Source organism: Rattus norvegicus, chromosome 6 (genome assembly GCF_021556685.1).
Source record: "Rattus norvegicus strain SHRSP/BbbUtx chromosome 6, alternate assembly SHRSP_T2T, whole genome shotgun sequence".
NCBI lineage: Eukaryota > Metazoa > Chordata > Mammalia > Rodentia > Muridae > Rattus > Rattus norvegicus.
In genome coordinates this window covers 58,780,266-59,059,741 of record NC_141539.1, presented here as the reverse complement: position 1 = coordinate 59,059,741, position 279,476 = coordinate 58,780,266, and the positions used below count along the sequence as shown (strand labels likewise).

General features: G+C 41.4%; 3 protein-coding genes, 2 long non-coding RNA genes and 1 pseudogene across 16 annotated transcripts; 2 read left to right on the top strand and 4 right to left on the bottom strand.

Moving 5' to 3' along the window:
• Window positions 1-17,753: 17,753 nt before the first annotated feature.
• Window positions 17,754-47,720, bottom strand: LOC148005198 (uncharacterized). The gene is made up of 3 exons (XR_015623002.1): window positions 47,438-47,720; window positions 20,106-20,342; window positions 17,754-19,622 (listed from the first exon to the last, which is right to left on the bottom strand). It is a non-coding gene; the product is annotated as an uncharacterized LOC148005198 (long non-coding RNA).
• A 6,812-nt stretch (window positions 47,721-54,532) lies between these two features.
• Tspan13 (tetraspanin 13) lies at window positions 54,533-83,627 on the top strand. The gene is given in 6 exon segments (NM_001013244.1): window positions 54,533-54,756; window positions 72,170-72,337; window positions 73,352-73,432; window positions 74,215-74,328; window positions 75,521-75,634; window positions 82,413-83,627. Coding segments are annotated over 6 exon segments (615 nt in total). The 5' UTR covers window positions 54,533-54,693; the 3' UTR covers window positions 82,488-83,627.
• Window positions 74,459-80,032, bottom strand: LOC148005197 (uncharacterized). Its single transcript, XR_015623000.1, has 2 exons — window positions 78,168-80,032; window positions 74,459-75,874 (listed from the first exon to the last, which is right to left on the bottom strand). It is a non-coding gene; the product is annotated as an uncharacterized LOC148005197 (long non-coding RNA).
• A 9,266-nt stretch (window positions 83,628-92,893) lies between the features above and the next one.
• Window positions 92,894-113,688, bottom strand: Agr2 (anterior gradient 2, protein disulphide isomerase family member). 2 transcript variants are annotated; one of them, NM_001434243.1, is given in 8 exon segments: window positions 92,894-93,121; window positions 95,122-95,205; window positions 97,861-97,924; window positions 98,817-98,890; window positions 100,184-100,236; window positions 100,343-100,406; window positions 100,556-100,701; window positions 103,218-103,280. In NM_001434243.1, coding segments are annotated over 7 exon segments (528 nt in total). In that variant the 5' UTR covers window positions 100,695-100,701; window positions 103,218-103,280; the 3' UTR covers window positions 92,894-93,071.
• Window positions 110,367-142,428, top strand: LOC148005196 (glyceraldehyde-3-phosphate dehydrogenase pseudogene; annotated as a pseudogene). 3 transcript variants are annotated; one of them, XR_015622998.1, is made up of 2 exons: window positions 110,367-110,670; window positions 139,104-142,428. The product of XR_015622998.1 is annotated as a glyceraldehyde-3-phosphate dehydrogenase pseudogene, transcript variant X2 (transcript). The 3 variants fall into 3 exon arrangements; XR_015622997.1 differs by lacking the exon at window positions 110,367-110,670 and adding an exon at window positions 113,278-113,429; XR_015622999.1 differs by lacking the exons at window positions 110,367-110,670; window positions 139,104-142,428 and adding exons at window positions 113,294-113,429; window positions 138,441-138,540.
• A 786-nt stretch (window positions 142,429-143,214) lies between these two features.
• On the bottom strand, window positions 143,215-179,063 carry Agr3 (anterior gradient 3, protein disulphide isomerase family member). 8 transcript variants are annotated; one of them, XR_015621751.1, is made up of 10 exons: window positions 178,955-179,063; window positions 174,893-175,025; window positions 169,171-169,234; window positions 158,210-158,262; window positions 157,574-157,650; window positions 157,313-157,376; window positions 156,804-156,887; window positions 149,854-149,998; window positions 149,426-149,455; window positions 143,215-143,421 (listed from the first exon to the last, which is right to left on the bottom strand). XR_015621751.1 is itself a non-coding variant. In XM_087552630.1 (10 exons), exons 5-9 carry the CDS (start codon window positions 158,247-158,249, stop codon window positions 149,901-149,903), a joined length of 363 nt encoding a protein of 120 aa, XP_087408756.1. In that variant the 5' UTR covers window positions 158,250-158,262; window positions 159,668-159,758; window positions 169,171-169,234; window positions 174,893-175,025; window positions 178,955-178,994; the 3' UTR covers window positions 148,088-149,455; window positions 149,854-149,900. The 8 variants fall into 8 exon arrangements, 7 of the variants coding, with proteins under 7 accessions (XP_087408753.1, XP_087408756.1, NP_001100194.1 ...); XM_087552630.1 differs by lacking the exon at window positions 143,215-143,421 and adding an exon at window positions 159,668-159,758 and having other exon boundaries at window positions 148,088-149,455; window positions 178,955-178,994; XM_087552627.1 differs by lacking the exon at window positions 143,215-143,421 and having other exon boundaries at window positions 148,085-149,455.
• Between the last annotated feature and the right edge of the window lie 100,413 nt (window positions 179,064-279,476).

Here is a 279,476-nt window from a genome sequence, read left to right as displayed (position 1 = left end):
AAACCCCGTAAGAACAATAGAGCTCCCAGGGACTAAACCACCACCCAAAGAGTACACATGGACAGACCCATGGCTCCAGCTGCGTGTGTAGCAGAGGATGACCTTGTTGAGCACCAATGAGAGGAGAAACCCTTGGTCCTGCCAAGGCTTGACCCACCCCCCAGTATAGAGCAATGTCAGGGCAGGAAGGCAAGATGGGTGGACTGGTGGGGGAACAACCTCATAGAAAGAAGGGAGAAGGGGATGAAATAAAAAAAAATAGAAGGAGCTTGCTAGCAGCATGGGGTGGGGTGAGGTGGGGGCATCTTAGTTGAGGTTTTATTGTTGTGAAGAGACACATGACCAAGGCAACTCTTATAAAAGAAAAATTTAATTGGGGCTGGCTCACAGTTTCAGAGGCTCAGTCCATTATCATCGTGGCAGGAAACATTGCATCCTGCAGGGAACATGGTGCTGGAAGAGTCAAGAGATCTGTCTACATCTTGATCTGAAGCCAGGCAGAATAAGACTATCTTCTACACTAGACAGAACCTGAGAATAGACGACCTCAAATCCTGCCTACACTGTGACACGCTTCCTCCTGCAAGGCCACATTTCCTCCAATAAGGCCACACCTCCTAAGAGTGCCCTTCCCTATGTCCAAGCATTCAAATACAGGGAGACTGTATTTGTGAAACTCTGTCTGTTTATTTGTTGGATAGCAAAGGCTAACTTGGAACTCATTATCCCTCTGCTGCTGTCTCCAGAGTGCTGCCCTTCTGGGACTCCAGGCCTGCGCACTGTACCTGAAACCAACTCTGTTTTTGATTGTCATACAGCGCAGGAAGTTGTGTGACAGGAAGTTGGTACTCAGTACATGTCTGAATGAGTAAATGAGCAAGTGTGGATTGAGAAGTCCTCTCTAGGTTGGGGATTTAGCTCAGTGGTAAAGCTCTTGCCTAGCAAGCGCAAGGCCCTGAAGCGCAAGGCCCTGGGTTCGGTCCCCAGCTCCGAAAAAAAAAGAGAAGTCCTCTCTACAAGGTTCAAATTCGGCTCATCTTAATGTGTCCCTATACCTGCTTAGAAGGACGTGGAGCCTAGCCAGACCACTGCTTAGTGTTTTGATTAAGGGAAACAGCCTTACTGTCACGCTGTGAAACAGAGTACACTGTCTGCATCATACATTCCTAATATAATCCCAACACTGATATGCTGTGTGTTTCCACCTAGTTCTGTATCAGCCAACACCCTTGTCATCAACTGAAGACCTGAGTTTGCCTCCTATACCCTAAAGCAGGCAGTACCCATCACTTGCTTGCTCACTACCTCTCTATAGTGCACACAGAATTATTTGGAGGGCCTATAGGTACATGGCTGACAAGGGGCTCATGGTTACTGATGTAGAAAAACCTGCCTGAGGACTCACCTTTGTAACAATACAACTACTGAGAACAAGCTTCTCAAATCCGACTACTGCTTCTGGTCTACTGACCATATGCTGAGAACCATTGGGATAGATCCTTCCTAATCCTATACTGAAAAACCACACCAAAGCAACCCTGTCTCCCAAGAATGAGACCTTGATTTGAGTAGCTCGAAGGTTATTGATATTGGGAGAGGGCTCAGCTGGTAAAGGCCCTTACCACTCAAGCCTGATGACCTGAACTCAATCCTATGATAGAAGAAGAGAACCAACTCAATAGTTGTTTTCTGACCTCCACACTCAAACTATTGAATCACACAGAAACACACACACATACACACACACACAAACACACATACACACACACACACAAACACACACACACACAAATAGAAAATATAATTTTAATTGTTTTAAAGACTATACCATAGTTTCTAAGCTAGCTTTTCCATACTCTTTCTCGGGGTGTTAGGGGATCACTCTATATCCCAGGTTGGCCTCCAGCACCTTGTCTGTCTCTAGAATAATCTTAAGAACTGAGTTGGAAACATCTCAACTTCTTGCAATATGCAAAAACCTTTGCGTACATCTTAGCCCCTTTGTCAGTATTCTCTTTCCCCATTAGCGAAGAACCTCTGAGGGTTTGCTAAGGATAGGTCCCAAACAGGCAGCATCAGAATCTCCCGGAAACTAGCTAAAATGCAGGCTGCCCAAATCCACTGCAGACTTCTCTGTCACTCTCGGGCTATCCTGGGCTCCAAGGCATGATTGGTTCAAACTCAAGGCCTCTGATGTCAACCCACTTGGGCACATCCCTAAAAAGATAGAAGAGTAGAGATAGGCTCGGGCATTGGTACAAGGTAAGGAACTTGGGAGACCGTGTATTTCATTGTCCTGGTAAAAACCAAAGGACAGACTAAAGAAGAAAGACAATGCAAAGCAAGAAACATTTCTGGGGACAAAGTGACCTGGCATTTTTTATTAGCTCTCACCTGACGTCAGATAATAGATGTCCATGTCCTGTGGCTGTATGACTCACCCTGAGCTGCAGAAATAGCTACTAGCTGTTATGAACTCATCTGCAAGTATGTGGGAACACTTTCCAAAAGCTGGGTTTTCTCAGCTTTTTAATTCTTACTGAACAAGAAAAAAATATATTCAGGGTCTTTCTTTTTCTCCTTCCTTCTTTTTTTTTTCTCTTTTCTTTTCTTTCTTTCTTCCTTTCTTTCTTTCTCCCTTTCTTCCTTTCTTCCTTTTTTCCTTTCTTCTATCCATTATAGTCAACCATCAACTCATAACAGCAGGTTTTCAAAGTTCGGCGACCCTTTGATGAAGTGCAGCAGAACTATGGACTCAGGCTTGCTGTCTCACTTGAGCTGACGTTCAGCTAGCTTTATGCATCCCGAGATCACCTATCTAGGGAGTAATGCCAACCAGGCTGGGCTGGGGCCTCATATGTCAGTAAGCAACTGAGACAATTCCCAAAAGGCACTGCAATGAACTAATTTGATCCGGGCAATTTGTCTATTGCAGTTTTCCTCTCAGATGATTCTAAGCTATGCTGAGTTGCCAAAGCTGAGAAGGACAGGTGGGGTGTTGTATAAATATCACTGAGACCTTCGTAGGTGATAACATCCTGATATTACCACCTGTTTGTGAGTTGTTATTAATTTGCCTAGTGATAGCATTAATGGAGAAAATACATTAAATTTTCTTTGATTTTAAACCATTGGATTTAAATCTACAAACTTACAGCTTTTTCTTGGTTTCCTCTCTGCATTTGTTCCCCCATCTCCTTTCCTACCTTTAAATTACCTGAGGATTCTTCAGACTTCTATTTTAGGCTTGGGTGGTGGCACACATCTGTAATCCCAGTGTGCAGGAAGCTGAAACAAGAGGATCTAGTTCAAGGTCACACTAGGTTACAGAGTGAGTTTGAGGCCAGATTGCTACATAGTGAGACACCATCTCAAAATAAGAATAGCAGCAATAAATACATAAATAAATTTAATTTAATTTAAAATTGGTAGGGGGCCGGAGATATTAATTAAAACCTCAGCAATTAAGAGCACTTGTTGTTCTTGCAAAGGACCTGGGTTTGAATCCCCCATTTATGGCAGCTTACAACAGTCTGTAATCATGATACACCATACCTGTGGAGCACAGATACACATAAACATATTCAGGTGCACACACACACACACACACACACACACACACACACACACATCTTTTAAAACTTTTTGAAGAAAATCTTGCAGGCTGGGCAGTGACTCAAGGGTAAAGCATAAAACACTTGCCACTTTTCAATCCCCGAAAACCAGATGAGGCCAGGCGTGAAAGCACACATCTACACACGTCTGTAATCCTGGTGTTCTAACAACACGATAGGAGGTAGAGCCAGCAAAATCTCAGAAGCTCACAGGCCAGTCATTCTCGGCAAAAATCAGTAAGAGGCCCTGCTTCAAACAAGGTAGACAAGGACTGACACCAGAGGTTATCTTCTGCCTTTCACATACACACACACACACACACACACAATGAAATATTTTAAAAGAAATACTTTACTCCTGTTCAGTGGTAGGGCATTTTTTCCTAGCCTGCAGAAGGCCCTGAGTTTGATCCACAATACTGAAATAATAATAATAATAATAATAATAATACCCAAGGAAACAAAACCAGCTACACCGAACTTTAACCAAATAGATACCTACATTTTTAAAAGGTTACATAACGACAGTCACATAACTTGGGACTTTGTCAACTATATCACTGCCAGGAACTAAGTGTGTTTGCTTGTTGGTTTATCTGTTTTGTTTTGCTTTTTCCTTTATCTCTGTGACATTTCTAGGTTGGAGTCCTCCGACACATAAAGTACTGTAATAATAAGTTATTACAAATAAACTCTAACAAGTAAACCTTTATTGTGTCTTGCTTTATCTTTTAAACTGAAGAAGAATTTTTAAATTAAAATTATTTTTAATTTACCTGGAATGGGTGGGTACTGACCACATTTGTAATTCCCAATATTCCAGAGCCTGAGGCAGGAGAGTCACCACAAACTCAAGGCCCAACTGGGTTATGTTTACCAAAACCTTTTCTCAAAAAGTCTCACAAGCTAGTGACTGAGTGCGCTTGCCATGGAACTAAGGATCTGAGTTTAGATCCAGCACCTATGGAACAAACCAGGTATAGTCTTGTACATACGTGAAATCTCAAGATGTCCGGGATAGAAACAAGAGAACCATGAGGCTTACTGGTTGCCAACCTCACCAAAAGCTCAAGTTCCAAACCAGAAGAGACTGCTCCCTGCACACACATCTCGGACGCCACAGGAAAAAGCCAAAGACCATCTGGAACCCTGGTGCACTGAAGCTCCCGGAAGGGGCGGCACAGGTCTTCCTGGTTGCTGCCGCTGCAGAGAGCCCGTGGGCAGCACCCCACGAGCGAACATGAGCCTCGGGACCACAGGTAAGACCAAATTTTCTGCTGCAAGAAAGCTGCCTGGTGAGCTTGGGACACACGGAAGCAGAATTTCTCTAGGACCAGGCACGTTCTGTGTTTACCGGAAGTCCCACACCCGCGGATCCCGGCCCGCAGCAGCTCTCTGCTCCCAGACCCGGTGAGAGAGAGACCCAACCGCCTGGTCAGGTGGGCACTCCTGAGGCTGCAGAGCAGAAGAGACCACCAACACTGCTCACCCCTGCCCACATCCCTGGCCCAAGAGGAAACTGTATAAGGCCTCTGGGCTCCCGTGGGGGAGGGCCCAGGAGCGGCAGGACACCTGCCTGAGACACCGCCGGAACCTGAAAGAAACAGACCGGATAAACAGTTCTCTGCACCCAAATCCCGTGGGAGGGAGAGCTAAACCTTCAGAGAGGCAGACAAGCCTGGGAAACCAGAAGAGACTACTCCCTGCACACACATCTCGGACGCCAGAGGAAAAAGCCAAAGACCATCTGGAACCCTGGTGCACTGAAGCTCCCGGAAGGGGCGGCACAGGTCTTCCTGGTTGCTGCCGCTGCAGAGAGCCCCTGGGCAGCACCCCACGAGCGAACTTGAGCCTCGGGACCACAGGTAAGACCAAATTTTCTGCTGCAAGAAAGCTGCCTGGTGAACTCAAGACACAGGCCCACAGGAACAGCTGAAGACCTGTAGAGAGGAAAAACTACACGCCCGAAAGCAGAACACTCTGTCCCCATAACTGACTGAAAGAGAGGAAAACAGGTCTACAGCACTCCTGACACACAGGCTTATAGGACAGTCTAGCCACTGTCAGAAATAGCAGAACAAAGTAACACTAGAGATAATCTGATGGCGAGAGGCAAGCGCAGGAACCCAAGCAACAGAAACCAAGACTACATGCCATCATCGGAGCCCAATTCTCCCACCAAAACAAACATGGAATATCCAAACACACCAGAAAAGCAAGATCTAGATTCAAAATCATATTTGATCATGATGCTGGAGGACTTCAAGAAAGACATGAACACACTTAGGGAAACACAGGAAAACATTAATAAACAAGTAGAAGCCTACAGAGAGGAATCGCAAAAATCCCTGAAAGAATTACAGGAAAACACAATCAAACAGTTGAAGGAATTAAAAATGGAAATAGAAGCAATCAAGAAAGAACACATGGAAACAACCCTGGATATAGAAAACCAAAAGAAGAGACAAGGAGCTGTAGATACAAGCTTCACCAACAGAATACAAGAGATGGAAGAGAGAATCTCAGGAGCAGAAGATTCCATAGAAATCATTGACTCAACTGTCAAAGATAATGTAAAGCAGAAAAAGCTACTGGTCCAAAACATACAGGAAATCCAGGACGCAATGAGAAGATCAAACCTAAGGATAATAGGTATAGAAGAGAGTGAAGACTCCCAGCTCAAAGGACCAGTAAATATCTTCAACAAAATCATAGAAGAAAACTTCCCTAACCTAAAAAAAGAGATACCCATAGACATACAAGAAGCCTACAGAACTCCAAATAGATTGGACCAGAAAAGAAACACCTCCCGTCACATAATTGTCAAAACACCAAACGCACAAAATAAAGAAAGAATATTAAAAGCAGTAAGGGAAAAAGGTCAAGTAACATATAAAGGGAGACCTATCAGAATCACACCAGTCTCGCCAGAAACTATGAAGGCCAGAAGATCCTGGACTGATGTCATACAGACCCTAAGAGAACACAAATGCCAGCCCAGGTTACTGTATCCAGCAAAACTCTCAATTAACATTGATGGAGAAACCAAGATATTCCATGACAAAACCAAATTTACACAATATCTTTCTACAAATCCAGCACTACAAAGGATAATAAATGGTAAAGCCCAACATAAGGAGGCAAGCTATACCCTAGAAGAAGCAAGAAACTAATCGCCTTGGCAACAAAACAAAGAGAATGAAAGCACACAAACATAACCTCACATCCAAATATGAATATAAAGGGAAACAATAATCACTATTCCTTAATATCTCTCAATATCAATGGCCTCAACTCCCCAATAAAAAGACATAGATTAACAAACTGGATACGCAACAAGGACCCTGCATTCTGCTGCCTACAGGAAACACACCTCAGAGACAAAGACAGACACCACCTCAGAGTGAAAGGCTGGAAAACAACTTTCAAAGCAAATGGTCAGAAGAAGAAAGCTGGAGTAGCCATTCTAATATCAAATAAAATCAATTTCCAACTAAAAGTCATCAAAAAAGATAAGGAAGGACACTTCATATTCATCAAAGGAAAAATCCACCAAGATGAACTCTCAATCCTAAATATCTATGCCCCAAATACAAGGGCACCTACATACGTAAAAGAAAGCTTACTAAAGCTCAAAACACACATTGCACCTCACACAATAATAGTGGGAGATTTCAACACCCCACTCTCATCAATGGACAGATCATGGAAACAGAAATTAAACAGTGATGTCGACAGACTAAGAGAAGTCATGAGCCAAATGGACTTAACGGATATTTATAGAACATTCTATCCTAAAGCAAAAGGATATACCTTCTTCTCAGCTCCTCATGGTACTTTCTCCAAAATTGACCATATAATTGGTCAAAAAACGGGCCTCAACAGGTACAGAAAGATAGAAATAATCCCATGCGTGCTATCGGACCACCACGGCCTAAAACTGGTCTTCAATAGCAATAAGGGAAGAATGCCCACATATACGTGGAAATTGAACAATGCTCTACTTAATGATAACCTGGTCAAGGAAGAAATAAAGAAAGAAATTAAAAACTTTTTAGAATTTAATGAAAATGAAGATACAACATACTCAAACTTATGGGATACAATGAAAGCTGTGCTAAGAGGAAAACTCATAGCGCTGAGTGCCTGCAGAAAGAAACAGGAAAGAGCATATGTCAGCAGCTTGACAGCACACCTAAAAGCTCTAGAACAAAAAGAAGCAAATACACCCAGGAGGAGTAGAAGGCAGGAAATAATCAAACTCAGAGCTGAAATCAACCAAGTAGAAACAAAAAGGACCATAGAAAGAATCAACAGAACCAAAAGTTGGTTCTTTGAGAAAATCAACAAGATAGATAAACCCTTAGCCAGACTAACGAGAGGACACAGAGAGTGCGTCCAAATTAACAAAATCAGAAATGAAAAGGGAGACATAACTACAGATTCAGAGGAAATTCAAAAAATCATCAGATCTTACTATAAAAACCTATATTCAACAAAATTTGAAAATCTTCAGGAAATGGACAATTTCCTAGACAGATACCAGGTATCGAAGTTAAATCAGGAACAGATAAACCAGTTAAACAACCCCATAACTCCTAAGGAAATAGAAGCAGTCATTAAAGGTCTCCCAACCAAAAAGAGCCCAGGTCCAGACGGGTTTAGTGCAGAATTCTATCAAACCTTCATAGAAGACCTCATACCAATATTATCCAAACTATTCCACAAAATTGAAACAGATGGAGCCCTACCGAATTCCTTCTATGAAGCCACAATTACTCTTATACCTAAACCACACAAAGACACATCAAAGAAAGAGAACTTCAGACCAATTTCCCTTATGAATATCGACGCAAAAATACTCAATAAAATTCTGGCAAACCGAATTCAAGAGCACATCAAAACAATCATCCACCATGATCAAGTAGGCTTCATCCCAGGCATGCAGGGATGGTTTAATATACGGAAAACCATCAACGTGATCCATTATATAAACAAACTGAAAGAACAGAACCACATGATCATTTCATTAGATGCTGAGAAAGCATTTGACAAAATTCAACACCCCTTCATGATAAAAGTCCTGGAAAGAATAGGAATTCAAGGCCCATACCTAAACATAGTAAAAGCCATATACAGCAAACCAGTTGCTAACATTAAACTAAATGGAGAGAAACTTGAAGCAATCCCACTAAAATCAGGGACTAGACAAGGCTGCCCACTCTCTCCCTACTTATTCAATATAGTTCTTGAAGTTCTAGCCAGAGCAATCAGACAACAAAAGGAGATCAAAGGGATACAGATCGGAAAAGAAGAGGTCAAAATATCACTATTTGCAGATGACATGATAGTATATTTAAGTGATCCCAAAAGTTCCACCAGAGAACTACTAAAGCTGATAAACAACTTCAGCAAAGTGGCTGGGTATAAAATTAACTCAAATAAATCAGTTGCCTTCCTCTATACAAAAGAGAAACAAGCCGAGAAAGAAATTAGGGAAACGACACCCTTCATAATAGACCCAAATAATATAAAGTACCTCGGTGTGACTTTAACCAAGCAAGTAAAAGATCTGTACAATAAGAACTTCAAGACACTGAGGAAAGAAATTGAAGAAGACCTCAGAAGATGGAAAGATCTCCCATGCTCATGGATTAGCAGGATTAATATAGTAAAAATGGCCATTTTACCAAAAGCAATCTACAGATTCAATGCAATCCCCATCAAAATACCAATCCAATTCTTCAAAGAGTTAGACAGAACAATTTGCAAATTCATCTGGAATAACAAAAAACCCAGGATAGCTAAAGCTATCCTCAACAATAAAAGGACTTCAGGGGGAATCACTATCCCTGAACTCAAGCAGTATTACAGAGAAATAGTGATAAAAACTGCATGGTATTGGTACAGAGACAGACAGATAGACCAATGGAATAGAATTGAAGACCCAGAAATGAACCCACACACCTATGGTCACTTGATTTTTGATAAAGGAGCCAAAACCATCCAATGGAAAAAAGATAGCATTTTCAGCAAATGGTGCTGGTTCAACTGGAGGGCAACATGTAGAAGAATGCAGATCGATCCATGCTTATCACCCTGTACAAAGCTTAAGTCCAAGTGGATCAAGGACCTCCAGATCAAACCAGACACACTCAAACTAATAGAAGAAAAACTAGGGAAGCATCTGGAACACATGGGCACTGGAAAAAATTTCCTGAACAAAACACCAATGGCTTATGCTCTAAGATCAAGAATCGACAAATGGGATCTCATAAAACTGCAAAGCTTCTGTAAGGCAAAGGACACTGTGGTTAGGACAAAACGGCAACCAACAGATTGGGAAAAGATCTTTACCAATCCTACAACAGATAGAGGCCTTATATCCAAAATATACAAAGAACTCAAGAAGTTAGACCGCAGGGAAACAAATAACCCTATTAAAAATGGGGTTCAGAGCTAAACAAAGAATTCACAGCTGAGGAATGCCGAATGGCTGAGAAACACCTAAAGAAATGTTCAACATCTTTAGTCATAAGGGAAATGCAAATCAAAACAACCCTGAGATTTCACCTCACACCAGTGCGATTGGCTAAGATCAAAAACTTAGGTGACAGCAGATGCTGGCGAGGATGTGGAGAAAGAGGAACACTCCTCCATTGTTGGTGGGATTGCAGACTGGTACAACCATTCTGGAAATCAGTCTGGAGGTTCCTCAGAAAATTGGACATTGAACTGCCTGAGGATCCAGCTATACCTCTCTTGGGCATATACCCAAAAGATGCCTCAACATATAAAAGAGACACGTGCTCCACTATGTTCATCGCAGCCTTATTTATAATAGCCAGAAAATGGAAAGAACCCAGATGCCCTTCAACAGAGGAATGGATACAGAAAATGTGGTACATCTACACAATGGAATATTACTCAGCTATCAAAAACAACGAGTTTATGCAATTCGTAGGCAAATGGTTGGAACTGGAAAATATCATCCTGAGTGAGCTAACCCAATCACAGAAAGACATACATGGTATGCACTCATTGATAAGTGGCTATTAGCCCAAATGCTTGAATTGCCCTAGATCCCTAGAACAAAGGAAACTCAAGACGGATGATCAAAATGTGAATGCTTCACTCCTTCTTTAAATGAGGAAAAAGAATACCCTTGGCAGGGAAGGGAGAGGCAAAGATTAAAACAGAGACTGAAGGAACACCCATTCAGAGCCTGCCCCACATGTGGCCCATACATATACAGCCACCCAATTAGACAAGATGGATGAAGCAAAGAAGTGCAGACCGACAGGAGCCGGATGTAGATCGCTCCTGAGAGACACAGCCAGAATACAGCAAATACAGAGGCGAATGCCAGCAGCAAACCACTGAACTGAGAATAGGTCCCCTGTTGAAGGAATCAGAGAAAGAACTGGAAGAGCTTGAAGGGGCTCGAGACCCCAAAAGTACAACAATGTCAAGCAACCAGAGCTTCCAGGGACTAAGCCACTACCTAAAGACTATACATGGACTGACCCTGGACTCTGACCCCATAGGTAGCAATGAATATCCTAGTAAGAGCACCAGTGGAAGGGGAAGCCCTGGGTCCTGCTAAGACTGAACCCCCAGTGAACTAGTCTATGGGGGGAGGGCGGCAATGGGGGGAGGGTTGGGAGGGGAACACCCATAAGGAAGGGGAGGGGGGAGGGGGATGTTTGCCCGGAAACCGGGAAAGGGAATAACACTCGAAATGTATATAAGAAATACTCAGGTTAATAATAATAAAAAAAAAGTAAAAACAATAAAAAAAAATCTAATGTAACTTTCAAAAATAAAAAAAATAAAAAAATAAAAAAAAAAAAGCTCAAGTTCCAGTCTTAGAGTGAGGCCTTGTCCCAAAATAGGAAGTGTACACACAATATCTACATAGACATATGCACATACAACACACATACCTGCATACACATGTGCACATACAACACACACACCTATATATATGTGCACATACAACACACACCTGCATACACATGTGCACATATAACACACACACCACATATACATACACATGTGCACATTCAATGTACACACAACATACCTTCATACACATTTGGACACACAACACACATGCCTACATACACATATGCACACACACCACACAAACCACACCTGTATACACATGTGCATATATAACACACGCACTCATAAACATATACCACAACTATATACACTTGTGCACATACAAAACACATACTCACACAAAGATATACACACACATACACGCACATACACACACAAAGAAAAAGAAAATATCTTGAATAATGATTAAAGATGGTGTGAGAGGCAGAGACGGAGAGACCAAGAGATAGAGACAGAAAGACCAACAGACAGATAGATGCAGACACAAACACAGAAACAGAGTCAGAGGTAGGGAGAGTACAGAAGTTCTCCTGCTGGCATGAGAGATAGACGGAGGGCTGGAGCTGAAGGGTACAAATTGGAAACCAATGATACAAAGACTTTGTTATCTGTTTGGACCCACTGGAAGGAGCATGCCCGGACAACCCACTTCACACTGTGACTTCCAGAACTGTACGTGATAAATTACCACACCCCTTCTGTGGTGATCTGTTCTCACAGTGCCAATAAGAAACTTATATGACCAAGCTGTGTAATGGAACCACGGGGCCTCGTTTGTCCAACCTGTGCATTTTGCCTGGGACGTTGCCATTATGTGTGCTGGTGAAGCTGCCACTGTTCAAACCACTGTCTGGTGCCCATGGTTACCTCTCTGAAAGGCAGCAGAAGCCTCCAGTGAATTCTGTTTCCTAAAGTGCCTTGTGCTCAGTAGCTATTTCTCCTAATGTGACTTACAATACAGGTTAGAAGGCATATTTGACATAATAAAAACACCTCCACATTAGTGTTAAAGGCATACAATTTGGAAGAGCATTCAAGTTAATGACAGATCGGGAATCAAGAACGTTGAGCAGTAACGTTACATTACCTGTAAATCCGAGTAGAATCGACTGACTCTGAATCTTTTGAGTTAGTTCTGGAATTAGCACCATAGATTGATACTAAGAATGTTTTCCAACTGTGGAACACTTACTTTCTTTAATTAAATATTGATCTGTGATGTTTTTGGTACAAAGCCCCAGTGATGGCTTCCTCTGCTCATACAGATGATTAGGAGTGCTGGTGCAGCTCTTTTTACTCTCCGGGATGGGTTCTCAAATTGCCTTATCCAAGTCTTCATTGTTTTTCTGATGGGAGTGGGGAGAAGTTCTACACTCTCTCTTTGAGTATAGGACACTATGACTATAGGACACTCTTGTGTTGAATGAGTCACACTATTATCCTCACTTGGCTGAGTGCCTATAACAGGCCCATGTGTCTGTCCTCTCTCTGAGACCTACCTATGTTGCTGCTGCAGGCCACCAGCAGGATGCACTCTACCCACTCCACCTCTGAGTCTTTATTACGTTACCCGTGCAAAGCCATTGACAGTCACAGAGGCTCAGGATTAGCATGAGAATGTCTCGGGGAGTCTCATGACACATACAATTATTAAAGTGCTAATCAGAATATAAAGAAGCTTGGTGTGTGCATAGTTTATGTGAAGATTGATCTTTGGTTTTAAAAGAAAAAGCACACATATACAACAACTTTATTCATTTGCAGCAAACAAAGGCAAAAGAATAGCCACGGTGCTTGCTTTCAGCTTTGATTAAATTAAAGCTAAAAGCTCCTTAGGCAAGGGGGTCTAAAGGAAAACTGACTGCTGAAACACTTGGTTCTGTGCAGGCAGAACCCAGGTTACTCATTCCTAAGGATTGGTAAGTGAGAAAGACGAGGAGACTTGGCCCTATTTAGTTCTCTCTCTTCTTAGCCTGTTTACTAGGAGAGGGGGTGGGGGTCCCTCCTGAAGCTAAAATTTTGTACTCTTCACGTATGTATTAGCACTGGCTTTTATTAGCTATGTTCTGAGTATTGCTCACCTTAGAATCAATTTGGTTTATAGGAACCAATATTTGTTTTATAGCGCTGCATTTGTTTGCTTACAGCGTGAATAATGTTTGCTGAAGAGGGTGAAGTCATCAGTCTTGTGATCTGTGACTTCATTGATCTTGTTATAGTCACTCAGCCAGTTGACAATAAAAGTTTGAGTCATTCAAGACAAGAGTGCCCTAAAGTCTTATTCTTTGTAAAGCTTCAATTTGCAAATTCAACACCCACATAAACTGCTCATAACCTGGTCTTGAACTCATGAAGGCTCACCTGCTCCTACTTCTCAAGCTACATAAAGACATGTGCATCTACACCTAATCAATTTACACATTTTTTAAACTATTTATTTAATTGTTTGTGTGGGTATGGGTATGTGTATATGCATATGTGCACAGGTACCTTCAGAGTTCAGAAGAGAACAAAAATTCCTTAGAACTGGAGTTGTACAGACATTTGTGAGCCACTTAATATGAATGCTGGGATTCAAATCTAGCACTGGCTGGTTAGCAAGTACTCTTAACTACTGAGCTATCTCTCTAGGCCCACACATACAAACTTTTTAAGTACTAAATCTTTCAAAAAAAAGTACTGACGTTTTCTTTTGCGGCATTTGGGTTTCAGAAGTCCCTCTTCAGCTAACCTAAAATCCTTCAATAGAATACATCATCGGTCTCCAATGAAAGGAACACCCAAGGTCCAAGGTAACAAGTCAATAGATAACTCCCGTTTTGTTTCTGGTCTGCCTCTCAGCTTGGAGACTTGAAAATCCTCAACGCACCCCCCATGACTTAGTTGACTCAGCATTAATGACCAAACAACATTTCAAAGTTGGTGGCCAACCAATACTCCTGGCTGCAGCATACTTCTCCACTAGCTAACTGTGCATGTTCTAAAACCCTGTGAAAGCCTTCCCTTCCACCCTCTGCTATCTCTGTTTCCAGACACAGCCAGCCATTATTCTGTGTCTCTCCTCAGTAAAATCTCTTGTGTGAAGTTTGTTGCATTGTGTGACTTTGTGGTATTCCTTAGTTCCCGACTGCCAAGATACCCTTGCACTTGAAAAATCACGATTTACAAGGCTTAGACTATTAAAATCCTAGTATACTTCTAATTATTAGCAATTTCAGAAGAATGAGGTTTTAAAATGAAATCATTTGAATATGTAAAGTAACGATACTGCATTTTTTTTCCTGTAAACTTAATTATACATCTTTCAGTCTGGTCTTGACAGATATAGTCAGGCTGGAGATGTTCACAGGGGATCCTCCTCCCAATCCACCCACATACTTGAGGGATAGAGTCTCTTGGTGCAGACCCAGGGTTCATCTAGTTCTTTGGGCAAACCCCTTTGAGTTTTTCCTTCAAGCCCATCTCCAGTTCTTTGGGACTCTGCCCACCCACAGACCCTTACTCAAGCAAGAATCAAACCAAACAGGGGAACTTTTTTAAAAGTCAATGAAGTTGTCTCTAATGATTTCTACTATACTCATACACAGGAACCTAGCATAATCCTCATCAGAGAGACTTCACCCAGCAGTGGATGGAAACAGATACAGAGACCCACAGCCAAACATGAGATGGAGCTCGGAGAATCTTGCAGAAAAGGAGGAGGAAGTATTGTAAGGACCAAAGGGATCAAGGACAACAAAGAAACCCCACGGAACCAGCTAACCTAGGCTTGTAGTGGCTCCCACCTAGACTCTGCATATATGTTATGGTTGTGCACCTTGGTCTTCTTATGGGACTCCTAACTAAGGGAGCAGGAGCTCGCTCTCTCTCTCTCTCTCTCTCTCTCTCTCTCTCTCTCTCTCTCTCTCTGGCTCTTTTGACTGCTTTTTGGTCCCTTTTCCTCCTATAGGGTTGCCTTGTCCAACTTAATATGTGGGATAGTTCCTAGTCTTACTACAATTTGATATGTCATGTTTGGTTGATCTCCATGGGAGGCCTGCCCTATTCTGAAGAGAAACAGAGGGAGTGAAAGAGGGCAGGGGGTGGGCACTGTGGTCCAGATATAAGAGAATTGAAATAAACACCATGAATTAAAGCTGGGTGTTAATAACAACAGAAACAACAGACTACATGCAAACTCATGGAAACTGAACAACTCATTACTATGAAAATTGGATCAAGAGAGAAATCAAGAAGAAAATTAAAAACTCTTTTAGAACTGAATGCAAATGAAAATACAGCATACCAAAACTTATGAGGTACAATGAAGGAGTTTTCTAAGTAGCAAGTTCATAGCAGTAAATGGCTATATTTAGTGAAAAAAAAAAGGAGAAATTCTGTATAAATGACTTAATGACACACTTGGAAGCTCTAAAAAATAAAAATAAAAACCAAAAAGAAATAACTTCCAAACAGAGAGGACAAGAAGAAATATTGACACTTGGAGCTGAAACCAATGATAGCAGCAACAATACAAAGATGGATGGAAAGAAGAGTTGATCGTTTGGAAAAATTCAACAAAGTTGACAAATCCTTAGCAAGCGGCCAGAAGATGGAAAGAAAAACTTAAAAATTAAGAAAACTACAGATGAAAATGACGAGACTGTAACAAACACTGAGAAATTTAGAGAATAATTCAATCTAAAAGCCTGTGTATTCGAGCTGGAGAGATGGCTCAGCGGTTAAGAGCACTGATTGCTCTTCCAGAGGGCCCGAGTTCCATGCTCAGCAACCACAACTATCTGTAATGGTATCTGATACCCTCTTCTGGTGTGTCTGAATACAAAATAAACAAATCTTTAAAGAAAATATCCATGCCCTATCAAACGGGAAAACTTACATTTCTTGATATATAGAAACTTCCAAAGTTAAATCAAGATGAAATAGATGATTTAAACAGGTCTATATATAAACCATGAAATAGAAGTAATAATTAAAAAATCTGCCAACCATAATAAGCCCAGAGCCAGTAGATTCAGTGTAGAATTTTACCAGATTTTCAAAGAAGAGCTAATATCAATATTCCTCAAATCATGATGCAAAATAGAAACTAAAGAAACATTGCCCAATTATTTGTATAGGGCCACAATTACTGTGATTCCTAAGCTAAACAAAGACCCAAACAAAGAAAGAAAATCACAGACCAATTCCCCTTATGAACATAGATGCAAAAATTCTCAATAAAATATTTGAAGATAAAATCCAAGAACACATCAAAAAGATTATCCATTATGATCAAATTGCTTCATCCCTGAAATGCAAGCATGCATGGTTCAATGTATAAAATCAATCTACTACATAGACAGACTAAAAGACAAAAACTCTATGGTCTTCTATCTCATTAGATGCAGAAAAAAACTTTGACGAAATCCAACATCCCTTCATGATAAAAGTTCTGGGGAGATGAGGGATACAACAGACATACTTCAGCATGATAAAGGTAGTTTACAGCAAGCCCATGGACAACTTAAATGGAGAGAAACGCAAAGCAATTCCACTAAAATCAGAAACCTGACAAAGTTGTTCACTCACACCATATCTATTCAATATAGTATTTAAGTCTTAGCCACAGCACTAAGACAACTGAAAGAAATCAAGGGAATTCAAATAGGAAAGGAAGAAGCTAAAGTATTCTCATTTGCAGATAATATGATTTTATACATAAAAAGACTCTAAAGACTCTACCAGAAAACTTCTATTACTGATACAGGTATCTTTAGCAAAACAGAAGAATACCAAATGAAAATACAAAAGTTAGTAGCTTTTCTATATTCAAATGACAAACATACTAGAAAAGTAATCAAGGGACAATATCTTTCATACTAGCCTTTAAAAAATCTTGGAATAATTCTAACCAAGCAAGTAAAGACTTGTATTGCTGGTCTGTACACTGAACATTATCATTATCGTTATCCTCAGAGATCTGCAAGGCTCTGACCAGCTGGAATTGCACTTTCCAAAGGGGAGGGGTAGTCAGATCAAAGCGGCTGCTGGATCTCTTTGGGGACCACAGCTGCTCTGGAGTCCATGGTAGGTGTTGGGGCCGGTGGGCCTCGAGGTAGCTAGGAACCAAGGTCAGAGCCACCAAGGGGGAAGTGATGCGGTAGGTTTGAGCAGCTTCCAGCTTTGGGAGAGAATTCTCTTCCCCATAGTGATACAGCTGTATAAGACAGATGCTCTCTGCTAGTCTTTGATAACTCATGCTTTATTCCTCATGGGCAGGGTCTCATATACATTTTGGGGTGACTTGGTATCTAAAAGCAGATACTTTCGATTGACTTGGTCTGAGATGTTAGGGATGCCTCATTTGCATGTGGAGGGGCTTCAGCTGCTGCCCCTACATGACTGATTGTCACAGTCCTCTCTCCATGGGGTGTTGTGGTCATGTGTTCCAGGACAAGAACTTGGTCAGGAGTAAATAAAACATTGACGGTTCATAGATATGAATGTACCAGGGTTTCTGAATACACTCGACCTTACAAAGTTCTCTTTCTGGTGGCATCATCCACTGCCCCAGTTTGTACACTTAAAAACATTGACAAAAGAAGCTAAAGGAGACACCAAACTATAAAAAAAAAAAATTCCCATGCTCACAGATAATTAGAATTAATGTTGAGAGGGGTTGGGGATTTAGCTCAGTGGTAGAGCGCTTGCCTAGGAAGCACAAAGCCCTGGGTACGGTCCCCAGCTCCGGAAAAAAAAGAACCAAAAAAAAAAAAAATGTTGAGAAAATGGCCACTGGACCAAAAGCAATCTACAAATTCAGTGAAATCCCCACTAAAATTCTGATACAATTCTTCAGAGAAATTGAAGGAAAAATTATCAATTCCATATAGAAACACAAAAACCCCAGATAGCTTTTAAAAAAATCAATTCTAAAACAAACAAACAATAAACGAAACTGCCGGTAATATCACCATCCCAGATTTCAAGTTGTATTACAAAGCTACAGTAATAAAAAAAAAAGCATAGTATTGACATAATAGACACATTGATCAATGTATAGAATTGAAGACTCAGATCCAGATGTAATTCCATACATGTAAAAACACCTTGTTTTTGACAAAGAAACCAAAATTACACACTGGGGGGAAAGTCAGCATCTTGACAGACAAATGGTGTGAATAGCAGCATAGAGAGAAATGAAAATAGATCCATATCTCTCACCCTGGACACAACTCAACTCCAAAGGGATCAAGGACCTCACTGAAATCACTGAAAGGCCAAAAACCCTGAACCTGACCTACCTTTCTTTCTTCCTCCCTTTCTTTCTTCCTTCCTTCCTTCCTTCCTTCCTTTCTTTCTTTCTTTCTTTCTTTCTTTCTTTCTTTCTTTCTCTTTCTTTCTTCCTTCCTTTCTTTCTTTTTTTTCTCTGTATTTGTGAATCCAAGATTCAGTTTTACAGACTGGATGTTTTCCTATCGTGAGTCTCCCTGGTCACAGAGCTTCCCATGATGCCTTCTCGCACCACCTCCCACCAGCAGCTGCACAGATGTTGGCTGACCTGCTTCATGGACACCTGGATACATCCTCAAATTTTCTCTCTGCTCATCAAAATGTGAAAGTTCATGGTCTGTAGCTTTCCTGCCATAGATGTCCAAGTGGAAAGACATTTCTCCCGTCCTGTCAGGATGCTGGAGGAGCTGTGAGTGCCTATGCGGCTCATCTGGTTGTTTCCTGGGACTTTCCTTTGCCTGTTTGCTTTCTGAGATAAGGTATTACAAAGCTCGGCGTGGCCTCAAACACTCTGATGTAGCCAAAGATGATCTTGAGCACGTGCTCCTTCTGCTTCCACCTTCCAAGAGCAAGGAATACAAGAGTGTGCGAATCCCATGAATCCTTGCTCTTTGCTTTGGGGACTAAGGAGATGTCCCGGATCCTTCTCCCTCAAGTGTTCTTAGCTCAGCTGCCCAGGGCTGGAGTTTGCCAGACAGATGCTCCTACAACCTCAGAGTCAGTCTGCTCACCAGGAGGCTGCAGTAGATAACTTGATCACTTTTCTTTTGTCAGGGTTGTTATTAGTTCTTTAAAATCTGCTTGTGTCTCAGCCTGATTGTTCTCCTGTGAGTTGATTTAAAAAAAAAACAAATCAAAAACAAAACAATACAAACAAACAAAAAGCTTAGAGTTTTACATTTCTCTGGGCCTTAAATGAGTATCCCTGAATACCAGCATTTTCCTAGCTCTTAATCTCATCAGAGTCCTCATTAGCTGGCAGCTTTCTCTGCAGCTGAGGGCAGACTGGAAGAACCAGGGAGTAGTCTGAATGAATGTCTCGGAGTCACTGCATGCAATGCTCTCTACTCTGCAGAAGGTTAGCTGCCACTTCTTTGGGAAATCATGGGAATGCACTGGGTGGCACATAAATAATTAAGTGGCGACTTTTAATTAAGGCCTTGTAGTGAGAACGGCTTTGTGCAAAATTAAGAGCTTTTTAATAACTAACTTTGATGCTCTCTTTTCAACCTGAACCTGTCATCCCTGGAAACTGCACAAATGGTGACTTTTAACAGCTTTGGTCTTTTGAGGACACCAGGGACTCACTCTTTCTTGTGAATGGATGCTTTGTGAAAAGTCAGCAATCTGTTGAGGTGGCCAGCACTTCTTGCTTCAGGGAGATGATGGTATTCATTATTCTTCTCATTGCTGTGACAACATATTTGACTAAAGCAACTTATCCATGGTTTGTTTGTAGCGGCCGTTAGGATGCAGTCCTCATGGAGGAGGGGAAGGCAGGGCAGTCAGAGCAGCTCTGGCTATGGTGACAGGAGCCTGAGACAGCTGGTTGGACAGAAAGCAGAGAGGTGAATGCTCCTACTCAAATCATTTGTCCTTTTCCCCTTTTTAATTAGACCAGGTCTCCAGCACACGGGCTGGGGTCACCTACATTCAGGATGGATCTCTTAGTTAAAATTATCTGGAAGTGAACTTCACAGATAAGCCCAGACATATGTCTCTTAGGTGATTCTAAACCCAATCAGATTAAGTAATGAACATTAACCATCACAGACCCAGGTGAGAAGATTTAGATTACATCAGGTATTGAATAATATTTCATTCATAAGATTTTGATAAAGAATATATTCTATTGTAGTGCCAGGGAAGTATTAGTGACCTTCCCCCCACCTCAAAAAAAAAAAAAAAAAAAACCAACAACAACCGGGCAGGAGCCAATCTGATGCAACTCACAGCATGGTCTTTATTTTACTTGAGCTAGCTCAGGACCCTCCAATGCACCACCATCAGGAAGGACAGTTTTGGTGAAGGGGTGGTGCTCCAAATATTTATTTGAGCAAGGCTTTACACTAAGCAGCAAGCAAGTGTGCAAGCATCTAATTGGAAAGCTACTGTGGCATTTAACATAATTGGCTGGTGCTGGGAGTCATATCATAAGCGTAATTTCTGCCTCCCTCTGCAATGGTGGTCATTAGGCATGGGGTGGGCTTGTAACCTGGGGGTGCAGGTTTGTTGCTGCTGAAGATGCTGGTCTTGTTGAGGGTGTAACCTAGAGACGCTGGTCTTGTTGGGAATTAGCCTAGAGGCTGGAGCTATGCTCAGGTTTTGTGGGGAGCAACTTGGAAACTATGTTAGGTACCAGCCTGTTAGTTTACCTGAGTTCAAACTTAGGTCAAGTTCTCTAAAATGGAGTATAAACTCCATCGGCCTCTCACTATGAACAACTGAAAGTTAAATGAGGTTCTATGCACTTCCCTTTATTTTATAGTTATTAAAGCTAAGGGGCTATTAGCCCCCAGTGTCGTAAAATGTGACTTTATTTGGGAAGACTAGTTGTAGATGTTGAAACAAGATCATGGTAAACTACAATAGACTTCTAGCCCAAGATAAACAGAAGAACTCCAGGGGATGGTGGGGGCAAATATTGGACCGATACAGCAGAAGTTAAAGACACTGAAGTTCTAAACAGACATGGTATGGAACAAATTTCCCGTGTAGCAGTCATTAGCAACCAGTACTAAGGATCCATTAGTTCCAGACCTCCAGATTCTATAATTGCAATAGAACAAATGTATGTCATTAAAGTTTCTTACTCTGCATTAGTGCTTTGTCATAGCAACCCTAGCCAAATCTTAGGGGTTGAATGCTGGTGTCTCTCTAAAATGGATATGTAGAAATTCTTACATGGTGATGTTCCTTGGAGGTAGGGCTTTGAAAGTAATTAAATTTAGATGTTGTCCAGAAAGTAGTGGTCCTATGTCAGAATGCCTCTCCTCATAAGGCGACTCACCAGAGAGCTTGCTACCCTCACCAGCCGAGGGTAGAGCAAGAAAGCTGCTACTGCAAGGCAGGTAGAGAGCCCCTCATCACCCAACCATGTTGGAGTCCTGTCCTTGAACTTCCCACTTTCCTTAAGTGTGAGTGATGAGATGAGTAGCACGTGCTCTGGCCACACAGGATAGGATAGGTTGTTATAACAACCAAGGGAAGACATCAGTTAGGAGAATTGTGTGCCTCACTGACTCAAAGACAGCTCTCCTCTGGTTGCTAAAAATCAAATTTACATAAACATTTAGTTTAAAATATTCGAGATAATTTGGATGAAATGTCTAATTTGCAAGCATTCTAAAACTGATGACAACGTGTTCCTGCGGGCAGACGAACAGAACAGAACAAACACCACTGTGGTAGTCAGAATGACAAATGTCCCCATACGCTCAGACTTTTGAACACTCGGTGGTATTTGGGAAGGTTTAGGAAACAAAGCCTTGCAGGAGGAAGTACGCCCCTGGGGTGGGCCTTCAAAGTACACAGCCTCATCTTACTTCTGGTTCTCTCTGTCTGCTCTGGATTTCTGTTACAAGATGTGATCTTGCAGCTTTTCGTCCTGCTTTGATACTTCCTAGCCATGATGGAGTCTTCTCCCTCTGGAACTGTAAGCCAAAAGAAACTTTCTTCTGTAAGTTGCTTTTGGACATGATGTTTTATCAAAGCAACAGAAAAGCAATCAATGTAGCTACTAATTATGTGCCATGTGGCCTGTGAGAAGGATTAGAGGACAAAGGCGTTTGCCACCAAGATTGATGACCTGACTTGAATCCCTATGACCTACTGTCCTCTGGTTTCTACATACAGGATGTGACGTGTATATGTCCTCTCCTCCATACAAAATAATAAAATTAAATTAAATTTAAAACATATCACAGAAGGGATTGAAGGAGCAACCCCGTAAGAACAACAATACCAACCAACCAGAGCTCGCAGGGACTAAACCACCACCCAAAGACTACACACGGACAGACCCATGGCTCCAGCTGCATATGTAGCAGAGGATGACCTTGTTGGGCACCAAAGGAAGGAGAAGCCCTTGGTCCTGCCAAGGTTGGACACCCCCCCAGTGTAGGGGAATGTCAGGGCAGGGAGGCAGGAAGGGGTGGGTGGTTGGGGGGAGACACCCTCATAGAAGAAAGGGATGGGACATCCTCATAGAAGAAAGGGATGGGATGGGGGTTTATGGATGGGAAACCAGGAAAGGGGATAACATTTGAAATGTAAATTTAAAAATTTCACCCCCCCCCAAAAATCACAGAGCCCAAGGATGCTTTGGTATTGCTGGCATGGATATATACTGAGTTATAATTTCAACACTCAGGATGCTATGGATTTCAACAGGTTGTGTTTGACGCTAATATAGGCTAAAAAGGGGAGAAATGCTTTAATATCAGGACTCATGTTACTTAGATCTAATTTAAAGATTTGTCAAGTTTAAAAGATAACAATCAACTAAACAGACTTCTATAAACGTGACTTGGTATATATAATTATAATTTCAGTAACTATACTTAATTTTTAACAGCAAACAAAAAAGGAAAACAAGTTCTATTTTCTTGTAGATGTAGACCTATAGAGCCATTACGCTGACACTGACAGCTCCCCTGGCTGAGCACAGTCAGTCACTCACATTATAGAGACAAAAAGTCACTGAAGCCTGACTTCAAGCTTGATTCTTTCCTTGCATGCCTCATCAGTACCCTTAACCAAGTGCATAACTTTCAGTACAAATTCTAAGCTTGTTTGGCATATATAATATTGTTTTAATAAATTTTAAATTGTGTGTGTGTGTGTGTATCAGAGGAAAGTTGTGAAAGTTAGTTTTCTTCTTCCATAATTTGGGCCCCAGGGATTAAACTCAAGCCATCAAGCTTGGTGCCTTTACTTGTTCACCATCTCCTCAGCCCTAATAGAAAGTGGATTGATTTTTTTTAATTTCCTTACTATCACTGAATGTCAAGGCTGATTCTTTAATAGATGTGAATTTACTAAAATATACTTAAATATGTTTTCTCAATTTTTTTCTTTTTAAATAGAAAATTAAAGAAAAAAATTGAACTCAGCAGAAATTGTGTTTCTTTGAGCTCACAAACTTTGCTAATTAAGATCTGTCTCCAAATTGTCTATCTAGTATTTGGCAAATTATATGAATTAGAGCTAACATGTGTTTTATAAAGATTAACTTAGTATTAATCATTTTGATTCAGTAGAGTATCAGTGGTGACGCAGAAGTCTGTAATCTTGATTAAGTTCTGTCTTTCCCTACCAATTTCTTTGGAACAAAATTTTCCCTTTTTAAAAGAAGAATTTATTTTGTATCATTAAAATTATGTGTATTTATGTACATCTATGTAAGAGTACAGGCACGTGCATTCAGGAACTGGCAGAGATTAGAAGAGGATATCTGATCCCCCAAGAGCTAGAGTTGCAGGGGGCAGGAAGCCACCTGACTTGGGTGCTGGTAGCCAGACTGTGGAAGATGCCTCATCATTACCACCATGTAAGCCAACTCTCTAGTTCCTCTTCTGCTCTTATTAATCTAGACTACAGCATTTCTACAACAGTTACTTTCCCACAAATGTTCCCAATGCATCTATGGTTGTTTGAATAATAGCCCCATAGACTCATACTTGAATGCTCAGTTAGTGGCATTAGAAGGTATGGCCTTGTTGGAGTAGGTGTGGCCTTGTTGGAGAAGGAATGTCACTGGGATGGGCTTTGGAGTTTCAAAAACCCACACCAGATCCAGTGTTTTCTCTCTTTCCCTCTCGTCCTGCTGCCTGCTGATCTGGATGTAGAACTCTTGGCTACCTCTCCAGCACATGTATGTCTGGTTGTATTCCACCATGCTTCCTGCCAGGAGGATAATAGACTAAACCTCTGAACTGTAAGCCAGCTCCAATTAAATGTTTTCCTTTATAAGAGTTGATGGGGGCAGGGGCATCCTTTTGAAAGACCCCCTCCCAGAAAGGAAATTGTACAAGCCCAAGGCCCTCAACTATAGAAGTAAAAAGTAAGTTTTTAGATACACAGACTCAGAACTAAAATAAGCCTGGGAAAGTTCAGATGTGTCCAAGCTTTGTGGGACAAGCTGACCCATCATTTAGACGAAACAGACCATAAAAGAAAACAAAATACAGAAACCAGTCTAAATTATTGGTATTGGTTTATGGGCCACCTAACAAGAGATAAGCCCCTAGCCCCTGACATTCCGGACGCCCCAACCTGCACGTATTCTCTTGCTGTGTGGCAACCTCATTTGAATAGCCAATTGGGTGTAACCATACATCTGCGCCTCACTTGAATCCACCAACCATGCATCTGCTTCTGTAAGCCTGCTTCTGCTCCCCAATACCCTATAAAAACCCGTCCCTGGTTCTGCTAGGCACGCCAGTCCTCTCGAGCTGACTGGGACGCCCGGAGGTACCTGTGTACCCCAAAATAAACCCTCTTGCAGATTGCAGCCTGTGGACTCAGACTGGTCATTGGGCTTGAGGATCTCCCTCCTGAGAGGAAGATTCTCTCTGAGGGTCTTTCACTTTCAGAGGTGAAGGAGAAAGGGAGGGGATGAAGAACTCTGGGAGGGAAGACTAGGATGGGATATTTGGGATGTAAATAAATGAGATCGTTAATTTTAAGAAAAACTGGGGGGAAAGTTGCTGTGATCATGGTGTCTCTTCAAAGCAATAAAACCCTAAGGTAGCCCCCTTTAAAGTAGATAGTCCTCATCAAAAACTCATTAAGTTCTCTCAGCATTGTTGGCACAATTCAATGGAATGATCAAAGTTACTTCAGAATACAGGTTATCTCTTGTAGATGCACAACTTGTTTGGCTTCTCTTCGGGGCTCTTCCTGAACCAGAATGTTGGTCTCTGGTAAATGACTGTTTTGGTGGATCTCCCGTAAACTATTTCCTGCGAAATAACCGCTGACTAGAGAGGCTATGTGAACTGAAGCATGCATGTTTCTTGTAAGATGACTATGGACGCTCCAATCATAGTGGCTCATACCTGTAATCATAGACCTAATGGCAGAAGTGGGGTTGTTGTACGGTGTTCATAGTGAGTCTCAGAAACACAAACCAAAAAGCCATGACAAAGGCCATGGTGGTGTAACTGGTCCCCAGATCTTAGCACATCTGATGCCATGGTGAGCAGGCCTTGGGATCCAGCACACAGGCAGCAACACATGCCAGAATGAGAACCAAGGCCTACTGCATCCAAGTCCACAGCTCAGGGAAGGCCAGAAATGCACCAACCTTGCTTTTTGGCTTCTGTAGTTCCACTTCTAACGGTTTTTGCTATTGGAGGTTTGTCAACCCTGAAGGTGGTTTTTGTGCTTAAAAGCTCACCCTTAGAAAGACTTAGGACTGCACTCAGGTCCTAAAAGCCAGTGTAGTTGCTGGCTAAGAAAGTCATTCTATTGGTTTGAACCCGTGTCTCGTGGTCTTCTCTGGTGAATACCTCACGACAGTATGAGATGCATGGATGGGGAAGAGTTATGAAAGCTGAAGTGGAGTGATTCTTTCTGAGGTTTGTAGCAGTTTTAAAGAATTCTAGAACCTAGTTAACTATTGACATAATTAACTAGTTCAAAAGGCTGAACCGGAAGATAGAGACTGTCTTACTCTTCTCTCCCATACACTATGGCCTCATTCCTTTTTATCACCAACTCTCATAAACAATTTGGGTTTTTTTGTTTGTTTGTTTGTTTTACTGCGTTGGTTATCAAATTGAGAATTTTGTAGGCGCTTTACCAGTAACTTATACACCCAGTTCACAGATCATTTTTTACCGGGGTCTATATGACTGGATCATCCAAAACAAAACAAAAATAACAGAACAAATCCAAGAGGTTCCTGAGCAATGAAGGGTGGATTGCTCTTCAGTTTTTATCTTACTTTTCTGGTTTTTCAAGACAGGGGTTTTTTGTGTGTGTGTACCCCTGACTGTCATGGAACTCACCAGGGTGGCCTCAAACTCAGGAAGTGGATTGCTCTTTGATAACTGTCGTATATCCTTGAGCTAAAACATGACTGGCAGAAGTGTTTTAAATTTCTCTGAGTCTCCTCTGAAACATAAATTATTCAACTAGTCAGATTCAGTAAAAATGTTAATTAATTATGTAATGTGATAATAGGAAAGCTTCAGAGGTGTCTGTGTGGTATGCAGCCGCAATTGCTCCAGACCGTGCATCCAGCTGTTTAGGGACCTGGGGATAGAACGGAGGACTCAAGAGTCACTGTCATGGGCTGGAGAGATGGCTCAGCGGTTAAGAGCACTGACTGCTCTTCCAGAGGTCCTGAGTTCAATTCCCAGCAACCACATGGTGGCTCACAACCATCTGTAAAGAGATCTGATACCCTCTTCTGGTGTGTCTGAAGACAGCTACAGTGTACTTATATATAATAAATAAATAAATCTTTAAAAAAAAAAAGAGTCACTGTCATTAGTGATCGATGTATGGTCCAGTAAATCGAGGTTCTCTTTTGTAGACTTTTTGTCTAGTTGACAAAGGGTATGAAAATAGATTCAGAAGGAAGCTTGAGGACATTATTATTAGTGTTTGGGAGAAATACAGTGGTGCAGGCAACCTATAAATCTTAGGAAACTGCTGAGAGGAGGAAGGTGAAGAAAAGGAATAGAAAATTAAGCCTTTGGATTAGAGATCAAGAAAGCCAAGAATGGTCAGCAATGAGGTCAGCACATAACTTTATGGTGGGAAGAGAGGGAAGGTTTGGAGAGAGAGAGAGAGAGAGAGAGAGAGAGAGAGAGAGAGAGAGAGAGAGAGATCAGAATAACAAGGAAAGTATGTTTAGGATTTTGACTATTACCTGAACAAAAAAAGAGAAAAGTTAAACATTTTTGAGTTAACCAGGCAGTCTTAGCAGTGCCAGATGGTGGAGTCTCTAAGCAGCTGCACTGAGGGAGGGGCATCTGAAAGGATAAATACATTATCTAATTAAGGAGATAATTATTCCTCCCATCTCCTTAATGTGTCTTCCAGTGACTCATTTCCTGTGGGATGTTCTCTCGGCTAGGTGATAGACAGGCCAAGTTGGATTAACTTTCTACTTTGTTTTTTTTTTTAAGACTTATTGTTTTCTATTTACTAGTGCTTTGTTTGCATTCATGTATGTGCACCATGTGTGTGCTTGGAACTGATTCTGGACCCTTTGCAAGAGCAATAAGTGCTCTTAACCACTGAGCTATCATTCTAGCCCCTGGATTAAATTCTCAACTTATTGGTCACACAGCAGATATCCTGTGTATCAGATATTTATATTACAATTTATGACAGTATCAAACTTACAATTATGAAGTATTGATGAAATAATTTTATGGTTGGGGGGTCACCACAACATGGGGAACTGTACTGATGCATCACGGCATTAGGAAGGTTGAGAACCACTGTCTTAAGGAAAGAGTCAACAACATGTAATAAGACAATCTGTAAGGGAAGATCAGAATATCATTCCTCTGTCAAGAGCCAAATGTGTTCTAGCCTTTTGACCAGGAGGCCTGAGGAAGGGCAGGTGCGATGTTTTGCTTTCTAGTGTTAAATAAGATACAAGTTCCAAATCTCACCTTGAGGGAAGATCTGTCCTCAGTGACCCCCAAGGCTACTAATTTCCTTCTAGCTAACTTACTAATATGCCCTGTTCAAGAGATGAGATTGCTGGGGTTGGGAATTTAGCTCAGTGGTAGAGCGCTTGCCTAGCAAGCGCAAGGCCCTGGGTTCAGTCCTCAGCTCTGCGGGGGGGGGGGGGGGGGGGGAAAGAGATGAGATTGCCAAATAATTTAGCTAAAGGGGCTAAAATTGGGGCATAGAAAGGTTTTCTATTCTTGGGGACTGAAGCCTTGAAGGCCAATCAGTGTAAAATAACTTTTCTTCCTCAGGTGTAGTTGTGGTCTTGGAGGCTTACTGCTGAATAAGCTCACCCTTTTTGGTTCTTTTGGAACTCTGACTGGTTTAATGCAGAAAATGGCTCAAACTCTTCTCCAAGCTGACTGATTCAATCTGGTTTCTCTTAGCTTCTCACTGAATTGTTCTGCTTGGCCTCAAACTAACTCTGGCAATTAATTCTAATCTTCTGCTTCTCCTTATTCTCTGGCTTCAACCACCCCTGTTGACCTGCGCTGAGCTGCATGACCTCATGAACAAACTCAACTGTACTGCACTGCCCTCCCTGCACTGAGTCCCAACTGACTTACTCCCAACTAATGGACTCTGTCTTCCAGCACTGTTCTTAAATGGTTTCTCTTTCCTAGTCTGATCTCATGAGAGTTGGGCATATCCAATCTCTGACTTATTCTGTCGTATCTTTCTCTTATTCATCACTTTGCCTGCCTCTCAATTAGATGTCTCTTTCAAACAAGGTATGTACGAAGGGTGTGTCTATATTCCAGTCAGAGGAAATGACTCTGCATTCCAGCCGGATCACACAGACCTAGATCTTTGGATGTACTCCCTTGCCAGAGCAGCCATGTTGCTGGATTAAAATTCCTCTATGAATCACAAAGACCCAGAAGGTCACAGAATGACCATCTAAGTGTGAATCTGACCTAGAAGAACCTAAAGTAATAGAACTGATGTTTGTGAAGTATTATATTACATTATAAATATTATAAAGTATTATAAAGTAATAGAATTTGCTTAGGAGACACTTAAATCACATGAGGTGGAAGTTGTCTAAACATACTTGTCTCCCTACCCCAAATACACCAAAAATAAATGTTAACCAAGTCTACTAGAGATAAGGGAACTTTAGGATGTTAATATGTAAATGTCTGTTCATCAGAACTGATCAGCCTCTAGGACCATCCTCAGGAAACCTGCCTCTAATAGGCAGCTCCAGGGAGTAGCACAGGATCATAGCCAATGTTAAGACCTGGTCTTCCAGAAAGCCTCAGTTCTCTTCCTGGGAAAAGCGTAATTGTGCCCAATGAACAAGATGATCCTGGGTTAAAACTATATAAAAAGAACACCACTGGTGGTGTACTTAAGAAATAGTCTGACTCTACCTTAGCTGTGTAAATCTCCCATTTACCAGACTTGCAGGCTCCTGTTTCAGCTGGTTAAAGTGTACCCTGGGGCTAGGACCTAAAAGAGATTTAAGAACAATGGCTGTGAACTGCATAAGCCAATGTAGTAAAAACTGCTCTTTGAGGCCAGCTCTTCTTTGGGCACTACAAGTTCTACTCAAGTGCTTTTTCTTTAGTATTCTCTAGGTGTGCTGACTGATTTCTCACTGGGAAGACATATCCTTCTATAAATAGATCAACTGTAAATGTGGGTAGATAAAATCAAGACAGAGATTGTGCGAACAAGGTCCAAAGATTAAAAGCATTGTTGTTAGGATTATAATCAATAAAACTAGAGAAGAAATTAGAGCCCCAAATATCTCTGGCATTACTGTCCTCCAACCAAGACAAAATCAAGGACATTTCCTGATTCTTTCCAAGAACTCTTGTGGAGGCCTGTGTCCCTAAACCTCCTGGCCAGTTTCTGGTTCTGGTTCTGATCACTGTTTCCTCCACTTCTCATTCTTTGTGTTCTGCCTTTAGCTGCACATCAGATCTCTGCTTTAGAATTACATTGCCATAGTCATTAATCAGGACTCGTTGGATAACCAGGGCCTTGTTGAATCAAGATAGTCTAGAAAAAATAATTTATTTGCAAATTTCAGTTCTGTGCCTTCTCAATTGGAATCATACTCAGTGTTCTTTGTAAGTTGATTTCTCTCTTTTTTTTTAAGATTTACTTATTTATTATATATAAGTACACTGTAGCTATTTTCAGGCACACCAGAAGAGGGCATCAGATCCCATTACAGATGCTTGTGAGCCACCATGTGTTTGCTGGAATTTGAACCCAGGACCTCTGGAAGAGCAGTCAGTGCTCTTAACCACTGAGCCATCTCTCCAGCCCCATAAATTGATTTCTATAACCTCAACTTGCAGGGAAGCAGACCTAAAGGTCTACATGAACATCAGTCTCACACAGCAGAGCTAATCCATTGACACTGGTAGAAGGAAAAGGGAGGCTCCCACTGGAATCCATTATTCAACACAGGCTTCTAGTTTGATTCCTAGTGCCTCTGCATTATGCCCAGTGGTGCACATTTAGCTCTACAAAACAGCCTTAATCTGTGACTTTATCAGGCCTATTTTCCACTGGGATGAAAGACTACATAGTTTTTCCTAGAGATCATTGGGGGTACTTTGAGAGACTCCACAACTCTGCTAGAACATCTAGTAAGTGAATCTAGTTTAGAAAGAGTAGAATGAAGGTATCAGGAGAACTAAAGAAATTCAGTCAGGCAAAACTATCAGGGAAAATGGGGTAAGGATCCGGTGTTGGGGATGGGAGAGTAGTGTGAGGCTAGATAGTTCAGACCAAATGAACGGGGATCCTACGGGGAAGTTCTTCAGGATACTGCAGATCTAATGGGGGTCCAGAACAAACATTAAATCAGGACAGTGTCCATATGGAGACATGATGGAAGGTAAGAGTAAGCCTGGCAGTAGACAGGCATGCCCCACCCCACATTACCTGGCAACAGCCAGGTATGCTCCGCCCCAGAGTTACCTAGCAACAGCCAGGTATTCCTGACTCAGTACAAAAGGGGCTGCTTGCCCCCTCTTCTCTCTCTAGCTATTGCTCTTCCCTTCCTACTCCTGGCTCTGGCCCCATTCCCTCCCCAACTTCCTCCACGTGAGCTCTCTCTCTCTCTCTCTCTCTCTCTCTCTCTCTCTCTCTCTCTCTCTCTCTCTCTCCTCTCCCTCTCCCTCTCCCTCTCCCTCTCCCTCTCCCTCTCCCTCTCCCTCTCCCCATTTCCCCCTCTCCCCCCCTCTCTCTCCACCCCTTTCTCTGTCTTTATTACCCTCTTAACTCCCCTCCACAAGCACTGAATAAACTTTATTCTATACTATACCATCATCCTGTGGCTGGTCCCTCAGGGGAAAGAGATGCCTCAGCATGGGCCCGCCAAGGCACCCCCTTCCCCCATACCTCACCACACATCCATAAAACATATCCCCTCCTCTCTTCATCTTTTTATAAACACATCGGGTCCTGGTGGGTCAAGTAGAATAATTTGCATGTTTTTCATTTTTACTTATCTATTTGGGGGGGGGAGTGGCAGAATCGTGCCACGGCACCCATGTGGAGGTCAAAGGACAACCTGCCATAGTTGGTGCTTTCCTTCTATCACGTGGGCTCCAGGGATCCAGTACAAGGCTATCAAGGCTTAGCAAAGAATAGAGTACCATGAACAGCGGAGCCATCTCTCCCGAGGGAAATGTATTCTTAGAACAAAAGAAGACTGAAAGATCTTTTGTAAGTGTCACCTGGAGATTAGGCGTGAGGAGTGAATGGATGCTACACAGACGATGTTTCTGGAGGAATCTTGTAACGGATTCTTGGTCTCATGGATAACCTCACCAAGAGCAGACAGGGCCACTCTCAAGAATCCAACATCAAAATATCACAAGTAGTTCTGTTTAGAGGTTCGGTAATTCTGAATAACTAATTGGGAGAGGCCGCCTTAAAAAGTAAATAGCAGGGGATGACATCACCCAAACAAAAAGATCCACATGAAAAGAAACCAGAAAGTACACCCCTACCTCCCCCCACCCCCGCCAAAGAAAAATTATCCGCCACCTGAGAGGTTTTTAACACATTCACAGCAAAGCTACCCACACAGAGGCTAGCCCCAGGGTCAGATCAGGAGGACTTGACTCCGACACCTCATCCTTCACTGTCAGTTCAAGCAGAGGAACTATTCCCTTCTAGGTCAGCTGTCAAGACTTTTCAAAGGCAACCAATAAAAACTAAACATAAATAAAAAGTCTTTAATCAATAAATTAGCAACTCAAAGGTCAAAGATAGCAGGTGCCTCGAAGGCTCCTGGAACTCTGTTAGCTCCAGTTCTTTTCTAGCTCTTTCTGCCCTCTTGGCCAACTGAGGACCCCATACAGATCCTACCGTTTGTCTTTGGGATAATTCTCCAATCATCTTTGCCCATTTTCTTGCCCTGTCCAGTCACCCTGCCTTCTGGCACTTCTTAAAAACAAACATTTATTTAATTTTTAGTTTGTGCGCACTCCGTTCCAAATCCTGGATATTAAACAGAAAATAAAATAAGTGTGGTCCTTAGACTCAGATGTTAGCATTTTGTCTAAGCTCCGCCCCACAGTTACCTGGCAACAGCCAAGTGTGCCTGACAAAAGGGGCGGCTAGCTTCCTCAGTGCTCTCTTGCTCTCTTGTCTTCTGACTCCCTTTCTGTCTTCTCCTTTCCCCTTCTCTCCTCTCCTCTCCTCTCTCTTCTCCTCCCCTCTCGTCTCCTCTCTCCTTTCCTCCGCTCCCCTCCCCTCCCCTCCCCTCTCCTTTCCCCTCCCCCCCACTTCTGACTTTCTCTGTCTCTTCTACCCTCTCAACTCCCCTCCCTAGGCCCTAAATAAATTCTATTCTATACCATACCATCAAAATGTGGCTGGTCCCTGGTGGCGAGTTGGGGGGGAGGTTGCCTCAGCATTGACCTGCCGAGGCACCCCCTTCTCCCATATTTGACTACACCTCCACCAAACATATCCCTTCTCTCTCTTTTTATAAAACACAACATCAGACATCTGTGTAAATTTCTCCACCAGTCTATCTGCTTTTTCTTTCTCACTTTCTTTTTACTTCTTCAATCTCGGTTAAGTGGAAATAAGTCTCATCACATACAATTCTCCTCACATTCTTTTCTTCAAAATTTAAACCACATGACCATGCTAACTAATAGGGTTGGGCACAACCCAATTCTATCATCATGCAGTTCTGCCATGCTTCCAATAGTGTGATAATTTCAGATACATACAGTGAAGTGACCAATGGCATTCATTCAAAGGTCTGAATAAAGCCAAGTTCACATGCTGATGCGTTTGCCTGGGATCTTATGAATTGAATTTGATGGCAGCTGAAGTCCCCACAGTCACTCAGCTCTGATCTCTTTACTTCTCTCCTTTGCTTTGGCTACTGACTTAGAACATTTCCTTTTTTTCCTTCCCAGATTCTTAGAAGATGGTCACCCATCTTCAATCTTTGTCCGATGCAGGCATATTCAAGAATTATACATGTTCCTCTTTCCTGAATGATGCCTAACAACCCCCCTGGACTTAGTAGCAAATTTGGGCCAAGATGCCCAATACATTACCTGGAGAAGAAAAAGCCTAGCTAAGTATCAAAATGGATATATATACATATATATATACATATATATATGTATATATATATGGTGTCTGTGTGTGTGTGATACAACCATGAAAGAGCTAATTTGTGTGTGTGTGTGTGTATGAGAGAGAGAGAGAGAGAGAGAGAGAGAGAGAGAGACATTTAACACTGACTAAAAACTAACATGAGCAAACAAAAGTATGCTAGAGAGGAGCGAGCATGTTGTCTTTACAGCACGGCTGCTTTCACACATTTCGTGTCATTGAGAAAATAGACTTTAAAATAAAATCTTCTCTGCAATCTCCACAAAGGTGATAGGCAAAGAACACACTACCCTTGGGAAAGAATTGTGCAAAATGTAGCACACAGGCATTGGCAGTCTACTAAGAGAACATGAAAACAAACATCTTATTCTCCTCTACAGCAGCTGTTTTGAACCTCCCCCATTTGTTGGTTGATGTTGCTATGACAATATCTGAATGTGATAGTCTTCGTAGTAGCTAATTAGCTCTTTTTTCAGAGGAAAAAGAAATTTCTTCTCTGGGAAGGTCATCAAGCTGGCAAAATACCAAGTTAGTTTTCTCAAAAATTTGTATGCCTTTCAAAGAGGAAAGAAAGTATTTCCAGTTACATGTTTACAATAAATTTAAAGTAAATATTATTTGCTTAAAAATGGGAGGGCAAGACACTTTTTAAATTGTATTTGTCCTCATATGAGGCACATAGTTTGGTTTTAGAGATCAAGACAACCCATTGTGTAAAATTTCATTCAACAGATATTCCCCAGCTGATTTGCTCTTTAACTTAACTTTAACTTACATCTAGGTCTAGGGAAATACCGTGTGAAGAAATAATAATAATAATAATAATAATAATAATAATAATAGTAGTAGTAGTAATAGTAATAATAATAAAGAAAGCACCATCCCACGCTAGCGCCAGCTACTCTCTGGCCCCAGTGGTCTCACTGCTTCCTCGTGGCTAGCCCCATGTGTCAACCACCCATTTCACACTCTCTTGCTGTAGATTCTGCTCACATTCCCAGACATCTGCCCCTTATGGTTAGCGGTCACAAATCCCTGTTTAACCCAGTAAAATCAAAACTCTAGAGGCTTATAATCTATCAATTAGAATAATATAAATTCTCACCCCATAAAACATCCACACAGTGAACTCAGAGCCAATTGATATTGATATAAACTGCTCACCTAGATAAGACAAATTGTCCTGTAATTATCCACCCCTTATAAGATATTCATAGCTACCTGTGGGCTGTTTAAAGCCACATGGATCTGGGTCATCTTTTTCTTCCTCCATCTTCCTTCCTCTGTCTCTCCAAATTCTCAGCCCGCCTTCCTTTTCCACTGCCCAATCGCAGGCCTTGCCTTATCTTGTGCCTGCCCTCACCTGCATATGGACAGCAACCCACAGGGGAACACCTTGCTCAAGGGCCTTAGGAAGACCCTTAGTGCCTCGTGGAGCCACAGGGAAGACAGGGTTTGTTGATTCATTCAGAAGCTTCACTTAGATGGCTTTCTTGCCCTTGGCTTCTTTGTGTCACACATTCTCAGGCTGGTTCAAAGCCCAAAGCCCACCCTTTCCAAGCAAGGCTGGGAGGTTCACCTGGATCAGACCACTGGTCTTTCCCAGAATCAGTGTGGCTGCCAGTCAGCCCTAAGGCCCATCTTTGCAGATAGGGCAGAATGAACTTCTTCTGAGTTACAAGTGCTGCTTTTGCAGAATTGTTTACTTTCAATAAGGGAGAAGCTAGTGAAACCGGTTACCTGGACAAGAGGTGTACACCTAACACATAACAGCAGAGTCAACACAGAGAACCTGACGGCACACATTTATACACACACAGTGAGCTGTAGGAGGTGAGAGGAGACCACGGCGTGCTCCATCTGCATATCTTCTCACAGTTCCATCATTAGCACGTGCCATGCTTGGGTACGGGTGAATACTGCTCACTATACCTGGTCCTCTGGAAGACTACAGGGACCCTGGAAATAATCATTTCAGAATGTGTGTTGTGGGAAGTGGCTGGACATTGAAGAGAGTGGGGATGAGTTGTCTGTGCTCCTCCGTGTAAGATGATGACCCTAGGAATCTTCTATTGTACGACAGCATCTCCATTAACAGTATGCTGGCAGTATGCAATGGCAGAAGTAAGAATTTAGTTCTGGTTTTGTTTGTCCATACAGGAGAATTTAATTGGAGCGCTGGGAGAGCTATTGTTAGTTTCAAGAGCTTTCGTTGGATGTTTCCAACATCCCACTCACGTGGCAAGGAAAGAGATCATTGGTTTTCTGAAATATTTTGCCTTTCTGGTCCTATCGTCACTTTTAAGAATATAAATTAATATATAAACTGTTTTTTTTTTCTTATGAAGCTCTACCACTGTCCTATAATGAGCAACGCAAATTCTGGGCATATTTCTGGACATGGGGGTGTATACCAGGAAACCCAGCACTTTAGGAGACTGAGACAGAAGGATTGTTTTATATATAGAAGGCTAGCCTGATCTATATGAGTTCAAGGACAGTTAGAGTTATAAAATTAGACCTTATCTAAGAGCAGTCATTACCACCACCACCACCACCACCACCACCACCACCACCCTATTATTGCAAGTGTGATGGCTGTTCTTGGTTATCAACTTGACTATATGTGGAATTAACTAAAACCCAAGCAGCTGAGTACCCCTGAGAGGATTTTTCTTAATTCAATCATTTAAAGTGAGAAGACCCACCTTTAATGCAGATCTTCTGAAATGAGGAAAGCCTCCCTTAATCTGGGCCACTCCTTCTGGTGGCAGCCTATGTAAAGGACATTGAAGAAGGGAGTTTTGCTCTTTCTCTGCTTCCCTTTCCTCTCACTGGCAAGTTGATTCACTCACTGGCATTAAAGCCAACTTCAGGATCATAGCATTTACCGAGACATCCAGCCTTGGGGACTGAAAAACTACTGGATTCATGAACTTTCCTCTGGTAGACAATTATTGCTATTGGACCATAGTTTATAAGTCACTCTAATAAATCATATATATGCATATGTATGCACATATATACAGATATATGCATATAGTTGTATAGTGAATTTGACAAAGAACTAAGTAAATGACACGAAGCAAATATTCCTACATCATTTTTATCTTTCTTGACCAGAATCAAATAAACATCCCACTCTGACTAATTACTTCACAGCAAAATGCAGTAAATAGATTTAGACCACCAAAAGGTAGATTCATTCTAGATTTATCCATTTAGATAATAATTAGAAACATGGACAGATAATGAAAAGATATGCCTATTCATGAAACAGTGGTATTAATATGAATGGATAACCAATCATTTTACGATTGAGTTTAAGGTCTGCTCCACAGAATGGCACTTTTGCTTGGTACTGTATACCCGGCCATGAACCCACGTCAGGGGAGGTCATAGACCATACAGTAAAACCTATTACTATTATTTTGCTAAATAGACATAAGATCATTTCTATAATAAATTCTTATGATAACCATAGATTAGTGCAGCTCTGAGATGTCGTCAGAGAAGCCTCTGTTTGCAGAGGATGTTAGTCAGTGCTGAGACACTTTACCGGTCAACGTTCGGAGAGTAAGTCATAGCGAAGGGCTCAGCTACAAATGAGACATCTGTACCACACTTCCTCAGAGAACACTGTGGAAGAGGCAGTAGAAAGACTGTAAGATCCAGACATCAGGGCCGACTGATGCAAAACAGTGTCTTCTACACATGACAGGGCCACAGCACTCACGAATGCTTGGCAGCTTTTAGGTGCCTGAACAAGACCTGAACAAAAGCAAGCCATTCAAAATCGCAGCATGCACCCATGCTGTACACAAGACAGAGTTCACAGCCCCCAATTCTAGCTGACTTTCGTAACTTATTAAGGCTCATAGCAGTTGTTAGCTGTTGGCTGTTGGGGAAATGAGAATTAGTTTTCTTCAGGGGTATGGCCCCTGATTGGCTGCTCATACTCAAGTGGATGGTCCTGCAAGCATGCTCGTACAGGCAGAACTAATTAGACTCGGTGAGGTAGGAACTTCTTTTTAAGTACATGAAGTTGGGTATTCCAGCCAAGGGTTTTTTGTTTTTTGTTTTTGTTTTTTTTCCCCCAGGTTTTGTTGTTGTCCTTTTTGTTTGTTTTTATCTTTTGTTTTGGCCAATATGTATTACTAACTCAACCATAATCATCTGAGTAAATTATGAAACTCATTTATATGCAATTCCTTCCCTTTCCTTTGCTTGTTTTGTTTTATTGTGCTGGGATCTACCACTGAGCTATAACCAAAACATATTTCTGTGAGTTTAAGGCCTGGTGGGCTACTTTGTGAGTTTCAGGCTAGTTACAACTCCATGGTGAGATCCTATATTAAACAAAAACAAACTAGAACATGAAATTATGAAAGTGGGAGAGGGACACAGTTTAGCGGGGGAAGGCTGAAGAGTTGGAAGAGGGCAGTGGAGGTAGAGATGACCTTGTGCACAGGTGTGAAGTTCTCAAAGAATAAGTATGTGTAAAAAACGTAAATAAAAAGACTATCAGAGGAAAAGGCACACACTGAGAGATCTGGAATAAGCAGGTATGAGTTTCTAGGTGTCTCCTAGTGGAGCCCCAGGGAATACACATAATTCCCGTAGAAATAATGTGTGACAACTCTTGCAAAACGTGACAAACTACAGGCGGTTCATCCTAGCTGTGACAGCCAGCATCTTGCTGGAGCTCACTTGTGTATCCTGCCAGCACCAGTAGGTTAACCACAGCTGTTCAGATTCGTATCCCTTCCCTCACCAGAGCAGTAGGCAACTTCCATAAATACAGCTGGTCCAAGACTTCAGGTATGCAAAACACTTCACACTTATTTGGGTGGAGGACTCTGAGGGAGCCGGCTTCAAGCTGGTCTTCCTTTGAAATGTATAGAGTTCAAGAGGCTGAGGCCTGCTGAGTCAGTGAATGGGATCTGGAATTGGAGTACAGCAAAGCAGTTCTGTTGGGCAGCCGGTGACAGAATCTGAAAGGCTCAGGCTCCTCTTAACTTCACCAATTTTAAAAGAGTTAAAAGCCCATAGCACTCTCATGGAAGAAAAGTAAAAACAAGCAGCCAGAGGGTGGCACACGCCTGTCACTCTAGCACTTGGTGCTAGATGAGGTAAGAACTTGATTTCATGGCCAATTTGGGCTACACATCAAGGTCTTGTCAAAACACACACACACACACACACACACACACACACACACACATATACACACACACACACACACACACACACACACACACACACACACACACACTGCTGCTGCTGCTTTGGTTATAGCTCAGTGGTAGATCCCAGCACAATAAAACAAAACAAGCAAAGGAAAGGGAAGGAATTGCATATAAATGAGTTTCATAATTTACTCAGATGAGTATGGTTGAGTTAGTAATACACATTGACCAATTTAGATATTTAAATATTGTTTATTCGGTAAACATCCATTAGCTACTTAAAGTTTGATGGGGGCTAGAAAAGAGCAGAATGTTTAAGGATTCCCTTCGTGGAGTTTTGTATATATTTTTAACTGGTTGTGAGAGAGTGACAGCACCTGGGAGTCCATGTGGTGGGGTGGTGATGGCAGGTGCGGCTGAGTGACAGGCGTGACCAGGTGACTGCTCATTACCCACTATTCCAGCCAAGGGTTTTTTTGTTTTTTGTTTTTGTTCCCCCCCCCCCCCAGATTTTGTTGTTATCCTTTTTGTTTGTTTTTGTCTTTTGTTTTGTTTTGGTTTTAGTGGCATTTGTTTTGTCTCACCATGTAGCCCAGTCTTGCCTCGAATGTTCCCACATTGGGCAGGCTAGTTTGAACTACCCATCTGCTTGGATGCTCTGGCTTCCTGAGTACCAGGACTGTATTCCTGCATCACCACCCTATGCTGAGTCTATCCACTGGATTCATTCTAGTCAAGGTGCAGCAAATCGAAATTGCATGGCTCTATTCCTTCCAGTGCCTAGGGTTGAACCAGAGCTTTACAGAAGCTAGATAACAACTGTACTACTGAGCCACACACCCAGGCCCTCACAGACCACTTCTGAGTGGAGGGATAAGAACATGCATATGTTCTCCAGGTACCCTCCACCCTGTGGTGAAATAGAAACTCCTTGGGTTGCTGCTTGGCATGTAGAGGACAATTTGCTCAGGCAAATTTTTTTATGTGCTTGAGTAAACATTTGCACTATTTCAAATGTACAATGTCAGGGTCAAATTTACTATTAAAGTATGATTTGCCATGTCTGACTGGTACACTGCCTACCACAGACCTAGAAGTTGGGAAGGATTAGACTAGAAGACATCACATAATTAAACATATATCAATGCTATTAGATCAAAGAGTACTAGAAGGTCAATAGGAAGAGAGTTTGAATTTTGAAAAGCTTTGCATATCATATTAAGGAACTTTTATGTCGACAAGTGCTGTTGAGGATTTTAAACTAGAATGGCAATCAGGGTGAATTTTACTTTAAAGTGATCTTTTTTTGATCCCGAGTAGGGAATAGATGGGAGGAAATGAAAACCTTATCTAAGGAATATAGCCTCTCAGGGCTGAAGGTGGCAGGCAGCAGACAAAGAGTATAAACATGTCTCTTACACGTCTCTTACAAGGTCTCAGAGGAGTTCTACAAATGTGTTTCCATAGTTCAATGTTTTGTGAAAATTTGCAAATATTGAGAAGGCTAGGCTGACTCCATGACAGGCTTCCAGTTGGCAGTTCAGAAAACTAGACTTAATAACTGGGCAAGCCCAGACAAGTCAGTTACTAGAAAAAAAGCCAAAAAACCCAGGCTTCAGGCAGCTAGTCAGAAACTGCCCTGCCATCAGAAGCAAGGGTAATGGGGTCACATCAGTTTCCAGACCTCTCCAGCAAGAGTTTTCAGCCCCTATGTCCTTATAATGGTTCTGGAATGTCCTCAGAGATGGAGCAAGATAAAGGTCCCCACTGCTGGAACCCCCTAATGCCTTTTAAACCAGGCCTGGGAGCTCACTTGGTTGCCTCCATCATAGAATGGGAGACCCCAGTATGCTCAACTTCTGCAGAATAAAGCGCTCTTTGCTTTTACAAACTATTTGAGTCCAGGGTATCATTCTTCAGGCAATCATGGACCCTTACAGTATAAGGTTGTATGTGTGCATGCGTGCATGCGTGCATGTGTGTGTGTGTGTGTGTGTGTGTGTGTGTGTGTGTGTGTGTTATAAGCAGTTGTGGAAGCCAGCCAGAAAGATAAAGTTGAATGCCCTGTTCTTTCACCCTCCTGGTTTTTGTCCTTCCCTTCCTTGCTGGGTGTGATTTGGTCTGGAGTAGGAAAATGTTATACAATTAATTGAGTGATGTCTTGGAACATGCAATATAGAAAAAGCAAGACCACACCTAAGAAGCTCAACCACCATGATCTCTGTGCTAGGAGGAGACTTAAGTCATGAATGAAAAGCCACCATCTCCTATTTTAGCCCTCCTGACTGAGGTTTCAGGATAAAGCTAAGAAGCTATTTTGTTTACAGCCCATGAGAGCCTTCAGGCTTCTCTGACCCCAGCCTCTTTCTGATTCAGTGTTTATAACTTTATTTGGGGCTGGTTCATTGGTAGCAGTGAACGGCTAGAATAAAGTCACCACAGAGTTAATAACAGTGGCCACAAGCTCTGTTATAACTCCCAGCAAGAGGTTACTTCGTAGGAAATAGTGGAAGTGCTTAGGAGAATGAACTAGAAAGACTATGAGTTCAAGGCCAGACTAGGCTTTGTAACAAGACCTTGTCTCTAAAAGAGAGAGCATAGGAGGCAATGAAAAGGCTGGGGGTTGCCTAGCATGTACAAGACCAGTGTTCTATCCCTAGAAACTGCAAAAGTAAATAATTGAGGGCTACGATGTGGCTCAGTTAGCAAAGTGCTTATGTCACACACGCAAGGCTCTGTGTTTGATCTCTAGCCCTAATAAATTAAAAATAAAAATTGAACACATAAAAAAGTAGGGTTTTTGTTGTTGTTGTTGTTTGTTTGTTTGTTTTTGTATTTGTTTTTTAAAAGAGGTTGGGTCTATTTCCTCTCTTGGAATTTCGGCTGACCTATTGCCAGAAGTGGTAGGGGTCGACTGGAGGCACAGCTCCACACCACAGCCGAAGCCTGAGGAGTTGTTTTCAGAGATCCCCACTTAGGTAAACTGGATTCTTGACTTCACTGCAGAAAGGAATTTCAGGATGTCAGTATAAGATACAGTTCAGGCTTATTAAAACAAGTTTTAGCATAGATTTAAACACAAGGGTTCATATTACCCAGGAAAGAGTAAGGCATTCAAGAACGTGAATGTGAGCTTCTCAAAGAAGTCGTCTTAACAGCCATATAGGATTTATATGAGGTGCTGAAGTTACTATCCTTAAAGTGTTGCTAAGAAATATGTGTGAGATCAGAAGGCAGCTGCTGAGGTAAACCTCAAAGGATTCCAGTTGATGAGGTCATTCCCTAGATCACAAGACTTGCAGGGAAAGTGAAGTTGTTTTTACTGTAAACAAAAGCTGACTATCTTGGTTGAGTGGTTCCCAGGAAGCGTCTGGGGAGAGCCGTCAGGGTGCACTGAATGTGGCATATGCGCAGGCCTTAGGCATGGATCATTTCCCTTTTAACATTTTCATTTGAAAGTATCTTCGTACTCAAGGGACATGGTTTCCATGGAGGCAGTTCTTATGGCAACCATTGATTGTGCTGGAATTCTTGATTCTCAGTTGGAAAAGGCTTTACCCAGACTTTGGGTGAAGGGTCCCTTTTTTTTCCCCCAAACCCTCATAATTTTCTGTACTGTGACTCACTCTGTCTATTTTGCCCAGTGGAATACAGAAGAAGAGATACAGTGTCTATGTTGTGTTTGTTTGTTTGTTTGTTTGTTTGTTTTGGCAGTCCCCCTTTGTGCCTTAGTTTCCTGTGTAGGAAACCCAAAAACCTCAATGGAGAGATCATATGGAGAAGGTTAGCCACACCATTTTGAAAAATCCCTCCATTTTCATTGAATGCTGACAGTTTCTTGAAAGTATAGTGATAGCATTCTATACTTGTTTTCCTCAATTCCTGTCACATATCTGTAGAGCCCCCTGGCCATAAGAAATGTTTATCATGTGATATTCTTTTACCACTGTTCTCCATTTGGGGATCACTCCTAGAAACAGCCAATCCTTGCCTAGAGAAGGGAAGTTTTCAATGTCCTTTCTTTCCCCTCCACTCTGTGTTATGATTACCCCAACTTGTAAGTCAATAGCAGGCTGTAGCTCTTACAGAGACCCAGCCCTCTGCAGGTCTGTTCCCCAAATAAGGGACAGAACGATTTGCCATTGCTCATTCCCTTGTTTGTCTGCCCTTTGCCTGCCTTGCAGAGAGGTTTTGAGAACATACGGATTTCATACGGGGAAGGTTCCCAGTCGGGCAGGTTTGACCTTCCGGACCAGCCTGGAGGTCACTTGAATACCTCTTCGTAATTGATAGGAAGTAGAACAAGTAGTCAAGTATTGCTGAAAATCAAGAGCGATCATAGAATTACAGTGTTAAGTTGTTAAATTTAGAGGTCATTGTAATGTAGAGTTAAATAATGAGACTTCCCCAAATTTATATAATGTTACCTAGAGAAACTGTGGCTCCAACGTGTAAGGCAGAAAGATAACCTAAGCTAATGGCCATAATTAAAGGGGCTGTGACTGGGGACGTCTTTCAGTGGTAGAGTGTAGATGCAAAGCACTAGGTTTAATTCCCAATACTGTAATAATAATAATAATAATAATAATAATAATAACAACAACAATACTAATAATTGTTAGCCAAAAATGGTGGCATATATCTGCAGTCCCAGTATGTGAGAAGCTGAAACGTTGCCTTAGTTAGGGTTGTACTGCTGTGAACAGACACCATGACCTAGGCAATTTTTTTTTTTTTTTTTTATTAACTTGAGTATTTCTTATATACATTTCGAGTGTTACTCCCTTTCCCGGTTTCCGGGCAAACATCCCCCTCCCCCCTCCCCTTCCTTATGAGTGTTCCCCTCCCCATCCTCCCCCCCATTGCTGCCCTCCCCCCAATAATCTAGTTCACTGGGGGTTCAGTCTTAGCAGGACCCAGGGCTTCCCCTTCCACTGGTGCTCTTATTAGGATATTCATTGCTACCTATGGGGACAGAGTCCAGGGTCAGTCCATGTATCGTCTTTAGGTAGTGGCTTAGTCCCTGGAAGCTCTGGTTGCTTGGCATTGTTGTACATATGGGGTCTCGAGCCCCTTCAAGCTCTTCCAGTTCTTTCTCTGATTCCTTCAACGGGGTCCTATTCTCAATTCAGTGGTTTGCTGCTGGCATACGCCTCTGTGTTTGCTGTATTCTGGCTGTGTCTCTCAGGAGCGATCTACATCCGGCTCCTGTCGGCCTGCACTTCTTTGCTTCATCCATCTTGTCTAATTGGATGGCTGTATATGCATGGGCCACATGTGGGGCAGGCTCTGAATGGGTGTTCCTTCTGTCTCTGTTTTAATCTTTGCCTCTCTATTCCCTGGACCTAGGCAATTCTTATAAGGACAATGTTTAATTGGGGCTGGTTTACGGGTTCAGAGGTTCAGCTCATTATCATCAAGGCAGGAAGCATGGCAGCATCCAGGCAGGCATGGTGCAGGAGGAGCTGAGAGTTTTACATCTTCATCTGAAGGCGGCTAGCAGAATACTGACTTCCAGATAGCTAGGGTGAGGGTCCACAGTGACACACCTACTCCAACAGGGCCACACTTCCTCATAGTGCCACTCCGTGGGGCAAGCATAGACAAACCATCACAGACATAAGATCATCAGATTAGGATGCAGACTCCACAAAGGAACAACAGTTCAGACAAGGAGGGTAGCTGCTGTAGCAGGCAGCTCAACCTGAGGATTTCAACAGGCAGACATAAAGTAAGTGTTCTGAGTAGAAAGCAGAAGCTGACAAAAGCCCCATGTATTGTATTCCTTAGGGCTTTGGAAATTTTGTAGTTTTCAATCACTTACTTGCAGACATTTATAATCTGTTGGCTTTTTCGCTAAGGTATTTACTTTTGTACCCAATCTTGGTTTTGTACATCTTAAAGTAAAGAATTTCTGAAAAATTCCAGAATTTTCAGTCAAAAACAAGATTTTGTGACTTTACAAAGAAAAAGGCAAAAAACTTAAAACAACAACAACAACAATGAAAACCCAGAGTATCAAATATCAGTTTCTTTGAACTGATAAAGAACAAAGCCTTTTCAGCTTCTAAGAGATAATTTCCAACCTAGAAACTAGGTAGACTGTAAAACTTTCAGTGAAACCAGGGTGGAGGCTAATATAGATTCCTCAGTTGTTATATAAGGCCTCAAAATTGTTGGTAAGCAGTCCATTTGGGCAAGTAATAAACAACATGTTCTAGTACACTTGAGGTTCTGTAAACAGGATATGATTGAGGGCTGATATTCTTTTATTTCAAAAAAAATGATGTTTCTCTGCCCTAGATTGTTAGACTGTGCCAAAAATATCACCAAGACAAAATTGGCATTTTGGTGGTATTTAAAAACACTTTGACAAAGGCCATCGACCTATGAAATTTCCTAGTAGACAGCTACTGTTCTAAAGAAAAGGGAGTATAGGAAACTGTCTGGAAAAACACAGGTGGTTTTCTTATTACTTTCCTCCAATAGCATTGTTTATATGATTCAAGACTCAGATTATTGGTACATTAGGCTGTAGATAATCCCTACCTGCCTCCTCCACATACCTATCAGCTTTCCCAGAGGAATTGCAAGGTGATAGCCTACAATCTCATCACCCAAGAGTGAACTCTAGCCCTTCCCTAGACTTAGAGGTTTCTAAATGTCCTTCCCCAACGAACATGCACTATTCTCTGGCCTTTAGTGGTCATCAACCTCTCACTGTTGTGAATAGTTTCATCATGAACAAGCTCATACATTACATGTCTTTGTATCTCTGGCTCCTTTTACTCAATTCCATGCCTTGCAAGACACAGCCAAAATATTGAGGTGGTGTGCTTTCTTGTTCCGGTACTATGTAGATTTTCACTGGGTGGATGTACCAGGATTTGACTAGCGATTTCTGCTGTGGATGGATATTTGAGATGTTTCTAGTTTGGAGGACTGCCAGTATACCAGGAGCTAATCAGACTACATCCACCTTACTTTTAGAGTGCTTAAGCTGTTCAGAGATAACAGGCAAAAAGATACATCTCTTCTAAACTATGCTTCTTAGTGGGTTTTTTTTTTTCAAGTTTTCTTCAAAAGTTTGAAAATATTTAGCCATCCTTAGTCAGTGCCCCACTCACTTCTTTCTCGGACAGGACAACACTCTAGACAGACTCAAAAGCATCAACCTGATTGCGTTTTTCCCCCTCAGTTTTCTTTTTAAAGGCAGAGAGTGCAACTCATTGCATAGTCAAGGTTGCCTTTGAAGTTTCGATCCTCCTCCTCCTGCCTCTAGAGGGCTGGAATTACAGGTGTGCTCTATGACACAGTTTTCTGCAGTGTAGAGGACTGAACTTAGGAGTACATGCCAGGTATGGACTCTACCACAGAACCACATACCCAGTTTCTAAACATTTATTATTACTCTCTGTTACATGTGAATTAAGCTTGCATTATTAGCTTTTATATTAAAGAGCGCAGGTATCTTTTGAAGCTGCTATTGGATAAATGAATTTAATAAACATTAACCTACAATTTCAACAATAGAAAAAGATCTGGACAAGTAGTACATGCCTTTAATCCTACTAAACAGAGGCAAGAAGATCTCTAAGAGACTAGCATGAGTTACATAAGAGGTTCCAGACACGCCAACGGTACATCTTGAGACCCTGTTTCAAAATACTGAAAAAGGATGGGGGAGGAAGGGTGGAAGGGAAGTAAGGAAGGGAGAGAAAGGGAGGAAGGTATATATGATATATATATGGAGATATATATGTAGGGGGAGGGAGAAAGGGAGGGAGGGAGGGAGGGAGGGAGAGAGAGAGAGAGAGAGAGAGAGAGAGAGAGAGAGAGAGAGAGAACTGGAGATGGCATTCAGTGACAGAATGTTTGCCTAGCATGCATGAAGCCCACAATTTATTTCCTAGTAATGAATTTCCTGGTAAGTCAAGTAAATAAATTAATAAATAGAAACAGATTCAGGTCTCAGAATTCAAATAGGGTATGTTGGTAGGAAATTATTTAGGTGTGGCAGAATGTTGAGGAGACTGTCAGCTCACTTGAACCAGTACTCTCACGAATGCACTGCTAGCATGGATAGGAAAGGGGGGGAAAGGAAGGTGTGGAGAGGACATAAAAGGAGTAAGCGCTTACCTGTTTTTCAAGCTGTCTCCCTTATCAAAGGCTCCAGATCAGTGACCAGGCTGGATTTGATTGTTCATGAAGCCAGACTTTCGAATTCATCCCTGGAATTGCATGTAACACTGCAGAAGTTACCATGTCACTAGAAACACTCACTCAGAAATTCAGGAGCAAGATGTGCACGCTGACATTATACAGCAAGATCGTCATCTACAGCAAGTACAACCAGGACTTAGCTCCACTGACATAAGGAGAGCCGTTTGCATATGATGAAAAGCACACACACACACACACAGAGAGAGAGAGAGAGAGAGAGAGAGAGAGAGAGAGAGAGAGAGAGAGAGAGAGGAGAAGAAGAGGAAGTCTTGACTTTAAATTTGTGGCTAGAAGGAAAACATTTTTAAAAACAAAGTTCTGGATCGAAGTATTCTGGCATGAATAGTGAACCATGTTGTGTAGCAAAAGGAGTTAGAGCATTATTGTAAGAATGGGGAACGGGAACGTGTCACATTAAATTGCTAAAATCTGGCACAACATAGAAAAAAAAAAAGGCTGGTGGACTGGAAGGATGTGTAAGTGGTTAAGAGCTCTTTCTGCTCTTGTAGAGGAAGTTCTGGGTTTCGTTCCCTGCACCCACATGGTGGCTCACAGCCATCAGTAGATAACTTCAGTTCTAGGACATCTGGTGCCATGGGTATAATATACTTTATACATTCATACACATACAATAAAATAAAAGGTCCACTTAAATAAATAAGTAAATAAGATTCCCAGTACCCACATGTGGTGGCTCATAACCTTCTGCAGCTCCAGCTGTAGAGAATTCAACATGCTCTTCTGGCTTTTTCAGTCACTGTACACATATACACATATAAATACACACATAATAAATCTCTTAAAAGTGGGCTAAGAAAACAGAGAAATTACACAAGATCTGGATGTAGAAAGAGAGAGACTTCTATCCTCTGTGTCCCACTGTTGGGCAAGGAAGTCCTCCCTGGTGTTTCACTCAATATGAAAGTCTGACAATCATCACAGAATGAACTCTGATAACCTTTTTTGTTTCCTTAGGAGACTATCATGGGAATAATGGGCCTCCAAATTGTAATGAGATTTGTTATTAGAAATAATTTAACCCTATCAATTGCACTTAAAACATCGAACCTATAAACATGGTAATTTACATAGTATTAATATTGTAAAGATTATGGAAATAGTACCCTGGGACTTAGACATGGCACAACAAACAATTTGAAGTTACTATAGCATTGACATGTTGCACGACTACAAATGGAATGTGAATAATTTTATGTTTATCTAGTTCTGTGTTCAGACTTCTGAGAAGCCTAGAAAGCATTGGAGTATCAAGTCTAGTTAGCACTGCGGGAACCATTTTGCTTAGCATTAATTAATTAACATGTCAGAGTGTATGTGTGTGTCTTAGTTAGGATTTTACTGCTGTGAACAGACACCATGACCACAGCAACTCTTATAAGGACAAGCTTTAATTGGAGCTGGCTTACAACAGGTTCAGAGGCTTAGTTCATTATCATCAAGGCAGGAGCATGGCAGGATCCAGGCAAGCAGAAGCTCCATGGTACAGGAGGAGCTGAGCATCCACCATCTTGTTCTGAAGGCAAACAAGAGAAGACTGGCTTCCAGGCAACTAGGGCAAGGGTCTTAAAGGCCATGTCCAACAAGGCCACACCTCCAAATAGTGCCACTCCCTGGGCCAAGCATATTCAAACCACCACAGTGTGTGTGTGTGTGTGTGTGTGTGTACATACATGGGTATGCATATGGAAATCAAAGGACAATTTGCTAGAACTGGGTTTCCTTCCGTAATGTGGTCCTGGGGTACCTAACTCAGCTCATCATTGGAGCAGGAACCTTCAATCACTGAGTCATCTCACTGGCTCTCCTTAGGGTGTATTGAGCAAAACTGAATCCTGATGTTGAACTCTTTAAAAAGAAATCACGACCAGGATGGAGAGATGGCTCAGCCATTAAAGGCAAGGTTCACAACCAAAAGAAATGCTTACCTTAAGCTTAAATTAATTATTACATTTTTCTGAGATCATGCTGGGCTAAAACGATAAAGTGCTTTTTAAGTAAGGATTATTAACACCTGATTAATCCAAGATTACAGATTTCTTTCCATGATAAAATTATGACAACAAACATGAATGAAGGTTTGAACTGTGGCTATATATACAGTATATAAACGTAGCATATATAAACTCTTTCTTTCTCTGGAAAATGCACTCTTCAGATCCACTGTGGGTAGCCTAAGGAGACAGATCCCATGCTCTCATATGAAATTATAGATAGTGCTGAGGTGACTTTTCAGCCGATGTCTGACTTATTTCACAGAGATGTGGGGACTTCTGAGTTTGGCCAAAGACATTCTGTTGGCCTAGGTATTCATTCATTTTCTGTTGTCAGTAGTACAACACCACAACTGGGTGAGTTTTAACAAGAGAGTTTATTGTGGTAATTTTATATATATCTATATAATAATATATATAATAATATATAAAATATTATATTAAGATAATTTTATATATATATATAAAACCAAAGTTATCATATATATATCCTCTTGTCCACCCTTTCTCCTAATGAACCCCTCAATTTTTTAAACAAATTGCCCTTCTACTTTTATGTCCTTTTCTTGCTAATATAGTGACTCACTGAGTTTTATTGTTGTTGTTGTTGTTATTATTATTATTTTGTTTCAGCTGACTTTAATCCAGACTTGTTTGTATGAACATGAGTAGTGGAGGTTTTTACCAGATCAAGACAATTTGCCATTGAATATTTTGATTTCCCCTCCCCCAGCAATCATCAACTGCCAACAGCTCCTGAGAGGGCAGTGCTACCTCGAAAGCCCATCCCCCATCCATGATGGAATGTGGATGAGGCCCCAGCATGTGCAGGTCACAACAGCTGCTGTGAGTTTATGAGTGCAGCAACCATGACACATCCAGATGACAGTGTTTTGCAGCCGTAACCCACCATCATTTGGCTTTTACATTCTTTTTGCCTGCTCTTCTGTGACAGTCCCTGAGCCTAGGCGTGGGTTATGCAGCTGTTTCCTATTTAGGTCTGAGTATCCAACAGTCACTTTCTCTCGGGTCTTTCACCAGTTATCAGTCTTTGCAGTAACTGTCACACACTGTAAAAAGCAGCTCCTCTGACCAAGGTTAAAGCAGCACAGTCTACTGTAAACGCACACAATGAAAAGGCAATTTGAAGTCATGTCCATTTAAGGAAACTACAGTTGCAGCGCCTCTCCCACTCTAGGGCCCATGACCTCCACAGCCTTATTTTGATCAGATAAATAACACTAACCGTATATTCCCTCCTATAGAAAACAGAGCCTGAATACCACAGAAAACATTTGTTTTCTTCTGCAACAGTCTGGCCTCAGTGGGCACACTGTCCACCTTGGCTGGCAGGCTGGTGACATAGCTCACAGAGACCACAGCTGGATAAGATGGTGGATGGCTTTTCTTCCCCAGTAGTGTACATAGCACAGTCTGGCTCTATTGAAGCTAACTAGAGGAGAGGAAGTTTTCTGATCAGCTGATCTTGAGTTCTTTATGTTCTGCAACCAAAGTTTCTCACTCTTTTGATAATGCCATTAAGGTTCCAACATGGTGGTTTCATCCCCACGATGCTATCTAATCTGAATCACCTCCCAAAGGTGAAGTTAGATTATATTTCCATCTTCTTAATACCTCACAATGGGGAATACTTTTCAGCCCACGGGGTCTTGGGGAGACACTAAATTGTATTCAACTATAGCTATCTTTGTAGATCTTAAACTTGTGCTACATTCGGACTTTCTTCCTTTCTTTCTGACCTGTCTGCCCCGTTCTTTCCTTCTCCCCGCCCTTGCACAGGCACACTTGTGTGGTGCTGGTCTAGCCTTCCCAGACTCCTGTTTTTTTTCTTGGGTCCCACACTGAGGTTTTCCTCTCCAATTAACCTCTTACACCTTTAACCCAGTCTTGGCATGTAGACTCTTGGAAGATCTGGAAAGATTCATAAGAATTTGTCTTTGCCGTGGCACAGAATCACATCCCAAACAGCTGGTGGGTGTAGCCCGTGTCTGAATTTGCAACACCTGGAAGAGGAGGCAGGAGGACACAGTCTGATGTTAGTTTGGGCTATATATGTAGATAGCTCTGACTCAGAAAACAAAATAAAAAAATTAATAACAACAAAAGCTAGACAGAGAGAAAAAACGAAGAGCAAGTGGGGCAAAGGGAGACAGTGAGGAAGGAAAAGGGGGCAGGAGGAGGCAGGAGAGCAGGTCTGGGGTAGAAGTGGATTTAGCAGTCTCCTCCATCTACTGGGTAGGAGGCAATCACTTCAGTCCTAGTCTACTGAGGGTGGCATGAGGATTCAGTTCATTGATTTCTTCATGAAAGGATCATATCCTTCATACCAAAACACTTTTTATGAAGCCTGCCTCCATATCCCAGTAAAGAACTCGGCTGCTGTGATAGACAACAGTTTTAAGCAGTAGACAAACAATGACTTAAAGCAAGTTTTCCTTTTGGGTGTGTACATGCACTTAGGTGCGAAGGTGTCTGCACGATTATGTGCTAGAGCACGTAAGTGTGCGGGTGCTCAAGCCCATGTGTGCATGCATGAGGAGGCAAGAAGACAACCTGAGGTACCATTCAGCGGGCACTTTCCACCTACTTTATGACACAGTCTTAGTGGCCTAAGAGCTTGCTGCATATGCTAGAATGGCCACTGGCTGGCTGGTGAGCCCCAGGAATCTATCTGCCTGTCTCCACCTCCTCGGCATCGGATGTCTTTCCTTTTAGTATTTAAAAAGATTTGTTTTTTAAATTCATGCTATTTCTGGTAATGTGAATATATGTGCACTTGAGTGCAGTGTGCACTGAAGCCAGTGGCGATAGATTCCCCTGGAGTTGTGGGAGTAGATCCTGTCTTCTGCAAGAGCCACATGCAGTCTACTGCTGAGCCAATCTCTCCACGTTGGTCTTCTTTTCTTTTTTTTGAGATAGATTCTGTTATTTCATCTAGGCTAACCTCTGACTCGAAATGCTCCTGCCTCGGCTTTCCCAGGGTTAAGATTATAGCTATGTACTATCAAGCTCGGCTTCTAGATACAATTCTCTTGCCCATCCAAATCTTTCAGAATGTCTGAAATACAACGAAGTGTGTAGAAAAGAAAAGCTTGAGACTGAAGGAGCTACTTCCGCCCTAAAAAAATTGTTTACCCTTTGATAGGGTGTTGGTGCTGGATTTTCTTGTTGACACTTCTTTGTAAATGGCTTAGTTTATTTTCACTTATGTAGTTTAAAACAGTCTCCCTACACAGCTTTGACTAGCCTGGGACTCACAGAGATCTGCTTGCCTCTGCCTCCAGAGTACTGGGATTTAAGACATGCACCACTACACAGGTCTTTAAAATCTGGATTTTAGAAAGAAAAGTAGAGTAGTATAGTTTGGAGTGGAGGGTCGTTTCCCATACTAATTTTTAAAAAATGTTTCTGGGGATATATGCAAGATTGAGAAGGATTACAAAAAACATAAAATCCATGAGTGTTTGTATGGTGAGATTTAAAGAAGTATGAAGAGGTTGGGGTATTTGAAGAGAATGTATTTAAGTAACTTGTTTAAGTCAAAATTTTTTTTGACACATACATTCACCTAACCATGTGAAGTTTTTAGGCTCAAAATGGACAGTGAATTTGAAAATCTTTCTTTTTAAAAGATCTAGTTTAGTATTTTATGAGTGTTTTGCCTTCATGTATACGTGTGTACCATGTACAAGCCTGATGTCCACTGAGGTCAGAGGAGGGCACTGGATCCCCTCGGACTGGAGTTACAGACATCGTGAGTGCCATTTGGGTGCTGGGGTCCTCTGCAAGAGCAGTAAGTGCCCTTAACAGCTGAGCCAACATTTCAGGTCCTTAAAAAGCTCTTTATAAAATCTATTGGTAGGGGGTTGGGGATTTAGCTCAGTGGTAGAGCGCTTGCCTAGCAAGCGCAAGGCCCTGGGTTCGGTCCCCAGCTCCGAAAAAAAGAAAAAAGAAAAAAAAATCTATTGGTAGAATTTTTATTGGTAGAAAATACTATGAAATAACGAAGCCTTCTCTACCGGCTTAACAGTTGGAACACAGTAGGGAGTGCCTTAAAACACATCAACTGGACTGATCACATCTGATACAAGACTTTATTCTATGCTGGGGGGGTCTATCAAAAACTGCACGATATATTTCTAATATTCTTGTTAGAGGTGAGGAATCAGGATTTAAGATGCAGCAAGTAAAGTAAATAAATTAACAGAGTCTGCTATTGAAAGGCTTCCTAGCTCTTACTCATGCAAAAACCAGCCGCTGAAATTCAGGACCCCACTACAAGAATAAAGGTCCTTGATTTCTTTTGCACATATGCATTCATAAGGTTTATTAGTATTTCTCACTTGATCTTAGCCAAAAGGCCGAGAAGCGATTTTATTAGTATTTCTCAAACCTCTGTAGACTAAGTCCTCTTAATCTGAAATCTGTCACAATCACTGGTTACATTTCTTACCTATGTTGAGAGAAACGGGTTTTTATTTGCTCTTTTTAGTCTTTCACTTCTGTTTTTCCTTTCATTGCCTCCACCCTTGTTCTCTATAAATCCTTCTTATCTTCTTTCATTCAAACGAGGCCAGGTGCTTCGATTTGTTTTATCATCTCATTCAAAATGGTGCCACGTCACCCATAGGGCAAGAATGGAGAGAGGTGTTGTCATTTCTCCTGCCACCGTGGAGCCCCGCCCTCTGCTGCTCACCTAGGATGGGGGGCGGGGGATGGGGGGAAAGAAATGACACGGAGGCCTCAGTCTCTGGAGCCGGAGGCTCCGCTCCCTCTTGACAGGCTAGGACCCCTCCTCCTCCTCCTCCGCAGAGGTCCCCGCCTCTCCCGGATCGAGGCCTGACGAGCGCATTGATTTGCATATCTCTACCTTTGTTCCCTGGCAGTGGCCAATCAGAGTGCAGGGCGAGACGGGGCGGCGGGGCGGGGCGCTCGATCGGCGGATCTGCTGCGGCCGCAGGTTGCAGAGCGGGTGGGAGCCGCTGCGGGCGCGGCACTGCAGCCCCGAGCCTGAACCCCGAACCGGAGCCCTGAGCCCAACCCCGGCTACAGGCCCAGAAGGCCGGGATCCAGCAGCTACTCGCCCAGCCCTTCGGAGGACGCCTCGACCCGCAGGCGCCCGCTAGCCCACGCGCCACGATGGTGTGCGGGGGCTTCTCGTGCTCCAAGAACTGCCTGTGCGCGCTCAACCTGCTATACACCGTGAGTAGCCCGCGCCCGGTGCCACCTGCGGGGGCTGTCGGCCTCCTCCGGGTTTGAGTATTCGCCTGTGCCCCATCCCGCACCCCTTGCGGGCTTCCCACGCCCCAGCTTCGCCCGCAGCCCCCGCCCGGGACCCCGAGCCTGCTTGTCGCAGTCTCCGCCCGTCCTTCATTGTGGCGCTCGCTCGCCCCTCGCCCTGCTCTCCGCAGCCCCTCACTTTCGGGTCCCTTCCCACTCGCCTAGTCCTCCCCACTCTCTCATCCCTCCCCACGCTCCCATCTCAGTCCCTCCAGCCGCACGCTCTGGGCTGGCCATCCCATCTGGAGAGTGTTCGGAGGCTGGAGAGCAGCCCTGGCTTAGGGGACAGGTTTGCCCGATAGCGTGGCCTGGAATGGACTAGGCGGCCTGTGGATGGCGCGCTTCTGGCTCAGCTCTGAGAGCTGTCGTTTGAATGGAGGCCATCGAGCAGGTTCACAGGATATCCGCGGCTTCCGAAGTTTGTTTCGTGCTTACATAAAGTCTCTTTGTTGATGTTCCTGCCAGTGAAGTCGCAACTTGATGCTTTTCCCATGCTATCTCCCTCCCCACCTTTTTCTAGCTCCATTTTAGGTGAAGTCCTTCAGTATATAATTCTCCACCCAAGTCGTTTTTATTTTTTTTTTCTCCCTGCTTTAACGTGGAAAGCTCAGTTTGATTTTTTTGAAGCGTAATTGTGACTGGACAGCAGGAAGATGAGGTGATGTTTATTGAAAACCTTCAACACCCCAGCCTTTTCATTTGTCATTTTGTTATTTATCTGTGGCAAGCGGAGTTGTCTAAATTTTATAACGGTAAAGACCAAAAAGAGCTTTACTAAGTTTTCATAGCTGGTGTAGTCTGTGAGTCTGGGCTGGAACCAAGCTGTGGAAATCTAGACATTTCTACAAGCTGTCTACTGCGTGGAAGAAACTTCCTTTTGGTCATCTCATTCCATTGGAGACTTGTTCTCTTCTATAAATACACCTGGTGCTTGCAGCACCCACCCTGAAAACAAACCCAGTTTCCCCTGCATTAGCAGAGCCAGGCCATCTGGGCCAGCTTAGGTTACATCTGTGGACAAGAGAGGCCGCTTGTGGTTGACAAGCAGAGACACCAGGTCACGGGTCATTTTACCTTTTTTTTTTTTTTTTCCTGGTGTTTGTCTGGATACGATGGCAAAGCTTTGAAGGCAAGTCAGAAATAGGCATCGATGGCGTATTTTTTTTTTTTTCTGGTTAGTTCTTAGGAATCCAGTCAACATATTCACAAATGGTACACTTGGAAGAAAAATTCTAGAGCACAGGGTGAAACAGCTCCTTGTAATTGAAGATACATGTCAAGTTTCATACTGAAGTTCACCTGTCTGGTGGCAGGCATGCTTACCAGATTGCTATATTGTAAATTCCCATCGGTTCCTGAACTGTTTTCTCTTGTTAACATGAATGGACTGCTTAGAACGTCACATTCTGTTTTGTGCCTGAGTCCCCTCCCCCCTTCAGTGATTCAGTCCTCTGTTTACCTGATTCTCCATCTTTCAGTGTCTGCTTACACCCAGCACAACGTACAATGGCCGCTTCTGTGTTTCTTCGGTTATTTGTAGACAGCAATGTGCAATATATACAATTTCTTTTTAAAAAAAGAAACATTTTTTTCCAATCAAGTAATATTGCTCTCAAGATACATTATTTCTAGCTGTGTTTACAGCATGTCATGAATGCAAGGAGAAAGAAAAGTTGACCCTAAAGGATGTTAGGATTATTTAATATCTGTCCTAAACTATTGACCTCTAAAGTGTGTTTTATTGATTTTTTTTTAAATCAAGTATGCAGGAAAGCTTAATTAATTGGAAATTCGCAGGACTATAAATATGGTTAGGCCTTTAAAGCCCTGGACTGTTTTAGACAAAGGGACAGTAAGTTGTTATCTAAACATTTCCTCTTAAACATTGCAAATAGGTTATGATATAGTGAATGTGACATTGAGAGGTGAATGGAAGGTAAAGGTAGACTAGAATTTTATACATAAACATCTGTCTTTCCTGTCTCTTCCTCCACATTTTAAGATAAAAAAAAAAAGGTGTGATTGCTAGCAGAGTTAAATTTGGGGACTAGGGGGTATATTTTTAGGACAGGACTAAAAAGATCATCTGTAGGTTCTGCTCTGGCTCTGGTAACTGCCTAAGTTCTCCCCAATGCTGCAGGATTAAAGATGAGGTCATTTCTGCAAGTGTTAGAACCGGGATTGCCGGTGGAAAGGCCGGTGCATGCCTGTGTTAGACTTCATCGCTGTTGGTTTGAAGCATTTCCTGAGGAACTTGGAGGTTCTAGCAACCAAGCTGTGTGCATCCTCAAGCGATCTAGCTAGCCAGAGATTTCTCAGTACGGCCAGTTTAGAAATTGAAAGCGGGTCCCTAAAACAAGTTGGGAGGAACATCCCCGAATTTGTCTTGGGAATTCAGTGAGCATATAGTGGTTCATGGTGGGTTTTTCTTTGAACTGAGGGAACCCCAGTACTGACATAACCTTGGGTTACGGTAGTGTGCGTAAACAATCTGTACGAGTAGATGAAAAGAGGAAGTCCAGTCAGTGTGTGGTAAGGCAAAGACCACTTGCTTTAGGACTTCCCGTATTTAGAGATGACAAGTTTCTTTAGTCAACAGTGTCGGTCGGAATGTGATGACACGAGTCTCAGCCTGGAAATGCAGTAGCAAACCAAACTGGACTGTGAACAGAGGTTTTGGTGAGGCTGTTTCTCGTTTACTGCATATGGTCTTGAGGACTATATTCTGCCAGTAAGCTTTTGTGTATCTTGTATGCTACTGAAATCCATGGGGAATGGATACAAATAGACGCTATTTTTTTGCCCTGTATGAAGGATCTAGTTGGGGGATATTAAATGATGTGTAAGGTCTTAGACACCATAACATTTAGGACTGAGTAAAATCTTTGCGGGTTAGGAATAAAGAAGGGTTGTTCGAATTGAGGACGTTTGGGGAGATGCATTGTGAGTCTCTTTCATCTCTTTAGGATACAAATATAAATTAAAATTAGTTTGGGAAATTAATTACTTTGTTTATTTTGAGACAGGTCTTGCCTAGCCTGGGCTTGAACTTCACTATGTAGCCCGGGCTGCCCTAAAACTTGGAGTCTTCCTGCCTTGGCTTCTTTTTTCCTTCATTATTTAGCAGTTTATTAAAATGGTTAACCGAATACATAAGTTCCTATTCTACAGAATCCCCAAATTTTAAGGGTAAAAGGATAAGTTTTGCTTTCAGTTATGAAACAGAATTATCACATATCTCAAATTCAAACTGGTAGCAGTTTAAAACTGTCTCCGGGTTTCATAGGAAGAGCCAGGGAAGGTTTCAGATATTTAACTATGGTGCCAGCCATTCAGATTTCCCCTGAAAACCGTTATTTGAGAATCCTCCGTATCTAAACTTCTGGATGCTTCATTTGCAAGTGATCTCAAAAAAGTCATCACTCTAGTGCTTCTTGTATTCCAAATCACTGACTTAGTTTCTTAAGTGCCAGGATGACAGAAATCCACCACCACACTCTATAATATGTTATATTTTTACATTAGTATGTTTATTTACATGTATGTGTTTATACATAAACATGTCTGTGTACCATAAGTACTCAGTGTTGGAAGGGGAGTGGGGTCCCCTGGAGCTGCAGTTACAGATGGTTGTTCCTGGACCCTCATGGTGGAAGGAAGTCACCATGTTGGATCCTGGGATTTGAACCTGTTCTGCAAGAGCAGCCAGAGCCTTTGACCACTGTCATCTCCCTAGCCTCTGAAAACATTTTAAGTAGAAATAGTTTCATCAATATTAATGTTAAAAGTAATGAAAAACTATAGTCATGCATGGGAAATCATAAGAAATGAAGTAAATGTATTAAAATATTTTGAAGTTTACTTTTTCCTTCTGGTCCTAGCAACTAATGCCAGGGCCTTTATGTACCGTTGTTGAGCATATGCTTCTTCACTGAGTTATGTTCCTAGCCCTCCATTTTGAAAGTTTATAGCACATTTTCTGTGATTAACTGCAAAAGAGAATGTGACTTAAAAAAAAAAGTATTCAGGGGTTGGGGATTTGGCTCAGCGGTAGGGCGCTTGCCTAGCAACCGCAAGGCCCTGGGTTCGGTCCCCAGCTCCGAAAAAAAAAAAAAAGAGGTTTTGAAAAAAAAAGTATTCAAATAGGTGATTTTGTAAAATAGAATCAAGTAGAAAAATATGACCAAAAATGTTCTTCCTGTACTCTGGCCTTTCAGCGTTGCCCTGCTGTGCTGACTGGAGGCAAAGGAAGGCACTATGACAACTGGAGTTAGCTCTCCTGGGCCCACATGGTGGGAAGAGAAAATGGACTCCTCCGAATTCTCCTCTCACCTTTATAGATATGATGTGATGTGTGCCCCTCATACACCCAGATACATAAATGAATAAACATTAAAAGAAGCTTGCACTGCCAGCTTCTGGGTGATGGTTCATTTCAGTTAGCACTTGGAAGGCTGAGGCAGGAGAATGGTCGCAAGTATGAGGACAACTTTAGCTGTATAGGGAGACTATGTCATATCTCCAGCCCCAAACAAAAAAGAGAATTGCGTGGCCATTTTATATCTATAGAAATGGTATGGCTTGTTAATAAACATTTTTAAATTTAAACTATAGTGAAGTGTAAATAAATATCCAATAAAAAAAGAAATTTAAACTATAGGCATGGTTTGATTTATAATAAAAATGTTTTAATATATATGAGCCTTAACTTCAAAAAATAATATAAAGTTAAAATCAGAAATTACTGTTTTGTGTGTGTATATATGTTCTTTTATCTAAAAATATTACCAGGTTTTCTTTTCTTTCTCTGAATCTGAGAATCTTCACTGTTTAGCTCTAGTTGGCCTTGAACTTGCTATCTTTCTGCTTCTTACCATGCCTAGCTTACTTCTTTTGCTTTCTTCTTTCCTTGGTAAGTTGCCCATTTTACAGTTTTTTTCTTCTACATAGTGGTTCCCACCCTTCCTAATGCTGCACCCTTTAGACCATTTCCTCATGGCGTAGTGATCCCAAACCATAACATTATTTTTGTTGCTACTTCATAACTGTAATTTTGCTACTTTTATGAATATAAATATCTATGTTTTCTTATGGTCTTAGGTGACCCCTGTGAAAGTTGTTGGACCCCCAAAAGGATTGTACCTCCTATCTTGAGAATCACTACTCTATATCTTTGCTTGCTTTGGGAAGAGTTCTCCTGAAATGTTAAAAGTTGCCCTGATCTCTATCATTTTAAGACATAAGTGATGTCTGTTTTAACATGTCTAAATATGAATGTTGTCTTAAGAGAATCCTAAGGCCTGAGCTCGGTCCCTGGACTCTCATGGTGGAAGGAGAGTCCTGATTCTTGCAAGTTATCTAACTGTCACATGTTATGTGACATGTGTGGCATGTGTGTACCCACCCACCCTACACAGTGAATGAACAGATGCAATTAAAAAATAAAATTGGGATATATTTTATAGTAGAATGAAGAAAAGTTCATTAGCTGATAGAAAAATGTCCCTGGATTTATTCAGGAACTCAGCTTTTCCAACTCTACCCCTAAACCAAGCAGCATTTTTTTTTAAATGTACAGTCTTTTCATTTGCAAATTGATAATATTTTATTCTTCCCTCATGGAATTGTGGCAAAGATAAAATAATTTAGCCTGTAGAAAACACTTAACATGTTACCACAGAACTAGAATTAAGTCCCCACAGCTTCAAGTCTGAAAGGTAAAGTATTTGAAACTTTTGAATTATAAACCTGTGTGTTATAATCAAAGTTTTTCAAGCCATTGGGATTTTGACACATACAGGTTGCTGTAAAGTCAACGTGTTTCGGGAAAGAAGAGTTCATATCCACGGTAAAAACAATAGTGTTTTACTTGTAAGAAAATAATGACTGCCGGACAGTTGTGGCACATGCCTAGAATCCCAGCATTCATGAAGCAGAGGCATTTGGATATCTGTAGTTAGAGTTTTGGGTTCCTTAAAAACTCATTATGTTGTGCAAACATGTTTTTGTTTTAATCCCAGGTGAGAGCTATGAGGCTGCTTCAGATTATCCACAGCAGCAGATTATTTGCCTCGTGTGTGTGTGTGTGTGTGTGTGTGTGTGTGTGTGTGTGTGTGTGTGTGTGTGTGTATGTGCACAGTGACTTCTGCTAGTTGCAGATAGTTTAATTCTGAGGACTCTGGAGAAGTTATAAATGTCAAAGTCCAGAGAGGGATGAGAGTTCTGAAGAAGTAGGGATGGTGGGGGGCACTCAGAAGGAGAAGGGGAGGGAAGAGAGGAGGAGGAGGAGGAGGAAGAGGAGGAGGAAGAAGAGGAGGAGGAGGAAGTGGAGGAGGAGGAGGAGGAGGAGCAGCAGCAGCAGCAGCAGCAGCAGCAGCAGCAGCAACAGCAGGAGTAGCTGTTCCTCCCGTTATGCCTACTCCTGTGCTGCTCTTGTTGGTTGGAGATATCCTTCCTTAGATCACAAGGACACTGGACTTGGGGCATAGGTCATTGTAACAATCTAGTTTGTGAAGTTTCTGAGAAAGGGGAGCACAATTCTTCTGTAGTAGTCTGGATCGTGACGTCAAAATCTCTGGCTGTCAGCCTCTGAGAAACAGAAATCAAGAGAGTGAGAGGGATTTTCTTTTCTGATGCCCTTCTGTTTCCAAACCAGTCGTCTCCTCAGAGTGATAGAAAGACGTGCACACAGAAACACCGGGGGCAGGGCTGGGACTTACAAAGTTACTGCTGTAACAGAAGCTTGGGGGTAGAATGCTAGCCATAGTTAAAGAAACAGACACATTCTGGGCCTGTTTTGAGGGTGGGACCAAGATAATTTCTAATGGATTGAAAATGGGGTGCTAGAGAAAGAAGAAAATGGTAGATGGCTCATGGTTGTGGCCCAGTCCCCTGGAAAGATGGAATTGCCATTAACAGATCAGAGCAGGTTCAGTATTAGACAGGACGCCAAGAGATCCTCCGGCATGTTGTTAGCTAGCCTTGAAGACCAGCAGCATTGAGCTTCAGGGGAGAGGGCTACCAGGAAGTACCATTACGGCACCAAGTGTGTAGAGAATGTTAGCAGAGTTGTGGTCAGATGAACCAGTAAGTCAGTGAAAGTAGCTGGAGAAGGGCAGTGGCCCACTGACATTGCAAGGTCTAGGTAATCAGGTGGACTCTGCAAAGGAGCCAAGGAAGGAATATCTGTTTAAGCAGGAGAAGAACTTGATAATAGAGTTTGTCCAGGAGATGGGATTGAACCCATGTTTCAAGTGGTGCTGATTGAGGGATTAAGACCAAGTTAGCCGTTGAGTGCAGCTACTCCCCACCACCCCTGGGTTATTCAGCGTTGGGGACAGAACCCAGGGCTTGGTGCATGGTAGGCAGCTACACTACTGATCATGCTCATTCCCTGGGCACTGATGATTGGATTTAATATAAAGTCTTTGAAAGAAGCTGTTCTCTCCCCACCCCATCTTTATTTAAAACAGTAACGTCAGTAAGGACGATGTCTCCATTATTTTCTGTGCTGAACGTCCAGCATTAGTTATTGAGAGGCAGCTAAGCTTCCTCTATCCCGCTGGACCCTGTATTAGTTACTGGATGCAAAAGTCAGCGCAGGAGGTGTGCCAGTAACCCCACCTATGTTTTTTGTAACTGCTGCGGAAGAAAAAAGGGTGTGGGACTTCATCAGCGGCCATAGTTGCCACTTCAAAGTAATGGACCCTGGAAAACGGTTAAGTCAAGGGTCCCTTTCCTTTCCCTTTTATATAATTTCATTACAGGAGTCAAATGCGTTGTTTTTGTGCCCCCTAAGCAAAAACAATGGTCCTATAGAGAACAACCCCAAGATATGTGCAAAAGCACTTCAGTCTGTGTCATTCGAGAAATCACAATGCAGAACACTGGGATTCTGGCTTTATACTAAATGTGTGGCTGTTTAGCAATATTTGGATTATTCATGGGCTTTTCACGTCTTCAGCCTGGTGTTCTGCCTTATAAATATGTCAATGCGCTTGATTTTTGAAATCACAAGTTCATGCAGAATGGTTGAAGCCTTAAGGGAGGTTGGCTTGAGGCCTTCGCTTACTTAAAAGTCATGTTCTGGATGGCACTGTCCATAGTACTGTCCTACTCTCAGAATAATATTTTAAGGTTTATTGCCTGATACTTTACCAGAACTACTACTACTACTTGTTTATTTTGAGACAGGGTCTCACTGTGTAGCTCTGGCTGACCTAAACTTACTGTGTAGAGTAAGGTTGGACTCAGACTCAAAGGAGATCTGCCTGCCATTGCCTCCCAAGTGCTGGCACTGAAGATGTGTGTCACAATGGCAGGCTGGCTGGCTGGCCTCTTTTTCTTCCTTTCTTTGTATTTTATATTTTGGTGTGTGTGTGTGTGTGTGTGTACCTCATGTGTGGAGGAGCCTGTGGAAGCCAGAATAGGGTATCTGCTCCCTTAGAACTGGAGTTATAGAGGGTGAGAGCCAGCATGTTGGTGCCAGGAATCAAACCCAGCTCTCTGGAAGAAAAGCACATGCATTTAACCAATGACCAATGTGTCACTGGGGGTGAGTCTTAAGGTTCCAAAAGCCCTGCCTGTTCTCATATAGCTCCTACTTTTTTTTTAAAAAATTATTTAAAAATGTAATTTGTTTTTATTTTATGCATGTAGGTATTTTGCCTGCGCACCATGTGCAGCATGTCTGGCATCTGAGGAAGTCGGAAGAGTGCATCAGGTTTTCTATAAGTGGTTTGGACCCTTCATGCGGGGTACTGGAACCAAATCTGGGTCTTCTGCAAGAGCAGCAAGTTTCTTTAACCACTGAGCCATCTCTTCCATTCCCCTTCCCCCATTTTTTAAGATAGGGCTCTGTTAGGTAACCATGACTGACTTGGAATTCAATATGTAGACCAGGCTAGCATCAAGTATATGGTGCCTGTCTTGCCTCTGTCTTCCAAATTCTGGGATCGCATGTGCATACTTGCTCATTTTGTTCTCGAATGGTGTGGATATTTGAGGAAACAACACAACTTTATGTATTACGTATACAAAGAGTAGGCTGGAGCATGGCTGGACTGAGATTCTTTCCCTGAAATAATGTATAGATGGGAGTATAAGCATTTCCAGGAACCGTGAGAACCCTTCGTCCAGCCGCTGTACTGACCACCTCTCCTGCTCTAAGCATTTAGCCAAGTGCCTGGAATAGAAATCAATACCTGCATAACTGCAGGCACCTGAGGTGTATAGGCTCCTCTAAAGAAGACAGAGATGGCTGAGGCTGGGGAGTGATAGTTAATGACTCACCTCTAGGCTGTTCACACCTTGGAAGTTAAGACCAGAGGAGTACAGACTTAAAACAAGGTTCGAAGGATGCCACCATGGGAATGAGCTAATTGTCCTGGCTTCAAAGGCCTTAATCCTCACATTAGTGCCTATGGTGGTTTGAGTGAAAATGAGTCCCTAGCTGGTAGAACTGCTTGGTAAGGATTAGGAGGTGTGGTCTTATGGGGGAGAGGTGTCATTGGGGTGGGGGTGAGCATTGAGGTTCTAAAAGCCCTGGCTATTCTCAGTTATCGTACCCTTTCTCTCAGCCTCCTACTTGCCAATAAGGATGTAAACTCTCAGCTGCTACTTTAGTGCCATGCCTGCCTGGTGGCGGCTGTAGTGCTTCCCATCGTTGCTCATGGGTTCACCCTCTGACCAAGTAAGCCCTCCATGGGCTCTTATGTTTTTCTACAAGTTGCCTTGGTCATGGCGTCTCATTGTAGCAATAGATGAGTAGCTATGTGTTGCTTTTGTTACTGTGTATCTTAATCCATTTCATGTTACCCTAATAGAGTATAACAGACTGGATAATCAGTAAAGAAAAGGTACTCCTCACAGTTCCTGTAGGGTGCAACGTTTGAATCAAGGGGCTGACACGTCACTGTATCATATGGAGAAAGGTCTCACATGGCACGAGAGCAGTGTGCAGCTCAGGGCCCTTCTAATCCATCATCCAGAGCTGGCCTCCAGGACCACATCTCACCTGAAGCCTTCAAAAGCCACTCTATTTCCTTTAGGTCTCTGACTGGGCACTGTGTGTGGTGCTGTTCTTTGGCCAGTGCTGTCCTGAGCCTTAGCTGAGAACGGCTGTGTGCCTTTGTGGTGCAGTAGCCGTGTCACGGCTTAGTCCTCTCAGGATTTACCCAGGGGAAGCAACGCTGGATCTGGACACTTGCATAATCTTGCTGTTGTGTGCTCTTGTAACTCACTCTTAAAGCTCTCTTTATATATCAAGTTTTCTTTGTCTTAAAGAGCAAACAGGAAAGGCTGGTGCTTCCTGCTCATAAAAACACAACCCTCAAGGAGTTAACAGAGCTATAATCTGTTTTTATCATCATTCGGCCTCCCAGAGGAAGGAAACTATTTGTCATAGGTCTAAATTTACATGCCATTACAATTGCTTTCATAAGAAAACTGCTATTATTCTTTAACAAAAGAATCTTTGCACTTGCTTTGTCTACCAAGGCCCAGTGACAGGCTGAGACTTTTTAATTATGCAGCTAGGATTCATTTCGTCTGAACCCGTAATTTTTAGATTACTAACTTGGGACATATCATCTCCACTATCCTTAAAAATTGTAAACCATGGTAACATTTAATTATCACTGCTAAGAAACAACTTGTTTCATTATCGAAAAGTCTCCTTTTAGTAAAAGTTAAACGTGATAATCCTATCTTATAGGTATACTAAATATCTTTAGGTATTTATATTTTCTCATTATATTTATTAGGCATTAAATTAGACCTAAATATATTTAGATATAATCGCAACATTAACCGTGATTATTTGGCACATTTCAATCATATGTTACAAACACCAGTTTCATACATAAGCATGTACATTGTTTTCAGATCATTTAAATTAAAAGTCTTTAATTTATTTGGGGTTTCTGGTTTTCTTTTTTTTTTAAAAAAAGATTTACTTTTATTTTTAATTGTATGTATGTATAAGTGTCTGAGTTTATATCTGAACATTCACATAGAGGCCGGAAGAAGGCATTGGAGCCCTGGGCCTGTTGTGAGCTGCTAATATGGGTGCTAGAAAGTGAACATGGATAGGAACAGTATTGACTCTTAATGGCTGTGCCATCTCTTCAGCCCTTTTTTTTAAAAAAAGCTTTTTTTTTTTTTAAATTTTTACCCTATATGTATGAGTGTTTTGTCTGCATTTGTATATGTGTATCCGCTTACGAAGTCCAAAAGAGTGTGTCGAGCCCTTGGAACTGGGGTTACAGATGGCTGTGAGCTCTTACATGGGAACCAAACTTGGGTCCTCTGCCAGAGCATCAAGTGCTCTTAACCGCTGAGCCGTCTCTCCAGTCCCTGTTTTGGGGTTTTAATCAGATAAGTTGATTCGTTCAAATTAAGTTCATGTTCATGTGTCTCACTGTTTGCAGGGATAGATGCGGAATTTGGTTTGCATTAGAGGGATCGAGTCCACATTCTTTTTGGGAATATCCTTTGCAAATGATGATGCGGATTTGTGTGTTTGTGCCGGTGTGTGCATGGGAGGGGCCTGGGGTGGTATCTCGGTTCACATTTCAGACTGTTCAGGTATGATGAACGGAGGGGAGTTCATTTGTTTGTTTGACAATCTAACTCAGGGCCTTAAACACTCTGGGCAAGCACTTCCGTTGAGCTGTCCGCTACACCTGGGAAGCGCTTTTTGACTCTTGGAGAGTCAGGAAGCTATTGCCAACGGCATTTGAGTGCACATCCCTTGTTTGCCAGCTTTCTTTCCTCTTTCCTCACTGGAAGTGAAGGAATGTGGATGGTACTTGATGACTCGTAGTGGGATCGACAGAAACTATTTGAAAGATTAGTGGAAATATTTTCCCTGAAGTGGTGGGCTTGGGAGGCAGTAAGCGCTGAGGCTGGATGAGGGAGAACGGTCTAATTTATAGGAGAAAGCAAAGTGGAAGTTATTAGAGCTGTCGCCCGTAAAAGAAGGTGCCATTAACATTTCAGAGTTTCCTAAATTGTCTCTCCATGTACACAGAAGATAACATGGTAGAGTCCTGTGAACTTAGCAGCCGAATTGAACAGATTTGTAACAAGCACAAGGTAGTTTGTGTTGATGAAGGTTGCACAGTGCACGGGACCCCTTTCAGAAATAAGGACAGTTCTGATCATGGAGGTAAGGCTTGAAAGGGAGGTAAGCAGCTCAGGACTTGGGGGATTCAGGTGAAGGCTGGCTCCATGGAATAGTGAAAGTATGATGACTTTTTGTTCTGGGTTTTCTTTACCAGGGAAATTTTGTGGGATTTACTTTATTCTTCAAAATTAATGTGTTTGGAGGGTGCTATCTTTTCCTTCTTCTGAAAAAAAATCTTTGTCCCTTTCGCTCGCTAGAGTCTCTTGGAGTACAGACAAGTTGATTACTTCATTATTTTGTGTTTCCTTTAGCTGAGGATGACCTTCAACTCCTGATCCTTGTACGTCTGAAGTCCTGGGACTGTAAGTGTGCACCATCATAGGCACGCTCTTGCTTTGACCCACGTGTCTCCTCCTGATCGCTATTTTTAAATTCAATTTTAAAAATTATGTTTATTTATTGGGTATGGGCATTTGTGTTGGTGTGCATGTGTGGAGGTCAGAGGACAACTTGTGATTCTTGGTTCGCTCCTTCCACTATGTGACCCCCAGGGATTGAAACCAGAAGCCAGGTTGTCAGCTTGGTCACCGTTACTCACTATCCCCCCACCCCACCCCCATCCTCTCCTTTCTTTTGCTTTGATGTATTTGACTCCTTTTCAAGTCTACATCTATAAAATATGACCCCCCCAAATTTGTTTTTTTTAATCCCTTTAGTTAAATTTTGTTTTGGGGCTGTCCTGGAACTCACTGTGTAAACCAGGCTACAGAGCTCTGCCCGCCTTTGCCTGTCGAATGCTGGAATTAAAGGCATGCACCACCGTGCCCAGCCCTTGTTTAGATAACTTAAATGTCTCGCTCTGTTGCAGCTGGTTCTTGGGTGCACTAGTACTGTGTGCCTTTCTCGTAGATTTCCTCTTTCTAAGGTGTTTTGAGAATTTTGACTGGTAACAGTTAAGCTTGTCATTTTAAAACCTGGGCCTGGTTTGGGGGTTGGGACTTCTGTATCTCTCAGGAGTCATTTTAGTTTGCTTCTCTGAGCTTTATTCCCTTCACCCCTCAGTCAGTACAGCTGGTAGTCAGCATTTGTCTGAATTGTTTGGCCTGCAGATTCCTGGGTGTGTGGGGATTCGGTGCCTAGAAGGCTCGATGTTTCTTTTTCTCAGATAGCTTTTGAGGATCTCCAGAAATCTCTACAGTCTTCCACAGTACTTTACCGTGAGAAAAGAGCTTTCTGGAGTTCCCAGCTGTTCCTGGGTCTCAGTTCCACTTTCCAGTTCTGCTTGGGCTAAAACCAGAGTCTCCTTCCCACTCTCTGCTCTTATCAGTCCCCTGCCTCAGTCAGCTGTATTCTGCCAGCTTGGCCAGGGCAGTGAAGGCTTTCAGTCCTTGCTTTGGGGAGGCCTGTGGGATTTCCTGTAGTTTCTCTGAGTGTACTCAAACCTTCTTTTTTTCATCTGTTTGAAATATATTTGAGCAGGAAGAGCTGTTGCTTGATTTTAATCAGTTAATCAGTTAATTGACATATGTTTATGATGCAGTGTGAGTGTGCTCAGGGCTGTTGTGTTAGGAGGGCCTTTGAGAGTTTTCTCTCTTCATCATGACTCCCCGGGGAGTGTAGGGATTAAGCTCAGGTAAGAGCTTTTAACTGCTGAACCCACTCCCACATCCACCCTCACCTCTAAAAATGTTTTAGTTAATCAATTAATTTATTTTTCAAATGTTTTGCCGGCCTGTGTGTCTGCATACCACACATACATGCTAGGTGCCCCTAGAGGTCACGTGTGCATTGAAGATCTCCTGGACCTGGACTTACAGATGGTTGTGATCTGTCATGTGGATACTGGAGAATCAAACCTGGGTCCTCTGGAAGGGCTGCAGTGACTGTGAATGAGGGAGCCATTTCTCCACCGCCATCCCTTTCTTGTTTTATAAAGGCAGGGTCTTATAATGTAGGTCTGCCTGTTATCAAAGGAAGGAAAATGCTTTGTAATACATGAAAATTGATAAAGAATTTACAGTGTAAAAAGAGGTGTTGATGGTTGGGTTGGCACAAGCATCTTGGGAAGCGAAGACAAGAGAATCATGACGTTGAGCTAGCCTGAGCTACCTTACCTTATCTCCATCACTCTAAAGCCCTTCCAACAAAGATGAGGCTAACCCTAAAACAATGACAAACAAAACAAAGCAAACAAAATGTCAAGACTTCAGCCAAACAAAGCCTATAAACAGAAAAAAGATGAGGCAGCCCTGCTCATTCCATTTGTACCGGGTGTCTCCGGTCTGTGTACAGTAGCAGAACAGGTCGTGGCAGGGGCTGTGATGTACCCAACCAGGTTAAGTGACAAGAACAATTTCTGACTTCCGTTGAGACAGGTATGTGCTGTCTTTAACTTACTGTTTAAAATTTGAAGTTTACTAACTTAATACCTAAGAATATTTAACTTTCAACATTCTTTTTTAAAAAAATATTTATTTATTTATTATGTATATAGTGGCCTGCCTGTATGTATGTGTGCCTGAATGCCAGAAGAGGGTACCAGATTTCACTCTAGATGGTTATAAGCCACCATGTGGTTGCTGGGAATTGAACTCAGGACCTCTGGAAGAGCAGCCAGTGCTCTTTGAGCCATCTCTCCAGCCCCCCCAACTTTTTGACATTGTTAATGTTTAAGAATCCCATTATTGTAGTCAGGATTTGGCATGATTTTGGAAGGATTCTTTAAAGCTTATGTGCACACACACATATGCTACCCGGTGTTCACGTGGAGACCAGAGGATTGGTTTCCACTTTCCACCTTGTTGACTTGGTGTCCGTTTGGTTTCTGGTGCTGTGCGTGTGTACCAGGCCCCTTGACCTGAGCCCTTCCAGTCCACCCTCTTGTCTCCTGTCTGGTGTCTCCTGGTACGAGTGCTCAGATTACAGCTGATGCCAGTGAGGGCAGCATTTTACTGGGTTCCAGGATCAGATTTGGGCGGCAGGCTTGTGTGGCAAATCCTTTTACCTGCCGAACCATGTTCCTAGCCCAGAAGGATTTGTTACGTTAGATGAAATGCAGACTGGTAGTCTTGCCCCATGAGTTTACTTGGATTAGTAAATGAACCTCTCGTCCAGAACTTGATGTTGGCAGGTGGGATGTATAATCTGAGTTACCATGGACACAGGGTGCCGTGATCCTCAGTTGTTTTGGTCAAATGCTAGTGTAGATACTGCTTTAAGGGTGTTTTGTACTATAACCAGTAGTTACAATCAGTTGATTAAGACTATCCTCCATAGTGTGGATAAGAAGCTTTACCTCCACTGAAGTTTCCTTAGGAAAACAGGTTCTGCTCACTTTCCAGTGTTCTGGGCCCTGCCGATCCTAGTTTGTCTTGAGCCTCATTTTCTTTTGGGGTGTGTGTGTGTGTGTGTGTGTGTGTGTGTGTGTGTGTGTGTACACAAGCTGCTGTGGTGGTGTCACCTGAAACTAGCTCTGTGGTCCCACAGATGGTTTGTTTCTTTCTTCTTCTTTTTTTCCCCCCTAAGTTTTGGTTCTTTCACCAAGACTCAAAAAAGAAAATGCTTTTGGGGGTTGGGGATTTAGCTCAGTGGTAGAGCGCTTGCCTAGGAAGCGCAAGGCCCTGGGTTCGGTCCCCAGCTCCGAAAAAAAGATCCAAAAAAAAAAAAAAAAAAAAAAAGAAAATGCTTTTGGTAAAAATAGAAATAGATGCACAATATTTAGCAGTTTTGTTTATATCTCAATACATGTAAATAACTTTTTTAATCAGTGCATATAAACCGTGTTTAATAATTGCTTTGCACATAAATGGGGGCACATATGAGCAGGGACAAAGTTAAATAGTAATTTATATGTTTCCAAACAGAGTTTACCAGGCCTTTCAGCAGTTAGATGCTAGAAAAATCTCGTTTTGAATTTTGTTTTTTCCAAATTGGGAATTACACTACGTCATTTCTCCCCGAGATGTTTGACCACATGTACACGGAAGGCACTCAGAACTGTTCTGCTCTATAAACCCTCCTCCACCCCTTCTCTGAAACTATATTAAGCCTTCTGTGTCTACGAGGGTTAATTATAATCCCTATGTGGTTTGCCATTTATTTGTGTGTGTGTGTGTGTGTGTGTTTTTAAGTAATTATAGCTGTGAGGTTTGCTAGCCCTACCTTACACACAGGCGTACTAGCTCTTTAGGTAGTGTTTGATAAATCTATAAATAAAATTACTGGAACAGGACATGATTTCTTCTTGATCAGCTGCCATTTCATTTCAAGTAGCAACCTCTCCTACCCTATTTTAGTTTCGATGGTTCCAATGGTCTCTGGCCCGTCTATGGTTTTACATACTGGAAACAGTTTTCAAATGTTCTCCAGGGCTCATGCCCCGATAAGTTGCAAAGATACAGGGAGTCTAACCGCTTACATTCAAATTGCCTTTGGCTCCTGGAGAGCCAGAGATAGGAACAGATTGTAGTACAAGGAAGGAAGTAATAGCTTCACATCTGAGGGACACAGCTTGTTCGGTGAGGGAGGATTGGCTCAGGCTTTTGGGGAGCGGGAGAACAGAGGGGGCTGCGGCTGACTGGGCTGTAAAGCAAAAGGTAATTTTCATAGGAGCACATCAGAATGGTGGACGGTTGTGCTGCTGCCTAGTTTTACATGTGCTGGTCCTGGGCTAGCTTACAGTTGATCCTGTGTAGGCGTCGTAGTCCAGATGACCTCTGAGACTGCATGGTTGCTTTCTGGGTTATTGTTAATCTTTTTTGTTTTTTTTTTTTTTTAGCAAAAAAAGCATAATTGAGGATTACTTTAAATTTATTAAAACAGTGTCATCAACTGAGCCTGTGGGCTTTAGTCAGCTTTCTCTATGTATGGGTTTCACATTCATGCATTTAACCAACTGGTTCAGAAATTGTTTCGTTAGCCAAGATTTTTTTCTTGTCGTTCTTCCCCTGACAGTTTGGGGTAACATTGCAAGGCAATTGGCCTTGACATTGCACTGGCTAGTCTAGGTCACCCAGAGATGGTTTGAAGCTTAAAGGATATCAGCAATTATATACAAATACGTCACCACTTGGATGGGGTGCACGTGGCAGGTTCCACAGCTGACACCCTAGGGATCCTGAGGGACTCGTGTGCTGAAGGAAAGATGCTGAGATGTAAATACCTGAATAGTGGCTCTGTAACCCCGAACCTCTCCCCATCTCTCCACAGCTGGTCAGTCTGCTGCTCATTGGAATTGCTGCTTGGGGCATCGGCTTTGGGCTGATCTCCAGTCTCCGAGTGGTGGGCGTGGTCATCGCTGTGGGCATCTTCCTGTTCCTGATTGCCTTGGTGGGGCTGATTGGAGCTGTAAAACACCATCAGGTGTTGCTATTTTTTGTATCCTTTTAAAAATCAGACTTTTTTGTTTTTTTAACTTCAATCAGGTGAAGTTCTCATTATCGAATATGTGATTATGTTTCAATGGTAGCTACTAATTTAATATTATCATTAGGAAAGCAACTCCTAGAAAGACAATTTAGGAATACCTGTAAAGCTAAAGTCTTATGTTTGTTTGTCCCCAACCCTTCCTCATCACACCCTAACCTAGACGGTTCTACAAGTCAGGCACAGATCTGATTTCCTCTTGCAAATTCAGAGTTGAATTGAACTCATTTCATGACTTATCTAGGCCTTCCTAACACGTTAATCTCTGTTTGTGATTTCTACAGTGTATTCTCTAGTCTTAGTTTTGAGAAAGCTTATACATTTGTCTCTATCTTTTATTTTTCAGGTATCAGGATTTGTACTTCATTTTGGATGTGGGTTTTTCAAAATTCAATTATCCGTCTACTTCTTTTGTTGTTGTTTTCTTGTTTTGTTTTGTTTTTGAGACATGGTCTCTGTAGACCAGGCTGACCCCGAGCTTGGACAGTCTCTCTGCCTCTGCTTCTTAGGCAGATTACAGGTGTCACCCTCCATGCCTGGTATAGTCATCATTTATATTTTTCTAAATGGATTTATAGTTATCATATTAGCAAAATAATAATTAAGTGTATCACTTTGACCGTTTGGTAACATTGTCTAGTTTCGGGTGAATTGCTTTGAGTGTACCTGAGAGTTGTGTCAACACTCTTGCTTTATGCTCTTCCAGAACGTTTGCAATGTCCCTGGCAGCAGGTAAAGATACTTGCTGCCAAGTGGGATGACCAGAGTTCAAGCCTCAGTACCTACATGGTAGTAGGACAGAACTGACTCCTGAAAGTTGTCCTCTGCATGAACACCATGACACATATGTACCCTAATGCACAGGCATATATACTCACAATGCACACCCCCAACCCCACACACATGCACACATACAGCGAATAAATAAGTGTAATAATAAAAAAGTCCTTAACTGGTCACTCTCAGTATATGATCATTCTCCTACTCGTATTTATTGTCCAGTTTTCGGTATCTTGTGCTTGTTTAGCTCTGAATCGGGAGCAACAGGTAAGTAAAGGGTTTTTTTGCTATTGTTTGTTTTGGTTTTGAGATAGGGTCTTCCCGTGTAGCTCTGGCTGTCCTAGAACTCACTATGTAGACCAGGTTGGCCTCAAACTCACTGAGATCCACCTGCCTTTGACTCCTGAGTGCTGATATCAAAGGCCTGCGCCACTATGCCCAGCTAAGTGACATTTTTATTTGATTCTACTTTATTATACCACAGAGCATGAATATGAAAATGTTGGGCAAATGACTAGAGAATAAAACTGTTTCTTCCTGTCAAGGATGCCATTTTACTCCCTTTGCTAAGTCTTTTACTGCTAAGTGGCTGGTGGAAATGATTGCAGGGAAACATGACATCGGGTCTTGGTAATTTGTATCCATAAATAAGACAACTCTCAGTGAGTAAACTTTACTGTTGTTAAAAGACAGTTTCTGTCTTTCCCCACCGCTGTGCAGTCACTGGAGGGTCTGTGGTTTCCTTCTATCAGCTACTCCTTTCAGACTCTTAATTTATAAAGAAAATATGAGTTTCTGTCTCAGAGCAACTGAAACTCTGCCTTGTTACGTTTATGCCTTTGAGCCAACTACGTTTTTAAATTGGTTGTGGAAACCGGGACCTCTTCATTTGTAGGCTAGAAATAGTACCTTAACTTTTTTCCAGATCAAGAGATAAGCTTTTAAAAAGCTGTAACAGTTGCGAGGCTACTGATTTTGTACATGCTCTACTACTAGCTGCGGGCTCGCCTCTGTATTTTACATAGGGATGCCATGCTTTAATTCCGTAGGGTCAGCTCCTGGAGGTTGGATGGAACAATACAGCAAGTGCTAGAAATGACATCCAGAGGAATTTGAACTGCTGTGGCTTCCGAAATTATAACCCAAACGACACCTGCCCGGCTGTGAGTCCAAAACCTTTTACATACAGTTTAATAATGTTTAACACAGAAGTGATCTTTCCGATGCTGAATTATGTTTCGAAATTGTTTGGCATGTGCCTCTGTTATATTTTTCACATGTAGTCCTGCCACATTTGTTCATCTGTGTCCACTGAGACACATCATATTTACCTTTTTTTTTTGCTTGTAAAAATACACTGTTAAACAAACAAGCACTGCACCAGAGGCCTGTCTCCAGGTGACTCTAGATTTTCATCATGGTGGTCGCTGACAGTGCCTGTCCCAGCAGAGTCAGTGGATTCTGAAATTCACCCAAGGCTTGCTGACCTCCACCTTGGTTGGTGGTTTTTTGTAGACCTTGACTCGTTGCAGTAGGGTTACAAGCCCTGTTTGCTTAGTGGCAGTCAGCTGGCGTCTTGGTGACCATTAGTTGTCACCAATTAACCAGCATTGCTGTGAGGAGACACTGTGACTGAGACAACTCTTGCAAGAGAAAGTGCTTAATTGGGGGCCTGCTTGCAGGATCAGAGGCTTTCTATTGTCACCACAGAAGGGAGCCACAGAGCATACAGGCATGGTGCTGCAAAAGTGGTTGAGAGCTACATTTGGATCTACAGGCAGTGTGTGTGTGTGTGTGTGTGTGTGTGTGTGTGTGTGTGTGTGTGTGTGTGTGTGTGTATGCACAAGCGCAAGAGAGGGAGGGGGAAGAGGAGAGGGGGGAGGGGCACAGGGAGGAGAGGGGCAGAGGGAGAGGGAGAACCAACCCATGGACTTTTGAAACCTCAAAGCCCACCCCAAGAGACACATTTACTCAAGCAAGACCACACCCCCTAATCTTTATAATCCTTTCAAACAGTTCCGCTTCCTGGTAACCAAGCATTTAAATGGGGTGCCATTCTTGTTCAGATCACCACAGCTGGGCATCTCACTGAACAATGCAAACATGTTAGCATGAGAATCCCTGTTCCTTGAAGGAAATCTTACACAGGGCCATCTAGACCTCTACCAGTCATTTCCCAGTCTCTAGAAGGGGATGGGCTGGTGGATCCTACAGAGCACATACAGGAAAGGACCATCTCAGAAATTTGCACACAATTTAAAATTCATGCCGGAATTGGATGGAGCTTACTAGGCCTCAGTTTTGGCTGTGTTTTAGGAACTCTGAGGTAACAAATCTTTTGTTTTCTTGATACAGAGCTGTGCTAAAAGTAACCAGAAGTGCTCCTCGTGTGCCCCCATAATCGGAGAGTATGCTGGAGAGGTTTTGAGATTTGTTGGTGGCATTGGCCTCTTCTTCAGTTTTACAGAGGTAGGTGGCTGGGCTTGGGCTACTTTGTGGGTGATTCTTTCTTGCACCCCCTTTTCACCCTTTCAATCCCCCAATACTAGATAGAAGAGGAAAACAGGTTAGAGGGGAAAGGGGTGACTCTTTTCAGACCTGGGACAAGTTGACGGAGGTGCATATTTTACATACCAAAGTGGACCTGACCTCCAGGTTCTCCCAGCATCCCTCAGGCCCTGTCTGTTACTGGACTGACTGATACCCTACCTTCTTTTTTTTTTTTTTTTTTTTTTTTTTTTTATTAACTTGAGTATTTCTTATATACATTTCGAGTGTTATTCCCTTTCCCGGTTTCCGGGCAAACATCCCCCTCCCCCCTCCCCTTCCTTATGGGTGTTCCCCTCCCAACCCTCCCCCCCATTGCCGCCCTCCCCCCATAGACTAGTTCACTGGGGGTTCAGTCTTAGCAGGACCCAGGGCTTCCCCTTCCACTGGTGCTCTTACTAGGATATTCATTGCTACCTATGGGGTCAGAGTCCAGGGTCAGTCCATGTATAGTCTTTAGGTAGTGGCTTAGTCCCTGGAAGCTCTGGTTGCTTGGCATTGTTGTACTTTTGGGGTCTCGAGCCCCTTCAAGCTCTTCCAGTTCTTTCTCTGATTCCTTCAATAGGGGACCTATTCTCAGTTCAGTGGTTTGCTGCTGGCATTCGCCTCTATATTTGCTGTATTCTGGCTGTGTCTCTCAGGAGCGATCTACATCCGGCTCCTGTCGGTCTGCACTTCTTTGCTTCATCCATCTTGTCTAATTGGGTGGCTGTATATGTATGGGCCACATGTGGGGCAGGCTCTGAATGGGTGTTCCTTCAGTCTCTGTTTTAATCTTTGCCTCTCCCTTCCCTGCCAAGGGTATTCTTTTTCCTCATTTAAAGAAGGAGTGAAGCATTCACATTTTGATCATCCGTCTTGAGTTTCCTTTGTTCTAGGGATCTAGGGTAATTCAAGCATTTGGGCTAATAGCCACTTATCAATGAGTGCATACCATGTATGTCTTTCTGTGATTGGGTTAGCTCACTCAGGATGATATTTTCCAGTTCCAACCATTTGCCTACGAATTTCATAAACTCGTTGTTTTTGATAGCTGAGTAATATTCCATTGTGTAGATGTACCACATTTTCTGTATCCATTCCTCTGTTGAAGGGCATCTGGGTTCTTTCCATTTTCTGGCTATTATAAATAAGGCTGCGATGAACATAGTGGAGCACGTGTCTCTTTTATATGTTGAGGCATCTTTTGGGTATATGCCCAAGAGAGGTATAGCTGGATCCTCAGGCAGTTCAATGTCCAATTTTCTGAGGAACCTCCAGACTGATTTCCAGAATGGTTTTACCAGTCTGCAATCCCACCAACAATGGAGGAGTGTTCCTCTTTCTCCACATCCTCGCCAGCATCTGCTGTCACCTGAGTTTTTGATCTTAGCCAATCGCACTGGTGTGAGGTGAAATCTCAGGGTTGTTTTGATTTGCATTTCCCTTATGACTAAAGATGTTGAACATTTCTTTAGGTGTTTCTCAGCCATTCGGCATTCCTCAGCTGTGAATTCTTTGTTTAGCTCTGAACCCCATTTTTTAATAGGGTTATTTGTTTCCCTGCGGTCTAACTTCTTGAGTTCTTTGTATATTTTGGAAATAAGGCCTCTATCTGTTGTAGGATTGGTAAAGATCTTTTCCCAATCTGTTGGTTGCCGTTTTGTCCTAACCACAGTGTCCTTTGCCTTACAGAAGCTTTGCAGTTTTATGAGATCCCATTTGTCGATTCTTGATCTTAGAGCATAAGCCATTGGTGTTTTGTTCAGGAAATTTTTTCCAGTGCCCATGTGTTCCAGATGCTTCCCTAGTTTTTCTTCTATTAGTTTGAGTGTGTCTGGTTTGATGTGGAGGTCCTTGATCCACTTGGACTTAAGCTTTGTACAGGGTGATAAGCATGGATCGATCTGCATTCTTCTACATGTTGACCTCCAGTTGAACCAGCACCATTTGCTGAAAATGCTATCTTTTTTCCATTGGATGGTTTTGGCTCCTTTGTCAAAAATCAAGTGTCCATAGGTGTGTGGGTTCATTTCTGGGTCTTCAATTCTCTTCCATTGGTCTATCTGTCTGTCTCTGTACCAATACCACGCAGTTTTTTTTATCACTATTGCTCTGAAATACTGCTTGAGTTCAGGGATAGTGATTCCCCCTGAAGTCCTTTTATTGTTGAGGATAGCTTTAGCTATCCTGGGTTTTTTGTTATTCCAGATGAATTTGCAAATTGTTCTGTCTAACTCTTTGAAGAATTGGATTGGTATTTTGATGGGGATTGCATTGAATCTGTAGATTGCTTTTGGTAAAATGGCCATTTTTACCATATTAATCCTGCCAATCCATGAGCATGGGAGATCTTTCCATCTTCTGAGGTCTTCTTCAATTTCTTTCCTCAGTGTCTTGAAGTTCTTATTGTACAGATCTTTTACTTGCTTGGTTAAAGTCACACCGAGGTACTTTATATTATTTGATACCCTACCTTCTATGCTGAACTTTCCAGCCCAGGGCCTAGGCTTCCCCCAGAAGCTCTTCCTTATATAATTTAGACATTCTTCCTTTCCTCCCTTCCTCCCTCCCTCCTTCCCTCTCTCTCCCTCCATCTTTCCCTCCCCCCCCCTCTCCCTCTCCCTAGATACCCCCTCTCCCTATATTTGCTCTTGCTTTATCCTTTCTGTCTCCATGGCGACTTCCTGGCCTCATTCCTTGGGACTGATGAACCTGCCTTTTTTAATTCAGTTTGAATTGGCTCATTTTATCGGAGGAGAATACCTATCAGCGACATTATCGACATTATCGTTAGACTACTTCCTGCTGATCAGGGTGTCAGTTTCCTTGGGGCAAGTTTGATCTTTGCCCTCAGGATGTCTAATTTTTTTCTTCTTGTCATTCCTTTGTGCACAGCTACATAACGAACCACAACCACAGCAACCAACAACCCACGCTGCCTCTCAGGGCCCTAGCATTTATGTACCCTCTGTAAAGTCCCTAGAATTCTAAATGTCATACACTCCCAGAAACCGTCTGCAGCTGCAGGTGGCAGGATCATGCCTCCTTTGCTAGAGCAGGAGGTAAATCACTGTCAGCTGCTGCAGACAGTCTGAAGCGGCCCCATGTCCAACACCTGGGATTAAACTCATAGGGAGTCTGTATGCCTAGAAGACATAGCATTGTACTTCAGCATAAAACATGATACTCGAAAGGTACCAGTGCTCATTTTCCTTGAGGTCATTTGATGTGATGGGAGTAGCCTTAGCTCAGAATCAGAACATCTGACAAATTTGGCATGAACTTTATGATGAGGTGACATTCTTTATCTGTTTGGACCTGTGTAAATTATAATAAATAAAATCAGATTAGCGTAGAATAGTTCTGGACTTTTCTTTCTAGAGTTACACGATAAATTATAGTTAAGTTTTGTTTATGGAGAACATGTTAATATATGTTGATATGTTATATATGTTAATGTATAATGTATTATATATGTTAATATATGTTAACATATAATACACACACCATGCATGTGTGCGTGTAAAAATTCACTTTTAAGAATTGCCTTTGTTGCTGGGCAGTGGTGGTGCACACCTTTAATCTCACCACTCAGGAGGCAGAAGCAGGTGGATCTCTTGAGTTAACACCAGTCTGGTCTACAAAGCAAGTACCAGGATAGCCTGGGCTACATAGAGAAACCCTGTCCTACGAAATAAAAGGCTGGGAGCTGAGGAAGCTGGGAGCAGAAGAGGTGAGGTGAGGTGAGGTGATCTTTCCCGGAAAAAAAGTACACTAATTGGTTTTCCAATACCAAATGGCAGCCACATCCCAGAAAACATCCACAGAAATAATATTATGCGGACCAAGAAGGGTCTATTTAGGAATATACATGTATATATTTGTGCATGCCGTAACAATGAATGTAAGAAAATGCCATGAATTTGAAGTAGATAAGGGAGGATTTGGAGAATGAAAAGAAAGAAAAAATGTTGTAATTATAAAATATTAATAAAGTAAAATGAAAAGAAGTATAAAAATACATTACTGTCAACATTAAAAATGGGCTCTGAAATCATCCCCATTTTCTTCTCACTACCTTTCTAGAATCTGTATATAAGTACTGTTATTATTTGTGTATGTTTATATCCATCAGTATATTTATACTAATGAGTAGACTTTTATATATTTGTAAGCAAAACCAGAATGCTACTTTTGTATTCTGTATTAAATTTTCAATACTGGGTTGGTAATGTGTATCAAGAGACGTTTTTATTTTTGAGATGGGGTCTGACTATGTATAGCCCCTGCTGGTCTTAGATTCCCTTTGTCTTAGCCTCCTAGGTGCTAATGTTACAGTTGTGAGCTGCCATGATGGTCTAAAAATTCTGTTTTAACTAAAAAAGTTCCATGCGTATTCATTTCATGGAAATAGTTGTACAACAACATAAAGTGGATACACAAAGCTGTTTATAAGCAACTTTTAAAGATTTATTTTTAAAGAAATATATGTACGTGTATATATATATGTGTATATATACATACATATGAATATGTGTCTATTTGTAGTATGTATGTGCACATGAGTATGGATGTTAGGGGAGGCCAGAAGAGGGTGTGAGGACTTATGGATCTGGATGTGTAGATGGTTGTGAGTCACTAGATATGGGGACCAAACTCCAGTGCTCTTCAGGAATAGCAAGTCCTCTCCTAACTGCTAGTAGTCTTTCTAGCCCTCAAGACCTTTATTTTTATAATAAATATTTGGGTCCCTTTTACTTCTTGACAATATGCTGGTTGGGTGAGATGTGCGATGCAGGAGCGAAACATGAAGCAGGGTGGGAAACTGAGCGCACTTGCTTACTAATTGTGTCCTCTGGGGACGGTATTTAATCTTACTGACCCTCGCACATCTCCTTCAAATCTTGTGTCTCACCCTCTGAGAAGGATAGCAGCAGGTAGCTGCTCTCCTGTGTTAGGACTAAGGAGCCAGTGCCTGTAAAACTTGGAATGCTTTGAGCAGTACTCGATATATGGGGGGGTTTAGTTATTGAATGTAGCCACTGATGAATATATTAATATATGACATATTATGCCCTATTGGAAAAAGACAGTGGGTCTTATTATTGACACATGAGATGTCCACATCACACTTCTGTAAGCAGGTAACAGGAATATGAATCAAATAATTCTTTCAGCAGAGTTTGTATGTATAGCCATAGAGGCCTAAGAGCAACAGATGTCCTTACAAAATTGGGAAAATTCTGTATTTTATATGGTTAGAATTTAACCATAGCTGGGATCACTTAATTTGTTGACCATTTAATTTTCTGTTTTAAAAATTACATTTCTTTATCGTGTGTGCGTTGGGGGGCAGCATGCCTGTGCCATAGTGGGCGTGTCAGGAACACAAGGGCATCCTCTGGATCTGGTTCTCTCATGCCCCCCTTATAGTTTCTGATCGGTAAACTCAGGTCATCAGGCTTTGTGACACATGCCCTCACCTTCCCAGCCACCTCACCCAACCTTTTCAAAAAGTTAAACTTGCGTATTTACCTTGTGTGGGTGCACTTGTGCCATGATGTACGTGTGCAGGTCAGAGGACAACTTTTGGGGAGTCCTTATACCCTGCGGGTCCTGGGAATCAAGTCAAAGAGCTCAGGCCAGGAGACCCTAGCAAGGACCTAACGCCTGCTGAGTCATTTTGTCAGGCGTATCTCGTAATTCCTTTTAATGTGATACTATTTATGCATGGTCATTCCCATCCACCCCACCTTCCCCTGGGATGCATTCAGACATGGTATGGGAAAAGCCAAGAGATTTTGATATGCTGGGGTTGCTGCTGCACATCTTATTCATGGCACTTTAGAAGCAGAGGCAGGTGGTTCGCTCTGAGTTCTAGGCTAGCCTGGTGTACATAGTGCATAGCCTGGTGTCACACACACACACACACACACACACACACAACAAAACAATAAATTAAATTCTTTCATCTGAGAAAAATTTACCAACATTTGATTTAATAACTAGCTCTAGATATTTTTGTTATTAAAAATATTTGACAGGGCTCAGGGATTAGTAGTTTCTGTTGCTTAGGACATCATCCCGTAGAGGAAAATTGAGGTTCACAACCCAAATTTAGTTTCTAGCACCCAGGCCGGGTAGCTCAGTCACCTCTCAGTTACCTGTAACGAGGGGCTGCAGTGCCTCTTGGGGGCACTCCTACACACGCACACACACGTAATTAAAATCAATAAAGCTAAATGCGAAAGCCACGCAGAGTTCACATTTGGCTATTTCTCAAAATAGAAAAGTCAAGCTTCTTGCTGTTCTAACTTCAAATCCAGCTGTCTGTGGGGAACCTGCAGTACTTGCTCGCTCTTCTTGCCTGGTCAGCACACCTTATCTCTCTGTCTCTCTTTGCCCACGTTGTCTCCTTATCAGCACCGCAGAGACTGCACCTTTGAGCCCCCGGGATAACCTCTCCCTAACATAACCACGCCTTCAAAGGCCTTTTACCTCCTGAAGAAACAGTTGCAGATTCCAGGCTTCTTCGGGGAAGGAGCGTGCCTTCTAACACCTAGCACAGTATTCAAACCAGATCTATTAGTGCCTGTCCTTTGATGCAGCCGAGTCTCCTCTTTGAACAAAAACCAGGCAGAAGTAGTTCAGAAGTTTCATTTATTCTGTTGAGTAACTGAATCAATTCAAAACTTGTTTTTCCCTCTTTTAATTCCAGATCCTGGGTGTTTGGCTGACATACAGATACCGGAACCAGAAAGACCCTCGCGCCAACCCGAGCGCTTTCCTTTGACGAGAAGACAAGGAGAGGCTTTCCTGTGATCTTGTTCTCTTTCTCCAATCTCAAGTTAAACTAAGTTGTTCATATGACGAAGGAAATGGTATTTGAAAACCACATTATCAATGAGCGAGTTAAATATTTTACTCTTAAGTTTCTCCAAACAGTTTGTTCTTTCCATTGCTGAAAAGGCAGTTGATGTCTCCAGTGTTCCCTGACCCTCAGTGGTCCCTGTAACCCTACTGTTGTCCGTTTCTGGCTCTGTCCACTGTGGCCTTTCTTAGCATTTTTACCTGCTGTAATCTATGTATGACACCCCTGGGTAGATGATATTGTGAGCCCAGATCTTCATCTCACCGGGCTAATTGTCCAGAGTGCTGTGCGGGCAGCTTCACCCTAGACAGTTGATGGTTTTTGAAGCCAGAAAGGAAGAGACTCTGTTGTGTTCGGTTCATTAGGAGAAATCTAAGTTCCCAATCCTTTTTGTCTTTTGGGAACGCTACATTGTAGTGAAAAGTGTTAGCACAGAAGTAATAATTTAGTTCTAGTAGTCTGTCAGTTACATCCATGTATTCTAGAGATAGCTGTGTCTTTAGGAAAATGAAGTTCAGTTTTTGATCTTTTTAGTCAAGGGCAAAGAAATACCATTTGGGAAATGTTTTGTTGTGTAACATTTATCTTCAGCTCTCAAAATGGGATGAATTTGAGGAAGAGAGAGTATATATCTACATAATCTGACATTTTTTTTTTTTAAAAATAGGAAGTTCAAAACCCTATATATGTAAACAACTTTCAGTCAATACATTGGCCCAGGCCCATGTAACAAATAGATATTTGATTATCTTTAAAAAAGTAACTTTTTGTTTCAAGACAGGGTTTCTTTGTGTAGCCTTGGTTGTCCTAGAACTAGCTCTGTAGACCAGGCTGGCCTTGAACTCACAGGGATCCGCCTGCCTCTGCCTCCCAAGTGCTGGGATTAAAGGCACGTGCCACCATCACCTGTCAAAAAATAACTTTTTAATAACATTTCTTGGTATTGTGACAGCAAGTTGTCATATCCAAATATATTTGAATGTACTACCTCCCATAAGTTGAGAGAGAAATGATGTTTGTGGCTCTGTATACTACATTAAAAAATAAAAGCTGAAAACCTTCCTTTGTATATAGATGTTTGAATCAAAAGAAGGTAGAAACATTGACAAGGTAAGAAGGCATCTTTCCTTCTGGTTTTCCCTAGCCTTTTATTTACCTTAAGATGGTGTTTAACTAAGCCTTGGAAATAAATTCTCAGCAATGATGTCTGTTGGTAGTTATCCCCACATCCTTTCTTAGGTTAAAAAAATAAATATGGGGCTTGAGAGATGGCTCAGAGGTTAAGAGCACTGTCTGCTCATCCAGAGGTCCTGAGTTCAATTCCCAGCAACCACATGGTGGCTCACAACCATCTGTAATGAGATCTGGTGCCCTCTTCTGGCCTGCACATGTACATGTAGGTGCAACGCTGTATACATAATAAATCTTTAAAAAAATAAATAAATATGTGTGTGTATGCATGTAGAAGTGTGTGCGTGTGGGTGTGTGTGTGTGTGTGTGTGTAGGTCCGAGGCAGTTTGTAAGAATTGGTGCTCTACTGCTACAATATGGGTCCCAGGGATCCAACTCAGGTCATCAGGTTGGATGGCAAGCCCTGTCACTTCTGAATAATCTGCTGGTCCCCAAATGCTTTATTGAACAATTTCATTGGTTGGTGTTATGTTCATGATGAGAAGGGTGTTTTTATTTATTTGAAGTGGCCATTTGTATTTATTTGGAAAGAATATACACATTCTTCTCCATTAGTGACAGTTAATTTCTTGTCTTGGTTCGGAGTAGCATGTGAAACATTATTGGTGATTGATAGTTTATCCTAAGAGGTCGGTAAATGGTCAGTGCACAGAGGAGTGCGCCTTGGGACATTTTGTTTTTCTGACTTCCCATGACTCTGCTGCTGGCAGTCTTGTACAGAAGCACAGCCTGCTGTTCCTAGGGTGTCATGCCGAACACCAAGGCCACCTGGGCAGAACCGCTTATGCTACAGAATGGGAGAAGTGACTCATGAAAGGGGAGTGTGAATTCTGTCTTCTTTCCTGTATTTCTGCTGTGTACTCAGCTGCAGATGAAAACCCGATGAAGTCTGGAATCCTAATGTACTCATCTTGGTACAAATGACTGCAAACAGAAAGGTGGTTGCCCAGAGAACCCGACTATAATTTGGTGTTTGGTCTGATTCCAACAGCTTTATTGGAGTCAGACAGTTGAAAATCAGGGTCTGGGGGCTTGGAGAAATGGCTCAGCTGTTAACAGGTCATGCTGCTTTTGAGGAGGACCTGAGTTCCTTTCCCAGTGCACACATTGTTCGCTAACCATGGTCTGTAACTTCAGTAGCTGCAGGGGGATCTGATACCTCTGCACACCTGTGCATAACCTCTGACACACACACACACACACACACACACACACACACACACACACTCATACACATACGCACACACATACACACACACACACACACACACACACACTAAATTTGTTTTTGTTTTTTAAATTTTAAATTAGGGTCTGGGCATGGGGAGTATATTTGTTTGATTTGGCCTCTATCTTTTGAGACAGGGTCTTCCCAGGTGTGCCAGACTTATTTTGATCTCTTTTGGCCCAGGCTAGCTTCAGACCTACTGCTGGAATTTCCAACCCCAATAATCCCATATAAAAAACATACAATCCAGTTATAATTATAAGCTATATGCCTAGATTGGGCAGATCGAACACTATACTAACTTATTCCCCAGCTATGAGACCCCTTGCTACTTGTGGTTTCTCCTGGCCATGTGGTTCTACTCCATCATGGCTTCCTCCTCCTCTTCTATCCTCTTTCCTTTCTCTCTCCATCTGTTTTCCTCTCTAAGACCTCCCGTCCCACTTTCCTCCTCCACTGCCCAATCACAGGCTCTAGCCTTTGTTGACCAGTTAAAATGGGGAGAAGGTTCACAAGAGATCACCTGAGTACATGATCGACTGCATATTGGGGATAACCCCTCTTGAGGAAGCAGAATTAATAACAGAACACAAAAAGCATCAGGGCAACCCCCAATATTCCCCTCTTTTGGTCCAATCAAAAAGGCTCTTTCAGATATAAATTGAGCATAACTATAACAGTTATGCAAATTATAACATATTATACACTTAATATCCAGTTTGTCATATTTGTCAGTTTACATAAAGCACTCTACCATCTATCCTAACTTTAAGGAGTCTATAATTCCGTGCCTGAGTTATGTTGATTTTAACTTGTGTTACCATCTGAAATCCATCCTTTCAAATCTGGAACTTTTAAATATTACCTGACTATATAGAAAGCACAAAGACCTAGCTTCCAAAATTATACAATTTGTAGAGACAGCTGACTGCCTGGACGGTCCCTTAACTTCATATAATAGCATATGTCTTCAGCCTTCTGACCCAGAGCCATCTGTCAGACCTTAGGTGAAGCAGGAATTGTGAAAGACTAGCATATCCTGTCTTGGCAGAGGGTAGGAGTCGACTATCCCACCTCTGCTTGTCCTGTTTTGGGTAGTATTTTGTCTGTAAATGAATTAGGACAGTGGCCTGCTTAGTGAATCTTGCTCAGTGGCTGCTTTGCCACAGCTGAAGCAACTGCACCTGGAGGTAACGATGCGCAGTATCTTCCTTGAAGAGGAATGGGGGCTCTGTCAGGAGCACACATGCTCCATAGTCAGATGATCTTTATTCATGAAATAACATTAAATGCTGTATTCTGTGGATCTCTGACACTTTTGAAAACTATATATGATATGTACAACACATATATCATAACATAATTATCAAACATTGATTATTCTTAACTACTTACTATTTACCCTTGAAAATGCTTGTTGCAACTAACTAAACTAGAATCCTATATGACCATGAGTTTCACTATCTCACTATTAACTTGCATTCCTAATCACCCTAAATCATTTGTAATAGCAGTTATTAAAAGGACTGGGTCCGAGCCTTGTAATCTTAAGTGAGTTGCATAGGCACAATACCTATCTAAGACTAACAAAAATAATTTTATATTTTGTATTAGTATACAAAGATTTATACCAATGAAAATTTTGAATCTGCATCAATATAGATTGTACCAATATAAGAAAACAAAATTTCAATTTTGCACTAAATATAAAGACTTCTACCAAGGTAAGATTATGGCTATACTATGCTTTGTTTAAGAATAAATTTAGTAATCCATTCCCACATATCTAATTTCTTATAATATTACTCTATCCCTCCTTTTTTCTTTCAGCCCTCTTCCCTTTGCCTCAGAAAGAAAGGATAGAGAAGAGGAAAGGAAAGACAGAAATCCCCAATAATTATAAAATAACTGTAACTAGACATTCAGACCCAAGAATAGGGATGATGACTCTCCATGGCTTTCTCCTGCTGAATAGGGGCAATGAATTTATATATGTGTGTGAATATATAAATGAATGTGTGTGTGTGTGTGTGTGTGTGTGTGTGTGTGAGAGAGAGAGAGAGAGAGAGAGAGAGAGAGAGAGAGAGAGAGAGAGAGAGAGAGAGATATTTTAAGGGGTGGGAGGAGTAGGAAAACTGGAAAAATCAGCCTGAAGACTTTAATATCAATTATCCAATCCTTCTATGCTTAAAATGTTCAGGGCTTGACTGAAATTCTGGCTGCATTTGTCTGAAAGGCTGGGTTCATCACCAGTTCTAACACACCCATGGGTTGCCATTGGAATTCCTGATAATTCTATGGATGGTCATTCTCTGCTGGTCTTTATTGCAAACTAACCTAAGGTTTGTTGTATACAGACCCAAGGTGATTCTCCTACTCATGTGCTCACACACCCCAGGGTGAATCGTTAGGACTCTGAAGTTTCTGGGTTATTTAAGTGAACAATAAATGATTAGCCAGCAAGATGCACATTTTCAAGAGCTGGGGCTTCTCTGTCTAGCGTGTCTTCTTTTTGCCTAGGGTCTGAAGGTGGTAACTATCCTTTGATGCTGCTGGAGTCCCTGTTTGTCTCTGATTGCAGACACAGATCTGCCATTTCATGGTGTCTTGGCATCTACTGCAAAGCCCTCTGAACAGGTGCATTGCATTCTATGTTCGGCCCAGCCCTGAGCCTGCGAAGCTTGGCAAGGGTCCTGATTGCAGGGTGGGTACTCCCCATTTGGACAAGATTCTGTCACAGTGTGTGATGCCCGAGGTGGAGGAGTGGGGAATCTCAAGCTACAGCAAGCGGTTGTACAGCAAACCCTCTGTCCCGTCCATCCAAACCTTGTAACTCTTTCAAGAAGGAACTCACTACTGAAGCAGTTCTCTGATCCCCTGTTTACATGTTCCATTGAGAGGAATGTTCTTAGAACATTTGCTCAGTCAGCCTTGATGTTAAAGGTGAAATTTTAGCTTGGGAAAATACAGCTTGTACAAAGGAGAAAGGTTTGGCTGTAATCTTTCACATCTGAGCTCATTGTGGGTGAAGTTCATCTCTGATACTCTGTGCTCTTGTGGGCAGCAGAGTGTTTGCTATAAAAACCAGTTCTGCATGCTCAACCTGGAAAATACACTGCCAGATGGAATCTTCCAGAGAGGGAGAGGAAGCCAGGCATTTCCTTCTTAGTTTCTTTGGGCCAAACCCATGTTTGGCCCTCCTATGTTTCTAAATATTTGTTTAACCCTGCCTAAGTGTATTTGTCCATTTATAAATACATTAAATATATACAACTGTTTTACTTGTTAAGCTGAGAAAGTAACAACATGGGAGCTCATAACAGAGCTATAACAGAGGAGGTTATAGAAGAAAGCACATTGTAACTGCATAGGCACAACTGCTCATGTAGGAATGGTTTTGCTTTATTGGATATGACAGAGACATTAAAGACCAACATTACTAGGCTTCTGGTTAGTAAGGGGTGTTTGAGGAGAAGAGACAGCAAAAGGACAGGGCTAGTCCTGTGGCCATTTTCTTTTAATCTTTAAAAATAATTTTTTAACTACGTATATGTGTTTGTATGTGGGTGATGTGTAGGTCACTATAGAGCCCATGGAGGCCAGAAGAGGGTGGAGATTCCCTACAGCTGGATAACAGACCGTTCTGAGCTGCCTGATGTGGGTACTGGAAACTGAACTTGGATCCTTTTCAAGAGCAACAGGTTTCCAGACTTGAATTACAGCTTTTCTTGAATGTTCTCTCATACCTGGACTCAGCAGTCCTTGAACTATTAAGTCAGCTTCCCCTACTGTGTATCCAGCCATTTCTCACTACTCTCTTTAGGAAACCTAGTAGAACTTCATTCTCAAATGAATCCCGAGGGAGTTGCCGGAGTTAAAATATATCACGGAATGGACCTTGCCATGTGTGGTGGGTGAAATTGCTTTTGCTTACATGCTCATCCTTTCCAAAGAGGTGAGGTCATACCTTGGCAAGGGGCCTTCTACAAGCTCACTTGATCACAGCTTCTTAAACCGAACAAAGAGAGTTCTGGTCTTGCTTAGGATTTTTCCATTGCCCCTGTCTGCCATTCTCAGAATGGGAAGACCTCAGTTGCTACGTAAGATTGCAGAGCACAATGGGGAAAACAAAAGCCAACAGACCCAAATCAAAAAAGTCTTAGATGATTATTTGAGAAGATCAGTTCTGAGATACATTGACTTATAGCTGGTCTGTGTTATCAACTTTTTTTTGAAACAGTTTTTTTTCTTTTCTTTTCCTCTCTTCTCTTCTCTTCTCTTCTCTTCTCTTCTCTTCTCTTCTCTTTTCTTTTCTTTTCTTTTCTTTTCTGTGTATCCTTGGCTTCCCCAGAATTCACTGAGTAGACCAGGCTGGCCTCCTACTCATGAAGATCTGCTTACTTCTTCTCATGTGCTGGGATTAAAGGTGTACCCCTCTTCCCAACCAACCAGTTAAAGCCAGTTTTCTTTCTGCCCCTCTCAGTTATGGAGTCTAAACTAAAACTGGAAAAAATGTTTGTGGCAGCTGGTTGTGATAGTGCATGCCTTTAACCCTAGCACCTGGGAAGCAGAAGCAGGTGAATCTCTTGAGTTTAAGGCCAGCCTGGTCTACAAAGTGAGTTTCAGGACAGCCAGGGCTACACAGAGAAATACTTTCTTGAAAAAAACAACCAAACCAAACTATATATCTATATCTAATATCTATCTATCTATTTAGTGGCACATATACAGTATAACATTTTTAACCATTATAAACATATAATTCATGACATTATTAACATCTGTCTTAGTTACTTTCTTATCGATGTGAAGAGATACCAGGACCAAGGTAATGTAACAGAAAGCATTTCATTGAGGACTCGCCCACAGTTTCAGAGGGTGAGTCCCAAGCATCCTGGCGGAGAGCAGGGTACCAGGCAGGCAGGCATAAAGCAGTAGGTGAGACCTCACATCTTATCCAAGAGCTGGAGACCGAGAGAGACTTGGACTGGCACAGTCTTAAGAAACCTCGAAGCCCACTCCAGTGACGCACCTCTTCTGACAAGGCCACGCCTGCTAACCCTAAACAGGTTCTTCAACTGGAGACCAAGCATTCCAACCTACTAGCCTTTGGGGCCATTACTGTTCAAGTGAACACACTGTCCATTCATTTCCACAACATTTTATCTTTGCGGACTTGAGATACCACGTCCATTGCATAGTAAGACCTCCCCATTTTTTTGCTCATTCCCCAGGCCCTAAGACCTCCCCATTCCTTTGCTCATTCCCCAGGCCTTAATGACCAGACTTGCTCTCCCCACGAGGAGGCTCTAGGCACCTTGGTGGAATACTGGGATTCCACTTCCTTTAGCTTACACGGCATCTTCATGCTTCTGTCATATGGTAACCCAGGCGCAGGTTTCTTTTCTCCTGACCACTGAACAGTGCCCCATTGTGTGTGTGAGCTGTGCTTTGCTTATCCCTTTGTCCACTAATGGACACTGATGGACATTTGGGTTGTTTTCATCTTTACCTGAGTAGTGCTGTGAGCGTGGGCACACAGCTATCTGTGCCCTGCTGTAGTTCTTTTGAGCACATACAGATGTGGGTTGCTAGGTTGGTTTATTACTGCATGCTTAGTATTTTGAGGCCCGCTGTCCCGTTTTTTCATATCATTTTGCACTCCCATGGCTACGGACATTTTCTTCAGGTTTTAGACATAAAAGCTTGGCTCCAGTCTTGGGGTGATCTGAACTGTTCTGTCAAAGAAGTAGTCTAGGTACATTTATACTTGGCATTTCAGCACAACGGGAGATTGTGGATGCCAGAGTTGGATTTGGTAGAGAGAGCAGACGTAGTTAATGTCTCCGTGAGTGTAGAACGAGTGCTTTCAGAGTAAAATCTCCCGCTCCTTTAGGTCCTGCGTGCACACATGCCCTGTAGCTATAAATATAAGACAGAAATTCTTCTGTTCTTTTAATGTGATTGCTCCTGGTTTCCTATACTCATTACTTTCAAAAGAATTTCAAAGACTTATTTATTCTTACTTTATCTGTATGAGTGTTCTGCCTGCATGTATAGGGTAATACACACACATGGATGGTTTACCCTGTATGTAGGTATACTATGGGCATTCTCAGTGCTCATGAGGACCAAAACATCGTGAGATCCCTTAGAACTGGAGTTGGTCTGTTGGGAGCTACCTTGTGGAACTAAACGTGGGTCTTCTGCAAGAGCAGTAAGTGCTCTTAATCTCAGAGCCATCTCTCCAGCCCAAACACATTTCTCTCTCTCTCTCTCTCTCTCTCTCTCTCTCTCTCTGTGTGTGTGTGTGTGTGTGTGTGTGTCTGTGTCTGTCTGTGTGTCTGTCTGTCTATCTATCTATCTATCTATCTATCTATCTATCTATCTATCTGCAGGCCATGGCTCACATGTGGCACTCAGGGGACAACTTGTAGACACTCATTTTCTCCTTCCACCGTGTGGGTCACAGGGATTGAGATCCTTAGACTCAGCAGCAGGTGCTCTTACCTGTGGAGCCATCTTGCCTGCCTGCCTGCCTGCCTGCCTGCCTGCCTGCTGCCTGCCTGCCTGCCTGCCTGCCTGCCTGCCTGCTGCCTGCCTGCCTGCCTGCCTGCCTGCTGCCTGCCTGCCTGCTGCCTGCCTGCCTGCCTGCTGCCTGCCTGCCTGCCTGCCTGCCTGCTGCCTGCCTGCCTGCCTGCTGCCTGCCTGCCTGCCTGCCTGCCTGCCTGCCTGCCTGCCTGCCTGCTGCCTGCAGCTTCCTGTAGGAAATGCTTTCTCTTTTTCAGCACATGTCACTTTCCGGCTTGTGAGAGGCAAGATGATGCCCATGTGATGCTTTAGTTTAGGCTTTGTGTCTCCAGGTCACTCACATGTGCTCATTCTGACTTGCCAGAATCACCCGTGTGATACATAGAAAAGCATCCTGGGAAAAATCTGCAGTGTCAAAGCATCTGTTCAGAAAAGGAGCTATACAGTTAAGTTACCTACACAAGATCATCGGGGGTGGGGGGGGTGGGGGGGTGGAATGTGGTAGAAAGTCCACCTGCTGATTGCGTGGGATTTAATGTGGATAGGCAGAATAAAGTCAAAGTAGGCAAACCTGCTTCTCTGCCAGATGCTGTGCCTTGTCATGTCTCCAAACAGCAGTGACCTCTGACCTCTGCCTCACCCAGAGGCTCTCGATGCCCTTTGCTTCTTCTCAGTCACATGTAGATAAAGCAGTCTGTCTGAGTCCACTCTAAGCCTGGTTTCTGGCTTCTGAGATTTGTATCTGGACAGGGGCACTTCCTGGTTTCTCTAAGGTGTCCTGAGAGGTGCAGGTGATCTTTAGATGACTGTTCTAAGGGAGACAGCCACCTGGTGTGCTACAGGCTTTCTCTGAGATCACTCAGTGAGGCAAAAATCTGCATACAGTAGAATTACTAATTATGTGCCTTGGAGTTTCTAGCTAGTATGGGAATGGCTGTTTCTACTGAGATGTTGGTGTATGTGTGTGTGTGTGTGTTTGTAGGGGGAGGGCACTTCCTGTATAATTTTTTACACTAAAGCATAATCTATTTAATGCTTCTACAGGTTAAGCTCATGCCTGTGTCAGAAAGACACTATAGTGTGTCAGGATGACAGCAACAACCTTGACAACCTGTTTCCATAGTTTGTCTTGTTCCCCCATGAGCATTGTGTGTGTGTCCAGTGTTGCTGTTTCGTGAACAAACCATAACCAAATAGCTTCTTCTTCCCCTTTTCCTTCTCTTTTAATTAAAAGACAGCATCTCACTCTAGCTCAAACTTGCCTCCCATTCAGGGCAATGGTTCTGGGTCAGTACAGGGATGGCAGCCATGGGCTGCTATGCTAGGCTGGTCCAAAGAACGTCTTTATGAAAAACCAACAGAAACAACACCCTTCGGCTGGAGTTCTCACAAGACTTTATTTTCTAGAAAATCATGTGTCTGTAGTAGATAATAATATTGTTTCCCCACACGTGGGTGTTTAAAAAATACATTTGTTGTAACATTAAACTGTAATGTCATCGGCAGGTCCACAGTGCTTCTGCCTTCCCGGCTCCTGAGGCACTGTACAGTTGACTCTACAACTCTGTCTTCAGCAACTTGAGAGCTTTCTTCATGTTGTCGTGCACTGATGGGCAAAAAAGTTAGGACAGTCACGTTACCCCTAGGAATGGCATTGCGGTTTGAAGGAGAATGTCCCCCATACACTCAAATATTTGCATGCTTGGTCCCTGTTAGGGACCCCATTAGGTTAGGAGTAGGAGGTGTGGCCTTGTTGGATGTGGGCAGGTGGCTTTGAGATTTCAAGAAGCCAGCCAAGCCCAGTCTCTCTCCTGCCTCCTGCATATGTATCAATGTAGTTCTCAACAATTTCTCCAGCACCATACCTGCCTGCCTGCCTGCGTGCTGCCACACTTCCACCATGATAATCAGGAGCTCATCCTCTGAAACTGTAAGCAAGCTGCTAATAAACTATCGTAAATGGCCTTGGCCTTGGTGTCTCTTAGTAGCAATAGAAAGTTAACTAAGACAGAGACCAGTGATATGTTAGACGCAACAAACATTTAGGGACTGGATTCATTGTTTGGCGGAGTGCCCTATAGCCTTAGGGTGAATAGTTAGTAATATTATTCTTTCTTTGTAGAGGTGAGTAAAATGGATTTTGTTGGCAACCCAGTTCTCAGTTCTTCTTTATCAGTTTCTCTTTCAGTTTCTCCTTCCCAAAGACCATGCACAAGCTCTGTCAGCACCGAGCCACTGTGGCTAAAGCAGAAGCAAATTTTAGTTTTTAATTTAATGAACTATTTTGTGGGACAGACGATCACCCTGTACTTTTGGCTGGTCTGGAACTTGCTATGTAGACTAGGATGGCCTTGAACTCACAGAGATCCACCTTTTGAGTGCTGGCCCACCACACCTACCTAAGAAGCAGATTTAAAATCATGTTCATGAGGAATATTGTCAGGTGTGGGCAGCTGCTGCCGGTTAGTTTAGAAGGTGACGGGAGTGTGAGTGGGCACTGCCAGTCCCCACAGAAACTGTTTGTCTTTGTTTCTTAACAGTGGGTCGGGCTCAGAGAGGCTGAGTTTTTAATGGAAACCACACAGCTAACAAGTAATGAAACTACTGCTCCAGAGCCCAAACTTCTAGATTATTATTAGCAGCACCACCAACTGGTGAAGCAGAGAGAGGCATCTGGGGGAGGTACAAGCAGCGGCCTATCCACGTCTACAAGTAACTATTAAGTTTGGAAGGCATGGTGATCTTACCTATATAGAAGACCACCCCTTAACGAGTTCCATCTTATAAGACGTACCCTGAATCTCACAGATGCCCTTTGTCCTGGAGGCGCTTCCTGGAGACGTTGCTAACAGAGCACGGGAGTTCTCCTGTTCCCTAGGTCCAGGCTTTCCTCCACAGTGTAATTACTAACTCAGCATAGTCCAATAGAAAGTTCCGTGGTGATGAATGTATCTCGAGTGTGCGCACTGAGTAATGTGGTTGGAGTGACTCCAAAACCAAGGTAGCATATGGGTAATGGCTAGGGTCAGATGGGTTCTAGGAGTCAGTGAAAGTTTCTAGGCCTGGTCCCAGGACAAAATCTAATTTCTTTTCAGAAGAGCTCATCATGTGTGACAGCCTTCAACCAGTCTGTTTCTGACTCCCTCTGTCTCTCCCCTCCCTCTGGTTTGGCCACTGAGAACGTGAGGAGTTAGCAACTCTTCAGATCATTTGCCTGTGTCCTCAAACGGAGCCTGAATTTAAGCACAACAAAATGGGCCGAATTGTTTCCCTTTTCATTATATGGGGGAGATATTTGAAGCAAGCGTGTTGTGACAACGTCTGCCGCAGTTCTGTGGCAGAAGGGTTTGTGTGCTGTTGTGCAGGGAGAGAATTGGAGCGGTAGGCAACAGATAACCTCAACTGAACCTCCGTCCTTCATTGAGATGCTTACAAAATGGGCGACGGAGTGAAGCACGCGATTTGCAGATGGGCAAAACGTTAGTCTGGGTTAAAGTGATTCTCTGGCACCCCTGGGCAGAGATCTTGCCCAATCTCAGTCGGGGCTTCTCCCTCATCACTATAGCAATAGGTATCGCAGTCATCTAAGCTAGAAGCAACACTTACGCAGAGCTGTGTCAGAAGGTTCATAAGCGTAGAGACGGTTTGAGTATCTTCCGGTGATGTCTGCCCTCACCGTCAGGGAAGGGTCTGCAAAGAGAAAAGTACAAGAATGGAACACCTTTGCTTCCAGGGAGCCTATATCATGTGTGTTGAAGCCATGGTCTCTGGTCTCTATGCCCTGTGGAGCTCCGTCAGTCAGTTCTGCTATCTGGCCCCTCAGAGGGAGTTCCTCCCATCCCCCACCCCCAGCAGTCTAGACCAGAGTAGAGAAACCTTCAGCAGCTGCACGGTGATGATTGTGGAAACGATTTTGAACCCTGGTATCTTATCTTAAGTGCCCTGAAAATAAGACAGCACAGATTTTGTGAGTTTTCTTTGTGAAAATATGTCTCCTTTACTACAGAATTACTGTGAGATTTTTAAGTGATTCTGTTGCCCCTGAAATAGAACAGCCTCGGTATTTGGATGCATTTCATGCTGGCGTTTGACTATGATTTCTCCTCCACTGAGTTGTTTGAAAAGTGAGGTGTGGAATAAAGCATGTGATTTGCCAAGGGGCAGACGGGGAGGGGCAAAAAGATAGCCAGGCTCCGGCTGACTCTCTGTCCTTTTGGCGCTTTTGTTTTTTTAAATTGTTTGTTTTTGTTATCGTTTGTGTTTGCTTGTTCGTTTTGGATTGAGTCTCCCTCCGCAGCCCCGGCTAGCAGGAAACTCACTGTGTACCTCAGGCTGGCCCTGAACTCATTACAGTTTTCCTGCCTTGGCCTGCTGAATGCTGGAATTTTAGATTTGAGCTACCATGCCCAGTTTACACAATCTGGCAACCAAACCCAGGGCTTCCTCCATGCTGGCTGGGCACTCTGCCAACAGTGCCAACTGTATCCTAGGTCCTCTCTCTTTCTTCCTTTAAACAAAGGAATGCAAGTCCCTAAGCACAGGAGGGCCAGATAACTACAGACACATGGTACCTTCCACTTTTATTTGTTAATATTTTATGGTTAATCAGCTGCACTTTAATAATAGAAATTTACAAAGTCCCCTTTTACCTATCTCTAAATACTCCTCTAGGCTTAAACTCATCTATCTAGCTGGGCATAGTGATGCACGCCAGTAATCTCCGTGCTTGGAGCCTGGACGGAGAAGGATCAGGGGTTCAAGGTCCTTGATGGACACATACGAGGGTTTGAGACTAGCCTGGACTACGTGAAACTTTGACTCAAAAGGCAAAAGATAACAAAGAACAAAACCCCCGAACAAATCCATTCTGTCTTACTTTTATGCAAGTTGAAGTTATGTAATTAATGAGAAAAAAAGGGGGGCACTTTAAAGATGGGGCTCATCCAGAAGAACAGTAAGGGGGTAGATAGAAGCTTAATTTATGTATTTATATATGTATATTTTATAATAGAGGTATATATAGAGAGAAGGATAATGAGACACTTGTCCTACAAGGGGTGACCGAGGTCTAAGGTGGAGTTTTACAGCAGAGTGTTGGTCAAGGTCTTGAGCTGGATTCTCAAAACTTACAGGAAGGGTGGTGGTGGCTGGGGCCTGAAATGAATGTCCTGAAGTGGGGAAGTGACGTGTGAGAACGGCTGGATGTTTGCAGCCTGTCACATCCTGGAGGGGACGTCTTTGTCACTTCAGAATGTTGGACCCGGCCCAACCTTACCAGTTGCAGACATTCATTTGTTCAACAAAGACTCAGGGGTGTGGCCTCCACAGGAACAAATACTAAGACACAGTTTAACCTTCCTGTTACATTAGCACGAAGCCTTTAGACACCCACTCTCACTCAGACTGCCCGAAGGCTCTTAGAAACCGTGGCTTCCTGCACCCCACCCCTGGAGAATCTGATGTCACAGGTTCGAGGAACAGCGAGGGTGGCCAGGTTTTTACCCTTCAGTGATTCTAGCATGCAGCTAGCACGGAGAACCAGTGAGCTTCACAAGTTAGTGCCTCAGGGTTTGTACTAAGGCTGAAGGCAACAAGGGGTGGACACGCTCAGAAACTTCCAGGAGAATTTTAAGTAAAGTTCCCCGACACGGAACTGCTAGATGACCTCAGATTGCCTTCGGTGCTAGACTCCTCAGCAAACGAGGGCTCTAGCTCAGCTCTTGTTTTGCCCCTGTCTCTGGCTTCTCCCTGCTCAGCCTTTTACTTTAAAAGCAGTCGATAGTTGCCCAAGTTGCCCACTTGATGAGCCCTGCTAGACAGTGGGCTTCATTACCATTTAAGTCAGCATGACTGGTTAAAATCAAGCTTCATATGTTAATGAATCCACTCAACAACACATGATGGGAACCTACTATTGGCCCGCACTGGGCCTGCTGTATGTAGTTGGTGGGCAGAAAAACATGTGGCTCTGCCATGTTAATACGTCATCCCCCAATAAGGGCCGGGCGAAAGCCGAGTAACTGATTGCGGCAAGGAGGAGAACATGGCACTCCCTCTGCAGAAGAGTTTGGAGCAGAAGATGGGCGTTAAAGTGAACAGAAGAGGAAAGAAGTCATTTGCAGACATAGTAGTTCACACTTTGCGGTGAAAGTATATTGTGAGACTTAGGTAACACCAAGTCCCACCCAGAAAGGGATGCCCCTCGATAGAGGTAGGTGACCTTGGTTGCCGTGAAGCCCCTGTGAGGTTGGGGAGATGGATGGGGAGTGTGATGTTGTGAGGAGACAGGGCGGGCTGAACTGCATCATCTTCAGTGTGTCTTATGTCATTGGGACCTCCACTTACCCACAAACACAATTCTGGGGACGTACTGGCCATCAGGAGAAAGGTGCTTGTCAGTTGTTTCATACTGAAATTAAAGAAACAAAGCAGAACAAAACCAGAAACAGCTGTTAGTTTATTTGGGGGATGTTGAAAGAGAGTCATAGCATATATAAAGAGAAGGAGGGCCTTAGGGGTGAGCAAAGCTGAGGTTGGAGGCAGCAAAAACAAATGCACGTGACAGTGCCACGGTGGGATCCATTACTTTGCATGCTAATTTAAAAAACTAATCAGAAAAGGGGACGCATCTAGAACTGTACCGTGGGCCTCGGAGTACTGCCAGGGAATCTCTTCCGCAGAGTTCCCCACACAGATGAGAAGTGTGGAGAGGAAAGAGCAGTGTGTGAAGCGGTCCATGAGGCAAGCAGCTAATGAATGTGATAACCTGAAGTGCAGGGTAAGACCCTTTGTCACAGAGCATGCGCTAAGGCAGGAGAAGGGTTGGTGATGAGGAAGTGAGACAGCAGGTAAGAGCAAGCAAAAAGTACAAGGCTCACGGGTAGAAAGTGACAGCCAGAGCTCTCCTCCCAGGGCAAGAGAGGACAAGGATTAGGGAGCCAGGATGGTAGGGAGATGGGGGAAGGCAGTGATTTGCAAGACACAGAAACCAGTTACCATGGCAGCATGGAGATCTTGACCACTGAGGTTTATTTTCAGATAAGATTATTAATTATCACACTAAAACTCTAGTGTGCCACATAAATTACTAACCAAGGGCTAAGGATGTGGCTCAGTGGTAGATGATTCCCTGGCATGTGCCAGGTCCCGGGTTCAATACCAGCAATGCAATTCTTTTTCTAATGATCATTAAGAAAGTAAGTGTTTTTGGCTTCTCGTCCATATGAAGGGACTTGGAGGAGATTTTAGTTAGTGCAGCATGACTTAGACACAACGTGGGAATGACAGCGAGGGGAACTTACGATCAAGTTGAGGAGAACAAACTGCTCTGCCAATTTCTGGATCTCCTTATTTTCAGCAAACACTTTCTTTAAAGCTGTAATATAAGAAAAAAAATTATGGAACATTTATCTCAGCTTCGATTGGAGCCCTTATTTTCGGTTCTCTTTTAAGTTGAATAGTGTTTTAAATACAAGACTTACTTTTCTCCCACAGCCAGTGGTCTGTGATGTTGTCTCAGTACTGTTGAGAGCCGTTGAAGGCTTTTGTTCCTTCATTCACTCCCTATTTACTCACTCACCCCTTTATTAGGTTTAAACCATATTTACCGAACGGCTCCTTTGTGGCAGGTGTGGTTTTACACAGGAGGGAAAATACCAGGAGTAGAAAAGCATGTGCAGCTTCCAGAGTTCAGATGCTTATGTGGGAATCACGGCTTAAACCAGTGCATACTGCATGTGTAATAATTTCATGTGTAGATACAGACATAGATACAGGAAAATAGAGCGAAGCACAGTCCTGAAGAACTATTAGTTTGCCTTGGTAGATCTCTTGGGAGGTAATACTGGGGCCAGGGCGAGGTTTATTTGCGGGGCAGATTGCCAAGACTATCACTGCAGGGAGAGGGCTAAGAGTAACAGCCTTGGTTAATAAGGATGAGACACATGAAGGCAGGCTGGGTAGAGGGCGAATATGGGATCTTGACAGGGAAGAAAAACCATGTACTGTCCAGAACAGCTTCGGCCCTGAAGGCCATGGCTAGGAATTGGGATTTAATTTTACTTGCGATGAGAAGCCGCTGGGGCACATGAGTGACAGGATCTACTTCATGTTGAACAGTGTCAGTCTGGCTTCTATGTAGAGCATTGATGTATGTGGTCATAGGTGAATATTTTGGTATCGTGGAAAGGTGTGATGTTGGCTTGGACTAAGGTGGTAGCCCTGAGGCGACATAGAAGGCTGGATTCGAGCAAGACAGGCTATCTAGTACACAGAGACCATTGGAAAATGAAAATGTAGGAGCCCCTTGTGTTAGGATTATTAAATGGAGACAGTGATAGGTTCATTACACCAAATTTGGGCAGCCTGTACAGCTGTGCAGGCAGCGTGTTCGTGAACCCAGAGCTGGCCGGAAGGTATACGATAATAGTAAATTTAATGATGTATTGGATTGAAAAAGAGGTTGAACACGAACCCCAGAATTTCTTATTCAAGATATGTTAATTCAATAGTCAATTCAAGACATGGAAATATTCAAATTTCTTTTTAAAAATGTTTTAAAATATTCTTTCTTGTTCAACAGTGCTAGGTCCTAGGAATGTAAAGTTGAGTGAACCAAACCTTGTCCTGACATAAAAGCCTATAAAAGGAATGTAGACGGACGAATTACCTTGACTGTGCGGGCATTCGTCCAAGTGATGAATGACCATCAAGGGTCTGTTGCTGTGAGAGAGACAAGGACATGGGACTTAATAGGATGCCATGAACATCTGATCGTCACCACTAGATGGCGCACACGAGAGACTCGAGGGAGCTCCACATAGCTTACCTTGTCTTGGATTTGTATAAGGCTTCTTCGTAAGTCTGAGTCCAGATGAGCTGATCTCCCCAACCTAGAACAATAGGAGAGAAACTGATCATAAACTGCTAAATATAAGGGGGGAAATCCCCAAATATCTTCATCGTACACACTTGACACGGAGAGTCAGGGAGTCTTTATGAATTAAGTTACAATTGAGACCAACAAAAGGTCGACTTTTACCTCTGGACAGGGTCTGGGGTAGTTTGGGTCGAGAGTCCTTTGGGTCCTTTTTGGATCCAGATTTGACTGTGGTGTCTTTGGCCAGAGTACCAGAGATGGCCACAAGAAGCAGGATTGCCGAGACTGAAAATTTCTCCATGGCAAATCTACCCAGGAAATAAACAGAAGAGAATGAGAATTACAGAGTGCATTGCAGTGGTGGAAAGCAGGTGGCGTTGAGATCAGACACCAGGCAGGAGTGGAAAGTCACCTTCTCCAGGACGCAGCAGTTTCCTGGGAATATTTATTATTGGTATCTCTCCATCCATGGTCTATGTCACCATTGTCTATATCTATCAGTGGATATATAATATCTGTTCTATCTTATCTTGCAACAGAATAGGTAAGTGCATTTTAAGATAACACTTAACTCATTAAATGCATATATGTTTCTGTTAAGGAAATGCACATTTAAAAGTTATGGTAAAAGAACATAGTATTGGACGGTAATTTGGGGGTATCTCTTATTCCCTTCTTCGGTGTCTCTCCATGTAGACGAAGACCCTAAAGTTCAAAGAGAGAAAGGCTTTGGGAATAGGCTCAGAGCTGAGACTTGTGAATCATGCCATTTTACAGTGCTCACTCCCACCTTCCTGAAACAGTTACCCTAAACATACACTGAAATGGGCACATTGCCATTGAAGAATGAATATGACTAACATGGCCGCACACTTGTGTCATCATTTAGAGTATGCTCGCTTTTCCATGTCATTGGAGACTCATTCCCTCTCCCTAGTGGAGAATCTTCTCAGATGCTATTAGCTCTGAACTAATGAACATTTTTTTTTTTATCTTTGTCTGGGCCTGTATAGGCAGGGGAGGGCATCTACTCCAGTGCATGGATGTATTCTGTGATATACATGATCCAGAGAATAAGAATAAAACCCAGGGTGTCTGTTTGTTAAATTCACTTTCTCCCCCTCTTGTTATTTGAAAGTTGATTACTAAGAAAAACTCATGAATAGAGCTGTAAATGACAAGGTACATTGCGGGAGTGGGGGAAGGAAGGCCACGTAAGCTGTGTTTCGTGTCACTAAGGACACCTGTGGGCCATACCACAGGCTGCTGCGGACTTAGAATCTGGTAAAGCCAAACACTAAAGTTGCCATGAAAGCAATGTAGACTCACAATGCCCATCTCTAGTTTTGGTTTAGGTCTTGAATGAAGTCATATAGACTCTAGAAAAGAAGCAGGGTAGATTGTCTTGGCTTAGTGCTTGGAAGAGGGAGGACCCCCATAAAGTGAGCTTGAATGGGAACCTTTGCTAGACTAATGATTAACAAGATGTTACTTAGTTACCAGTCCCATGTGATGCCTTATATTAAACTGGCCAGTTGCTATCCAAGGCTTAGAATATAGACACACAGTGGCAAAGAAAAGATAGAAGGCAAAGCAGTGATGTAACGTCATATTTTTCTACATTCATAAGGGTGCAGGAGTGCTAATAATGATTTCTATTGCCTAAAATTTTATAATAACAACTCAAGTATATTGTAATCCAGGAATACCTAGCAACTGTCTTAGTGTTATGAGTTCTGTTTAATGTTTAAAGTTGGATGAAGTACTTCATGTGAGAATCATAGTATTTCTGAAATACGAGCTGGTTCAGAAGTACAGACTGACTTCCTTGGCTTTATTAACAAGTATTTGACTACATATTGTTTATGGCAGCACTTACATACATTGAAAATAGAAAAGTAAGTTGGTGGCAGCGTACTGTATTGAGTCCGTTGCCATTTGCTGCTGTATATGTGGCTCTTAGGCCTCCTTGCAATCGCTCTTCAGATTACAGACTGGAACTATTGATGTGTCCCATGCATTTTATGACAGGATGCATCAAGGAAGGTTAACATAACACTGCTGTGCAAACATCCCGCTCTGAGATCATGGCTTTCTGAAATTCACTCTACCGCCTATGCATGATGAATACATTCTATTCTGCACACAGTCTAATCTACAAACATCCTTCATAAACCTCTTGAAATACAAAGCCCCAATGTCTGAAGACATCATGGGGGGTGTTGATAATTTGCAGACCCTCCCTATCCCTGGGCCATTGACCCCCTGAAACTGGTGCATTTTACTTTTGCTCTGTCCCTCTCTTGACGTGAACCATGAATGCCCACACTGGCACTGTCTATGACTCTGTTGCTCTTGCTTCAGAAAGTACCCAGCTCTCGCTTCTGACAGTCTTAAAAACTGTAGAAGCCTGCAGAATACTGTTCTCTGGTTGGCAATAATGCATTTCCAGGGGGCCGTCTGAGCCGAGTTTTTACAGTGGAGGAGCCTGTGTACCTTTGCGTTAGGAGAGGAGCAGTGACTGACACAGGATTCTCTGGACGCTAACACAAGTTTGAAAACTCTTGATTTCACCCTCCCACTCACAAGCCTCCAGTTTACTGAGCGGGTGAGTGTCACACTGAACCTAGGCAGGAATGTGATTCTCCACTACTTTTAGCCAAAGAAAGGCCCCTGCAAGCTGACACTAGATTGGGTGATACACTTTCCAGAATCTACTTCCTGCCCTGGGAACCTTGCTTTCATCTTGCGGGTTGACTACCTGTTAACTGTGCACAGCAATCAAAACTTACTCTAGCAGCGCAATAATTGTCAATTGCCTTACCTGAGCTCTCCTCCCTCCTGCTTTGTGTGAGCCGCAAGGGTTGCCGTCCAAGCTTCTGAGTGTGCCAGCACAGCCCTGAGCCTGTATTTATGGGCAGAGCACACCCCAATCCCACCCACTAATCCTGTTTCCACAGGCAGCTAACTCAGAAGCAAACTTCCCTTCTCCCAAGCAATTGTCTTTTCTCCGTTAAAAAGTTCCTTGTTTTCTTTTTTTTTCTCTTAAAAATAAAAGTCATTGAGAAGGCTGTTGATTTTATTTGAGTACCAGCATTTTCACTGTTTTCGAAGGTATTATTGTGAGTAGTTTTGGAAAAGCTGGGCAGTGTGCCAAATCCAGGTAAGCTTTAAATGAAGACATTTGATTGGTCTGAAGGCTGATTTGTCTGTATGTGATTGGATGGAAGTTGTGGTTTATAGATATTAATTTCCTCCCTCTTGGGCAGATTGCATTTATTTAGCTTTTAGAATAAAAGATGATTCATCATTCCAACCCTTCTTACAGTAATGCAGCTGGCCAGGCTTGATCACCACACATGCTATTTTCCACATTATCCTTCTTCTTCCTTTTAAAATGTGCTCTAATTACAGGTATAAAAACCCACAAATCATCACCCATGGACTCTTCAAACTTGGGGAAGTTACTGAAGAAAGGAAGAATAGGCTAATGTTGTGAGCTAAGAATTGCCCTGATGTACAAGTGTGTGTAAGTGTGTGTGTGTGTGTGTGTGTGTGTGTGTGTGCACATGTGTGTGCATCACAACATCAGGAGATCACAAAGAACCACCGCACAGCATAAAACACACCACACAGCATGAACCACACAGCATAGAACACACCACCTTAGCAGCATAGAAAACTACCCTCACCCACCCATCTCTAAGACTCTGTAGACATTTGCTTCACTTCAGGACTCATGTACCAAGGATGCCAAGGTTACCCCAGCGTGTGCAGGATGTTGTAATAATTACTTCCTCCTTGCAGTACCATAACCAGATCCTTACCAACATGAGATTAGATACAAGAATACTCCGAGATAGCTGTTATATCATTGTAATGAGTTATAGCAAATCAGAGATGTTTTCAATTATCAAGAGATATGGTTGAGATGTGCCTCAAAATAATCCACGTGTTGTGATTCCCCAGGACCTTAGAGGATGACTGTATACAGAGAGAGGGTCTTAAGCTTAGGTCTGACGGTGCAATTCTTCAGGTGGGACATTTTGCTAAGTATGTGCAAGACTCTGAATTTGATCCTAAGCACCACAGTAAGTAAATAAAGTGAAAGTAATTGAAGTAAGTGACTAAGTAATTGAGAGTAAGTGAAATAGGTCATTAGGCTGGGTTCTAATCTAATATGGCTGCTATTCTCGTTGGAAAGAAAATTAGGTCAGAGACGGGTACAGAGGGGAGGTCAGGTACAGGCACATGATGACGTCTTCTACATGCCAAGGGCAGAAGAACCTAACCCTGCTGACACATGGATGCTCTGGATGGAGCCTCCAGAATTGAGAGAAGGTAAATCTTTGATGCTTCAGCCTGCTGGGCTGTACTGTTCCTGTGGAGGCAGGGATCCTATGTTCATACCAAGTCTCTTCCCCTTCCTTAGTTCACTCTAAGCTAACCAGTATGTCGCTCAGAACCATTGCTTGTGACCCCATTACAGGTATGGAAACTAACATTTCAGGGTGTTCAGTGACATCTCTGATGTCATCATCCAGTGAGTAGACACAAGATGCTGCTGACTGAAATCTTGACCCTCGATCCCACACATTTTCCAGTGTCCAATTAATGGAGTAGAAGAGCTCTGGCTTTGCTCCTAGCTCTGCCCTCAACTAATTGTAGGGCCTTTAGAAAGCCATTGGTTGTTCTATTGTTTGTTTGTTTGTTGTTTGGTGGCTTCAATCTGTAAAATAATGGTTTGAATAGAACTAAGGGCTAAACAGTAACAGCCAATGTGAGAGCAATTCTAGTTAAGGCTTTAGCTCAAATCATTGTGCTTGGTCAAACATCTATAAGAAATGCTCTTCATAGACATTTTAGAGTCCTAAGCAAATGGAATCATTCAAGCGTCACTAGCCCACAGAATCCAAGCCTCTGATGAAAGAAAGATATACACTTAAAATATTTTTAGGTATGATAAAGTTAATTCATTTAAAAAGTTTCTTTCTGGACCTTTCATTCCACTGGCTCGTTCCCATTGACAACTCCTTGGACCAGACTTTTTTGTATATGGCTTTGTGAGCAAACTACAGACTGAATTCTTTTGAAGAGAAAACTTGAGTTCCAATTTTAAAATATTTAGTAATTAGGCAATTGGGTATATGTGGGGATTCTAGACATTTGTATAAAAAATGAGGTAAGTGGTTTTCTGTTTGTCTGCCAAAAAGGAAAGTTTACACGAAATAAAATATCTCTTGTGTATCTTTAAACTCGTTGGAGGAAACTTGCTCTCTTCCAAAGGTAAAGGTATGCTATTCTAGGTATATGGTTTTGATAATATCTGAATGGGAGTTTCTATGGGTAGGACTTGATAATTCCAAACAACCATTGGATCAACAGAACCAAGCATGGTACCAGTGATCCTTAGAGTTATCGTAATGAGGATGCTTATGTTAGAAATGTCTGCGCTGATGGTTTGAACAACCATATTTTTAAGTAGTTTATTTCCTATAATAACTAGTTTATTGAAAGTCTAGGATGTTTTTATTTATTATTTATTGTATGTGTACATCAAGGCCTGTGGAGAGATCATAGAATAACCATGGCTGCTAGTCCTTGGCTTCTACTTTATTTGAGATAGGGTCTGTCTTCTTCACTGCTGAGTAAGACGAGCCTGTGAGGTTTCTGAGATTCTCTTGTCTCTACCTCCCTCCTGGGACTATAGACACCCGTGGACAACATCCAGCTTTAATGTAGACTCTACAGATCAAGACTCAGGTTGCTGCCTTTGTGTGACAAGTGCTCGATCCACAGACCCATAACCTCAGCCTATTTTCCCCCCTTCATCAAATAGTCAACAAGGCTACTCAGCAAATATTATGCCATGCATTAAAATACAAAGGTGGAGGTGTTATGGTACACTATGGAGTTAGACAGGAGCAGCATAGATACCTGAAATTCAGGGTGATCCAACATGTCCTGGGGAGAGCAAACGGAAGTTTAACATGTTGCCCCTGCTTTATGTTTCTATTAGTCTGATCGAAGAAATAGAATATTAAGACTAAAAATTAACCATCCATATGGAACTAGCATGCAAGAAAAGACAGGAAAGTGGTACAGACTTCGGGAATTTCTTTTTAGAGGAGGGAAAGCTGTCCAGTGGTGCAAATTAGTGCTCAAATTAATGTTAAAAGTCAAGATGCTTTTGAAAAAGTGATGAAGAATTTGCATAATGTACTCATGGGGTATTTATTGGCTGAGTCTGGCTGGAGAGAGTCTGAGTAGCTCAGACATAATAGGTTGGAAAGATGTCTCACTATCCAAGTGAGACCTCTTGTTATATTATTAATGTGTAATAATACTAACATTTGTTCGTATTGTCCTAGTGTTTAGACTTTCCCTTCAATAGGAAGTATGCGGTGGTTAAAAGGAAAGTTACAGTTCAGACTGACTTGAGTTCAAACCTAGTTGTATGGCATTGCACACCTTATTAACCAAGGTCATAACTAAATCTCTGGGCTTTGGCCTTACGGTTTGTGATGTGGGCTAGCAATACATATTTTATAGGATACATAAAAGGTTGTAAAGAAGTAAAGTCAGGGCCAGACACAGGGCTCAGACATTAACAGCATTTGCTGCACACGGTGGCTCACAACCACCTGTAATTCCAGTTCCAGGAGATCCAATGCCTTCCTCTTCTTACCTTCATGGGTGCCAGATACACATGTGGGACACAGGCACACACAAGAAAAACACTAATACACATAAGATAAAATAAAGACATTTATTTATAAAAATACAAAGTCATCAGCACATAGTAAATATCAATATATTAATTATGAATAAATAATATATAACTTGCTTCCATGTGTTATGGTCTCAGACTGTCAGTTCCAGGACATTAGAATCTTAATTATTCTTAAAATGATTGCTATTATTATTATTATTATTATTATTATTATTATTGTGTGGTTTGTTTGTGTATGTATGCGTGGATGAGTACAGAGACTAGGATCCCCTGGAGCTGGAGATACAGCTAGAAATGAGCTGTCTGAATTCTGAGAACTAAACTCAGGTCATCTGGAAGAGGAAGGGTTCTTAATCCAAGAGCCATCTTTCAAAATCCTCATTACTTTTGATTAAAGCCTACCTCAACTCTTAAATGTTCAACACATAATCAATTTGCTACAGTAACAACATTACTAGATTTTATAATTTTCTTCTAAGAAAAATTGATCAGATAGCTAGTCACAAGTAGGCAAAAGACAGAATTAACAAGTAGAGAGAGGACCCATCGTTCCCTGTAATTGCTGATGATAAATCAATATTTCTTTCAGGCCATCAAGCCACTCTTCACTTTCTAGACACAAAGTTATTGCAATGTTTTCAAAGCTTAATAGGGCATCCTCATTTATCGATGTGATATCATCATTCCTTTGCCAACCTTTGTGGCAACCGAGAGAAGGAACAGAATTACTCCTGTGGTGAATCAAGGTTTTTTGATTTGGAGACTACCTTCTTCTTGACCTCCAGTAATATACTGCTATATACACAGTAGCATAGCGACAGTCAGTGGCTAAAAGCTAGTCATCGACAAGTAATAGTTAATGTTACACCACTAGATGTGTTTCTTATGGCAGAATTTGGAACAGAAAAGCCAGCATCAAACTGTGGCAATAACCTTTCTTATGAGAGGGAGTGAAAAAGAGGTATTAGCAGAGCACAAATGTAGATGAGATAGGAAGACTACAGAATGTGCTATGACTCCACGTCCAAACTTCAGTGGACCTGAGATTCACAAAGCAGTGACCAGTGGGTTGCAGGGGTGAAAGCCAGACACTTACCTTAAGTCCAAAACTATGTATGCAATGTGGGTTGAAATAATGGAAGACAAAGTCATGTGCAGTAGTGTATTACTGGGGGGGGGGGGTGATGTCAAGAAGAAGGTAAGATGCTCCCTGAATAATGCAGAACGAGGTCAAGCCTGCTGTTGGCTGTAATCGCTAAGAACATTTCCTTTTATTCTCAAAGATATAAACTAAAACTCATTTTGCAGTGTGTGTGTGTGTGTGTGTGTGTGTGTGTGTGTGTGTGTGTGTGTAGAAGCATCTACCATGGCATGGATGTGCATGTTAGAAGACAACTTCTAGGAGTCAGTTCTCTTTCCACTATGTGGGTTCCGGGGATCCAACTCAGGTTTTTAGACTTGGTGGCAAGCACTTTTACCCTCTGAGTCCACCTTGAAAGTGTGAATTTTGTGGACTTACAAGAACTGCCTCTCTTTTTGTAGAAAGATGGTTTAACATCTCACTGGGTTTGCTTTCGTACTAAATCAAGTCCAGGATCTCTGCTGAATCCTGGTTTCTACGTTAGCCACTCCTGTTAAAATTCTTAAGGATACCTCAACTGCTGAGTTTGACACTCAGCTCTCTCTTGCTTTATAGCATGACCTAATATTTTTTCTTAGCTTTCCAGAACCTCTATACATTACCCTAAGCTGGAAGGAAGCCTATTCTCATGGCTTTCCAAGTCTCTGTTTTCCCTGAACATAGATGACTGCCTTGCATCCTTTTAATCATGATGGAGACTCCCTTTGAAAGGAAAACAGAATTAAAAGTAATTTAAAATGTGAGTTCCCGGGCTCATTACATAATTTTCCTGTGAACTTGAATCTTTTGAAGATGAGTGTTTACAAAAGAGGCAAGTAGCATCTTTTAGAATTTGGAACCATCGCAGCAAATGCTTGCCATCCCCATCAGAGTGTTGTGCTGCTTGTCTGTTTAAAATCTGGGTTTATTAACAACCTTGGCTGTATGTGAAAGGCATCATCATACATATTAAGGTTACGTGTCCTTAGCAGTTGGAGTCTGACCCTGGAGTTAACATTGTTAGTAGACAAATACACTCCTTAGGGTGGGGCACTGAACAAGCAGAGTTGCTGCAGGAGCTGTGACTTTCTTTATGCCTGGCAGTTACTTTGAAAAGGCCAGTACTAAGTGTGATGTAGCTTTGCTTTGACTTTAGTCTTATGAGGTTCCTATCTATCTATCTATCTATCTATCTATCTATCTATCTATCTATCTATCCATCCATCCATCTATGCATCCATCCATCCATCTATCCATTCATCCATCCATCTTCTATCTATCTATCTATCTATCTATCTATCTATCTATCTATCTATCTATCTATCTATCTATCTATCATCTACCCATCTATTCACCCTGTTCCATTAAAAAATGTTATGATTTTTCTATCCAGTGTCACGTGAGTATTTTCTGGTCATGACTGAAGTTTTCTGTATTAAGATCTAGCTTCTGTATAGTAAAATGCCCAGTTTTATCAGATGGTAGTAAATAAACACCAATACAGTATGGAAATAACAGGTGTATCATACATCAATGCTACCTGGGTAATTATAACACGATATAACATGCTATGTAGTATATTTGCAGCTGGGTGATTTTTTTCTTCTTTCTGGGACAGGGTCTTATGTAGCCCATGCTGGTTTCAAACTTACAATGTAGCCAGAGGATAAATTTGAGTTATTTAACCTCATGTTTTTTTCTTCCCGAGTTGTTACAGGTGTGAGTCACTATACCACGCATGAAGGTATTTTTTTGTTGTCTGTCAGTTATACGTATCTTCCCGGATCATTTTGTGGATGCGAAAGGAAGATCAAACTAATGTTTTAGCAAGCCATGATTCTAAATATGCCCCCATAGAGTGTTTTTATATTTATCTTTTAACTTAATTGACTCTGCAAGTGTCAGCTTTTAAAATCTGAGCTGGGATGACTTTCAGATTAAATTGATAACAATAACAACAAATTGCAAGATTGACCTGTGAATCGTAGGTATTGGCTGATTTTTTTAAAAAAAGAAAAACCATTGTTTTACCGTGTGTGTGTGTGTGTGTGTGTGTGTGTGTGTGTGTGTGTGTGTGTGTGTGTGTGGGTGTGCTCGTGTGTGTGCACTCATGCTGCTATACTTGTGGAGGTAAGAGGACAACTTATGAGTCTATTGTCTCCTTTCATTATGTGGGTGCCATGGATGGAACTTAGGTCCTCAGACTTGGCAACAAGTACCTTTACCTACTGAACCATCTCACCAGTTTAATAGGTATCAATTAGGTCTGATGTACTCAATGGACAACCACAGTCTATAGGTCCTCACTGGTGAGTGTATCAAAAAGCATGAAGAAAGAATTTTGAATGCTGCTGTCGGAGGCAATAAACACTCAAAACAGATATTCAACTTGACGGGATGGTGCATGCATCAAAACCTCACACGGTAAGTGCCACCTACATATGTGAATTTTGTGTATCAGTTACATTGTTTTAAAAAGAAATATATTCCCTTCCCCCCTCAACAAATTGATCTTTTCAGAACTGTTGAATTGTCCAGGTTTTGTATTTTATCCCTGATGTTCAGTACCAATGAGAGCCTAACACGTATCCCAGCATGCCACTGTTTGCCCGTGCTTTCCATGAGTCATTCTGTAGTAGTGTTCCTCTCACAGGCACTGCAGCTGGCCATCCCAGAAAGCAAACAGAACTTGTCACATTTACTTTCTTTAAGACCTCGTCATCATTTTAAGACTAAGCTTCCCTCTGTCCACTGTAGAGGAACAGGTCTCCTTTGTTTGTTAGCCTTGTCCTTTAGGTTCTGCATGACGGGGAAAAATGAGTCTTGATCAGGGCATGTTTAGGATGTAATTTTAAAAGTGGGTTGTCATTATAGTTCAGCCCGTTTTCCATGGTTGCCGACTTACATTGGGTTGCCACATGAAAGGCAAATAATTCTAGCCAATTAGAGTAAATGCTAAGAAGTTGGATGAATTTCTTAGATTTTTTTTTTCCGGAGCTGAGGACCGAACCCAGGGCCTTGAGCTTGCTAGGCAAGTGCTCTACCACTGAGCTAAATCCCCAACTCTTTAGATTTTTTTTTAAAGACTGCCAATATGATTGATTACTTTCATGGCATAAAGTGTAGTTATTCTATAAATCTTTCCACATGAGTCCACTGAACTCTTTAAAAAATACGTGAATGAGCACTAACTTTTTTTGTCATTTTTAAATCAGCAAACTATAGGTAGGAAATTTTATTTTAAAATCCCAACCAAATATATAGATTTTTTCTCCTTCCTTATTACACAATTTCAATACTTTTTCTATTTCTTACTTCCTTTAAGATCCTATCTGACCTCTCATGCTCTCCTAATTTCATGACCAGCAAACATACATACGTAAGAACACACACCCGTGCACACATATGTGTGCATGCATTATATGCATTTACACACAGTTTAAAATTTAGGCTCTTTCTGTAACAGGAAACATATAGTATTTTTTAAGTGAGTCTGCTTTATTTCACTTAACATAATGACCGCAAGTTGTACCCCTTTCCCTGTAAGTCATGATTTCAGTTTTCTTTATGGCTGTGTAGAATTCCACTGTATCTAGGTACCACACTTGCTTTATTTCCTGAGAAACTGTTCAAAAGGCAGTTCCTCAACCTGTGACATTTGCAGCTCAGATTTCTTTAGGAAACCGGGTCGAATGACTTCTAGATAGCAAGGAGAGGAAAAAACCCAGATAAATTGTGAAAGTGGCTGAAAATTTCTGAAAGCTAGTGTATAGTGTCTCAAATTGTTGTCAAAATCTGTAGCTATTTCCAGACTTGTGACAGTAAAGCAAGAGAGTTATGACTTCTGGGCCAGCTTGGGTTACACAGTAAGACTCAGTTTACTAATGAACAGATAAACACAACGCAACACAAAGACAACACAACACAAGACAACAAACTATGAGAGAACTGACGCTATGATTTCTGAGTTTTTAACACAGGGCTTCTATTTTTCCCTAGTACTAGAAACTGAAACTAGGACCTCATGCATGCTAGGCAAATGCCTTACAACTGATATCTATATGTGTACCTGATACACACACACACACACACACACACACACACACACACACATACACACATACACCTACGTACACACAAAGCCGTGTAGAGATTATTTTTTAGAAATAATAGTTTAACTGGTAATTCATATCTTATATTCTTTTCTTCTTGAAGCTTGCTTTCATGGTAAAGGTCTTTCAGTACTGTGTTTTTGTTTGTTTGTTTTTGTGTTTTTTGTTTGAGACAGGGTTTCCCTCTGCAGCTCTGGCTGTCCTGGAACTTGCTCTGTAGGCCACTTTGGCCTCAAACTCAGAGATCCAGCTGCCTCTGCTTTCCAAGTGCTGGGATTAAACACATGCACCACCACTGCCCAGCTTTCTCCATGTTTTATATTAGTTTCTTCATGCCCATTAAAGTCATGGAGAAAATTAGCTATTACTGTACCCTGGAGAGTGGTTGAGAAGAGTAAATGGTGTCCCTGACATTTCTAAAGCAAGGTATGAATTTCAAAAGATAATTTTCATCAAAAAAACTACTGGTGGACGTAAAAGTGAAATATGTATTTTGAGTTACGTTGTATAGCTGTTCTAACCCGTTTGAATAGTATATGCTACTGCATTTTGGCAAGACCACTGTCCTTTGTTGACTGACCACATGTTCTGAGCTAGAACAAACCAGTAGTCATGTCTAAAGTCAGTTAATATTTACTCAGGAATGCGTAACCCAAGAAAGAGTAAACTTAAAGAAGAATCCTCAATGCATGTCATATAAGAACAATAGTATATCCTGTCACATCTTGGTACTTGGAAACTCTGTCAGTTTCAGGGGTACAAAAGACCAAGGAAAGGACACAATTTTTGAGAATGACACCTTTCACCAGGAGCACATATCATTCTGAGGCTCTGATTTTGTAGCTGTTTGCTTTTTGCAAGGCACCGTGGAGGAACATTTCAGGTTAGGCAATGATGCCGCAAAGATTTATTAAGTTCAGAAACAGGAAGTCAGCACTAAGAAAGTGGTGTCCACAGGGCCAATGTCTGTTAAGTATTTGCCAACGTTCTGCGTGCTGGCGGAGTGTGAGAAGTTATATAATTCATTTCCAACTGTGGTTCAGCAGCAGGGACACGGACACCAAAGTACAAGTGAGTAGTTCCAGGATCACGCATAAACTCAGTGCTTACCGCAAAAGGAAGAGAAGTAAGATGCTGCTTCCAACAGCTGCTGTCTTTCCAGTCTCAGCACCTCAGCTAGACCTTATTCAGAGTTGTGTTTGGTGAGGATGCCCGTACATTCAGTAGGAAGAGTGCCTTGTTACAAAGGAATGTGGAAGGACCCTTCCAGGCTAGTCATCTGTGATGCCACTGGCCCTGGAACTCTGGAGAGAACTCTTGTACCTTAAAGATTGTTAGAACTGGGGCAAGGTGCTGTCCTTCGAACATTCCAGGAAGCTTTCCTTTTCATAAAATGCAAAATGAGTCCTCCTAGCGACTCAGAGCCATTTTTTTCTCTTCCCCTAACACCTGGACACATTTACTCAACAGATTTAAGGTTTCCGTTTTCATTTCTAGAGTCTCTTTCAACCCACCTGCCTATTTTTACAACCATCTCTTACAGTCTTTCTTTCCTGATAAGCATTTCCTTCATAAATTTAAACATAAATTAGCAGGGCTTAAGAAGCCCATTGCATTGTTGTGGGAGACATATTTCAGGAAGCATCCTATACCTTCTGTTTGTGAGCTCACCGAGAGGATTATTTTTCTGTTGGAGTCTAGTATGTTGGGTTGTAGGCACGCTTCCAGAGAGCCTTTGGTGTGGTGTGGTGTGGTGTGTGTGTGTGTGTGTGTGTGTGTGTGTGTGTGTGTGTGTATGTGTGTGTTTGTGTTTATTTTTTATTTCTGTGTGGTATTGAACCCAGTGCCTCATGTACTCTAGGCAAGCAAGACTTCTTCCACTGAACCACATTACAGCTGTCTGCAGAGCCTTTGAGCTAGCCCCAGGCAGGTCTCTCTGGCCATGAGCACTTACATGCCAGTTTCTTTAGCTGGTTCCACATTAAGAAGAGAATACAAGTATCATTTCTATACTTGTGCAAAGGACAGACTGAGACTCTTACTGTCTTATCACAAGAGTGTATCTTACTATATTCTTATTGCACTTACTAGATTTCTACAAAGGGCATTTTCCTCAGTTTCCAGGTGATATTTTCTAGGGTTTTTCCCCTTATACATAGTTTCGGTAGACAGGAAGTTAATTTTTATGCCTTTATTTTCATCAAAATCACACAAAAACAAAAGCTTGCTTTGAACAGGGTGAGAAGTTGTATGTGTGTGTGTGTGTCTGTCTGCAGTGTTACAGTTTCTATTCAGGCCAATGTCTTTCCTTCTCTCTCTCTCTCTCTCTCTCTCTCTCTCTCTCTCTCTCTCTCTCTCTCGTGGTGTGTGAGTGTGTGTGTGTGTGTGTGTGTGTGTGTGTGTGTGTGTGTGTGCAGTGTTACAGTTTCTATTCAGGCCAATGTCTTTCCTTCTCCTTCCCTTTCTCTCTCTCTCTCTCTCTCTCTCTCTCTCTCTCTCTCTCTCTCTCTCTCTCGTGGTGTGTGAGTGTGTGTGTGTGTGTGTGTGTGTGTGTGTGTGTGTGTGTGCAGTGTTACAGTTTCTATTCAGGCCAATGTCTTTCCTTCTCCTTCCCTTTCTCTCTCTCTCTCTCTCTCTCTCTCTCTCTCTCTCTCGGTGTGTGTGTGTGTGTGTGTGTGTGCGCGCGCGCGCACGTGCGTGTGCTGTGTTGGGGTTTGTATTCAGGCCACTGTCTCACTGTCTCTCCTGCTAGGCAAGTGCTTCATTCTGATGAATCCTCCATTGACATCTTGAATAGTCTCCGGAACTGTAGATCAATCTGAGTAGATCAGAGCATAAAAGCAGTTTCCTGTAATAGTCAGGCCTGAATTGATTTGTGTTAATACAGCTCTTGATGTGATTGCCTTAACTAAGTATTTATTCCCTTCAAAGGAGGAAGCAGAAAGCTGTCAGGAAGAGTGCTGTCTGGAGAATGATTGTTTCCATGGTAACACAGGAGTGGCTTTGTTTGGAGTCTTGGTGGGGACAGCCCTGCCTGGGCTTTGCTCCAGTTGACTCTGGAGAGGAAGACTAGGGTGGAGAGCAGATAAGCGTGAACTAGTGGGTGAGCCTGAGCAAGTCAGATGGTGATGGCAAACCTTCAGAGTGGCAGATGGGTGCCAAGGCAGAGGCCTGGCTCAGGGCGTGTGGACTGCAAGGGCACATGATTCTTCCTGTATCAGTAAAGAATATTCCTGCTGTTATGCATTTCTCCTCGGAATGAGACATGATAACATTCAGGATATGTTTGCACTGGTATAAACATAAAAACAAATAGGCCACTAATACAGATGTTAGATTATATCACCCAGGATGTGTTATCTTGACTTTAGGAAAACTCAATGTTTAAAACCTGCCATGTTTTTTAAAATGCCCCAGATAGTACCCGGTGAGTATGCATGAATATGTATGTGAGGAATGGCAAGAGTGTATGTATTTCGTGATGATGAGTATTTAGTAAAGGTGAGGGGAATTTTATAATTAGTGTGTGCCTGCTGTTTCCAGGCACATCCCTAACCACAGGAAATTTGGCAATGAATAAGTTGTAAATCCTTGGCTTTGTGGTAATTATATCTCTTGGGAAGGAGAGACAGTGGAACAAATTTGTATGACATGTAGTACATTAGGGACAGCAAGCAAGATGGCAGAAAGTAAAGTTGTGAGGGTGCAAGGACCATGGATGGAAGGCATCTATAATTTTTTATTTTTTAAAAATATAACAAAATGAAATATAGTTGGGTAAGACAAAACAAAAGAAAATCCTATCACATTGAATGCACAGACAAACCAACCAAAGGAGAAGGCCAAGAGAAGACACAAGAATCAGAGAGCCACCCATTTGTGCAGTCAAGAATCCCATAAAACCCCAAAGCTGGAAGCCATAATGTATATGGTGAGGACCTGGTGCAGACCCATGCCTTGTGTGTATGTTACCCCAATCTCTGTGAGTTCATATAAGCTTTGTTTGTGTTGATTTAAAGGCCTTGTTTTCTTGGTGTCTTCTCTGCATAATGTCTGCCTACAGATCTCTGTGTCTATAATTTTAGAATGAATGTTTTGGGAAGGCTTCATGCAGAACAAGCAAAGTTTTTCAGGCAGGAGAAGAAATACCTAGGAATTGACAGCCCTGGAGCAGGGTATTGATTGGATTGAAGCCATATGGGCAGGATGCTGGGAGAAGAGAGATACAACCAGAGAACTAGAAGAGGGCCGGATGCCCTTGTCTAGCAAAGCACACACATTGTAATCTCCAAGCTGTTGAGAACCTGGGCAAAAATGCTATAGTGTTCGAACAAACTAGTACTTGGAATTGTTGGTGTAAAACATGGCTGTAGGTAGGTGTCCCCAGTGTCACCTCCGGGAATTAGAAACACGGTTTGAAACACAGCCTATGAAACTTTTCTCTTAAGCCTGTCCCATCTCTTTCTTCTCAAGCAACTTCTGTCCTGTACCCCAGCAGAATTTCTACAGCATCTGTGGTTCATCCTGGATGCCTTTAAACCATAAAATAAACTAGTGCCTGCCCAGGACATGGTTGACCCTGATTTATGATACTCATCCACTTTGCATATTTAAGATACTTGAAGATATACTTCTGTTAAGATGCAAAATTAGTTTGATTCCTTGCAAATAGAAAAAGATTATTTTTGCCTCTAAGCGTGGCACTGTGCTAGGTACCTCAGTGAGTTATAAAGATGACTGAGATATCAGGGAACTTAGTACCTAAGAGGGGGGTAGGGAGAATTGGCACAAAACAACCAGAGAACTTTACTGAAGAGCTTCATCCGTGGTTACTATATCCATTGCTCTTTTTACAGCTGTGACAAAAACACTACAAAATCACCCCGAGGAAAGATTTGCTTTGGCTTACAGTTGAAAGTACAGTCAGTCCACCACAGTGGAGCAGCCAGGTTATCAGGGGTGGGAGGCAGCTGGTTACATTACAACTGTAGTCAGGAGAGAGAGAGAGAGAGAGAGAGAGAGAGAGAGAGAGAGAGAGAGAGAGAGAGAGAGAGAGAGAGAGAGAGGAAGACAGCAAAGTGGTGTTTAGTTTGCATTTTTCTTTTTACTCTATCTAGAGAATAGTACCTCAGCCTAGGGAATGATACCTCTGATTATTAGCAGAGAAGGTCTTCTATCATAATTAATTCAATCCTGAAACCTTGTCACAGACCTTCCCAGAGGGTTGTCTTAAGTGATCTAGATCTCACTAAGCGGACGATTGATGTTTACCATGACAGTGAATGATGGGTAAGAGACATTTTTTAGAGGGAACACTCACTAGTAATTTTTCAAATATAAGGATGTAGGCCATGGTAAATGCAGGTTGCGTAGTTAGCTGTGTCCCTGGTGTCCTGCTGGCCAGTGTGATAAATGCTTGTGCACTTGGGTCTGATCGTGACTCTTAGCTAAAGACCTTTGGTAAGTTGCTTATTTTCTCTGGAGCTCATCTTTCTCATTAGTAAGCTAGAGCTGTGGTAGTGGAGACTGCACGAAGGGTTTTAGAAGAACAAGTAAGTACATATTTGAAATGGCCTAAGGACAGTGTACGGAACCCATACCCAGAGCTGTCTGATGTTTGTCTCTAAGACAGTTTGCTCAAAAGAAACTTTTCACTAGGAAATCCACAGTGTTAAACATGCAAACAGGGACTGTTCTATGCGAGTGAGACTTGAGCTACCTGGCTTACCTCCTTTCTCACAGGATTTTCTGAGATTCTGCAAAATACTTTAGGCATTCTTAATTTGAAAATATACAATCATCCATCATTATCATCCAGTGATGGTTTTAGAACCCATGTAAATGCCAAGATCCACAGTCTCATATCTCTTACAAAGAATGGTTTAATCTTTACTTGTGGATGGCCTTGTCAGGCACCAGTGGGAGGAGAAGCCCTTGGTTCTGCCAAGGCTCAATGTCCCAGTGTAGGGGAATGTCAGGGCGGGGAGGTGGGTGGGTGAGAGGCACCCTCATGAAAGCAGGGGAAGGGAGGATAGGATAGGCAATTTATGGACAGTAAATCAGGAAAGGGGATAACATTTGAAATGTAAATTTTAAAAAAATCCAATAAAAAGTAAATAAAAATTAAAAAATAATGTAAAAAAGTAAAAGAAAAAATTCTTTACATATAACCTGTGTGAGCCTTCTTCAGACTCTAAGTCCTTCTAGGTAACCTGGAATATCTAATACCATATGTGGGATATACAGAGAGCTGTTACACTGGGTTTTAGAGAACAAGGGTAAGAAAATAAGTCTGCACATGTTGAATACAGATATATCTTTTCAAATGTTTTCTCTATGTGGTTTTCTGATTTAGGAAAGTAGAGTCTGTGCACACATACACACTTATACATACACACAAGCACACACTTGCACATTCACATGCATACACACATACATAGACACACACAGCACACGCACATAACCCCCCACCCTGCCCCTCCGGATAGAAAGGATCTCTCCATCTAGTCAAAGACTTGGTGGGCAAAGGATTTCTATTGTTGTTTTCTAGTCATAATTGTGAAATGACATCATGTAATGAGAAGACCAGAGAGGGGAGGAAATAAAGTCACTGCCTGGGGTAAATATAACATCATCTTACTGAGTTCCACGCAGTTTTTAGACCCTTGTAAATTCACTTGTTCTTCTAACACTTAGTATCTTGCCCTCATTCCACCCCTCCTTTACTCACAAGAAAGATAAGCTGTAGAGAAGGTCGGCATGTGTAGGGAAGAAAGGAACAAAGAGCAAGGGGGCAAAGCATGGGAAGATTTGAGGGGAAGATTCGGTGGCGTCAACTTAGGGCTGGAAGTAACTGGCTTCTACTACTTAGTCATGCTTTAACTTGAGGGCATCTCTGTACTTTGAATTCCTATAAGACATAACTGCCATCTAACTGTATTCCTCAGAATTCTTTTTGGTAACCAATATCCAGACTCATCCAATCATAAATATTCAAGTTGGAAAGGTGGCAGGAATGGAAGAGACAGGGACAGTAGTAATTCAGGGGAAGAATGTGCTGAAAGGGTCTTCCTCGACGAGGAGGTAGACTAGCTCTCCTGCAGGAAGAAACTTGGAGGAGGGAGAAGGAAGGCGATCACTTCAGTGAGGTGGACTTTAATCTCTTTTGCAATAGGGAGGTGATTTTATCCTAAGGAGAAATTGGATATTGGCAGGAGAAGACTCAAAATGGTAGTTGTGATGGGAATGGACTCAGTAGAAATGAGCAAAACCACTGTCCAGCTAGCTCCCTGGTAGGTAAGAGGTCATTCAGGACTTTTGACCTTTTTTCAGAAAACCAAATTGCTCTTGAACCAGAGAAGTCATACAATAGACAGTATGATCTTTATTGACTGACTTCTTCCATTGTTTTAAAATGTAAGATTTTTAATAAACTGGGGTATTTTCTAATTTTGTGATTCCATATTAGTATGAGATAAGATGACAGAATATTATTTGCATAAATTTGCAAACAATGAGAATTTAGTAGGACTAAGAGGGAAAGGATATTGAAGATAGAAAAAGGAAAGTCCTTTAGTATGAATACAGTTTTGCATTGTGTCCTGGTGGTTTGGAGCCATTGTTTTTAAAGCTTTCGCAATGTCAGTTATATTTAGAGGATAATTCTATGTCAATGTTAAAATGTTCTTCACCTTAATGGCTGACTTGTCGTTTGACCAGAACTCTAAGGACAGATTGTTGGTAGCCCTTGACAAGTGGTGTGTAGGCCGGAACCTCAGCTTCTTCATTCCTTAGGAACGTGATGGCAACAAAGCACATCAGGTTGCTAAGGGGAAAATAAACAGTGAGATTGTAAAGGGTTGGCTAAATATTAAAGGCTCCACAAATACCTTTAGTGCTGCTATACAGGAAGGGCCCATAACCTTTCAGATAACGTTTATTAAATTTCCGAGAGAGGAAAATGAATGGCTAACAAAGCAGGCATTGCCACTGGAAATCAGCCCCTGATACATTATCAACGCAGTAGGCTGGGTTTCAGTGAAGCTTTCCTTGTGAGGAAATGCAAACTCATATTCTCCTGAAGTGGAGGGCCATTTTTACAAACAAAGGACAATTGAGCAGACTGTATGTGACTTAATAAGGATCAGCAACAAAGTAGGCAGGAGGAGAAATGCCCATCGATAAATATCCAATTCTGTAGGCCGTGAGTCTTATGACCCATGATTCTGCCAGACTGGTTAGATCAAAGCGCCTGGGTCTAGAAGGTGTTCTTTCCATGTTGGTTCCTTCAGTAAATATGCGCTATGGTTTCTAATAGGCCCTACTGTGCAATCACTGGTCTATAAACTAGTGTGAAACTCTCTGGTATCCTCCGCATCCATAGATGACCCTGGTGTCATAGGAGGTTTAGAAATCTGGGTTGAGATTTTGTTCTTATAACCCACATATAAAATAAAAAATGACTCGAGTGAAGTGACATTATCTTTTCTAAGTGCCACAAACTGCCATTTCCAGAGCAGTTTTAGATTCATTTATTCTTTGCCAATCCCAGCAGCATGAAGGGTAGGTGTTTCTTTCTTTTCTGAAGGGTGAATTGGAAGCTCAGAAGTTACTCCCTTGCCTGAAACACTGCAGTGAGGATTCTGCAGAGCTGGCCCAGAAACAAGGCCAACACATCCAGAGTTTCCTATTTTCTTTCCTACAATAAGTTCCTCTGGGGATGAAACTCAGTGAGTACAGTATATGACGAGCATGACAGAAACCCTGGGCTCTACTCCAGAACTACAGATGCTGTGTGTGATGTTGCCTGCCTGTAACCCCAGTGGGAGGCTCATTCTTCCCTGCTGCACAGTGAATTTCAGGCCAGCCTGGGCCACATGTCTCAAAAAGAATCTTGTTAAAAAACAACTAAATACATAAGTAAAATGCGAAGCCTTCTTTCCAAACTGAGTCACAGTAGCAAAAGTCTGTGTCAAATACAAATTGGAGAAGGATTATGTCATATGAACTAGATTAATAACAATGGCCAGCACTCAGTGTGGGCTGGGCTTTCACCATCAAATCAAACCACTCAGACTGGGCAGAAAAATTGGGGAGTGAAAATGCCCACTTCAACTTGATTCCTGATTTTCAGATAAAGGGCACCAGCAAGAGTTTGTTGACTTACTCAATTACTAAAGTTTTATAATGAGAATTCTTTTTTTTTTAAATTTAGAGAATACTTTATTAGTTTTTGTAATCAAACCCACGTAGATAAGACCTTACATATTTAATACAGTGTGTTACCCCTGTACAAATGGAAAAAACTTAAGTTCAACATTTCTAGACCAATATGGCTGTTAATTTCTGTACAGTGCCAACTCAACACAGTAAACGGGGATACTTTTTACCAAAGTTGACAGCACAGCTAAAGTTTCAAAAAATTTAAATTATATATCTGTATATATATATTTATATTTATATAAAAAGACCAATAATAGCAGTGTGTTATGCATCAACAGCAGCAACAGCTTTTCCAGGTTCTGCAGTCATCTGAACAAAACTGTAGAGACATCCAGCACACTCCATTAAAAAAAAAAAAAAGTAAAAAAACAAAACCCGAGAAAACAGCACAGTTCTGTTACTGTTGTGGTACCTGGCAACATTTTTTTTTTTAATTAGCTTCTCAATCATCATCTGGAAAGAAAACATTCTGAGCAACATCATTAAAAACAGCTCTGATAAAGCACGGTCACTACTACGTATCATAAAGCAGGTACAAGCTATTTTACATCCACAGAGGTATGATACAGTACTGTCCTACATCTATAATACTAGAGGATACAATTTAAAAGGCATTATTTGAGACTTGATTCTACTTTTCCAGCAGAGGGCCCAAAGGATGGTGTGACACAGCTTTGTAAAGAAACATACTCTAGACAGGATTTCCTTTCACTAGTGGCACAGTTCTAAGGATTCATTCTCTCCATGAATGTCAGCTAAAACCGTTATTAAAAAAATGAAATATCCCTAAAACAAAACCGTATAACCACCGGATTCACATGAAGATGACCTAGTGGAGACAAGCTGGACCTCACCTTACCAACAAGCTATCAAATCTGTTATGTTTAAACAGTGAGACCTCCAAGGAAGGAGATGCCAAGTAGTGATTCAAAGCTTCGGACCACAATCAAACACAGCATCCTTTTCAACAGAAGCAGAAGCTCATCTGAATATGCTCAAGGATGCTGACATCAACATTTAATCATCTCCTCACTCATCCAGGAAGAAGGGGAGATCAGTTACTACTGTACTTTATTGTGTTCAACCAAATCACCATGTTACAAAAATAGCAAGCTGCCATAATAAAAAATAAGGCTCCTCTATCCAGCACCAGATAGCATCATTTTACTTTCAAGCCTAGAAATTGCACACTTGTATATAAACCAACCAAAGATGAGGATTGAGAGTTCATCTTGGTGGATTTTTCCTTTGATGAATATGAAGTGTCCTTCCTTATCTTTTTTGATGACTTTTAATTGAAAATTGATTTTATTTGATATTAGAATGGCTACTCCAGCTTGCTTCTTCTGACCATTTGCTTGGAAAGTTGTTTTCCAGCCTTTCACTCTGAGGTAGTGTCTGTCTTTGTCTCTGAGGTGTGTTTCCTGTAGGCAGCAGAATGCAGGGTCCTCATTGCGTATCCAGTTTGTTAATCTATGTCTTTTTATTGGGGAGTTGAGGCCATTGATGTTGAGAGATATTAAGGAATAGTGATTATTGCTTCCTGTTATACTCATATTTGGATGTGAGGTTATGTTTGTGTGCTTTTCTTCTCTTTGTTTTGTTGCCAAGATGATTAGTTTCGTGCTTCTTCTAGGGTATAGCTTGCCTCCTTATGTTGGGCTTTACCCTTTATTATCCTTTGTAGTGCTGGATTTGTAGAAAGATATTGTGTAAATTTGGTTTTGTCATGGAATATCTTGGTTTCTCCATCTATGTTAATTGAGAGTTTTGCAGGATACAGTAACCTGGGCTGGCATTTGTGTTCTCTTAGGGTCTGTATGACATCTGTCCAGGATCTTCTGGCCTTCATAGTTTCTGGCGAGAAGTCTGGTGTGATTCTGATAGGTCTGCCTTTATATGTTACTTGACCTTTTTCCCTTACTGCTTTTAATATTCTTTCTTTATTTTGTGCGTTTGGTGTTTTGACTATTATGTGACAGGAGGAGTTTCTTTTCTGGTCCAATCTATTTGGAGTTCTGTAGGCTTCTTGTATGCCTATGGGTATCTCTTTTTTTAGGTTAGGGAAGTTTTCTTCTATGATTTTGTTGAAGATATTTACAGGTCCTTTGAGCTGGGAGTCTTCACTCTCTTCTATACCTATTATCCTTAGGTTTGATCTTCTCATTGAGTCCTGGATTTCCTGTATGTTTTGGACCAGTAGCTTTTTCTGCTTTACATTATCTTTGACAGTTGAGTCAATGATTTCTATGGAATCTTCTGCTCCCGAGATTCTCTCTTCCATCTCTTGTATTCTGTTGGTGAAGCTCGTATCTACAGCTCCTTGTCTTTTCTTTTGATTTTCTATGTCCAGGGTTGTTTCCATGTGTTCTTTCTTGATTGCTTCTATTTCCATTTTTAATTCCTTCAACTGTTTGATTGTGTTTTCCTGGATTCTTTCAGGGATTTTTGTGTCTCCTCTCTATGGGTTTCTACTTGTTTATTTATGTTTTCCTGGAATTCTTTCAGGCATTTTTGCGATTCCTCTCTGTAGGCTTCTACTTGTTCTCTAAGGGAGTTCTCCACGTCTTTCTTGAAGTCCTCCAGCATCATGATCAAATACCATTTTGAAACTAGATCTTGCTTTTCTGGTGTGTTTGGATATTCCATGTTTATTTTGGTGGGAGAATTGGGCTCCGATGATGCCATGTAGTCTTGGTTTCTGTTGCTTGGGTTCCTGCGCTTGCCTCTCGCCATCAGATTATCTCTAGTGTTACTTTGTTCTGCTATTTCTGACCGTGGCTAGACTGTCCTATAAGCCTGTGTGTCAGGAGTGCTGTAGACCTGTTTTCCTTCAGCCAGTTATGGGGACAGAGTGTTCTGCTTTCGAGCGTGTAGTTTTTCCTCTCTACAGGTCTTCAGCTGTTCCTGTGGGCCTGTGTCTTGAGTTCACCAGGCAGGTTTCTTGCAGGGGAAAAGTTGGTCCTACCTGTGGTTCCAAGGCTCAAGTTTGCTCGTGGGGTACTGTCTAAGTCCTCTCCGAGGCGGCAGCAACCGGGAAGATCTGCGCCGCTCTTTCCGGGAGCCTCCGTGCACCAGGGTTCCAGATGGCGTTTGGTGTTTTCCTCTGGCGTCTGGATGTGCACAGAGTGCAGTCTCTTCTGGTTTCCCAGGCGTGTCTTCCTCTCTGAAGGTTACCTCTCCCTCCCACGGGATTTGGGTGCAGAGAACTGTTTATCCGGTAGGTCCCTTCAGGTTCTGGCGGTGTCTCAGTCACAGGGGTCCTGCCGCTCCTGGGCCCTCCCCCACGGGAACCCAGAGGCCTTATACAGTTGCCTCTTGGGCCAGGGATGTGGGCAGGGGTGGGCAGTGTTGGTGGTCTCTTCCGCTCTGCAGCCTCAGGTGTGCCCACCTGATCAGGCGGTGAGGTCTCTCTCCCACAGGGTTTGGGAGCAGAGAGCTCTATAATGAGAATTCTTATCCTGTTTTACTTTATCCTGAAGATATTGATTCTCTCTTTTTTTTTTTTTCGGAGCTGGGGACCGAACCCAGGGCCTTGCGCTTCCTAGGCAAGTGCTCTACCACTGAGCTAAATCCCCAATCCCATCCTGAAGATATTGAAACCCAGGAAAGTGAGTTGACTTTTCCTGCGGTTGCAGTTTTAAAGACTGGATGTGGATTCCACTCAGGAAATCTGGCTCGAAGATTAAGTTCTTATTTACTTTCCTATCTTGACTTTTCATTAAAATTCTTAATTATTTACCAACAAGTTTAGAACCTTATACTTCAAAACAGAGAGGAAAAGAAAGCCAAAAAATAAAAATAAAAATAAAAAAATAAAAAAACCCACTGGTGTCTGAAATAATGGGAAAACACTGATGTGGTGATGTGTGTGAGTGAATTTAATTAGACAGAATGTCATTCACTCACCTAGCCTTATTTAAAAGCCTGGAGATCCAAAGATGTCTCTTTTCTAATATACCTGCTGCCCAGAAGCCCTATTAATTTAATGTTGTAAGGAAAGGAATTATCTAGCGGGATTCAATGTTTACTCTCCTGCCTCTGTTCTTCGTGTCTGGAATTGCAGCTCTGGGGTACAAACTGGACGGATTCTGCTTCATTCAGCAAATTAAGCAGAAGAAAACAGATTATTAGCTCCGTGCCTCCCAAACGACACTTGCTAGACATTACTGTCATGTGATGCCCTCTGGAGACTGGTTCTTAGGCTGAATGAGTTTGGAAATCACAGAGTAATGTTGGGCCTGCGGAGGATTGGTCATTAGCATATTGAAAGCCCTTTGAAGTTCAGCAAGAAGAAAGTCTGCTTAATTTTGCTTAGCCAAGCTTCTGGTTAGGTAATTTGCAATGAAAGATGTTTGGGTTTTCACCGCTGTCATTTAATAAAGCATCCAGCATTCTAGGAGACAAACTTCAGGATCTCTTAAATTAAGGAACCGTAGCGTTTTGCCAAAATAGATACATTGTTGAATGCCACCACTGTTTCGTTGTTATGGTAGCCAATATTCAGAGGGTGGGATCACACCCTTCCATGTTCCCACTGCAGTGTGTTCTCATTTCGTTGTGCACATTGGACCTTTTAGATCCCAAGACCACTGCTTGGGAAGATAGTGTTACTATCATTATTTTTTGACTTCACGTAAAGGAAGTCATGTAGCTTGAAAAGACAATGTCCCCCCAGCTCCTCAGACATCCTCAGCTGGGCCGGCTGCTCAGTCATTGTTCTCCACAAATGTGTCCCACAGCTCTCAGCCCTGTGGTTGTTGTTCATGCTGTATTCTAAGCTGGTGTGTGCTGATCTCGCGACATCTCTGTCATAGTTCTCATGCAACATCATCTGAAGCATCTCTTAGTCATGTTAGCTGCTGTGGGAAGAGGACTTCATATGGAAACAGAACTAGAAAAATATGTTTTCTGTGAGAAAACGGCGACATTGTTGCATGTTCTATGCAGTTGAGGAAACTAAACGTTGCTAAAGAACTAGGAAAAAAACCTATGAAGGTAGTCATTTTGAAATTGTATTAATATTTATAAAAACAATCAGATCCTGTTATAATTCACAAATTACTCCTCACGGTCTTCAAATATGTGTCCATATTGGTTTGTGTCTAAAGTACTTTTAGTGGAGTCATAAGGTGTTATACTTGAGAATGATTTTAGACGTCGGTGACTCTAGGTACTGTATTTAGCAGGAGGTGGGGTAGGGGGCTGACTGGGAGGAGTTAGGGGATTTTGTCAAAGTCTACTGCTTTAGCAGAAAAAGTGAGAGAGGTGTGACATCATCCCACGCTACAAGGCAAGGCTGCCATAGTGCAAGAGTCTGGGTATTTATAAGTCAAGTCAGGAATGTTTCTGTCATGCAAATGTTTGAAGAATGTTCCCAAAAGGGAAGAGAAACAAAGCCACTGCATTCAAATCTTCCTGTAAAACTTGATCCTTCGCTTCATATCTTTTGCATACAAAAGTGTTTGATTCCCTCTCATCCCACAAGTTCTGAGGCATGAATGGGTTCTACTCGATCAGCATATTACAATCGTCTTGTATAATAATTTCTTGGTAGTTTGACCCTTCCTCTCCTACTTTATGATAGGGAGAGGGATTTCTCTCCTTTCCATCTTCAATGATTCAGTCTACTCTCTTAGCCACACATACTAAATAGTTTGGGTTTCCTAGAATGCTGTCTTAGTTAATTTTCCAATGCTTTGATAAAGACCATGATCAAAAGGGGAGGGAAAGATTTATTTGTCTTATATCTTTGGGGTTACAGAGCACCGAGGAAACCCAAAGCAGGAATCTGGAGGTAGGAACTGGAACAGAGGGCATGGAATGCCCTTAACTGGCCAGCTCTCCATGACTTGCTCAGCTTGCTTTCCTATGCTACACAGGGCCACTTGCCCTGGTGTGGTACGGCCCCCCAGTGTGCTGGTCCCTCCCACATTATTCATCCATCAAGAAATCATACCACAGTCTTTCCTATACGCTAATTTGATGGAAGCCTATTCTCAATTAATGTTTCCTCTTCCCAATGGACCATGGCCTGTAGTAGGTTGACAAAAAAACCCATCTAGCACAAATGCCTCATCTAGGCATTCTAATTCCTGTTACCAATTGTTTCCTCTTGAATCTGGAATTTCTCCTGTGATCCCCTCTTAATAGAACATTGGGAAACTGGTTTTGTTTTGTTTTGTTTTGCTTTGTTTTAAGATCGAGCAATACAATTCTCTGAGTGGCTGAGGTCATCCAGAGATAATCTCACCCTCTGGCATGGACACGGACAGGTGAGGTAATAGCTGTCTTGCACGGCTTGTTTTAAGGATTAATGATTATTTATTTACAAAATGTCTGCTGTATATTAGGTGCCCAATAAATCAAAGGTATCAACATTATTAGTGTTAATAATGGGTGTATGACAATGTCTTTGAAAAGTCTTCACATTACTAGAGCTGATAGCTTTCTTCCAAAGAATAATGTAATATTGACTGTGTGTAATGGTAGAGGGCTGTTGGGTCACAAGCCAGCACAGCTCAAGAACCTTGGCTCTCAGGACCTCACTTAAATTGGGGCCATATGGACTCTGGGGAAATAGACCTTCAGTTCAAAGCCAATTTTTGGGGTGTGGATCACCAATTCTCTTATGTTGCTTTTGTTGAACAATGATGTCTACATGTTTAAAAAATTATGTACTTTAAGATAGGATTTTGTTGTGAAGTTATATAACCTGACTCTCTCTCTCTCTCTCTCTCTCTCTCTCTCTCTCTTTCTCTCTCTCGGTGTGTGTGTGTGTGTGTGTGTGTGTGTGTGTGTGTGTGTGTGTGTGTGTGAAATTGTGGTCCTTCTATCTCATCTTCTTGAGTGCCTGGCTTCTTTCAGACTGATTTTTTAATGACTATTTTATAAGCATCAGGATGCTAGGTTTATGTATTTTTTTCACTTTTGATCATTATTACCTGCTTCCGCTAATTCTCCAGACTTCTTCAAAGGTATCTGTTATATTTTCATTTGTTTTTCTTTATAAGTAATATGTTACATTGTTTTTTCCTGCTTTTAATATTTTTCTCTAGTCTTTAGAAATATGATTATTGTCTGCCTGGTGCTTTATTCTGCAGTTTTATCCTTGAGTTATTTATGTGATTCTGTCACTTACAATACTTGTTATTTCTAAGTTACTATTATTTTCTAGAACTTCCTCAGTACTGACTTTCTCTTTTCCTTTCAACATGCCAATCACAAGAGTGCCCCTTCCCCCAGCATTATTAAATTCACTAACTCTTTCCTGGTTCTTCATTCTGCTGATTGAGCCCAACCCTGGGGCGGGGGGTGGTGTTTTGTTTACTAGTTCAGTCATTGCAGATTTGTATTTTAAAATTCCCATGTGTCTTTTGTCTCCTCTCTTTACTAAGCCTTTCTGATATGTTTGCTTCAAGAGTGTAAGTAAGTATTTTAAATCATCTTTACGACAGTTACCTTAACTGCTTCACCCAAGGGTTAATATCTTATAATTATGGAAAAATTAAACATCAAAAATGGGCTAGCAGCTGGAGAAATGACTCAGGAATTAAGAGTTGTTGCTCTTGCAGATGACCTGCGTTTAGTTCCAACCATGGTGGCTCACAACCGCCCATAACTCTCCTTCCGGGGGATCTGAGCTCTAATGGGTACCAGGCGCACATACACACATGCAGGCCAAACATTCGGACACATAAAGTAAATCTAAATACAGAAATGAATGGGCTAATGAACTGGATAGACACTTTCTACAAACGGATTCTCAAATGACATCTTTAGCCATAGAGGAAACACAAAACTGCTCTGAGATTCTTTCTCATTCCCGTGAGAATGGTCAATGTCAAAAAAACCTGAAGGATGTGGCAAGGAGACATCTTTATTCACTGCTGGTGGAAGTAAAGCTGGCTTAGTCTCCATGGAAATCAGTGTCGGGGTGGGGGATTTCTCAAAATATTGAGGATGAAGTAGTCCAAGACCATCTAGACCATTCCTAGCCACACACCACAGACCCCATCTGCTGCCACAGACATACTTTGCCCATCCATATTCATTGCTATTATGTTTAACTACCTAAGAAATGGAGCCAACTTAACTATCCAGTGGCCAATTGATAGGTAAGGAAAACACTATGTATATATAATGAATTTTATTCAACTGTAAGGAAAATCACGAATTTTGGAACCATGACATTTGGGAGGAAGTGGAATTAATGCAGTGGCAAATGTCAGATCAGCAAAGGACAAGGACAATTAATTTGGAGTTGAACACTTTTAATAATGCCTCTTAAAATTTAAGTGTTACTTTTTTTGTTTGAATTTATGGCCCCTCAAGCATACAAATAAAATACTTCACCCCTGAGCTATAGATGGCCTTTGCCCCATTTACTTTCTGTTTTGATGAGTTCACTAAATTTCCCAGGTTGATGTTGAACTTGCTCTGAATCCCAGGCATCCTCTGAACTTGTGGTTCTCCTGCCTCAACCTCCTAAGTACCTGGGATTTTAGGTCAGTGTTACCATTCCAAGATGCTGACTGTTCTTCCTCCCCCACCTTGAAACCGTTGTTTAGTTTGCTGTGAAGGAACATTGTCAATATCAACTTGAACTTTATGCTAATACACAGTTGACTAATTGACATTAAGCCTCCGTGGGCTGTTGGAACAGCAAGTTTCTGACAAAAGACTGTAAAAATAAGATTTCAACCAATTAAAGACAGCAAACCAACTAAAAACGTGAACAGTTTAAAAGAAAACTAAATGTCAGTAGATGGACAGAAATGTGCCCTAGATAGTTTATGATATATAGTAAAAGAAGACCGATGGAAAGTCTTCACGGTGGAAGGTTTTATGACAGCTGGTTACACTTTGTTCAATAACTGTCTGACTTTGAGGCTAGACTGTGACTTTATATGTAGTCTCTACTACTGTCTGCAGTGGCTGAGGTATTCACTGGGTGGCAGGCTCTAGGGGAGTTCCAGATCTGTTGATCAATCTAACAAGGTCCTAGCACTGGACTGACTTTGTTAATGAGCATCTGTAAGGTGAGGGTGGGACCCGGGCGAGGGGTACAGGTGGAGTGAGCAGACTCAGATGGCAACAGACAACAGCCTATGTCCACTGTAGTGTGTGTGTGTGTGTGTGTGTGTGTGTGTGTGTGTGTGTGTGTGTGTGTGTGTGAATGTTCCATGGGTTGTGTGTGTTATATGCATGTGCACTGCTTGCACTTACAAAGGCCAGAGGAGATGTAGGATGTCTTGCTGTATGACATACCGTCTCTTCATGGAGCCAGGCTAGTTTCCAGAAAGCCCCAGAGTCCTTTTCTTCCTGTGCTTTGTGGTGCTGGAGCTATAGGTTTGGTCATAGCCACATGCAGCTTTTATTAAAAAAGGGGGGTGGGGTGGGTCTAGGGACCTGAGCTCAAGTCCTTATGTTTAAGCAGCAAACACTCTTACTCAGCAAGCCATCTCTCCAAGTCAAGAATCTATTCTTTTTTTTATTGCAATATGTCAAAATGCTTTTTATTGGATATTTTTATTTACATTTTAAATGTTATCCCCTTTCCACGTTTCCCTTCCAGAAACCTGCTATCGCTCCCTGCTTCTATGAGGGTGCTTCCCACCACCCCTGCCTGCCTGCCCACTCACTCACTCCCACCTCCCTGCCCTGACATTCCCATACACTGGGGCATCGAGCCTTAACTGGTTATCCTTAATTGTAAATATCCTTTGAAAAATCCAGTGTTTAATGGGTAGATGCTTTTTTTTTTAAATTGCGAAACCCTGTCCTTTCCCCTCTTCCTGACGCCAAGAGAAGAAGCCTCTGATGCTTGTTGTTTAGGAAAGGATTTAAAACATAGGCAACCCGTTTTGGCAACAAAAATGCTTGAGCAACCAAGAGTGAGCCGTCCCCAAGCACTCTTATTTCTTGTTTTACTTTATCTTCAGTCTGTATAAATGCACATATATTTAAAACTCATGATAAAGCTTCCATATTTGTACAATTAAAAGTTAAAAGTTTTGTTCCTAAAGTCAGTCAGGAAGGGTCTCCTTTACCGGGTGTGGAGGCATGAAGGCAACACAGCTAGAGGTGCCTCTAAGTGAGAGGACACTTCCCCTAAATTGTACAAGACCCCGGGTTCCAATGGAGGAGGAAGAGAGGAGGGAGGCAGAAATATAAAATGCTATTTTAATTTTAATAAGAACTGTTTCTGGGAGCGAGGAACTGTACATTACAGAATCTGAATTGAATCGTCAAGGTTGGTGTCCATGTTGTGTTCCACCCATGATACATGTTTGTCAACATTTTACCAGCTTTGAAAGTCAGAATGACCTTCAGGATTGATAACCGGTCACAGCTGAACCATTGCACTAATTCGTTTCTCATGCCACATATAAAAGAATACGCTTCCTTATGTCGATGAAAACACATATATTTTACAATTTTAACTCACCAAGTGCTAGAATTTACTACTACAACAAGAATGGCATCCACACAGGGAAGGAAGAGGCTTCTAGATGGCTGGTGTCCTACAAAGCTGTAATGTGAAACGGTGGTGGCTGAACTTGGCTATCGACGTGGCCACATCTGGAATCAGCTAAAACCTAAGGAGCTGGGAACATCTGAGAGGGATTTTCTTGGCTGGATCCTTAGAGGTGTGAAGACCAACCCTAAATCTGGGGCACTTCTTCTGGGGTTGCAGGCCACATCCACATACATGGAAGACGGCTGCTTTTGCCTTTTCTGTGTGCTTTCACTCTTATTGTCAATTCATCCGTTCTGCTGCCAAGACATTCATTCCTTCACTAGTGTTAGCCTAATAGGCCCCAAGACGTTAGCCCAACTGACCCCATGATGAAAATCCCAGTCAGATCATGAACCCAGACTGCAAACAGCACTACTTGCAAAACTAAAACAAAAGCTTACTCCATCAAAGTCCATAGATTTGAGAAAGTTTCTAAATCGACTGACCTTGATTTTTGCTTCTGCAATTCTGATTCTGGCTAACAGAAGTATGTCAATCCGGAACATGTTTTTTCTTTCTTTCATTTTCTTCCTTTAAATAATTAATTTACTTTAGATCCCGATCACAGGTTCTTTTCTCTCTTCTCCCAGTCTCTCCCTTTCCTCCCCTCCATCTAGTACCCCTTCCTTCTCAGTGAAGGGGAGACCTTCCGTGGATATCAACATGCCTTGCATATCAAATCGCAGTAAGACTGTGGATATCTATTGTGACTAGACAAGGCAGCCAAATTTAGGGGAAAGGATCCGAAGGCAGGCAACAGAGTCAAACATAACCCCTACTCCAGTTGTTAAAAGACCCACATGAAGACCAAGCTGCACATCAGTTTTGCATGTGTAGGGAGCATAGGTCCATCCCATGCTTGCTTTTTGGTTGGTGGTTCAATCTCTGTGAGTCTCTACGGGTCCAGGTTAGTTGATTTTGTAAGTTTTCTTGGAGTTCTTGACTTCTCTGGCTCCTTCAATCCTTTCTCCCCCTCATCTGCAAGATTCCTTAAGCCCTACCTAATGTTTGGCTGTGAGTCTCTGCATCTGTTTCCAGTAGTTACTGGGCAAAGCCTTTCAGAGGACAGTTACGTTAGGCTCCTGTCTGCAAGTATACCAGAATATCATTAACAGTGTCAGGGGTTGGCTCTCCATTGTGGGGTGAGTGTCAATCAAGTTTGTCCATTCATTGGTTGGTCATTCCCACAGTTTCTGCTCCATCTTTGTCCCTACACATCATGTAGGCAGGACAAATTCGAGATAGGTGTCCCCATCCCTCCATTAGAAGTTTTGCCTGGTTACAAGAGGTAGCCATTTCAGGTTCCAGATGCCCTGTTGCTAGGAGTCTTAGTTATGGTATGTAGGGCTGGATTTGCGGCTATTGTGAAGCCTGTTCTTTCCTGAATTCTTTCTTAGCTTGTTTATCGTTTGTATAAAGGAGAACTACTGACTTTTTGAGTTAATTTTGTACCAGCCACTTTGTGGAGTTATCAGCTGTAGGAGTTTCATGGTAGAATTTTTAGAGTCACTTATGTATACTATAATATCATCAGTGAACAGCAAGATGTTGACTTTGTCTTTTCCAATTTGTACCCCCTTGATCTCCTTTCATTGTTTTATTGCTCTGGCTAGAACTTACAGTACTATATTGAAGAGATAGGGAGAGAGTGCACAGCATTGTCTTGTCTCTGATTTTAGTGAAATTACTTTAAGTTTCTCTCCATTTAATTTAATATTGGCTATTCTGTAGATATGTTACATCATTTGATTTAATAATGATTTAATAATTAAACATTATTGCTGTTTAGTTTCTGTCTCAATGACATGTTCATTGGTGAGAATGGGGTGTTGAAGTATTCCACTATAATTTTCCTTTTGTGAAAATGTGTTCCTTTGCATTTGTGGCACAGATGGTCAGAAGTGAGCCATCATCTTGATGGATTTTTCCTTTGAAAGTGTCCTTCCCTTTCTCTTTTGATTACTTTTGGTTGAAAGTCTATTTTAGTCTATTTTATTAAATTTTGGAGTGGCTATTCCAGCTTGCTTCTTGGGTCCATTTACTTGAAAAACCTTTTTCTAGCCCTTTACTCTGAGGTAATGTCAGGAAAACGTGTGTTCCTTGTATGCAACTGAATGATGGATTCTGTTTTTTTATCCATTCTGTTAGCTTGTGTCTTTCTATTCAGAAATTGAGTCCATTGATGTTGAAAGATATTAATGATCAGTGATTATTAATTCATGTTATTTTGATGTTGTTGTTGTTATTGTTGGTAGTAGTAGTAGTAGTAGTAGTAGTAGTAGTAGTAGTAGTAGTGTGTATATGTGTACGTATGTGCTTCATTTCTTTTGTTTTTTGCCAGTGTGGAGTTATTTATTTCCTGTATTTTCTTAGGTGTGGTTAACCAATTTTGGTTGGATTTTGCTTTGTATTATCTTCTGTAGGGCTGGATTTGTGGATAGATATTGTTTAAATTTGGTTTTGTCATTGAGTATCTTGTTTTCTCCATCTGTGGTGATTGAAAGTTTTGCTGGGTATAGTAGTCTGGACTGACAGCTGTAGTCTGTTAGAGTCTGTAAGATGTCTTACCAGGTCCTTCCGGCTTTTAGAGTCTGTTGAGAAGTCACTGGGTACAATTATGATAGGTCTGACTTTATATGGTATTTGGCCTTTTTCTCTTGCAGCTTTTAATATTCTTTACTTTGTTCTGTAAATTTAATGTTTTGATTATTGTATGGTACAGGGTTTTCATTTCTGGCCCAAACTATTTTCTGATCTGTAAGCTTCTTGTATGTTTATAGGCATCTCTTCCTTTAGGTTGGGGAAATTTTCTTCTATAATTTTATTAAAACAATTTCCTGGGTCCTGGAGCTTGGAATCTTCTTCCATTCCTATAATTTTTTATTTTTTTCATAATATTCCAGATTTCTTGGATATTTTGTGTCAAAACATTTTAGATTTGACATTTTCTTTGACCAATGTATATAGACTTCTTCAAATCATATCTTCTATGCCTGAGACTCTCTCTTTCATCTTTTGTATGCCGTTGGTGAGGCTTGCATTTGTAGTTCCTGTTCTCTTAACTCGTTTGTTTTTCCATCTCCACGATTGCCTTAGTTTATGTTTTCTTTACTGCTTCTATTTTCATTTCCAGGTCTTGAATAGTTCTATTCATATCCTTCACCTGTTTGATTGTGCAGTCCTGTATTTCTTTAAGGGATTTCTCCATTCCTCATTTAATGTCTCTGTCATCTTTATAAGATTGGTTTTAAGGGTTCTTGGGCTTTGTTGTGTTATGATAGCCATAGCTTGCTGTAGTAGGCTAGCTGGGCTCTGGTGGTCCTATATTGCTGTGACTTTTGTTGATTGTGTTTTTATGCTGCTGGCCTTTAGCCATCTGGTCATCCCTGGTGCCTGCTGGTCACTGGGGATGCAGGCAGAGTTGTGGGCTGGACAATGCAGCTCAGGGGCACAGTGCAGCTCACTGATGCAGGATATGCCCCAGTGGGACCAGGCAGGCAGGTGCAAAGACCTAAGTCTTGCATTTCCTTGAATCTCCCTTCTGGGGGTATAAGGAACCCTCTGGAGATTGCATTGCTTATTTCCCTCTTAAGAGGTTCCCCATCCAGAGAAGCTCAGATGAGTCAAATTGTCTTCTATCTTAAATTTAATTTTTCAGTGACGTTGGTTCAAAGTGTGTATGTTCAGGAGACTTCCTTTTTGGAGAGAGCTTTTATTTTAAGTGAATGCTCCCACCCATCAGCTTCAGCAGTCAAAGTGCCAAGTTTGAGAGGGATGAAAATTATCCCTGAGTCTGTGAACTAGGCTTGTATTCTAATGGCTGGGTCTTCCTTTTCTTTCTTTTTTTTTTAAAGTTTTTTTTTTTTAATTAACTTGAGTATTTCTTATATACATTTCGAGTGTTATTCCCTTTCCCGGTTTCCGGGCAAACATCCCCCTCCCCCCTCCCCTTCCTTCCTTTTCTTTTATTGCTGTGTTAATAAGATCCCCATGTTTTCCATGGTGTTATATCCCCACCCCCACCCCCACTGAAATTCATGTCTCTCAGCCCTGCAGTAGAGCAACTCTCTTAAGTTTCCCAGGGAAGCTAGGTCAAATGCTAACACCCACCCCTTTTACCATGCACAGAGAAGGAAAACAAGAAAAACGAGCTAGGAAAGAGAGGCCCTCACACTCTTACTCTAAAGGTGTAAAGGGAAACTGAAATTCTCATAAAGCAGCCACTTTACTCAAATTTCTTGAGCAGCGTATTCATACCCAGGGAAAAAGTGAATACCGACACACCATAGAAAGAAACAGCATAAAATATTAGAGAAAGAAACTCAATAGGCCACATTGGCAGGTACAGTTGGTCATTAACTTACATATTTTATTAGAACTATGATGCTTGCATTACTGTTTCTTGCAGATCTTTTTGAATGGAGAAAACACACTGCTTCTCAAACACACCTCACTGTATTTGTGCCTTCCAAATGTTTTCTTTTATCTGCCAGGGCAGGTTTTAGGTCTAAGCAACAGGAAGGGCAGGGTTTAGGGTTCAACCACTCACTTCCCTCAGTCCTCTGAATGCTGAGGTGTCCTAAACTTCAGGCATTCTTTGAAAGCTTAGCTCTAGGAGGGTTTTTTTTCTTTCCACATTACTTACTCTGATACAAGGCAAATATTTGTCTATTAAGAAATAGACAGCACACTGGAATCATAAACCCACCATCTGCTTACAGTGAGCCAACACCCACCTGTAAAGAGACGGATGCAGGCTGGTATCCTGTTTCTCCTGCTCCAGGAGAAGGCAATTGACACTATGGGGCCCTGCTTTGTTTGCGCTGCCCCATGCTAAGATTGCCTGATAAAATGTCGGAAAGGGTGTGTGTATTTGTCGCAGCCCATAAAGATTGCTTTCAGGTTCTCTTTTTTTTTTTTTTTTGGTTCTTTTTTTTTTTTCGGAGCTGGGGACCGAACCCAGGGCCTTGCGCTTCCTAGGTAAGCGCTCTACCACTGAGCTAAATCCCCAGCCCCTCAGGTTCTCTTACACAAATCTTTCTATAGTAATGGAGTCAGAAAGAGGCTGCATTATCATCAGTTTTGGCTAAATCGAAGCCTTTGTGGATTCTCTGTTCTGACATTCTTGGGGTAAAGAATGGAATAAGAAACTTGGCATATCGCCCTGTGCATGTTGGAAGGGGTGGCTATTCTGGGAAGGAGATCTTCATTGCTCCATTCCTAGCAAAGACAGAAGGAATGAAAGCAGAAAAAGGCACTCAAGTCACAGTGGTGTGTATCTTTAAAATGATCAGCAACCCTTGTTTTAAACTGTAGATGCTTAATTGGACTTAATTTTACAGCCCACCCTGAAGAGTTTGCTCTGGGCACTTAAGAAGGAGTTTACAGGAAGCGGAAAGTGAGCCTAGATTGGAGAGTTGTCCCTTGAAACAGCTGCCTTTGCTTTCAGAAGGAAGCCTCCAGGGGACACACACAGCCTTCAGCTTTCTGCTTCCTCAGTGTCACCTGGAAGGCTTGTTTCTGGCATGGTTCTTCCTTGGGAAAAATCCATACATGACATGAAGACAGAAAATTGACTGACTCCTTAATTTTAGAGCTTGTAAGTTTTGAGATGAACTAAAAAGGGATAACAAAAAATCATAGCAAGATGCCTGAACTAAGAAAGAAGTGATCTCCTCAGACTCCCAGGTGGTTTCTCTACATTTGTACATGTTTTTTTGCCAAATCCAAGTGTGAAAACACAGCATACTTACCTTGATTATTTGTGATAAATTAGCACACCAAAAAATTATAAGTGTAAATGAAATTCAACAGTATTTCATAGGAATAATAGAATTAAGAAAATATGATTTCAAAATGGTAACAGACCCAGGTGAAGGTAGATAGTAGAATAATTATAATAACTACTATATTCTACTATATGGAGTATATATATTATATATTATATATATTATAGAGAATATGCTACACTCTACTATATAGAGAGGTAGTCAAAGACTCTGACTTTATTCTGCTATTGTATTGGTACCCCAAACCCCTAAGGCTTTAGTATCCCTAGCTTCCTATGCTAAGCATGGAGTCAGCGGATATAGCTTACTTGGTAGGTATTTGCCTAGAATGCAGGAAGCCTTGAGTTCGATCCCTACCACTGCATAAACTGGGTGTGGTGGTGTGCACCTGTAATCTCAGCACGCTGGCCCAGATGCAGGAAGGTTAGAAATTCAAGGTCATCTGCAGCTACGTAGTAAGTTCAAGACTAACCTAGGGGTCATAAAACTCTGATCACTGGCTCCTCTTCCTACTGAGGCCTCCTAACTGAGACGTTCCAACCTTCCTAGAAAGTCCTCCAGTTGTCACAGTGGACAGGACCCGCCAGCCCCGCCCATCAACGGAGAAGTAACGATTGTTTGACACCCCGCACCGACTGAAGATGAGCAGGCATGTCTCTCCTTTTCCATCTGCAGTTTGGGCAGTATTGTTTTCATGAGCTTATAGAAATTTCACTTGCCAACTGCCTTTTGCTTGCTGTGTGGCCGCAGTCTTTATTTACGGTATACCTGAGTAAATGATTCTATTGAAAGTTGAGGGCTCTGTTGGCTGGCCTAAGCTTAAACATTCCACTCGGTCTCCCTGGAACCCTGACTGTAGTCTGTGGTGGTTTTTAGCCCAACCGAAGGAAAATCGAGATTTTTGCATTTAAATATTTAAGTGGTTTTGATAGATTTTAATTCGTTTCATAAGGTATTTATTTGGGGTTGTCTGGTATGAGTGACAGAGCCATGCTGCAGTTACTTTACTGTGGCAATTTATCCGTGGGTGGCAGTTTTCTGTTGTCTTTGACAGTGACGCTTTAGAGCATTTTCCTTACAACCTCCACCTGGCTTATATGGCTAGAATAGGAAAATCAAATTGGTTGTTTACTGGTTTTTAAAAAATTCCCCTTAAAATTTTCTGATGTTAAGAATATTTTTAAAGAGGCTCTCTGCTCCTCCCTGTTGCAGAGACAGCTGCGCCTTCTCCTGCAGTGCCAGCCTTGTCCCATAGACAAGATGGTGAAGGTCGGTGTGAACGGATTTGGCCGTATTGGGCGCCTGGTTACCAGGGCTGCCTCCTCTGCATCTGGCAAACTGGAGATTGTTGACCTCAACCACCCCTTCATTGACCTCAACTACATGGTCTAAATATTCCAGTATGACTCTACCCATGGCAAATTAAATGGTACAGTCAAGGCTGACAATGGGAAGCTTCTCATCAATGAGAAGCCCGTCACCATCTTCCAGGAATGAGAGCCTTTTAACATCAAGGGGGCGATGCTGGTGCTAAGTATGTTGTGGAGTCTAGTGGTGTCTTCACCACCGTGGAGAAGGTTGGGCCTCACTTGAAGAGTGGGGCCAAAAGTGTCATCATCTCTGCCCCTTCGGCTGATGCCCCCATGTTTGTGGTGGGTGTGAACCATGGAGAAATATGACAACTCCCTCAAGATTGTCAGCAATGCATCCTGCACCACCAACTGCTTAGCCCCTCTGGCCAAGGTCACCCATAACTACTTTGGCATCGTGGAAGGGCTCATGACCACACTGCCATCACTGCCACTCAGAAGACTGTGGATGGCTCCTCTGGAAAGTTGTGGTATGATGGCTGTGGGGCAGCCCAGAACATTATCCCTGCATCCACTCATGCTGCCAAGGCTGTGGGCAAGGTCATCCCAAGATGAACTCACTGGCATGGCCTTCTGTGTTCCTACCCCCAATGTATCCGTTGTGGATCTGACATGCCACCTGGCAAAACCTGCCAAGTATGATGACATCAAGAAGGTGGTGGAGCAGACATCTGAGGGCCCACTAAAGGGCATCCTGAGCTACACTGAGGATCAGGTTGTCTCCTGTGACTTCAACAGCAACTCCTACTCTTCCACCTTTGATGCTGGGGCTGGCATGGCTCTCAATGACAGCTTTGTCAAACTCATTTCCTGGTATGACAATGAATATGACTACAACAACAGGGTGGTGGACCTCATGGCCTATAAGGCCTCTAAGGAGTAAGAAACCCTGGACCACCCACCCCAGCCCAGCAAGGTTACTGAGAGCAAGAGAGAGGCCCTCAGTTGGGGCCAATTTGGCCCCCAAAACTGAGCATCTCCCTCACAATTCCATCTCAGACTTCCATAATAACAGGAGGGGCCTAGGGAGCCCTCCCCACTCTCTTGAATACCATCAATAAAGTTTGCTGAACCCACAAAAAAGGAATACTTTAAAGAAACATAATTGATTAATAAAAAAACAACAACTCTGTCTTAAAAACAAACAGGAGCAACAACAAACCAGGAGCAAGCAGGGAATTATTAGAAAGAGTAATTAGCAAATTAATTTGGAATAACAAAAATCCCACGATAGTGAAAACTATTCTCAACAATAAAAGAACTTAGGAAATGATCATCCCTGACCTCAAGCTGTATTAAAGAACAATAGTGATAAAAAGTGTATGGTATTGGTACAGAGACAGGCAGGTAGATCAATGAAATAGAATTGAAGACCTTGAAATGAACCTACACACCTATGGTCACTTGATCTTTGACAAAGGAGCTAAAACTATCCAGTGGAAAAAAGATAGCATTTTCAACAAATGGTGCTGGTTCAACTGGCAGTCAGCATGTAGAAGAATGCAAATCTATCTATTCTTATCACCCTGTACAAAGCTCAAGTCCAACTGGATCAAGGACACCACATCAAACCAGATACACTCAAACTAATAGAAGAAAAAGTGGGGAAGAGCCTTGAATACATGGGCACTGTGGAAAATTTCCTGAACAGAATACCAATGGCTTATGCTCTAAAATCAGAAATCAACAAATGGGACTTCATAAAATTACAAAGCTTCTATAAAGCAAAGGACACTGTCATTAGTACAAAATAGCAACCAACAGATTGGGAAAAGATCTTTACCAATCCTACATCTGATAGAGGGCTAATATTCAATATATACAAAGAACTCAAGAAGCTAGACTCCAGAGAGACAAATAACCCTGTTAAAATGGGATACAAAGCTAGACAAAGAATTCTCAGTTGAGGAATATCAAATGGCTAAGAAGCACGTAAAGAAATGTTCAACATCCTTAGTCATCAGGAAAATGCAAATCAAAACAACCCTGAGATTCCACCTCATACCAGTCAGAATGACTAAGATCAAATACTCAGGTGACAGCAGATGCTGGTGAGGATGTGGAGAAAGAGGAACTATCCATTGGAGAAAGAATCCATTGTTGGTGGGATTGCAGACTGGTACAACCACTTTGGAAATCAGTCTGGAGGTTCCTCAGAAAATTGGACATAGTACTACCTGAGGACACAGCTATACCACTCCTGGGCATATAACCAAAAGATGCTCCAACATATAACAAAGACACGTGCTCCACTATGTTCATAGCAGCCTTATTTATAATAGCCAGAAGCTGGAAAGACCAAATGTCTCTCAACAGAGGAATGGATACAGAAAATGTGCTACATTTATACAATGGAGTAGTACTCAGTTATCAAAAACAATGACTTCATGAAATTCATAAGCAAATCGATGGAACTAGAAAACACATTCACTGATAAGTGGGTATTAGCCTGATAACTTAGATTACCTAAGATACAATCCACAGACCACATAAAGCTCAAGAAGAAGGACAACTAAAGTGTGGATGTTTCAGTCCTTAGAAGGGGGAACAAAAATATAGGAGAAAATATGGAGACAAAGTTTGGAGCAGAGACTGAAGGAAAGGCCATCCAGAAACTGCTCCACCTGGGGATCCACCCAATATACGTACAACCACCAAACCAAGACAATATTGCTGATACCAAGAAGTGTATGCTGACAGGAGCCTGATAGAGCTGTCTCTTGAGAGGTTCTACCAAAGCATGATAGAGGAATGATAGAGCTTGCAGCAAACCACTGAACTGAGAACGGGGTTCCCATTGAAGGAGTCAGAGAAAGGATGGAAGGAGCTGAAGGGGCTTGCAACCCCATAAGAACAACAATACTAACCAAACAGAGCTCCCAGGGACTAAACCACTGCTGAAATAGTACACATGGACAGATCCATGGCTCCAGCTGCATATGTAACAGAGGATGGCCTTTTTGGGCACCAGTGGGAGGAGAAACCCTTGGTCCTCCCAAGGCTAGATGCCCCAGTGTAGGAGAATGTCAGAGCAGGGAGGTGGGAAGGGGTGAGTGGTTAGGTGGGGGATCACCCTCATAGAAGAAGGGGAAGAGGGGTTGGAATAGGGGATTTATGGACATGAAACCAGGAAAGGGGATAACATTTGAAATGTTAGTAATAAAAAAACATTCAATAAAAAATAAGGAAAACATCATTGATCACAATCTCTGGAGGAGGGTTAGTCTACTGATTGTTCTAATCCCTTTTAAGAAATGGTGGGCAAAGGGCAGATGGCTTGATAGACCAAGGAAAGCAACAGGACTGAAGAAAGCAGACATTTCCATGTAAGGACAGTGAGTTTGTAGAGGAAAGAGGCTCTGACACTAAAAGAAGACAATTTGACAGGCATGACTTGGAAAAGACCTAGGAGAAGGTAATGAGTGGGCTGGAGATATGCCTTTCGAGTTATAGGTATTCCTAAGACCCAGATTCAGTTCCCAACACTCACACTAGGAGGGTCATAACCACCTATGATCCCAGGTCCAGTGGACATAGTGCCTTTTCTGACCTCCACAGGCAACTGCATATGTATACACATATGTGCATGTATTTGCACATGTACACATACAACATCAGTTTATTTATCTTATGTTTCTCCTATCACACAAGTCAAAAGCAGAATACTATGAAGTTGAGTACATGAACACAGAATCTACATTTGCTGGATTTGAGTTTAGATCCACTAAGGTGCTCATTAGTGACCTTTGAACCAAGTGACAAGTTCCCACTCACTCCCAAGCTAAGAGGTTAGCACCATTTCCCACTGAAACAAACATACCAATATATTAATCTGCTCGAAGACTTCACCATTGTGCCTGGAACATAGTAAGGGTCAATGTTGCATCTAACATCTGGAGTAACCAGCTACTCCCCTGGAATTACTTTTGGTTCTGAGTTGAAACCACAGCATTGGCCTTACATATTTCATGAACTTTATTAATTTAACCTGGGGTCCAGCAATAATGTAAAACGGAGCAGAAAGGCATGTGGAGGATAGAAATAGAATCTGACAAACTTATTGTGAGACATGGCTGCTTTACTGTATCAAGTCTTCTTTCAAAATGCATCATGGGAAGTTTTGGGATTTCCTTACCCATTGTGGAAACTGCAGTTTGGACCTGGGAGGGATAATCAGATGTGTTAGTTTTCTAGGGTTGTCATAGCAAAGCACCACAAACTGGATGGCTTTAGTAACAATTTTTGACTCACAGTGCTGGAGACTGGAGGTCTCTGACTGAGATGTTGAGATTCTTTCTCTGTGTGGATGTCTTTATACCCAAACATCTACCTTTTATTGAAAATTGATTTTTTCCACATAATACATTCTGATTATGGTTTCCTTCCCTCTACCCCCCCAACCCTGCCTCTTCTCCTGTCTGAATCCACCCCCTTTCTGTCTTTCATTAGAAACCAAACAGGCTTCTAAAAAATAATACTAACATAAACAAGATAAACAAAAACTGACACAGAGGATGGAGCAGGGAAAACCAAATAGAAAGAGAGGAGCGGAAGAGAAGGCACAAGAGACAGAAATCCTATCATTTGCACACTCAGGAATCCCACCTAAACACTAAGCTGGCAACCATAATAAATATGCAAGGCATCTGCAAAGAGAGAAGAAACAATATGAATGAGATAAAATAATAGTAAGAAGAGAACAAGCTTTGACATGGCATTATGAGACAAGGGACCTCCAAAGATGCCATTGAGTTCATTTTGTGGGGGACAATTACTGTTGGGCAAGCAGTCCACCCTTAAGAGTTATTTATTTCCCCAGGGAGGTTCCCTTGCAGAAAAGTATGCAATGTACCCTGAGGGGAGGGATTTGATGGAGACATCCCATGTACCCCTGATTGTTTAAAGGTTCCTCATTTTCTGCATGTTGTCCAGTTCTGGGGGTCTCTATTCTCATTGGCTGCAGAGGAAGCTTCTCTGATGATGGCTGAGCAAGACACAGATCTATGGGTAATATCATCAGGGATCATTGTATTACTTCCTTTGTTGTTATTGTGGTTGTTTGAAACAGTAGTGTTTGGTTTTGCCCTAGGTCCCCGGCTTGACAAGACTCAGATTCGTGGTCAACCAAGCAGTCTCGAGTATGTCATCTTTTAAAAAAAGATTTATTATCTATCTGTCTGTCTGTCTGTCTGTCTGTCCTATGTCATACCTATGCATGCTATATCTGCATGTACACCTGCATGCCGGAAGAGGGCATTAGATCTCATTATAGATGGTTGTGAGTTACAATGTGTTTGTTTTCTGGGAATTGAACTCAGGACCTCTGGGAGAACAGCAGTGCTCTTAACCGCTGAGCCATCTTTTCAGTGTCATCTTGTGGAGGTGGCCTTAGGTCAAATCAGGTGTTCCTTGGCTCCCCCCCCAAGCTTTGTGCCATGACTGCAATAGCAGATCTTGCAGGTATGATACCATCACAGATCAAAGGACTTGAAGGTGTGTTGGTGTTTACATTTCTCCTTCGGTAGCTTTCAGAGTGTGTTTCTGTATTAAAGATGCTAGCACACAGAGGCGAAGGCTCTATATAGGCTCCAGCTCAATTTCTCCATGTTCAATGAGGTATTGTCTCCAGCAATGGGGACTTAGTATTGGTTTGTGGAGAACATGGGGGAATATCTCCATCTTCTGATATTTTCTTCAATTTCCTTCTCCAATATCTTAAAGATTTTATTACACAAGTCTTTCACTTGCATGATTTCAGTTACCCCAAGATACTTTATATTATTTGAGGCTATTGTGAAAGGTGTTGTTTCCCTTATTTCTTTCTCAGTCCATTTGTCATTTATATAAAGGAGAGCTGGTGATTTTTGTCAGCCAAGTTTTTAATCCAGATACTTTGCTGAAATCATATATCAGCTGTAGGCGTTTCCTGGTGAATTTTTTAGGATATTTTATGTATATTATCATATCATCTGCATATAAATGGCATGTCATATGCATATATATTTCTTTCAAATGTGTATCCTCTTGATCTCCTTTGTTCTTGACTTACTGTTCTAGCTAAAACTTTATGTGTGATAAAGAATAGATATGAAGGGAGTGGACAACTTTGTCTGGATCATGATTTTAGTGGAATTGCTTTGAGTTTCTCTTCATTTAAGTTGATATTGGCTATGAGCTTGCTGTAAATTGCCTTCATTATATATAGCTATGTCCCTAATCTCTCCCAGACATTTATCATGAAGAGGTATTAGATTTGTTAAAGGCTTTTTTTTTTTTGCCTCCAATGTGATAATCATGTGGTTTTTTTAATCTTTCTGTTTGTTTATATATTGTTTCAGATGTTGAACTATCCCTGCCTCTCTGCAGTGAAACTTATTTAATAATGGGGGATGATATTTTTGTTGTGTTCTTAGATTTTGTTTGCAATAATTTAATTGAGATTTTTTTCATTTATGCTCATAAGGGAAATTGACCTGTAATTCTCTTTCTTTGTTGGGTCTTTATGTGGTTTGGGTATCAGGGTGACTATGGCCTCTTACAGCAAACTGGCAAGGCTCCTGTTTCTATTCTGTGGAATAAATTGATAGTATTGGCGTTAACTGTTCTTTCAAAGACTCTGAGAATTCTGCACTAAAACTATCTGGCCCCAGGCTTTTTGATAGGTAGACTTTTAATGCTTCTATTTCAGTAGAGGTCATAGGTCTGTTTAAATCTCTTCTCTGGTCTTGATTTTACTTTGGTAGGTTGATATGTATTGAGAAAACTATCCATGTATTTTAATTCTTTTAATTTGGTGCAGATTTTTGTAATTTTACAATTCTCTGGATTTTCTCCATGTCTGTTGTGATAACCCCCCTTTTGTTTCTAATTTCATTCATTTGGATAAAGGTTTGTCAATCTTATTGATTATCTCAAAGAACGAACTTTTGTTTCATTGGGGTTTTTTTTGTATCTTTTCTTTGTTTCTACTTTATTGATTTCATCCCTGAGTTTGATTATTTCTTGCCATTTATTCCTCTTGGGTGTGCTTACTTCTTTTTGATCTAGTGTTTTCATGTGTGCTGTGAAATGACTAGTATAAAAATTCTCCATTTTTTTTTAAATCTAGGAACTTCATGCTATGACCTTGTCTCTTACCATTACCCTCACTGTGTCTCATAAGCTTGGCTTGTTGCATATTTATTGAATTCAATAAATTCTAGAAAGTCTTTACTTTCTTTCCTTATTTCTGTCTTAACCCATTTTTCATTTAGTAGGGAGTTCTTCAGTTTCCATGAGTTTGTAAGCTTTCTGTTGTTTCTGTCATGGCTTTAATATATGGTGGTCATACAGGACACAAGGAATACTTTCAATTTTCTTTTTCTTTTATTGGATTTTTTAAAATTTACATTTCAAATCTTATTCCCTTTCCTAGTTTACCTTCTATAAACCCCCTATCCCACCCCTCCCCTTCTTCTATAAGAGTGTTCCCCTCCCCATCCAACCCCCCTTTTGCCCTCCCAACATTCTCTTACACTGGGGGTCCAGCCTTGGCAAGACCAAGGGCTTCTCCTTCCATTGGTGCCCCAACAAGGCCATCCTCTGCTACATATGCAGCTGGAGCCACAGGTCAGTCCATGTGTAGTCTTTGGGTAGTGGTTTAATCCCTGGTAGATCTGGTTGTTTGGCATTGTTGTTCTTATGGGGTTGCAAGCCCCATAAGCTCTTTCAATCCTTCCTCTATTCCTCCAATGGGGATCTGTTCTCAGTTCAATGGTTTGCTGCTAGCATTCGCCTCTGTATTTGACATGCTCTGGCTGTGTTTCTCCGGTTCCTGTCAGCATGCACTTCTTAGCTTCATCAATCAATCTTATCTAGTTTTGGTGGAGATATATATATATATATATATATATATGTATGTATGTATGTATGTATGTATGTATGTATGTATGCATGCATGCCACATGTAGGGCAGGCTCTGAATGGCCATTCCTTTAGTATCTGCTCCAAACTTTGCCTCCATATCCTCTCCTATGAATATTATTGTTCCACTTTTTAAGAAGGAGTGAAGCATCCACACTTTGGTCATCCTTTTTCTTAAGCTTCATGTCGTCTGTGGATTGTATCTTGAGTAGTTCGAGCTTTTGGGCTAATATCCATTTCTCAGTGACTGCGTACCATGTGTGTTTTTCTGTGATTGAGTTACCTCACTCAGGATGATATTTTCTAGTTCAATCTATTTGACTATGAATTTCATGAAGTCATTGTTTTTGATAGCTGAGTAGTACTCCATTGTGTAAATGTACCACATTTTCTGTATCCATTCCTCTGTTGAAGGGCATCTAGATTGTTTCCAGCTTCTGGTTATTATAAATAAGGCTGCTATGAACATAGTGGAGCATGTGTCTTTGTTGAATATTGGAGCATCTTTTCTTGTATCTGTTGAGACGTGCTTTGTGCCCAAATATGTGGTCAATTTTGGAGAAGCTTTCATGAGGTGCAGAGAAGAAGGTATATTCTTTAGTGTTTGGGTGAAATGATCAGTAAATATCTGTTAGCTTCATTTGGATAATAACATAATATATGTGTTTACTTCTACTGACTTCTGTAGGGTTGAATTTATAGATAGATAATTGCTTGAATTTGGTTTTATCGTGGAATATCTGATTTTTCTCCATTTGTTGTGACTGAATTTTTACTGGTTATAGTAGTCTGGGCTGGCATCTGTGGTCTTTTAGACTTTGTAGAACATCTATCCAGGCCCTTCTGGTTTTTGAGTAATATGTCTCTGCCTTTATATATTACTTGGTCTTTTTCCTTTGTAGCTTTTCCTATTCTTTCTTTGTTCTGTATAGTTAGTATTTTAATTATTATATGTGAAGGGTAATTTCTTTTCCTGTCCAGTCTACTCATGTTCTGTAAGCTTCTTTTATCTTTATAGACAGTTCCTTCTTAAGGTTACTCTTTTTCTTCTATTACGTTGTTGAAAGTATTTTCTGTGCCTTTGAGCTGGGTTCTTCTTCTTCTATTCCTATTATTCCTAGATTTGGTCTTTCCATAGTGTGTCCCAGATTTTCTAGATGTTTGGTGCCAGGCTTAGAAAATTTTTCTTTGACTGATGTATCTATTTTTTCTATCAATGGCTGAGATTCTCTCTGTCATTTCTTATATTCTGTTGGTGAGGCTTGCATCTGTAGTTCCTGTTCTCTTATCTAGGTTTTATTTTTCATCTCCGGATTCCCTCAGTTTGTGATTTCTTTACTGGTTTTATTTCCATTTTCCTGTCTTAATTTTTAAAAATTTTCTTCCACTGTTTTTTTATGATTTCATAGATTTTTAAAAGTGATTTATCCATTTTTCTTTTAAAAACCTCTGTCATATTAATAAAGGATATTTTAAGGTCCTTGTCTTGTGTTTAACCTATATTGTAGTTCATAGAGCCTAATGTGGTAGGGTTGCTGGGTTTAGTGGAATCACATTCTCTTGGCTGTAATTAATTCTGTTTTTATGCTTGTCTCCAAGTCTCTGGGTTTTGAAAGATTATAACTCTAGGTGATGATATCTAGTCTTGTCTTTGTTGGATGTTTGTTCCTTGGTTTCTGTTGCCCTCACTGATTCTTAGGAGAGTATGGTTGCTGTGTGTTGCCTGGTAAGAAATTCCTCTGGGATCTTGATAGTTGTGGCCATTGGTGAGTCCAGGTAAAATGTGTTTCTAGGTAATGGGAACTCACACTTTGGAATGGGGATGAACTGGGTGCCTGGAAATGGTCCACAGAAGAGATTAAAAACAAGGTGTTCCACCAGGTTTCCCAGTCCCCCGGGAATAGGGGCAGAGTAAGGAGAGGCCACAACAGAGTCTGCTTCAGAGCTGGGGCTGAGACTGGGGATTTAGATTTGGAGAAGAGGGAGAGACAAAGGTCATCAGTTAGGATACTCGCTTTCCTACCATGGCCTGCAAGTGTTCCACAGGATGCCTGCTGGAGCTGGGTGCTGAGATAACGTGATGAGTGGAGGGAAGGAAGGTGGTGCAGGAAGAGCTGTGCGATCCCCTGGGCATTGGGGCAGAGAGGACAGGGTATCTGCTTCATGTTGTCTGCCACCAGGCTGAGCATGATGCTGGGATTTGGATTTGAAGGAGTGGTGAAGGTCCCAGTTAGCCTACCTGCTTCTCTGGCTGCTTCTTACCTGGATCTGGTGGTTCCCAGAGAATGCCTGCTGGAGTGAGGGGAGAATGAGAGGAGTGAGGGGTGGGTAGTTTCAAGGGGAAGATCTGTATGATTCACTGGAGGTGGGGCTAAGGAGGGGAAGGGAGGCTGGAGTAGGTACAGAGCTGCTGGTGAGACTTGTGGATTGTGTTTGAAGGAACACAGAGAGAGGTGAATATCTGTGGGGAACTTTCCTGCCTCTTTGGCTAGAGTGAGAATCAATTTTTCCTGTTTGTAGAGATACCATCATCACATTGGTGTTGGGATCCATTCTTGTCTAATATGACTAATATAATCTTTTAAGGTCTCTATTTTTGAGTAAAGGTAATATTTGAGGTACTAAGAACAAGGATTCTGACATGTAAAGGGGAGCAATTCAACCTATATATAATGGCTAGTTTTAATTACCAAGTAGACACATCCTAGAATTTCCTCAGAAGAATCTACGTAAGGAATTATCTTGATCCTCTTTGCCTGTAGGCATGTCTGTGGGAGATCATCTTGATTGCCCTCACTGAGGTAGACAGCACCATTCCTGGGTTTGGGTCATGGTCTGTACAAGAATAGAGAAGGCAAGCTGAGGATTAGCATTCATGCATTTCTTTATCTCTGCTCTTGCTTGTGGATATGCTATTGTGCTATGCCCAGGTGCTTCAAGATCTTGAAAATTTTGACTCCCCTGTAATTTGGACTGTAAGGTGTAAATGTAAGCTAAAATAAACCTTTGGTATTTAAGCTCCCCACCCCCCCTTTTTTTTTGGTCAGTGTGTTTCATCACAGCAATAAAAATGAATGTAGCTCAGTAGCTCAGTGTGATGACATATTCTCTATGAAAATCACTGCACTGTATTTCCCTGAGTGGCGGTAACCAATGGTTAGTGTGAATCCAATCATCCAGTAGATCTAGTCCAGCTAAGGTGTGCAGTAGTCCTAAACCAAATCTGGGCAAATAGTAGGTGAGTCCAGGGTTTAGTAGCCTCTGATTACAGATGGGTTCCAAGATCCCTTTGCCCTCCCAACATCTGAACAATTTTGTGGTGCTGTTTAGTGTGGATGGGTGAGAAGGCCAGGGAGTCACAGGGAGACTCTGTTTCCAGGGGTTTTACTACTTCATGAAAGACAGACAGGGAAGAAACATATTTAAGATGCAGAAAAGAAATTCCTCATTTTTTCTTTACTCAGTAAGACTGGAGCTGAATATGTAGATTGTATATAATTATGTTTTAAGAAGTATCACTTTAAAGTCTTTAGCAAATCTTAATGTATATATGTATAATGTTCTAGAAAGATAAGTGTCCTTGAAGCCTGACACATTTTTGTTAATTATAAAACCCTGAAATATAAAACAAACCTGTGTGTACTTTGTGTTTTAGGTCTATACCAGTGAATCTTAAGTGAAATGAGGACGTGTTCTATTACTGCCAATTTGATAAAACAGAAACCATACGGTGGGGCTAAAGATTCTTTTTTTTTTTATCAAATTGGCAGTAGTAGAACACGTTCTCATTTGACTTAAGATTCATAAGCACTACAGCTTGTGTGAAACTTGACAGCATGGTGAGACAACTGTGTCTCTCTCTACTGGTCCCACTCCATGGGAGTCATGTCGAGAGAGATTGTTTCCTATTGTTGAGGCATATACACATCTTATCTCTAGGTGGAATTCCGCAGGGGACGGAGATTGCTTTAATTTTTTCCAGTCTGTCTTTGCATACACGGTAATAAATGCCGTTTCAGACACAAAATAGAAAATAGATGCTGGGTAATTAGGAAAGCTTAAAGCTTTTAAAATACAGTCTCTGTGTGTTTATGCTTACTCAAGTGAATGTGCGTCGTTTGTTTGCTTGTTTTTTAAATAGCTTCTCTCATTGGCCCGGAGCTGGAGTCTGCTTAGCACTAGATTGGCTGAGCAGTGAGCTGCAGAGATCCACGTGACTCCATCCAGCACTTCTATTTCAAGTGGGTAGCACCACGCCTGGATCGATTTACATAAGTTCTGGGATTTGAACTCAGATTCTCATGATTGCATGGGAAGCATTTTACTGACAGGGTCCTCTCTAATGGACAAGGGGGCACCGGAATGGGAGGATCAACTAGGGATAGGGAAGGGAGAGGGGATGAGAGAGGAAATAGAGACAGCTAAAACTAAGGGCCATATAGGAACCTGATATAGTAGAAGCTTCCTAAAATAACTACATATATAAAAGCAATATAAATGAAATTATCAAATAACGGGGAGACAGAGCTCCAATTAAACATCTCCTGTCCACAAATGAAGCTTCCAGTTCCAGGAATGGATTACATCTAATCAAATAGGGTCTCATGGGGACCCCTAAACAACCTAGTCTGTTGGCAAGACTATGAGTGACTCTCTACAAAATGACAGGAAGGCCCCATTGCTAAAGATGAAACCTACACAACTCCTCGAACATGGAGAAGTCGAGCTGGTGCCCATGTTGAGCCTTTACCACCCATGTGCCTGTATTCACAGCATGGGAAGGTACTCTTCATGGTACCCAAGGAGAAAGGTTAACACCAACCCAGCTACAAACTCATCTACAATGGCGTTCTGCCTTCAGAGCACACTGGTGCAACAGCTTGTGGGAGTAGCCAACCAGTATCTGACTTGAGTTAAGGCCCATTTGATGAGATGGAGCTCATACCAGATGCTGCTTGGCTGACCAAGATCCTGCGACCAGACTAACCAGGAACCTAACCAAATACTACTGTTCTGCTGAAGGAAAGTAGCATTAAAATGACTCCTAATGACCTTCTGTACACTCATAGACCAGTGCCCTGTTCAGCCATCATCAGAGAAGCCTCCTATTGTAGCAGATAAGAACAAATACAGAGACCCACATTTGGACAAGTATGCAGAGAGTGAGAGACCTGGGAACACATAGCCTAAAAAGGTATGTATCCATCCAAGCTCCCCCTTTGGGGCATAATGAGCTCTGTGAAAGAGGAGACAGAAAGAGTCTAAGAGCCAGAGGGGATGGAGGACACCATCAAGGTCTTTTAGACACAACAGGGTATGGGCACATATGAACTCAGACACTGAGGCAGCATGTACAGGGCCTGCATGGTGTCAAATGGGACCCAAGAACTGAGTGTAGAAGTAGAAAAGACCCTCAACCTTGATCCAGAAACTCTCTCCAACTGATAGACACTTGCAAATGAAAACAGTTTTCTCCAAGAAAGTCTCAGAGGGAAAGCAAACCCCTCTTAAGGGTAGGCCCCATTTCCAGCAGCAGATGGCCAGCACTAAAGATTCCAAAGACATCTTTGGCAGTTCATTATGACATAATGTTGTCATGACTTTACTGTTGTTGTTGTCATTAAATCTTACTTGTCCTTTGTATATATCATGGCATCCTGTGGTGTTTTTATGGGATTCCTCTGTGTGTGTGTGTGTGTGTATGTGTGCATGCGTGTGTGTGTGCTTGTGTGTATGTGTGTGTGTGTGTGTGTGTGTGTGTGTGTGTGAATGCATGTGTCTCTGCCTCTTTATGTATTTCCTGTGCTTTTTCTTTGGCTCTTTTTCTTGTTTGACTGTCTTGTTCTTCTCTTATTTGTTTTGGTTTTATTTTATTATTATTTCTTGGATACCTATTATTTTCTAGGGAGAGGCAGAAAAGGTGTGGATCCAGATAAGAGAGGTAGAAAGGAACTGGGAGGGGTAGGGATAGGAGAGACCGTAATCATATATAGTATGAAAAAAATCTATTTTCAGCAAAAGAAAAAGTTATGTCTTTTATTTTTGAGATCATAATATAATTACATCATTTCTACTTCTCAACCTCAAACCTTCCAATATGCTCCTCCTTGCTCTCTTCATGGCCTCCATTTCTCTATTTTTCATCTCTCTCTCTCTCTCTCTCTCTCTCTCTCTCTCCCTCTCTCTCTCCCTCCCCCCCCCCTCTCTCTCTCACACACACACACACACACACACACACACACACACACACACACACACACACACATACACACATTCCTAAATACATAAATACAACATGCTCAGTATGCACACCGTTTGTTCTATTTATGTTTTCAGAGCTGACCACTTGGTACTGGTTAACCAGTTGGTGTGTCCCTCTCTGGAGACTATTCTTCCTGCAACCAGATTTTGCATGGGATTGAGGACTCCTGGGCTTTCCCCATCAAGTTTGGCATGCCCATTGTTCTTGTTCAGCAGTCACGTTGATGAGACCTCATGGGTGTAGCTTTTGATGTTACTAGGAGACATAATCTCACAGCAAACTGCCTGATCCTTTGGTTCTTACAGTCTTCCTACCTCGGCTTCTGCAATGATTCCTGAGCTTCAGGTATAATCGTGGCTCTGTAAATGTAGCCACTGGAACAGCAGTTTATCTGGATTTAACTGGCTACCCTACACTTCGGAACACAACCCCATTGTTATCACTTGGAATATTTAACTCTCTGACTACTGTATCTCTTTGCAGTGCAAATAAATCCTGAAAGCTCCTCTGTACAAATTTCATTCACACAGAATTGTACATACATTTTCAGAGAGTTGATATTAGTAATATTTTCTTAATGTTGAGTACATCAGGGAAGACATTTAGATGTTATAGGCATAAATAATGGGGAAGAGGTTATGCTTGTACCTTCCTTCTCCCAGAACCTCCCGCAAATGCTGATGTGTAGCTCTAAATACAAAATGGGAGAGCAAATCTAGAAGCGGTTGGATCCGAGCAAGTCATTTTGTCAAATGATAGTGTTAAGTAGAAGCATTAAGTAGGCTACAGAGTTTAAAACTTAAATGAGTTTAGAGGAAATAACAGATTCCAAAGCTATATTTCCTAATATAATTATTACAAAATTACAATTTAAAATGAATGTTATTTAATGTATGCATAATACAACTATATATAAATATATAAAGAAATACTAATTTTTTTATAAAGAAAAGTCAATTTGTTATTCAGTGACACATTTACCCTTAACTCTAAATAAAAACAAGTGAATATTCTTCTTTTGTTTGTAGAGACTAAGTTGTCGATGAATCCCTTCTGTGAGTCACATTTCTCCCTTTCCTATGTATTTAGTAATGAATTACTTTAATCAACTGTATTACTTTAATATTTTCTATCAAAATAATATCAAGAATTGCATTGCTATACTACATCTTATTTTTAATTTTAGGTCAAAGTCAAATTAGTGTTTAAGTAAAACACTTAATTAATTATAATGTACTGGTATTCTCTAATTCGGGAGCATGAATGTATGTGTTTATGTCTTGTTCAGATAGCTTACATAGAAATGTAGTGCAGAAAATATTCATGCATTCTATTTATATCCAAGCAGATCAGGTTCTTAAAGTGTAATTTTAAAACCAACAGGATGGTGATCAAATCACACCTAGAACGATCTTTCTCTGACTCACCAAATCTCAGGGTTATCCAGGTATGTGTGTCAGACTGTGTATTTCTAGCTCAAGCATATGTTTTTTGACTCAGGACACTTCGGAAATATGATCAGATTCTATAGGGTAGGAATATAAACTCTCCGAAGATGTCCCACTTTCTGATAATTACTCCTTTCTGACTGTGGGGTTCCTTTTGGCAGAAATTTTCTTATTATTTAAAAGAACATGAAACATTTTATCGGCCTTCTGGTATTCCTGTGAAGAGCTGAATCAAAAATTGGTCACCCGATAATATTAGGAGGTTGTATCATCACTGATAATTATTTGGAGAAACTCTTTAATATTACCAAGATGATTTCACTTTTCAGGAAACATTAAAAATTTACTAATCTACTAATAATTAAGAAAAACAGGTGGTTGAATTTTAAAATATATTCTAAGTTTATTTGAATTTACTTTCAAATGCCTATCTTGATTTAAAGGGGAAAATAAGTAATTGGTTAACTTTGAAATACTCTGCTAAAGGTTTAAATATGTAACAAAGAAATCGTTTATCATTTACAACAGTACATTTGATGTGCTGCAAGGATGACTGTAAAATTAGATTAGCGGTCAAAGAGAATGAGAGCAGAGGAAGTAGAAGTAACCACCAACTTCTTACTGAGGCCCTTGTTCCTCCACTAGAAATGTATTATGGGTTCGGTCCCCAGCTCCGAAAAAAAAAAAGAAGAAATGTATTAGGTACTTTTTGTAGTAACCAAAGTGGCATCAGTAACATAGGGAGGAAGACTCAGAGGGTCTGGTCCATGGTCAATTAGTACCATGGACTTGGGCAGAACAATCATACAATCATAGCAGGGAGTGTGTGTGTGTGTGTGTGTGTGTGTGTGTGTGTGTGTGTGTGTATGTGTGTGTGTGTGTGTGTGTGTGTGTGTGTGTTTGTGCATGCGTGCGCGCGCACGTGCATGTGCATGAAGTTCCTCTTCTTGGTCAATAGGAAATAGAGAGCAAGATAATGTGTCAGGGATGAGATATCCTCAATGAGCTACTTATCATGACCTATGACCTCTAGCTAGATGCCACCTTCTAAAGTTACCAGAAGTTCTTTACTATCTGAGAAGCAAGCCATCAAGACATGAGGCAGGGGAGACATTGCACATGCAAAGCATAGCAACTGTGAGCTCATGAAAACTCTCTTTGCTATAGGTACAGGTAAATATCAAACGACAGCATCACTGTAAGCTTAACATTTATTAAAATATGATTTTGCCTTCATAAACCATCGCAGACATTTCACAAAGTTAAGTAGTGGTGTTATGAAATCCAGGAACTTGCACATTGGTGTTTGTTAGTGAGCCAGATGCTTGTGTCACACGTTTGACCGTTTAGAGGGGAAGCATCTTTCCATCATTCCTTACAGCTCTGATTGGATAAGTCTTAGTGCTTTCTTCATGTTGTCTATCACTGAGAGGAGAGTAAACACACATTGTGCTCTTGCAAATGGAAGTAGTAGATGTTAGAACTTAAATGATAATAAATAAAAGTAGATTGTATGGCTCATTAGCATACTATATTAATAAGCTAAATGAATATTTGTAAATTTATGGATTAAGTTAATCAAAGGTGGCTCATCAAATTCATTGACAATAAGCAGTTTTATTAAAGGAGCTTTGAGAGAGTGTTTTCTTTTCTATTAGTTATTGAATTAATCCAGTATTGCTGGATCTGAGACTACTATGACTGATAGTGACTGTAATTAAAAATATTTACTCTTAAGTAATTTTGTACCTCAGTATTTATAGGCATTTCAGAAGGACAAAACCATCATTACTGTCATCTGAGAAAATTCACATTGGGTCTTTGACACTAGGAGGAAGCATTCTCTCTCCTAACATTTCTGTCTTTTTTAGTGTGTGTCAGGGTCAGCTGTCATGACTGACCAGTGTAATTTATGATGTAATTTACTCACGCATGGGTAAGTCCTGGGGTTCATATGTGTATAGTCTGTTAGAGTATCTTCCAGTTATATCAGCCCTGACAGTCAAAGAAGGGTCTGTCAAAAACAACACACAACAAAGTCACCCAAATATTACTTAACATGATATTAATGTTGTTTCTTCTCCCTACTCTAATAACAAGGTCTGGAAAATTTATGAAAAAAGTCAGTTTTCATCATGTGAATCATGATGGATTAGCCTTGTTTCCTTTTAGGGAGGCATGGCTCTATTTTGGGGTATTGTATTAAAAGTGCATGGATAAGTTGATTTAAGAGCATAAATTCTTTTTAAATGTTTAAAATTTGTTAGCAACATTGTGTATTTCGGCATGGATCAAACAAGAACATAATGTTATTGATTGGGTTGGAAATGGATCCCCTTTAAAAAGGACAGTGCTTAAGTTAGATCTTAAAGCAAATAAAAACAAGGTTGCCAAGGTTCCTACTAATTTAGCAAACCTGACGTGGGGGTGCACACATACCAACAAACATGATCCTTGGCACGTACTGCCCATCAGGGGACAAGTTCTTGTCCGTGGTCTCATGCTAGCAGAAAACGAAACAAATGAACATCATTGGCTTGTGTAGCATTCTCTATGGAAGCTAAATTTCCAGGAAATTATACATTAGAATCTTTAAAATTTCTGTAGTAAAAATACTTGATCCTGCATTTTTTTGAAAAAAAAAAAGAAAAGAGTTCAGCATTTCCCTGAAGTTATGACATTATGGTTAGGCTTACATACCATGAGATTCAGCATGATGAAGTCATTTTGGGCCATTTCTTGTATTTCTTCATTTTTGGCAAATTCCTTTTTTAGTGCTGTAAGGGAGAGCGAAATGTCAGTTTGCTTAAAGGGTCAAAACATTGTTAATGTAATATCATAGCTAGTACGTTTTCTATATTCGTGTCAATGGCATGGATGTAAATGGTTTGTTGTACCTTTACTATGTAAATTGGGAAGTAATGGGCTAGAATCTGTTTATGGAGATGTCAACGGACAATTACATTGACAAACACAGTAGTTTTATAATTTACATTGCGTAGTCACTCATTGGTTAGAAAATTCTCTGTCAGAAAGTTATTCCACTCATTTTTATATTTAAGAAGAGCATATCATAGTTTTACATTCAGCAGACTTGAGCAGCCATTATAATCCTTTGTCTGGACTGTGTCTCACGACTTAGCCTAGGTTTACCTCTGACTCACAATCTTTCTGCTGCAGTTACTAGAGGGTGCCCCTAGGTGGCTCTCTCTTGGTCACTAAGTATCTTGGTAGAATGGTGGGACTTACTTTTCTGGGTTCCTTCTTAACCTTTCTTACCAGCTAACTTCTATCTCATGTTTGGATACACAGTAAGATCCCCGGAGCTACGGATACCTTGACAATACTGACAGTCCTCCAGGTGGTGAATAACCATCAGCGGCTTGTTACTAAACAGAGAAAGCATAAAATGAAGTTGATTAATGCTGCATCAAATTATAAAATGGAGTTATAGTCAAAATTTTGGTACTATTAAGAAGACTTAAATATCTTAGGCTCATACTTCATGGCAATGTAACCTATAGTAGGTAGTGTCATCTGGTGTGTGGTCACAGAATGCACCATGTATAATATTATCAGTATCAGCTCACAGGCTGCATAGCATGCTGAATCAGGTTGTTGGTGTGGAGTACATGAACCACAGCATAAAGTAGCAGGTGCCCTTAGGTCTACTCTAGTATGTATAGATAGCTAGAACACAGTGCTATCACCAGGACTTATGTAATTATTGCTAATGAAATGATGATATATGATTTAAGGAGAGTCAACTTAAAATTCTCTTGGTTTATCATTTAAGTTTTAAAAAAATAGTCATAGTTGATCAGTTTCTCATCATTTTATTCATGTGTCAACCTAAATGTACAAATAAATGAGATTCTCCTATTAATATATTTTTCAGGATCATTTTGATTTTAACTCTGAACAAAGTTGTAATGTTATGTTACTTCCGAACTCTAGTCTAAAAGTATAATGAGAGTAGTAATTGCAGAAGGGATAAAAATAATTATGATATGGATATTTTCATGGGTTAGGTTTCCTCCTATCCCCTAAAGTTCTTGTGGTGGAAGCAAGGTCCCTAATGGGATGATGAGGTGGTGGAAAATCTGAGGGTAGAAGGTGGTTAGGTAATAGCGTGTCCTCGAGAATATGTCACTGTGTTTCCTAGGAGACGATCTGGTCTCTTGGGACTGGATCAGTTCCCACAAGGGTGCTTTGCGGTGAGGCTGGGATCTCCTAATCCTCTTTGCACACAATCATATCCTGGGATGCCATCTGCCCTGAGGTCTCACCAGAGCTAGGCAAATATCGATGTCTATGACCTTGAATTTCAGGAGCTAAGCAAACCTCTTTGCTTTACAAGTTACCCAGCTTCATGTATTTGATTATAACAACACAAAACTGGCTAAGAAAGACATATTGGATAATTTTTTCAAATATGGCTTTAATACTAAGATAATTATAGACACAAAACAGAAAATTTTGAAACATGCTTATTCAACAAAAATTTTTATCTATTAATATTTATTAATTTGGTTTGACACTGGTAATCAATCTTTGGGCATTCTAGGCAAGCACTCTACTAGTTGGTAGATTCCCAGGCCCCATCCATCTTTTCAAAAACCAATTACAAAATATAATTCTATAAATTCAGTGACTGATAACCACTGAAAAATAAAGTATCCAGGATTGTTTTTTAGTCTCAGTAAATGTTAAATACAAACTTTGAATTGATAACTTTATTTACTTCTCAAGTTTTAAAAGTACCTTTTGGAGTCAAGTGGTAGTGGTGCATACCTTTAATCCCAGCACTTGGAAGGTAGAGGCAGGCAGAGCTCTGAGTTTGAGGCCAGCCTGATCTGCAGAGGAAGTTCTAGGACTGCCAGAACTGTACAGAGAAACCTTGTCTTGAAAAATGAAACAAAATAACAAAAACAACAATAAAAGCAACAAAAGAGAAGTACATTTTGGATAAAACTCTTCCAAATTGCCTTTAGAATTTGTGGGAAAATGATGAATGAAGTGTTATGCCTACTTCTTATGAGTAACATGCGAAAACTAACCGTATTCAATGAGGCTTTCATAAGCAGGTCAAACTAGATTCAGACCTCCTAAGCCCAAGATGTTTAATGATGCTCTCACAGGCAGGTATACACTTAGCCTTGTAAACATCAGCCATGGAAGTTTTCTATTAGCTGGCTTGTCTTCTTACTGAGCTCAGTGGGATAGGCATCCTGAGATGCAGTTGTCAGGAGCATGGGCTACCCTGCTCTCCTGACTGGCTACCACTTCTTCCCAGTATTTACAAGACCTCTTGAAAGGGGCAGCCGTGAGGGGGAGGCTTGAGGAAAGGCTCAGGACATTAACTGCAGCATCAGATCACAGCAATTAGAATACAAGGAAAACTTGACTCAAGAGACTTTTCAAATAAGTAGTTATTTCATTTAAAGAAAAGGACAGAGATGATGGCAGGAATTGAAGTAGCTATAGTTTAATCAAGGCTTTGGGTTGAGTTTTGCTGTGGTGGTTTTTTTTTTTTCCAGTTGAGGAGAGTAAATGCCTGAGTGAGTGTTTGTGGCTATGCTTTCATTGTTAGTACCTCACTCTTCCATTATCACATAGAAGTAGCTAAAAGTGGTCTGTGGGGAAGAAGAGGTTGCTTGTGTTCCAACACAACTTCGTATGTGAGCCCCAAAATGTGAGTTTAGTGTCAATTTCATGTTACAGGATACTACGTTTTTTTATTTTGCCAAAATTTTAAGGTAAAAAATTGGTTCTAAGAACAGCTCTCTCTCTCCTGTGAATGGCAACTCTTTTAATGGAAAACGTTTAATTGAGGTTTGCTTACACTGTCAGAGAGGTTTAGTCTATTATCAAGCTTGGTGGCAAGAGGACACTCACGGTACTGGAGAGTTGTTGAGAATTCTATATTTGGATCCGCAGGCAGCAGGAAGAGAGAGGGATTGGTCCTAGCTTGAACTTTTAAAACACAAAGCCCACCTTCAGTGACCATACTTCCTCTAATAAGGCCACACCTTCACTAACAAAGTCTTTTCAACCAGTGCCACACTCTATGAGCCTCTGGGGGTCATTTTCATTCAAACCACCACAAAGGAGATGACCTACAGTTTTCTTTTCCTGTAGTGTCCACCTGACTTTGTTACTAGGGTAATGATACCCTTATTAAAGGAAATGAAACAGATTGGTTGTTTTTTTAGATGATTTTAGGAAGATTAGCATTAGTTCTTTAATAGTTTAGTAGGCAGTAGGCAGTAGGCAGTGTTAGCACACAGCTGTAAAGCCAGCACCTGGGGTGCTGAGGCAGAAGCATGATTTGAGGCCAGCATTTGGGATGTATAAAATACTGTTTTAAAAATAAATGAAAAATTTAGAAGTTGGTTAAACGTAACAGCTAAACCATCAGATAGATGGAAGACTTTATTTATTTATTTATTGAAACATGGTTTGGGCTGGAGAGATGGCTCAGCGGTTAAGAGCTCCCCACTGCTCTTCCAGAGGTCCTGAGTTCAATTCCCAGCAACCACATGGTGGCTCACAACCATCTATAATCAGGTCTGGTGCTCTCTTCTGGTGTATCTAAAGACAGGTACAGTGTACTTATATATAATAAATGAATAAATAAATCTTTAAAAAAAAAGAAACATGGTTTATCTTGGTTGTCTTGGAACTTGTTCTATAGACCAGGCTGGTCTTAAACTCCCAGAAATCCACATGACTGTGTCTTCCAAGTGCTGGGATTAAAAGTGTGTACTACCAATGCCTAGCAATGGAAGACTTTTGAAATTCTTTTAAAATTCTGGATGAAATTCCTCCACTGGTCAGTTTAAATTCTCTATTGATTTAATCTTGATGGTTTTATGTGTACTGGAATTTTTGTTTCTCCTAATATGTCTAATTTATTGGCTTAAAAGTTGTTTAAAATAGCCTATGATTCATCTTGTTCCTTTGTTATTTTTTCTTGTTTTATTTGTGTGTGTGTGTGTGTGTGTGTGTGTGTGTGTGTGTGTGTGTGTGTGTATTTGTATGTATGCAGGTACCAAGGAAAGCCACAGAGGGTGTTAGATCTCATAGAGCTGGAGTTACAGACACATGGGTGCTAGAAACTGAAATCTGGTCCTCTGGAAGAACAATAAGTACTCTTATTCACTAAGCCATCTCTCCATCCCCTGTGATACCATTTGTAATTTCTCCTTTTCCTTTATGATTTTAATAGACATTTCCCTTTTTCTCTGCTGGTATAATTACAGCTATGTTGGTTTTATCTCTTCAAAGAAAGAAAGAAAGAAGGAAAGAAAGAAAGAAAGGAAGGAAGGAAGGAAGGAAGGAAGGAAGGAAGAAAAGTAGTTTTTGTTTGTCTGATCCTGTCCATTGTTTTCATAGTTTCAAATATTTCCTTTCTAACACTAATTTTGAATTTAATTTCTTTCTACTTTGTGGAATGGAGTTTTAAGGCACAAGATGAGATAAAGATATTTATTGGAAAATCATATAAGTAATAAATACTGATATATTTAGAAAATTTCCCTCTTTGATCTGATTACAGTGCATTGCATAAGTTTCAGTATGTTGACTTTCCTATTTGATTTTCCTCAAATTAAAAAAAAATCTCTTTTCTGCTTCTCACCCATGCCAGATCAGCAGTGCTGATACCTTCCCACACCCTACGGCCTGCCTGTCTCCAGGCAGTAACCAGGGACACAGTCCTTCTAGTTTGCCCATCCATCTGCAACTGGGGCAGATCATGGCTTTGGAACTCAAAGCCTGCCTGTCTCACAAGAGATTTGCCCTAATGAGGAACATAGGAGGCCTGCTCTAACAAGAGACACAGGAGGTTCTTCCTAACTAGAGACAGCACTGCCTGCCTCCCAGGAGGCCTGCTCCAGACTGGGACACACAGGTCAGTTAATACCAGAGATAACCAGGTGATGAGAGGCAAGGACAAGAACATAGGCAACAGAAGTCAATGAAATTCACCACCATCAAAACCTACTTCTCCAACCACAGCAAGCTCTGGATACCCTAACACACCTGAAAAGCAAGATTCTGCTATAAAATCCTATCTTATCAAGATGATAGAGGCCTGTAAGGAGCATATAAACAATTCCCTTAAAGAAATGCAGGAAAACACAGGCAAACGGGTAGAAGCCCTTAAGGAGGAAACAAATCAACCCCGTAAAGAAATACAGGAAAATACAATCAGGCAAGTGAAGGAATTGAGCAAAACGATCCAAAATATAAAAAATCGAAATAGAAACAATGAAGTAAACACAAAGGGAGGCAACCCTGGAGATGGGCATTTTAGAGAATCTCAGGCATAGAAGATAGTATAGAAGATACTGACACATTGATCAAAGAAAATACAAAGTGTAAGAAACTCCTAACCCCACATATCCAGGAAATTCAGGATACAATGAAAAGATCAAAGCTAAGAATAATAGGAATAGAAGAGGGTAAAAATTCTCAATTCAAAGGGCCAGAAAACATGAACAAAATCATAGACGAAAACATCCCTAACCTAAAGAAAGAGATGGCCATAATGGTACAAGAAGTCTATAGAAGACCAAATAGATTGGGCCAGAAAAGAAAATCCTCTTGTCACATAACAATCAAAACACACTAAATGCACAGAATAAGGAAAGAATATTAAAAGCTGTAAGGGGAAAAGGCCAAGTAACATATAAATTAGACAGACCTATCAGAATTACACCAGACTTCTTAACAGAGTCTCTAAAAATCAGAAGATCCTGGATAGATGTCATGCAGACCCCACACAACACAAATGTCAGCTCAGGATACTATACTCAGCAAAACTCTCAATCACCATAGATGGAGAAACCAAGATATTCCATGACAAAACCAAATTTAAACAGTATGTTTCTACTAATCCAGTTCTATAGAGGATAGTGGAAGGAAAACTCTAACACAAGAAGGGTAACTAAACCCATGAAAATACAAGAAATTAATATCTCACAGCAAACCCAAATGAAGAGAATCTCTCTCTCTCTCTCTCTCTCTCTCTCTCTCTCTCTCTCTCTCACACACACACACACACACACACACACACACACACACACAAACACACACACACACAACATATAGCAACAAAAATAACAGGAACTAACAATAATCTGTATTTAATATCTCTCAACATCAATGAACTCAATTCCCCAATAAAAACACAGACTTACAGACTGGATATGTAAACAGGATTCAACATTTTGCTACATACAAGAAACACACCTTAGTGACAGACGGACACTAACTCAGAGTAAAGTGCTGGAAAAAAGTTTTCTAAGAAAATAGTCCCAAGAAACAAGCTGGAGACACCATTCTAATATTCAACCAAAAGTTATCAAAAGAGATGGGCAAGGACACTTCATATTCATCAAAAGTAAAATTCACCAAGAGGAAGTCTCAATTTTGAACATCTATGGCTCAAATGCAAGGGTACCCAGATTCATAAAAGAAACTTTACTAAAGCTCGAACATACATTGAACCTCACACAATAATACTGGGATATTTCAACACCCCACTCTCACCAATGGGTAGGTCGTAAAAAACAGAAACTAAACAGAAACACAGTGGAACTAACAGAAATTGTGAACCAAATGGATTTAACAAACATCTACAGAACATTTCACCTCAAAAGAAGAGAATATACCTTCTTCTCAGCACCTCATGGAACCTTCTCCAAAATTGACCATACAATTGGACACAAAAAAGCCTCTACAGGTACAAGAAGATTGAAATAATTCCATATATTCTATCAGATCACCACAAACTAAGGCTGCACTTCAATAACAACAAAAACAAAAAACCCCACAAACTCATGGAAACCGAACTATTTTCTGCTCAATGATAACTTGGTCATGGAAAAAAATAGAGAAAGAAATAAAAGACTTCATAGAATCCAATGAAAATGAAGACACAGCATACCCAAATTTATGGGACAAAATGAAAGCAAATATTAAGAAAATTCATAGTTCAAAGTAACTTCATAAAGAAATTGATAAGATCCCATACTAGCAACTTGACAGCACACCCAAAAGCTCTAGAACACAAAGAAGCAAAGACACCCAAGAGGAGGAGAAGGCAGGAAATAGTAAAACTCAGGGCCAAAATCAACCAAATAGAAACAAAGAGAATGATACAAAGAATCAACAAAACCAAAAGTTGGTTGTTGAGAAAATCCACAAGATAGATAAACCCCTAGCCAAACTAACTAAAGGACACAGAAGCAGTATACAAATTAACAAAATCAGAAAAGAAAAGGGAGACATAACAACAGAAACTTAGGACATTTTTAAAAAATAATCATCACATCTTACTACAAAAGCCTATACTCAACAAAACTGGAAAATCTAGGTGGAATATATGATTTTCTAGACAGATACCAGGTACCAAAGTTAGATCAAGATCAGGTAAACTATTTAATCAATTCCATAACTCCTAAAGAAATAGAAGCAGTCATTAAAAACATTCCAACCAAAAAAAGCCCAGGGCCAGATGGTTTTAGTGCAGAATTCTGCCAGACCTTCAAAGAAGACCTAATACCAATACTCTTCAAACGATTCCACAAAATAGAAACAGAAGGAACAACCTGATTCATTTTATGAAGCCACAGTTACTTTGATTCCTAAACCACACAAAGACCCAACAAAGAAGAGAACTTCAGACCAATTTCATTTATTCAAAATGCAAAAATATTCAATAAAATTCTCACAAATCAATTCCAAGAAGCCATCATTCACCATGTTGAAGTAGGCTTCATCCCATGGATGCAGGGATGGTTCAATATATGAAAATCCACTAACATAATACACTATATAAACAAAGTTAAGGGGAAAAGTCACATGATCACCTCATTAGCTGCTGAAAAAGCTGAACAACCTTTCATGTTGAAAGTCTTGGAGAAATAAGGAATTCGTGGTATATTCCTAAACATAGTGAAAGCAATATATAGCAAACCAATAGCCAACATCAAATTAAATGGAGAGAAACTAGAAGCAATCCCACTAAAATCAGGAACAAGACAAAACTGCCCACTCTCTTTCTATTTATTCAACATAGTACTGGAAGTTCCAGCTAGAACAATTAGACAACAAAAGGAGATCAAGGGGATACAAATTGCAAAGGAAGAAGTCAAAGTATCACTGTTTGAAGATACTATGATAGTATACATAAGCAACCCCCAAAATTCCACCAGACAACTCCTACAGCTGATAAACAAGTTCAGCAAAGTGGCAGGATATAAATTTAACTAAAACAAATCAGTAGCCTTCCTTTATACAAATGATAAACAAGCTGGGAAATAAATTAAGGAAGCATCACCATTCATAATAACCACAATAGTATAAAATATCTTGGTGCAACTCTCACCGAGTAAGTGAAAGCTCTGTATGACAAGAACTTCAAATCCCTGAACAAAGAGATTGAAGAATACCTCAGAAGTGTGAAAGATCTCCCATGCTCATGGGTTGGTAGATAAACATAATAGAAGTGGCCATCTTACCAAAAGAAATCTAGATTCAATGTAGTCCCCATCAAAATTCCAACACAATTCTCTCTTTTTTTAATTTTTTTCCATCTTTACTAAATTGGGTGTTTCTTATTTACATTTCAAATGTTATTCCCTTTCCAGGTTTCCATGCCAACATCCCCCTAACCCCTCACCCTCCCATTCTATATGGGTGTTCCTGTCCCAATCCTCCTCCCATTACCACCCTCCCCACAAGAATCCTGTTCACTGGGGGTCCAGTCTTGGCAGGACCAAGGGCTTCCCCTTCCACTGGTGCCCTTACTAGGCTGTTCATTGCTACCTATGCAGTTGGAGCCCAGGGTCAGTCCATGTACAGTCTTTGGGTAGTGGCTTAGTCCCTGGAAGCTCTGGTTGGTTGGCATTGTTGTTCATATGGGGTCTCCATATGACTTGATGGCTATGGAGGTGCTTTTAGCCAAAATGCCCAACACTGGGGAGAGAGAACTCGAAGAGCCCAACTCCAGTAGATAGAGCTGCAAGCGAAAGGGATAGGGTTACTAACCCACAGTCAAAATTTATGACCCAGACAGTTCCTATCTAAAAGAACTGAAGGAACAAAGATGGAGAAGAGACTGAAGGAAAGGGGTTCCAATGATGGGCCCAACTTGGGATCCAGCTCATGGTGGGGCACCAAGGCCTGACACTATTATTGATGCTATGATGTGCTTACAGATAGGAACCTGGCAAGGCTGTCCTCTTAGGAGGCTCCACTAGCAGCTGACTGAGAGAGACACAGATACTTACGTTCAACCATTAGACTGAAGTCGGGGACTCCTATGGTTGGATTAAGGAAAAGACTGAAGAAGGTGAAGGGGAGAGTGACCACATAGGAAGACCAGCAGTCTCAACTAACGCAGGCCCCAGGGAGCTCCCAGAGACTGAGCTACCAACCAGGAGCATACGTGGGTCGGTTGAAGGCCCCTGGCATGAATATAGCAGAAGTCTGCCTGGTCAGGCCTTTGTGGGAGAAGATGCGTGTAATCCTTGAGAGACTTGAGGCCCCAGGGTATGCTCTCTCTCTCTCTCTCTCTCTCTCTCTCTCTCTCTCTCTCTCTGTGTGTGTGTGTGTGTGTGTGTGTGTGTGTGTGTGTGTGTGTGCACCCTCACAGAGGAAAGGGGAAAGAGGAATGGGATGAGGAATTGTGGGAATTGGGGCAATGGCTGGAGTGTAAATAAATAAAATAATTTAAAAATTTCTCTCTTAATATCCTTTTGACCCATTTGACACATAAAAGTGTGTGTGTGTGTGTGTGTGTGTGTGTGAGCTGTATGTGATATGTGCATGTGGTACATACACATGAGTGCTATGTGTTGTGTGTGCATGCACTGCATGCACACGAGTGTGTAGTTGTAAACATCTGTGTAGTTCCTGAAGAGGGCAAAGTGGAATATCATTGTTCATCTCCATAAACGCTCTTCTTCATTTTCTTGAGAGAGTGTCTCTCACAGAGCTGGATGTAAGCTACTTCATCTAGGCTGGCTGCCCAGTGAGCTCCTGGAAGTCACCTGTTTCCACAAAGTCTCATGGATTTCAGACTGGCCTTCAGCTTACTGTATTGCTGGGATATCCTTGAACTCATGATCCTCTTGCACCTACTTCCAGAGTCCTGGGAGTATAGGTGTGCACCATCACACCCATCTTATGTGACAAGGGGAATTGAACTCAGGGCTTTTGGCTCACTCTGCTAGAACTCTACTAACTTGATCTATTTAACAGACTAATTTTTAGTTTTTAACCATCCTAGAATTTGCAGATTGAATCTTCCCGTCTCTGGGCAGATACCTTCAGCGCTCTGAGGCTGGAATTTGTCCATGTGTTGTTTCTTACGTTCATATTTAGAAATGAAATTTGTCTGTAATACTTATTCAGTTCCGAGTGTGGTTAGCTCCATTTCCATTTAATTTCCTCTGTTTCCACTTTAATCTGAGGGTTGGAAATGAATATTCTTCAGACGTATGAAAAATTCTCCAGGAGATTTTGCAATCTTTAAGGATAAAACTTATGCTACATTTGATCATTGATCAGTGCCTGGCACATACTGGAGGATGGCCAACTAGTACTCAGCTGATTAAGTAGGAATAGGAGTGTAAAATAAAGATCCCCACAGTGTCTTGCTCACCAGACCTGCTGGAGGACTGTTCCTGTAAATTGCTGTCCTAAGCTTGCACAGTGCTTGGTGAGTGGCACCACCCCATATTCATACAACTTATATTTAAAGCTTGCCTGCGTAATAAAGAAATCCAAGCAGAGGGATTTAGAACGTTTACAAACAAAGAATTCCATTTGTTACGGTTTGAACGGGAAATGTTCCCTACAGGCTTGTTTGTTTGAACAACTGTTCTCACTGTGTTGGTGGCACAGTTTTGTAGGGTTGTGGAACTTTTAGAAGGTGGAGAGAGTGGTGGCTGGTGGGCAGCCCTCATAGGATGTACCTGACCCTGGCCCCATTCTCTGCTGACTGTCAGTGTGGTAGAACTTTTTGCCTTGCCTTCTTTACAACGATGGATTCTATGTCCAAGTGCTGACTCAAGATCAATCCTCCCTCCTTAAGTAGTTTCTGTCAGGTATCTGGGTACGGTAATGAGAAGAGAAGCATTGGGATAGCAACTGTGACTTCACCTAACCTCCAATCACAGCACAAGAACTGTGGCATTCTTTCAGATGCTAACATAACTCTTTCTGTCTTTTCTGCGAGGCGTGAGAGATGAGATGTGGAGAGTAACTGAGAGGGATTTTACCTTTTGTGAGCATGAAAGAGACCTTCTTCGTAAGTTTGCACCCAGGTGATGTCATCTCCCCACCCTGAAGAAGAGATAAATTCTTGTGTTATTCCAGGACTTATAGGTCCCTGACTGATGAGCAGATATCAATCTACAGACCTGTAATAACTCCAAAGCTGTTCAGTGACAGACACTGTAAAGGATAGTAAGTTATGTCTGGATTCAAAGAAGTGGCACCCTATCAGATTGTATGTTAGAGCGTTTGGGAGTTCAATCAAAGCTCAAGACCAACCTTGAACCTGTTCAGCACTGGTCAGGGCTGGATAATTGATGGACGGTGGCTGAGAAGACGTCTCTGGCCATGCAAAAGCTCTAGTTTTCAGAACGTACATGAAATGATCCTTAGCATACTTCCAAAGCACTGCCACGAACCATTTTGAATCTTGAGCGTCAAAGGATGCTGACTGCTCCTATGCAGGGCATGTTTGAGCAACAGAGTTTCAAATTCCACTTTCGAGTTTTTGCTTGAAAAATGTTTAAGGAGAATTTCATGTTTGAAACACACACACACACACACACACACACACACACACACACACACACACACACACACAGAGTATTCTGGAGACATCCAAGGAGTGAGATACAGGGAGAGAGAAAGCTGTGACTACAGAGAGAATCGTTAGCCTTAGAAGGGAGTAATTGTGAATGCATGCTAGAGATTAAAACATGAAGCTCTCAAGGAGTAGGATGTACAGGGCATCCAGGAATATTGTGGGGTGTTTAGGATTAATAATGAACCCAGATATAAATGAGAAAGACTGACATGAATTAACTGGGGGCTAATTAGACTCAGGTTTTCCTCTGTGTTAAAATAACAGCTTGCGGCATCTACCCTTGATACCACAGACATGTAACAACAGAAGTGAAAAGTAGAACTGTGAACTAAGATACAAATGATTCTGTGTTTCTTTTTGTTTCATTTATTTGTTAGTTGATACAACTTTGAGATATTATTCACATATTATTCTATTCACTCATAGAAAGTCTACATTCTTTGTGGCAAATTCAGGGAGCTACATGGTCAACACTAGAGTCCACTTTAAAACATTTTTACCACCTCAAAGCCAGCTCTTGTTTAAAAAAAAACTAATTACATTTATTTATCCATTTATTTATGTGTGTGACGAGGGGGCATAATGTGCTTCAGTACTAATGTGGAGGTCAGAGGACAACTTGAACGTGTAGGTTCTCTACATAAAGTAAAGGATTCTGGGAATTGAATTCAGGTCATCAGGCTTGGCTCTAAGCACTTTACCTGTCATCCACTATTTATTTTCTAGATCTTTCCCAGCTCTAAGAAACACTTAATCTAGTACGTACCTCTCTAGTTTGCATATACTGGACATTTCATGTAAGTGGACTAGTGTCCACATTTGCACTATGTGATTTTTTATTAGATATTTTATTTATTTATTTATATTTCAAATGTTATCCCCTTTCCTGGTTTCCCCTTTGGAAACCCCCATCCCATCCCTCCTCCCCCTGCTTCTATGGGGGTGCTCCCTCTCACCCACCCATTCTCACCTTACCACCCTGGTATTCCTCAAACAATGGATCATCAAGCCTTCAGAGGACCAAGGGCCTCTCTTACCATTGATGCCAGATAAGGCCATCCTCTGCTACATATGCTGCTGGGGCCTTGGGTCCCTCCTTGTGTACTCTTTGGTTGGTAGCTTAGTCCCTGGGAGCGCTGTTGGGGTCTGGTTGGTTGATATTGTTGTTCTTCCTATGGGGTTGTAAACCCCTTCAGTTCCTTCAGTCTTTTCCCTAACTCCTCCTTCTGGATCCCCATTCTCAGTCTAATAGTTGGCACAAGCATCCACTTCCGTATTTGTCTGGCTCTGGCAGAGGTCTGAGTAGACAGCTATATCAGGTTCCTGTCAGCAAGCACTTCTTGACATCTGCGATAATGTCTGGGTTTGGTGTCTGTATATGGGATGAATCCCCAGGTTTGGCTGTCTCTGGATGACCTTCCCTTCAGTCTCTGCTCCATACTTTGTTCTTATATTTCCTTTGATCTTTGTGATTGAATTATTCACTTATCGTATTTTCAAAGTTCACGCTCTATCACGTTAGTAGTTAATGACTTTTCTATGGCTTAATACTATTCCATTGCATAGCAGCAGGCTTAGGCAGTGAGAGAAGTCAGTACCAGTATAATGGGGTATTGCTGTGACAGACCTGACCATTTTTTGGGAGGAGGATTGTGCAAGGACTTTAGAACTTTGGGTTAGAAAAGCCAATGCTGTTCTGTAGGAGTTGGAAAATAAGAACGTTGAGAGCAATGCAGACAACGGAGACTTGGCTTGTGGAATTTCAGAGGGAAGCAGCAACTTCTTGCCTCCAAGTTCCTGCCCTGTTTGAGTTCCTGTCCTGACTTCCTTCTATAATGGACAGCACTGTGGAAATGTGAGCCGAATAAGCCCTTTCCTAAGTTTCTTTGGTGTTCCTTCATAGCAATAATAACCCTAACTGTGACAACCACTCTTTATATACTCATCGCTTGATGGAGATTAGGGTTGCTTTAACATTTTGACTTTGATTAATAATATTTATATGAACATAAAAGAACAAGTTTGTGAATGTGTATGCATTTTCATTTGTTTGGGGCATATAGAAAGAAATGGAATTGCTAATTTAAATGGTAACTGTATTTAACTTTCTATTTCATCGAGACAGGCGCTCTGTAGGTAGCATTTTCTATTCCTGAGCCAGGGTGGCCTCAAACTCACAAGTGCTGGGATTAACGGTGAGAGCCACTACACCTGGAACACACTTTCACTTTCTGAGGAGTTGGTTAAATTGTTCTACAAAGTCACTGTGCCAATTTATAATACAGTAAAAATAATAGATATATTTGTTCTAGGTCAGTATCTTAACATTGGAAGCCATCTTTGTGGTTTTGGTGCCTCACTGTAGCTGGAGTCTTCTCTGGAATGATCCTGAAAGATGATCTGATGTTGCTTTTGTCCATTTCACATTAACTTACTGTAGAAGTACGACAGCAGCCCCTTGATTACTTTTCTTTCTTTGCTTGTATTTATTTTAGATTTTATTTTTATATTTATCTTATACTTTAGATTTATGTTTTTATTGTTTTTGCATATGGGTGTTTTGCTTGCATGTATGTATGTGTATCACATGTATGCCTTGTGCTCATGGAAGTCAGCATTAGATTCCATGGAACTGGAGTTCCAGAGAGTTGTAAACTGCCATGTGGGTGCTGAGATGGGAACCCAGGTTTGCCTAGAAGAGCAGCCAGTGCTCTTAAGTGCTGGCCATCTCTCCAGCTCCCCTTATCTGTTGTAAACGTCACTCAAATACTAGAGATTTATTAATGGGAACATTCCAGATCTCTTTTTCCTGCTCAACCTAGTTCCACCGACATTAAAGGATCATCATCTGTTCTGATCTTATCCACTAGTCTCTGAGAATACAGAGAAAACAATTATATAACTTCTGAACTAGATAGAGCTCTGCAGGGAGCATACTGTATATCATAACTGTTTGCATGAAGTCTAGGTCATAATCACAATGGGGTGAATGTGACAGAATTTAAATTCTCTTCCTTGTCTAGATCCGTGGCTGTTGTTTTGTCTCTAGATTTGGTTATGCTTTTTGGTTTTCTATGGATGACTTTATTCATTCACCAGATATACATTTTTTAAATATCTGCTGTACGTTAGGCACTTGCACTGGCTTCTGGGCAGTTGTTTAGTTTTGTAGACCATGTTGAACTTGAACTCACAAAGTTGAGTACAGGGAGGCACTTTAGGCAAGCACCATCACACCCAGATACAGTTCTTACACGAAAAGGATGCTAGGAAGTGTTTTGGTTACAAAACATTTGTGCATGTGTATTTTTTATAACTACCTATTTCCTTTCCTCACTAATCTGTTTTCTTCCAAGTGGTCCCTGTCCTTAGCTGGTACTGTTCTTTGCTTTAAAGGTCCGCACTGGGCACACTGTACCCTGACTCTTTCCACCCACTCCTGCCTTTCATCCTCACTTTCACCGCCATTCCAAACACAGAAATAGACAGTAACAGGGTCAGCAAATACAAGCCAGCCCTCAGCACAGTGACTTGACTCAGCGTTAGTGATCTTTTTCTCCATTAAAGCAGTATCTTAATAACTGTCGTAGTAGAACCAAGTTATTAAAGGTAAGCCATGCATATTCTAATTTGTTTTCATAAAGTTTGCCAGAAAAGGGCCCAGAAAGATGGCAGGTAAAGGCTCCTACTACCAAAACCGATGACTTGAGTTTGATCCCTGGAACCCAAATTGGAGGAGAGAACGGAGTTTGGCAAGTTCAGCAAATTGTCTCTGACCTCAGCACATAAATAAATACATGTAGTAAAACTTGGCTTCAGAGTTTTAGATCAACATCTGAATGGACTCACAGGGTACTGATGTCTTTACATCAGCAATTAGTAGTTTGGCCCTGGGTGGTTTAAAGTTACTAAGCTATTTATTTTATAACTATTGTGCTCGTTTGGAGAGCGATGTGAAAAAGTATATCCAGGGAAGTAGTTTTGCCCTTTATCTATTTTTCAGTATGCATTGCCTTTCTAGGTGTATAGGTTGTGATTGCTAAGCTAAAGTTTAATTAATTCACTTAGGCAAACATTATGGGCACAGCTGGTGGACTATGTACATGAGGACATGAACGGTTTGGAAGCCAGTCTGCGTTAGCATTTTAGATCCCTGCAGTGTGTTGCATTGTTCACTCTGCTCAGAGTACCACATCAAAGCATGGCCAAACACTATGTGGTTATCCCGCTTATTTCAATTTATCATGTTGGGGCAAATAATTCTCAGCATTTACTGTTTCCCTGAAAACATAAAAAGAATTCTGAGAACTGTTTCCTCATCATCTTTTTGGACACAAAGTATTTTTTTCCCCTTAGGTCAGAGTAAAACTATAAGTGTGTGTGTGTGTGTGTGTGTGTGTGTGTGTGTGTGTGTGTGTGTGTTTGTGTGTGTGTGTGTGTTTACCTAAAGCCAAAGCCAATGTCAAATGTCTAAAGTCAGTGCAACTGTTTATCGGAGTCCTAAGAAAGACTTAGCTATCCAAAGTTATCAGGAGGTGAGAGAAAGCATGATTTTCTGGGTATAGCCCTCTATAAAATTATAATAATTATTTTCTTGCCTTAAATAGGGGCCTGGGAATTTAAGCAATCTTTGCAGAATCTTAAATTGCTCTTAGGACAACATTATGGCATAGAAGAACCATTTCTTTTCTAAGATTCTTATGATCAAAGCTATACTCGTCAAGCCAGTTCTTTACAACATCTACAAAAGACACATTAAAGAATTTTTATTAAGCCATTTTTATTAAGCCAGGCAGAGTGGTTAAGAGACAGAGGCAGCCCCATATCTATGAGATTGAGGCTAGCCTGGTGTATATAACGAGTTCCAAGCCAGCCAAGGCTACATGGAGAGACCCTGTTTCAAAAACAAAACAAAAAACCCAAACCCCAAAATGTCATTATTCCTTTGAAATTCGATTATTTACTATCTAAAAATCAATCATCCCCTTTAGAATAGTTTGTTGTAAAGTCATACATAACAAATATCTAGGCATTTCTGCTTATAATCAAACTATAGATGTATACAGCAAATGTATTGAGGACAGTTGAAGGACTGAGTGTAGAAACGACAGAGATTACAGTACCTCTTGAGAGTGTCTGAGGAGGTCTCTTTTCCTTCTTGATAGCAATGGCAAGGTTGGAAGAAACTGTGATCAGCAAAAGGCAGAGGGCCAGAGCCGAGTGTAGCATGTCTTCTAGAGAGTCACTCAGAGGCAGCTAAAAGATAATTTTCGGAAGCTGGTCATTTTTCACAGCCGTTATCCAAAGGTATTTGGACAAACCAGAACCTGACAGTTTCATTTTTCAGTTTTATATTAGATAATCTCAGGGTGATCATTTAAAAACCATTTTAGTAAATATTAAGGTTGTGAAGGTTCTGGAAATCCTGACGCAGAGTGACAATGAGAGCAGGTGGAGGGTACCCAGCTGTTCCTGAGGTCACTGTGCTGTGCATAGCTCTACCGTGAAACTCAAACCCTGTCCTGTTGGTTATCATTTTCAAACTTTATGATGCAAAGCAAGATTGACTCTTAGCATCAAGATTCTTTGACTTTTCGTCTCTCAGGGCCTAACAGCTGGGACAACATCTTTAACTGTAGAGTAGCATGAGATTAGACATGAAAACAATTCTTCAGCTACAAATAAGAAGCAAAATAGACTACGGGCAAGCCTTGTTTTTCAGTGCTCTGTAGGCACATGGCTCCAACAGTCGCATAGCCTTCCACTTAAAACTCTTCTCTTTAAAAAGGCCAAGCATTATAGGCTACCGAGATGACACATAGGGACAGCAGAGTAGAAAGCAGTGCACATATATCCTCCGTGCTTGTTCAAAAATTCTTAAAACATTTTTGACTGCAGATTTGTATCATTTGACAGTGAATTCCACCATCGTAATGAAATTTCCTAGCCCAAATGCAATCAACAATTGCTTACTGATTCTGCTGGACTGTGGCTATATTTAACTCCATTAAGAATTGTGGAAAATGGAAAGATTCACAAGACACAATAATTTGGTCCTAAGAAAACAACAGGTGACTGTGAGTGTTGATGCAAAATAGCATCTGAGATCTCGTAGGGCAACAGCTCAGTGGAGGTTTATAGGCCCTGGTTTCTCTAGATACTTCTTTATTTGTCTTGTTCCACTATGTTCTCAGTGATGTCTCTCCTGTCTCATTTCTGAATCAATGATATTTGCCATTCCTGGTTAGTCTTATTGATTACTTCCATCGATAATTGCCAGCAGAACCACTTATTGTCTTCTTTGTATGCAGGGTCTAAAAACATGTTAAACAGTAACCATGTCTGATAACACTATCAGTTTCAGTTCTTATAGCTCATTAAGTCATAAAACATTTCAGAATGTCATTCTCGGACCTGGACAATGAAAAGAAAGCAATGGACAAGGAACAGGACAGCCTGGGCTAACAAGGCCAACTTGGGAGGGTCAGCTTCAGTCAGGATGCAAGTTGCAGTAGTGATGTTGAAAAATTACCTACAAGAAAGTCCTATCAGAGAGGGCTTATATCCAAAATATACAAAGAGACAAATAACCCTATTAAAAATGGGGTTCAGAGCTAAACAAAGAATTCACAGCTGAGGAATGCCGAATGGCTGAGAAACACCTAAAGAAATGTTCAACATCTTTAGTCATAAGGGAAATGCAAATCAAAACAACCCTGAGATTTCACCTCACCCCAGTCAGAATGGCTAAGATCAAAAACTCAGGCAACAGCAGAATCTGGCGAGTATGTGGAGAAAGATGGACACTCCTCCATTGTTGGTGGGATTGCAGACTGGTACAACCATTCTGGAAATCAGTCTGGAGGTTCCTCAGAAAATTGGACATTGCATTACCTGAGGACCCAGCTATACCTCTCTTGGGCATATACCCAAAAGATGCCCAACATATAACAAAGACACGTGCTCCACTATGTTCATAGCAGCCTTATTTATAATAGCCAGAAGCTGGAAAGAACCCAGATGCCCTTCAACAGAGGAATGGATACAGAAAATGTGGTACATCTACACAATGGAATGTTACTCAGCTATCAAAAGCAATGACTTTATGAAATTCGTAGGCAAATGGTTGGATCTGGAAAATATCATCCTGAGTGAGGTAACCCAATCACAGAAAAACACACATGGTATGCACTCATTGATAAGTGGCTATTAGCCCAAATGCTTGAATTACCCTAGATACACAGAACACATGAAACTCAAGAAGGATGACCAAAATGTGAATGCTTCACTCCTTCTTTAAAAGGGGAACAAGAATACCCTTGGCAAGGAATAGGGAGGCAAAGTTCAGAACAGAGACTGAACGAATACCCATTCAGAGCCTGCCCCACATGTGGCCCATACATATACAGCCACCCAATAAGACAAGATTGATGAAGCAAAGAAGTGCAGGCTGACAGGAGCCGGATGTAGATCTCTCCTGAGAGACACAGCCAGAATATGGCAAATACATAGGCGAATGCCAGCAGTAAACCACTGAACTGAGAATGGGACCCCCGTTGAAGGAATCAGAGAAAGAACTGGAAGAGCTTGAAGGGGCTCGAGACCCCATATGTACAACAATGCCAAGCAACCAGAGCTTCCAGGGACTAAGCCACTACCTAAAGACTATACATGGACTGACCCTGGACTCTGACCTCATAGGTAGCAATGAATATCCTAGTAAGAGCACCAGTGGAAGGGGAAGCCCTGGGTCCTGCTAAGACTGACCCCCAGTGAACTAGATTGTTGGGGGGAGGGCAGTAATGGGGGAAGGATGGGGAGGGGAACACCCATATAGAAGAGAAGGGGGAGGGGTTAGAGGGATGTTGGCCTGGAAACTGGGAAAGGGAATAACAACCAAAATATAAATAAGAAATACCCAAGTTAATAAAGATGAAAAAAATCCTATCAGCTTCTGGAAGGTCTATAACTGAACTATAGGCAGAAAATAATAATAATAATAATAATAATAATAATAATAATAATAATAATAATAATAAAAAATCCCAGAGATCTTCTCTTCATCTTCCTTGAGAAGGTCCAAAAATACTTCAGATTCTTTTATAATCTTTGAAGAAAAGTTAGGGAAAGTTAATCTGGAGAAAATATTTGGAAAATTCTTGATGTTAGAACCAGAGATGAACAGATAAAAATCTACATCAAGAAAAGGGAGAGGGTGTGTAACTTCAATATTCGTGTTATTTTAGGTCAAGTTCACAGTTGAGGATGAACCTTATAATCTCTAATTTCTAGCATCTATGCATTTATTACATAACTATGTACTATTGTCAAGCACATTTTTATATTCAATTAAGAAACTTTTGTTAGATGTTGCAAAAATTGTACTGACTGTATTCAAAACAATATAGCTTGTCTACGGTTGTTCGGGACTCAGTGACGCTTCCCTTGGTCTGAGTGTGTCTCGTTGAGAACCCTTAAGTTCCAGATGTAGGGGACAGGCATTGGGAAGAACTTGTTCTTAGGTTACTTGTTCTTAGGTTCTTAGGTTAGGTTCTTTTAAGAAGCACCAACCCTGCCGTCTACCAGGAGGCTTTAACAGCATTGGCCAATTAGCACTCTCTAACTCTAGGCTTGTACTTTTGAAAAGGAATTTAACATAAACCACTTACTTTAATATTGCAATCTTCTGTATTTTAAAATAAAACTTTAGGGGCGAGAGAGATGGCTCAGTAGTTAAGAGTACTGACTGCTCTTCTAAAAGACCTGGGTTCAGTTCCCAATGCCCACATGGCAAATCACACCTGTCAGTTCCAGGGGGATCCGACATCCACACACAGTCATACATGCAGGCAAAACACCAGCGCACATGAAATAAATTAAAGAAATAAAAAAAAAACAAGTAAAGCCTTAAAAATACAAGGAAGCATTGTTGTTAGCGCCTGATTTTTTTTAAAACGAGATCATTATCAAATAAGTTTAACTTACTCTATTATTAATAGGAATTGAGAGTTAAACCATGAAGCCAGCCCAGGAAGCCAAGTCAGTAGCAGCAACGGAATATAGCATTATTTCACATCTCACGCTTCTAAGAGTCTTACTTTTAAATAGAAAAAAAATTAATTGTTTCAATAGAGCAGAGGTTGAAAGACTGAACAGTGAGTAGTCTGGAAGTTTTGCCTGCTTACCTGAGCGGCCCAGCGATCTTGTTAGAAATGTACTTTGAGTGTCACTCGTTACAAAGGGGTGTGGATTTATAGACACACACCTGACCTACAACTTCACCTGCATGGCAACAAGAGCGCTCTCACCTGTGTGCTCACAAACAGAGGCTTGTCCAAAGAACTTGGCTTCTTTCCAGTTCTCAGGCTTTGGAGGAGAACGTGCTCCTCGCTCTAAATTAGGATCACATGTCTTTATAAATGACACTAAAGACTTCTTTATGCTTTTCTCTCTCTACCTTTCACTTTCCAAGGTAAGTGGACATTTGGCTAGGTTTCAGCACTGCAAGAAAAAGGAAAGAAAATGGCGGGGGGTGGGGGGAGGAAGGGGGCAGGGGATGAATGTAGAAACCGTGTGTACTCCATTGTTCCCAATGGGAGTTCAGCAAGCTTTGTGGATTACACACAAAGAAAGTAGAAATTCTTCAGGGTGACTCAGATTGCAGGAATATAATAAAGAGCTAAAGAGATCAGAGTTTCTGTCTTTCCTTCCTTCTTTTTCGCTCAAAGAGAGAGAGATGCTTTAAATTTTTTAAAAATATTTTGATAACCAAATAATGATTTGGTTATTTTCTGCAGTCCTTCTTGTTTGTTTTAGATATTGTTATATACTGTGAATTTATCTCATTTAGTTCTAGAGAATAACTGTGTCTCACTGATTTGCAGTGAAATTCCTCAAAGTTGAACAATGGGATCTACAGGGTGTGAGCAGATGGGCTCCCCGATACCATCTGTCCCTCCAGCCTCTAGTATGATGACACAGTCCGTTTTCTAACACTTGCCAACTGGAGACATCAAGTCTTAGAAGTTTCTTCTAGAATATTTAGGTTAGATGTTTCTAGCTCAGTTCAAACTCCATGAGGATGTCCTGGAATGGGGAGCTAGAGGGACGGAAACAGGGGGAATGTGGAGCAAGGGATGGAGGGAGAGACTAATGGGAGAGATCACTGGAACTAAGGGCCATTTTGAGAGCAATGTGGAAACCCAGGGCAGCAGAAACTCCCTGGAATCTATGAGAGCGACCCTAGTGAAGAATCCTGGTAATGGGGATACAGATCCTGAACTGGCCATCTTCTATAACTGGCAAGTCTTCTAGAGGTAGGCGACATCAATCCAGAGACAAAACCTTTGGTCTTCAGTTTTGTCCTTCTTGCAAGATGAGCTGTGCTGGGTGATGGTGGCGCAGAACTTGTGGGAGTGACTACCAATGACTGATCCAACTTAAAGTCCACACCAGGAAAGGGATCTCAACCCTGATACTGCCTGGAGGACTAGGAACCAAAGGTCAGATTGCCCAGCAACCTAGGATAGAACCAAACATCACTGAGGAAAAAGTCAATGAAATGAATTCTAATGATATTCTGTTGTACTCATAGATTGATCCCTAGCCAAATTGTCTTCAGAGAGGCGCCATACAACATCTGATGGGAACAGAAGCAGAGATTCTAGGCAAACACTAGACAGAACTCAGGGACTCCTCCTCCTCCTGCTAGAAGAGGGGGGAGAAAGATTGTAGGATCCAGAGGGGTTGAAGACACCAAAAGAACAAGCGACACAAATCAACTAAGCAGGTGTCACAGAGAGTGAAGAGACAATCAGAGACCCTATGTGGGTCTGAGCTCATTCCTTACATGTATGCAATGATTGTGTAACTTGGGCTTACTGTGGGAATTCTAAGAGTGGGAATGGATGTATCTCTTATGCTTTTGCCTGCTCTTGGGACCCCCTTTTCTCCTACTGGATTGCCTTGTCCAGCCTTGATATGAGTGTTTGTGTTTAGTCTTATTGACTTGTTATAGGCTATGTTTGGTTGACATCCCTGAGAGGCCTGCTCTTTTCTAAAGGAAAATGGAGGAAGAGTGGATCAGGCAGAAAGGGAAGGTGGGGTAGGGGATCTAGGACGGGTGGAGGGAGGGAAACGGCAGTCAGGATATGTTGGGAAAAGAGTTTTTTTCTTTCATTTTTAAAAATTTATTATTTCTTATTGATTCTCTAAGCTCTGGGGGCGGGGACCCAATGATGACCTCCAGTTAGACTCTCTTTGCAAAATGTTTAGATGCGGCTCTCAGCAACCACCCCTCTCTGCCACTAGAGGAAGCATCTCTGATAATAACTGAGCAAGGCACTGACCTGTGAGCTTAGCAGAATATCATTAGAAATCATTTTATTGAGTTTTTTGCTTTTAAGATGAGTCGTATTTGATTCTATCTTGGGTCTCTGTGCTATATATATATATATATTCTCCATTCATGATCATCCAAATAGCAAGCAGTGTCAAGCAGCATTTTCTCTTGTGCTGTCGGCCTCAAGTTAAATCAGACATTAGTCGGTCATTCCTATTAGTGTGGTGACAACATTGCCCCAGAACATCTTGCAGGCAGGACAGGTTGGTCAAAGGTGTCTCGGTTGGCATCCACTTCGTTGTTGTTGTTGTTTGTTGTCGTTGTCGATGTTGTCATCCCCCCCATTGTTTTGTTTTGTTTTAGCTTGCAGAGTACCTTTCTCCACAAAAGAGCCTAGAACGTAGCTGGCGAATGCTCCACGCAGTCACGGAGTCAATCTCTCCATATTCAATAAACAACGCAGATGTTGTCCTTGGCAATGGGGCTCCACAGTCCATTTGTAAAGAACAAACCCCTCTCCTAGCATCCACCTTGGTTGTTTAAGGATCTCTACAGAACCCTCTTGGCAAACAACACAACCAAATGCAACCCAGTCCCACCAGTGGAAGCCTAGTGTGGCTACAAGAGATGGCAAGCTGAGACTCTCCTTCTTATTTATCCCCCCTTATTACGAGTCTTCACTAGAATCACCCTCATAAATTACAGGAAGCTGCCCCTGCACTAGGTTTCCACACCACTCCCCTAGTGCCCCTCCAATTCCAGACCTCTCTCCCCATAATGTTTTATCTATCCCATTGCTTCCCCGTCACACACAATGAATCCTCCCCCCCTCTAGTCCCCATGCGGCGCCAGTCTACCCTTAAAATCTATTCTATTTCCTTTTCCAGGGAGATTGATGTATCTTCTCTTTACCTAATCTCTCTGGTTCTATGGACTTTAGCTTCGTTATCATTTACTTAGTGTCTAATAGCCACTTAGAAGTGAATACATACATATTTGTCTTTCTGGATGTGGGTTACCTCACTCAGGATGATTGTTTCTAGTTTTGTCTAGGTTATTTCCAGTTTCTGGCTATTATGAATAGAGCCACAACAAGCAGAGCTGAGGAAGTGTTCTTATGGTAGGATGTTCTCGTGGCATATATCAAAGGTATACTCTTTGGTAGATGACCAAGAATGGTACATCTGGGACTTGAGGTAGATTGATCTCCAATGATCTGAGGAGCTTCCACATTGATTTCCATAGTGATGAAACAAGTTCCTACTTTCACCAGCATTGGATCCCCCATATCCCCACCAGCATGAGCTGTCATTTATGTTTTTGATATTAGCCATTCTGACAGGTATAAGATGAAATCTCAAAGTTGTTTTATTTGCATTTCCATGATGACAAAGAATGTTGAGCATTTCTTTAGGTGTTTTCCAGCCACTTGAGATTCTTCTATTGAGAGCTCTGTTTAGATCTGTATCCGATGTTTAAATCGAATTATTGATTGATTGATATCTAGCTTCTTGAGTTCTTTATATATTTTGGATATTCTCCCTCTATCAGATTGGAGTTAGTGAAAATCTTCTCCTATTCTTTAGGTTTCTGCTTTGTCCTATTGAAGGTTTCCTTTGCCTGTCAGAAGCTTTTAAGTTTCTTGAGATTCCATGTATTAATTGTTGAACTTAGTCCCTGTTCTGTTCAGGAAGTTGTCTCCTGTGCTAATGCATTCAAGCTATTCCTTACTTTCTCTTCCACCAGGTTCAGTGTGTCTGGTTTTATGTTGTGGTCTTTGATCCACTTGGACTTGAGTTTTATCAGTTGATAAATATGGGTCTATTTGCATTCTTTTATGTGCAGCCATCCAGTTCCACCAGCACCATTTGTTGAAAATGCTTTTTTCCAGTGTATGTTTCTGGGTTCTTTACCAAAAGTCAGATGTTTGGATTTATGTCTGCATCGATAATTCCATTCCATTGATCAATGTATATGCTTTTATACCAATATCATGTAAGTATTATTACTATAGCTCTGTAATAAAACTTGAAATCAGGAATGGTGATACCTACAACAGTTTTTTTCTTTTTAAAACTGTTCAGGGTTGTTTTAGATAGCTTGTTAGTATATTTGTTTTTCCATTTTAAGTTGAGAACAGCCCATTAAAGGGCTGTAAAATTTTTTGTTGGCATTTCGATGGGTATTGCATTGAATCTGTAGATTGCTTTGGTAGGATGGCCCTGCTTTACTATGAGAATTCTACTGATCCACAAGCAAGGGAGATCTTTACATCTTGCTATTTCTTCAATTTCTTTTTTCAAACACTTGAAGTTTTTATCACATAATTTGCTTGGTTAGAGGTATGACCAAGATATTTTATAGTATTTGAGGATATTGTGAAATGTGTTGTTTCCATAATTTTTTATTTAGTCTATCATTTGTATATAAGAGGGCTATATATAAAAGATCATGTGTATATAATGATCTTTTTTGAGTAAATTTTTTATCCAGTCACAAAGCGTTTATCAGCTGCCATAGTTCCCTGGGGTAGAATTTTTGGGGGTCAGTTATGTGTACTTTTATATCATCTGCAAATAATAATACATTTACTCTTTTCTTTCTAATTTGTATCTTCTTGATCTCCTTCAGTTGTTTTATTGCTCTAGCTAAAACTTCAAGCACTTTATTGAAGAGATATGAAGAGAGTGGACAACCTCGGCTTATCCCTGATTTTAGTGAAATTGCTTAGTTTCACTCCATTTATTTTGTTGGTGGCGATAGGCTTGCTATTATGTTTAGGTATGTTTTTGTATCCCTGATCTTTCTAGAACTTTTATAATGCAGGGGTATTGGATTTTGTCAAAGGTTTTTCTGCATTTAATGAAATGATCGTGTATTTCTTTTCTTTCAGTGTGTTTAGATAGTGTGTTCCATTGATTAATTTTTGTATTCTGAATCATCTATGCATCTCTGGGATGAAAACTACTTGATCATGGTGGATGATCATTTTAATGTGTTTTTGGATTCTGTTCGCAAGTATTTTTATTGAGTGCTTTTTCATCTGCATTCATAACGGAAATTAGACTATAATTCTCTTTTTTGTGGAGTCTTTACGTGGTTTTGATGTCAGACTAACTGTGGCCTCATAAATTGAATTTGGCAATGTTTCTTCTTTTCTATATTGTGGAATAATTTGAGGAATATTGGTATTAGTTCTTCTTTGAAAAACTGGTAGAATTCTGAGCTAAAATCATCTAGCTCTAAGCTTTGCTTTTTTGTTTTTTTAAATTGGAGACTTAATGGCTGCTTCTATTTTACTAGGTGTTAAAGGTCTATTTACATTGTTTGTCTGTTCTCAATTTCACTTTGGTAAGTGGTACCTCTAGAGAAAATGACCCATTTCTTCTAGATTTTTCAGTTTGGTGAAGTGCAGGTTTTGAACATATATCCATATGATTCTTTAGATTTCCTTATTTTTTTGTTATTATGCCCTCTTTATTTTCTGATTTTGTTAATTTGGATATTTTTCTTTTAGTTCAGCTAAGGGTTTGTCTATCTTGCTGATTCTTCCAAAGAACCAACTCTTTGTTCCATTGATTCTTTGTATGGTTTGGTTTCTATGTTACTGATTTCAGCCTCCTGTCTGATTATTTCTTGCCATCTACTTCTCTTGGGTGTGCTTACTTTTTTCTAGAGCTTGCAGGTGTGCTGTTAAGTTGCTAGTATGAGACTGCTCAAATTTCTTTATGTAGGCACTTAGTGGTATGAAAGGTTTTTCTTAGCATATCTTTCATTGTGTTCCATAAGTATGGGGATGCTGTGTATTCATTTTAAATGAATGCTAGAAATTATTTAATCTTTTTATTTCTGTCGACCTATTTTTCATTCACTAGAGAGTTGTTAAGTTGACATGAGTGTGTTTCTGTTGTTGAAGTCCAACTTTAATTCATGTGGTGCAATAGGATGCACCTGGATGCTGGACCAATGGCCCGAAGACCAGTGGGGCCTATTGATATTCTGTTGACATGCCACAATATGGCACTACCTATGCCTCCATGGTAAAGAAGAAATGGACATCTCACATCCAGTGGTTGATGGAGGACACCATAGGGAAAGATCATTCTCCCAGAAACAATGCCAGGACTCTGGCATCCGACACTCTCTGAGCTGCTCAGACAAGGTATGTTATACCCAGACTGTAGGCCTAGCACAGGATGTCTCAGCCAGATGCCAGTTTTGTGCTCGAGTGAATCCAAACAGAGAGCCCCTGCCCAGGAAGTGGTCCAAATGAGAGACCAACAACTCCACAAACTCTGGGGAAACTGGCTTTACCAGGATCTAGCCGGTTAGGGAAAGGATAAAAGTACTTGCTAGTTTTTTTTTGTTTTTGTTTTTTTTTTTATTAACTTGACTATTTCCTATACACACTTAGAGTGTTATTCCCTTTCCCGGTCCCCGGGCAAACATCTCCTCCCCCTCCCCTTCTCTACGGGTGCTCCCCTCCCCATCCTCCCCCCCTTGTCACCCTCCCCCCAACAATCTAGTTCACTAGGGGTTCAGTCCTAGCAGGACCCAGGGCTTCCCCTTCCACTGGTGCTCTTACTAGGATATTCATTGCTACCTATGAGGTCAGAGTCCAGGGTCAGTCCATGTATAGTCTTTAGGTAGTGGCTTAGTCCCTGGAATCTCTGGTTGCTTGGCATTGTTGTACATATGGGGTCTCGAGCCCCTTCAAGCTCTTCCAGTTCCCTCTCTGATTCCTTCAACGGAGGTCCTATTCTCAATTCAGTGGTTTGCTGCTGGCATTCGCCTCCGTGTTTGCTGTATTCTGGCTGTGTCTCTCGGGAGAGATCTACATCCGGCTCCTGTCGGTCTGCACTTCTCTGCTTCATCCACCCTGTCCAATTGGATGGCTGTATATGCATGGGCCACATGTGGGGCAGGCTCTGAATGGGTGTTCCCTCTGTGTTTGCCCCAATCTTTGCCTCTCTATTCCCTGCCAAGGGTATTCTTGTTCCCCTTTTAAAGAAGGAGTGAAGCATTCACATTTTGATCATCCATCTTGAGTTTCATTTGTTCTAGGCATCTAGGGTAATTCAAGCATTTGGGCTAATAGCCACTTATCAATGAGTGCATACCATGTGTGTTTTTCTGTGATTGGGTTACCTCACTCAGGATGATATTTTCCAGTTCCAACCATTTGCCTACGAATTTCATAAAGTCATTGTTTTTGATAGCTGAGTAATATTCCATTGTGTAGATGTACCACATTTTCTGTATCCATTCCTCTGTTGAAGGGCATCTGGGTTCTTTCCAGCTTCTGGCTATAATAAATAAGGCTGCGATGAACATAGTGGAGCACGTGACTTTTTTATATGTTGGGGCATCTTTTGGGTATATGCCCAAGAGAGGTATAGCTGGATCCTCAGGCAGTTCAATGTCCAATTTTCTGAGGAACCTCCAGACTGATTTCCAGAATGGTTGTACCAGTCTGCAATCCCACCAACAATGGAGGAGTGTTCCTCTTTCTCCGCATCCTCACCAGCATCTGCTGTCACCTGAGTTTTTAAAGATACTTTTTTCTGGTTAGGTAGAGACATCCCCTACCCAGGCTGAAGCTGCTCAAATAGTAGCTAAGACGCTCCTCCAGAAACCATTCACTGATTTAGCCTCTCCCTTAGTAATGGGGTTTGACATTGGCTTAGCTTTTATAGCTAAAATCTCTCAATCGATATCTGAAGCCATAGACATAGATTGAAAACTTCATTGTGCATATAGACCTCAGAGTTCTGGCCAGGTAAAAAGAATAAACAGGACATTGAGAGAAACTTTAACAAAACTCTCATTAGAGTCTACCAGAGGGTGAATAGAACTCCTCCCTTTGCTTTAGCCCACTGGATCCCATATAAAGTAGGATGTAAGCTTCCTATGAGATTACATTTGGAAGACCTCACAGGCTCAGAGACCAGCAGTTGGCAGAACTCTCTAATCATTCCTTCTCAAGTCACTACAGGCACTCCTGTCCTCCATAGAGGCTATTCATTGTCTGTTCAAGAGAGCCAGTCAACCCTTGAGAACACCACCAGTGACACGGGCAAGTGGCCAAAGGGACACTGAAACCAGCTTGGAACGGACCCTACACAATGATCTCTATGGCTGTGGAGATATCTTGCATTACAGATATCATAACAGATATCAGGATCCACCTTACCCAGGTCAATAAAGTAGAAGCCACAGATGCTGCTGACAAATGAACCATCTCAAGACTTAAAATTAAGGTTTCATTGAGCCCTGGGCCCTTACACTCTTTGCCCCTCTACTTCGTTCAGAGACTTGTGTTTACTATAAATACAGGGTTATGGATCAACCCTCAGGCCTGGACCCAGGAATTGAAGAAGTCAACTCCTGGGAAGGTATTAGCTAGTGTGACTACAGACCAGGAAGCCACATTCCATCTTGACCTTTATGTGCTGATGTCCCACAGGATCAGTTGTCCCATCTGACCTCTCCTACCTTTTTAAACAGAAGGTACCTCAACAGGACTTATGTGCAGAAGGGACAGACCAGGTGACTTTCTAATTTGTTTCCTTTTGGGGTGGAGATGTCAGACCCCTCTGAAGCATTAGGTAGTGATTAATCAGAGGGAACCCTGGGGACCTGGAACATCTAAGGTTGCATATTCCCTAGGAAGCCCCTGACCTGAGCGCCCCCAGCCCCCTCCCCCCACACTCACTCACCCACTTCTCCAGGTCTGGTCCCTAGAATCTTACTGGCAACTCCAGAAATGTTGTGGGAGTATTCACCAGGGGAGACTGCTCAGACATGAGTTTAAGCCAATACAAGGTCTTTATTAGCCAGCCAGTGACTATACAGGGTATTGAACACAAAAACCATGTTCTGGGTTGACATACATCAGTTAACCAGAACAGTTAGCCAGAAGTGGAACTAAAGAAACTAAATAGCAAGGTTAGTACATTTCGAGACTTTCCCGGAACTATATGGACTTTGATGGATTAGGCTTTTGTTTCACTTTTGGCCAGTGCTGCTGTCTATGTGCCGGGTTTTTCAGCCTGAATGGTACTTTCATCATGAATTCAGTTATGTTAAGATCTGGGGGTCCTAGTAAGGTCTGGGACCCTATTGCAATCTGTGGTCTCTTATAGTCAGCAGTATATCTGTCCAGGCCCTGTTAGTTTTTAAGAGTCTAAATCGAGATGTCAGGCGTAATTCTAATAGGTCTGCTTTTGACTGTTTTCCCTTGTGGCTTTTCTATCCTTTCTTTGTCCTATATGCTGAGTATTTTGATCATTATGTGGCAAGGGGACTTTCTGGTCCAATCTATTTGTTGTTCTGTAAGCTTCTTGTACCTTTATAGGCCTGTCCTCATTTAGGTTAGGGAAATTTTCTTTTATGAATTTGTTGAAAATATTTTCTGGTTCTTTGAGCAGGGATTCTTCTCTTTCCATTATTCTTAGGTTTGTTCTTCTGATAATGTCCCAGATTTTTTTGAATGTTTTGTGTCAGGAATTTTATAGATTTAACCTTTCTGTTTTTCACTGATGTATCCATTTCTTCTGTTGTATCTTCTATGCCTAAGAGTCTCTCTTTCACTTTCTGTATTCTGTTGGAGAAGCTCGCCTCTGTAGTTCTGTTTTAATTCGTATAAGTTTCTTATTTTCAGATTTCCCTCAGTTTGTGTTTTCTTTATTGCTTCTTGAATGGTTTTATTTGTTTCTTTGAACTGTTTTTTTTTCTTTCTTGCCTTTATTTAATAGATTTATTCATTTCCTCCAATTGTTTGTATTTTCCTGGATTTCTATGAAGGGATTTATTCATTTCCTGTTTAAGGACCTTGGTCACCTTCATATAGTTGGTTTCAAGGTCTTTCTTCTTGTGATTTAGCTGTGTTGGAATATTCAGGGCCCGCGGTGGCAGGATAGCTGGGCTGCAGACATACTATCCAGCCGTTATTGGTTGTGCTCCTAGGCTGGTGTCCAGGCGTCTGGGTTTGAGGTGGTTATAGGTCTAGGTACTGATTTCTGAGTTTGTCTTTGTAGGTGGGCGTTTTGTTCCTTGGTTTCTGTTTCCTCTCTGGATTTTCAGAGCATGATGGCTGTGTATTACCTGTCTTTCTGGTCTGTTCAGCTGCTGTGCTCATAGAGAATGCCTCCTGCTACGGAAGCTGAAATGCTGTAAGAAGTGGAGGTAGGTAGGTCAGCAGGGGATGGCGGTTGGAATCCACTGGAGATGTGGGCAGAGAGGAGAGGAGGTCACAGCTGCACAGTATTGCATTTTGTTGCAATACTGGGGACAGGCCTGAGGGATTGGGCTGAGGAAACAAAGGGGGAGGAATGCTCTTCAATATTGAGTCGCTGAGTGAGATTTTTCTGCTGTTTTTTGCCAATAGCATCCTAAGTGATAAGATACTGTGCTTGCTTATTTCAACCCTTTCTATATTTACTTTTGTTAGCCTTCTCACCTGCATGTTATTTAAGTGTATGTGAAACTGTGATCATGTGAAATAAAAGAGGAAAGTACTCATGGTTTTCAGCAGTTTGCAAGTCTAGAATACCTTATTCCTGCTGCAGGAAGGGCCATTTGCTTGGATGTTGAACTGTTGGTGGTCTAGGATATCCTAAGCCAGCTGTCTCTACTCTACTTAACTGCTGAAACTCTAAGTTACTACTCCTTACTTTTCTGGGAACTCAGTGAATTTGTTGGGTTTAGCTCCCAGACATACTCTTACTTGCTCTGTGGCTGGTTATTGATTTTTATAGCTTAGCTTCACTTTTCTGGAGAACTCACTGGAAGTCTGTGATGAATGTCTATGAATTTGTTGCAATTTTTAGTTTTCAGTGTCCTTGGTAAAATCCTGCATTTTTTTCAATATGTTTTTCTAACTAACTGATTCTTTTCTTATACAGTGAGTCTATTTTTTTTCATTTGTTGCCAATATAGTAAAGAAAAAAAAAGTCAATTATAGCTTTTCTACTCTTAACCTCAAGACGTATGTTGATAACTCTTTTTAAATGTATGTGAATGCATATTTATAGCATATGTGCCTCTGAGTGTGTGTGTGTGTGTGTGTGTGTGTGTGTGTGTGTGTGTGTGTGTGTGTCGTGTTCCTCAGGTGTCTTCCACCTGTTGTTTGAGAATCCCTCAGTTACCCAGGGCTTACAAGCTAGCCAGCAAACACCAGAGACATACCTGTCTCTGCCTCTCTTGTGCTGAGATTACAAAGTATGTGTCCAGGTTTTCACATGGATGCTGGAAATTAATCCCAGGTCTCAGTGAAGACAAAGCAAATGCCTTATAAATGGAGCCATCTCTCTAGCCTCTATGACTTGTATCTTTTTAAAATTGGATATTTTTTATTTACATTTCAAATGTTATTCCTTTTCCCTGTTTCCTGTTCACAAAACCCCTATCCCATCCCCCTCCCCCTTCTATGACTATGTCCCCCCTACAACCACCCACCCCTTCCTGCCTCACTGCCCTGATTTTCCCCTACACGGGGGGATCTACCCTTGACAGGATCAAGGTCTTCTCCTCCCATTGTTGCCCAACAAGGCCATCCTTGGCTACATGTGCATCTGGAGCCATGGGTCTGTCCATGTGTACTCTTTTGGCAGTGGTTTAGTCCCTGGGAGCTCTGTTGGTTGGTATTGTTGTCCTTATGGGGTTGCAAGCTCCTTCACTTCCTTCAATCCTTTCTCTAACTCCTCAAATGGGGACCCAGCTGTCAGTTCAATAGTTGGCTGCTAGCATTCACCTCTGTATTTGTCAGGCTCTGGCAGAGCCTCTCAGGAGACAGCTATAACAGGCTCCTGTCAGCATGCACTTCATGACATCTGTAATAGTGTCTGCGTTTGGTGATTGTATGTATATGGGCTGAATCCACAGGTGGGGCAGTCTCTGAATGGCCATTCCTTTGGTCTCTGCTCCAAACTTTGTCTTCATATCTCCTCCTATGAATATTTTTGTTCTCCCTTTTAAGAAGGACTGAAGCATCCGTACTTTGGTAATCCTTCTTCTTGAGCTTTCATGTGCTCTGTGGATTATATCTTGGGTAATTCAAACTTTTGGGCTAATATCCACTTATCAGTGACTGCATAACATGTGTGGTTTTGGTGATTGGGTTACCTCACTCAGATGATATTTTCTAGTTCCATCCATTTGCCTATGAATTTCATGAAGTCATTGTTTTTAAATAGCTGAGTAGTACTCCATTGTGTAGCTGTACCACATTTTCTGTATCCATTCCTCTGTTGAAGGACATCTGGGTTCATTTCTGCTTCTGAATATTATAAATAAGGCTGCTATGAACATAGTGGAGCACGTGTTCTTGTTACATGTTGGAGCATCTTTTGGGTATATGCGCAGGAGTGGTATATCTGGGTCCTCAGGTAATACCATGTCTAATTTTCTGAGGAACCTCCAGACTGATTTCCAGAGTGGTTGTACCAGCTTGCAATCCCACCAACAATGGAAGAGTGTTCCTCTTTCTCCACATCCTCACCAGCATCTGTTGTTATCTGAGTTTTTTATCTTAGCCATTTTAACTAGTGTGAGGTAGAATCTCAGAGTTGTTTTGATTTGCATTTCCCTGATGACTAAGGATGTTGAACATTTCTTTAGGTACTTCTCAGCCATTTGATATTCCTCAGATGAGAAATTTTTTGTTTAGCTCTGTACCCCATTTTTTAAAATAGGGTTATTTGACTCTCTGGAGGCTAACTTCTTGAGTTCTTTGTATATATTATATATTAGCCTTCTATCAGATGTAGGATTGGTACAGATCTTTTCCCAATCTGTTGGTTGCCGTTTTATCCTATTGCCAGTGTCCTTTTCCTTACAGAAGCTTTGCAGTTTTATGAGGTCCTATTTGTCCATTCTTAATCTTAGAGCATAAGCCATTGGTGTTTTGTTCAGGAAATTTCCCCCAGTCCCCACTTTTTCTTCTATTAGTTTGAGTGTATCTGGTTTTATGTGGAGGTTCTTGATCCACTTGGACTTGAGCTTTGTACAAGGTGATCAAATAGATTGATTTGCATTCTTCTACATGCTGATCTCCAGTTGAACCAGCACTATTTATTAAAAATCCTATCTTTTTTCCACTGGATGGTTTTCGCTCCTTTGTCAAAGATCAAGCGGCCTTAGGCGTGTGGGTTCATGTCTGAGTCTTCAGTTCTATTATATTAATCTACCTGCCTGTCTCTGTACCAATACCATACAGTTTTTATCACTATTGCTCTGTAGTACAGTTTGAGGTCAGGGATGGAAATTCCCCTGAAGTTCTTTTATTGCTGAGGATAGTTTTTGAGATCCTGTGTTACTCCAAATGAATTTGCAGATTGCTCTTTTTAACTCTATGAAGAACTGAGTTGGAATTTTGATGGATTGCATTGAATCTGTAGATTCAATGGCAAGATGGCCATTTTTACAATATTAATCCTGCCAATCCATGAGCATGGGAGATCTTTCTATCTTTTGAGATCTTCAATTTCTTTCTTCAGTTGCTTGAAGTTCTTGTCATACATATTTTTCACTTGTTTGGTTAGAGTTTTATGTTAGCCAGGTGTTGTATGTTATTTGTGACTATTGTGAAGGGTGTCATTTCCCTAATTTCTTTCTCAGCCTGTTTATCCTTTGAGTAGAGGGAGTCTACTGATTTGATTGAGTTAATTTTATACTCAGCCACTTTGCTGAAGCTGTTTATCAGGCTTAGTAGATCTCCGGTGGAACTTTTGGGGTCACTTAATTCTACTATTATATCATCTACAAATAGTGATATTTTAACTTCTTCCTTTCTATTTTGTACCCCTTTTACCTCCTTTTGTTGTCTGATGGCACTGGCTAAGACATTGAGTACTATATTGAATAAGTAGGGAGAGAGTGGTCAGCCTTGTCTGGTCCCTGATTTTAGTGGGTTTGCTTCAAGTTTCTCTCCATTTAATTTGATGTTAGTTACTGGTTTGCTGTATATTGCTTTTACTATGTTTAGTTATGGGTCTTGAAATCCTGTTCTTTCCAGGACTTTTATCATGAAGGGATGCTAAATTTTGTCAAATGCTTTCTCATCATCTAATGAGTTGATCATGTGTTCTTTTTCTTTGAGTTTGTTTACATAGTGGATTACATTGATGGGTTTCCATATGTTAAACCATCCCTGCATGCCTGGGATGTTGCTTACTTCATCATGATGGATGATCATTTTGATTTGTGCTTGAATTCTGTTTGTGAGAATTTTATTGAGTATTTTTGCACAAGTATTCATAAGGGAAATTGGTCAGAAGTTCTCTTTCCTTGGGTCTTTGTGTGGTTTAGGTATAAGTGTAATTGGGTGTTCCTTCTATTTCTATTTTGTGCAATAGTTTGGACAGTATTGGTATGAGGTCTTCTATGAAGGTCTGATAGAATTCTGCACTGAACCCATCTGGACTTGGGCTCTTTTTGGTTGGGAGACTTTTAATGACTGCTTCTATTTCCTTAGGAGTTATGGGACTGTTTAGATGCTTTATCTGATGCTGATTTAACTTTGGAACCTGGTATCTGTCTAGAAAATTGTCCATTTCATCCAGTTTTTCAGTTTTGTTGAATATAGGCTTTCATAGTAGGATCTGATGATATTTTGAATCTCCTCTGTTTCTGTTGTTATGTCTCCCTTTTTATTTCTTATTTTTGTTAACTTGCAAACTTTGTCTGTGCCTTCTGTTTAGTCTGGATAAAGGTATAGATAGTCATATCATATTGTTTAATGAATTCCAACCTAGCAAGAAACAAAGGGAAAGAAGGAAAAAGGCTTTTGAAGAGAGAAACAGGACATCAAATACTGTTGTGTGGTTGTTGCCTGTGCTGCCCTTTCAGTCTGCATAATCTTGCTCTTAGTAGACCCATAGTGACTGAATCCGAAGCGGAAAAGTGAGGCTCAGCAGAAGGATGGGGCCCTAAGCAACATGCATTAGATGACAGATACAGGGCAATGTGTCTGACTAATGGCTGTTGTTCAACAGCAATGGCTTTCATATTGATGCATTAGGAAACATGCACTACCTGAGGACCCAGCTATACCTCTCCTGGGCATATACCCAAAAGATGCTCCAACATATAACAGAGACACATGCTCCACTCTGTTAATAGCAGCCTTATTTATAATAGCCAGAAGTTGGAAAGAACCCAGATGTCCTTCAACAGAGGAATGGATACAGAAATTGTGGTACATCTACACAATGGAGTACTACTCAGCTATCAGAAACAATGACTTAATGAAATTCATAGGCAAATGGATGGAACTGGAAAACATCATCCTGAATGAGGTAACCCAATCACAGAAAAACACACATGGTATGCACTCATTGATAAGTGGACATTAGCCCAAATGCTCGAATTACCCTAGTTGCACAGAATAAGTGAAACTCAAGAAGGATGACCAAAATGTGGATGCTTCACTCCTTCTTTAAAAGGGGAACAAGAATACCCATAGGAGGGAATAGGGAGGCAAAGTTTAGAACAGAGGCAGAAGGAACACCCATTCAGAGCCTGACCCACATGTGACCCATACATATACAGCCACCAAACTAGATAAGATGGATGAAACAAAGAAGTGCAGGCTGATAGGAACCAGATATTTATCTCTCCTGAGAGACACAGCCAGAATATGGCAAACACATAGGCAAATGCCAGCACCAAACCACTGAACTGAGAATGGGACCCCCCATTGAAGGAATCAGAGAAAGAACTGAAAGAGCTGAAGGGGTTTGAGACCCCATATGAACAACAATGTCAAGCAACCAGAGCTTCCAGGGACTAAGCCACTACCCAAAGACTATACATAGACTGACCCTGGACTCCATCTGCATAGGTAGCAATGAATAGCCTAGTGGGGGCACCAATGGAAGGGGAAGCCCTTGGTCCTGCCAAAGCTGGAACCCAAGTGAACGGGATTATTGTGGGGAGGGCAGTAATGGGGGAGTATTGGAAGGGGAACACCCATATAGAATGGGAGGGGAAGGAGTTAGGGGGATGTTGGCCTGGAAACTGGGAAAGGGAATAACATTTGAAATGTAAATAAGGAATACCCAATTTAATAAAGATGGAAAAAAAGAAAGAAAGAAGAAAAAAAGGAAAGAAAACCTGAGGAACCAGAATGTACATCAACCACAAGCAACTGATTTGAGGCTGATGTGACTGGAGCTGCCATGATTTGGATATAGGAAAATGGCCTTCTCCTGGCTTCATTAATGTTTAATATGAGCACAGTGAGGTTTATTTCATTTAATACTTAAAATTGTATCCAATAGATTGGTGGTGGTGGCTCACACCTTTAATCCCAGCACTTTGTAGGAAGAGGCAGGTGGATCTCTGTGAGTTCCAGGCCAGCAAGTTCCAGGCCAGTCAGAGCTACACAAAGAAATCCTGTTTCAAAGGAAGAAAGAGAGAAAGAAAGAAAGAAAGAAAGAAAGAAAGAAAGAAAGAAAGAAAGAAGGAAAGAAAGAAAGAGAGAGAGAAAGAAAGAAACCAACAAAAAAATTTTTGCACTCACTCAATGGCTTTTAAGAAAGTATGTATCCACATAATGGTAACACAGTTATGGTACAAAATAACTACAGGCTCTTAAAATTCCCTTGTGCCAGCCAATTCTCACCTTTTCTGTATTTATAAGTTAGACTTAGCTCTAAATGAAGTCATGTAAGATACATTGTTTGAATAGTTAGTTGCTTTTGATATATATATCCTTGTTATTGCAGAATACTAGTCTATTATAAAGATAAGCTTCCATTTGGTTACATATGTACCTACCAGATATTTCTGTTGTTTGCTTTAGTGAGAATTATTTATAATCAATAAAGTTGTTATATATTTTTGGGAGTACAGACTTTGTGTAGATATGTGCTTACTTCTCATCAGTAAATGCCTTTTGTAATGACAGAGTACTATGGTTAATATGTATTTAATAAAGTCTACTCATCTACAATGTTTGTATCAATTTCCGTTGCCATTGGTAGTTGGATATTGAACTACACTTGTCTCTGTCAGTTGTCTTAACATTAGATACTTCATGGATGGGCTCTGCTGTCTCTTGGGAATTTCCTTTCTCTAATGACTAATAATGCCACTCAGTGTACATCTAGAGACTGAAAGCGGGCTATGTTGCAAGTGCTCCTTCATGGTGTAGTCCATGTTACGCTCCTCTCAGGCTGAATCTCCTCTTTCTCCTCTGTGTCTCTTGCCTGGGAATCTAAAAGTCTCATCTCTGTCCCTCTTCCCAACTATTGGCCACTGGTTCTTTACTGATCAATCCAAAACCAAGTGGGGACAGGAACCCTCAGCATTTAGACATGTAGATTCCTGAGTGATTTTGGGAGATGAATTAAGACAAAGCACTAAAGCCAATCCCCAATAGGAGTGTACATGTGCATACTCAGGTGCACTCATATGCTATTCCCTGCAGGCTTACGTGGAGGTCAGAGGTTGGCCTCAGGATGCTTCCTCCTTTGCTCCCCACACTGTTCTTTGAGGCAGGGTCTCTCATTTAACCTGGAGTTTGCTGGTTTGGTTAGACTGGCTGGCAAGTCAGCCAGGACCCACATGTCTCTCCCTCCTAACTACTAGGGCATACACTAGCATGCCTAGCTTTTTGTGTGTGCACTAGGGATCTAAACTCAGGTCCTCACACTTGTATAGCAAGCACTTCTCCTGAAGAGCCATCTAGCTAGTCCTGTCATATACTTTTTCGTAGGAGAATTTCCCTGATTCCTACTAATTTATGTTTACAGATGGAAAACTATAGGGAAAGCTGTCTGTTGCAAAAACTGTAAAGTCAAAATGAAACAATAAAAACAAAATCTGCCCCAACCATAAAGTTCTTGTATTTTCTCATATAATAGCAAAATCTCTGTCACTCTGGACAGTTCATTCTGTTCTCTGTAATAATAGAACAATAGTAAACTATGGTTTGAGAGTATCCACTTTTTCCCACACTGGCAAAGAAGTGGCTTCTTAATTCGGGCCTCTACTGATAGTGTAGGGGGAGCCCCAGGCCTCTGAGCAGCATCTCTCTATCACACAGAGTTGGCATGCTGACATCGTAGTCCTCCTTGGCTTCCATTATTTATCTTAGACCCTTCAGCATCCCATTACTACAGATGGGTACTCCCGAGGTTTTCAAAGGTTCTGCTGTAGGATTCTGATTAGGAGCTGGGCAATGGCGGTGCACACCTTTGATCCCAAATCTGGGAGGGAGAAGCAGGTGGATCTCTGTGAGTGTGAGGCCAGCCTGGTCTGTAGATCGAGTTCTAGGACAGTCAAGGCTTAGAGAAACCCTGTCTTGAAAAACAGGGGAGGGGAGACTCTGAATAGAAGCTGAATATGGGAGGGGAAGAAGATTTGTGGAAACAACCCCATGGCCAAGCAGGGTTTGATCTGTGTGAACAGTGGATACCATTTCCTGAAATGAAATTAAAATGTTGGTATGTATCAGATGCTGAATAAAAATAAAAAAAATTATAAGCCACAAAGGTTTCAGGATTTCCTCTGTCAACCCAGGATCTCTCAGAAGTTAAAGTGTATTTACTAGAATCACAGACAGACGGAAGCTTCATGAGAAAGCATTAAAGTGTTAATAGGACATGTATTGCAGGGAGAAATGTATAAACACCATTGCTCTGTGGCTCTTGAGCTCACGTCTTCACTATTAGCTGTTCATGGTTTCTCTGCACCTTTAATAAAGCAGGAAGGTTGCTTAGCCTGGGATTAGTGAAAGGGGTTGTTGCCCAGGCTGTTGGTATGGGTTACAATGGCAGGGAGAGATGTTCTCTGCCATTTACATGAGACAGCCCTTGCTCAAGTCAGGCAAGCTTACTATAGATAGAGAGCACACAGCCTGGGATTCATGGAGAGCTAGTGCTCCAAGCCTCAGGAGAGCTGCTCTACAGTGATAGTATCTTGTATGTGCCTGTCTCATCTTGGACTGCAACCCAGGGTCTCAGAAAGCACTTGTCTTTGCTTCCCTACTTTGGTGCCACTTAAGTATTACATGCCCTCCTATTCTGGGAGAAATGAGGACACAGTGGAGCCTGTCCTGGTCTGCTCTTCCTTTTCTAATATGCTGAGTAAACAGAACATTCTACAGTTATGTTGAGAACTCATAGTGAGACAAGGGAGATTTAGGTTAGCCAAGGTTACCTGCGAACCCGTCCTTCTACAGTAGGGCCATTTTGATTTTTGTTGAAAATTACCAGAAAGAGAATGGCAAGGTTTTGGAAGAATAGACCTAATTCTTGCAGGTCCAGGAAATGGGGCTGGGGTGTCGTACTGTTAGATCATATTTAGAACATGGTCAAAAATCCTTTTATTTGAGGGTGCTTTGGGAGAGAATCCAAAGGCTTGGGCCTCTCTGAAGAAGCTATACAGATGTCTCTATAAAACACTAAGCCTTTGTTCCTTCCAGACCCAGAGAGCTGGGATCTGACAGGAAGTGGTAGCTCTCACTCACTCCATTCTCTCTCTTATCCAGTTCCCACAGACTCTGGGAAAAGTAACTGGCTAGGACATAGAAGGAGATAAGAAAATAACGTTTCAGAAACACATCTTTTTCTCACTGTGAACAACTCGAGCCATCTCATGGGATAAGGTTTTGATGTTTAATTAAAAGAAAAGTTTGATTCATGTTTTCGGCTAAATGGATTAATATTTGTAATTGCGGTGTGTGTTAGCTAAAATCATTTATAGAAGAGTGCATTGTCTACAAAGAAAGACCAGGCCCACTGTTCTTTCAGGGGGCATGGAGGATGATGTCTTGTGTCTAAGTCACCAGGATTTCTAGGAAGCTAATATCTATTTACTTACAAAGCAAAAGTAACATTTGCTTTGAATGTGAGTTCTACTTGGTTGCATACCAGAAGTGATATTAATGGGAAGAAAAAAAAAGACTATGTTGGAAAGACGGTGTGGATGGAGTGAGGCAGAAGCTGGGTTCCTCTTTCAGGGCCTCCTTGTCCAGTGTTCACCCCATGACACTTCTGTGACTTTCCATCCCTGTCTCAGGACAAGCCTAAGGTGTTTTTCTCTTCTTGACTCTGTTCTGATTTCCCACAGAGGACATAAGATGTTCTAGTTTCATTCCTGCTGCTGTGACAAATACCCCAACAACTAGCAACTTAGGGGAGAACAAGCTTAGTTTAGCTCCCAATTCTAGGATATTGTTCATCTTGCAGAGGACGTCAAGGCAGCAGGAACTTGAGCAACTGTTCATATCATATCCATAGTCAAGAGCAAAGAGAGAAAAAACAGATGCTTGCTTGTCCGCCTTGCTCTCAGCTAGCTTTCTCCTCTCTTCTGCTAGTAGAGACCTGCCTAGGGAATGGTGCCGCCTGAAATGGCTCAGTCTTTTTTTTTTTTTTTAATTTAATCTTTTATTTTTTCCCCATAGTTATTAAATTGGGTACTTCTTTCCTTTTTCCCCCTATCTTTATTAAATTGGGTATTTCTTACTTATATTTCAATGTTATTCCCTTTCCTGGTTTCCAGGTCAACATCCCCCTAGCCCCTCCCCCTCCTCTTCTATATGGGTGTTTCCCTCTCATCCTCCACCTATCACTGCCCTGCCCCTAAGAATCCTGTTCACTGGGGATCCTGGGGGCAAGACCAAGGGCTTCCCCTTCCACTGGTCCCCTTACTAGGCTATTCATTGCTACCTATGCAGTTGGAGTCCAGGGTCAGTCCATGTATAGTCTTTGGGTAGTGGCTTAGTCCCTGGAAGCTCTGGTTGGTTGGCATTGTTGTTCATATGGGGTCTCAAGCGCCTTCAGCTCTTTTAGTCCTTTCTCTGATTCCTTCAATGGAGGTCCCGTTCTCAGTTAATGGTTTGCTGCTGGCATTCGCCTATGTATTTGCTGTATTCTGGCTGTGTCTCTCAGGAGAGATCTACATCTGGTCAGCCTGCACTTCTTTACTTCATCCATCTTATCTAGTTTGGTGGCTGTATAAGTATGGGCCACATGTGGGGCAGGCTCTGAATGGGTGTTCCTTCAGCCTCTGTTCTAAACTTTGCCTCCTTATCCACTCCCCAGGGTATTCTTGTTCCACTTTGAAAGGAGTGAAGCATCCACATTTTGATCATCCTTCTTGAGTTTCATGTGTTCTGTGCATCTAGGGTAATTTGAGTATTTGGGCTAATATCCACTTATCAATGAGTGCATACCATGTGTGTTTTTCTGTTATTGGGTTACCTCACTCAGGATGATATTTTCCAGTTCCATCCATTTGCCTATGAATTTCACAAAGTCATTGTTTTTGATAGCTGAGTAATATTCCATTGTATAGATGTACCACATTTTCTGTATCCATTCCTCTGTTGAAGGGCATCTGGGTTCTTTCCAGCTCCTGGTTCTTATAAATAAGGCTGCTATGAACATAGTGGAGCACGTGTCTTTTTTACATGTTGGGGCATCTTGTGGGTAAATGCGCAAGAGAGGTATAGCTGGGTCCTCAGGTAGTTCAATGTCCAATTTTCTGAGGAACCTCCAGACTGATTTCCAGAATGGTTGTACCAGTCTGCAATCCCACCAACAATGGAGGAGTGTTCCTCTTTCTTCACATCCTCACCAGCATCTGCTATTGCTGGAGGTTTTGATCTTTGCCATTCTGACTGGTGTGAGGTGGAATCTCAGGGTTGTTTTGATTTGCATTTCTCTTATGACTAAAGATGTTGAACATTTCTTCTCAGCAATTCAATATTCCTCAATTTTGAATCCTTTGTTTATCTCTGAACCCCATTTTTAATAGGGTTATTTGTCTCCCTGCGGTCTAACTTCTTGCGTTCTTTGTATATTTTGGATATAAGGCCTCTATCTGTTGTAGAATTGGTAAAGATTTTTTCCCAATCTGTTGGTTGCCATTTTGTCCTAACCACAGTGTCCTTTGCCTTACAGAAGCTTTGCAGTTTTATGAGATCCCATTTGTCGATTCTTGATCTTAGAGCATAAGTCATTGGTGTTTTGTTCAGGAAATTTTCTCCAGTGCCCATGTGTTCAAGATTCTTCCCCCACTCTTTCTTCTATTAGTTTGAGTGTGTCTGGTTTGATGTGGAGGTCCTTGATCCACTTGGACTTAAGCTTTGTACAGGGTGATAAGCATGGATCGATCTGCATTCTTCTACATGTTGCCCTCCAGTTGAACCAGCACCATTTGCTGAAAATGCTATCTTTTTTCCATTGGATGGTTTTGGCCTCTTTGTCAAAAATCAAGTGACCATAGGTGTGTGGGTTCATTTCTGGGTCTTCAATTCTTTTTTTTTTTTATTAACTTGAGTATTTCTTATATACATTTCGAGTGTTATTCCCTTTCCCGGTTTGCGGGCAAACATCCCCCTCCCCCCTCCCCTTCCATATGGGTGTTCCCCTCCCAACCCTCCCCCCATTGCCGCCCTCCCCCCCACAGTCTAGTTCACTGGGGGTTCAGTCTTAGCAGGACCCAGGGCTTCCCCTTCCACTGGTGCTCTTACTAGGATATTCATTGCTACCTATGAGGTCAGAGTCCAGAGTCAGTCCATGTATAGTCTTTAGGTAGTGGCTTAGTCCCTGGAAGCTCTGGTTGCTTGGCATTGTTGTACATATGGGGTCTCGAGCCCCTTCAAGCTCTTCCAGTTCTTTCTCTGATTCCTTCAACCGGGATCCTATTCTCAGTTCAGTGGTTTGCTGCTGGCATTCGCCTCTGTATTTGCTGTATTCTGGCTGTGTCTCTCAGGAGCGATCTACATCCGGCTCCTGTCAGTCTGCACTTCTTTGCTTCATCCATCTTGTCTAATTGGGTGGCTCTATATGTATGGGCCACATGTGGGGCAGGCTCTGAATGGGTGTTCCTTCAGTCTCTGTTTTAATCTTTGCCTCTCCCTTCCCTGCCAAGGGTATTCTTTTTCCTCATTTAAAGAAGGAGTGAAGCATTCACATTTTGGTCATCTGTCTTGAGTTTCATTTGTTCTAGGCATCTAGGGTAATTCAAGCATTTGGGCTAATAGCCACTTATCAATGAGTGCATACCATGTATGTCTTTCTGTGATTGGGTTAGCTCACTCAGGATGATATTTTCCAGTTCCAACCATTTGCCTACGAATTTCATAAAGTCGTTGTTTTTGATAGCTGAGTAATATTCCATTGTGTAGACGTACCACATTTTCTGTATCCATTCCTCTGTTGAAGGGCATCTGGGTTCTTTCCAGCTTCTGGCTATAATAAATAAGGCTGTGATGAACATAGTGGAGCACGTGACTTTTGTATATGTTGGGGCATCTTTTGGGTATATGCCCAAGAGAGGTATAGCTGGATCCTCAGGCAGTTCAATGTCCAATTTTCTGAGGAACCTCCAGACTGATTTCCAGAATGGTTGTACCAGTCTGCAATCCCACCAACAATGGAGGAGTGTTCCTCTTTCTCCACATCCTCACCAGCATCTGCTATTGCTGGAGGTTTTGATCTTTGCCATTCTGACTCGTGTGAGGTGGAATCTCAGGGTTGTTTTGAATTGCATTTCCCTTATGACTAAAGATGTTGAACATTTCTTTAGGTGTTTCTCAGCCATTCGGCATTCCTCAGCTGTGAATTCTTTGTTTAGCTCTGAGCCCCATTTTTTAATAGGGTTATTTGTTTCCCTGCGGTCTAACTTCTTGAGTTCTTTGTATATTTTGGATATAAGGCCTCTATCTGTTGTAGGATTGGTAAAGATCTTTTCCTAATCTGTTGGTTGCCGTTTTGTCCTAACCACAGTGTCCTTTGCCTTACAGAAGCTTTGCAGTTTTATGAGATCCCATTTGTCGATTCTTGATCTTAGAGCATAAGTCATTGGTGTTTTGTTCAGGAAATTTTTTCCAGTGCCCATGTGTTCCAGATGCTTCCCTAGTTTTTCTTCTATTAGTTTGAGTGTGTCTGGTTTGATGTGGAGGTCCTTGATCCACTTGGACTTAAGCTTTGTACAGGGTGATAAGCATGGATCGATCTGCATTCTTCTACATGTTGACCTCCAGTTGAACCAGCACCATTTGCTGAAAATGCTATCTTTTTTCCATTGGATGGTTTTGGCTCCTTTGTCAAAAATCAAGTGACCATAGGTGTGTGGGTTCATTTCTGGGTCTTCAATTCTATTCTATTGGTCTATCTGTCTGTCTCTGTACCAATACCATGCAGTTTTTATCAGTATTGCTCTGTAATACTGCTTGAGTTCAGGGATAGTGATTCCCCCGGAAGTCCTTTCATTGAGGACAGTTTTAGCTATCCTGGGTTTTTTTGTCATTCTAGATGAATTTGCAAATTGTTCTGTCTAGCTCTATGAAGAATTGGATTGGAATTTTGATTGGGATTGCATTGAATCTTTAGTAGCTCATTCTTTTTCTGTGAATTAACAACTCTCCCAACCCTACAGGCAAGCCTACAAGCCATCCTGCTCTAGATAATTCCTTGTTAAGAATCTCTTCTCAGGTGATTCCAGATTGTTACATTGGCAGTTAGGCCAGCACAGGTGTCATAGGACTGGTGTTCCAGTGTGGCTGTAGAGAGCTTTAAATGAGAGGGACATCGTAAAACCAGCAGGCTCACTATTGTACTGTCTGCCCTAAGCCCCTTCTCTCAGGACAAATGGTAGCTTGACTCACAATGGGTAGCCATGGTGCTAGGAACTGAAGAGCCTCAGTTAACCTTCAGACCTGAGTAACAATTGCATTTAGAAAGAAAAGTGTCTCATGTCATATCCATTTAATAACCTTTATAATTAATTACATTGGATCTGTGTGTCAGATTTCGAATGCTTGGTTGCTCCTAGTTCATAAAAAACAAAAACAAAACAAACAAACAAAAACAACAAAAAACCCCTTCAAATTTGCATCCTGTATTTTTTTAAAGTTCAAAATGGGATCACAATTGGCAAAGAGTTTTCTACTTCGTAGTGCAGAAGATTATCTGATCACAAAAAGGTCAAATTCTAGATATGTAAATAACATATCTCTTTCTCCCCCTTTCACTGCGGGGCACCCCCTGCTCTTTTCTGGACATTTCCTTTTCACAGCCTAAAGGTCTGTGTCTACAGGAGTGTGGGAGTGTGGCTTCAGGTCTTTGTGTAGCTCGGCTTGACTCCTGACTCCTGGGATATCACTAAACTTTCCCCATGGAGAAAATAAAGGTCAGACATGTTTTCGCTTTAAACAATCTCTGGGATTTGAATACAAATGGCAATTCAGGGTTGAATGAAATTAGCATTGAAAATTCCCCGGGTCTGTTCAGTCCTTCAGGACAGTCTACCTACACATTGACCAGTTTAGCTCTGCCTTTGAAAAGCTTTCGTGCTACAGAGCACAGCCCCGGTTAAGCACCAGGGAGTCAGGCTTGAGTCTGAAGTTTGATTCTCTTCGATAGGGTGAGTGACCTGGGTAAAGAATGTAACCCGTGTGAGATCCAGTTTTCTCTTTGAGAAGCAGGAATAATAACGTCTGAGTTTTCCAGAATTAAGTAGATAGCTGTGAGTGAAGCGGCAATCAAGAACGACCTACAGGAAAATAACCCAGCCCTTTCATAAGGAACCCAGTTTATAAAGCTTATGGATAATATTTCAAAACCTATTTCTATGAAATAACTGAATAGACATTTGTGGAGGATTTGAGAATTTTAGGAGTATCTAATGTCACTAATAGTGACATTTATTCCAATTCAGACAAATCATTTCAAATGCCCTACGTAATTGAGGGATTAAAGAAAACGGCCTTTGTGTTTTCAATTTCAAAGATACGCTCACAGCGCCACCTGCTGATAAAGAGGAAGAACCGCGTCCGGGCTATTTTGATAGGCAAAATAAATAAAATGCAGGGGTGTTTCCTTTTGTGTCTTTTTCAATACAGGTGGTCACTGTGTCATTTGCTTGAGAAATTTACATTACTTTTGCAAAGCTCTGTAATGTTCTTTTGAAGCATCAAATATCAGTATTTGATTTCTTTACCGACTGGACCCCATCATTGAACCAGTTTAAACAGTGGGGTCAAATTATCAAATTAAATTAGTGACATTAAAGGCCAGGTGAGCTGCACTGAGTACCTCTATTAACCCAGAGGCTAGACCAGACAGATTAACCAGATTAATAATCATTGACTTCTATTTCATTGTAGAAAACCTCCAGGTTGACTGTAAAGTTCATATGAAGTTGGAGACTTTGAGAGACTACTCGGAGAATCTGGGTGTCATTCACCCAAGGCTGGACCACTGGGGCATAAGAACAGCCCAGGTCCCAAAGGCACCAAAACCACAGCTGGATGCAAGGTGTCTACTGTATCTGTAGCACAATTGTTAAGTTGGAATGGTTATTATAATGACGACTACGTACGTCTTCTAAATTATAATTATACAACATGTTATAAATTATGAACGTGATCATTACATATGCATCTATTCAGAAACATACAACAAACACTTAAATATACATTCCTATTAGCATATCATTGATATGCACATATGCATATGCGTATGCTGTACATGTCACTTCAATTTCTGCTTATGCCACCATGTATGCTTGCACGCACGTCACATATATAAGTAGATAAATAAACAAGTCTCCTGAAGTACTTACCTACAAACTTCTTTCATTAATATAAAATTCATACAAACTGCATCATCCCAACCACTCAGCAGAGTGCGACTGTGCATTTAATACTTAGTATTTCGCTGCACAGGGCTATGCAGCCATGTGTGCTGCAAACAGTAGACAAGTATTTCTAGAACTGTTCACCACCATACAGTAACCTATATACCCACAAACGGTTGCTCCCCATTTTCCTCAAGCCGTTGGCAGATGCTGGTCTTCAGCTCTGTGTCTCTGTGAATGTGCTCCTTACTGCTGGTTCCTGGAAGAGGACTCAGACACTGCATAGCCTTCTGTGGCTGATTTCTTTCCTACAGCAGTGTTTTCAAGGTCCATTACTAGGCAGTGTGTATCACATTTTCAGTCTCTTTCATAGCTAAGTCACATCTGTGCCAAAAGTTGCCTCCGAGCTCATGGATGGTTTGCTATCTTCACTTTTATGGGATTGTTACTATCAACACCACGGGAGCTGTGCAGGTTTTATTTAAATACCTCTTCTGTGACCTTTTGGGGTATACAGTTAGGAGTAGAGTGTTAGCACTTTGCCTAAGCTCCGCCCCACAGTTACCTGGCAATAGCCAGGTAAGCTTGACTCAGTGTAAAAGGGACTGCTTGACCCCTCCTCTCTCTCTTGCTTTCTTGCTCTTGACTTCCTGCTCCCGATCTCTCCCCATTCCCTACCCCCTCTCTCTCCATGTGCTTATGGCTGGCCTCTACTTCTCTACTCTCTCTCTCTCTCTCTCTCTCTCTCTCTCTCTCTCTCTGCCTTTCTCTGTCTCAACTCCCCTCCCCATGCCCTGAATAAACTTTATTCTATACTATACTGTCCTGTGGCTGGTCCCTCAGGGAGAAGGGATGTCTCAGCACAGGCCCTCTGAGGCATCCCCTTTCCCCATACCTGACCACACCTCCATTGAACATATCCTCCTTCTCTTTATCTTTTTATAAACACATCATAGAGTATGCTGCTCTGTTCTAACTATGCCATTCTGTCAACGCCTGAATTGCCAAACTCTTCTCACTGGGGGCTATACCACTTTACTATCAGTATTGTATGCATATCCAGGATCAGCCTGCCTTCAATTCCAATGTCTTTTGAGTAGAGCTCTCCTGGGACAGTGAGGGAGGTCTCTTGCTATTCTTTTGGGTTATATTGCCTCAATATCTAATGACACTGAAATACTTTCATTAGCTTATTTCCTTATTGATGTTTCTATTGAAGTCCTTGTCTCTCAATGATTTTCTAAAAGCTAAAAATTATGACTAAGGGGGCTGGAGGGATGGCACAGTGGTTAAGAGCACAGACTGCTTTTCCAGAGGTTCTGAGTTCAATTCCCAGCAACCACATCTGCAATAAGAACTGATGCTCTCTTCTGGTGTGCTGAAGACAGTGACTGTGTAATCACATACAGAAAATAAGTAAATAAAATTTAAAAAAATTACGACTAAGAAACCATGTCTGGGCTCCATGAGGTTGTCAAGAACAGAACCTACTCGGTAATAAGGTTGGGGAGCCTGGGTCCCGCCTGTCTGAGCAGCTGCTCTGAGTCTTGTGAAGAGCTGGAATTCGGCTTGCTATTGTTCATCACTTCAGGGGTCATTTGAGGCCTGTGTCAGGTCATGGTTGCCATGGAAACCACAGGGCAATGTGGGGTCATGGTTGCAGGAAGCTGCTGCTCAATCCTCCTGTCTCTCCCATCTCATTCGTCTCCATGCTCCCTCCCCACCCTTCTCTTTCTACACTGGGCTCTGGTCCTTGCATCTCTGCAGCCCTCCTGGGGTCGCCCTCTCCAGGAGAGAAAGTGATCCCTTCAGTTGATCACTGTTCACAACAGGGCTGGCCTTTTGCACTGTACAGTCTCATGGCCTTTGTGTGGTTACAAGTGTTCCAATCAGGGGAAGCCAGGCCAACCTGTGAAGGTGTGAGGGGCTGACAGAGCTCTGAGTCGAAGGAACTGCCAAGGCTGAGGCATGCATGGAGGGTCTATTATGGGTCACCCACAACTTATACACATATCGCTTTTGATATTGTAATAAATATTTCATAGGAAGTAATTGGCTATTGTTTCCTTCAGGAGGCTCAGGGGAGGAAGTCCTGTGTCTCCAGCTTTTGGAGGCCACTGTCCTTTTCATGTGGTACTGCCACTCCCTCCTGCTTCCACCACTATGTGGCCTTCTCTGTTTCTTGGACTTTCCATGTTCCTTTCAAATGGGTCCATGTGATAACATGGGTCCCTCCTGGATATCTAGGAGAGGCTCCCTGTTCTGGCATCCCATCTATACTGCAGAATTCTACTGCCCTACAAGGTAGCATCATGGTTCTGAGGACTGACTCTGTATACATTCTTCAGGAGAGTTATCTGTCAGCCCACCACAAGGTCCCTGCGATTAAGAGATGACACAGCCAGGATTTTAGCTCTAAAGCACATTGTGGAATGATTCATAAAAGTGTGGGCAGTTGGAAATGTCTACTGTCCTTTTGTCATTTTATGTACTGGTCTATAGTTTATAAATAGCTCCGTTGCCTTAATTTAATACATTGGGAATGAGCCACAAAGAGTCTAACACGATATATATATATATATATATATATATATATATATGTATATATATATATGTATATATATATATATATCTCAAAATTAATGAAGTAGATCTCTCACAGTAATGAAACAGTTGTAAAGGTAGTTAGGCAACCCTGGTGGATTCATTAATATTTAAGAAATTGCAGTGTGTTATGTCCTTCTGGATAACAGATAAATCGCATAGCCCACTTCTCCTTCCTGAAGAGCTGCAAGGTTCTCAGGAGTCACTTTTATGCTGGACTTGTTTCTCAGTCAAATCACTTCCCATGAGATTTGCCTTTTCCCACAGGGCTCATGTTCCCAGGACACTGGAGCCAAGTCGAACTGTACCTGCCAGAGGTGTTCAACTGCTTAGACTCTAACGCCAACTTATGTTGGAAAAACTGGGGTGGGGTGTTACCTATACGGAGAGATTAAAACACCTCGGGGTTTTCTTTTCTTTCTTTTTGTTTTTTTTTTTAAATATATTTGTCTAGGGAGTAGACAGGAAGTGAGGCTTATTTGAAATGTCTTATAAGTTCAAAGTATTTCTCTGGCGAAAAGACTGATTTCCATTTCTACTCAAATATTGTTCTAGAGCCATGCCTGGGACCGACAGAAATGTTTACACACACACACACACACACACACACACACACACACACACACACACACACACTCTTCCTTTTAGGTCATGCTTATCCCGGCTGTGTCTCTAGGTACCTTACTCAAACTGTAAGCACATGAAAGTTGCCTTCTCTCCTGGAGAAATGGCTGGGGTCATGTTTTACTCCCTGATGCCCATCTATGAGACAAAGTGCAGGGGGCTTGCCCAGGCCCACCAATTGTCTGTAAAATCACCATTTTCCTCTCTTCCTCAGAGCCGACTCATTTCTCTGAGCAGCACAGCTCTCTTGAGCGCAAGCTCAGCTCATCCCTCATCCCACTCAGGGCAAGACAACATGGCAGAAGAGAGCTGTTCCAAATTAAAATTCAACAGTCCATTCTAATGAACACGTCTTTCCTTTTCTAGCCCTCTCCTCTTTTGGGGGATCTCAGCCTTTAGTTGGGGGCCAAGTTCATAGGCTGACTTCTCTAGGGGCTATGTTGGCTCTCACTCCATCTGACTTTTCTCTCTCTCCATTTTTTGGAAGAGATGCTAGCTGGTGAATGTTTGCTGGAAGATGGCCTGCAGAGCCTGCTCCCACCTAACCACAGGGCTTTAGATCTAAAATATCTGAAGTTTGGCTTCCAACTAAATACCATGGTACAAATCCCACTCTTAGACCTGGCTGTTTACCGTCTGATTTCAAATACACAGTTTGGAATTCCTATCTCTTTTAAACACCTTGCTACTCAATATAAAGTCTTTAAGTAAGTTGCCTTTGTGTTCATTGTTATGCTTTTAGAATTCTCATAAAAAGGTCTTTGGTGAGCCTGGCCTAGGTGCTCCCCCGAACAATCCCACCACTCAGAGGCCTACAATAAAGAAAGTTGGTTGGGAGAGGGAGGGGACAGGGACTTGAGAAGGGGCAGAGGCAGAGAAAGAGGCAGTGGCACAGAGAAGGACAGTGAGAGAGAGAAGAGAGAGACGGGAAGAGGCTGACTGGGGACACATGGGGGCGGAGAGAGAAAAAGAGAGAGAGAGAGAGAGAGAGAGAGAGAGAGAGAGAGAGAGAGAGAGAGGAAGGGAGAGAGAGAGGAAGGGGGAGAGAGAGAGGAAGGGAGAGAGAGAGAGAGAGCGAGAGAAGAAGGAGAAGAAAGAGAGAAAGAAGGTGGAGAGAAAGAGGGAGAGAGAGGAGAGATAGAAAGAAGATAGATAGATAGATAGATAGATAGATAGATAGATAGATAGATAGATAGATAGATAGGTAGGTAGGTAGGTAGATAGATAGATAGATAGATAGATAGATAGATAGATAGATAGATAGATAGAGTGCCTGATTCTAATTGATTTGTTTGGTTGACAGCTTCAGCAACCCTCACTTCTCGCTTTATTACCTTCCAACTTATGATGCCTTACAGATGTTATTTTCTTTAGAGTCTGCTTTTTAAACTATGGCTTGTGTATGTATATATTATGTCTTTTTTGTTTGTTCTCCTCCTGATGATTAGATCTAAACAAAGACTAAATGTAGAATAAAATGTAAATGTTTCCTGAGCCCATTTTTTTATTCCTGAAAAGATTTTTTTCTTGCTATATCTTCTGCTTCAGAACCCCGAGTGACTCTGGCCTTGCATTTTATAGGAGGTAACTTTGAGATTGGAGAAGGTGGCAGTGGACCATATCAGGAGGGTAACTTTAAGTTCAGGAGGACTCATCACTTGCTGCAGCACTGTTGAATTCAGGGTACAAGTCCCATTGTGGCCCATGCTGTCTTTAGTTACTTAGGAAGGATGCTTGCTGCTTTTTTCCATTTTGTGCCTGTGATAAAAAAGACCAAACAAAACAAAAACCAAAAAAACAAAAACAAAAACAAAAACAAAAAAAACCCAAACAAACAGTAAGCTCATGATTCCCCTTGTTTGTGGACAAGGAGTCTGAGGCCAGGTACACTCCTGAATGAGCTTTAATAGAAGAGAGAGCCTATCGACTGTGGGGCCGTGATCAGACCTTGAGGTGCTGGTGGGTATTTAGGACACTGCAGCATGTTGCTAGAGAAGGGTGCTTAAAGAGAAAGACTTCCCCTTAAAACCTGGAGAGAGCCTTTATGAAGAGAGCTAGGTAATTAAGAAAGAGTTACCATGGATGACATGGTGGGGCTAAAGGGAGGGGAAGACAGAGCTAAAGGAGGGGGAAGGGGCAAGGGAGAGAAAGAGGAAGAAAAGGGAGAGAAAGGGAGAGCAGGGAGGGGAGAGAGCTGTTTTACTTTTATGACTTTCCCCAGGATTCGGGGAGCCTCCCCTAACTCAAAGTCATCAGAGTCATTTGCTTGTGGGTGGGGCAGATGATGAAGAACATTGGTTTGCAAGACCCTGACACATCCTGTGGGAAGTGGAGACTATAGTTACAAGGTAGGCAAGGCCTAATACAGAGAGAGAGAGAGAGAGAGAGAGAGAGAGAGAGAGAGAGAGAGAGAGAGAGAGAGAGAGAGAGAGAGAGAGACTGCACATGCACTAAGGGGTCTGTGCTGTCTCAGCATCATTCTTTGGTGCCATAAATGTAGCACTAAAGAGCTGCAAAGTCTCCCAGATCAAAGCGCATCTTGCCTGGGTCTGGTGCCCTGCAGGGAGGGCTGTTTCCTGGCACTGTGGACAGGCAGATGAAACATGTATCAGGCTTCCATCCACTTGCTTCTGTGGCACGGATGGAATTTCCAGGCACCATTTACAAATCTGTTCATCCTGACACAGGCATGTGTGTCTTCTTCTTCTTCTTTTTTTATTAACTTTATTTCTTATATACATTTCCAGTGTTATTCTCTTTCCCGGTTTCCGGGCAAACATCCCCCTCCCCCCTCCCCTTCCTTATGGGTGTTCCCCTCCCCATGGCCGCCCTCCCCCCAACAATATAGTTCACTGGGGGTTCAGTCTTAGAAGGACCCAGGGCTTCCCCTTCCACTGGTGCTCTTACTAGGATATTCACTGCTACCTATGAGGTCAGAGTCCAGGGTCAGTCCATGTATAGTCTTTAGGTAGTGGCTTAGTCCCTGGAAGCTCTGGTTGCTTGGCATTGTTGTACATATGGGGTCTCGAGCCCCTTTAAGCTCTTCCAGTTCTTTCTCTGATTCCTTCAAACGGGGGTCCTACTCTCAGTTCAGTGGTTTGCTGCTGGCATTCGCCTCTGTGTTTGCTGTATTCTGGCTGTGTCTCTCAGGAGAGATCTACAACCGGCTCCTGTCGGCCTGCACTTCTTTGCTTCATCCATCTTATCTAATTGGATGGCTGTATATGTATGGGCCACATGTGGGGCAGGCTCTGAATGGGTGTTCCTTCAGTCTCTGTTTTAATCTTTGCCTCACTATTCCCTGCCAAGGGTATTCTTGTTCCCCTTTTAAAGAAGGAGTGAAACATTCACATTTTGATCATCCGTCTTGAGTTTCATTTGTTCTAGGCATGTAGGGTAATTCAAGCATTTGGGCTAATAGCCACTTATCAATGAGTGCATACCATGTGTGTTTTTCTGTGATTGGGTTACCTCACTCAGGATGATATTTTCCAGTTCCAACCATTTGCCTACGAATTTCATAAAGTCATTGTTTTTGATAGCTGAGTAATATTCCATTGTGTAGATGTACCACGTTTTCTGTATCCATTACTCTGTTGAGGGGCATCTGGCTATTATAAATAAGGCTGCTATGAACATAGTGGAGCACGTGTGTTTTTTATATGTTGGGGCATCTTTTGGGTATATGCCCAAGAGAGGTATAGCTGGATCCTCAGGCAGTTCAATGTCTAATTTTCTAAGGAACCTCCAGACTGATTTCCAGAATGGTTGTATCAGTCTGCAATCCCACCAACAATGGAGGAGTGTTCCTCTTTCTCCGCATCCTCGCCAGCATCTGCTGTCACCTGAGTTTTTGATCTTAGCCATTCTCACTGGTGTGAGGTGAAATCTAAGGGTTGTTTTGATTTGCATTTCCCTTATGACTAAAGATGTTGAACATTTCCTTAGGTGTTTCTCAGCCATTCGGCATTCCTCAGCTGTGAATTCTTTGTTTAGCTCTGAACCCCATTTTTTTTTCATTTTTTTTAATTTATTTAATACGTAATAATAATTCTTTGGTTTCCCGGTAAACATCCCCCTCCCCCCTCCCCTTCCTTATGGGTGTTCCCGTCCCAACCATCCCCCCATTGCCGCCCTCCCCCCAACAGTCTAGTTCACTGGGGGTTCAGTCTTAGCAGGACCCAGGGCTTCCCCTTCCACTGGTGCTCTTACTAGGATATTCATTGCTACCTATGAGGTCAGAGTCCAGGGTCAGTCCATGTATAGTCTTTAGGTAGTGGCTTAGTCCCTGGAGGCTCTGGTTGCTTGACATTGTTGTACATATGGGGCCTCGAGCCCCTTCAAGCTCTTCCAGTTCTTTCTCTGATTCCTTCAACGGGGGTCCTATTCTCAGTTCAGTGGTTTGCTGCTGGCATTCGCCTCTGCATTTGCTGTATTCTGGCTGTGTCTCTCAGGAGAGATCCACATCCGGCTCCTGTCGGTCTGCACTTCTTTGCTTCATCCATCTTGTCTAATTGGGTGGCTGTATATGTATGGGCCACATGTGGGGCAGGCTCTGAATGGGAGTTCCTTCAGTCTCTGTTTTAATCTTTGCCTCTCTCTTCCCTGCCAAGGGTATTCTTGTTCCCCTTTTAGAGAAGGAGTGAAGCATTCACATTTTGATCATCCGTCTTGAGTTTCATTTGTTCTAGGCATCTAGGGTAATTCAAGCATTTGGGCTAATAGCCACTTATCAGTGAGTGCATACCATGTATGTCTTTCTGTGTTTGGGTTAGCTCACTCAGGATGATATTTTCCAGTTCCAACCATTTGCCTACGAATTTCATAAAGCCGTTGTTTTTGAGAGCTGAGTAATATTCCACTGTGTAGATGTACCACATTTTCTGTATCCATTCCTCTGTTGAAGGGCATCTGGGTTCTTTCCAGCTTCTGGCTATTATAAATAAGGCTGCGATGAACATAGTGGAGCACGTGCCTTTTGTATATGTTGGGGCATCTTTTGGGTATATGCCCAAGAGAGGTATAGCTGGATCCTCAGGCACTTCAATGTCCAATTTTCTGAGGAACCTCCAGACTGATTTCCAGAATGGTTGTACCAGTCTGCAATCCCACCAACAATGGAGGAGTGTTCCTCTTTCTCCGCATCCTCGCCAGCATCTGCTGTCACCTGAGTTTTTGATCTTAGCCATTCTCACTGGTGTGAGGTGAAATCTCAGGGTTGTTTTGATTTGCATTTCCCTTATGACTAAAGATGTTGAACATTTCTTTAGGTGTTTCTCAGCCATTCGGCATTCCTCAGCTGTGAATTCTTTGTTTAGCTCTGAACCCCATTTTTTAATAGGGTTATTTGTCTCCCTGCGGTCTAACTTCTTGAGTTCTTTGTATATTTTGGATATAAGGCCTCTATCTGTTGTAGGATTGGTAAAGATCTTTTCCCAATCTGTCTGAACCCCATTTTTAATAGGGTTATTTGTCTCCCTGCGGTCTAACTTCTTGAGTTCTTTGTATATTTTGGATATAAGGCCTCTATCTGTTGTAGGGTTGGTAAAGATCTTTTCCCAATCTGTTGGTTGCTGTTTTGTCCTAACCACAGTGTCCTTTGCCTTACAGAAGCTTTGCAGTTTTATGAGATCCCATTTGTCGATTCTTGATCTTAGAACATAAGCCATTGGTGTTTTGTTCAGGAAATTTTTTCCAGTGCCCATGTGTTCCAGATGCTTCCCTAGTTTTTCTTCTATTAGTTTGAGTGTATCTGGTTTGATGTGGATGTCCTTGATCCACTTGGACTTAAGCTTTGTACAGGGTGATAAGCATGGATCGATCTGCATTCTTCTACATGTTGACTTCCAGTTGAACCAGCACCATTTGCTGAAAATGCTATCTTTTTTCCATTGGATGGTTTTGGCTCCTTTGTCAAAAATCAAGTGTCCATAGGTGTGTGGGTTCATTTCTGGGTCTTCAATTCTCTTCCATTGGTCTATCTGTCTGTCTCTGTACCAATACCACGCAGTTTTTTTTATCACTATTGCTCTGAAATACTGCTTGAGTTCAGGGATAGTGATTCTCCCTGAAGTCCTTTTATTGTTGAGGATAGTTTTAGCTATCCTGGGTTTTTTGTTATTCCAGATGAATTTGCAAATTGTTCTGTCTAACTCTTTGAAGAATTGGATTGGTATTCTGATGGGGATTGCATTGAATCTGTAGATCGCTTTTGGTAAAATGGCCATTTTTACTATATTAATCCTGCCAATACATGAGCATGGGAGATCTTTCCATCTTCTGAGGTCTTCTTCAATTTCTTTCTTCAGAGTCTTGAAGTTCTTATTGTACAAATCTTTTACTTGCTTGGTTAAAGTCACACTGAGGTACTTTATATTATTTGGGTCTATTATGCAGGGTGTCGTTTCCCTAATTTCTTTCTCCGCTTGTTTCTCTTTTGTGTAGAGGAAAGCTACTGATTTATTTGAGTTAATTTTATACCCAACCACTTTGCTGAAGTTGTTTATCAGCTTTAGTAGTTCTCTGTGGAACTTTTGGGATCACTTAAATATACTATCATATCATCTGCAAATAGTGATATTTTGACTTCTTCTTTTCTGATCTGTATCCCCTTGACCTCCTTTTGTTGTCTGATTGCTCTGGCTAGAACTTCAAGAACTATATTGAATAAGTAGGGAGAGAGTGGGCAGCCTTGTCTAGTCCCTGATTTTAGTGAGATTGCTTCAAGTTTCTCTCCATTTAGTTTAATGTTAGCAACTGGTTTGCTGTATATGGCTTTTACTATGTTTAGGTATGGGCCTTGAATTCCTATTCTTTCCAGGACTTTTATCAAGAAGGGGTGTTGAATTTTGTCAAATGCTTTCTCAGCATCTAATGAAATGATCATGTGGTTTTGTTCTTTCAGTTTGTTTATAAAATGGATCACGTTGATGGTTTTCCGTATATTGAACCATCCCTGCATGCCTGGGATGAAGCCTACTTGATCATGGTGGATGATTGTTTTGATGTGCTCTTGGATTCGGTTTGCCAGAATTTTATTAAGTATTTTTGCTTCGATATTCATAAGCGAAATTGGTCTGAAGTTCTCTTTCTTTGTTGGGTCTTTGTGTGGTTTAGGTATAAGAGTAATTGTGGCTACGTAGAAGGTATTCGGTAGTGATCCATCTGTTTCAATTTTGTGGAATAGTTTGGATAATATTGGTATGAGGTTTTCTATGAAGGTCTGATAGAATTCTGCACTAAACCCGTCTGGACCTGGGCTCTTTTTGGTTGGGAGACCTTTAATGACTGCTTCTATTTCCTTAGGAGTTATGGGGTTGTTTAACTGGTTTATCTGTTCCTGATTTAACTTCGGTACCTGGTATCTGTCTAGGAAATTGTCCATTTCCTGAAGATTTTCAAGTTTTGTTGAATATAGGCTTTTATAGTAAGATCTGATGATTTTTTGAATTTCCTCTGAATCTGTAGTTATGTCTCCCTTTTCATTTCTGATTTTGTTAATTTGGACATACTCTCTGTGTCCTCTCGTTAGTCTGGCTAAGGGTTTATCTATCTTGTTGATTTTCTCAAAGAACCAACTTTTGGTTCTGTTGATTCTTTCTATGGTCCTTTTTGTTTCTACTTGGTTGATTTCAGCTCTGAGTTTGATTATTTCCTGCCTTCTACTCCTCCTGGGTGTATTTGCTTCTTTTTGTTCTAGAGCTTTTAGGTGTGCTGTCAAGCTGCTGACATATGCTCTTTCCTGTTTCTTTCTGCAGGCACTCAGCGCTATGAGTTTTCCTCTTAGCACAGCTTTCATTGTGTCCCATAAGTTTGAGTATGTTGTATCTTCATTTTCATTAAATTCTAAAAAGTTTTTAATTTCTTTCTTTATTTCTTCCTTGACCAGGTTATCATTGAGTAGAGCATTGTTCAATTTCCACGTATATGTAGGCATTCTTCCCTTATTGTTATTGAAGACCAGTTTTAGGCCGTGGTGGTCCGATAGCACGCATGGGATTATTTATATCTTTCTGTACCTGTTGAGGCCCGTTTTTTGACCAATTATATGGTCAATTTTGGAGAAAGTACCATGAGGAGCTGAGAAGAAGGTATATCCTTTTGCTTTAGGATAGAATGTTCTATAAATATCCGTTAAGTCCATTTGGCTCATGACTTCTCTTAGTCTGTCTACATCACTGTTTAATTTCTGTTTCCATGATCTGTCCATTGATGAGAGTGGGGTGTTGAAATCTCCTACTATTATTGTGTGAGGTGCAATGTGTGTTTTGAGCTTTAGTAAGGTTTCTTTTACGTATGTAGGTGCCCTTGTATTTGGGGCATAGATATTTAGGATTGAGAGTTCATCTTGGTGGATTTTTCCTTTGATGAATAGAAAGTGTCCTTCCTTATCTTTTTTGATGACTTTTCGTTGAAAATTGACTTTATCTGATATTAGAATGGCTACTCCAGCTTGCTTCTTCCGACCATTTGCTTGGAAAGTTGTTTTCCAGCCTTTCACTCTGAGGTAGTGTCTGTCTTTGTCTCTGAGGTGTGTTTCCTGTAGGCAGCAGAATGCAGGGTCCTCGTTGTGTATCCAGTTTGTTAGTCTATTTCTTTGTATTGGGGAGTTGAGGCCATTGATGTTGAGAGATATTAAGGAATAGTGATTATTGCTTCCTGTTATATTCATATTTGGATATGAGGTTATGTTTGTGTGCTTTTCTTCTCTTTGTTTTGTTGCCAAGACGATTAGTTTCTTACTTCTTCTAGGGTATAGCTTGCCTCCTTATGTTGGGCTTTACCATTTATTATCCTTTGTAGTGCTGGATTTGTAGAAAGATATTGTGTAAATTTGGTTTTGTCATGGAATATCTTGGTTTTTCCACCTATGTTAATGGAGAGTTTTGCAGGATACAGTAACCTGGCCTGGCATTTGTGTTCTCTTAGGGTCTGTATGACATCTGTCCAGGATCTTCTGGCTTTCATACTTTCTGGTGAAAAGTCTGGTGTGATTCTGATAGGTCTGCCTTTATATGTTACTTGACCTTTTTCCCTTACTGCTTTTAATATTCTTTCTTTATTTTGTGCGTTTGGTGTTTTGACTATTATGTGACGGGAGGTGTTTCTTTTCTGGTCCAATCTATTTAGAGTTCCCTAGGCTTCTTGGATGCCTATGGGTATCTCTTTTTTCAGGTTAGGGAAGTTTTCTTCTATGATTTTGTTGAAGATATTTACTGGTCCTTTGAGCTGGGAGTCTTCACTCTCTTCTATACCTATTATTCTTAGGTTTGATCTTCTCATTGAGTCCTGGATTTCCTGTATGTTTTGGACCAGTAGCTTTTTCTGCTTTACATTATCTTTGACAGTTGAGTCAATGGTTTCTATGGGATCTTCTGCTCCTGAGATTCTCTTTTCCATCTCTTGTATTCTGTTGGTGAAGCTCGTATCTACAGCTCCTTGTCTCTTCTCTTGGTTTTCTATATCCAGGGTTGTTTCCATGTGTTCTTTCTTGATTGCTTCTATTTCCATTTTTAATTCCTTCAACTGTTTGAGTGTGTTTTCCTGGAATTCTTTCAGGGATTTTTGTGACTCCTCTCTATGGGCTTCTACTTGTTTATTTATGTTTTCCTGGAATTCTTTCAGGGATTTTTGCGATTCCTCTCTGTAGGCTTCTACTTGTTTATTAATGTTTTCCTGTGTTTCTCTAAGGGAGTTCTTCATGTCTTTCTTGAAGTCCTCCAGCATCATGATCAAATATGATTTTGAAACTAGATCTTGCTTTTCTGCTGTGTTTGGATATTCCGTGTTTGTTTTGGTGGGAGAATTGGGCTCTGATGATGCCATGTAGTCTTGGTTTCTGTTGCTTGGGTTCCTGCGCTTGCCTCTTGCCATCAGATTATCTCTAGTGTTACTTTGTTCTGCTATTTCTGACAGTGGCTAGACTGTCTTATAAGCCTGTATGTCAGGAGTGCTGTAGACCTGTTTTCCTGTTTTTTTTTTTTTTTTTTTTCAGCCAGTTATGGGGACAGAGTGTTCTGCTTTCGGGCGTGTAGTTTTTCCTATCTACAGGTCTTCAGCTGTTCCTGTGGGCCTGTGTCTTGAGTTCACCAGGCAGGTCGTTTGCAGCAGAAAAGTTGGTCTTACCTGTGGTCCCGAGGCTCAAGTTTGCAGCAACCAGGAAGATCTGCGCCGCCCTTTCAGGGAGCTTCCGTGCGCCAGGGTTCCAGATGGAGTTTGGTGTTTTCCTCTGGCGTCAGAGATGTGTGCAGAGTGCAGTCTCTTCTGGTTTCTCAGGCGTGTCTGCCTCTCTGAAGGTTTAGCTCTCCCTCCCACGGGATTTGGGTGCAGAGAACTGTTTATCCGGTAGGTCCCTTCAGGTTCTGGCGGTGTCTCAGACGCAGTGGTCCTGCTGCTCTTGGTCCCTCCTCTACGGGAACCCAGAGGCCTTATACAGTTTTCTCTTGGGCCAGGGATGTGAGCAGGGGTGGGCAGTGTTGGTGGTCTCTTCTGCTCTGCAGCCTCAGGAGTGCCCACCTGACCAGGCGGTGAGGTCCCTCTCCCACGGGGTTTGGGAGCAGAGAGCTGCTGCGGGCCGGGATCCGCGGGTGTGGGACTCCCGGTAAACACCGGAAGTGCCCAGTCGTAGAGGAATTTTGCCTCTGTGTGTCCTGAGTTCACCAGGCAGGTCTCTTGCAGCAGAAAAGTTGGTCTTACCTGTGGTCCCGAGGCTCCAGTTTGCTCGCGGGGTGCTGCCTATGAGCTCTCTGCGGCGGCAGCAACCAGGAAGATCTGCGCCGCCCTCTCCGGGAGCTTCAGTGCACCAGAGTTCCAGATGGCGTTTGGTGTTTTCCTCTGGGGTCTGAGATGTGTGCAGAGTGCAGTCTCTTCTGGTTTCCCAGGTATGTCTGCCTCTCTGAAGGTTTAGCTCTCCCTCCCAAGGGGTTTGGGTGCAGAGAACTGTTTATCCGGTAGGTCCCTTCAGGTTCTGGCGGTGTTTCAGATGCAGCGGACCTGCTGCTCCTGGGCCCTCCCCCACGGGAACCCAGAGGCTGTATACAGTTTCCTCTTGGGCCAGGGATGTGGGCAGGGGTGGGCAGTGTTGGTGGTCTCTTCCGCTCTGCAGCCTCAGGAGTGTCCACCTGACCAGGCGGCGAGGTCTCTCTCCCACGGGGTTTGGGAGCAGAGAGCTGCTGCGGGCCGGGATCCTCGGGTTTGGTACTCCTGGTAAAAACCGTGTGTCTTCTTATATGGGTACGGTGCAATCATAAGACGTATGCAGACATGGTTACTTGTTGCATGACATCTGCACCTCTTGCTATGACTCATGGAGGCCATTCTTTGACCAGTGTACCTTGAGATACATTTAAATTCCTAAAATGTAGAACAAATCCTAGTTAATTAAAATTTCTTTTTTTTACTTTTGTTTGTTTACTAGTTTTGGGTGGTGGCACTTGTCCAATGGGCTGGTTGGAGACGGAGGCTCTAGGAGGCCTTCTCTTCAAGGGTTGCCCTGACTCAACTCTTCCTCTAAGGCTCCTTCCTCCCCTCCCAACAGTATCCTCTCTGTATTTGAGACAAGGAGAGAGAGCGAGCGATAGATAGTGCTGTCTTGTTTGTTATCCTTTTCAAGTGCACATTTCTGTGTGTTGCTGAGCTTAGGTTTGGATTAATAAAAAGATAAGAAAACCAGTTAGGCTGTCAGTGTGAAAACTTGTTCAACATTGCAGGAATCCATAAATAGAAGGAGGAAAGTTCCAAGCAAAACCGAGAGCAGTACCAGTTTATCTTCCTGTTGTTAGAATTAAGTTGTTCAGTTTAATCCAGTTCCAACCTGGAACTGACCGAGATCCATCCTCACCGCCATGGGCCCGGCTTGCATCCATCGGGTGGGAGAGCGATACTGAAAACCCTGGCCCAGCTTTAGTTGTCTGCAGCTTGGCAGGCACCTGTGTTAGGCACCAAGTACATCCCGATTCCTTGGCTCCACATGACTTCATACCACAGTAGCACACTTCAGTTTTTGGGTAAATTTTGGGGAAATCTAACAGAGGGATTCTGTGAGTCACTGACTTCGTTTCTTGCAATGTCCTGCTTAGCAACTCCAGCTTCCCCTGAACACAGCAGGGCAAATTTTGACCCGTGAATCTACCAGTCTGTAATGTCCTGGGTACCAGTGTTAGTCTGCACAGGCCACTCGGTGGAACTCAGGAAAAAGACAAAAAATGTCACAGCTGGGCATTCAGTTCTGCTTTACTCAACACAAATTTGATCCTAAGACAAAATCACAGTGCACTACAAAAGAACAAAGGCTCCCATGACAAATGACTTCGTGTAGTTCCTGAATGCTCTTCTCTCGATGACTTCTTTTTCACAATGAACCATAAATTCAATGTGTGATGACAAGGTATTTGTAATTAAAGTCCAGGAAAACCATCGCCAGTGAAGAAATGACCTTCTGTAGTTAAGAGATGTGATCAAGCAAGCTTATAAAGAAGTTCAGAAGGACCAGGGACGTGCCTCCTATCTCATGTAGGAGAACCACTGTCAGGGATGTTTTACCTACAGTCTGCTTAATGCAGAATACTGCACTAGAAGGAAAGTTCTCTCCCATTTCTTGACTTCATTTGTAAGTGGCCATTGGTTATTAGAGTATGCCGTACAGGCATTTCTCATGTCTACATGTTATTCTCTGTTCCCTACATGTCTGCTGTACATATTTTTAAAAAACAAAAAGCAAAAGCAAAACACAAAGCTTTACCATGAAAGATACAATTCCTTCAATCTATAGAAGGGAAAGTGATACTTTTTAAAGAAGGAAGAACAGATATAATCCACTGAATATATGGTTTCCTACTGGCTGACAATGGTCCGAACTCCATACAGGCTAACATGAGCCTGCTTCTGCCCTTCCTTGATTAACTTTTCTGACACTGTTCACATTCTGTGGGCTCCAGGATCAGTGCTTCCCTCCCAGACTTCTAGAGTCTGCCTTTCTGGCCACAGGACACAGATACCTGTTCTTCATCTTCTAGAACATTCTGTCATTGTCTTACTGCACCCTCCTCTCCAGTCCTCACCCTTCAGGGGCACTCAGGTCTCCTCTGAGCAGTCCTCCCTGCCAACCCTCACCTGGTCTCTCTACTTTCAGACCTCTGCTTTATTGGTCTTCTTTTAAAAGTTTGTTATGCCTGTTGATGTGGTCTGCTCTGAACTCAAAGTCATTTGCTTGGCAAGCGGGGTAGGTGCTGGAGAATACTGGTTTACAAGTCTCTGCTACATCCTGTGATACCATAGTTACAGGGTAGACAATGCCTTCTTCCTCTTCTGTCCCCCTTAGTTTTTCCTCCTCCTTAGTTTTTCCTCTTTGTATTCTGACCTTTGCATTTCTTTTCCAAAGCTTTAAGTCTTGCACACGTGGATTTAGGAAGGTATCTATCATCTATCTATCTATCTATCTATCTATCTATCTATCTATCTATCTATCTATCTCTATCATCTCTATATCTATCTATCTATCTATCTATCTATCTATCTCTATCATCTATCATTTCTACTATCTATCTATCTATCTATCTATATCTATCATCTATCCATCATCTATCTATCTCTCTACCTATCATCTATCATTTATCTACCTATCTCTATCTATCTATCTATCTATCTATCATCTAACTATCATCTATCTATCTATCTATCTATCTATCTATCTATCTATCTATCTATCTATCTCTATCATCTCTCTATCATCTATCTATCTATCTATCTATCTATATCTATCATCTATCATTTCTACTATCTATCTATCTATCTATCTATCTATCTATATCATCTATCTATCATCTATCTATCTCTCTACCTATCATCTATCATTTATCTACCTATCTCTATCTATCTATCTATCTATCTATCTATCTATCTATCTATCTATCTATCTGGATTCCTGAACTTTTGGCTAAAATAAAGTGTAAAAAAAATCCAATGATATGGGGAAAACAACATTTTTTCAACCAAAATAAAGATGTTTTGAAACAGTTACTAATATTGATATGCATATTTAAAGGCTATGTGACAGTAGTTAACACTTTTAGCTGAGAAGATTCATGGCTGTTTTCTTTTTAGTTGAGGTTACTTTGTTTTGAGACAGGCGATTCTATTCTGCCAGTGGCTCAGGCTGACTTCAGGTATTTGATGATCTTTCTGTCCTTTGCTCCCCAGTGCTGAGATCACAGCAGACTTTGCTTAAAAAGTTAACTCTTACTATTTATTTTGTGTGGGGGCATGTTTTCCTTGTATGTTTTGCATGCAGGGTGCCCATGTAGGATCCCTTGGAATTAGAGTGACAGACAGTTGTGAGTCACTGTATGAGTGCTAAGAATTGAACCCAGGTCCTCTGGTAGAGCAGATCCTACTCTTTACAGCCTTGACTTCATTTTTTTTAAACACCAGAAGCCATAGGCATCTCTGACTTTGTGAGTCGTTTATGATTACAAATGGTTGAGGCAAGCTGAGGGGAATAAGCGTGCTTTCTATTTAGTCAGCACCAGCAGTGCAGAGCATTCAAGGGCTTAGGTGTGCTGACTTTTAAGAGAGCTTTGCACTTCCCCTGGACTCTTCCCATTGCTTCACTTTGATTCATGTACATAGGGATCTTCCATCCAGTATTACTTGGGGGCAAAAATTCTGTCTTGTTTGTGCAGACCGTCCTGGGGGGCAAGGATCTAGATGGACAGGAAAAGGCTGTAACACAAAATCTGCTTAGGGTTTAATTTTTTTTTAAAAAAGACTTTAATTTGAGCATGCACATTTGTCTCAGTGTTTTTATGGCACATGTATGCAAGAACCCGCAGTATTGGATCTCCTGGAACTGTAGTTATGTGTAGTTGTGAGCCATATAACTTGGGTGCTGGGAATCGAACTCACGTCCTCAGAAAGAGCGTCAAAAGGGCTCTTAAGAGGTGTGCCATCTCTCAGCCCATAAGTTTTTGCCGGTTTCTACCAACACTCCTCTCTTAGACATGGGACCAAAACCAATTTATTCTTCACTAGAATAAAGGGTATGCTAATTAAATAACTAAATAACTAACGAATAATTTAAAAAAATGGTCACCCATTATTGACTCTTCTAAGGAGACAATAAGTTTGTGTTTCCTCAAAGAACGCAGGACCGTTTAGATCTCTCTAAGCAAAGAGGAAAGAGAGCAGAGAGATGGCTTCTGCCTTAGCATAGGAAGAAGCAACTGTGAACACAGTCCCCAGGATTAGAGGACCAGCATCATGGTTAGTTTTTAAGGTTAATGGAAAGGTAACTTTAATATGTTAAAATGGGGCCAAATGGGGATAACGGCTGCTGAGCACCTGGACCACCACTAGCCTTTCCTGACTTCTCCATACAGCTCCCTACTACATTCCGATGCGACCACATAGATGCCTACAGAGATTGCCCATGGCGAGCGCAAACATTTTCTCTTGGTTCCCAACAACAATTAAACAAACAGCAACGGGTACCTAACATGATTTCTTGAGGGCTTTTCTAGAGTTTCATCAGAGACTTGGAGTTTTGTTAAAACAGTCATGATTTCACTGTGTGATCCTTCCCCCTGACCCCCGATTTGCACAGTTGAATGGGCAAACTGGGCGTTCCAGAGGCTGAGGGGGCCAGAACTTGGAAATCACTGTGTACCTTCAAACATCCACTCGGAGGGGAGGGGTGCAGGTGGGGATACGCACACGTGTCTTCATTGCTGTGGTTTAGAGGCTGCCCCAGTTACTTCCTCTGCTCCATTCTCTCTTCCCACACCGCTCATATTCTTTTCAAGCTGCTTCCCTTTTTAAGACCCCGCTTCCCCTTCCCTCGGTTCCTCCACGTGTTAATCCTTCCCCCGACTTTACTTTTGTGACAGACTCATCCCCTGCTCAACTTGGAAACCATTCTTGTTTTTCTATGGGTCCCACTGCTTTGAAAAGAACACCGAATTTGTTCACAGGGTTATGCTTGCCCTTGAATTGGCTTCCACGGTGAGACAACCTCCACTTTTGCTGCTTCCATTTCTACTGCACAGGAGACATTTACAGGGCACCCTGGTTGCACAAGGTGGCGCTGTGTGCTCACTGACCACGTACTCTAAGAGTAGTGTGGTCTTGATCAAAACAAAGCTCTTGTTTTTGAAGAAAGAAAAGCAACATTCTCATATAGGCAGAAGATGGCAATGCTTCTTGTTCTTTGAATGTTTTCCCAGTGTCTGTGTAACTAATTATTGCTCCTTGGACGTGGGCTTGCAGTCCCAAAGCTCCCATACCCTTTCTAGAAATGTTTCTAAAGATCCAAAGAGAGATCGGTTTGCTGGCTGCGGTTGCACCTTTAATGTCAGCCAGCACTTGGGCGGCAGAGGCAGGCAGATCTTTAGGAGTATGAAGTCAGTCTGGTCTATATAACAAGCTCCAGGCCTGCAAGGCTGTATAGTGTCTCAGGGAAAGAAAAAGATGATGATAATTACTTTTAAGAACTTGTTTATATGAAGGTCAAAATATAAATGCCAACAGTGGCACTTCCTTAAATTACTAAGAGTACTGCTGACCGGCATATTTTCCCGTTTCTGTCTAGGCATGTCCTGGACAAAACTTGGACCTTCTACTTCCTCAGTTCCAATCAGCTTCTTCACCCTTAAACTCCCACAGCTACAACTCCCACAAGAGGACCCCGATGAACTGTTACAGTGTTTCGGGCTCCCACTCTCACAGTACATGGGTGGCTCAGGTCATTTTAGTCCTTAATTACACACAGACTGAAGAACTAGTATATCAGATGGGGATCAGATGAGTATAGATGCCCAGAAGGTCCATTTTCAATAGTTAGGGTTTAAAAAGGGCCCAGGATATGATTACCACATGCCCCTGGTCATAAATTTTGCGGAATGTTGACTTAGTGAAGAAAAATTAAAAAAAAAATAAAGACCATTGGATTTCTCAGGGATCCAAGAGTAAACAAAGTAGTAAAGACATACATTTATAATAACAGTGTGGCAAGCCATAGTACTGTATAGGTTAGAATTTATATAAGTCAAGTAATAAATTTGTAGGTAAATCATAATGTCAAACAAGATCATGCAAGCATTTCATGTGCTGCAAACCGGGATTAGTTTCCCCGAGGCCTCGGATTTGTGGAACTTCCTCATGGAGCTCAGCTAGGGTGCTGGATATGCCATCTGTGTCAGGGCCTGCCTCTGCCATGCAGTGTCCAGGGCCAGGTCAACAGGTACTGACATGATCGTGCCATGCTAACCTGTGCTATAGTTTTCTGAGGGGGCAGGAAGCATAAAGAAAAACAGACTGATAAGAGAGTATGTAGAACTACTTATTCACAATGAGACAAACAAATTAAATGAAAGACGACAATCAATTAACAGAATTAAACAATGTCCAATGGTTGGACATGGTGAGAGAGAGAGAGAGAGAGAGAGAGAGAGAGAGAGAGAGAGGCACCGATATTGTCTGTGGCTGTTTAAGACAACTGACATTGGTATGTTCTGTTCCTCTGAGGTAGTGCCTTCTGTTTTCCCTCAGATCTACTTAGGATGCCCAATGCCCCCTTGGGTTCTCCTGCAGTGGTTTTCTCATCCTTTTAACCCCTTGAGTACTGTTGTCAAAATCCCCTGTGACCTCTGGCACTGTGCTTTTCACATTCTTTTTCTTTCTATTTCCTGTTGTTGTGTTCAGAGATGACCCTTCCTTTCAGAAAGGAAAGAAAGAAAGAAAGAGAAAATTTATAAGTCCACCAGGTCATAAAACAAAAGGAAAGAAAAGAAATTTAAAAAGAAGATGCGAAAACAGAAGAGACTGGTTGGGAATAGGAGAGCTATTCAGTGAGAGAGACAGTAGACAAGAGAGGGCAGTGGGGGGTGAACATGACCACAGTGCATGATCGAGAAAGACCCCAATGGAGCCCAGTATTATATATAATATACTAATGCAAATTTTAGAGGTTAAGTTTCCTAGGGTGAGACTCTGTAGCAGGGCCGTCCTCTCCCAATTCTGCCATTTGGAGGTCTCACTTACCTTAAGAGCACTTTCCTGCTGAGGACACAAAGCCAGTAAGTCATGTATCCTACTCATGGACATAGGATTCTCTCCCTGGAACGCAACTGAAACATTGGTTAAAGCTACACGTGTTTGTATGCTCAGGTGAAAGGAGTCAAACTGGAAGTCACACAAAACCTTCTTTAGCTATTCGGACAATACAATCTAGATGCTCATTCATAAAACTGGAAGTTGTCTGAGAGAGAGATGGAGAAAGCCAATAGCATGAGAGAGAAATGAAACCGACCCAGGGCAGATGATAATAGAGGACATCATTTGGAAAGCAGAGAACAATGAAACAATAATGACAGTGACACACAGGCACCAAGGAGGTTGAGTAAGCAGAACAAACCTTTACTCATGTACTGGCTCCCACGGTAGAGCTTGAAGGATGTCCTCAGAAAACTGCCTAGAAATTAGAGCAATGACATAAACAAGGGAGACCTGAAAGATACAGGAGAGAGAAACATAACCAAACCCGCACTCCGAGAGTTACAGCACAAGAGGTCCAGAAATGGGGAGCGAAGCAAAGGGTGGGTGGAAAATATGAAATATAAAAATGGTGTTTCCCATAGCTAAAAAGACACAAGGCCTTGGAGTGACTTGGGGCTGAAACAAAGAAGAAATTTCACCTAGGAGGGAGCAAGTCTTTCATGCTGCCCATAAGAGACGGAGAAGATGCCCCAACCGATGTTAGGGAGAATCAGAATAGGATACATTTTAGATGTTAGGAAGCAATAACCCAATGTTATAAAAGTTCTGAAAAATGGATTGCGGGTAGAGCTTTAAATTCTTCTATGGAGAAGTAAATAAAATTATATCCAGAGGTTTTGTAACTGTTTTGCTAACATTCTCTCTCTCTCTCTCTCTCTCTCTCTCTCTCTCTCTCTCTCTCTCTCTCTCTCTCTCTCTCTCTCTCTCGTATGTGCACATGTGCAGGCCAGAGGAGGTCCTTAGATGTCTTCTATTACTGTCAACATTATTGTTTTAAGGGAAGGTCTCTTCCTGAACCCAGAACTCATGATTTCAGCCAGACTGAAAGCAGCCAGCAAGCTTCAGCGACTCCTCTTTCCTCTGTCCCCACAGCTCTGGGGTTGCTTTGCACATAAGCCCACAACCACCTTGTTGCATGGGTGCAAGGATCTGAGCTCGGCTTCTCCTATTTGTGTTGCAGGAACACTTCACCACTAGCAAACACTTCAGCACCCAAGGGAAAAATTCTCTTCAGTATTTTTGCGTGCAAAGAGAAAAAAGAAAGGAAGGCAAAAACATTCAAGATGACTTAAAAGGATACAGTTAACAGTACTGGTTGAGGAGGGGTCTGGTTAACACTAGGATAGCAGTTAAATGAGTAAGCCTGAAAAAAGAAGTCTCAAAGACTTTGTAGTGTTGTTTTGACATTCATTTTGCTATGCTTTTCAAAATTGTTATACATGCATGTGTGTGTCTGTACGGGATGCTTACATTTGTGCAAATGCCCATGGTGGCCAGAAGAAGGAATCAGCTCCCCTACAGCTGGAATTGCATGTGCTTACGAACTACTCGAGATTGCTGCTGGGAGCTCAACTCTAATCACCTATCGAAGCGGCAAGCTCCAGTAACTGCTAAGCTCTCTTTCTAACCCACAGGAAGATTATTTTAAAGAACAGTGAAATCATTAAGGATATGATGTTGGGGAATGTGTAGGGCAGAGACAAAAGCTTAGGTCAGCTTCTTCCTCAACAAAGCAGAAAGCTCAGCTTCATTGAAGAGTCACAGCTCAAGCATGCTGCCAGCATGGTGAGGCCATGATTGTTGAGCAAGGGACATGGATAAAGAGTGCTCTCCTTCATGCAGCATAGAGGGCTGCTGTTGGCCGTATTGGGAAGGACTGCATTCCTATCATGGTACTTGGCCTATCTGGGAGTGATATGATTATATACATGTGTCAGTCAGGGTTCACTGAGGAAAAAGTAGCAGAAAAACCTTTTATAGGAGAATGGGCTCCAAGGTAGGGGAATGAGGCGCTACCCTAACCATGAAAAAACTGGAGGCTGAAAACTGAGGCACCGTCACTCAGGTCTTTGTTCTTCTCTTCACACATTGGACCAGGAGGTTGGGAAACCATAATTGCTCTTGGTGATGGAGAGGATGGCATAAAAGTTGTATGAAATCATCACAAAAGCCAGAGTCACATTCTATGTCCAAGGGACAGGTGAGTGTGTGTGTGTGTGTGTGTGTGTGTGTGTGTGTGAGAGAGAGAGAGAGAGAGAGAGAGAGAGAGAGAGAGAGAGAGAGAGAGAGAGAGAGAGAGCGAGCACATTCAGCTGGCTATTTAAAAATCTTATGCTATATAGGCCAAATATATTAGCTGCCACTTCTGGTGGAGTAACTCCTCCCAGATTCTAACTTCTAGCATTTCTTCAAGAGCATCACATTGGATAACCACTAAATTGATTCTAGAGCTTTCTACCCACACTATTTTAGACTTGAAGGGGTTAGAATACCATTGCTTTGTGAGATAAATATGTCAAGTTGTTGAGTCTAGAAATGTGGTTTGAGGTGTCCTACTTGTCAGGAACAGGCAGAGCTTAGTCCTGACAGAATGAATTTATATTACCAATGAGGATTTCACCAGGGGGTAATATCAGTCCAATAGGCAGAATATGGGATATTCAAATATAGAAGACTTATAAATTTTTACAGGCTTAAACCTAATAGAATAGCAGGCAATTAAAGACTGTTGACAAATGAAAATACAACCATCGGAGAAGAATAAAAACAAATCCTTATTTTTCTGAACAGCAACAAATATTTAAGTACTGATAAAGACTGTTTTATATGCCAGGGACAACTGTAATAGACATAATAACACAAAAGGGAAAAATGTCCTGGGGCTACAGGTAATTAAGGGATGATGAGAGCAGGAGAAATAATCTTCCCCAGAGAAGAGCCCCCTAATTGGCTATTGAATATTAAATGGTCAGTCCTGAAAACATTCATTCAAATGACCTAAATGAACCGAACAAGCTACATTTATGTATTTATGAATATATGTGTAACAGTAAAAGCTAAAGAAAAAGAGGCCAGGCATTCGAGAGGGAAGAAGAGAGGGAGAGGTTGGAGAGAAGAAAAGGAAGAGGGCAAATGATGTAAGTATTTTAGATTAAAAAAAAAGGGATGTGTCATATGCATATTATTTTGAGGGGGGAGAGGGAACCACACACGAAATAAAAACAGAAACAAAAGCAGGAAGCGGTAGATAGGGAGAGGGGATGGGGAGGGTGGAGGTTAAGATTATTGCCTTTCACTTTAAGGTCCTTTTCATAGTGTTTTGTTTTAAAAAGTAATGTTCACATTTTATCTTAAAAGGTCGTAAAAGGCTATTCTTTTACTATGGCTTTTAACAATATTACTCAAGATACTTTAAAGAATGTATTTATAAAACATTTCTTTAATGATGACTCCCACTTCGATGAATTATTGAAGTTATTTGTCTCCATTGGCATCAAGGTTTGGTTTCCTAGTGATATTGAAATTTGTCTCTCTTTCATTTGCATCACTGTCTCTGACCTTTTAATTGCTACCCATATGTCCCCAACTGCAGGAAAGACTCACAGACTGTGTCAGAAAGTGGGACTAGGATGAAGACCCAGACGTAACCAGTTAGATCGAATGTTACCTTAGCTTTGCAGGCATGAGAGGAAGGGGTTTAGTGATGGACCATTTATAGGAATGTATACGCCTGAATATACATATATAGCATCTATGAGTTGCTTTATAAGTGGTATCTGTGAATTAGAAAGAGTCTTCTCTAAGGGAGACATCCAAGGCAAAACAAGGTTAGGAAAAGTCTTTTATTTAAACACACTGGCCTCACCTGGGGTTCCAGCCCGTATACATACAGCCATCAAACACAGACAATATTGCTGATGCTGAGAATCAGCATCCTGCATGCTGACAGGAGCCTGATATAGCTGTCTCCTTTGAGGCTCTGCCAGAGTGTGACAAATACAGGGGCGAATGCTCACAGCCAATCATTGAACTGAGAATGGGGTTCCCAATGGAGGAGTTAGAGAAAGGACTGAAGGAGCTGAAGGGGTTTGCAACCCCATAAGAACAACAATGCCAACCAACCAGAGCTCCCAGGGACTAAACCACTACCCAAAGACAACACATGGACAAACCCATGACTCAAGCTAGATATGTAGCAGAGGACGGCTTTGTTGGGCACCAATGGGAGGAGAAGCCCTTGGTCCTGTCAAGGTTTGATACCCCCCCCCACCAGTGTAGGGGAATGTCAGGTGGGGAGGCAGGAAGGGATGGATGCTTGGATGGGGGAACACTCTCATAGAAGAATGGGGGTGGGGGATGGGATAGGGGATTTATGGGCGCAAAACCAAGAAAGGGTTTACATTATATTTGAAATGTAAATAAAAAATCGAATAAAAAAGGAAAACAAATAAGTGGAGGAAAAAAGAGAAATGATTAGGACATAATGATGTTTCCAAATCAGTGCCTGCCTTTTCCTCCGCAAAATTTTAGTCAGAGTTTGAATAATGAGGACCAAGAACCAATTGTCATATGACCATGTTTGCCACTAATGAGGGGCAATTTGTTTTGCAGGGTTTAAAAAAAATACACACACACAGTGAAACTATTCCCATTTTTAAAAAAACCAAATGCCATCTCTACAGTTCATTTGAACAGACTGTGAATATCAAAGGAAATTATGGCATCCTTATTCCAGTAGGCATTTTATAGGACTAAAATTCTGTGGAATATGTTTTAGAAATTCGGGAGACTGAATCAATCAGTTATGAGCTTAACCAAAAAAGTAGAAAAGGGTATGGTGACATTTAGGCAGAAGAGTCAGTATTTAGGTAAAATAAGTGGACAGTAAAATAATTAGTTTAGTAAAATTCAACTTTGCTGTATAGTGCAGGAAGGAGATCCCTGGGGCAGCTCTGAGTAGGTGTAAAAATTGTGAAACCTTTTGCAATCCTTAGCAGCCATGCTGCAGAGGAAGCAGGACAGGTTCCAAAGACCAATGCTTCCTCCTCAGAACTAAAGCAAGCACAGAGCTACTTCTTGGGAAGCATCATGCAGCCCCAGCAGCTTGCAACTTCAGATAACATTGAATGTTAGAACTGAGCAACAATGGTGCTTCCCCTGTAACTTTTGCCGTTTGTGGTGTTACTCATTGCAAAGTAATTCCTTTCCTCTGTTCAAGATACAAAGTGTGTTCTTAGCACAGCCCTTAGAAACTTGAGCATTGTTTCCTCTTTGCTCATTGAGTTTAGTATTTCCAACAGTTTGCTTACAGAAAGTCCTTGGATATACTTAATTGCCAGCCACAGTACTCTATCTTTGGAGCCATTGTTAAAAACAAAACAAAACAAAACTTAAGAGCCTTGAGCTCTTGTGACAGTCAGAGTGAAACATTTCTGCTCAGGGACTAATTGGTGGATGAAATATAGACTGTAGACACACTGCGGGAAAGGATGATTCTCTTTGTTATGAAACGCACCAGAGAGCTGTGAACTTTACTATTGCTTAAAGTGATGCAGTTTAAAACATTGTGGTGATTTGAATATGCTTGGCCCAGGGAGTGGCACTATTTGGAGGTGTGGCCCTGTTGGAGTAGGCATGGTCCTGGAGAAAGTGTGTCACCATGTCACCGTGTCTGTGGGCTTTAATACCCTCATTTTAGCAGCCTGGAAGCCAGTCTTCTACAAGCCTTCAGTGAAGATGTAGCTCCTCCTGCACCATGCCTGCCTGGATGTTTCCATGTTCCTGCTTTGAGATAATGGACCGAACCTCTGAACCTGTAAGCCAGCCCCAAATAAATGTTGTCCTTTATAAGAGTTGCCTTGGTCATGCAGTAAAACCCTAAGAGAAACCTATTGCTTTTTTAATTTTTTTTAAAGTTGCCATTTTTTGTTTCCTTTTGGACCTAGGCTGGCCAGGAACCCTCCACTTCTAAGTGCTGGGGTGGCAGATATATGCTACCACACACAGCTTTTGAATTGTTTATTTCTAGAATTTTCCATTGAATATTCTCGGACCATGGTTATGAATGGATAATTGAAACTTTAGGAAGCTGAACATAAAATAAGGAGGTTTACTATAACTTAATCCCCAGTCACATAGTTTTAAAATATATAAAACTAAAATGTTTCCCTTTGCGTAAAAGGCCATCAATTATATTATTAGAGTTGAAATTGAATTTATGTTTCATAAATGCAAAACAAATGTTTTCCTAAGGAACTCAAATGAAAATATTGAATGAAAATGAAAATCAAATATACATGTCTCCCTCATTCTTAAAACATTTTATTCATTCATTTGGGAATTTCATATATGAGTATGGTATTTATATAATTTACCTACTTCCTTTCCTTGTTTCAACTCTGAGTCTCCCTAATCCCTCACAAGTTCCTGGCTCTTTTCTTTATTATAGTTACATAAATATACATATATAAGTACAATTTGTTTACTGTTGTTTACATATATTTTTCTTGGAGGCTGAACTCTTGATGTTGTGTGAACAAATAAGGGGTCTCACCATTGGGGAAGGCTAATTCTCTCTTTCTTACTGGTCATTAACTACCTGTAGCTCTTTTTCTAGGGTGAGTCTTATAAGATTTCCCCCACTCAAGTGACATGTCAACTGGTGTTGTCACTGTGCAGGCCTTGCTTATGCAACCCTACTGCTGAGATTTCATGGTATGTGGAGGATAAACTAAATTCCTTATCTAACTGACTTGACTTATAGTTCCTAATAAAATGTTTTAAGATGATCCAACAGGTAAGAATATATGAGGACCTGAGTTTGGATCCCAAGAACTCATGTTAAAAATTCAGACATAGCTATGTGGGTGGGTATATTACCAGTGCTTTGGGGGAAAGGGACAAGAGGTTTCTGGGGCTTGCTGGCTACCAGCCCAGTTCTAGGTTAAATGAGAGACCTTATCTCAAAGGAATGCGAGTGCTATATTAGGATATTCATAGTCTTCTCTGGCTGCTGCATGCATGCTTATACACACACACACTATTTCACACACACACATACACACACATATGCAGAGAGAGAGCGAGGGAGAGAGAGACAGAGACAAAGAGACAGACACAGAGACAGAGACAGAGAGAAAGAAAGACAGAGAAAGAAAAGTATTCTAATACTGAAAAATGCTCTAGACTGTCTCTCTTTCCCCATTTTCTCTATCTACTCCTCTATCCTATCTTTTATTTGTCTATTTATCCATCTATCTTAACATTGTCATTGGGTTATTTATGCTTGCTTTTTTTCTTTTAATGTACTAACACCTTAGGGTAGATTGTAGCCTGGCATGTGATCACATGTTAGCTGAATGTAAAATTTGAATCAAATTTCTAGGTAATTATTATTATTGTCTTGTTGTTTTTAAAAAGTAATGATGTTTATTAAGGCCAATCACTGTGAAGCAGCCTTCCTCTTTTCCTGAATTCAGGCAAAAGAATATAACTAACATTCTCTTTGGAATGTAGACACACTAATCTACCACACTAATCAGTGCTAAAAAGGAGTATTGTCCATTCGACAAGAACAGTCTGATGTTATCTGGTCCAGACAAGACTTCCTTTTTTGTTCTTTGGAAGTTGAGTGGCAGGAACTCAGAAGTGAGCACTACAAGAGCACACAATGCAAATATGAAGTGAGAGCTCATCATAGTGTGGCAGCTTTGTCCTCTAAGCCACAGCTTTCTCTGCTATCAAATCTCCACAGAATGTAGAGCTCTACCAACTCATGCATAGCTTAAAAGCAAAGACAGACCTTGGTGAGCTACAGGAGTATTTCAGTAGATGAGACATAGTACAGGCTCTGTATTGTGTAAGGGACAGAAGCCTGCTCATAAGCAATGTTCTACCAGTGACACAGGGCCTCTAATGGGTGAGACTGTATTCTAGCATGTCCTAATACATGCTTAAGCTTCTAATGAAGTATGGGTAACTTTTCACTATAAGGCAATTATGGATAAAGTTATTTGGTAGAAAAATGGGTTTGTAGTCTTAAACTTCACTTTAGCTTGGAATTTTAGGGTTTAACCTGAAAATAATAATTTGGGGCTGGAGAGATGGCTCAGTGGTTAAGAGCATGTAACGTTTTTGTAGAGGACCTGAGTTTGGTTCCCTGCACCTATGTGGTGCTGCTCCCAATCACCTGTAACTTCAGCTGCATGATATCCAGTGCCCTCTTCTGAACCCCATGAGTAGCTGCACTCATGTGCACATAGTCACATACAGATTCACAAATAAACATATAGTGAAAATTAATAAAAGTAAAAAACTAAAAGATATTATTTCCCTTAAAGTGCTAAAATGAATTATCAAGCTTTCTTCAAGTTGAATCATTTTTCAATGATTTTCTTAATTTTATTCTTTCTTTACAAGAAGTCCATATTTTTTGATTATTGGAAAAATACAGAAAAATAAAAAGAGAAGAAAACATAAAATTTGAATTTTAGGCCATTATCATTAATATATGCATGAAAAGAAAACATTATAATCCTTTGATGTCTCAATGCCCAAATTTTATTTCTAAAGAACTGACAAACACACAGCGGAATTTGCTGTCATTATGTTTTGTTTATTGTCTGCTGAAAATGTATAGAACCATATCAGTGCATCAAGAAAGTAGCTTAACGCTATGCCCCAACATTCTTAGTTATTATTTTAGTTTATAACTTAAGATAATCTCCATTTATGTTTGTTTTTGGAAAAATGTGAGCTGAGGTTGAAGGGGAAGTTCTGACCCTTTGCTTTAATTGGGAATCTTCGAGTACTGACGCTGAAGGTCCTGTTCCCCAATTGGTTCTTGATCTATCAATAAAGATGTTGGCCAATGGCTGAGCAGAAAAGGCGGGACCTCCAGGTTACCAGAGGGAGGAGAGAGACACTGGAAAGGGATTTACCACTGTCCTTGGAGGGAGACAGAGCCACCAGAAATGTAAGAACTTGGGTAAGTGGCCTTTGGCCACTTCCCTGACTGGGCCTGGTATAGCAGGGGGAGTATTAGGTATGCCCAGTCATTATTAGACAAGGCATTCTGAGAATAACTGGTGTGTGTGTATGTGTGTGTGTGTGTGTATCCATGGATCTGTGCTAGCTTCTAGGTGAGTGTGAGAGTGTGAGTGTGTGACCCATTGGGAACACAAGGCAGGGTAGCTACAGCCACACACAACAGAGGTAGGCAAGGCATGCCACCCTTGGATAAAAATGTACTTTTTGTAGTTGTTACTAAAACTTTTATGTTTTATTTTTTGTTAGTGGGTAATAGGGATGATTAGGAAGGAAGATGTTCTCAATGGTTCCCAAGAGCTGTATCCCACCAAGATCCGTGAAGGAACCCAAGACAGACTGGTGAGGAAGCTGTGGTTCTATGAGGGAGGAACCATGGCAACTTGAACAGTGGGTATCAGTAGAATCCTGATATGGACTGAAGGCTGAGGCCCCTTGGGGGTCATCGTGTCCTCCTGCAGTGAAATCAGTGAAATAAACTTAGCAGACTTCTTCATAATTGCAGGTTGTGGCCTCTTATATGATTTACATTGGGTTTGTTTTCTGTGAGATGTAAGTCTTCCACAATCTAGGAGTATCTTTTTCTAGGGTGTAGGAACCTCTGATGTACATGTGCTTGAGAAAGAATAAGTGTCTTTGAGAGCAGGAGTCTAGCTTTGCTTGTCCCTGATTAGAGAGCACAGGCAGCCCAATTGTCAAGTCTCTTCCTAATTCTACCAGTTCACTTACCCAGAGCTTAAATCTATGAAGAGAGTTCAGTTTACCTTTCTTATTATTTTGTCTCCTATTATAATGTACTTAAATAAAATCTTTCTTGAAGCTTTTAACATGTATCTGTTGTCATTTATACACAGCATAAAAGTAGTATTACTTGCAACAGAATATTATATATGATCTCCTCTGTTGCTTTGTCTGTCTCTTCCGTTTCTCCCTTTGGAAAACTGACTGAGAATTTACTTCTGTTGTTGTTTTCTGCTGGAGGAATCAGGAAGGACTGTTCCTTCATCACAACAGGAGGAACAGTCTATCTTCCTCGGCCATAGATGACTTTGCTGTATTCCATTAGCCTCTATGAAGAGCACCTCAGAGGTCTTTGTGTATAGACTCTGAGGCCAGCCAGGGTGGGCAAAACATATGTGACCTACAGAAGGGGATTGGGTTCTAGTTGTAGAAACCACAGAGATGTGCCTGCATAGGAGGGGAACAGCAGACATGTGGAGTTTGGCCTTGAGATGCCCCTTTCCTACTTTCCTGTCTCCTCATTTGCTGTCTCATTTTGTTTCATAGAAAACTATTTCTATGCAACATCTCACTCCTATAATAACAGGGGGAAGCTTTTTATAGACTCATTTGTTTTATAACTTGCTTACTAGAGTCAAATAACCAATGACATGCAGGTTTAACCAATAATACATTCTTCAGAATGGTAATAACTAATGCTTGTGAAAATATATTTAAATTCTAATACATTTCTTACTGTTTGGAGAAAAAAGACAGTATGAGATCTGAGGGAAGTTATAAGTAACTTCTAAGTTATAAGTAACTTTATTCATCTGTAAAGTGGGCAAAGTATCTGTGCTTTGGTCATTTTTATTAAGTACAGTCCATTTTTTTTAGTGTAGTATGTCTTCTATTCAAATATCAGTATCTGTATCTCTTTGTGAATCTGTTTGTGTGTGTGTCTCTGTGTGTGTCTTTATATGTGTGCTAGGGAACACCCTTGGATATTCATCAGACATTGTCCATCCCATCTTTTTTTTCAGTTTATTTTTAATTTTTTAATTTCTTTAAGATTGGCTCTCACTGTTCTGAAGTTTATCAAGTTGGCTAGGTAGGCTGAGCCCAGAGCCCAGAGGCCTGTCAACCCCTGCCTCTTCAGCTCTGACAGTGTAGGCATGTTCCATCACACCTTGTTTTTGTACATGGATTTTAGAGGTTGAATTTAGGACCTTATAATAGTAAGTACTTGACAGACTGGGCTATACCCTTCTACCACGTTGACTTAATCTTTAACAGAAATTGATAAGAAGTGTCTATATTATAAATGGCTGCATTTAATGGAAATGCTTTTTACCAACTCCTAGTATCTGTGTTTACTTCTTACTTAGAAAGAACTTCCTATGTATTTGCCATGTTCTTTTCTTAATAATACAGTTGACTATGACTGTGTATGTGCAGTCTTACAAGGGAGGTGTGATGGTTTGAAATTTATTATGCTTGAATGGGGAAGTTGGTCCCCAGCTGGTGAACTGTAATGAACTGAGAAGTATAAAGAAATATAGCCTTTATGGAAGAGGTATGTCATTAGAACCAGGCCAAGTATCTGTCTGTTATTCTGTGTGTCTACCTGTCTGTCTCATCCTTTTTTGAAGTCCCTGGGCACCAGGTATGCACATAATACATGTAGACAGAGCCCTCATACACAGAAAAATAAGTGAATAAAATAAAACATAAAATAATTCACTCTGGACAGTACAGATATTATTACAAAACATGGTTCAATTATATCTATTAGTTTTAAATAGCCTATAAAGATGAAAGATCAAAAGAATATAAATAGTTACCCAGAGGCTAATTATTGCATTTTCTAAATCTAAGCCTTGATTTATTGCTATATCTAATCTGGGTCTAGTTAAAAAATAATTTTTCAGTCTTCCTGTTTATGTAGTTTGGGTTCCTTAGCTAAGATTAAAGTGAAGTCCCTCACATTCTAAACATATGAATTTGTTTATAAACAGGAAGATGCAAAGGCTAGATGGGCCAAGGCCTGGATCTCCTATAGAACTAGCATCTTACATAAAAAGGAAAATATTGTCAGCATTGATGAATTTGCCAGAAAAGTCTCTATGGTTTGATTTTTCTGTCTTCTCTTGTGGCCATGCAAGAGGATTACATTTGCACAATGCACACAGTTGGATCACATACTCTAGGGTAGGCTGGACTCGAGTGCATGCCTCTGGCCCAAGTGGAGGAAAAGGCTACTTTCACTCTGCTAAAGCAACCATTTAAACAATTTTCTGCAGGATCCAGAAAGATGGCTCAGCAGTTAAGTACACTGTCTGTCTTTCCCTAGTACCAGGGTTCAATTCCCAACACTCATATGGTAGTTTACAGCGCATGTAACTCCAGTTCCAGGGCTTGCAACACCCTCTTCTGAACTGTGGGTACCAGACTCACACATAGTGCCCAGGCGTATTTGCGTGCAAAACATACAGAAAATAAAATTTTAAAAAGAGAAAAAAAAATGAAAAATTTCCTGGAAGAAGGGTAAAAAATTTACAAAACTGATTAGCTGGAATGGATGCATTCTTTAAGATCACTAAATGTATACCTTTATATTGAAGGGAATAAGTGGTAGCCATGTTTATTTAGCTTTATACTGAAGGGAATAAGTGATAGCCAGTTCTACAGCCGCATGTATTTTTAATTGCTCCTTTGTACGCATATGCATTTCCAACTATGACATCATTGCCAACTTGGCTCACTGTGAAAGGTTCTTACAAATTTCACTTCAGTAGTGTGAGTGGTATTATTTTCTTAGTATTGTTTACTTGGGTAAAACGAACAGCATTCTAGAACACAATGTCAATATTATTGAATAAATTCAGACGTACTTCGGCAAAATCAAGGGCCTTCTGGACCTCCAAGCCAATTTAATTTGATAAAACGCTGAGATATTTCTTTTTAAATGAGATCAATGAGCAGAAAACCACATTCTGCTTTTTATGCAATGGGTTAAAAGGTTCACCCCTAACTTCGGATGATAGTGAATATTACTTTAACTGATATCATATTGCTGTGCATGTGATTCTTATTATGCTGTAGAATATATTAGCATGAATTATCCTCTTAAAAGCCACCAGGGAGCCTTTATAATGTTTTCATTAAGCTCAGTATCAAGCTCCCCACTTATTGAAACTGAGTTCTTGTGAGGACTCCAGTGGGCAACTTGACTTACTGCCTCCATGACAGCCACGCTAAGGTGGGTGGGGTTCGGGATGCTCTATTGATTTTCCGGTCTCTCCCCACTGCTAAGTGTAATTAAAAGACCTTCCCTAGCTGAAACAGAAGCAGTGTGAGTAATGACAGAACCTTGACCACTGAACAGGTTTCCTTGGCCTCTGTTTCAAAGTGCTGGTGGCAGGTAAAATGATGTGTAGTAAGCTCAAAGCAGCAAGGGGTTCTGTAGTAGGAATGGCAGGGCCACCTCTATGTAAACATTGGAGGCCATGTAGTATCTCTTATAGGAGGACTTAATTGAGGACTGTCTGAGAGACTAAGGATTGTTAGTATAAATAATGTCAGTCAATTAAGAACTATTGTTTTGAATAGATATTTTTGGGGGACTAATGGAGTTGTGGGTGGAGGGTATTAAAGGAGTTTGTCGTAGTGCTTAAATGAGTTTGTTGTAACATTTTTTAAAATCTGTTTTTGGAGTTTGTGTTGTTGACTTTATGTTAACTCGCCCCGAACCCCTAAGATCAGACAGGGTCAGGCAGAGAGCTTTTCATAGCACAGTCAACAGGGTTCTTTATGTTTCTGTAGCCTATCACTTCGGTAAATTATTCTGATTCCAATTGTTGCCTGAACCAGACACAGGGTCTAGTCATCTGGAGTGACTGATGTCAGTGGAAAACATTCTGCTTTTTAGGCAAGTGTATCTTATGTGGCACAATTTTATAGCTAGAAAATATACTTTAGCACACTTTTCCAGATGTGCCACTTTCTCAATAGTCCTTGTGATTGTGAAAAAATGTTGTCCCTGACAGACAGGACAGAGTGCTGTGTGAAGATGGCCAAGTCCCGGATTACTTGCTGTGTGCTGTTTTTTTGTTTGTAAGACAAGGTTCCACTTGTGTAGTTCTGAGTGACCTGTCATGTGATATGTGGAAGAGGTGGCCCTCGAACTTACAGGGACTCACTTGCTTCCACCTCTGAGTGCTGGAATTAAGGACATGGGTCGTGACACTGCCAACTCCCAGGTTTGTAGTTAGCTACCATTTTAGTGTTGTTTAGACAGTGACACATAGCAAACCTTTCACTACCCTTGAAAGCTATCTTTTGGTCTGTAACAGAAACAGAACAGCTGAGATCATAATAGAACAGCACTCCATGAGTGTAATGAGAATTATCTGTTGTTATTATATGTTAAACTATACGTAGTTTATGGAATGCACTGAGTCTACTCAGGACACACACTGAGCTCGACGAACCTTTCTTATGTTGTCAGAGATCACTGAATGGTGAGATTAGTTTGGTCCTGCACTGAGAAAACAATGCTTGAAGTGTGTGTGTGTGTGTGTGTGTGTGTGTGTGTGTGTGTGTGTGTTTGTATTTGAAGGAGAAGTACATACAATTAAATTGTAGATAAGAGCCCGAATCAGGCCAGAAGTACTTCTAGCATTTAAGACTTCCCCTTTTGATTTCATATCATAAGGTAGGAATGTATAAAGGACACAACTGTAAGTCTAGCAGGATTCTAGCAGAAACCCACTATATTCTTCATTGTCCACTGTGTTCCTGGAGTGGGAAAGCAAGGCTATCATCTACTTTTTGCCTCATCTGTACAGAAGGAGGAAGAGTGCTCTAATGACTTGGGGTAGGGACAGAGGGCATTATGGGACAGTGACATGAGACATTGATATGTTAATGCTTGCATGTGACTTGAAAGTGAGAATCTTTTTGGCAGTATGGCGTCGTTGGCTTGCTAACGAATTCCATTTGGGATAAACTTTTTACCTTTCTCCTACATAGCTGGAGAGAACTGCAGGATGAGCTTCAGTTTGTGAGGTCGTACGTCCTACTGCAATACTGTAGTCTACTGCTCATGGCCTGAAAAATGCCTTTCTTCCCAGTATTCTTTCATTTAAGCTCATTTTCTGTGGGTCCTCCCTTTCAAATCTCTACTACTAGTCCTCAGTTAGTGTGTGAGCTGAGGAAATGGACTAAGGGAGTCCTTTGGGTTCTTCCTGGGAGAGAGGATAAGGGAATTGTCTTCTCCCTTTGCTTAAGGCAGCACTTGGGGTAAACAGCCTGCCATGGAGAGGTGTTCATGTGTATTCAGGTAAAAACCTGTCCTTTGAGTTTCCAGAGATGGCTCAGTCCAGCTGGTGAAGTGCTTGCCATGCGAACATATACATGTGAGGTGGTTCCCTAGCCCACAAGAAACAAGCTGAGCACAATGACACATGCTTAGAATCCAGTACTGGGTTCTTTGGCCATCTGGATTACTTATCTCCATGACCTCCAGGCAAATGAGAAACACTGTGTCAAAAACCAAACAAACAAGCAAACACATCAAAAAACTAAAAAACAAAAACTACAAACATTATCCAAGAAGTAACATGAAAGGTTGTTTATACACACTCAATAAAACACACACATACTAAACATGCACACACAGAGCAAACACATACATATGCACAGCCTCAACTTTGGATTTTTGCTGTTTTTTTTCTTCATGTACACAATGAGAATATATGAGGGACCCACTGGCAGGGGCCAAGCTATTCATAGCAATCAGTGGTAGAATCCAGAATTCTAGCCAGGACTCTCAATCTCAGATATCAATATTGTATAACTTGCTGGATAGGGTGTTACACTATCTAATACCAGTAGCCAGGGAGCTTAGGTGGAAGATAATAATTCCAGGCCAGTATAATGTAGGCTGAATACTGAGTTCTAGAGTTCTAGACTCTTCTCTCTCTCTCTCTCTCTCTCTCTCCATATATATATATGAATGCAAGTATGTATGTATGCGTATATCTGTGTGTAAGTTGCATAACTTCCTCTCATAAAACATTGTCTATGGTACATAACACCCTGACTCTTGTTAATTCATATATAAATTCTAATTTTGGTGGAAATCTATAGTTACTAGGTTGGTGTCCTAAAAATTACCTGTATAAAATTTCTATTATTAAAGTTTAGGCACATTAATAAATCAAAGAGATAAGCCTGATTTATCATATGGCTTCAACAATAATCTGCACATGAATACTCTTATTTAATTAAACTTGATCTGCCTAAATGCACTTATGTATTTTGAAAAAATTCATGATAACATGTCATTCAGATATAGATATTTCTGTATATTAAATAATTTAAATTCTATCCATCTAACTATCCTATATTTGTCTATTTATTTTGAATTTTCAAGACAGAGTTTCTCTAAGTAGTCTTGACTCTCCTGTAATTTTCTCTGTAGACCAGGCTGGCCTCAAACTCAGATATCCACCTGCCTCTGCTTTCTGAGTGCTGGGATTAAAGGCATGCATCACCACTGCCCAGCTAAAATTTATTTTTAAACCCAAGTATGTCTTTTGCTCTTCAAATAAAACCGGAAACAACCAAACATACCTTCTAAAACTGCAGACAGAAATTTTTTTCTGTAGGAGCTAAATTGTCTTCCTTATGTATTACGATCCATTCATTTTTGTAAGTGTAACCATATTTTAACTCTTCACAAAAATTAATTCCCTCAATATAAGCAGATTATCTGACCAGCGTAAACTTTAACTGCATCACTAAAAATATAGTTATACACCCCAGTTTCTGATTTCTTGAAACATTCTGCACCTTAGATTTTTTTGAATAAAATGACATTCATTCTTTTTTAAGCTCTTTTTTGTTTTTTTCCTTTTATTGGATTTTTAAATTTACATTTTAAATGTTATTCCCTTTCTTGGTTTCTCCTCCAGAAACCTGTTATTCCACCCCACCTCCCCCTGCTTCTATGACCCACTTCCCCACTTCCTCATCCACCCACCCACTTCCTCCCACCTCTCTGCCCTGACATTCCCCATCACTGGGGCAACTCTCCTTGACAGGACCAAGGGGCTGTCCTCCCATTGACGACCGACAAGGCATCCTCTGCTACATATGCAGCTGGAGCCATAGGTTCATGCCTGTGTAATCTTTGGATGGTGGTTTAGTACCTGGGAGCCCTGAGGGGTACGGTTGGTTGATATTGTTGTTGTTCTTATGGGGTTGCGAATTCCTTCAACTCCTTCAGTCCTTTCTCTAACTTCTCCATTGGGGACCTCATTCTCAGTTCAATGGTTGACTATGAGCATTCAACTCTGCATTTGTTATGCTCTGACAGAGACTCTCAGGAGAAAACTATATAAGGCTTCTGTCAGTATGCACTTCTTGGCATCCACAATATTGTCTGGGTTTGGTGTCCCCCAGGTGGGGCAGTCTCTGGATGGCCTTTCCTTCAGTCTCTGCTCCACACCTTGTCTCCATATTTTCTCCTGTAAGTACTTTTGGTCCCCCTTCTAGGAAGGTCTGAAACATCCACACTTTGGTCTTCCTTCTTCTCGAGCTTCATGTGGTTTGTGAATTGAATCCTGAGTATTAGCTTTTGGGCTAATATTTACTTATCAATGAGTGCATACTATGTGTGTTCTTTTGTATTACCTTACTCAGGATGATAGTTCCATCCATTTGCCTATGAATTTCATGGAGTAATTGTTTTAAATAGCTGAGTAGTATTCCATTGTATAAATGTTCCAAATTTTCTGTATCCATTTCTCTGTTGAAGAACATCTGGGATCATTCCAGCTTCTGGCTATTATAAATAAGGCTTCTATGAACATAATGGAGCATGTGTCCTTGTTATATGTTGGAACATCTTTTGGATATATGCCCCGGAGTGGTATAGCTGGGTCCTCAGGTAGCACCATGTACAATTTTCTGAGGAACTGCCTGGCTGATTTTCAGAGTGGTTGTACCAGCTTGCAGTCCCACCAATAATGGGGGAGTGTTCCTCTTTTTCCATATCCTTGCCAGCATCTGTTGTCACCTGAGTTTTTGATCTTAGCCATTCTGACTGGTGTGAGGTGGAATCTCAGGGTTGTTTTGATTTGCATTTCCCTGGTGACTAAGGATGTTGAACATTTCTTTAGATGCTTCTCGGCTGTTTGATATTCTCCGCTGAGAATTTTTTGTTTATACTCCAGTTTTAAATAGGATTATTTGATTCTCTGGAGTCTTGAGTTCTTTGTATATATTATATATTAGCCCTCTATTGGATGTAGGATTGGTAAGGATTGTTTCCCAATCTGTTGGTTGCCATTTAGTCCTAATGACAGTATCCTTTGCCTTACAAAAGCTTTGCAATTTTATGAGGTCTCATTTGTCAATTCTGATCTTGGAGCATAAGCCAAGATGCTTGTTGTTCTGTTCAGGAGATTTTCCCCTCTTCCCATGTGTTTGAGACTCTTCCCCACATTCTCTTCTACTGGTTTCTGTGTACCTGGTTTTATATTGAGGTTCTTGATCCACTTGTACATAAGCTTTAGATGAGGCGATAAGAATGGATCGATTTGCATTCTTCTACATGCTGGCCACCGGTTGAACCAGCACCATTTGTTGAAAATGCTGTCTTTTTTCACTGGATGGTTTTAGCCCCTTTGTCGAAGATCAAGTGACCACAGGTGTGTGGGTTCATTTCTGAGTGTTCCATTCCATTTATCTACTTGCCTGTCTGTACCAGTACCATACAGTTTTTATCACTATTGCTTTGTAATACTGCTTGAAGTCAGGGATGGTGATTCCCCCAGAAGTCCTTTGATTGTTGAGAATAGTTTTTGCTTTTCTGGTTTTTTGTTATTCCAAATGAATTTGCAAATTTCTCTTTCTAACACTGTGGAGAATTGAGTTGGAATTTTAATGGGGATTGCATTGAAACTGTACATTGCTTTCGGCAAGATGGCTATTTTTATTATATTAATCCTGCCCATCCATGAGTATGGGAGATCTTTTCATCTTCTGAGATCTTCCATTTCTTTCTTCAGAGACATTTTACTTCTCCTTTTTCATTTTTTATCCCTTTCACCACTTTTTGTTGTTTAATTGCTCTGGCTAGGTTATCATGTACTATATTGAAGAGGTAGGGAGAGAGTGGGCAACCTTGTCTAGTTCCTGATTTTACTGGGATTGCTTCAAGTTTCTCTCCGTTTAGCTTGATGTTGGCTACTGCTTGGCTGTATATTGCTTTTACTATGTTTGGATATGGGCCTTGGATTCCTGACCTTTCCAAGGCTTTTATCATGAAGGGGTGTTGAATTTTGTCAAATGGTTTCTCAGCATCTAATGAGATGTTCGTGTGAGTTTTTTCTTTGAGTTTATTTATGTATATTGAACCATTCCTGCATCCCTGGGATGAAGCCTACTTGATCATGATGAATGATCATTTTGATGTGTTCTTGGATTCAGTTTGCAAGAATTTTATTGAGTACTTTTGGATCAAATCTATAAGGGAAATTGGTCTGAAGTTCTCTTTCTTTGTTGGGTCTTTGTGCAGTTTAGGTATAAGCATAATTGTGGCTTCATAGAATGAGTTGGGAAGTGTTTCTTCTATTTCTATTTTGTGGAGTAATTTGGAGAGTGTTGGTATTACGTCTTCTATGAAGGTCTTATACAATTCAGCATTAAACCTATTTGGTCCTTGTTTTTTTTTTTCCTGAGAATTTTAATGACTGCTTCTATTTCCTTAGTAGTTACGGGACTCTTTAAATAGTTTATCTGATCACGATTTATCTTTGGTACTTGATATCTGTCTAGAAAATTGTCCATTTCATTCATTTTTTCCAGTTTTGATGAGTATAGTCTTTTTTTAGTAGGATCTGATGATGTCTTGAATTTCCTCAGTTTCTGTTGTTATATACCCTTTTCATTTCTGATTTTGTTAATTTTAATACTGTCTCTCTGCCCTCTGGTTAGTCTGGCTAAGGGTTTATCTATCTTGTTGATTTTCTCAAAGAAGCAGCTCCTGGTTTTGTTGATTCTTTGTATAGTTCTTTTTGTTTCTACTTGCTTGATTTCAGCCCTGAGTTTGATTATTTCCTGCCTTGTGCTCCTCTTGGGTGTATTTTTGTTCTAGAGCTTTTATGTATGCTGTCAAGCTGCTACTGTATGCTCTCTCCAGGTTCTTTTTGGAGGCACTCAGAGCTATGAGTTTTCCTCTTAGCACTGATTTCATTGTGTCCCTTAAGTTTGGGTATGTTGTGCCTTCATATTCATTACATTTTAAAAGTCTTTAATTTTTCTCTTTATTTCTTCCTTGACCAGGTCATCATTGAGTAGAGCGTTGTCCAGATTCCATGTCCGTGTGGACTTTCTGTCATTTTTGTTGTTACTGAAAACCAACCTTAGACTATGGTGATCTGATAGAATGCACGGGATTATTTCAATCTTTTTGTATCTGTAGAGGCCTGTTTTGTGACCAATTATATGGTCAGTTTTGGAGAGTACCATGAAGTGCTGAGAAGACAGTATATTTTTTTGTTTTTAGCATGAAATGTTCTAGAGATGTCTGTTAAATCCATTTGGGTCATAAGTTCTGTTAGTTTCACTGTGTCTCTGTTTAGTTTCTGTTTCCATGATCTGTCCATTGATGAGAATGGGGTGTTGAAATCTCCAAGTATTATTGTGTGAGGTGCAATGTGTGCTTTGAGCTTCATTAAAGTTTCTTTTATAAATGTGGGTCCCTTGCATTTGGAGCATAGATATTCAGAATTGAAAGTTCATCTTGATAGATGAGTATGATGTGTCCTCCCTTAATTATTGATAACTTTTGGTTGATACTCGATTTTATTTGATATTAGAATGGGTACTCCAGCTTTTTTCTTGGGACAATTAGCGTGGAAAATTTTTTTCCCAGCCTTTGACTCTGAGGACGTGTCTGTCTTTGTCACTGAGGTATATTTCCTGTGTGCAGAAAAATGCTGGGTTCTGTTTAGCTATCCAGTCTGTTAGTCTGTGTCTTTTTATTGGGGAATTGAGTCCATTGTTTGTTGAGAGATATTAGGGACCAATGGTTGTTGTTTCCTATTACTTTTGTTTTTAAGGTTGGAATTATGTTTATGTGGCTATCTTCTTTTGGGTTAGTTGAAAGAAGTTACTTGCTTTTTCTAGGGTGTAGTTTTCCTCCTTGTGTTGGAGTTTTCTATTGATTATACTTTGTGGGGCTGGATTTGTAGAAAGATATTGTGTTAATTTTGTTTTGTCATGGAATATCTTGGTTTCTCCATCTATGGTAATGGAGTTTTGCTGGATATAGTAGCCTGGCTGGCATTTGTGTTCTCTTAGGGTCTGTATGACAACTGCCCAGGCACTTCTGGCTTTCCTAGTCTCTGTTGAGAAGTCTGGTATAATTCTTATATTTTTGGTTGTGAGCCTAGCCTTTAACGGCTGAGCCATCTCTCCAGCCCGTCTGGTGTAATTCTAATAGGTCTTCCTTTATATGTCATTTGACCTTTTTCCATTACTGTTTTCAATATTCGTTCTTTGTTTAGTGCATTTGGTGTTTTGACTATTATGGGACAGGAGGAATTTCTTTTCTGGTTCAATCTATTTGGAGTTCCGAAGGCTTCTTTTATGCTTATCGGCATCTCTTTTTTTAGGTTAGGAAAATTTTCTTCCATAATCTTGTTGAAGATATTTACTGGCTCTTTACGTTGGGAATCTTTGCTTTCTTCTATACCTATTATCCTTAGGTTTGATCTTATCATTGTGTATTGGTTTCCTGGATGTTTTGGGTTAGGAGCTCTTTGTGTTTTACATTATCTTTGACAGTTGTGTCAATGTTTTCTATGATATTTTCTGCCCCTGAGATTCTCTCTTCTATCTCTTGTATTCTGTTGGTGATGCTTTGGTCTATGACTCCTGATCTCTTTCCTAGGTTTTCTATGTCCAGAGTTGTCTCTGTTTGTGATTTCTTTATTATTTCTATTTCCATTTTTAGATCCTGGATGGTTTTGTTCAATTACTTCACCTGTTTGGTTGTGTTTTCCTGTAACTCTTTAAGGGATTTTTGTGTTTCCTCCTTAAGGGCTTCTACCTGTTTACCTGTGTTGTCCTGTATTTCTTCAACAGATTTATTTATGTCCTTCCTAACGTCCTCTGACATCATCATGAGATGTGATTTTAAATCAGAATCTTGCTTTTCTGGTGTGTTTGGGTATCCAGAACTTGTTGTGGTAGGATAACTGGGTTCTGATGATGCCAAGTAGATGGTTTGTGTTGCTTAGGCTCTTGCACTTTCCTCTCACCATCTGGTTATCTGTTGTTGGCTGGTCTTGCTGTCTCTGACAATGGCTTGACCCTGCTGTAAGCACTTATGGGAGATCACCTCTCTCCCAGAGGATTTGGGTGCTGAGTGTTGTGGCACAGAGTCGGCTCTTGGCACTGATGGTAACCGGAAGGATCCTGTCCCGGACTGCTTCTAGGTTCCTGAATCCTGAGGGCTCCAGACGGGTCCTTCTGAAGTCTTATCTGTGCTCTCAGGTGTGTCAGTATTCCTGGGGGACCAGCTCTCTCCTGGCCAGATCTAGGTACAGAGAGCTGTGGCTAATGGTCAGCTCTGAGTGCAGATGAAAATTAGAAGGATCATGTCCCAGATCATTTCTCCGTTCGTGGGTACCGAGTGTTCTAGGTGGGTCCCTCTGAGCAGAAATTGTGGTCTCACCTGTGCTATCATGCACTTTAGATTTTAGTCACATGAATGAACAATTGTTCAGAAAAAAATTACTGTCAATCTCAGTATGATATGCTAATCAACAGTGCTGTTTCCCAGTGTAATCATTTCAATAAGGAAATATCCCCCAGGGATGATGCATTTGAACCCACGGTCCTTGGTTGCTGGTGTCATTTGGAGATTTTTAACCTTGTTAAAGAAAGTATTGGGTGGTCTATGGAAGTTAGTAACCTTGTCCTGCTTCTAGTTTGCTCTCTCTTGACATCACTGGCCTTCTGTTTCTGTGTATTCTTCTCTATCTCTAGTTCCTTTTGTAGCCTGAAAATTGCTTCTGCATTCTTAGTATCCCATGATACCTTATTATGCACCTCATCTCTAAGATAAGATAATGAGATGAAGTTGACAGAGACCCTTAATTCAGTTATAAAATTTTGAGAAACGGAGGCTTTTTAACTTATGAAAGTACATAATAGTAGAATCACTTGGAATATTTGAAACTGAATACTAATCATGTGATTGAGAACATCTTGCTATAACATTTTCATAAAAATTGTTGCTTTGTATGAGTTGCATGAGTGGATATTTGGGTATGTGGACTCACGTGTTCATGTGGAAGCCAGACAGTATATCAGGTTTCTTCCTCCATTGCTTTCTTCCTTATTGCCTTGAAAACAGGGTCTCTCACTGCACAGGAAGCTTGTTATCTTGGCTAGGCTGTCTGGCCAGTGAGCTCTCAGGATCTGCCTTCCACCACCACAGTGTAGTTGTGACAGCCATACCAGGTGTTTTTATCAGTGCTGGGAATCAGAACTCAGGGCCTTGTTTGCATATATACATGACTCTTAAACACAAGCCATTTCTTTATCCCTGCATGTGTTTTATTTTTAATGTTAATAACCTAAATTTCAGAAACAATCCTGTGTTTGCTATGAAGGGTTTAGAACATCTTAAGTCATGAATTTACAGAATATTCTCATTGGGGAGTGAAGAGTTAGAAAAACACATGTAATAGTCTCACAATCACAGTGAAGAAAGATTATTTTGAAGAATGTTTCTAAATGGGGTTAAACGCACCGTAGACCAAGCTTTAAAGAAAGCTGTATGCAGTTACTTGTGCCTTCTGACAAACATTTGTCTCACTCTGGTGATATGGCTCAGGGTGTGCATCGGCACTCAACAAACAGATGGCCATGTTAACAGCTCTCCTGGGGATGGGCTGGATTTAAGACACATGAAAGCTGTGGAAAGGGGCCTGGCAGAGTTCTACTTTGAGTCTACAAAGTCAATGCTAAACTATGCACTGAATCATAGGCTCTTGGATGGCCAATAAAGGCAGCTTGCATCATCGACTTGGAATTACCAATGAGTATTAGATGCAATATGTAGGAGCTATTTTTTCTTTCATTTTCTTAGAGCAATAGGAATTTAGTGGGATATTGAGTCTTACTTCTTCCCGAGCAAGGAAGTTTTAACATGTGGATTCTTAAGTTTTACCATCCAGAGTATAGGATTCTTTCTATAACATAAAGATATTTTTATCAAGATTAAGGCAATATGAGCAATATCAAATGCAAGAATAGAGAAGTTGGAGAACGTTAAGATTCTAGTCCAATGTCTTGTCTATCCAGGTGTGCTAGTAGAAAGAAACCAGACCTCTCTTCATAAAGTAACTCCTATTCCTTCCCCCTGTTAGAAGTTCTGCTCATTTGTATATGGTAGAACTTTGCCTGAAATGTAATCTCTTTCTTGTAAGTCACGATATCTCTTCTGCAGAGAGGTAGAAATGTACAGAAAGATGTGGATTACTATTTATTAACTTCAACCAAACAGCCAGAACATCCTGTTAGAGCTGGTTACAACTTTGTTATCAACTTTCTAGAGTTACTAAGTGGTCTGATGTATACAGTATGGTAATCTGAAGGTGTAAATGATAAGTAATGTAAGAGAATAGACATACTGCACTGACATGAATTGTGTAAAGAAGAGGAAATATTCAGGAAATGCACTATTAGAGGGTTTTGTCATTGTGTGAATAAAATGGAGTGGACTCATGCAAGTTAAGATGGATAGGACATCATTAAGTGGTTCAGTCCTAAGGGACTGACCTGGTATATGTGGTTTATTATGACTGCATCATTGTTAGTGGCAATGGCTGTGTTTGATGCTTTTGGACATCATATCCAGGATGATAGCTGGAAGTCTGTCAGAGTAAAGAGTTTAAGGCTATGGGCATGAAAATTAGATTTGCTTCAATTTAAGACTTAGGTCTGTCACTTTTAATTAATTGGCTTTAGCAACACCCCCCCCAACACACAGCATAATATTTTTATTAATTATTTAGGAATCTTCTAATGCACCATGATCTCACTGACTTCCCATTCCTTCCAGTTCCACCCCCACCTTTGCTTCCCCCACTCAAAATACACCAAGTTCAATTTGTGTTGCCCATATACTCAATGGAGAACGATCACACTTCCAGAGACAAGCCCCTTAAAGATAACCGAGTCCTTCCACTTTCCTTACCCCTCCACGCTCACTAGAAACCATCAACTGTGAAGCTATACTTCAGCATCTTTATCACAGTTTTAAAGGACTCTCTCAATAGCTTCTTGTCTGGACTGTTTCTTCTTTTTTTGGGAGAGGAAATGGGAGTGGTTGTTACAAAAGCCTTCAATGTCTCTGGTGCTCAGTTATGAGTACGCAGTCATTGATACCACTACGAAAGAAGCTTCCTTGCCTATAGGAGTTGCAGGCAGCCTGGATCGTAGACTTCCATATGATTTCCTGTGGCAGCTCGGATTGAGGACCTCAACATGGTCCCCAGCAGCATGGGCTACAGCCATCAACATGGCCTCCACGGCAGTACATACCATTGAGATCTTTCAAGAGGGCTTAATCTGGAAAACAAACCTATCTCCTATATTTTGTTGCTCAGATTCCAAGTGATAGGGTAGCTGGACAGCAGGTCCTGGGGTGGGACTTGCATTAGCTCCAGGCTGCTGTTCATGGGCAGCTCCATGGCCTCCAGCAGGCCATGTAAAAACATCATCGTCATCATCGTCATCATTGTCGTCATCGTCGTCGTCATCATCATCATCATCATCATCATCATCATCATCATCATCATCAGCAGCAGCAGCAGCAGCAGCAGCTGCAGACCACCAGCTAGCCTTGTAGGCTGATTGGCAGCATAAGGCTGGCTGATGAATGGCAAAGCAGGCTTGGTCATGGTCAGAGCCTCCTATTGAATCTCTAGTTCCACCTCTCACCACCTCTTAGGCTCTACCATCTTTTTTCCAATTCTATGAAATCATTTTTTAAAAGCATCTTCCCATAAGACATGTTTTTTTAAGTTGTTCTGGAGATACTGTAAGCACTACAAAGCCATTCTCCACAGCTGTATCATTCCTTGAAACCCCAGTGGGTCTCTCAGGCTTCTTCAAGATTACCTCCAGACCTGGTGGGCACTGGTGTTGGCCACCATCTTGAATCCTTCTCTTAGCAAACATTATTTAAAAATAATTATGTTGCTGCTGGGGAGATTGCTCAGTAGAGGACCTCAAGTGCTCTTGTAGAGGAGCTGAGCTTGGTCCCCAGTGCCCATGTTTGGTGGCTCACAACTACCTGTCCAGCTCCAGCAGGAGCCAACACCTCTGGCTTCTGGGGATCTGCACTCATGTGCATATACCCCCATTCCCCACATGTATATAACTAAAAATAAGAAAAATAAACCTTGAAAATATTTTTGTGTATATAGTTTATGTAAGTGAGTGAGAGAGAGAGAGAGAGAGAGAGAGAGAGAGAGAGAGAGAGAGTGTGTGTGTGTGTGTGTGTGTGTGTGTGTTTTATGTGCATGTATGTTTGGGTAGAGTTGATGTGTATGTGTGTGGGTAGAGGCCAGTGGAGGATATTGAATGTCCTGTTCCATCAGTTTCTACTTTATTAAGACAGGATGCCCCTGAACCTGGAAGTAGGCTGGCAGCCAACAAGAACAAATGTCCTCCTCTCTCTGCTCTTTATACCCCATCCCTCTCTTGGGTTTTTATGTCGCTTCTGGGATTTGAACTCATGTGCTTATGTTTGTGCAGCAAGTGTTCTTCCCTACTAAGCCATCCATCCAGTCCTTCGTAAAATAGCTTTTTAATAATAAGAGTTACGAGCAGTATTGCTTGTTTTCATAATGCAAACATAAAATGCTTCAGATATAATTTGCAAGGGAAACATAGTTTGAATCATACTTATGAAGAAAGCTGTCATGGCAGGACAGTGTGTGCTGTGACATGCCCTGTGCCATTCCCAAGTCTCCCTGAAAGGAAGGCTAACTTGGTACATTTTTCAAAGAATTAGCCATACAAAACCTCCAAATTAAGGTGACCAGTTGCTTTGCATTGAGTAGATAAGAATAATCAAATGATTGGCCCGTATCAGCTTTTCTAACAGCTGACAATCAAGTCATTGAACCTTGGCTCTGTGGTTACTACATCAACTGTTTTCCCCCACTGTTGCCTGTTGTAGGCAGCATGGCCACTGTTGGAAGCTTCGGGGACATAGGCTTAACCTTGGCCCATTGACTCCCTCATGAGTCTCTAGTTCCCTGGGTTGAGAACCTTCTTCCCTGTTCCATGTAGCATTGCCTGCCAAATATGGTAAGTTTCACCACTACCTTCTGTGAGCCAGAGCCCGTGCCTGCCCTTTGTAATTAGAACTATGTTAGACCTGAGTCCACAGGCACGTGGATGGCCCTGATGTGGGACTCTTGGTCATCTCACTCTTTGTACAAACAGGCTTCTGCCACATTATCCTTTGTGCACCAGCACCAGCAACCTGCAAATGGACACACTTAGAAACTTCAACATGAAAAAACAACTGTTCCTTTTCTATTCACGTGCATTTTATGTGCATATTTGTACAGGTATACACAAGGTTGGAAGCAAGTGTCAGAGCCCCTGGAAGTGGAGTTGTGGGTGACTGTGAGCTGGCTGTCCTCTGCAAAAGCAGTGTGTGGTTTTAACAGCTGAATCATTTCTCTAGCTCTGCTCAAATTCCTTTTTTGTAAGTTTTTGTTTGTTTTGAGCTGTTTCTTCTATCTGGAAAGGTTTTGCCCCATCAAATTTCCTCTTGACCACTGATTAGAGGCCATCTCTGTATGGAACCTCCTGTGATTTCTTCAGATGAATGCCAACGTTCTGGTTTCCCATCTACCCGCCTCTTCTCCTAGGAATGTATGTCTATTCCCATGGTTTGTAAATGCTCTTTTGTGCCAGTTTTCTTGTTATTATTAGTGGCCGCAGGCGTCAGACTACACCAAGTTCTGTCTCTGAGGGACCAGGGCTTTCTTATTCACTTTTGTAATTCTCAGAGAACTTAACCTAGATTCCTGTAGACCCCTGGCACTCACTACATCAGTGGAATTTAAAAGAAACTGGGAACAAGATATGGCTAATCAGCAACTATTTTTGTTTGTCCGTTTGCTTTGTCTTTACTCTGTAGTCTTGCCAAGCCTTGAAATGGCAGTTGTTTGGCCTCTGCCTTTCAAGTGCATGGATTACCAGTATGTGCCTACCATGCCTACCTCTTAATCAGTCAAAATTGACAGTTAATGTTACACATGTTCACTCTCTGGTTTAAGGGTAGATATAATAGAATATTTTAAAGCCATTCTTAGAATATTGGCTTCAAATATTTTGAGGGGGACTACAGGGGAACCAGCCACTAGAAATATTACTGCTTGGAGTATAGGTGTGAAGTTCTTAATACCATGAGCTACAGAGATGGCTCAGTGGGTGAAGGTGTTTGCCACTAAGGGTGACAACCTGAGTTCAATTTCTGGAAATGGCATAGTGGAAGGAGAGCCCCTCCATGTCACATGCACAGAAAGTAAGTAAACAAACACATAAAGAAATAAATATATGTTAAATTAAATTTAATATTTATCCTCTTGTTTCTTTAAAAAATGTAAACTTACTAAATAATCTTATCTGTTTTCAAATATAAATGTATCGACAGAAAACTGAGTCCTTGTGTCTTTATCTATTAATATTACTATGAGTTATTACTTGGAAATTATAAATTATCACTTGAGAAAACATCTTGGAACACTTTTAGGCTTTGAAACTGGAGCTGATCTCCCAAGGGAAGCCGGTGACAGTATTCTTTGTGGCTGTTTCCAAGTGAGTTAGCAGAGTCTTGGCTGGCCGAGGTCTACTACTCCTAATTGGAATTATTTTGGCTTTGGCGTCCTTTGGAAGATCTCCCAAGCTTGGAGGGAAATAAACATACTCCAAGAATCAAGGCTCCTTTTAGAAATTCAATTTTAAATAATTTTTTTCAGGGGTTCTGGCTCCAGCTCTCAAATATTTTCTCCCTTCCCCGTTCTCAATCAATGTTACATTCCTTTCTTGTCAACTTCCCAAACCAGCTTTTTCCTGGGCTCCTAAGGACTTGAAAGATTTTGGCAAGCTTAAGAGGGAAACGGGTGGGAGGAACTTACAAAGAGGATAAGTGAGAAATGATGTTTCCATCTCCCTGTATTCTTGGCCCCAGATCGGTTTTCTGTGTGGGAGGAGAAAATGCTGGAATCATTTCAAGCACTCCACAGAAATTCAAAGAGCTGGGTACATTAAATCAACAAATATGTAGCACGTGCTGGAGACATGGTCTATCTAGAACTTTAATAGCACAAGCTGTACTTTTAATATGCTTGGTCCAGCTGTGGCGACACCACACTTGCAATGGTTAGCGGCAGTATAGCACATAAAAATTACTCTAAAATTCAACAGTTAGTTGCTGAATGCATAACAGAAACAGTAAGGGGAGACCTCTGAGAATAGGAAGTTTTGTGGGATGATTCATTTTTAAACTTCTATGAAATAAAAAGGAATGTGTTGCAGAAGATAGATATTTGATCACATCTTGAAGAATTATGATAATACTATCAATGGAGGTGTGTGTGTGTGTGTGTGTGTGTGTGTGTGTGTGTGTGTGTGTGTGTGTGTGTGTTTGCATGCTCCTATGTGTGCATGATGTGTAGCCAAGTATGGCCTTAAATTTCAAAGTGTACCTATGTCATCCTCCTGAGTACTAGAATTAAGGCAAGGGTCACTGTTCCTGGCAGGAATAACTCTTGTGATTTGTCTGACCACAGTGTGCCCAGCATGTGTTACATGTAATACACACATTTTCTTTATGACAAACACAGTGAAAAGTGGGTACCACATGATTTTTAAATGAATCTACATTTTGCATATGAAAAGAGCATATTTATCTTTCTGATACTGGCTTGTTTTGCTTAGCACAATGAGCACCAGTTCAACTCATCTTCCTGTAAATGTCATGGTCTCATTTTTCTTTATATCTGTACAAAATACCATTGTGTATATATACTTAGCCTGTCTGTCAGTCTGTCTGGTGTCTATCTATGGATATACTTTTATGTTGGTTAATTTTCATAGCTACTGTGAATAGGACAGTGATAAGTTGAAAAATCTGCTGTGTTAGCATTTCCGGGGTATGTTGACTTAGGGTCCTTCAGAATTATATGGAAGAGTGCTATGGCTCGATCTATTGTTACTGTTTTTTTTTTTAAGACTTCCACACTAAATTCCCACACAGTGTAATTCCCCTACTGGCTCCAGCTTACTGTCTCTATCTATCTTACTCACTGGTTCTACCTCACTGGTTGGGTACATAGGCCCTTCTCTTTCCTATGTCCTTACTGGCTTTTGTTGTCATCTGCTTTCTTGCTGATAGCCATTCAGGCTGGAATGAGATGGATTCTCAAAGAAGGTTAATTTGCATGTTCCTGAACACTAAGGATGTTGAGACTTTTTTAGTGTTCATTGGCCATTTATATTTCTTCTTTTGGGAAGTTTCTTCAGATCACTTGCTCATTTGTTGATTAGAAGATTTATTTTGAAGGTTTAATTTTTGCAGTTCTTGATATATTCTAGATATCAATACCCTGTCTTAAAATGCAGTTGTAAAGTTTTTTTTTCCATTCTGTAGGGTGTCTCTTTACTCTGGTGATTATCCATTTGCTGTGTAGAATTTGTCTGTCTGTCTATCTATCTATCTATCTATCTATCTATCTATCTATCATTATTTATCATTTATCATTTATGTATTATCTAATCTACCATCTATTATTTATCTGTCTTTCTATGTATCCATCTATCATCTATTATTTACCTGTCTGTCTGTCATCTATCTATCCATCTATCTATCTATCATCTATTATGTATATTTTGTCTCTCTATGTTTTTATTTTTGGATCTGTTAGTCCAATACCTCTTCTGATTTTATTTTGGGAACCATCTCATTGAGGAGTCTGTTCTTCAGGACTCATACTCTTATACCACCCAGAGAAGAGAGAGTAAACTGTTGCAATAGTGCTAATACCAAACCATATAAGACTAATAAACCATGTAAGATTTATATGGTAAACCATAAGATTTATAAACCATATAAAATTGATTAAAGCACAGTAACATACCACCAGAGAATGACAGTGCTATGGAGCATGTGCTACGAAGTTAAGAGTTATCTAGGCAAGTGTGCAAATAGTAGAGAGAAAGCAGGCCTGTGGAAATGGAGGCGGAACGAAGCTAGAAGAGAGGGAAAAGGAGAACAGGATGCCTGGAACAGAAGAGGAAAGAACAAATCGTGGGCCTCCACGCTGGAGGTTTTCCCCAGAGATCTCTGGTCTGGCTAGGTTCCGGGGTCCAGGAGAAAGGAAGAGAACTTGGGCAGGTGTTGTTCCGCCTCCGTTTCAGGCCGGGTTTAGCCAGAAGGAGACAGACTAGCCAGCGAGGGGTGCAGGAGGGCTTCTGGGGGTGATTTTGGGAGAGCAGATCTCTTCCCCAGGCGGCAGCGTTACAGCTCTTATGACAGAAGCTCTCAGATGACAGAGTGATTCCTGCACAACTTTAATTCTGCACAGGACCCTTAAATAGAGATTTTTGGGTGGGTCGCCTCATCTACATATTTGGGGGCTGGTCCTGTCTCTATAGCTAATCTTGTCTTGAGCCTATGTAACCTGTGGTCACGTCCTCATCTGTGGAGGAGGGGCTCTACGTGACTTGGTCTGTCTCAAACCTCTTTACAAGTGTTTGTGGTGGGGGGGAGGGGGGTTGCAGCTAGCGAGATCTTGATCTGGGAGGCTGGGAATGTGCCTGCCATCTGTCTCAACTAGGAATCAGGGTATCTTTCACAACTCACCGCTCCACACAAACCATTAGGAAGACACGCGCGCGCGCGCGCGCGCACACACACACACACACACACACACACACACACACGGAAAAAACTACACTAAAAGATTTCCTAATAATGAAAAGCTAGACAATCAAAATAGATAAAAACAAGAAGAGGAATAAAAACAAAGGGAGAAGAGTGTTAAATGATGTTAAAGTTATGTCAAGACACCATGAACATGGTAGTAGCAAGGTGAAAGAAAAGGAAAAAAACATGGGTAAAAGAAAGAGGGAGGACTGCAGATGAGAAAATGGATTGTCCAATGATTTATTTTAAAGTAAACAAAGTTAGATTAATGTATGAAATGAAATGGAAAATGAAAACAGAACTGAACGAATGCAGCAAAGTAGGCTAGGGAGGTGGCTCTGCAATCGTGAAGATTTGGGCACCACTCTAGCACTCATGTAAGAACCAGCCGCACCAATCTGTGTTTGTGTCCCCATCACTGGGGTTAGAGACGGAGGGATTATGAGAATTTTTTTGGCCAGCCAGTTTATCCAGAAATGGGAAACTGGAATTCTGTGAGAGACCTTGTCTCAGTGCAACAAGGCAGAGAGTCAAAGAGAAAGACACCAATGTTCTGCTTTTGCTTCTGCTTGTGTGTGCAGGAGCACCTTACCTGCACACCTGTGCTAGTACCATGTACACATGCAACCTACACATGTAACCGCCACAACACAAGCTCTAGGCTCCACATGGTAGAAGAGCCAATTTTTACAAAGTAAAAAAAAAACCAAAACAACAACAACAACTACTAAAAGAATAGTAACAAGGAAAGCAAGGGAATCATAAGGGCTCAAATGAATTTTTAGAAAGGATGAAGTGTTGGACAGGGTATGTTCTGGAACATTGGAGACTGCCAGTTCTATGCACAGAAGCGAGAGAAAGTGAGTTGCACTTGTGGAGTCTTGTGTTTCCTTCCACATCAAACATCAGTCACTAATTAACAGTTACAATCATATGATTTATTAATATTTATCATTTGTTAGCCTAGAAGATCCATGGGAATGATTTAGCATTCGTTTATTTGCTCCTGTTTACCTTTTCTTTTTTTTTGGACAGAGAAAGTACTGATCTTGAAAGTGCTAATAATTATTAGTGGATTAGAACTGAGGAACTGAGGGGCTAGAGATATGGCTAACGGGGCACAGGGTTTGCCATTAGGTCTAATGACCTGAGTTGGAGCTCTAGGCTCCACATGGTAGGGGAGCCAATTTTTACAACTTGTCTATTGATCTCCATAAACATGCCATGTCATGTGTGAATGAACACATGCACAAACTCTGTGTGTATACACACATGCAATAAAGAAATGTAGTAAAATGTAAAAAATAAGTAAAGAACCAGGATTCCAGGGTTAAGCATATCTGTTTATGTACTCGCAAACATAGATTCTCTTGTGGTATGACACTCTACAGGAGTGGCTATGAGTCACAGGTTTGGAGAAAAATGACAAGGGAAGGCCAAGAGGAGAGTGAACATGAGGAAGTTCACAGGGGGAGAAACAGAAGGGCGGCTTAGCTGTGTAGTGATTAAAAAAAAAACCCCAAGAACTAAAAAGCCACGTTGGGACCATATGTAAAGCTCTGATAGCCTCAAGACGTCACTACTATTTTATTTAATAGAAAGCAATTGAAGATTTAAAAATGTACCTTTATTGCTTTTAGAAATAAGTGTGCGCATGTGTTTGTTGTGGGTATGTGCATGTGAGTGCGGGTAACCTTGGAGCCTAGAGACACTGTGATGACAAGGCTACAGGTGCTTGTGGAGCTGCTCAATATGTGCTGGGAACGAGGCTGAGAGCTCCTGCAAGAGCAGCACACGCTTTTCTCCATTCCAGCTCACAGGAGATATTTTTAATAATAGAAAGATATGCTTAACATTGTAGCTTACGAAACCTCTGGCAGCATCTGTGGAACAGTGGTTTAGGGGGAGGGATAGCCGAAATCTGAGGCATCGCAGGAAGTCACAGACACATGGCTACTCTATCCATAGGCTTGGACCCTCCGTCAGAGCGGTAGTGATGGTATTAGAGGAGGCACCCAAGAGACCATTGACAAGAAAATCTTTAGCTCTTCATGACGTGATATGAGCTCATAAAGAACGAGACTTTAGATACTACGTCTTATGGTGAGGCTGTGTAAGTGGGCTCATGGAGAGCTTTGGGAAACCAGAAGACTAGTTGGAGCAGAAATGAAATTTAAACCCATTACCGCTCAGATTAGGAATGACACATGCAATAGAGCACAGCGTAGAATGATGGAGCCAATGCCCAGAGGAGCCCTTCAAAATTGGATTCAACAGTCTGTACCCCGGTGTGCCTGGCTTCTCTTCTCAGTACTACGGCTGTAAAACATATCTTTTGTAATTTGACCCATGAGTCTTTCAGAAAGAATTACTTAATTTTAACAAATTTTGAAGTCTTCTAATTTCTTTCTGTTATTGATTTAACTTAATCCTGCTGAAGTCAGAGAACATCCTTGGTATTACTTCAGTTCTCTGAAATTTGTTGAGACTTGCTTTATGGCCTAGGGTATTTTCTATTTTGGTAAATGTTCCATTACACTGGAAAGTTAAGTACAGTGTTCCGTAAGTGTCAGTCAGGTGATTTGTACCTCATATTGTTCTGACAAGTCCTCTCAGATGCTTCGTTTAATTGCTTATCCAGTCACAGAGAATATATTTCCCTCTGCTTTCAATTTACTTAGTTCTGCTAATGCTGTCTCTGTCTGTCTGTCTGTCTGTCGGTCTGTCTATTCATCTATGTATCATCTATCTATCTATCTATCTATCTATCTATCTATCTATCTATCTATCTATCTATCTATCTATCTACTTACCTAACATCTATCTACAAACTATCTCTTGCCTTATAGATTTGAAATTTTCTTAATGGTTGAAGAAAGGTAAGTTCATTGTATTATGTAAATGAGATTGTAAATGAGATTTTTCATCTAGGAATGAATTTCTTGTCAGCACAATTTCTTATATTGAAATCCAGTTTATCTAATATCATTGTAACCACATAGTTTTCTTTTGGTTAGTGGTTTGAATGGTAAGCCTTTATTATCTTTTTGTCCTTATTCTATCTCCTAGTTATAAGGATTCCTAGTGTACCTGAAGGTATAGGAAGTCAGAGTTGAGAAGGTCAAAATTTAATGAAAAAGAGTAAGCAGAGATAGGAAAGGGTCAGAGAAGGGTCAGAAGGAGGAGGAGGAGAAGGAGGGGGCAGGAGAAGAAAAGGAAGAAGAAAGAAGAAGAAAGCTGGAAAAAATGGGGAAACTAAGTATTTCAAGCAGGATGGCAAATTAAGCTTTCACAGAGACACTTGCCACACTGTAGAGGAACAAGGGCAAATAGAGATCAATGGAAGGTTGGGTTCAGTGCTATGCTTTAATTAATAAGTTTTGAGTATTTTTTAGTAGCATACCACAAGCTTAACTAAATAACTATCACCAAAAAGAAACAAGTGGGGCCCGAAGAGATGGATCAGCAGTTAAGAACACCCACTATGTTTCCTAGAGGAAATGGTTCAATTTCTAGCACCCACATAGGGCGAACAACTACTAACTCCAGTTCCAGGGAGCATGCTGCCCTCCTCTGACCTTTGTGGGCACCAGGCATGTATGTGATACACAGACGTACACACAGACAAGACGCCCATATACATAAAATACAATTAAAAGTGAAAAAAATATACACATCAGATTTAACTAATATTGTTTGTGAAATTTAGTTGTTGAGAATACAATATTTTCTATAGAAAACAGACAAGCTTAAAGCATAGCATAATCTTTTGGGGAGGGTTTCAATAGCTTATTAAAACATCCATCTCCTTTTGCAGTTGATGTCTTGGTTTCTGCTCTCTAAGCCCTCTTCTCATTTCAGTTACGTAGGATTGCACACACTCCTTTTGTCCCAGGCAGAACATTCTTATATTTACATCCCTAATAGGATGAATGAATGGTCTATGACCACTGCTCCCTGTGACTGAGGGACAGAAACTGAATCCTTCTGGAATGGCACTTAGGTGGTTCATTCTAATTTTCTCCTGTCCCAACCTCTCAATGAGAAACTGTTTCTATTTATACCCAGAATGCAAAAGTGTATGGTTAAAAATTATAATTTGGCTACCCTAAGGAACTGTTTGTATCCACCAGGAAAAAACAAAAGACACTGGGAAAGCTTGTTTCCAACATGGACTAAATTCCAAGACACAGTTTGGTCCTTTAAAAAAAATATGAACCATTAGGTACAGAACAACACACTTGCCCTGTGCAGGTAATTTCATATCCAGATTCATAAAAGGGGACACTGCTGACGGCCTCATCTGTACCCACTCCTTCTGAGAGGCAATTCCCAAGTACCACATATCTATGTTTTGTTACTGGGACTCCAACAGATGCCATTCATCTCAACTTGATACTCTGATATCTCTTTTGATAAAGAAGAAATTCAAAATTTCCCTTTTGATTTAACAAAGCCAAATCAGCTTAGCCTTCTGGAGGACTGGGGAAATGTATTGAAGGCACACAAAATCATCGTCCTGTGGGCGTGGATGTGGGAGTGGGGTGTGGGTCATGCAAGTGTTTACTTTTGGGAAAGGAGAGTCTCCTCTTCATTCTAAATCCAAAGGCAAAAGAAAACACTACTGGAGTGAGTATTCACTGATGGAAAATTCAGAGTTGGTGATTGACTCATCCTACCCCCTCTTCCTCCTTTCTCTACTCCCTCCTCCCCTCCTTTCTCTCTTCCTCTCCCTCTTCCTCCAATTTCTTCTCCCCCTCTTCATCCTCTCCTTCCTTCTCCCCTCTCTCAAGTCAGGGTCTCATATGACGCAGTCTGGCATCATACTCACTAAATAGCTAATGGTGACCCTGAATGTTTCGTTTTCCTGCTCTAATCTCCCAGTTGTTGATATTATTGATATGTAATATGACATTCAGCTTGTCCAGTGCTGGGAATTGAGCCCAAGGGTTTGTACACACCAGCACTCATCAGTTGAGCTAGTCTTGTGATGGTCTCCACCATTGTAACGAATGGAAGGCCACCAGCAGAGCGTTTGCTTGTGGTTTCTGTATTCACAGCAGCTTAAGAACAGTGGAAGGGATATGTATAAGTTTAGTATTAACCAAGTATCACTTACAGATAATAGAGCACATCTCCACATTTCTGTTTTTACTATATAAAAGTTTCCAAAAAAACCCAAAGAAAAGCAAAAAGAAAATATAGAAAAGAGTAATGGGCCTTCGTTAGTCCACTACTCATTCTGGCCCCCAGGAGCATGATGTCTTCTGTGGTCCATCTAGTTAGACCATTTTTATAATTTTTGGCAACTAATCCAATCTACCTTTGTCTTTCAATAATTTGATATAGGTTAAATAGATGGTTTAAATTATCTAAGGGAATGCCTTCAGTTTAGTAGGCACAACTTGGAAAGTCTAAATTTAATAGACACTATCTAAAAAATACAAATTATCAAAGTTTTAGTGAAGTCACTAACACAAATCTCAAAGTAATTGGTACAGAAGACGCAGGGAAGAAGACTAAAGACATCGTTCAAAGGTCCACCAGGGCCACATGGTTTTACCTCTGAATTTTGTTTGTAAAGTTAAAAAAGTTAAATTTCCTATTACTGTACTTTTTTAAGGTTATAGAAAAACTAGAAAGTTATTTTATTAATTTAAGATATTTGTAAAAATAGAAATAATGGCATAGAATTAATAAAAAGCTTTATTTTATGGAAATTGCAAACCCGAGATATTCTATCTTCAAAGTTTAGTGTTAGTGTAAGAGTCTGATGAGTTGTGAGTTATCAAACAGATGTGCAAAAAGAGGAAGGCTTTATTTATTAGCAGGCAGCACCCTGAAAGAGCAGGCAGAAAGCGTTCTTCTAAAATATGGACAGATAGTGAATAATCACGTTATATTTAACAAGGCAGTTGCAGAATACACAGGGAGGAAAGCACTCTACATGGCAAGCATGGCTCTTGGAAGAATGGAGGGAGTGTGAATGATTGAGCTCCTCTTCCTCAGGCTCAGGGAATGGGTTGTTCATCTTCACTTGACATTTAATCCTGGAAGAATTAGAGGAAGGAGGCCATACCTCAAGGAAAAGTAAGGAGAGAGAGGAGGAGGAGGGAGAAAGAGGAAGTAAAAGGAGAGGGAGGAGGAGAAATGGACAGGGAGGATGAAGGGAAGGGTGAGGTGGAGGTGGCGGTGGAGGATGAGGAGGAGAAGGAGGAGAAGAAGGAGGAAGGAGATGGTGGATGATGATGATGATGATGATGATGATGATGATGATGATGAGGAGGAGGAGGAGGAGGAGGAGGAGGAGGAGGAGGAGGAGGAGATGGCGGTGGTGCCGGGTGAAGATGAGGAAGAAGAGCAAGGGGACTAGCACTAGCACTGATGCTTTCATTTGAGCTACTGTAAACCTCCCTCTAACACTGAAGCATAGTCTATGGCTGCCAAGCTCTGCACAATTCTGTTAGCCACTCTTTCCTTCTTTAGAGTGAGCAGAAATGGGGATTAGAGAGATTCCAGAAGCTTTCCACTCACCTTTCTTTAAAAGGAGACTTAAAGGAAGATGTCCCTTCTTCTCCAGGCTACCAACAACTTGACGAGTTGTCCCTTAATACTACCAAGAGTGGAGTCCCCATTTCCTAGACAGTCTTAGGCAATCTTCAAAATGTCTACACATCAAAAAGAATGCACTTTCTAATGTTTCTCTAGCTTTAATAAATTCATCTTAAATGCCTGATTTCATTCACGTTAAACAAGTGAAGAACTCGAGAACAATTCTGGGATGCTGCTTATGAAAATTCCATTGGGTTATCCTGAGACTTCTTATAGTCATATGGGAATTGAATGCCATTATTATTGTCTAAATTGTTTTGATTCGTAAACATGGTTGCAGGGCTGGAGAAATTGCTCAGCAGTTCAGAGTACAGGCTGTCCTTGCACAAGGCCTCAGTTTCGGTTTCTAATAAACAACAGGTAGCCGACAACTGTCTGCACCTCCAGTTTCAGAGAATCCAATGCCTTTTTCTGAACTCTGCAGGCCCTGCGTGCACACACTACAGTTGTCTATGTGCAGGCAAATGATTCATACGAATGAAATAAAACAAATCTTTAAAGAAAGGAGGCCAAAACATTTTCTTTAGCATTAACACCAGGTCTTGTCATTGCTCCAGATGATTGCAGTGTCCACAGCTTTCAGAAATAGTGTGTAGACTATCAAGTCAGTTACATCTGAGTGCACTCAGATCAGGGTTAATGCTGTTCCTACCCAGTGTTTGCAGACATATGTGCAAATGTTTACTTGTCCTTTATTTTGTTTCAGGAACCTTTTTCAGCACAAGGGACTGGCAGATTAATAGATGCCTGCATTGATACTTCTTTTTTTTTTTTTACATTTCATTTTTTTTATTAACTTGAGTATTTCTTATATACATTTCGAGTGTTATTCCCTTTCCCGGTTTCCGGGCAAAAATCCCCCTCCCCCTCCCATTCCTTATGGGTGTTCCCCTCCCAACCCTCCCCCCATTGCCGCCCTCCCCCCACCAGTCTAGTTCACTGGGGGTTCAGTCTTAGCAGGACCCAGGGCTTCCCCTTCCACTGGTGCTCTTACTAGGATATTCATTGCTACCTATGAGGTCAGAGCCCAGGGTCAGTCCATGTATAGTCTTTAGGTAGTGGCTTAGTCCCTGGAAGCTCTGGTTGCTTGGCATTGTTGTACCTATGGGGTCTCGAGCCCCTTCAAGCTCTTCCAGTTCTTTCTCTGATTCCTTCAACGGGGGTCCTATTCTCAGTTCAGTGGTTTGCTGCTGGCATTCGCCTCTGTATTTGCTGTATTCTGGCTGTGTCTCTCAGGAGCAATCTACATCCGGCTCCTGTCGGTCTGCACTTCTTTGCTTCATCCATCTTGTCTAATTGGGTGGCTGTATATGTATGGGCCACATGTGGGGCAGGCTCTGAATGGGTGTTCCTTCAGTCTCTGTTTTAATCTTTGCCTCTCTCTTCCCTGCGAAGGGTATTCTTGTTCCCCTTTTAAAGAAGGAGTGAAGCATTCACATTTTGATCATCCGTCTTGAGTTTCATTTGTTCTAGGCATCTAGGGTAATTCAAGCATTTGGGCTAATAGCCACTTATCAATGAGTGCATACCATGTATGTCTTTCTGTGATTGGGTTAGCTCACTCAGGATGATATTTTCCAGTTCCAACCATTTGCCTACGAATTTCATAAAGTCGTTGTTTTTGATAGATGAGTAATATTCCATTGTGTAGATGTACCACATTTTCTGTATCCATTCCTCTGTTGAAGGGCATCTGGGTTCTTTCCAGCTTCTGGCTATTATAAATAAGGCTGCGATGAACATAGTGGAGCACGTGCCTTTTGTATATGTTGAGGCATCTTTTGGGTATATGCCCAAGAGAGGTATAGCTGGATCCTCAGGCAGTTCAATGTCCAATTTTCTGAGGAACCTCCAGACTGATTTCCAGAATGGTTTTACCAGTCTGCAATCCCACCAACAATGGAGGAGTGTTCCTCTTTCTCCACATCCTCGCCAGCATCTGCTGTCACCTGAGTTTTTGATCTTAGCCATTCTCACTGGTGTGAGGTGAAATCTCAGGGTTGTTTTGATTTGCATTTCCCTTATGACTAAAGATGTTGAACATTTCTTTAGGTGTTTCTCAGCCATTCGGCATTCCTCAGCTGTGAATTCTTTGTTTAGCTCTGAACCCCATTTTTTAATAGGGTTATTTGTTTCCCTGCGGTCTAACTTCTTGAGTTCTTTGTATATTTTCGATATAAGGCCTCTATCTGTTGTAGGATTGGTAAAGATCTTTTCCCAATCTGTTGGTTGCCGTTTTGTCCTAACCACAGTGTCCTTTGCCTTACAGAAGCTTTGCAGTTTTATGAGATCCCATTTGTCGATTCTTGATCGTAAGCCATTGGTGTTTTGTTTAGGAAATTTTTTCCAGTGCCCATGTGTTCCAGATGCTTCCCTAGTTTTTCTTCTATTAGTTTGAGTGTGTCTGGTTTGATGTGGAGGTCCTTGATCCACTTGGACTTAAGCTTTGTACAGGGTGATAAGCATGGATCGATCTGCATTCTTCTACATGTTGACCTCCAGTTGAACCAGCACCATTTGCTGAAAATGCTATCTTTTTTCCATTGGATGGTTTTGGCTCCTTTGTCAAAAATCAAGTGACCATAGGTGTGTGGGTTCATTTCTGGGTCTTCAATTCTATTCCATTGGTCTATCTGTCTGTCTCTGTACCAATACCATGCAGTTTTTATCACTATTGCTCTGTAATACTGCTTGAGTTCAGGGATAGTGATTCCCCCTGAAGTCCTTTTATTGTTGAGGATAGCTTTAGCTATCCTGGGTTTTTTGTTATTCCAGATGAATTTGCAAATTGTTCTGTCTAACTCTTTGAAGAATTGGATTGGTATTTGATGGGGATTGCATTGAATCTGTAGATTGCTTTTGGTAAAATGGCCATTTTTACTATATTAATCCTGCCAATCCATGAGCATGGGAGATCTTTCCATCTTCTGAGGTCTTCTTCAATTTCCTTCTTCAGTGTCTTGAAGTTCTTATTGTACAGATCTTTTACTTGCTTGGATAAAGTCACACCGAGGTACTTTATATTATTTGGGTCTATTATGAAGGGTGTCATTTCCCTAATTTCTTTCTCGGCTTGTTTCTCTTTTGTATAGAGGAAGGCAACTGATTTATTTGAGTTAATTTTATACCAAGCCACTTTGCTGAAGTTGTCTATCAGCTTTAGTAGTTCTCTGGTGGAACGTTTGGGATCACGTAAATATACTATCATATCATCTGCAAATAGTGATATTTTGACTTCTTCTTTTCCGATCTGTATCCCCTTGACCTCCTTTTGTTGTCTGATTGCTCTGGCTAGAACTTCAAGAACTATATTGAATAAGTAGGGAGAGAGTGGGCAGCCTTGTCTAGTCCCTGATTTTAGTGGGATTGCTTCAAGTTTCTCTCCATTTAGTTTAATGTTAGCAACTGGTTTGCTGTATATGGCTTTTACTATGTTCAGGTATGGGCCTTGAATTCCTATTCTTTCCAGGACTTTTATCATGAAGGGGTGTTGAATTTTGTCAAATGCTTTCTCAGCGTCTAATGAAATGATCATGTGGTTTTGTTCTTTCAGTTTGTTTATATAATGGATCACGTTGATGGTTTTCTGTATATTAAACCATCCCTGCATGCCTGGGATGAAGCCTACTTGGTCATGGTGGATGATTGTTTTGATGTGCTCTTGGATTCGGTTTGCCAGAATTTTGTTGAGTATTTTTGCGTCGATATTCATAAGGGAGATTGGTCTGAAGTTCTCTTTCTTTGTTGTGTCTTTGTGTGGTTTAGGTGTAAGAGTAATTGTGGCTTCGTAGAAGGTATTCGGTAGTGATTCATCTGTTTCAATTTTGTGGAATAGTTTGGATAATATTGGTATGAGGTCTTCTATGAAGGTTTGATAGAATTCTGCACTAAACCCGTCTGGACCTGGGCTCTTTTTGGTTGGGAGACCTTTAATGACTGCTTCTATTTCCTTAGGAGTTATGGGGTTGTTTAACTGGTTTATCTGTTCCTGATTTAACTTCGGTACCTGGTATCTGTCTAGGAAATTGTCCATTTCCTGAAGATTTTCAAGTTTTGTTGAATATAGGTTTTTATAGTAAGATCTGATGATTTTTTGAATTTCCTCTGAATCTGTAGTTATGTCTCCCTTTTCATTTCTGATTTTGTTAATTTGGACGCACTTTCTGTGTCCTCTCGTTAGTCTGGCTAAGGGTTTATCTATCTTGTTGATTTTCTCAAAGAACCAACTTTTGGTTCTGTTGATTCTTTCTATGGTCCTTTTTGTTTCTACTTGGTTGATTTCAGCTCTGAGTTTGATTATTTCCTGCCTTCTACTCCTCCTGGGTGTATTTGCTTCTTTTTGTTCTAGAGCTTTTAGGTGTGCTGTCAAGCTGCTGACATATGCTCTTTCCTGTTTCTTTCTGCAGGCACTCAGCGCTATGAGTTTTCCTCTTAGCACAGCTTTCATTGTGTCCCATAAGTTTGAGTATGTTGTATCTTCATTTTCATTAAATTCTAAAAAGTTTTTAATTTCTTTCTTTATTTCTTCCTTGACCAGGTTATCATTGAGTAGAGCATTGTTCAATTTCCAAGTATATGTGGGCATTCTTCCTTGATTGTTTTTGAAGACCAGTTTTAGGCCGTGGTTGTCTGATAGCACGCATGGGATTATTTCTATCTTTCTGTACCTGTTGAGGCCCGTTTTTTGACCAATTATATGGTCAATTTTGGAGAAAGTACCATGAGGAGCTGAGAAGAAGGTATATCCTTTTGCTTTAGGATAGAATGTTCTATATATATCCGTTAAGTCCATTTGGCTCATGACTTCTCTTAGTCTGTCTACATCTCTGTTCAATTTCTGTTTCCATGATCTGTCCATTGATGAGAGTGGGGTGTTGAAATCTCCCACTATTATTGTGTGAGGTGCAATGTGTGTTTTGAGCTTTAGTAAGGTTTCTTTTACATATGTAGGTGTCCTTGTATTTGGGGCATAGATATTTAGGATTGAGAGTTCATCTTGGTGGATTTTTCCTTTGATGAATATGAAGTGTCCTTCCTTATCTTTTTTGATGACTTTTAGTTGAAAATTGATTTTATTTGATATATAGAATGGCTACTCCAGCTTCCTTCTTCTGACCATTTGCTTGGAAAATTGTTTTCCAGCCTTTCACTCTGAGGTAATGTCTGTCTTTGTCTCTGAGGTGTGTTTCCTGTAGGCAGCAGAATGCAGGGTCCTCGTTGCGTATCCAGTTTGTTAGTCTATGTCTTTTTATTGGGGAGTTGAGGCCATTGATGTTGAGAGATATTAAGGAATAGTGATTATTGCTTCCCTTTATATTCATATTTGGATGTGAGGTTATGTTTGTGTGCTTTTCTTCTCTTTGTTTTGTTGCCAAGATGATTAGTTTCTTGCTTCTTCTAGGGTATAGCTTGCCTCCTTATGTTGGGCTTTACCCTTTATTATCCTTTGTAGTGCTGGATTTGTAGAAAGATATTGTGTAAATTTGGTTTTGTCATGGAATATCTTGTTTTCTCCATCTATGTTAATTGAGAGTTTTGCAGGATACAGTAACCTGGGCTGGCATTTGTGTTCTCTTAGGGTCTGTATGACATCAGTCCAGGATCTTCTGGCCTTCATAGTTTCTGGCGAGAAGTCTGGTGTGATTCTGATAGGTCTGCCTTTATATGTTACTTGACCTTTTCCCTTACTGCTTTTAATATTCTTTCTTTATTTTGTGCGTTTGGTGTTTTGACTGTTATGTGACGGGAGGTGTTTCTTTTCTGGTCCAGTCTATTTGGAGTTCTGTAGGCTTCTTGTATGCCTATGGGTATCTCTTTTTTTTAGGTTAGGGAAGTTTTCTTCTATGATTTTGTTGAAGATATTTACTGGTCCTTTGAGCTGGGAGTCTTCACTCTCTTCTATACCTATTATCCTTAGGTTTGATCTTCTCATTGAGTCCTGGATTTCCTGTATGTTTTGGACCAGTAGCTTTTTCTGCTTTACATTATCTTTGACAGTTGAGTCAATGATTTCTATGGAATCTTCTGCTCCTGAGATTCTCTCTTCCATCTCTTGTATTCTGTTGGTGATGCTTGTATCTACGGCTCCTTGTCTCTTCCTTTGGTTTTCTATATCCAGTGTTGTTTCCATGTGTTCTTTCTTGATTGCTTCTATTTCCATTCTTAATTCCTTCAACTGTTTGATTGTGTTTTCCTGGAATTCTTTCAGGGATTTTTGCGATTCCTCTCTGTAGGCTTCTACTTGTTCTCTAAGGGAGTTCTTCACGTCTTTCTTGAAGTCCTCCAGCATCATGATCAAATATGATTTTGAAACTAGATCTTGCTTTTCTGGTGTGTTTGGATCTTCCATGTTTATTTTGGTGGGAGAATTGGGCTCCGATGATGCCATGTAGTCTTGGTTTCTGTTGCTTGGGTTCCTGTGTTTGCCTCTTGCCATCAGATTATCTCTAGTGTTACTTTGTTCTGCTATTTCTAACAGTGGCTAGACTGTCCTATAAGCCTGTGTGTCAGGAGTGCTGTAGACCTGTTTTCCTCTCTTTCAGTCAGTTATGGGGACCGAGTGTTCTGCTTTCGGGCGTGTAGTTTTTCTTCTCTACAGGTCTTCAGCTGTTCCTGTGGGCCTGTGTCTTGAGTTCACCAGGCAGCTTTCTTGCAGCAGACAAGTTGGTCTTACCTGTGGTCCCGAGGCTCAAGTTTGCTCGCGGGGTGCTGCCCAAGGGCTCTCTGCTGCGGCAGCAACCAGGAAGACCTGTGCCACCTCTTCCGGGAGCTTCAGTGCACCAGGGTTCCAGATGGCCTTTGGTGTTTTCCTCTGGCGTCCGAGATGTATGTACAGAGAGCAGTCTCTTCTGGTTTCCCAGGCTTGTCTGCCTCTCTGAACCTTCAGCTCTCCCTCCCATGGGATTTGGGTGCAGAGAACTGTTTATCTGGTCTGTTTCCCTCAGGTTCCGGCGGTGTCTCAGGCAGGGGTCCTGCCGCTCCTGGGCCCTCCCCCACGGGAGCCCAGAGGCCTTATACAGTTTCCTCTTGGGCCAGGGATGTGGGCAGGGTTGGGCAGTGTTGGTGGTCTCTTCCGCTCTGCAGCCTCAGGAGTGCCCACCTGACCAGGCGGTGAGGTCTCTTTCCCACGGGGTCTGGGAGCAGAGAGCTGCTATGGGCCGGGATCCGCGGGTGTGGGTGCATTGATACTTCTAAGGACTAAAAGAATGGCTTCGTGCAGCTCCCTTGCTCTGATCGGGGAAACAAAGAGAAAGGTAGTTCTGCATGTTTCTGGTTTATTACGGCACTCAAAGCTACAGATCTGGAAACTTCCATATGTCTCTCCTCAGTGTGTTTCCTCTTTTCTGTTTATTGTCCTTCCTTACCTTCTTTGCTTTGACTCTCACAGTAGGTCATATATGCTTTTTATTGTATCTCTTGCCATATCGTGTGGCTGACACCGTCACTTGCCTAATATAAATCACCAATGAGTTCATATCTAGCTACATTCTAGGGGATGTTAACCTCCAGGTTCTGAGTTGCAGAGGCCTATGTGTAACATCTCCCAGCAGTCGAGATGCCCTGTTCCTCACTTTCTACATGCCACCAGCCTGGTGAAGAATATCTCTTTAGTTCCTTTTCCACATTTTCTTCCTTCTCCTTACATTTCTACTGCCTGTTATATTAGACACTCGAGTTCTTATCAACAATCTCTTATGTCCTTCTTCCAGATTACCAACACATCTGCTAGAATGGCCTTAAGAAACCCAAGCTAGATGCTGCCTTTGAAAAGAAACTACAGCAACATGAAGCACTTCCCTTTGTAGGTCTCAGCATCTGGAGGAGGAGGCCATGTTTTTTTCCCCTGGTATCCTTAGCGGTAGAAGGTCTGGCCCTGCCTGATTTTCTGCTTCAGCTTTTGTAGGTCCCATGTCCATCAGCTACTGCCAGTGGCCCTCGATGATCAGTGAGCTTCAGAAGACTGGGTCCTGTTTGTGTGTCCTGGCCCAGCATTAAGTTGTCAGCTGAGAAGTCCCATTCTCTTGTGATGCTTTGCTTCTATGTTCAATAACTTCTAGTAGTTTTGAAACTTGTCTTCCTTTTTGCCAAACCCATTTTATTTTATTAATTTATACACACACACACACACACACACACACACACACACACACACAGTGATGAGGTGCCGCATGCTGTTTCTGTACATGAATATGCAGTGAAATCAGATGAAATCCATCTTCTCTAATGCATACCAGTTCTTATGGTAACAACATTAACAATCCTTTCTTTCAGCCCTTTGAGACCTATCGTCCATAGCTGCTGGGGACCAGTGCCCTGCAGTGCAGTTGCCACCAGAACAGATCTCGGTGAGTCCTCATACAAACTGACTTCCAGAACCCTGACTAAGGGTGAGGAGAGAGTCGACAAAGGACATTTATACAAATACTGGGAATGGGTGACCTGGGCTCTTGGATGGAGAAGCACAGCATGCTGGAAGCGAAGCATGTTTATCATATACAGTTGAAACGGGAAGTGGGACTACTACATACAGATAAACAAGGAGGAAGCTTTAGCTCATTTCTGTCAGAGCAGTCTCTGCAGTGGAGCCGTCTTCAGACTGTAAACATCCTGAGGGAAAAAACCATGGTAGGCATTTTCTATACTCACTGTTAACATTTGCATCTAGACCTGAGGAAGGTTTTGCCACTTCTCTGAGCCTCATCCAAGGAAGGCTTTGCCAATCCTATGGCACTGAGGCCTTGGGATCCTTGACATGGCCATGCCTATGTCAACAAGACATGTCTTCTTAGGCCTTCACTTGCTCCATACAGGTCAGTCTTTCTCCATTCTTCCTCCCACAATGTCCCTAGAACCCAAGGCCACCATTCTGCTAGAAATTTCTGTGAGATCACGCATGAGTGAGCTCACACAGAAAGAGTTTCTAGAAAGCTTTTCCTAAACCCCCTCTATTCCCACATTGGGTGTGGTGGATAGCCTGTGCTTCCACAACTCCACCGGTCCATTTGGTAGCACTCAGTACTGAACTTTAATTGTCTACTGAATCAACATTTAAACAAAAAGATAGGTAGGTAGATAGATAGATAGATAGATAGATAGATAGATAGATAGATAGATAGGCAGACAGATACAGTCTGTTTGTGTGTAGCAAGATAGATAGATGATAGAGAGACAGATAAATAGACAGACATACTAGATAAACAGACAGACAGATTGATTGATTAGATAGATAGTATGCCACAGCATGCAAGGGGAGGTCAGAGGGCAGTTTTTTGGAGTCTATTCTCTCCTTCCATGATAGGACCCAGGGATGAAATTTTGGTTATCAGGCTTGTTTAGCAAGTGCCTTTACCCCACTATCTGCCATCTCCCCGACCAAACCTCATTTTGTTCACCGCATAAGCATGCATGAGGTGTGTCAAGTCTCTGCCAGGACCCATTAAACCCTGTCTGCCTGATCTGAGACCCTGCAGCACCAAATGCAGGCTGGTCAAATGGGAGGCTGGTGACTCCAGATGAATTTTGTTGGTGCTTTTGGTTGTTTTTTGCATTATTGTTTGATGAGACCAAAAACAAAACAAAACAAAAAGGTAGTTGAAGATTGAGTCAGATCAACTCATTCTCTAAACATTGGGATATATCACAGATTAGCTTTGTTTAGAAGTATAACTGATTTAATTTTACTGTAGCATTTTCCTTCCAAAGTAACCACATATGTTTGGACAATGTTGCACTCTGTGATGGACAGCATCTGCAGCCTTGCCATTGACCTCAGCATGATCAGTGGAACCAGAATGATCATATATATATATATTCAATAAGCAGAATTAGTCTGAGAATAGATTTACTGCTGTTTAAAAGATGGTTCTTTTCTTTGCTAAAAATACTTTTGATGAGTCAGCCACTTTTTAAGACTTCACCACATGCCCAGTTAAGCCCTGGGCCCCTGGATCTGTTGTACAATTAATGTAAACTTAGGAAACTTGTTTTGTGTTGATCCAAATTTAAGTTGCTTTTAGTCACAGGATTTCTGTAAATACAAACTTTTTCAGAAGAGGCCTTGTATTTACTTTTTGATCCAACTTGGTGTGTTTATTTAATCTGCAGTGACTCAGCTCGCTGGCTCCTTTTAGAGCTTGGCTGTGTGTGTTCTCATGAAGGCTGATGGCTTTGATCTGAACTGCAGGGGCTCAGAATGAGGGCATTTTCCTTTACAAACTGGTCTTCTGAACTTCTCTCTTTTATGAAGGTGTACAAAGAATAGCATAGACAATAAAGCTGATTCTAGGGCAGAAGCTTCATACTTACATAATTATTATTATTTTTTCTTTTCCATGGAAAAGATGGAGTCAGTCAAGGGACCAATGGCATCCATGTTGCCCATCTTCTTATGTTTCCCTACTGCATCCCAGGAGCTAGTTCAGGAGCTCACACAATGCAGTTGGTTGTGTGGATAGATGAGTAATGACTATATTAACTTCTCAGACACTCAGAGAGGAGGAAGGAGACCACACTATCCTTATTTAAGTAAGCTTGGCTTGCACGGGGTCCTGAGTCACCAGCCTCCTACCTCACTCGGGCTCTGCTTGCCATCTGCCCACTCAATAAGTCCTAGCCATTACCAGCTTCTGTCTTCTCCTTGATTGGAGGGTCTGCTCTAATTGGTTGATGGTTTCCTGTGGGTACTTATGCTCCTGCGTGGTTGGAAGCCCTTGCTGCTTTAGGGTCATCTAGCTTTCCACGTCGCGCTCAGCTCATGCTGGCCACCAGAGGCTGTCTATCTCCCTTTGCTTCTTTTCCATGGACTCTCTTGGCATCATGGGTTTCAAGTAAGGTCTCCAAAGAAATGTGAAGGACCACTCTGTGGACTCCAATCCTTTTTATCAGTGATGGTTAGCAATACACATTAGATTCTTCCTGATATGCCTGACTGCCTGCATCAGGGATTCCATATGACCAAGAGGTTTTATGGTTTCATGGAAATTGGGTACATTACAGGCTTAAACTCAGATTACATTTAATGCCTAAACTTACAGAACCAAGTAGCATAAACCCTTTGTGTAGGGGAGACCAAAAAGTTGCTTTTCTCATCTATGTACAAATGTTCTCTACTTGAATCCTCATAGGCCTGGGGGACTCACTACTTTTGAGGCAGTCCCTGCTACATTTGTTCAGGTCTGACAGAAAGTACTTTTCTTGTTGTTTTCTCTCTCTTTGTGGCTGGCATCTGAGACAGCCAATCTTCATTTCTACTTTGAGTCTCTGCAGGAGAGGCTCATTGGCCCTCAGTCTTCCAGGCAGAGTGCCCGTTCCCACTTCCCTCTGTTCCACTTCTGTGTTCCTACTGCCAGCTTGAGAAGCGGTTCATTCACCAAGAGTCTGTTTCTAGTTCCCGTAACAGGAGTTGATCACGTCTAGGGATGATGTCTTATCACTGATCGCCTCGTTATTACTTTTGAAATGAGAACCGCAAAAACTCAAAACACTCTTGAGTGTGTTAGTGGGCATAAAATGTGTCTCAAGGAGATTGTGATGTACAGTTCTCAAGTTTTAAGTATTAATTCTCCTGTGACTCATTTTATGTTTATGTGGTAGGTGTTCCAGACATCTTACCAGCATATGGTGCTTATTCATGTACTATTTTATCTTCTTGAAAGGAACTATTATTTTAAGTCTATTTTCTGAGTGTAATGTGTTCACTCTCCCCTTTGACTTCACATGTCCTCTGTGCTTTGTAAATAGACCTTTCGTAGGATCATCAACGCATACATGGCCAACAAGATGTGAATGAGAGTCCCCCAAACTGTCTCTAGAAATCCCATTTTCAATGTCCATCCTTTACCTGGAGTACCTCATAGTTACCCAGTCAACTACATTTCACCGGATCATAGAAACATTAAGTCACCGCCCCCACTCCCATTTTTCTTAAACAATGTTACCAACCATATTGATAATACTCTTGATGGAAAATCCACAGAACACCCATCTCTATTAAAGCAAGAAGTGAAGATAATTTTATATGACTGCAAATCTCCAGGGTATCCAGATGCTCATGTCTTGTCCATTTTTAGAAGCCTCCAATCACCTGTCCTGGACCTTGTTATACAAACTCACTATTTCAAAAGCAGACCTTTGTGGGGAGTTGTTCTGGTGGCTTGGAGGGGGAGGGTCATGGAAACACAATGAGTTATCTGGGAAGAAGACTTTGGAGACCAGCACCAGAGTGGAGTGCAGATCTAATTATATATATATATATATATATATATATATATATATATATAATATATATATTGCACTCTCATCCAATAATCCTGAATGGTGTGCAACTGTGTCATGTGAGGGTGTATGTGAGGAACAGCATGTCCTGGCAGTGTGTCTGAAGAAGCAGGCAATGCCCTGGGCTTGCTATCATTTTGTGGGTCTTTGGTATGTCAAAGCCCATTATGTGTCATGTAGTTCTGAAGAGTCAGGTGTGCTCAGACAGCCAGAGGAACCAGTTGTGCTTCTCACATTCCCAATCTTCTGGATAGAGACTGTGCCCTCAGACCCTGATGCTGAAAACAAAACAAAAGAACCCCAAACCCCAATTCTCCTAGCTTTTCCTTCTTTGTCCCTGTCAAGCTATATCAAGTCACATTTTGAGAATTCATGCTTGTCCAAGCTGCACTTTGTCTACTAGGAAATACAGTTAATGTGAAGTCGTTTGGTGATCATGAGAGTCCCTAGAGGGCAGGGTTGCTCCAGCCAAGTCGCACCACACTGACTCTTGGCTGTATTAAACAAATACCTTTCTCCTCTATCTTGTTGGTTCAAGAGTTGGATCAGCCTTTTTCAATGTTGTTAAAATTGGTTCTAAGATGGGGAACACGTTACCCTTTTATCACCCAGTGGCAAACACGTTCCAGAGGAGGAGAGAGCCAGTTGCTGCCATTGTGCTCCTCAGCATTCTAGTCCTTGTCTTTCAGTATCAAGGTGCAACAGGCTGTCGGTGCCCCCTCCGTGGCTTCCATCTTCTAAGAAGGAACAAGGCATTCGCTAAGGAGACAACTGTCTTTATCCACTTTGTCTAGAGCTTCACGAGGTGGCAGTAAGAGAACAGATCATACGATATCTGAGCAGCTTCATTTTCACTCTATGAAGTTGATTTAGATTACTTAGGATATGAACAGCTACTTGGTGATGCAGACTCATCTCTCCCCTGACTAAAAGAGGCTCAGTAGGAGTTCTTATGTTCTCTTCTCCTGTCCCCTCTCTTCCCTTACCCTCCTTTCCCGTCCCCTTTCTTCTCCTTTTCTCCCCTTCCCTTTCCCCTTTCCTCTTTTAGAGAAGGTCTCACGTAGCTCAGGCCGCCCCCAACTTGTCATGTAGCCTAAGACTCTCTTGGACTTTCAATCTTCTTGCCTTTACCTCTCAAGTGCTGGGATTACAGGGGATCAAACTCAGGGTGTTGTGCATTCCAGGCAAACATTCTACACACCGAGTTACAACCCCAGCCCGCAGGCATTCTTTCCTTATGTCCTTCAGTCTTGTATTAGCCCTAAGAAGTAAATCTGTTTCTGACCATTGAACTTGCTGCAAAAATTATCAATAAGGCCCCTCTACTGACTATAAAAATGTAGAGATGTTTCATCTGGAAATTAGTCTTGTTAGCCTACTTTTCTGTTTGTTTTTGTTCCTGTGGTCTGTATTTCCACAGTGGATTCTTCAACTTCCTCTTCTCCCTGCTCCTCTCTGGAGCTTGCTAGTTACTCAATCAGAACAGCCTTTTCTCTGGCTTGCAACCAGACTGAGTCACATTCACTTCCAGATTCTTGAGTCATAGAGTTATGAATCTTTTACTTCTTGAAAAATCTTCTTCTGTAAGTTTTCAAGACGGAGCATTTAGTAAGCAGTTTTATTTCCTGCTAGGTCCTTGCCCTGTTCCCAAGCAATGTGATTTGTCTGGAACTCTGGGTGTATGACTCCAGTTCACCTCTTTTCTTCTCATCTCCTGTCTAGTGTTGCTACCAGGACAGTAAACAACCCAACCAGACTCTCTTATTGAAACTGCTGCCAGGGGCATTGTAGATCTTTCTGA

Excerpts from the sequence above, each read along its gene's own strand:
- Agr3 (XM_087552627.1), bottom strand. The coding sequence starts at position 174,998 with ATGCTACACTCGGCTCTGGCCCTCTGCCTTTTGCTGATCACAGTTTCT. Across the intron at positions 169,235-174,892 it reads TCCTCAGACACTCTCAAGAG|GGTGGGGAGATGACATCACC; the intron begins GTACTGTAATCT and ends TCTCTTCTTCAG. Across the intron at positions 156,888-157,312 it reads GCCAAGGATCATGTTTGTTG|ACCCTTCTTTGACTGTCAGG; the intron begins GTATGTGTGCAC and ends TGTTTTTGACAG.